Source organism: Hypanus sabinus, chromosome 13 (genome assembly GCF_030144855.1).
Source record: "Hypanus sabinus isolate sHypSab1 chromosome 13, sHypSab1.hap1, whole genome shotgun sequence".
NCBI lineage: Eukaryota > Metazoa > Chordata > Chondrichthyes > Myliobatiformes > Dasyatidae > Hypanus > Hypanus sabinus.
This window is the reverse complement of record NC_082718.1, coordinates 32485773-32761916: the sequence shown is the minus strand read 5'-3', so window position 1 is coordinate 32761916 and position 276144 is coordinate 32485773. Positions and strand designations below refer to the sequence as shown.

Sequence of the window (276144 nt, the reverse complement as noted above, 5' to 3'; positions counted from 1 at the left end):
AAGTCTAATACCTTTTGATAAATTGGTTGATAGGTTCTTGATTGATCAGGGCAGGAAGGGATATGGGAGTGGGGAAGGCAGGAGACTGGGGCTGAGAGGAAAATTGAATCAGCCATAATAAAATGCGGAGCAGACTCATTGGGTCAAACGGTGTGATTCTGCTCCTATATCTTATGGTCTTTTCCAAAGTGCAATGCCACAAACTTGAGACAATGCTCCAATAAAGGCTGTTCAAAGTCAAAGAAACTTACCGAAGCATACAACCCTGAAATTCATCTCCCTGCAGCCAGCCACGAAACAAAAATAAACATGGAACCCATTCAAAGGAAACATCAAACACCTAACATAGAAAATAAGAACAAATTGCACAAATAGAAAAAAACACAGTAAGTTTCAAGTATTTTATAAAAGTTTGTCGTATGGTCCCTGATGCTATACTCTCACTTCCATTCAAAGTTCAAAAGTTCAAAATTCCATTGATAAAGCCAAGTGCTCCTTATGGTTTTTTTAGCCACTGACTTCACTTTTCCCACTAATTTCAATGCCCAGTGTGCATTTACCAACTGTCATTCACTATTCTGTAACTGAAAAATTCAGTTGTTCATTCTGATAGAGTTCAATCCAAAAATAAATACTTCAAATATCACAAAACTAAACTCACCAAACAGATGCAAAATTAACCATCAAACACATTGTTTTTTAATGCAAAAACCAAATAAGGGCAATAGTCTCTGTAGAAGAAATTATACAAACATTAATGGTTTAAGATGGGTTCCCAACCTGGGCCCCATGGACCCCTTGCTTGACAGTATTGATCATGGCATAAAAAAGGCTGGGAACTCCTGGCTTAAGCGAAAGGTGCTGATTTACCTCCTTCAACACAGCCTTTCAAGACTAGATGATGTGACACTGTCCTCATTCGGTTCCAGGTGGCTTCCAGGTGCACCTCCAGACTCAAAGATACACCTGAAGTTAAAATAGATGGATGTAACCAGAAGTCAGCATAAGCAATTCAATCCAAAGTAAACAAGTAACTTAACGCCATCTTTCTTTGTGATAACATCAAAGTTTCAACACGTATAATTATAGCAACAGTCACTGCAATTTTATGAACCAGTGCATTTTCTAATTTGCAATATTTATCCTATGAAAAAACAGAAAATATAAAAATCAGGGCAAAGTGTTTGTGAGGATGAGAAAAAGATAAACACCCCAAAGGAACACACACAAAATGCTGGAGGAGCTCAGCTGGTCGGGCAGCATCTATGGAAATGAATAAACAGTCAACTTTTCGAGCCAAGATCCTTCTTCAGGCCTGGAAAGGAAGGAGGAAGGTGCCAGAATAAAAAGCTGGGGGAAGGAGAAAGAGGACTAGCTAGAAGGTGATAGATGAAGCCAGGTGGCTGGGAAAGATAGAGGGCTGGAAAGGAAGGAACCAGATAGGAGAGGAGAGTGGACCAGAGGAGACAGGGAAGGAGGAGGGGACCCAGCAGTGGCAAAGCTTCAGTTCTTTTGGAAGGTACCAGTCTCCCTGAGTTCTCAGTGCAGATGAGATACATTGGATGGTGATGAGCAACTTAATACTTCTGGAGCAGTGTGGCTTGGACAGGCATGCTAGCCACAGTCTGCACTGACAGGGAGAGATTGGAGTAGTCTGTCTTGGGCACAAGTGGCACATTGTAACAAGCAGCCACCCACATGGAACTTCAAACCGGTAATCCAATGGGTGCCTACAAAGACTTACTCAATCTACACACTCAGGATGATGCACCAGCCATGGCCACTTAACTGTCCTCTGAAGAAATGAGCACAGAAATATGATGCAAGCAGAAAAGATTTTGAGCACCATCAAAAAGATAAAGGTGATAGGACTGAAGCACCAATGAGATTCCCCTCTATGTTCCTTTATCTCTTCTCCTCACTAGCCTACTGTCACCCCTCCTCCTTCCCTGTCTCCTCTGCTCCACCCTCCTCTCCTATCAGATTCCTTCCTCGCCAGCCCTTTATCTTTCCCACCCACCCATCACCTATCACCTTGTAGCTAAGTCCTCTTTCCCCTCCCTCCACTTTTTATTCTGCCATCTTCACCACTTCCTTTCCTTTCCTGAAGAGGGGTCGCAGCCCGAAATGTTGTCTGTTTGTTCATTTGCTGCCTGACCGGCTGAGTTTCTCCAGCAGTTTGTGGGTATAGCTCCAATAAAAGTGCTTCCACCTTTCAGCCTACTTTCTTCAGGAGCTTATGGTGTCTTAATAAACAAGTCTTCCCCTCTGTGATTTTTGTGGAGGCATCAGCACCCCAGCTGGAGAGCAGAGAGATCTGATCATCCAGCCTCCACTTTGCTGGAGCCTTTGGGGTCGAACTGTGCAGAATTTCTATGGAGGCAATTTCAAGATTTGTGATTTGTCCAATGTTCAAGTCTTTCTTCTATGTTCAATAGCAAAGCTTCAGTTCTTTGGACCCCCAAATGCAAATAACTCACTGAGGTCCATTTCTAGCCTGCTAAGTCCCGGTAAGTGGACTTCTCACAGGTGTAATGTGGCAAAACATGAATTGATGCCAAGCAATGGGCAGTAGGCAAAGTCATGGGTGACTGGTTGAACTTCGAAACACCAGATGGGGAATTCCTGAGAATCAGGGAAACTCCAGGGAATCTGAAGTGCATCTTTTTATACATTTGTACCTTCTGCCTGCCAAGGAAACTAAAGAGAATCTTCGTCATATCAATTGTATGCTCAGTGATCACACCACAGGCATTTAGGATGGCAATGGAGGACCTCCATCTCTGTCTGTCTGGTGTCCTTAGCTTCCTTTATCATGCCACTACTGTCAGCCATGCAAGTCCCAGGTGGAGACCCAGGAATACCATCGTACACAGATGCGAAAGGATTCTTCACTGCCGTTTCCGCAATAGTTTTGTTTAACCAGTCAGAGTTGTTAGCCCTGAGCTGAACCCCTTGAACCTGGAGGACCGGTGGACCACTCCTAGTCTGTCCTCTAATCTTTAACCGGTTTGGCATGGGTAACCCTCCCAAGATCCAAAGCATGAAACCCAGACTCCAGCCAGCATCGCTCGCCGGGTCATTGAGGAACGCAAGCCTCCAATCCGCAACAAGGTTGTGATCCTCTTGGAGGAGGGTGCTAGTTGTTATCCAGTGTGTCTGTCTATACCACACTGAGACATCACCGCTGATATTCTGCATGGGAGTCATCAGCCTTGCTTTAAATCTCCAGGCAGCTCATCAAAGATGTCAGGAGGTAGAGGCATCGAGCAATCTGACACATACCAGCTAAAGGGACAGTTTTTCTCCAGGTTCTCCAGAATGGTGATGGGCTATTGTACAAGCAGGACAAGAACTGGAGGAAGAGGAGAACAAAAAAAATGGAGTACTTTCTCCCAGGAACCTCCACCATTATAAAAATTCATCTCCTGAAAAGTACCTATATAACATCAAGATGCCAAAACACTCCTTCTCTGCCCCTTTCTACACAATATATAGATCCCCCAACTGTTTCTGACCATTGCTTGGCATCAGGGTATTTTCCACCATTCTGTAAGTCCACATGCTCTGGAGTGAAATTGTTTCTGTTTAATACAAGCCTCACTGACCTGGGGTTCTTAACCATCACCTGATGGTAGGTGCTGATATCCTGCACCAATGCGAAGGTCAGCCAAAAGCAGAAATCTGAGAGCCCACCCATTCTCATTGGAGTCCTAGGGAATAGTCATGTTAGAACTACTCATACCAATCTCAGTCACCTGCTCCATAAAGCTGTGCAGAGCTGACAGTAAGATTTAGCATTTGACCCAACAGATCCCTGGATAAACTCAAGGTACAGGTATTGAGAATGACAATTATCATAACAGCCCCAGAACAAGACCTTAACAAGTCTTGATTTTAATACTGAGTGCATCCTCATACTAGTTGTCTGACAAAGGAAGGAATATTACAAAGTAAGGAATGAGGGGGGATCTCATAGAAACATTCCGAATGTTAAAAGGCCTGAATAGATTAAATATGGCAAATTTATTTCTCATGTTAGGGGATTCTAGGAGAAGAGGGCAGACTTCAGGATTGAAGGATGTCCATTTAGGATTGAGATGCAGAGAAATTACATTAGTCAGAGGATGGTAAATCTGTGGAATTTGTTTTCATAAATGGCTGTGGAGGCTAAGTCATTGGGTGTATTTAAGATAGAGATAGATAGGTTCTTGATTAGCCAGGGCATCAAAGGGTATGCGGAGAAGGCAGGGGAGTGGGGATGACTGGAAGAACTGGATCAGTCCATGACTGAATGGTGGAGCAGACTCGATGGGCCAAATGGCCTACTTCTGCTCCTATATCTTATGGTCTAATATTATGCCACCGTTTGTGCAATGGCCATGGCTTCATTTGAGTTGTGCCCCTTCCTCTTTAATCCTGTCTCTCCTGCACAGACAGACATCAGAGAGGGCAACCTTCCGCTGTTTCTAACTGATGTTCAGGGCAGTCCTACTTTGAGTCGGACAGTGTCACAGCATGAATAGTACCCATGGTGACGTGTCAGTCGAGATCTGGAAAGTGCCATCAAGATGTGGGGAACGTCAACCTTTACAGTAAAGTTTGCAAACTTAACACAAGTTCAAGCAAACATTCAAACATATTACTTTGAAGTTCTTTGTAATTAGGAACATTTATCCAAGGGAGTTTCAAATAAACATCCATAAACTTATAAGTGTTACTATGCATGCTCAGTTCAGCAAAAGGTAAGATGTAACAGCATGTCGATAAGCACACAAACATTCTGAGCTAATTAAATGGGGAATAAGAATAGTGGAAGAAAAAGATAGTTGACAATGTTCACCTCAAAAAATAATTAAACGGAAGAGCAAAATACATTCCAACAAAAGGCATTTCGTGATTGACCAACAAAGAGTTAAAACTAACAGTAAACAGGTAAATAGGATATAACCTCAGCATTAGCAAAGAGAATATCCTCTCCACATCACAACACAGATGTGTGAGCAGAGTGCAGTATCTTCACGTCAACATTCTGGGAACATAATACATATAAATATTATTTGATTTTAAGCAGAATTTGTTTACTCCATAAGTAAGATAACCTCTTTGTAGAAGACAATAATGACTGTGTCTATAAGACTGAAATGGATGGCAGGGTGGAGATATGTCTCTATCAAAGGAGGTGTAAGGCACTCTTTCCCTCCACTAGCCTGCAGGTCACCCTTAGACAACCTGCTTAGCATTCCCTCCCCCCCACCCCCAATCAGGGTCAGGTGAAGCACTGAAGCCAGGCAGACAATCTCTGAAGAGTATTGATAATGGCCGGTGTCACCCATTTTGTAAAGACACCGCCCAGAAGAAGGCAATGGCAAACCACTTCTGTAGAGAAATTTGCCAAGAACAATCACAGTCATGGAAAGACATGTCACATAATGAACAAACAAATAAATAAGACTGTAAGCATCTGCTTCAAAATTTGTTTCAAAGAATTGAAAAATGTCTCCATCTACTTTTTCAACGCTTAGATCACCCTGTGATATTGGCAAGTTATGGTTTCCATATCTTACTATGGTAATTGAGAAGTTAAAATATCAGGAATTAATGGAAATATTTCCAACAAGCAATAAGTTAGTTTCTCATATTCCACGTTACTCATATTTAACTGTGATTGGAGTGAAATAAAGCATTGGAAACTACTTAAGCATTACTCAGATAAAATTATACATCAATGAGAATGAGGATAAACAGATTAGGTCTCTTTTCCCTTGAGCAAAGATCAAGGAGTGATCTAATAGAAGATTTTAAAATGAAAAAAATGGCTTTAGAGAGATACAAGATGAATGTGAGGAAAAGCATAACCAGAGGCCAATATCAGGAGATTGTCACCAAGAAATCCAAACAAGAATTTTTTAAAACTTATTTATCTAAAGAGTATTGAGAATATGAACTCGCTACCACAGGTGACAGTTGAAGCAAATTCTTGAGGTGTCATGATTGCATAACAGTCAGCCTAAAGCTATTACAGCACCAGCAGCCTGGGTTCATTTCTTGCCGCTGTCTATAAGGAGTTTGTACACTTCCCTGTGCCCATGTGGATTTCCTTCGGGTACTGCAGTTTCCTCCCACATTCAATAGATATAGGGGAGAGAATGTCAATTGGTCACATGGGTGTAATTGGGGGCTGCGGGCTCGTGGACCAAAAGGGTGTGTTACCATGTTGCATATAAATAAAAGAAAATAAGTATTATAATTACAGTACTGTGCAAAAGACTTAGACACATAAAAGGCCTGTAGCTAGGGAGCCAAAGACTTTTGCACAGTACCGTAGGAATTTTATGTATTGCACTGTGTGCTGCCACAAAAAAAAACAAATTTCATGACAGGGTTTACTTCTGAAACCATCCCCATGAGTGGGCATAGCTCCAAGGCAGTGGAGGTTTGAGATCAGAGTTTTCTTTCTCCCAGATGAGCTGCAAACCACGGCTGACAAGGTCTATCTGCCTGAAGCGACTGGTTTTAAGGCACCAGTAACTCACCTTTGCCCCTTCTCCATTCAGTAGAAACTGTTTTGCCGGGCTTAGTAGCTAAGCCACACGTGAATGCCAGGAGTTGGACTTGGTTGTCAGGGGCTATTGAAGTATTTCAGAGTCAGAGGCTAATTGGAAGCATTGAATAGGAAGTGGGAGCTTATCCTCACTACCCCCCTGACTATGACAACCTTAAGGAATCTCGGAATTTCCAGCACCTGCAAAATCTCTTGTGCTTACTATTAAAGCTCTCTGTTCCTTTCCACTTCTGTGTAATCCATGACATCCAATACCTATTCTTTCTTAAGTGCGACGTCCTTCAAAGTGTCAACATAGTCCTCCCTGAACTCACTGTCTTCCATGTCCTTCTCCATAAATGAGAAGTATTTATTAAGCACCTCACCCACTTTCCTTAGCTCCACACATCAATTGCACTTTTGGTACCTCTTTCCCCAATGGTCCTGATATACTTACAGAGGATCGGGATTCTCCTTAACCTTACTTGCTAAGGATGTTTCATGAGTGCTTTTCGCCCTGCTTACAACTTCCTTAAATTCTCTTCTGCACTCTCTGAATCCCTCAAAAGACTCACTCTAATCCAGTTGTTTATCCTTGTCACGTGCTTCCTTTCTTTTACCTGATCAAATCTTCAATATTCTTTGTCTTCGAAATATTCCCTAACCATAAATTCATTGTCTTTCACTCTCAGCAGAGAGAAAAAAAATCTCCGTAAATGATTACTAACTCTGTTTTCAAATATTCCCACTTGACAACTGTTGTTTTATCTGTAGGCATCTGTTCACAATCTACATTCACCATTGTTCCACTGAAATCAGCCTTTCCTCAGTTGAGGATCTTCACTTAAGACAACCTTATTGCTTTCCATAATTACCTTGAAAATTGTACAACTACGTTCATTGTTCCCTAAATATCCACCACCACCCCGCCCCCCAACTTAACCTTATACTACCTACTCATTTTCATTTCCACAGACAAGGCTCCCACTTCAAGTAGGTGTGGAGCCTCTGTCGATAGGATTGACCATGGACGTTGTGTCCTAGCTGTCTAGATACGCAAGCCTGGGCAGTACAATACGAGAGCAAGCTCCCCCTCTCCACACATCAGATTAACCCAAAGGAACAACAGAGACTGATTCAGATTCGCACCAGCAGCATCACAGGAGTTCCCAGTCAGCAGCGAAAACAACGTAGGGCTGCCTTAGGGATTCCAGATCCAGACTTTTCCCTTGGGGTTTATTCCCAAAGCCTTCTCCATGAGTGGGTATAGCCACAGGGCAGCAGAGGTTTGAGGTTAAAGATTTCCTTCTTCTAGATGAGCTGTCAACTATAGCTGACAAGCCCAAGCTGCCCAAAGTGACTGTTTTTAAGGCACCAGTGACCCACCTTTGTCCCTTCTCCTGTCAGTAGAATCAATTCCGCCAGGCTTAGTAGCTGAGCCATACATGAAGGCCAGGAGCTGCACTAGGTTGTCAGAGACTATTTGAGGTGCATTTTATTGAGAGCATTTAACAGGTAGTGGGAGCTTATCCCATTACTTCCCCTGGCTATGACAACCTTAAGGAACCACCTCAAGCAGGATCTTCTACATATTGTCTCAAAGTATTTTCTTGAATGCACTTAACAAACTTACCCATCTAAATTCCTTGCACTAAAGAAATCCTACTCGTTATTGAAAAACTTAAAATCCCCTATTACTATAATCCCCCATTACTTACATGTCCATTCCTTTAATTCCCACTCACTATTTGGAGGCAAATCATATACACCCAGCAAAGTGATCACTCCACTCTAATTCTATACTTCTATCCATGTGGTATCATTCAATGACCCCTCTATAACTTCCTGAATGCCATTGACCAACACCATTAAGCAAGGCATCCATGGACCCCAGGTTGGGAACCCCTGCTTGACAATATCCTATCTATAGTGTTGTGACTTCCTTCCTAATAAATAGTGTAACTCTCCCACCTTCTTTTGATCCCTGGCTGGAACTTCTATGCCCCTGAACGCTAGGCTACCAGTCTTGCCTTCCCTCAATTATCTTTCCATGGTTGCAATAATTTCATGAATGCAAGAGCATTCTATGCTCTAAGCTCATCAGATTCTCTTGTGAATCTCATTGGAATAAAGTTAAATACATCTGTGTGATCATGCTCCCTAATATCTGGTTAACTTATTGGCAAATATTCTGTTCACCTGTCTATACAGAGCTCAATGTTTGTACCATCTTCCCGTGACCGCATGGGTTTCCTCCTGGTGTTCCAGTTTCCTCCCACAGTCCAAACACGAATCAGTTGGTAGGTTAATTCTTCATTCTAAATTGCCCTGTGTTTAGGCTGGGATTAAATTGTGGAGTTGTCTGGTGGTGTTGATCAAATACCTGGAGGAGCCTGTTCTACGGTGTACCTCAATAAATTTTAAAAAAACATTATTTTTCATTTACCTAAGACTCTCGGAATAAATGCATTAGAATGTTTACAAGGTCGCTGCTTTGTAAGATTCAATTTTGGATAATTTACTATGGGCCAATGAATGTTATGGGCAGGAAAATGGAGTTGAGGTGAAAAATAAATTAGCCAAGATCAAAGGCGGAGTGTTTCCCAACCTTTTGTAGCCTAATGCCCCCCAAAGCACTTTCATACTTGCCAACACCCCTCGTAGGCACAAAATACTTTCCAGTGCCTCCATAGTGTAAAAATATGTTTATTATATGCTAACATGAGAAAAATAATTCTGCTTTAAATTTTTATTTCTCTTTAAACCAACCTGTACACTGTACAGCAGCTTCAATATCAATATGATCCTTGAACTTGGTGGCTTATAGCAAGAGTTGAAATATATGATTCCAGTTGCGACAGCAAAAGCTTTAGAACCCCACACTTAGCAATGTCCAAGTGGTTTCTGTTTATTTTTTGAGTACGTGGTTCTTTGCACTGAAGGTAGGAAGATGGAAATGCAATGAAGAGCAGTTTGGCTTTTCTCCGAGACCAGGAAACTTTGTATGACAGTGTAGCTACGTATCACAAAAGCCAACATTTTTTAAAAGTACTTTTGCTTCTTCATCATTCTGAAATTCAATAATATCTTCTTGCAAACTCTCTTCCTAGTCCTCCACCTTGCAAAGAAATGGGTTAATTACCCAGACGAGAATTTCCAGATCAATCCAATCCTTGAATTGATTCTGAAAATCCTTCTTCGGTGACGACAAGTGTAAGAATTACTCTTGCAAATCACCATTTATGAAAGAGAGTGCTATACTTTCCATGCAGGGAAACTGTGAGAACATTCTTCCCCCAATGTCTTGCTTATATATTTCCAATTTTCCAAAAACAGTGGACACTGCACTTTTTGCTTAGATTAAATTGAAATTCTCACCTTGCAGTTTCATATTTAGAATGTCCATTTTGTCATACAGATCGGCTGGGTGTGCCACGTCCCCTGTAGAAATTCAATCTTGTTTCCCAAGCTCTTGTCCACTTTGAGCAAAAATTCAACCACAGTGTCAAAAAGATCAAAGAAACACTTTAAGCAGCAGCCTTTTGACAGCCAACTCACTTCAGTGTGAAGAAGCAAGCTTTCAAATTCTTCATCGCTATCTTGGCATACCTAGCAAAATATTCTGCAATTTGATGAATGAGCTTTAATTTTATTGAATTGAATTGACTTTATTTCTTACATCCTTCACACATGAGGAGTAAAAATCTTTGTTATGTCTCTGTCTAAATATGTAATTATAGTAATTTATAATAAATATTATGTACAACAGGATATCAATATAACATAGAAATACAGTTGCATCAGCATGAATTAATCAGTCTGATGGCCTGGTGGAAGAAGCTGTCCTGGAGCCTGTTGGTCTCGACTTTTATGCTGCAGTAATTTTTCCCAGAATGTAGCAGCGGGAACAGTTTGTGGTTGGGGTGATTCAGGTCCCCAATGTTCCTACAGGCCCTTTTTACACACCTGTCTTTGTAATTGTCCTGAATAGTGGGAAGTTCTCAACTACAGATGTGCTGGGCTGTCCGCACCACTCTCCGTAGACCCCTATGATTGAGGAAGGTACAGTTCCCATACCAGGCAGTGATGCAGCCGGTCAGAATGCTCTCAATTGTGCCCCTATAGAAAGTTCTTAAGATACGGGGACCCATACCAAACCTCTTCAACCGTCTGAGGTGAAAGAGGCGCTGTTGTGCCTTTTTCACCACACAGTCGGTATGTACAGACCATGTGAGATCCTTGGTGACGTTTATGTCAAGGAGCTTAAAGCTGTTCACCCTCTCAACCCCAGATCCATTGGCGTCAATAGGGGTTAGCCTGTCTCCATTTCAAACCAGCTCCTTTGTTTTTGCGACATTGAGGGAGAGGTTGTTGTCTTCACACCACTGTGTCAGGATGATGACTTCCTCTCTGTCGGCTGCCCTATTATTATTTGAGATAAAGCCAATCAGTGTAGTATCATCAGCAAATTTAATCCGCAGTTTAGACACAGTCATGTAAAGGAGGGGGCTTAGGACACTGCCCTGAGGGATACCTGTGTTGAGGGTCAGAGGGGCAGAGGTGAGGGAGCCCACTCTTACCATCTGCCGGTGATCAGACAGGAAGTCCGGGATCCAGCTAAGCAAGGCAGGGTGAAGGCCGAGGTCTCTGAGCTTCTTGTCAAGCCTGGAGGGAATTATGGTGTTGAACACCGAACTGTAGTCCAAGGACAGCATTCTCACTTAAACATCCCTCTTCTCCAGATGTGTAAGGACAGTGTGGAGAACTGTGGCTATTGCATCGTCTGTCGATTGGTTGTGTCAGTAGGCGAATTGTAGGAGGTCCAGTATGGGTGGTAGCATGCTGCAGATGTAGACCTTCACCAGCCTCTCAAAGTATTTGCTTATTATTGAGGTGAGTGTGACAGGACACCAGTCATTCAGACATGCTACCTTGTTTTTTTAGGTACAGGGACAATGGTGGATGTTTTGAAGTAGGAGAGCGATCTTCACTGGGAGAGGGAGAGAGAAAGATATCTGCAAACACATCAGCCAGTTGTGCCGTGCACATCCTGAGCTGATAATAGATTTTACAAGAGTTGTATTTGAAAAAAGTCACTGACTGAGGATTTTGGCTACAAGGTGCTGACAATGAATTACACAATGGATTGCAAACAGATTTGGAATTTCTTTTTTCATATTGCCACTAAACCAGCATGGTAACCTGTTATATATGATGCCCCATCTGTTGCACAAGAAATCATGTTCCTAATCAGAATACTTTCATCCTCAAGATACATTTTGAGCTCATCGTAAATTGATTTTATGTTGATTTTTGTTTTTTAACTTTTTACAAAAGAAAATCTCTTCAAAAACATTTCCATTTTTGATAAAGTGTACATATGCCATCAGCAATGTGTCATTGTCATACACAGTTGACTCATCCAGTTGTGTCCCAAATTCTGTTTTCTGTAGCTCTGTGCATAGTTGATACTCAATGTCTTCACGCATTTCATAAATACAATGAGCTACATAGTTATTTTGAGAACAGCACTGTTCACAAAATGGATTGCAGTATTTTAAAATCAAATCAGAGGAATTGATTTTACAGTACTGGTATCCATTTTGAGTGCGGTGAGCACTTCTGATATAGCAGGCATTATCAATCTTTCACCAATTGGATGAGATTTTCCACACTTTGCTGTCATTTTGGAAATGTTATAAGAAATAATGAGACCACTATCAAGGTCATTTTTTGCTTTCTTCGCAAATGGCATGAGTGTGCAATGCTTTTCATATGCTTCGTTCATCTTCTGGAACTGAGTAATAACATAAGCAGCGAGTTGACCCTGATGGAAGGATGGGGATACCACACAAAGAAATGGCGATGAAGATGAAGATGATCACAACAGCAAAAGTTACATTGTCAAGGATTCAGATTGGAATCTGAATGTTAGTCAGGATAGAGCTGGAGTTTGACAAGCTCCCTTTATACTATTCCAGTTAGCATGATTGACCAATCACGTAAGGTCTCATAATCCCCAAAGATGGTTCTTGACAAGTGAAGCCGAGGTCACTTTGAACACCTCAAGAGGAATCCTCGGGGTCGGCAGGTTCACTGATTGGCTCTACTTCACTGTTTGGTTCCAGCCAGTGCTGTTTCATTGTCCGACCTGTTTTCCGTAGATCTGTAGAGGAAGTTGAGAGGGTGTACTTGACTTACCAGCTGTTAAGTTGCATGAACTCGCTCTGTGCCGTGAGTCGGGGGAACTGTTGGGCGCCTTGGTTACTAATTTATGCATCCCCAATAACATCTGTTAGTTTGGTAAGGCTGGATGAGATTGCTGAGTTTCAGATGGGTGCTCAGCTGTGGCTTTTCCTGTGTTCCGGTGCCTCATCCTTTTTTTGGGGAAATGCCAGCTCTACTAACAGTTGGTCAGGTCACATGCTTCAAGTTCGAGCGCCGCCTACTGCCCCCTCCCCAAAATGTTTTGAACCTCTCACAATGACTTCTAGTTCCCCTAATGCCCCCTTAGGGCACGCAACTGACCCCACTGGAAATCACTGGACTAAATGATCTCTAATTCTGTTCCCGCGTCTTATCATATGGTCTAACTTGCCCATTCCGCCCACTGGATTGGCTTGATTTAGTTTCCACATTTGTGTCGGCATTCCCAGCTCCCTCCCGAGTAGCGTGAACAAAATTCCCTGCAAGAATATCGGATCCTTTACCAGTAAAGGAACAACCTGTCCCTTGACATGGCTCACCTGCTGCACAAGTGATCCCAATGATCGAAGTCTATAAAGCCCTCCCTCCTGCAGCAGCTCTTCAGCCCTATGTTAATCCATTCTATCCTATTTTGACCTTCACCGGCACAGAGCCTAATCCTAAATTTAAGACTACAGAGGTCCTACTTTTTTAGCTTTCTGCATGAACTCACTCTGCAAAAGCTACCCCTCAGCAATTAGTACTAAGTTGAGCTACGACTTCTGGCTGTTCCCTGGCACCCTACAGAATCGTGTCTTTGAGTCATGGAACACAACAGCACAGTAACAGCTCTTTCAGCCCATCTAGTCCGTGCCAATCTTTTAATCTGCCCTGTCCCATCGATATGCACGCCAACCATACCTTTCCCATCCATGTTCCTATCCAAATTTCTCTTAAATGTTGAATTGGAACCCAGATTGACCACTTCCACTGGCAGCTCATTCCACATTCTCACCACCACCTTCTGAGAGAAGAAATTCCCCCTCATGTTTCCTTAAACATTTCACCTTCTACCCTTAACCCCTGACCTCTAATTCTAGTCTCACTCAACCTGTTGTATTTACCCTTTCTATACCCCTCATCATTTTGTGTCAAGTCTCTCAACCTTCTACTTCCTTACCTATTCAATCTTTCCTTATAACACAGGTCCTCCAGACCCGGCAACATCCTTGTGAATTTATTCTGCACTCTTTCAATCTTATTGCTATATTTCCTGTAGGTAGATGACCAAATCTACACCTCACCAAAATCTTATGCAACTTCAACCCAACATCTCATTTCCTGTACTCAATATTTATAAACACCAATGTATAAAAAAGGCTCTCTTTATGATCCTACCTACCTGTGACACCACTTTCAAGGAATTATGGATCTGTATTCCCAGAACCGTCTGTTCTACCACCCTCCTCATTGCCCCGGAAGTCCTACCTTGGTTTGTCCTCCCAAAGTGCAACACCTCACACTTGTCTGTATTAAATCCAATCTACCACTTTCATACCAATCAGCCCATTTTTCAAGCTTTGATAGCTTTCCTCACTGTCCACTATGCCTCCGAGCTTGATGTCATCCGCAAATTTGCTAATCCATGTTACCGCATTATCATCCAAATCATTGATAGAGATGACAAGCAAAAACAGCCCCAGCACCGATCCCTGTAGCACACCACTAGGCCTCCAGTCAGAGAGGCAACTATCTACTAGCACTCTGTGGCTTCTCCCACAAAGCAAAAGTCTGATCCAATCTACTATATCATCTTGAATGCCAAATGACTGAACCTTCTTGAACAGCCTCCCGTGTGGGACCTTGTCAAAGGCCTTGCTAAAGTCCATATAGACAACATCCACTGCCTTGCCTTCGTCAACTTCCCTGAACTTCCTCAAAAAACTCTATAAGATTGGCTAGACATGATCTACAATGCACAAAGCCATGTTGACTATCCCTAATCAGTCCTTCTATCCAAATACTTATACCCCAGTTGCTTCTGAATACGGCCTGCTGACTTCAGGCTCACCGGCCTAGAATTTCCCAACTCACTTTTAGAATCTTTCTTAAACAATGGAACAACACTAGCTATCCCCCAGTCCTCCGGGACCTTGCCTGTTGCCAAATACATTTTAAATATCTCTGCTAGGAACCCTACAGTTTCTGCAGTAGGTCCAAGGGAACACCTTGTCAGGCCCTGGGGATTTATCCACCCTAATTTGCCTCAGGTCAGCAACACCACCTCCTCTGTAACCTGTGTAAGTTTCATGACCTCGCTGCTGCTTTGCCTCACTTATTTAGTCTCTGTGTCCATCTTTGGAGCAAGGAATTCCATTTAAGATTTCCACCATCTTTTTTTGGCTCCGTGCATAGATAACCACTCTGATCTTCAAGCGATCAGAGATAAGATCTTCAATTTTCTCCCTTGCTGTCCTTTCACTCTTAATATATCTGTACAAGCACTTTCACCTTACCTACTAGAGCAACCTTGTGCTTTCTTTTAGCCCTCCTGGTTTCTTTCTTAGGTGTTCTCTTACATTTCTTATATGGAACACCTCACCTGGTCCTCCCTGTCCACGCCTGCTAAGCACCTCTTTCTTGTTCTTAACCAGTGCTTCAATGTTCCGTGCCTCTTCAAGACTTCCCTACTCCCAGCGCCAGGGAGGCAACATACAAGAGTGGAGCTTCACTGTGAGGTACAGAAACTCCTACGTTTTCCCCTCACAAATGAATCCACTACCACTACTGCTTGCCCAGACTTGCTCCTCTCCTGCTTTGCCAACTGCAGCTCCACAAACTTGGAAGCTGCTGCTGTTTCTCTGAGAGGGCATTCTTCCCAGCGGTATCTCGCACAGTATGCCTGCCCACGGGTGAAATGGCCAAAGGGGACTCCTGCATTACAAGCCTGCCCTTGCTATTCTTCCTGGCGATCACCTCCCATATTTATCTCTGTACCTGCGGTGTGACTAACCCACCCCTTGCTCGGTTCCGGCCTCTGCAGAGTTTCATCTCATTGTTCCAGCATTGTTTCTCTCTCTCGCATCTGTTCTCAAGTCGTGTAAGGAGCATTTTCCACAATACTTTCTGCATCCCAGGTGCTCTGTGCTCAGCTCCAACTGTTCTGTGGGGTCTGACAGAAACAGCAGGAGGACTCACCTCCTGCCGGCACAGTCACAGGGACATTGGAAACCCGGTCTCCCATATCCTGCAGGAGGAGTTTACCACTATTAACTCCTGTATGCCAAGACCCTTTCCTAAGAAATCGGAGATAAATCTTTAGCCAACACTGCTTGCCAATTCCCAACACTTACCAAAGCCTTCACTGGTAGTTGCCCATCATGTCTGGCGATGACAGGACACACTGGGGTGCAGGAGAGCTTTAAAATGGAAAAGTTCTGGCACTGTGACAGCCTCACTCTGAAGACCTCATAAGTCCGAGTCCGGTGGTACAAGCCGGCGTCACAAACCTGGTTGCAGTGGGTGACTGTGACGTCGTCTGTGCCTTGCCATGCCCTTTGCTCTCCACACAGCGTGGCAGTACCACCTTCCTGGCCGTTGGATCTCACTGTAGATCTCATCCGCCCAGTCCGCCGGAACTGACTTTGCGTGCTAGGACAGGCGTGTCCCTATCTCACTGGGACATGAGGCAGTCGGCTGCCTATCTGCCATAGGAGTGTGATGGAGTGTGGCCGCTGTCGATTGCAAACAGCTACTTGGAGCCACAGATGAGAGCTGAGTGTCTGGTGGGGACCAAAGGTGAGTGAACTGCCCCAGAATGGGCATGACAAGCCCCCTCACCAGAGATGCTGCCCCTCCCTGGACACCCCATACATTTCAAAGCCTGCACTACGACCTCATCAGCAGTAACTGTTCCTGAACCTGATGCTGCAAGTCCTGAGGCTCTTGTACCTTCTTCAAGGGTCCAGATGGTCTCCTTGTCTCCAAATTCATACATTATGTTCTGAATAGTGAGATTGACAGCACTCTCTGTCATCACTGGGTAAAACTAATAACAGTCTCTGATGCCAACACACAGAACTTGCTGTGATTAACTGTCCTCTCCTCCATCGACTGGATAATAGCAGCCTTTGCTAATGCTACCTGCAGAGAAATCAGATATTTCTATTTTTGTCTTCCACTGCTTGTCAAGGAGCCTTGGTTAGAATTATCCATTCTGAACGGTGAACACTTGCTCTGTCACTTGTGTTGTTCAACCGACACCTGGTGAGGGTATCAAATTTAACGAGCAGAGGTGTTGAGGTTTCTGCTGACAAACACCATGAATGGTCAGAAACTAGGGCCCCATCTCCTGACAATCTGATGATCCAAGATTAGAAAGGTTGCAATTAATACATTCAACATAATTAATCATTACATTTACTTAAAATCAGAATTAACTATTGTTAATTAATTAAATGCGTTAATAATAATGAACATACTTGCCTTTCAAATGAATGGGACTGCCCTGGGCGTACCAGTCGTGATGATGTAAGACTGAGGGGGTGGTAGGAAGATGAGTCCGTGGTCAGATCAGCCATGATCTTATTGAATGGCGGAGCAGGCGCAACAGGCCGGATGACCTACTCCTGCTCCGATTTCTTATGTGTTATGTTCTTATTTGTTCCTCAAAGCAGTACATTACAAAATGTCCTTGAACTGAACGACAAGTCCAGAGGTGATGAAACAGGCTGAATGAGCTGGCATCAGCATGTTCCACACTTGAACTCTGGCACCGTTTGGAAAGTGCTGTCACTGCCAGCTCTCTCGGGAAATGCCAAACGATTGGCAGCACGATCCAGCCCATCGCTTTTAATTCTTCCTCATTCACCAGTGGGGAACTTTATCAATAAGGCCCATTGGTGATGATTCTGATGGAGGTGAACCCCTTGAAATGAAATGCTGACGGCCTGTCCTCCTGGACCAGGATCTTCCAAATAAGCACCGCCAGTAGCATAGTGATTAGCACAACGCTTTACAATACAGGCAACCAGGGTTCAATTCCCAACACTGCCTGTAAGGGGTTTGTACATTCTCCCCATGGAACAGGTGGGCTTTCTTTGGGTCCTCTGGTTTCCTCCCTCAGTCCAGTGATGTACCGGTTATTAGGTTAATTGGTCACTGTAAATTGTTCCATGATTAGGCTAAGGTTAAATCGAGGGTTGCTGGGTGGCAGGGCTCAAAAGGTTGGAAGGGCCTATTCTGCGCTGTATCTCAATAAAACATAAAAATAAAAACTGAAGTGAGTTTAAATCTCTTTTGCCTATTATTATCAATTTTACTGGAAGTAAATAAAAGATTTATAAATACAAATAAGTATCCAGATGCATTAATACATATAAAACTAAAGATATGATAAAGCTCCTCTGGTATTTATAGACTGGCTGGGAAACAGCATGAAGAGGAGACCGTCTAATGTTGATATCGCTTCTCACCGATGTTTTAGACCAGTGCCTGGCACGTGGTTCCTGCTGCGTTACAGAAAGTTAGGACTTGTGAAATCCACTAGTCAGTGAGTGGATTCAGAGTAGATGGAAAGATGCTTGGACTGGGCAAAGTGCACCAAACTGCATGAAAAGGAATCAGAAATGGGGGCAGAAGAGATGTAAAGCTAAGAAACTCTTTCTACACTTACATTGTGCGCATGGTAAGCAGAAAGGACAAGGCTGCGCTCTGCCACACCTGCACGATGAGCCCTCTGCCATGCTGTATCACCTTAGGCCAATAATGCCAAAATCAGCATTACAAGTAGAGTTAAAATTAAGGACGTCAAAAGAACTTTCCAGAATGTTTCAATGTTATAAAAAAGTATATAGTTTATGTCTTCATACTTCATGCTACCTCCGCTGACACGGCCAGACTGGAAATATCCTATCAAGCTTGCGGCTTGAATGAGACTGCATGCCTTCATGTACTGACACTGAACTATACTGAGGAGTATCAATGAATGTTAGAACACAAATGTAATTGTTCGGACTTACAAATAAATATATATGAGCAATGTATTCACACTTCTCACCCTAATGAGGGTCACAATATCACCAAGAAAATAATATATACTGTAGCACAATATTTTATTAAAATAATACCCTGATACTATGCCTTTTGACTGAATAAAATGAAATATTATAAGCAGAAAATTGTTCATTGCTTCTTTTGTTTAGAGTAATGTTTTGTCATTATGATTTGGATCAGTCTCCCAGCCAAGCTTACTTCCAGGAGGAATGTATGCTTTTTCTCCAGCACACCACTCTTTGGATGGTGAGGTAGAGATATTCTACCAAAGGAGGTGTAAGGTGTTCCTTCCCTCCACTAGCCTGCTGGTCACCCTTGGGCCAGGTTTAGCACCTGCTTAGCCCCCCAATCAGGGTCACGAGAAGCCATGGGGGCAAGTGGTGGATGGTCATATGAGCAACTGGTGCACATCGCAAGTGTTGGTTATGCGACCACTGACACTGGACACACAATCTTTGAGAGTATTGATAATGGCTGGGGTCACCCGTCTTGTAAGGACACTCCCCAGAAGAAAGCAATGGCAAACTACTTCAGCACAACAGTTTGCTAAGAACATTCATGATCATGGATAAAGGACTGTGATCGTCCACATGACATGGCTCGATGATAATGATAATAGTGATGATTACACCACCTTTACCTCTATGAGGACCACAACCTTGTCGTGGTTTGGAGGTTTGCATGCCTGACTGACTTGGAGAGCTACGTTGGCTGGGGTGAGGGCTTTATGTTTCGGCTCTTGGTAGGGTCACCCATAGCAGACAGGTCAAAGGGTAGAGGCCGGACTAAGAGTCATCCATCCATCCTTCAGGTTTGGGGGTTCAGCTCAGGGTTAACAACCCTGACTGGTTAAAGAAAATTATTATGGAAACAGCAATGAAGAATCCTTCTACAGTTCTGTGCAAGAGTCTTGGGCACACACACATATTTAATTTTTTATACTTATATTTCTATATAGAGAGAGCTAGGATACTTAAGACTTTTGCACAGTATTGTAATGATTTCATGTATTCCACTGTACTGCTGCCACAAAAAAAATCAAATTTCATGAAATATGTGAGTAATTGTAAACCTGATTCTGATATGGGTCTTTATTGTGGATTGAGAGTGGGAAGGGGCCAGGGAGAGGGGAATCATGGAAAAGGGGAAGGGAGAGGGGAGGGAGTGGGAAGCACCAGAGAGACATTCTGTAATGATCAATAAACCAATTGTTTGGAATCAAATGACCTTGCCTGGTGTCTCAGGGCCGGGTGTGTCTGCACCCACGCCGCTCCCCACCCCTCTCTACCACTTGTTCTGCACCCCTCCCGCAGAACTCCACCCTCACCATTCCCAACGTTCTGTGCTCCCGCCAGATCTACTAACTCGCTCTCTGCTCCACATTGACAGATGAGTCCGATGGTATTCCTGAGTCTTAAACTGGGACTTGTATCGCTGACAGCAGTGTCAGGCCTCTCCTGTCACTTGCCCCACTCCTACAAGCCATAGATCCATGGTAGCCATGGTAGTGTAGCATTCAGTACGACGCTATTACAGCTCTGGGTGTCGGAGTTTGGAGTTCAATCCTGGCATCCTCTGTAAGGAGTCTGTTCGTCCTCCCCGTGGACCGTGTGGGTTTCCTCCGAGTGCTCCAGCTTCTTTCCACAGTCCAAACACATACCAGTTGGTAGGTTAATTGGTCATCATAAATTGTCCATGATTAGGCTGGAGTTAAATCGGGGGTTGCTGGGCTCCAAGAGCTGGAAGGGCCAAATCCACACTGGATCTCTATAAACAACTAAATAAATCTATGGCGTGGACATCAAGTACAGACCAAGCAGGGACGTTGAGATCTCCACTGACAGACACAGTGAGCGGCTGCAGTTGGTTTTCTAGGCTGCTGTGGCAGAGGCAGGTGCTCGCACCAGTGGCGCTTGCTTACAACTGATGATCTGTACTAGGAACTCCTCCTCCTCCTGCAACCCCGTCAAACTCGCGACATTTGTCCAAATGTCCTCCTCCACGCCGCGCACACACCAGTGAATTCATCTGCTAACCTAATACAACCCATTCCTTCCACTGAGCTGATGACCCAGTCTGACCGCCCAGCCGCCAAACTATAGCAAACCAAACCAACCCGGCACCCAAACACGAGACCCTCCTGACCACTGAGCACCCCTAACCCTCAATCCAACTTCCGTTCCGACTCTCGGCCCACACCTTCCACTATTCTCTTGGTTCAGCGCCTTTATCAGTCTGCCCCCAATCATTCTGCTTCATTCTGATCCTGACCCTCCCAGACTCAAGTCTTCTTTCATCATGAACCAGAGCAGCTTTTATGCGTTTGGCAGGACACAGCAAGTCACTACTGGTTCACCATGAGTAATCTAGCTAACATGTCTTAGCAAGCTTCCAGGCATCAAAGCTGGAGGTAACGGCTTTAACTGACTGCCCCCAACCTGCCCTTGCTTCCTCTCATTATATCACTTACAGTACTGTGCAAAAGTTTTAGGCACATATAGGGTGCCTGAGGCTTATTCACAGTACTGTATTTGTCAGTATGGAGCGGGGAACGAGTTTGTAAATCGAGGTGGAGCAAAGGATTTTGGGAATGGTGAGGGTGGAGTTCCACAGGAGGGATGTGGGACAGGTAGCAGAGAAGGAGTGCCGGGGTGGGGGGGGGGGGAAGGGGTCTGGCGTGGATGCATATACACAGCCCCAAGACAACAGGCAGCATCATCTGATTCCAAACAATTAGTTTATTGATCATAACAGAATGTCTCTCTGGTGCTTCCCATTCCCTCCCCTCTCCCTTTCCCTTTTCCCAGCCATAATCCCCCTCTTCCTGTTCCCTTTCCACTCTCAGTCCACGGTAGAATCAGGTTTATCATTACTCACATACATCATGAAATTTGTTCGTTTTTTTGCGGCAGCAGTACAGTGCAATACATAAAATTACTACAGTACTGTGCAAAAGTCTTGGGCACTCTAGCTATATATATATGTGCCTAAGACTCTTGCACAATACTGTGTAATAGAGCAGGCCCTACTAACACAGAGAGTCATTACCAATAGAACCAATTCACGTCAGACAAGTGCAATCAGCACAGTTCTCTATGAGCCCACGTTTATAGAGGGTTGGAAACAGGAGTCAACCAAGAGTGTGTTGGAATTGTTAACTCTCGAGATCTCACAGCTGGGATTTGGATTTCAGAAGGAGAAAGCCGCGTGGGAGATAGAGGGAGGCAATTTCACTGCAGGATAATAGGTCATGGTGATGGTCCAGGAATAAGGTCAGAACGCGGCAGCAAGATTGTAAGCAGTCTGGCTCAGCCTCGGTTTCGAGGAAGAGTGCTGGGGTTCCAATCTACATTCGTGACATCTCGCACGCTCTCCACCACTTTCAGTTCCCCGGACCCAACCACCCCCTCTACACCAGGATGTCCAATCTACATAGACTTCTATTTCTCCCCACGTCCATCAGGATGATGTCAGAGCTCTCTGAATAACAGACCCAACCAGTTCCCCTGTAACACCCCCCCCCCCCACCATCTGACAGAGCTGGTGCTCACTCCTAACAACTTCTTATTCAGCTCCTCCTACTTTCTCCAGGCTAAAGTTGTTGCCTTGGGCGCACACATGGACACCAGCTGGGCCTGGCTTTTAGTCAGCTACGTGGAACAAGCCATTTTCCAGAGTACACTGTTAACACTCCTCAACTCTTTCTTTGCCACATTGCGACTCATATTGTTGTTGTTTCCTGCGTCCATGCTGAGTTCATCAATTACATCAATTTTGCCTCCAAGTTCCACCTTGCTCTCAAATTTACTTGGTCTATCTCGACTTTTCTCCTCTTTCTTGATCTCTCTCTGTCCCCATCTCTGGAGATGTAAGTCCTGAGGCTCTTACCCCTTCTTCCCGATAGCAACAGTGAGAAGAGAGTATGACCTAGGTGTTGGGGGTCTCCGACGATGGATGTTGCTCGGTGGTGGGGAGGGCTTTACCCGTGATGGACTGGGCCGTATCCACTACTTTTTGGAGAGTTTTCTGTTTAAGGGCATTGGTGTTTCCCTACCAGCCTTCAATGCAGCCAATCAATAGTCTGTCCACTACACATCTAAAGAAGTTTAGCAGATTTTTAGATGTCAAAGTTTTAGATGTCTCTGTCTGTTCATCACCCACACATGCCTCTTTCTGGTTCCCAACCTCACCTTCTTGCTTTTATTGCATGGTCTACTGTCCCTTCTTTAGCCCTTTGTCACTTCCACCTATCACCTGCCAGCTTCTTACATCATTGCCACTCCACCCTCCTCCCTCAACTGTCCAGCACCTCCCTCACCTGGATTCACTGTCATCTGCCAGCTCTTATTCCACCACTTCCCCCCTCCTTTTTATACTGGCCATCTCCCTTTCTCGTTTCTGCTCCTGTTTTATTTACTTTTTGAGACGCAGCACGGAATCGGATCTTCGGGCCCTTCGAGCTGTGCCGCCCAGCTATCCCCCGATTTCACCTGAGTCTGATCACGAGACAATTTACAATGACCAGTTAACTACCAACCGATAGGCCTTTGGACTGTGGGAGGAAACTGGAGCACCCAGAGGAAACCCACACGGTCACAGGGAGAACGTACATACAAAGTTCAAAGTATGAAAACATTATACATCCTTGAGATTCATCTCCTTACAGGCAGCCGCCAAACAAAGGGACCTAAAGGAACCCATTAAAAAAAAAATCACACACCCAATGTGCAGAGAGGGGGAAATAAAAGCTAATTGTGAAAACAATAAAAGTAAGCAAATAGCGTTCAGAACAAAAATGAGGGCAGAGCAGCCGGAGCAGGCCACAGCCGTAGCCTCAGTTCAGTGCAGAGCCAAGTAAATGTTGCAGAAGTTGGCGGGAATTGAAACCAAGTCACTGGTACTGCAAAGCGCTGTGCTAACCACTACACTACCACACCACCCTTGATGAAGGGTCTTGACCCAAAATATCAACTGTCCCTTTCCCACCATAGACGTTGCCTCCAGAGTACCTCCAGCATTTTGTGTCTGCTCCAGAACTCCAGCATCTGCAGTCTTTCCTGAATCTCCATAGTAGGAAAATGACTTTATTTCAAACCAGCCAATCTGAACCGACTTAAAATAACCATTTGAGGGCAATGCATACCGCAATTTAAGGTACTCTGTGTCTCTTTTACAATCGAATAAATCATCTCTATGCTATAATTAAGCACACTCCAGATCTCGCTCTTGTGCTGGGATCATCATGAATAGATTGATTTTTTTCCTTGGTGGGAACTTAATGCTCAAAATGATTTACAGTAAGAAAGTAAACAGTCTGTGGTGGATTAAGGTGGAATGTGGAATTAATCCCCTTTTGTTTGCATATTTTGTGTGATTTTCATTCCACATATAACTTGTTGAGACATCTGTCCATTGAAAACATTTCTTTAGAAGTGTAAGTGAAACCATCTGTTCTGGTATAACATTTCTGCTTGCTGCCAATGAATGTTACTCCAGAGTTATGCACGGAGTGGGTTGTCCATGATGAAAAATCTAGCGGATACTTTAAAACAAACCAAAACCACTGAGGCACTAAGCCAGAAGATCGACACTGTATGATGTGCTTTCAAATAACAAAGTTCCATGCCCAAGAAATGTCCAAGGGGACCACAACTTTGTCGTGGTTTGGAGGGTTGCCTGCCTCAATGACCAAGAGAGCTATGCTGGCTGGAGTCAGGGCTTCATGCTTTGGCTCTTGGTAGGGTCACCCATACCAAACAAGTCAAAGGGTAGGGGCCAGACTCAGAGTGGTCCACTGGTCTCCAAGTTCAGGGGTTCAGCTCAGGTCTAACAACCCAGTGGTAAAACAAAATTGTTATGGAAACAGCAACGAAGAACCCTCCTACATCTGAATGTGACAGTATTCCTGCGCCTCCACCCGGGACTTGCATGACTGCCAGTAGTGTAAACTGAAAGGAAGCTACTGACAGGATGAAGGAAGCCCTGAACACCATCAGAGATGGAGGACCTTCATTGCTGCCCTAAACGCTGGTGACGTAATGGGTAGTGACTCTCAAAGTCCATCTGATTCTTTATTACAAAACCAACAAAGTGGAATGATCATACTAACGGAACTAAATTAGCGATACAGCATTCAAGTCACCCTAACTAACTGTTCTCGTTAGCGATATCAGATGTAGACAGACAGACATACTTTATTGATCCCAAGGGAAATTGGGTAAAAAAAACACATAACACTGCTCTCTCGAAAAGTCCTCTGACTCCTGACTAGCGCTGTCAACTCGTCCATTTTATTACCCAGCGATCTCACATTGCCCATAATGAGAGAGGGGAGACACGGCTTATAACTCCTCTTCTCTATAAGTCTCTGTTGTCTCAACCCGTTCTATATGTATTTAACATTCCAATTATCGATCTGGTTAGCGATCCAATAGTGTCCCAATTGGCAGTCAACAAAAAAACTATCATTCTCCACGCCCCAACCCTTCTTCGCTAGACTAAACTAACCAACTAACCAAGCCAAAGCATGAATACGGAACCATATTCATTTGCTTCTACCACACCTTGATCCACGTGACAGATTACCACAATAAACGTGCCACAAAGTACAATACAGACAGAGAATAGGTACGTGGCTCCTACAGAAAGGGATACCGATTTACGAGGTGAATTTGCTCTAAATTGCAAGAGGGGAAGTGTGACATGCTGAAGCATCAAGTCAAGAACAAATCTTCCCCATGAAACAAAGAGGCGTGCAACATTCGAGAGCTAACAAGCTGCATCACTGCTAGGTACGGAGACTGCACTGCGGCTCCACAACGGGTCGTCAAAACTGCCCAGCGCATCACTGGCACCAGCATACCCACCATCAAGCACAGATACACAGAAAGATGCCAGAAGAGGGCCAGTGGCATCATGAAGGATCCCACATGCCCTGCTCAAGGACTGCCTGTCCCACTTCCATCAGGGAGGAGGTGACGTAGCATCCACACCAGGACCACCGGGGTCAAAAACAGGTACTTTCCCAAGCAGTAAGGCTGATCAACACCTCCACCCACTAAGTCCACCACTACTTCATTATTTCCCGTCAGTCACTTTATGCACAACCTAGCATCACCTTATGAACATGAAATCAATCGATGTATATAAGCGATATTATGTATTTATTGTTTATTATTAGTATTATTATTATTTATGTTCTTTATCTTTTGTGTGTGGGGGGGTTTGTGCTGCATTGGATATGGAGTCACAATTATTTTGTTCTCCTTACACTTGTGCACAAGAAATGGCATTAAACAATCTTGAAACTAAAGCCGTCAAATGAATTACGTCACAGCTTTCAAGCAATTTTGTTGGAGGGGTATAAACCCATGGCCAGTGCTGTGTGGAAGGCATGGTAAGGCAAGGAAAGCCTGGGGCAGTTGTATTCAAGCAAGACCATTGGAGACACCTCTGCTTACTACAAACAAGATAGTGTGTACTAAAGCCAAATGAGTGAGGGCTCTATAATGAGACTTCTCCAGAGAGGTCTTCCTAAAACATAGTTTTCCTTTACTCAATAGCAGGTCCAAAAGACAGACAAAATAACAGAGGGATGTGAAACATACCCAACAACCGAGACTCCATTGCCCTTACTAACTTCAAAATATCGTCGGCTGTCTGCTTGAAGTTTCGATTGACTTTTAACATCTCAATTGTGAATGGTATTTGATCTTGCAAGTAAATAATACAATCGTATACAATTTACAGTCATCAATATCCTTAACTGATAAGTCAATTCTATATATAAAAAAATAGTAGTTTTCTGTTCAGTCTTCGGAACAGTGTGAGTGACGGGGGTCACGTGATTCTCCTTGTGCACAAGTAAAATAAAAAGAATGTTTGAGTTGTAAGAATGCCTGTGTTCTGGGCCCAGTTATTAAGTTATCTTATTATCAGCAATGACAATTATTTTGATAGCCGGACATAAATTTGCACTTCAGTATATATGGAAGTTGACAGAGTGGCTCAGCTAGTAACACAGATTCAATCCTGACCTTTGGCTCTCCTGTGTGGTGTTTCCATAATCTTCATGTGGCCCCACGGGTTTCCCCAATTACTCTGGTTTCCGCCCACATCCCTAAACAGTAATGGCTCAAGTTTACTTTCCTGTAAATTAACTTATTGCTGGTGTATGGCAGGATAATTGGGGTCAAATGAGCTTACGGGAATGCAGGAGAGAATAGATGACGGAAATAAGAGGGGATGGGACAGATGGGAATTTTCTGAGAACTGGCATAGATATGATGCACTGAATAGCCTGAGAAATTAAGCACTGTGCAAAAGTCTTGGGCACCTAAAGCATATACAGTAAGGGTGCCTGACTGTACTTGTTAATGTGGAGCGGAGAGTGAGCTTGTCAATCTGGCTGGAGCAAAGGCTGTTGGGAATGGCGAGGGTGGAGCACCACGGGAGGGGTGTGGGACAGATGGCAGAGAGGGACTGCCAGGGGTGTGGTGTGGCACGAGTGCAGACACACTCAGCCCAGAGTCACCAGGCAAGCTCATTTGATTCCAAACAATTGGCTTATTGATCATTACAGAACGTCTCTATGGTGCTTCCTGCTCCCTCCCCTCTCCCTTCCCCTTTTCCCAGCCATGATTCCCCTCTCCCTGCCCCCTTCCCACTCTCAGTCCACAATAGAGGCCCACATCAGAATCAGGTTTATCATCACTCACATATGTCATGAAATTTGTTTTTTTTTGTAGCAGCAGTACAGTGCAATACATAAAATTACTACAGTACCATGCAAATGTCTGAGGGACCCTCGCTACATATACTCGCTTAAGACTTTTGCACAGTACTGTAACGTTCCCCAGTCTCTTTAGAAGTTGAAATATTCAGTTCAAACAATTGTGTTTACTACATTCTCATTCAAGTTGTGACCTAACTAAGCTCTAACAAAATTAGATTAGGTAAGTTTTATTTATTAATCACGTGTCTATTGAAACATAGTGAAATGCATTGCTTGTGTTAACAATACACGATGTTGCCACACAGTCTGATGCAAACACCACATGCTCACAATGTTCACCAGAACAACATGAAGCCAACATACAACAAGCAAAGAACCAGCAAAGCAATCTTTCCATTCTTATATTCTATTACTCAGCCAATAGGAACAATTCTATATGCCTTTTTAATCTCCACGCTCATGGTGTCAGAGTTCAAAGTCCAATTTTGGTGCCGTCTGTAAGGAGTCTGAACATTTTCCCCATGGAACGCGTGGGTTCTCTCCGGGTGCTCTGGTTTCCTCCCACAGTCTAAGGATGTGCTGTTGGTAGTTTAATTGGTCATTGTAAATTTTCCCGTGATTAGGCTAGGGGTAAATCAGGGGTTGGTGGGGGCAACACGGCTCAAAGGACGAGAAGAGCCCATTCCACGAAGTATCTCTAAGTAAAATACTAGCAATAATCAGAAAGCACCAATAGTAAAGCAGATTTTTATTCAGAGCTTGTAACGTGACTGCAACATCACAGGTATATAGTACAGTACAGCTGGAAATGCCTACTCTGCACTCTGCCTCGAAATAAAGTAAATTAATGTTTATTGGTTCAGCTATATCCCCCGCCTTGTTCCATTTCCCACAATGCATCATCGCACTTATTCTGGGTTAAGTTCCATTTACCTTTTTTTGTTGCTCGGCTGACCAGACCTTCTTTATTTTCTGCAGCCCAAAGCTTTCTTCCTCACTGTCAAGCTACTTTTAAAATCACCTGCAAATTTCTTTACCATGCCACTGGTGCTTAAGTTTAACTTCAAGGGTGGAAGAGAAAGGGACTGAGGGGGGAGCTCTGTGGGTCCCCACCAGTCCCCCCATCATTCCCAAAAACAGTATTATCCAACAAACGTTACCTGTGCATCCTACTTGTTGGCTGATCTTAGGTTTAATACCACAGTTCCTCAGATGCTGATGCCTTTATTTTGTTTGATCAGTCTTGGATAACATTAAAAGCCATAATAAAGTCAATGTAAACTGTATCAAATGCAGTGTCTATAGCGATCCTCATAACAACAGAGAACCTCTTCAAAATCATCCACTCTATGCAGAATAATTGTCTGCATCATCAAGATCTACAGGCATATCATGATGTTAGTAGTCCATACAAACTCATTTATCTAAGACACTGGAACCAAAAAGTACAACTAGGTTTAGATTGCAGAGATTTGGCATGGCATCTGAAATTTTTGCAAACTCCTATAGATGTATAGGATTCTCCCCTATAGGTGGAGAGAACATTGACCAGCTGCATCACAGCCTGGCATGGAAACACCAATGCCCTTGAATGGAAAATCCTACAAAAAGTAGTTAATACTGCCTAGTCCATCATGGGTGAAGACTTCCCCACCATTGAGCACATCTATATGAAAGAGTGTCACAGAAAAGCAACATCCATTATTAGGGAACCCCCCCCCCCCCACACACACACACACACACACACACTCAGGACATGCTCTCTTTTAACTGCTGCCATCAAGAAGGTGGTACAGGAACCTCAGGACTCACACCACCAGGTCCAGCAACAGTTATTACCACTCAACCATCAGGCTCTTGAACCAAAGGGGATAATTTCACTCATCTTCACTTGCCCCATCACTGAAATGCTCCCTCGACCTATGGACTCACTTTCAAGGACTCATCTCACGTTCCCAATATTTATTGCTTTTTTTATTATTATTATTCTGTGGTGACCCACTTTCTTGCCAGGCGAACCGGCTCACAAATAGCCAGCGTGCAGGGAGAGACTCTGGTAATGCACCCCTGATGTCATTCCCGCCCGGAGAGGGCGGGCACTAGGGATTTAAATACCAGCGCCGCGAAGTTTGAATCAACTAGTCTCGAAATGACTTACTGACTGCGAGTCGTTGCCTCTAGCTCCGTATGTAGTACATCGCTACATTGGTGACCCTGACGTGATAGTAACGCGTGGAATCAGAAGATATCTGCCGAATCTGGAACTGGGCTTCTGCTTGGCTAAACCGCACGCGTGGTCGCAGCGTCCAGAAAGTCGGCAGTTTTAGTGAAACTGCGTGAACAGATGAAGAGTCGGTCATCTTTGGTCCAAATCCTGTTTGGACCAGACCAGGCCCGGCAGGGGGGTGCACACAACGCAGAGGCAGGAGTGAGGAGGACAGTGAACAGTGGTGTTTCTACCACCAGCGGTGGGGCACAGAAGCCTGCTGTTGTCGCCCGCCCTACAAGGGCCAGGGCCAGCTGCTGCTAATGACTATGGCGGTTGGCCACCAGGACAGCCTCTTGTACGTCTGGGACAAACAGTCGGGACGCCGCTTCTTGGTCAACACCGGAGCAGAAATCAGCGTCTTGCCCCCGACACCCGCAACAGGAAGCCAGGACCCACCCTGAGGGCCACAAACGGCAGCACGATATGGACCTACGGCACCCGCACAGTGCAGCTGCAGTTCAGCGCCAGCCGGTTCACGTGGGACTTCACACTGGCCGTGGTGGCCCAACCACTCCTGGGGGCAGAGTTTTTGTGAGCTCACAGCCTGCTGGTCGACTTGCAAGGGAAAAGACTGGTCCATGCCGAGACTTTCCAGATGTTCTCCCTGGGTGAAGCCAAGTTGCCGGCCCCACACGTGGACTCCATCACGCTGTCGGACAACGAATTCACCAGAATCCTGGCGGACTTTCCATCGATTCTGGCACCGCAGTTCACGGCAGCCATGCCCAGACACGGGGTACAGCACCACATCCCGACCCAGGGACCACCCCTCCACGCCCACGCATGGAGGCTCCCCCCAGAAAAGCTCCACCTGGCGAAGGAGGAGTTCAAGAGGATGGAGGAATTGGGGATCGTATGGAGGTCCGACAGCCCATGGGCCTCCCCCCTGCACATGGTGCCCAAATCAGCCGGGGTTGGAAATCATGTGGCGACTACCGCAGACTGAACGAGGCTACAACTCCAGACCGCTACCCCGTACCGCACGTACAGGACTTTGCAGCAAACCTGCACGGGACAAGAATCTTTCCCAAAGTAGACCTCATCCGGGGATACCATCAAATCCCGGTGCACCCTGAAGACATCCCCAAAACAGCACTCATCACCCCTTTCGGCCTGTTTGAGTTCCTCCGAATGCCGATCGGCCTGAAGCATGCCGCACAGACATTCCAGCGGCTAATGGATGCGGTGAGACGCAACCTGGACTTTGCATTCATCTATTTGAACAACATCCTTATAGCCAGCAGTAGTCGCCAGGAGCATCTGTCCCACCTCCGCCAGCTCTACTCCCGCCTGAGTGATTTCAGCCTCACGATCAACCCAGCCAAATGCCAGTTCAGTCTCGATACCATCGACTTCCTGGGCCACAGGATTACCAAAGACGGGGCAACACCTCTGCCCGCCAAGGAAGACGCGATCCGCCACTTTGCCCGGCCCAACACGGTCAAAGGTCTGCAGGAGTTTGTTGGTATGGTGAACTTCTACCACCGTTTCCTCCCCTCAGCAGCCCGTATCATGCACCCTTTGTACACCCTCATGTCAGGTAAAGGAAAGGATATTACTTGGGATGAGGAGGCCGCGGCCGCTTTCATTAAAGCCAAGGAAGCCTTGCTGGTGCACCCCAGAATGGACATTCTGACCGCCCTCACAGTGGACGCATGGGACACAGCAGTCAGTGGGGTGCTGGAGCAGCTCATGGAGGGGCGCTGGCAACCCCTGGCATTCTTCAGCAAGCACCTATGACCACCCGAACTCAAGTACAGTGCTTTCGACCGGGAACTATTGGCACTGTATCTGGCAATCCGGCATTTCAGGTACTTCTTAGAAGGCAGGCCATTCACCGCGTTCACGGACCATAAACAGTTGACCTTCGCGTTCACGAAGGTGTCCGATCTCTGGTCAGCTCGCCAGCAGCAACATCTGTCCTACATCTCCGAGTACACGATGGACATCCAGCATGTCTCGGGAAAGGACAACGTCGGGGCGGAAGCACTCTCCAGACCAGCTGTCCAGGCCCTGTCCCTGGGGGTGGACTATGCAGCACTGGCGGAGGCACAGCAGGCAGACGACGAGATGCCCAGCTACAGGACCGCAGTCTCGGGTTTGCAGCTGCAGGACATTCTCGTAGGCCCAGGTGAGAGGACCCTCCTGTGCGACGTGGCTACCGGCCAACCTCGCCTCATCGTCCCGGCAGCCTGGAGGCAGCGAGTTTTCGACTCCATACACAGTTTGGCGCACCCATCTATCAGGCCAACCATCCGGCTGGTCTCCAGCAAGTTCGCGTGGCATGGACTTCACAAGCAGGTCAGTGAATGAGCCAGAACGTGCGCGCAGTACCAAACAACCAAGTGCAGCGGCACACTAAAGCCCCACCGCAGCAGTTCGAACCCACCCACCAGAGGTTCGACCACATTCATGTGGATATCGTGGGCCCCCTACCAGTGTCCTGAGGAGCGCGGTACCTCCTAACTATGATAGACCAGTTCACAAGGTGGCCAGAGGCGGTCCCGCTCACTGACACATCTGCCGATTCCTGCGCCCGAGCACTGATCGCAACCTGAGTAGCACGTTTCGGGGTACCAGCCCACATTATCTCCGACAGAGGCGCCCAGTTCACCTCCAGCCTGTGGTCGGCTGTGGCCAGCCTGTTGGGAATGCAGCTACACCACACTACTGCCTACCACCCACAGTCGAACGGACTAGTGGAGCGTTTCCACCGTCACTTGAAGTCGGCTCTCATGGCCCGCCTGAGAGGACCTAACTGGGTGGACGAGCTTCCCTGGGTCCTGCTTGGAATTCGTACAGCGCCCAAAGAGGATCTACACGCCTCGTCGGCCGAGTTGGTGTACAGCGCACCCCTGACCGTCCCGGGAGAGTTCATACCAGCCCCAAAGGGGCAAGAGGAAGAACCCGCAGCAGACTTGGATAAACTACACGAAAGGCTCGGCAACCTGGTCCCCGTACCAACTTCACAGCACAGACGGACCCCGACCCATGTACCCAAAGACCTGCAGAACTGTAAGTTTGTGTTTGTACGAAGGGGCGGACACCGGGCACCGCTACAGCGGCCGTACGAGGGGCCGTTCAAGGTGATCAGCAACAACGGGTCCACATACGTTCTGGACATTGGGGGGGAAGAGGAGGTTTTCACGGTGGACTGACTCAAACCAGCCCATGTGGACTTGGCGCAGCCGGTCAAGGTTCAGGCACCATGGCGCAGAGGCAGACCTCCCAAACAGAGGCTGATCCAGACTGTGGACATTGGGGGGTGTATCGCCAGTTCTGGGGGGGGGGGGGAACCCACTTTCTGCGCAGGCGAACCGGCTCACAAATAGCCAGCGCGCGGGGGGAGACTCTGGTAATGCACCTCTGACATCATTTCCTCCCGGAGAGGGCAGGCGCTAGGGATTAAATGCCAGCGCCGCGAAGTTTGAATAAACTAGTCTCGAAACGACTTACCGACTGCGTGTCATTGTCTCTAGCTCTGCATGTAGTACATTGCTACAATTCCTTCCTTTTGTATTTGCACAGTTTGGTGTCTTCTGCACTCTGGTTGAACACCCTAGTTGGGTGGTCTTTCATTGACTCTGTTATGGTTACTATTCTATAGACCTTGAAGGGCCTGTATTGTGCTGTAGGTTTTCTATGTTTCTAAATTTATTGAGTACGCCCACAAGAAAATGAATCTCAGGGTCGTTGATGGTGACATCTATGTACTTTGAAAATAAATTTATTTTGAACTTTTGAACTTTGAAGATATAATCTCCCCTAATAGTTCAGAATGTATCAAAACAGAGGAAAAACTTCACAAAGATTATCTTCTCCACATGTCCATCCATGGTACTGAAGGATCCCTCCATTGGTGGGCAAATGTATTGGTTTACTGAGTGTATAGCGACAGTAAGTTCTGCAAACAGAACAGCCCCTGGAGCATCGGGTTCCCAACCTATTTTATGCCATGAATCCCTACCATTAACCGAGGGGTCCCTCAACCCCAGGTTAGAAACCCCTGATCTGGAGTCAAACCTTGAGTGTGCCTACAATGAGTGCAGTACCACTGTAAATCACAAACTGATGACCGTTTCTCCTTCCCTCCTGAAGAAATGCTTAGATATCTAACATGCAGCAGCAGGACAGGAAGGTTGAGAACTGTATCCAGCAAGGAGAGAAATATCCATAGGTCACCCGCATCCACAGAAACGGAATGGCTGATGATATTCGGATCATTAACCTGCTCGAAACTTTCTAATTCTTGGCTAAATTCTCCACCAGAGGAAAAAAAGCAGCATGTGCTTATCATGTAATGGCACGAAAATATTTATTTTTAATCCATTTGGAAGCAATAGATTTTACATACAATGAAAAATTAAATCAATGCTAAACCATTAGGCAAAGTAGTAAGAAATGTAATTATACAATCCACAGTCATTCAACAATGGATGTAAACCCACTGTAATTATTATAGCATTAACCATGAAAGAGGGCAATAGTAACCCACCACCAATTTCCCCCTGTCATAATCTGCAAAAGATCAGTGTTAGTTCTGCCACAGCTTTACATTATATTGGTTATAACTGGAAAAGTTGACTCCCTGTTTCTTTATGTGAACAGGAATGAAATTTCATTGCCTGTGTTTGTGTAGTTCTCAGCTAGTATTTCAAGAGCAGATCAGTGGAAAAGTTCATAAACCCCTTAAACCAGAATGATAAATCAATACAACACACACAAAATGCTGGTGGAACACAGCAGGCCAGGCATTATCTGTAGGAAGAAGCACTGTCGACGTTTCAGGCCGAGACCCTTCATCAGGACGTCCTGGCGAAGGGTCTCAGCCTGAAATGTTGACAGCGCTTCTCCCTTTAGATGCTGCCTGGCCTGCTGCGTTCCACCAGCATCTTGTGTGTGTTGCTTGAATTTCCAGCATCTGCAGAACTCCTCGCGTTTGCATGATAAATCAATAATTTGCTTTCATAGAAAGGATACACCATGAAGAGTGCAATAGGTTCATGATCTATAAGTCCGTACATCTGCAATAGACCATGTTGAAACACTTATAAGTTTAAGCAAACAACCAAATCACTATTTGTGCTATTTTGTAGTAGAAGTAAGTCTTCAATCCATATACAGCAACCACAGAGGTAATCTGGAAGATTCTGCTCAGTAAAGAAGGGTCTGGTAGCCTGTAAGTTGAAGAAGAACTCATTAAGTAGGGCTGAAAATGGCACAGCTTTGAATTTAGAATATGTGCTTTTAGCTTTAGGTGAATTAACTTAAGAGTTTTAACACTGAGTACAGTCTAAGAAAAGGGGATCTTGGTCTTGAAGTTGACCTTACGCTCCCGATTCCATTCAGAATTTTGAACCAGGTTTTAAGGAATGGGGTAGCAGCCTGCCTGCCTTAATGTTTCCAACAGAGGGCTGAATGAGTGACTCTCGACATCTGAGTGCCTTCCTCCAGGCAGCACTACACTCAGGGCCAGGTGAACCTCACCCCAAGATTTCTCGTTTGGATTCAACAATGTGCCATTGTCAAACACATTTTAAATGTCTCTGCTTCGGAGACAACAAAATACTACCTGGCAGGTTTCTAAATCGGAAGGGAATTGAAAGGTGTGAATGAGAAAACAATTACCAGACTTCAGCCAACCGTGTCAGAAAGCTGAGGAGTCAGATGCAAAATGCCTACTGTCTCTCCCCCGCATTCGGTGGATGCAGTACGTGACTTCTTGCTCATCGTGGACTTCCATGTACGCCTGGGAGCATACTGAGGTGAGCCGAGCCATGATTGGCTGACTGCCATTCAGCCAATTGACACAATGATGGTCAGGAGATCTTTAATGAATTCTGTTAATTATCACACGGTATACGGCCGGGCCAAGCTTTCTGTGTCCCAAGATACATTGATGTTCAGTGGTGAACAAATGGCAGCCAACAAATTCCAGGATGTTGGTGCCATCCCTTGATGAGTCGGCTGGCTGAGTTTTGATTGGCTGACAGCCCACAACTTCCTGTGGAAGAATCAGCTGTTCACCAGCTGGATTTGGCCTCTTGAAGATCGCAAAATGAGAAGCTTAACCAGGTAGCATAGCAGAAAGTACTTTTGTCACAAAAATGAAACTTTTCAATAGTGTATTTAGAACTGGCAACTCAATTCAGTTCTAAAAATGCAGGTAAAAGTGGAACTGGAAGGTTTCTCTATGGATTTTAATCCACCTCTGTGAATAACCTGACTTTTGAGCACTGAACATGATCTTGAAAGTTTAGGATCAATTACCACTTGTAATAATGTACTGCAGAGGTTTTTTTTAAAGTAAATCACCTACAAATATGTTGAAAAGTATTTGACATATGCTTCTTAGATCCACTGAGCTTTACAATAAGCTTAATAGGTAACAAAGCTCTGCAGATTTGGGTATAAGTTTTTACATGTGATTTCAACTTCTTTTAAAACTAATGGATCAACATTGATGTCTAGAGACTGATGGTCATGAAATAATTAATTAATTTTACTAATCATCACATGGCATATGCCAAGCTTTCTGTGCCCCAGCGTTCATTGATGTTCAGTGGTGAAGAGCAGAGGTCAAATGGCTGGGAATGGCAGCCAGCTCACTCCAGGACGTTGGTGGCATCCACTGCTGAGTCAGCTGGCTGGATGGGCCTGGGAGGAAGTTCTGAGAGGATGCCTTTGAACATGGTCCCAGTTGGATTCTGATTCCTTAGGCCTTTACAGAAACAAAAAAAAAGTCCAAATTCTCGATTTTATCTAGTTTATTTAGAGATACAGTACAGGTACAGGTCCTTCCAGGCCAATGAGCCCACGCCACCCAATTACACCCATGTGACCAAATAACTGAACAACCAATATGTCTTTGGAATGTGGGAGAAAACCGGGGCACACAGAGGAAACCCGCGCAGTGACGGAGGAAATGAAGGGAATAACTACATTCATTTGCACAACCATTGAGATGTTCCCATCTTAAGGATTCGTTACCTTGTTATTTCATGTCCTCATTATTTATCATTATTCATTTATATTCGCATTTGCACACTTTGTTGTCTTCTGCATTCTGGTTGATCTCTCATTGATCCTGTTATAGCTACTGTTCTATAGATCTGTTGAGTATGCCCGCAGGAAGATGAATCTCAGGATTGTATATGGTGGCATATATATACTTTGATAATAATATTTACTTTGAACTTCGAATGTCTAAATTCTTTCCAGACAGTGGCAGGAACTGAAGCCCCTGTCACTGGCACTGTAAAGCGATGCGCTAACTGCTATGCTACCGTGGTGCCCCAAAGGAGCATTTTAATGCTTGCTACGGCTGCTGAGTAACTGTGTAAACAGCGTTGTGTACCCATAGACCTCATGTTGTGAAGAAAAGTAGATCCTGAGGTCAATAGGATACATCTGCTTTTAGAAGCAGGCCTTGAATGTTAATAAGGCTGTTAACAAGGTGTCCCCATCACCAGCACAAAGCTGTCAGTTCCTCAACTAGACATCCTATCATTTTAGAAGACTGTACACATGGAAATGCTGTGCATGGCCAAGTAGAAATTTCTTTATTTTAAACTCTTATTTAGAGATACAGCATCAAATAGGCCCTTCCAGCCCGACAAGCTGTGCTACCCACCTATTTAACCCCAGCCTAATTACTGGACAATTTGCAATAACAAATTAACCTACTAACCAGGATGTCTTCGGACTGTGGAAGGAAACCGGTGCACCCAGAGGAAATTCATGCATTCCACAGGAAGGAGGTACAAACTTCTTACAGAGGACGCCGGAATGGAACTCTGAACTTCGATATCCTGAGTTGTAATATTGTTTCCCTAACCACTACGCTACCACGTTTTGTTGAAATGGAGAATCGGATTTCTCCCAGCAAAGGAAAATCCATATTATGCTATTACAATTCCAGTAAAAAAAATTCAATCTGTATCTCTACATGGCTCTGAAAGCTTTGACCGCCAAATAAACAAAGTCAACCAAGATTGTATGAAATTCACCATGTCTAATATTACGTTGTAATTACAAGTGAATTCAATATGTAGGTTATGATGTGTTTCTTGGCAACAGGTAGCAAGGCATAAGCCTGAGAGAAAGTTCCCCACTCCACTTCCTATTCCATAGACCAGGAAATAGCTATCTATCTACCTATCTATTTATTTAGAGATACAGTGCAGAACAGGCCCTCTGGCCCTTTGGCTCAAAGGCTCGCACTGCTCAGCACCTGTTTAACCCCAGCCTAATCACAGGTCAGTTTACAATGACCAATTAACCTACTAACTGATACGTCTTTGGATTGTGGGAGGAAACCAGAGCACCCAGAGGAAACTCACATCACATGGAAAAATCATAGAAACTTTCTTCGAGGCAATGTCAGAATTGAACTCTGAACTTCAACCTCCCAAGCTGTAATAGCATCAGACTTACCGCTACGCTACCGTGGTGCCCAATGTTTATTGTGTTTTAACTAACTTACTGCGTCCTTTATCTTGTGTTTTTTATACTGCATTGAATCTGGTGTAACAATTAAATATGAGGAAAAGAGGAAGATTATTTATGGTTAAAAAAGAAAAATAAATGTAATACAGAAAAAATTGTTGCAGATAAATTAGAAACATAAACATTCGGTAAACGCTGAATACATTACCTGAACAATTCTTGAGTATTTAATTGCTTGTTCCAGTATTTCTTTATTCCAGGCACATGGGCACATCCAACCACCCCGACCACAACCGATGGTATAACCTGTTGTGGTTCAGCTGTTGAAAGAAATTATAAGTCAGGTCTTCATTGACTGTCCGTTTGATGAGGGGCAAGGATCAAGCAGTCTCAAATATTCTCCTGAGTGTAGGAAAGTGACCTCATGGAAATGTGCGAGTGTCTCAGAGAGCTTGACAGCATAAATATGGCACCGATCTTTCCCATGGTCGGGTTACCTGCAATCAGGATTCAGCTTTCAAACTAAGAGGTTGACCATCAGTCAGGTTAGAAGATTGATAAGATGATTTATTTACCACATGGAGGGTGGGGAATCTTGGTAATTCTCAAACCACGAGGCTTGAGTCATCCCCTCAGTCCCTGAGTACATTGGTCTATATAAACGTCTTGAGTAAGACTATCTGTGGTTTGATAAGCAAATTTGTTAATAATATGAAGATTAGTGGGATTGTAGACAGCAAGGACAACCTGTGAACACAGAGGACCATAGATTAGTTGATCCAACCATTTGAACTTTTCTTTAGCAAAACACACAAAATGCTCCAGGAATTCAGCGGGTCAGGCAGCATCTATGGAGATGAGTGAACAGTCGACGTTTTGGTCCTCGCCCCTTCTTCAGGACTGATTTTTCTTGCTGAGTGCTACGTACAGTTCCGTACAAAGGTCTTAGGCACATATGTATAGCTAAGGTGCCTAAGACTTTTGCACAGTACTGTATTTTTCAATGTGGAGCCAAGAGTCTGTAAATCTGGTGGGAACAAATGATGGTGGGAATAGCGAGTTTAAGCGTCCCGGGAGGACTGTGGGACAGGTGGCAGAGTAGGATTCCTAGGGGCAGGGGGCGGGGTGGTATGGGTACAGATGCACCCAACCCCTCAGTCACCAGGCAAGATCATCTGATTTCATACAATTGGTTCATTGATCATTACAGTACATCTCTCTGGTGCTTCCTGTTCCCTCCCCTCTCCCTTCCCCTTTTCCCAACCATGATTCCTCTCTCCCTGTCCTCTTCCCACTCTCAGTCCATGATAGAGACCCGTATCAGAATCAGGTTTATCATCAATCACATGTTTTATTGTTTGCAGCACCTGTACAGTGCAATACATAAAATTACTACAGTGCTGTTCAAAAGTCTTCAGCACTCTAGCTATATATATATACCTAAGACTTCTGCACAAAATTGTACTATGCAATTATGTTTGTCAATCTGGTCCATTCTTGAACTCCCAGATGGAATTCAACGACAGAAACTTGACTTGCTGGGATTTGACAAACCATCCCACTCTGATAGTCAGACCTGGAATAAGATCAGCACTCCAATACCATTTTATTCTATTCTGTGATGATTCATGAGGTGGAGACCCGGAGGAAAATGGTCACTTATGATATTTTTTACATTTTAGACTGATTTAGCTTTAGAGATACAGCACAGTAAAAGACCCTCCCAGCCCAATGAGCCCAGTGACCAATGAACCTACCAAACCGTACATGACTGGGATGTGGGTGGAAACCGGAGCACCCAGAAGAAACCCACGCAGTCCTGAAGAGAATGTAGAAACTCCTTCCAGACCATGGTGGGAAATGAACCTGGGTTGCTGGCACAGTAATAGTACTACACTAACCGCTACACTGTTTATTCTGCCTCTTAAATATTTCAACTGACTTTGATGTTGATTTAGAACAGACAACATTCCCATTCCCACTCCAACGTGTTGGACCATGGCCTCCTTTTGTGCCAAGATGAGGCCACCCTCAGGGTGGAGGAGCAACACCTTATATTCTGACTGGGTAGCCTCCAACCTGATGGCATAAATATCTACTTCTCCTTTTGGTAAAAAAAATCCTTTCCCTTCCCTTTTCTTCTAGTCCCCACTTTGGCCTCTTGCTTCTTCTCACCTGCCTATCACCTCTCCCTGGGACCCCCCCCCCCTTCTCTTTCTCCTATGGTCCACCCTCCTTCTGATCAGAATCCTTCCTCTCCAGCATTTTACCTTTCCCATCCACCTGGCTTCACCTATCACCTTCCAGCTATCCTCCCCCCCACCCCACCTTTTTATCCTGGCATCTACACCCTTCCTTTCTAGTCCTGAAGAAGGGTCTCAGCCCAAAATGCTGACTGTTTATTCCTCTCCATAGATGCTGCCTGACCTGCTGAGTTCCTCCAGCATTTTGTGTGTATTGCTTTGGATTTCCAACATCTGCAGACTTTCTCATGCTTAATATTTTTATATTAATATTTTTTGAGTTTGTTTTGAACATCAAAGACAGTCAAAACCTGTTAAGGGAATGTCCTATTTCTAGCGGAAGGAAGGCTGTGCTCCAGTTTCATCTTTGTAGGAAGATTCCAAAAGCACAGACAGTATCTAAGACCATTCACAACTGAGGCCACACTACACCAATAGAGTCTATAAGATCATAAGATATAGGAGCAGAATTAGGTCATTTGGACTATCGAGTCTACTCCGCCATTTCATCATGGCTGATCCAATTTTCCTGTCAGCCCCAATCTCCTGCCTTCAGCAATCAAGAATCTACACCAATCAGAGTCTATAAGACCATAAGACTCTAAGATATAGGAGCAGAATTAGGCCATTTGGCCCATCAAGTCTACGCCACCATTTCATGGGAAGTGTGTGTCTTCCCTAGACTTACACAACCAAGGAAAACAGGGGTTTCAATAGGTTTCATTCTTCTGAATTCTAGTGACTACAGGCCCAGAGCCAGCCAACGCTCTTCACATGACAAGCCATTCATTCCCAGAATCATTTTTGTGAACCTTCTTTGAATCCTCTCCTGTTTCAGCACATCTTTTCTAAGATGTTCATAATACTCCAAATGAGGCCTCATCAGCACTTCATAAAGCCTCAACATTACATTCTTTTCCTGGGTCCTCCCAGAAAAAAGTACTGCCTCTCACATCTCCATCCCAACTAGGTGAGAACCTTGGAAAGTAAGTCCTGACAGAGGGCAGAATCCATCTCAGTTTATCTCATTGATTTCAATCCAATCCCACTGAACCAATATTGGGATGGTGAACATCTTTCCGTCTTCCAGTAAGAAAGACAAGGGTCACGGTGAAATGTAAGACCCTAACAGTTCTTGACAGAGGGAATATGGGAAAAACCAGGAGCTACTGTTTAAGATGGAGATGGGACAATCTTTCCCCCTCAGGGAATCTCTTCCTCAAAGGGCAGTGGAAGAAGTCTTTGAATATCTTTAAGGCAAAGATAGATGGATAAGTACCTCATAAACAAAGTTACCATGGATGGACAGAGTTGTGTATTTAATATTTCAGTAATACCTGTGTAATCTTGTGTGTATATATTTGTTTTGAGCGATTTTTGGGTTAGCACATGTAGCAAATAACTTCAATAGAACTTCAGATTTGAAAATGGATTGTGGATTAAATCTGAAATGCAGCTCTGAACAATAGGTTCCTCAGGACCATGGACCAATTTAGTTGGAAGAACAGACAATGTTGATTTAAATTTAGTGTTTGTGTGTATTTGGGTATCCGTAGTATGGATGATGCAAGGATCTCTCCCTCTCTCTCTGACTCCTCCAAAGGCTGTCAGTTTCTTTGAGATATTTTGTCAAAATGAAGACACTACTTCACATCTTCCAGTACTTCATTCACTCTGGTAACTTCATTTATGGAACAACAATATTGTTTAAGTAATTTGTTATGAATTATACGTATGAATACATGAACTGCATACATCATCATGCTATCACATGATACGTGCTTGAAGTAAACTTAAGATTAGACCCACTTTCCCGGACTCCGGAATCTTCCTTTGAATTTGTTTAATGTTTCAAAGTTACAAAACGTAACAAGCAGAAATGTAGAGTTGAGTTTACAAGCCACAATCTTATCAAATGACAAAGGATCATGGAGGTCTGAGAGGCCAACTCCTGCTTGTAATTCATATATTCATAAATATTCATAAAATCTGTGGACAATATCCAGTGAGCATTACAGTAAGAACCAAAATAACTCAGATACTTACACGGTGAGATTTTAGGTAATAAAATGGGTTTAGCTACATCCTTTAGTGACTGAGTTAAGCAGATGTCCCGTTCCACTACAAAAGTACGATACAATGCAGGAGTCTCTGCCTTCATCAGTTTGAGATCTTGACTGAAATCATGATTTTCCTTTATCTGCTGAACAACTTCTTGACTAAAAGACAAATTAATTGATAAGTTTCATTAAACTTTATATTTATTGAGATACAATGCAGATCAGGCCCTTTGAGCTGTGCGGCCCAGCAATCCCCTGATTTAACTCTAGCCTAATCACAGGACAATTGATAATGACCAATTAAGCTACCACTATATTACCATTCCACCCCACTTCATTAATTCATAACCAAACTACTAAACTTAGTGCAAGTTGTTAAAAAAAATGCCAAGGACTTCTTGATGAGTCAATCAGAATGGGGAAGTTCACATTGTTGTATACTGTGGTTTGTACATTTGGTACATACTTCATCAACAATCAAATAACCTAATAACTTTTTTTCAGAACTTGAGCTGAAATTTTACTCCTGATTAGTGGAACCTTTGAAAGATGATGAAACAAAGTAATTGGGTAGGGAAGAAATGGGGCAACTAGGGTTTGGGAGCGAGTAGTGGGGAATTTGCCAGCCGCTTAAATGTATTGATCACGTAAAGAGTGCAGCTATTTAGGAAGAAGAATATTTACACGGGAACTGAGGGTTGTGTGATAACTGCAGACTTACTTACTTACAGCCCTTTACACTGCTGGTGTTTAGGGCAGCAATGAAAGTTTTCCAGCTCTGTCTGTCCATACAGTCACACAGAGAAACAGAGGGATTCTTCATTGCTATTTCCATAACATTTTTTGTTTTGGCAGTCAGGGTTGTTAGCCCTGAGCTGAACCCATGAACCTGGAGGACTGGTGGACCACTCTTAGTCTGGCCTCTACCCTTTGCTTGTGTTTGGCATGGGTGACACCCTGCAAGAGGCAAAGCACAAGGCCCTGACCCCAGCCAACGTAGCTCTCCAGGCCATTGAGCATGGGGGCTTGCAAGACTCCAAACCCTCCAACAAGGTTGGGTCCTCTTGGAAGAAATGCATGCTTGGTGTTACTCAATTCCTAGCAAGTTCAAAAACAGTTCTTTTTTTGTTTCCCTTCAAAACTTTTTACAAAGCATAGCAATTTCACAGCAGTGAAAATCTTTGTGTGAATTCTGTGTTTCTAAAGTGTCTCTGCCCAACAACAATGAACAATAAATAATGTTTTCAAAGACACAGTTAACAGAATCATACTCATACCGAATAGCAGTAGGCTGGGAAATGAAGCTCACTCCAATTAGCGCTTTCACTAGATCCCAGGCAGAAACTGCAGCAGTCAATCTTTTCAAAGTGATCAGGAATGGCCGGTCTCCAAGGTAGATTTGACAAAATGGGATCTTCTGAGCCTAATGGACAATATTTCCAACATATAATAATACTGGATTTGTCAATGTGGTGTCAATGCTGTAGAGAATGAATTTTAGCCAAGCTTTCTTGAAAAAAGAACAGTCAGTTAAGCTTAGCTTACCTTTCCTGAAATTAATCTCTTTATTTCCCTTTCATAAATTTTGAAAACTCATAAGGCAAACATAATACATTTCTGTTAAATAATTGCTTAAGCCAAAATGGGATTAAACTTTTCTAAAGGTAGGCTCGGTAGATTTAATTTAAATAAAGATTTTCTTATATTACAAGAGAAATGAAACTCCTCATGGAGGCAACCATTGATGGGTTACCATCAGTACAGATGCCAGCGCAGTTCCAAGACAGACCTTTTGTTTCCAGATATGAAGACAAAACATTAGATATATCTTAGCCTTTGCTTGTGTCAGGCAGCTGTTTGCAACAGAAAAAAAGTTTTCTTGAATTTCACCATCATTTACGAATCTTACAAATGTTACAACATGACATTTATTGGTGAAATTTGTTGACTCATCAACCTGGATCGAGAAGCTGTTGCTTTTCAGTTTATCACAAAACCTCTTCAGCATCATGTGACATATCATCAATACGTTGACTTATCATACTGTTTGAGAGTGAAGCCTTTTCAAATTCTCGTGCTGCATCTTGTCCTAGTATTTTACCCACTTTAGTTTTACACACTGGCATTATTAGGTTCTCACTAACTGTGTGACTTTCCCTTTTCTGGGTATTAAGTTCTGCTACTAAATAACTTGCTTCCTGAGTTTTTTACTGACTGCAACTTTATTAGCAAAAGCTTTACTCTGTTTGTTTTGAGATTCCAATAGTGGTTTGCAGCACTTGTGCGCGGTCATATGGCCGCGATTTGTAGTTAGGTGTCTTTTCAATTTTGCTGGAGCCATTGCTGCATTAGCCAGACCAGGCACAATGGAAGAGGACAACTTGGACCAATGGGTTTTATATGGACTGGTGATAAGTAGCTTTCACTGTAAAGAAGATCTATTCTTGTGTCCACTGTTGCACCTGTGCAGTGAAATGACTCAAAAGATTGTAATTCTTCACCATTAACCTTATCAGAGATGCCCGTAGGCCTAGAATCATTCTCTTCCATCTCACACCTCCTCTTCAAAACTCGGCACATTGGACCGTCTTCAGAATGAATATTTTCCTCCAACTTCCTACTACACAGGTAGAGTTTCTTTGCTCCCATAAGTCAGTTGGTGGCGCATAAGAGGAAGTTGGGGGAGGTAATTCGGAAGGGAGAGGCCTCAACAAAATAAACACAGTCCTACTGCACACTGCCATACTGAGCTGAGAGACCTCTAACGGTCTGCTCACTCACTGCCCACCACTGCGAGCGCTAGCATTGCACTAAGTTCAAAAAGCGATGTTTATTTTTTTAATCAACATCTCTTGCGGAACCTCTAGTGACCCCGGATGAGAAACCCTGGTTTAGATTGACGCTTTTAAGGAGATGTATATATTTAGTGTTAAGTTACTGCTTCTGAGCTGCAGTGAGAGTTCGAGAGTTTCAGTTAACAGCCTTGATGGCCTAGAATTTGTTTTTTTCTGCATAGTTATTAAGTCAGTGAACTGTTCATCCACTTCAGAGTCACCACACATCCCTTATCCTTTTTAATTGGGATTGGTATACAGTAAGTTCTTCCATTTTATTTGAAATTAGCCTATCTAATATATTTGGGATGTTAGCAAATTGAAGACTAATGCAAACGTATCTGACATTTCTCAGTGTGCTGTTAATTCTTCAATGTCATTCTCTCAATCTACCACACCACCCTCGTCTTATTTATATATCCATATAACTTGTACAGTTTGTACCGGGTACAGTCCCATAGGTATTTCCAAATCGTCACTACAACTGTATTTCTAAAGGTAAAGACAGTGCATAGACTTTAAAAATAAAACCAAATTTAATAACAGTGAGAAGTTTTGTTATCAGACAATAGGGAAGGCAGCTTGCACGTTATAAGTATACTGGAAGTACTTTGGAATATCAGAACTACAGAATAGCAAAAACAGAATCCTTACCTCTCTGTAAGCCTGCCTGAATTCTCCACCCGGTAAAATGTCCAGCTGTTCAGTTAGAATGGCTGAGAACTTCAGTAACAGAATTAACCAGAGAGCAGACCACACGCCAAGCTGCAGGAGGGAAAAGATGGATGACTAACTAGGGGCGTAGTGTGCTTCCTTTCCCCCGTTTCAATCGGACTTCTGTGTGCTTCTGTCACATACTCACAGCATTCTTTCTGCAGTATCAGGTGTCCCTTCTCAATTTTGACTGGCTAAAATGAAGTATTATCAGTGGGAGTGTTGTGCTTTTTCAAAGAGGACTTGAGAATTGGAATCAGGTTTAATATCTCCAGCACATGTTGTGAAATTTGTTGTTATGTGGCAGCGGCAGTACATTGCAATGTATAATAATATAGTAAATATATATATTAAAAAGTTACATTAAATAAGTAGTGCAAAGAAAGTAGTGAGGTAGTGTTCATGGGTTCATTGCCCATTCAGAAATTGGATGACAGAGGGGAAGAAGCTGTTCCTGAATCACTGAGTGTGTGTCTTCAGGGTCCTGTACCTCCTTCTTTATGGTAGCAATGAGAATAAAGCATGAGCTGGGTGACGGGGGTCCTTAATGATGGATGCCGCTTCTTTGAGGCATCGCTCCTTGAAGATGTTCTGGATGCTGGGGAGGCTAGTGCCCATGATGGAGCTGACTGATTTCACAACTTTCTGCAGCTTATTTCGATCCTACGCAATGCCCCCCACCAGAAGGCAATGTAACCAGTTAGAATGCCCTCCGGCGTGCACCTATAGAAGTTTGTGGAAAAACTTCCTTTCAAGCATTTCCCTTGTCCAGCTGGTAATCTCTCGTTGTGAGAAAGTTCTGAATGAAGCGTTTCAGAAGTCTGCTGTAAAGGATGCAAACGACGTGGCCCGTCAATGCAGACGACTGATTGTATTCAGAACATTAGCGATGGGGTGCTGAAGATGGACGACTAACACAGTGGAAATGAAAGACATCGTGGAGGTAGTCTTGGTCCTGTCTTTTGATGTACTGTCACTCAACGTAGAAGGGCGTTTAATTTAAAATAAAACTAGCATCCTCAGACAATGATGACATTGAGACATGGCTTTCATTTTTTAAATTATGTAGCCTACCTTTACTGCATTTCCTGACTACATATTGGGTGCCATGGTAGTATAGCAGTTAATGCGACGGTATTACAGCTCGGGAGTTCCGCAGTTCTGTAAGGAGTCTCTGTACGTCCTCCCAGTTGAATCTGTGGATTTTCACCTGGTATTCTGGTTTCGTCCCATGGTCCAAAGGTTAATTTGTCACTGTCAATTGTCCCATGGGTTAAATCGGGGTTGTCAGGGGTTGCTGGGATGGCTTGAAGTGGCCAGGAAAGTCCACTTTGTGCCGTATCACTACATAAATAACTAAGTCCCAAATGAGCCTGCTGATTAACTTTCGCTTCTAACATTACCACACTTCTGGACAGCAAACAATGTTATATTTATACAACAGACTCAGACTGCGGTTGAATATCACTATGTCATGCAAGTTGTTGTTTTGCAGCAGTACAGTGCAATACAGACAAAACTTACTTATGCTACAGTAAGAAATACAATATATAAAATAGAAATAAATAGTGCCAATAGTCAGGTGGAGTTTGTGGGTTCATGAACCACTCACAAATCTATTGGCAGAAAGGAAGGAGCTGACTGAGTGTGTGCCCAACCAAGATCTGAAGAATAATCAAAAGACTGAAAAAATCCAAAAGTAGGGTGAGATTCACCATCCTTGACATCAAGGAAGCATTTTATCTTGTGATGTTTCAAAATGATCTCGCAAAGATGAAACCAGTGAAAATGAAGGGTGAAAATCCCCACCGTGGTCCTGTACATTGAGCACAAAGGGAGATGGCTGGTGTCTTCAAAGATCTTCTTGATCTCTGATGACAAAGAATGCAAGAATAGAACCCCTTACATAGGAGTTATTGCATATATTTGATGCTCTCTACCCATACAGGAAGCCTGAGATGCAAACAGTGCAAGCAATATAACTACTTGACTATAACTAAGACTTTTGCACAGGACTGTAAATCTGAGGGATAAGACTGGTCCTCAGCTCAACATCTTAGAGTGGGACAATGTTTCTTCAGTACTTCATGTGATCACAAATAATGGTGACCAAAGGAGCAGGGTTTGAACCCACAAACTTTAGACATAGAGCTGATAGCATTGCTAATTTCATTTTCTGTGTCACTGGTAAACAGAGTGCAAAATAATAGAAACAAATTTGAATTTTGTATAAGACAACAACAAATCATTAAAGCATAAAGGAAACAATAGTACCTGTTTCATTAATGCTAGTATTGTGTTGAAGTCCAGCTTGTTTGCTTCTTCTAAGATCCGCTCATCTAATGTTAAAAGCGACTCTCTCAGTTTACAAAGTTCTACCACCACAGCGTCTGGTTGCACCATCTGGATAACCTGGAAGAAGAACATTTGTTGATGTCACTTCCCTCTCTAGTAATCACAGTGTCATGGAGTATTTAAACAGATCCTCAGTGACCAACAAGCACCAATTTACATTAATTGCTTGGTATTCCTGCCACATTGGAGGCACATGCTGTAGTCAGCATGGTTTCCTCAAGGTAAAGTCTTGCCTGGCAAAATTGCAGGAATTCTTTGAAGAAATAGCACGCAGGATAGACAAAGAGAGTTGGTGGATGTTGCGTACTTGGATTTTGAGAAGGCCTTTGACATGGTGCAGCACGTGACGCTGCTTAATAAATAAAGAGCCTAAGGTATTGCAAGAAAGATACTAGCATAGATAGAGCATTAGCAGATTGGCAGGAGGCAAAGTGTGGGAACAAAGGGAGCCTTCTCTGGTTGGCTGCTGGTGACGAGTGGTGTTCCACAGGGTTCAGTGTTGCGACCGATTCTTTTTACGTTACAGTTCAATGATTTGAATGATGGAATTGATGACTTTGTGGCCAAATTTGCAAACAATACAAAGACAGGTGGAGGGGCAGGTAGAGTTGAGGAAGCAGAGAGCCTTCAGAAAGATTCAGACAACATAGGGAAAATGAGCAGTCGTGTCAGATGGAATACAGTGTCGGGAAGTGTACGGTCATGTACTTTGATAGAAGAAATAAAAGCACAGCCTATTTTCTAAATGGAGAGAAGATTCAAAAACCGAGGCGCAAAGGGTCTTGAGAGTCCTTGTGCAGGATTCCCTAAAGGTTAAATTGCAGGTTGAGTTAGTGGTCAGAAAGGCAAATGAAATGTTAGCATTCATTTTGAGAGGATTAGAATATAGAAGAAAAGATGTAATGTTGAGACTTTATAAGGCGCTAATAAGGCCTCACTTAGAGTATTGTGCGCAATTTTGGGCTCCTTATCTCAGAAAGAAAGTGTTGACGTTGTAGAGAAGGTTCACAAAAATGATTCCAGGATTGAAAGGTTATCACTGGATGGCTCTGGGCCTGTACTCACTGGAATTCAAAACAACGAGGGGAATCTCATTGAAACTTATCAAATGTTGAAAGGCCTCAAAACAATGGGTGTGGAGAAGATACTTCCAATGGTGGGAGAGTCTAGGTCCAAAGGGTACAGCCTCAGAATAGAGGAACATCAATTTAGAATGGAGATGAAGAGGAATTTCTTTAGCCAGAGTGTGGTGAATCTGGAATTCGTTGCAATGGGTGGCTGAGGAGGCCAAGTTGTTGGGTATATTTAAGTCAGAGGCTGAAAGACTCTTGATTAGACAGGGCATGAAGGGTTACGGGGAGAAGGCAGGTGATTGGGCTGAGAGGGAAATGGATCAGCCATGATGAAATGGCAGAGCAGACTCAATGGGTCAAAAGGCCTAACTCAGCTCCTACATTGTATGGTCTTATATTTCTATCTACTCACCCACACATTGAGAGCAATTTACAGTGGTCAATTATCCCATGTGAGATGTGTGAACAATCAAAGCATTCAAGGGAAACCTATGTAGTTACAAACTAACATGTAATGTTATATTGTGCTACATAACTAGCTAAACTGAAATCTAATAGTCCTTGCTTAAACATGTGCTGTATAATTCATCAAAACTGGTAACGTAGTGATTAGCCGACACTTTAATAACTTGGGCGTCAGCGTTCGCAGTTCCATCCCAGCTTCATCTGTAAGGAGTTTGTACATCCTCCTGTGGAATGTGTGGATTTCCTCTGGGTGCTCCGCTTTCATCCCACAGACCAAAGACTTGTTAGGTTAATTGGTCACTGTAAGTTGTTCCGTGATTAGACCAGGGTTAAATCGGAAATTGCTGGACGGCGTGTGTCGAAAGGTCAGAAAGGCCTTCTAAACGCTGCATCACAATTAATAAATTAATTACGTTTTCCCGTAAAATTTCATTTCAATGTTATGCTTTTACAGAATGTTTCCAATTATAGCATTTCATACACATTTGTTATTGAGCCTGTCAGAAGGAAAGCTCTTGCTTTAATGGCGTGCCAAGGCAGACTATTAGGATAGTTAGATATTCCAGTATTAGATGACCATAGTACTATATGCAGGCAATAAATTATTGTACAGATATTAAGGAGAGGAAAGTGAAGATTGATTCAAAAGGAAGAGAATCTAGGAAATTAATAATGGAAAATGAGAAAATAGCAGAAAACATAATCAGTCTTGATCATTACCAGGACACAAGTAACTAAACAGAAACTGCTATAACTCAGAAACTGGAAGGGAAGGAGAAGTACAGAAAAATGAGAATTACAAGGGAACTGGTGCTGAGCAAATTGTTGGAGCTGCAAACTGAGATACTCCAGGTGAAAGTTTTAAGATTACCAGAAGTCATTTAATATGTTGTCACATCAAAGGTTATTGTGATAATTCAAAGCAAAATTCAATAATTACTCTGGGACATACATAAGTGTTACAGTTTCATTACTGTTTCTCTGAACTAAGTAGATCATGACTATATAACATAAGAGCAGTATCAGGCCACTCGGCCCAACAAATCTGTTCTGTCAATCCATCAAGGCTGATTTATTATCCCTCTCAACCCCTTTCTCATGCCTTCTCCTCATAACTTTGATGTCCTGACTAACCAAGAACCTGTTAGCCTCTGCTTTAAAGATACTCAATGACTTGGCTTCCACGGCTGTCTATGGCAATGAATTCCAAAGACTCACCACTTTATGGCTAAAGAGATTCCTCCTCATCTCGGCCCTAAAGAACGTCTCTCTGCTCTGAGGCTGTGCATTCTATGGGAAGCGTCCTCTCCACATCCACTCTGTCTAGGCTTTTCAATATTTGATAAGCTTCAGTGAGATTCCCCCCTCATTCTTCTGAACTCAAGTAAATACAGGTCCAGAGCCATCAAGCTCTCACCATATGTTAACCTTTACATTCCCGGAATCACTTTATGGGACATCCGCTGGACCATCTCCAATGCCAGTGCATCTTTTCTTCGGTAAGGGGCCCAAAACTGATCACAATACTTCAAGCACAATCTGACCAATGCCTTAAAAAGCCTCAACATTACATAGTTGTTCCTTAAAATAAGTGTTTTAATCTTAAAATAAGACTAAAACAAGAATTTTTAAAGTAAGAGTTTTATTCTTAAAATAATGAGTTTTAAAATAATTATTTACATAGATTTCTTTGCATATCTTACATATTTTTATTTTACCTGTTTTACATCCATTATGCTATTTCTACTGTAGTGTATTGTGCCAACCAGGTAGACCTTGCACCCATCTTCAGTGACAAGTTCAGTTACAGAGTCTGGTAAGTTTGAACACATGCCTCTCTCCTTAATCTTCACGTTCCTCAGACTCCTGTAAACTTGGTTATAAGCTGAAAGATAAATAAATTGTTAGCCAGAAAGAACTACAGTTTACAAATCAGTGATTTCAAATGAATCAAAGACAATGGAAGCAGACAGACCAACTGTCTTTGTTCTTGCCATGAGGTCAAAGGAATGGAGGCTGCCATTTTGTGAAGCTGCTCCGCATCTTCCATTTTGTGAACTAGATTTGCCTGACAAAAATCAGTGATTTAAAGTAGAAATAATGATGTTCCAGGTAATCTACTGGACTAGAGATCATTTCCGAATAAGGAGTTATTTGTGAGGTCTTCTTTAGTTTCGTATAGCATGCAGGATTGTGTGATAGAGTCTGTGTCTACCCTGAGTGATTCAATAGGTTTCAATATGCTTCAATCGGCATATTTAATGTCAGAGAAATGTACACAATATACATCCCGAAATTGTTTTTCTTCAAGCTGGTTTCTGCTTTTATAACTGATTTAGAATAAAGAACCATAAATTACCAGTTTGTCACTTGCAGAAGAGTGCAATAAATGGATGCTGGCTTGGACCAGAGCCAATAGGTGTTTTTGGTCAGTCAGTTGACCCACAGCCAATGACACCAAAATGTGACATTTGAACTGGTAAGGAATGAATACAAAAGCAGGGGCTTCAAATGCAAAGCAGTGACAACTCTCCAGAGACCAAGTATTGCACATGAGGTGTACCACACAGGCACATTCAGTTTAGTTTGGAACCGCAAGATATTAGCTTTCCTATTCTTTGACTGTTCCTGCAGGGTGAGGGAAACTTAGTAGGTCTGCACACAAGTATTTGGCTCTGTAAATCCATGTGCTTGTGAACTGAGCCAATAAATGTGATGGTCAGTAAATACAGATTCTCCCTGTGTTTCTCTGATCATTATTACCAAGGTGTAAATCCTTGTAACAAAATTGTAAATAACTCAGAGTTTCCAATTTATGGAAAGGTTTTGTGGATTCTGCTCTACAGTTATGAACTCATAGTCATATAACATGCCAACAGGCCCTTTGGCCCAACTCATCCATCCTAACTAAGTTTTCCAGCAAGCTTGCCCCATCTGCCCACTTTTGGCCCATAGTCCTCTAAGCCTCTATCAAAGTACTTATCTACAAAGTTTGTAGTTGACTTTGAAAAGTTGCTAACATGCTTGCTTCAGCCATTATTTCTTGCAGATCACTCCAAATACAAACCAGCCTTTGCCTGCTGAAGATGCCCCTGCTGCCACTTTTAAATCCCTCATCTCTGATCTGGGTGCCAGGGTGGAGGTACATCTCTACCAAAGGAGGCATAAGGCAGTCTTTCCCTCTGCTAACCTACAGGTTGCCCTTGAACATAGTGTAGCTCCTGCTTACCACCCCCTCCCCTCGAAACAGCGTCACGTGAAGCCATGGGAGCAGGCGGTGGATGGTCGTATGAGCAGCCGGTGCACATCACTAGTCCTGGTTATCCGACCACTGACACTAGTCAGAGAGTCTCTGAAGAGTATTGATAATGGCTGGGGCCACATGTTTTGTAAAGACACTGCCCAGAAGACAGCGATGGCAAACCACATCTGCAGAAAAAAATTGCCAAGAATAATCATGGTCATGGAAAGGCCATGATCTCTTATATCATATGATACAACACACAATGATGATGATGATTATCTCTCATCTTAGACTTATACCTTCCAGCACCACCTCCCTGGGACATAAACTATGTGCTATCACCCTATCTATGCCCCTCATGTCATTACAAACCATATTTTGGCAATCTCTCAATCTCCTACATTCCAGGAAATAAAGGCTTTTTTATTCAACTTCATCTTGCAACTCAGGTCTCTGTCAAGCACCTTTTTGCTACATCTTATGAAAAAACAATGATTAACTCAGAGTGGATCAATCATAAGCACATTTATTTTACTTGCTGCAAGAGAAGACCATCGTCGCAAATGAGCCAGTGATAGCTTCAAAACCGCAGACAGGATAGTCACACCTTTATAGACAAGCGTTAGCACCAGTTCAAGGGCACAGTGCATTCTGTTAGTCTACTTAATTAGTGTACTTGGCATTCTTCCAGTAACTGAGTCAGTTTGTCTTTCTGCAGTTTGCCATATACTCAAGGTCCAATGCATAATGTTGGATGAAAACCTATTAGCAAAGCTCTCTAGTAAATACAAGGTCCATTTTGTTAAAGATAAAAATGTAATTTTTACAATTCCATACCCCAAATCCAGCTAACAGCCAGGTAAGTCTTCTCTGCATTCGTGTCAGTTTAATGATGTCTTACCTATAACTGTAGATAATACACCAAGTGCAGCCTCACTGATATCTTATCTAACTGCAACATAACTTCCCGTCTCCTGTACTCAATGTCCCAACCAAAGGTGCATGACAAACACCTTCTTCACCAACTTATCTATCTGTAATGCCACTTTCAGCTAACTATGCACTAGGTTCTTCTGCTCTATAACACTCTCCAGGGACCTACATTCACTGTATAAGGCTTATCTTGGTTTGATCTCCCAAACTGCAATACTTCATATTTATCTAGGTTGAAAGCCATTTGCCATTCCTTAGCCCACATACCTAGCTGATCAAAATCCGCCTGGAATTTTTCTTCATCTACTATCTATTACACCATCTATTTTAGTAGCATCTGCAAACTTACTAACAATGCCTCGTACATTTATCTTGAAATTGTTTATGCCAGGTGTCCCCGCTTTATGAATGTTCGCTTTACGCCACTTCACTTTTACAAAAGACCTACATTAGTAACCTGTTTTCGCATTACAAAAAGGATTTTCGCTTTTACCGAAATTTTTCTCATATAATTTAATGGTTTTTCGCTTTATGCCATTTTGGCTTAAGAAAGGTTCCATAGGAACGCTCTACCTTTGTAAAGCGGCGGACACCTGGTAGACATTTACGAACAAAGGATCCTGTAATAAGCTCTCCAGGCCTGTGGGGTGAGTTGGAGAGCTTTGAGCTCCCAGGTTTTTAGGACACATGAATTAGTTAATTGTTGTTTAATGAGATTTATATTGTGTATATTTCCTTGTTAAGCTTATTTTGATAGGCTCGGGATTCCATATTAATTGTATTATTTATCTACTCTATTAGCACAATCGCAGGTTACTAGTTTTGAGAATGTTCTGTCACGCAACCTAGCCACTGATATTCTGTTGGAATTCCAATGTATAAACCCTGGTTTCAGGCTCTACGTGAGAATCCGTCTTTCTGCTACACTTGGGTTCTGTCATTGCCAGCGAACACTGTGACAATCCCAGCAGTGAACATTGAGGTACACCACAAGACACAGGCCTCCAGTCCAAGAAATAACTCTAAACCATCACTCTCTGCTTCCAAACACTGAGACAATTATGAATCAAATCTGCTAGCTTCTTCTGGATGCCATGTGCTTTAACTTTCCAGGCTAACCTGCCATGTGAGACCTTGTCAAAGCACTCGCTAAAGTCCATGTAGACAGTATTCACTTCTCTACCATCATCTACCTTCCTGTTCGCCTCATCAAAGGACTGATGGAAGTTTAAAAATTATATCCCATGATTAAAAATTTTTATTATGTATTAATTGACACTGGTATTTAATGATTGTTTAGTGTTATAATAAAACAGAAAAGAGCATTAAAATTAAAAATTCCCAGTGATCAATTTATGAGACCCTAAGTATCATGGTTTATTATTTGTACTCTGGAACAATGAACAGACCATAACACATGCATTGTGAAGAATCTGCAATTCCGTCTGACACCATCAAGATTGGGGACTGAGCAAGTTCTGAGCTGGCTAGTATTTCATTCAGGTATCGTAGATCTGAAATTGGACACGAACTTCATCTTCAGAGAGAAAGTAGAGAGTGATGCAAGAGGCAACTGGCAAAGTGCATATTAACACGAACAACAAAAGCAGAGTCATCTTGAAATAGAGGTCCACCAAAGAATATTGCTTGTCTGTAAACCTACGGAGAATAATTTGGATCATCACTTCACAAACACATTAAATTACTTGTGAATTGCATTGTTTTTATGAAGGTACATGTTAATCCTTTCATTGTCTTTGCTTTCTGACACTCTGTCTAATGTCTCTCTCTCTCTCTCTCTCGTGCTGAATGTCTGTCTCTCTATCTCTTTCTGTCTCTATCTCTCACATGTGTTCAACAAAACAAGTGTTTTTTTATTGTATCATCTAAAAATGTACGAACTCCTGGTTCAACCAACAAACGTATATCCAGAATGCTGCAGACGGATTTGATCCCTAGAAGGGAACAATGGGGGGGGGGATGGTCACAGTTCATTCATTTCCCAATATGGCCTTTCAAAATCTATGTGACAAATTTAATTCCATGTTATTGGGGCTGCTGAAACAATGAACCCAGCCCCATGCTTCATCATTCCCCATTAAATAATAGCCCGGATGTGTAGTTATGTTACAAAATGATAAAAGTAATTGTATTTCTTATCTTTCAGCCAGTTGAATTTATAGAGAGTTTATCATGAGATGCAATTATAAGTTAAAGCAAGATTAACTATCTTTCCTTCTGGTATATCTTTTGAATTCAATAAACTCCAGTTTATGTAAGACTTACATATGTTTGTCCAGTTATTGCCAAGATTCTGCATCTGTCCAGAAAATACCTGTAGGGTGCAACGGAATGTAATGTTATACAACTGTATTCACAAAGCCATCATTAGGCCAAAGAAAAGTCCCTCTAATAAATCAAAGAACACTGGTTATCATTGATTAGATCTGGTCATACCCGTTTAACCTCCATTATGTTTTGTGATAGAAGTTGCTGGAGATACAATATTGAGAGAGCAGGAATGTCTGAGAACTGTGCAGGTTTGTCCTGAAGTCCCTGGGAATTTGGATTAAAATCCAGGTCACCTGACCTTGGTCATTTGAGGTCACTGCACTTAAATAGTCTGTTGCTTCACTGTTACTTTGATTTCTGTGAATCTTGTTAACACGAGAAGCTGATTTTCATCAGCTCTGCCAAAAGCAAATGTGATCATCTGTAAATTGTTCTGTTATTTATTTATTTATTGAGATAGCACGTGGAGTAGGCCCTTTCAGCCTTTCGAGCCTTGCTGCCCAGCAACCCCCCAATTAAATCCCAGCCTAAACTCAGGATAATTTTCAATGACCAATTAACCTACCAACTGGTACATGTTTGGACTGTGGGAAGAAACTGCAGCACCCATAGGAAACCCACATGGTTACAGGGAGAATGCACAGACTCCTTGCAGGCAGGGGTGGGAATTGAACCCGGGTCGCCTGTACTGTAGGGTGTCATGGCACAAAGATTGTCACTGCTCCTCTGCCAACCTTCCACTGCAGCCAAGCTTGTTGGCTCTGCTACACAAGAAGTCTCACTTAAGGAAGAAATCAGTATTTTATTTAACTTCTTGGATGTAAAAACATGTTACATTATGGGATGTTATGTTGAAGTTGTATAAGATGTTGGTGAGGCCTGATCTGGAGCATTGTGTGCAGTTTTGGCCACCTACCTACAGGATAGATGTAAATAAGGTTGAAAGAGTATAGAAAAAATTTACGAGGATGTTGCTGGGTCTGGAGGACCTGTGTTACCGTATGTGGAAAGATTGAATAGGTTAGGACTTTATTCTTTGGAATGTAGAAGATTGAGAGGAGATTTGATAGAGGTATACAAAATTATGAGGAGTATAGATAGGGTAAGTACAAGCAGACTTTTTCCACTGAGATTGGGTGGGGCTACAACCAGAGGTCATGGGTTAAGAGTGAAAGGTGAAGAGTTTAAGTGGAATACAAGGAGAAACCTCTTCTCTCAGAGGGTCATGATAGTGTGGAATGGCTGCCAGCACAAGTGGTGAATGCCAGCTCATTGTCAATGTTTCAGAGAAGTTTGGGTAGGTACATGAATAGTGTTATGTCCGTAGCCCCCTCCTTTGTGAGAATCGCAAGATCACTGTTGGGTTGGGTAAAGGGGCCCAGGAAAGGGGAAAAGAGACGTGCAGGCTGGCTCGTTTCCCCAGCGATGTAAAGCTACGGGACATGGCCATTGTCTCCAGAAGACCAAGTTGTGTATTGAGTACTGTACTATTCATTGAAGCCCCTCAGGGGATGACCAGAGTGGGCTGGTTGAGGGATTGCCTCATCCCAACCTGATTGACATCTGAGACCCCGTAAGGAAGTATAAAAGAGGGTCTGGGGAACAACCCCTTCAGACGCACCAGGAGAAACGTTAAGCGACCACGTAACAGCAGGAAGTCAGCTGAAGGAGGCCATGTGCGTTCGATTCCGTGGCTGGAATTGGTGGCTGGAACCAACGGAAAACAGCTTTTAGCTAACAACGGGGAAGCCCGCTCCCCTGACTCAACGGATTGGCATCTTAACAGACCTGGGGCAAGTTAAACCACATCGATTTTAAACCCAACCACGCTGCAGCTTGAGCGAACTGATAGTGACTGTTATCTTTCCATCGGACAATACATTATCCCCTAGACAACGATAGAACGATTTCTTATTGATTATTATTATACCCGCGTGCTAGATTTAGTATTGATGACGTATATTATCCGTATGTTTGCATTAATCTTATTTTTGTGCCCTTTATCAATAAATACTTTTAAAAATAGTACCATCAGACTTCAACGGACCTCTCTACCTTTGCTGGTAAGTGATCCAGTTACGGGAATTTGTAACAATAGTAAGGCAATGGAAGCTATGGTCCCAGTGCAGATCGATGGGAGTAGGCAGTTTAAATGGTTTTGCACAGATTTGATGGGCCAAAGGGCCTACTTCTGTGCTGTACATTTCTATGACTCTATGATTATGACATTATCAGTGTTACTCCCTTTGACCATTTCTGTTGTTTTCGTGTTGGGTGTTACTTATTTATCTCTGCATTTCCAAATGCTTATCAATTTGATCCTGATTTACTACCTCTTAATATTTCTCCTGAGGTGGGCTTAGTCCTCTCACAATTCTACACTTAGTTTTCTTGACAATGCATCCTGCTTCATCATCATCATTATGTGCCATGTCATGTAATATCACACTTTGGGTGGCGGGGTGGAGATACGTCTCTACCAAAGGAGGTGTAAGGTGCTCCTTCCCTCCGCTAGCCTGCAGCTCTCCTTTGAGCAAGGTGTAGAGCCTGCTTAGCCCCCGATCAGGGGGAACAGGTGGTGGATGGTCGTATGAGCAGCTGGTGCACATCACGTCCTGGTTATCGGTACACCTTCACCAGGCAGACAATCTCTGAAGATTGGTAATGACTGGGGTCACCTGTTTGGAAAGACACTGCCCGGAAGAAGGCAATGGCATATGGCTGCTGTGGAAGAATTTGCCAAGAACAATCATGGTCACGGAGACCGTGATTGGCTACCTCCTGCTTAGTTGGTCTGAAAGGCATCAGAAATCCTCAGATTCAGTCCTTCCAACACTTGTTATCCATATTTCTGTTTTCCCTATATTTTTTAATATTCAGTTTAGTTCTTTCTTGAATTGTGGACCCATTTTTTTTTAACAAAAGTCATCATTTTTCCCCAGTGTTGAATTCGGATTATCTCTACTGCAGCTTTGTGTCCTTTTTGAGCAGGTGGGGCTCGTCGGGCATGTTTGGCAGCTCATCGAGGAGAAGGAAAACTCTGATCTCAAACCTCTGTTACCTTGTGACTATACCAACTCATTTGGAAGGCTTCAGAAGTAAACCCCAAGGATAAATCCAGAGTTGGAGTCCCTAAATCAGTCCTACATTGAGTTCAACACAGACTACAATTCCCACAATGTTGCTGGTGCCAAACTGTTTTGGTCTCTGCCATTCCTTTGGGTTCACCATCAGCTATGTGGAAAGGGGGAGCCTGCCACATGGGCAATGGCTTTCTGTCTATATCGTATTGCCCAGGCTTGCATATTACATAGTCAGCAGAGATACAACATTCATAGTCAATTTCAACCCACAGAGGGCTTTCCCCACTGATGGGAATATTTGAGCTTTCTTCTCTTTGGAGGTCTTTGCTTGTTCATTTAGCAGTCAACTTAAAATGTGGAGCCCTCCCTCTTATGCCATTTCTTTTGCCCCTAGTTCAGAATCAGAACCAGGTTTAATATCGCAAGCATATTTGCTTTGTTTTGCGGCAGAAGTACATTGCCATACATAATTTTAAAAAACAATAACAAATAAGAAACAAATTACTTGCCATCAATAAGAAATATTGATGATGAGTATAGTACAGAAACTGCATCCAACTCCCCCAAGTCTCCCAAAAAGTCTATTTATATTCACAGTGTATAATATTATATTTAATATCTACATCTACCACTAACTTAATTCCATCTGGATCATTTTAATTGGATGTTGACTATCAGTCCTGACGAAGGGTCTCAGCCCAAAACATCGACAGCGCTTCTCTCTATAGATGCTGCCTGACCTGCTGTGTTCCACCAGCATTTTGTGTCTGTGACTATTTAATTTTAACGTTGATACTGTAATCAGACTGTTGGTATAGATTTATTAGGTTACTAATGATCCTAAGGTTAAATTACTTATCATCTCCCACCTCCACATTGAATTCTGTTGCTATTTTACTTGACATGTTTACCCAATTTGCAGCATAATCCATGGAAGAAACTCCTTATTTTCATTATAGTCTGGCTTTCCTTTCTTTGCAATTCAGTCAGTGAATAAAGCAGTAACTCACCAGTTGTAGGAATGATTTTGGTTATCATTCACACTAGGTTAAACAAGCGTCTCTCGGTATTCCCCTAACAAACCCATTTGTAACCTTTAACAGTTCTCAGGAACAGTGGAAGAACTTTCAGTTTTAACTTCATGGCCTCCGACCAAAATATCACAGGCACATTCCTTCCCACTATTGATAGTATCTACAGGAAGTGCTAGCTCTAGAAGGCAATATTTACCATCAAAGAACCCCATCTCACCACTACCATCAGGCAGGGGGTACAAAAGCCTGCATTCAAGAATAGTTACTTCCCTTCAAACACTCTGCTCTCAAACCAGCCAACAAAACCCTAATCATTACACCAGTCTAGCAACTCTCTGACCACTTCCACCTCTTTAGACCAAAGTGGATTTTTTGTTCTAACTGTGCTCTTTTTGTTGAAAAATTATGTATAAGTTATACCTACTTTCTGTTTTTCGTGTGAATGTTGCTTATTTCATGTTCTGTGCCTGTGATGCTGATGCAAGTGAGTTTCTCGTTGCACCAGTAATTACATGGACTTGGGTGGTGTGGTGGAGACACGTCTCTACCAAAGGAGGTGTAAAGCACTCCTTCCTTCTGCTAACCTGCAGGCCACCCTTGGGCAAGGTGTAGCACCTGCTTAGAAACCGCCCCCCCCCCCACCAAGATCAGAGTCACGTGAAGCCATGGGAGCAGGTGGTGGACGGTCATATGAGCAGTCGGTGCACATCACAAATCCAGGCAAACAATCTCTGAAGAGCATTGATAATGACTGGGGTCGCTGGTCTTGAAAATACACGGCTCAGAAGAAGGCAATGGCAAATCACTTCTGTAAAGAAATCTGCCAAGAACACGTCAGATGACACAGCACATAATGATGATGATAATGTGCATGCAACAATGAACGACTTTGACTTTGATTCTAATCTGTGTTAATAGCGTGAGAGTTCCTTGCTTGAGAAATCACAGGGCTACCTATCTTTGTTGGAATTTTCTCCTCTTCCCATTCCCTAAAAACACGACTCATAGGCAAAGGCAGTTCTTTGTTACTTTGGTCAAGTGATAGTTCAATTTTGAGCCTACAGCACTGCAAGTGTCCGATTGTGATTAACCTTTGTCTTTATTCACACTCAAAGACTTCAGATGTTCATCAACAAAGGCCACTGGAAACCCACAAGAAGAAGGAACCGTACAATCATAGTTCCATATAGTAGTACAAAAGAGTAGGAAGCCACTCAGCCCATCAAATCTGCGCTCTCACTTTCAAAGATTGCAAAAATGTGCTCTGGGCTTCATGTCTGCGCTAACTGAGTTTGACACTATGGCCGGCTCCAGGCTTCATGTCTGAGGACTCGCTTACGTTCTAAATGCTGATTGCTTACTTTTATTGTTTGCACAATTTGTTTCTTTTCTCTCTACACATTGGGTGTTTGATGGTCTTTTTTTAATGGGTTCTGTTGGGTTTCTTTGTTTTGTGGCTGCCTGTAAGGGGACAGATCTTAAGGTTATATAATGCACACATACTTTAATAATAAATATACTTCGAACTTCTAATTAAGCCCAATACTCATTTCCCTGCCACAAATCTTCAAGATAATTTTCTTCAGTGTGTAACCAATTTCCTTTTGAAGATTATTAATGTCATCCCATCAGTCAATGCCGTTCAATTCCTAATCACTCAAAAAAATTTTCTTCAGTAATGGCACTGTCTTTTGCCAAACACCCAGGAACTTTGAACTCTGACTTTCATCTCTTTGACCACTGTAAACAGAAGCCACAAATCGAAACAATTTGTAATTTTAATGATTTTAACACCCCTGTCGAAAGTTGGTCACAGCCTTCTCTGACCAAAGGAGAAAAACAACACGTTCTCTAGACGGATGAGTATGGAAGAAGTGAATCCAAGATACTACTTGAAATGGAATCTTGGTGTGGGGGCAAGGAGACAGATGGTCAAATTGATAAGTCGTAGCTAGAGGACCTGAATCAAAAAAATCAATGCTTCCAGATGAAGCAAAGGAGATGAAAAATCTAAAATGCTTAAATAAATAGGAATCTTTGGAGAGTTTACAAGGTAGATTTTGTGATTTTGTTCACTGATCCAATAAATTTTTTAAAATGAAAACAAGCTATTTGGCATTCACACTCGTAATACTCCGTAACTACCACAATCTCCAACGGGATCCCACTACTAAGCACATCTTTCCCTCCCTCTACTTTCCACTTTCCACAGGGATCACTCTCTACATGACTCCCTTGTCCATTCTTCCCTCCCTACTGATCTCCCGCCTGGTACTTAACCTTACCAGCGGAACAAGCGCCATACCTGCCCCTCCACGTCCTCCCTGACTACCTTCCAGGTGGGTCTGTTGGGCTCATCTATTGTGTCTGGTGCTTCTGGTGTGGCCTCCTGTATATTAGTGAGACCCGACGTAGATTGGGAGACCACTGCATCAAGCACCTACACTGTCACAGAAAGAGGGATTTCCCAGTGACCACCCACTTCAATTCTACTTCCCATTCCCGTTCTGACATGTCAGTCCATGGCCTGCTCTACTGCTATGATGACGCCACTCTCAGGTTGGAGGAACAACACCTTTTTTTCCATCTTGGTAGCCTCCAGCCTGATGAACTTGCCTCCGGTACTTGTCTCCCCTCCTCCTCTCCTTCATCATACCCCATCCTTGTTTCCCACTCACACCTTATCTTCTTACCTGCCCATCACCTCCCTCTGGTGCTCCTCTCCCCTTTCTTCTGTGGTCTTCTGTCCTTTCCATTCAAACTGCCCCTTTTCCATCCCTTTATCTCGTTCCCCAATCAACTTTCCAGCTCTTTACTTCATACCCTCCCCACACCAGTTTCACCTATCATCTGCCTCCTTGTACTTCTTCCTCCTCTTCCCCACATTCTTCCTCAGACTTATCGCCTTCCTTTCCAGTCCTAATGAAGGGTCTCGACCCAAAAGTCAACTGTTTAGAGATGCTGCTTGGCCTGCTGAGTTCCTCCAGCATTTTGTGAGTGTTGCTTTGACATTCATGACAACTTATTGCTAAATTGTAAATGACAGTCACAAATTTAACTCACTGAAAATGCAAAAATCATCTTTTTCAGCATAGGACATTCCAAGACACAGTTTCGCTACAGACTGAGAGAGTGAATTAAATTCTTTGAAGACCTGTTGAGTCATTGTGAGGGGAAAACTGGGCCCACTACTGTCGGGCAGGGGGTACAGAAGCCTACAGAAGTGGCTTTTAGAGCCGTTGATAAAGAATGCAAGTAAGTACACAAATCCAAGTTTCATGCTTCTCCCCACCACAACAAATCACTTGTCCCCTGCATTACTCAAATTATCTTAAAGGCAAACACCTGAATAATAACAAAGATTACGCAAAGTTACTGTTGCTTGACAAGTATTTCCCATGAGTGCACAAATAGCGACAATGTGGTTTCTTTAACCAGGGAGTGATAAATTCAAAATGAGTTGTTAGCAAGGCAGAGACAGAAGAGAGGAAAGAAAGAGAAATGCAGTACATGGGGGCCTGAAATGTTCCAAAACTTACAAGTAAACCATATTTATAAAATATTGCAGAAGTGGGCTTGCTATAGTGTAAAGGCAAGTCTTCCATGGGCTAAAGAGATTTAAATTTGTGCTCTTACTCTTCTAAAATTACTCTTTTTTAATTTAGAGATACACTGTGGAATATGCCCTTCCTGCTCTTCAAGCCATACTACCCAGCGACCCTCGACAACCCCGATTTAATCCTAACCTAATCACTGCACAATTTACAATTAACCTACCCAGTACATCTTTAGACTGTGGGAAGAAACTGGAGGACCCAGTGGACGTTCACACATTCCAACAAGAGAACATACAAACTCCTTACAGAGGACACCGGGATTGAACTCGACGTCCCCGAGCTGTGCCGACCGCTGCCCTACCACGACACCCCTTATAATTCCATTTACCCTTAGATATGTGTAAACTAGTAGCGTTTACTCACAGTTGCACCACCGCAATTGTTAGTTTTCTGCCCAAACAAATGACTGCTGTACTCTAGTCACCTTGCGTCTTTGAGGCAGGAATAAGTGTGCGCTAAGTGAAACCAAAAGTAACCTGATAAAACTGGCTGTCTTGAAAATCCCCCTTCGCAAAAACTTTCAGTTTCATTGTTTTCTATTTCTTTCACAATGGACATGGCCAGCTCCTTTGACTGGTTTGTAAACTGGCATCATGGCATGCGTATGCATCCTCAGCTCCTTCTGTTGGCGTGGTTTAAAATACGAGCTGCAGGGATGGGTGGAATTTTCCTCAGAACCTTGCAGATGAATGAATGAATGCATTTGTTTCCCTCTGATAAGATTTATGATGCTGATTCGCTATTTGTCAATAATGTTTGTCTTCCAGAGAATTATTTTTTCAAGATATTGCACTCTCAGATGAATTTATACTTTTTCTGCACAAATAAGGGGCAATAAACAAGATATAACCCTGTGTGTTACTCCCCATTACGCAGCTGGTGTTTCAGGCAGCAGGGAAGGTCCTCCATCTGTGGGGGATAGTTCAGAGTTTCCTTCATTGTGTCAGTAGCTTCCTCTAGCTTTCCAATACTCAGTTGTGCAAGCTTTGGGTGGAGAATCAGGAATACCATCACACTCAGATATAGGGTTTTCATAGAGAAGAGAAAATCTGCAGATATTGGAAATCCAAGTGACACACACAAAATGCTGGAGGGACTCAGCAGGCCAGACAGCTTTAATGGAAAAGGGTAAACAGTCGATGTTTTGGGCCGAGACCCTTCAGTAGGACTGGAGAAAAAAAAAGATGAGGAGTTAAAGAGTGGGGGTAGGGGAGGGAGAAACACAAGGTGGTAGGTGATACCAGGAGAGGGAGGGGTGAAGTGAAGAGCTGGAAAGTTGATTGGTGGTAGAGATAGAGCATTGGAGAAGGGGGAATCTAGTATGAGAGGACAGAAGGCCAGGGAAGAAAGAACAAGGGGGAGAAGGCAATGGGCACGCAAGGAGATAAGGTGAAAGAGGGAAATGGTGAAGTGGGGGGCATTACCGGAAGTTGGAGAAATCGATGTTCATGCCGTCAGGTTGGGGGCTACCCAGATGGAATATAAGGTGTTGTTCCTCCAACCTGAGTGTGGCCTTATCACGACAGTGGGGGGGGGGGGCATGAATAGGCATGCCGGATTGGAAAAGAGAAGCGGAATTAGAATAAATCCACTGAGAGATCCCGCTTTTTCTGGTGGATGCTCAACGAAGCAGTCTCCCAATCTACGTTGGGCCTCGCCGGCCACACCGGGAGCACCAGACATGGTATATGATCCCAGCAGACTCACAGGTGAAGTGTCGCCTCACCTGGAAGGACTGTTTATGGCCCTGAATGGTAGTGAGGGAGGAGACGTAGGGACAGGTGTAGCACTTGTTCCGCTTGCACGGTTAAGTACCAGGAGGGAGATCGGTGGGGAGGGATGTACGAACAAGGGAGTTGCATAGGGAATGATCCCTGCAGAAAGCAGAAATTGGGGGAGGGAAAGATGTGTTTGGTGGTGGGATCCCGTTGGAGATGGTGATGTTGCAGAGAATTACGTGCTGGATGCAGAGACTGGTGGTGTGTTAGGTGAGGACAAGAGGAACTCTATCCTTGTTAGGGTGGCAGGAGGATGGGGTGAGAGCAGACGTGCGTGAAACAGAAGAGATGCAGTGGAGGACAGTGTTGATAGTGGAGAAAGGGAAGCCCCTTTCTTTGAAGAAGGAGGACATCTCCTTCATTCTGGAATGAAAAGCTTCATCCAGAGAGTAGATGCAGCGGAGACAGAGGAATTGCGAGAAGCAGATGGCATTTTTACAAGTAACAGGGTGGGAAGAGGTATAGTCCAGGTAGCTGAGTTCCTCAGACATTTTGTGCATGTTGTGGCCATTAAATAGAAGGTAGAGCAGTTTGTACAACCAACAGCAAATAGTAAAGTCAATATCTCAGAAAGCACAATCCATTTAAAAAGCAGAATGAAGAGAAATGACAATGACCTCTCGCAATAAAAGTGGGGTAATTTCCAGAAAAAAGTGGGAGTGTGGAATAAAAACTGTAAAACAAAACAGCAGGTGCTAGGAATCTGAAATAAAAACAGAAAATGTTGGAAATGTACTGTTGTTTACCGTTCAGCTCGGTCTTCTAAGTATACAGTAAACAGTCTACAACAAACTCAGAGTGGATCAAATTATAAGCACTTTTATTATGTGCAAGGGAAAATCTACTTCTATATGTTAAATCATTGGTTGGTAGCTTCAATCTTACAGCTCAAAACAGATCATTTTTATACATTAACAGTGTCCAGTAATTCACCCTTAATTGCACTCTTTTCTTATCTGCATTCCTCTTAACTGAGTCACATTTGTCTTCTGACTTCTTCCCCCAACAGGTATGTCCAGTTTTTCACTGTTGTAAAAAACACTCCCTGCCATAAAACACATCCTGCTATAAATCACCCCCTCTTTTACAAGCCTTCCATCCAAACAAACCAGAAAAGCACTCTGAGATCACTCGGGCTCCATTTTGTCACATTACATTTTCCAAACGTTAGAAATTCATAAAGATGTCAGGGCTACAGATATATTTCCACAGCACAGAGGCACAGACACCATAAACTGAGAGAGAAATTTGGGTCATATTTCATGTTTACAACAGCTAGGAAGAGTTAGAAATCAATTTTTTTAAGATGCAGATTGAGAGGAGAATAGATGAACAAAGGTAATATCTGTGATGGGACGTTGACCCACAGAGACCAAATGATACAAATGATGGTGGGGTCAGATGGTAGAGGGGAATAATAGTACATTAATTGCAGCTGGTCTATCTGGAAGAGATGTATTTTATTTATGTATTTATTTAGAGATACAGCATGGAATAGGCCCTTCACCCAGCATCTCTCGATTTAACCCTAGCCTAATCACAGGACAATTTCCAATGACCATCTAACCTGCCCAGTACGTCTTTGAACTGTGGGAGGAAGCCAGAGCACCCGGAGAAAACCCACGCATTCCACAGGGAGGACGTACAAGCACCTTAAGGAGGATGCCGGGTTTGAACTCCGAACTCCAATGCCTAGAGAAGTAATAGCACCATGCGAAGTGGCGGGAAAGATCAAGCACAATCTTACTGAAGAAGCATGGAGAAATAGCCTGCCTCTGCTTGTTTTCCCTTTGACATGTCATGTTGGTGTGCTTTTCTTGGCGGGAGACGAATGAGAATGGAAATACAAAGTAATTTCTAGGAAGTCTGTACCAAATGAGAATTCTGGATGTGGTTAGCAGATTAGGCTGAACCAAGTGTAAATGAAACAGGGTTAGTGAGCAGGGTTGTTGACCTCTCATCAGACCTGGCCAGTTCTGATATGCAGAGGAAAGACTGCCCTTCTGAAATTCTTGAATTCTTTATGAAGTCCAGAGGGCCATAACATATCTCATTGGAAGGTGAGATGCTGTTCCATGAGCTCATGTTGGGCTTTCGTGTCCAGACAGTGGGAGGTCAGAATGAAGCGGGATGGGGTAAGGAAAGGGCAGACAGTTCAGGATTGCCTTTGCAGATTGAATGGAATTGTTCTGAAAAGTGGTCAGCTAATTGAATCCAGTGTAGAGTAGACCATGTTGTAATACTGTCTGGAAAAGTACAAAAACTGAGAATAAAGGCATGGCAGGCAAGCTGGAATCCATGCTGGGTTGGGGGGCTGATCCCTGCAATCTGGTTCTCCCATTGGTGCTGCTCTCCGGTGTTTACTCCAGTACGGGTTGGGGCGCAGAAGTAAATGAGTATAGTTACATATTCACGCTTTGTCTAATTAGATCCAGAGCAGCAGCCCGAATTATATCTTTTTTGTTGACCACAAAAATAGCGAGATCACTGTTGTGGTATTATTAGACTGCTTCTTTCATTATATTGCTAGTTTTAGTTTAGTTAGTTTTATTTGTCTCTGTTGATCTCTTTAAAAAAAAAGATCGAATATACTTTCTTCAACTTTGGAACTTCAATATTTGGAGTACATCATACAAACAACAACCCACCCCTCCCCCACTAGTCTCAGAGCAATTTTAATTTGTTGTCAAGTAACCACTAGGTGGCTCCAAGGCAACATCCTATGCGCCATCAATCTTCAGGGACTTGTGCTAATACTATTTTGTGACTGTATGTGTTATATTAACTGTGTGACTGTATGTACAGTGTTTTACCTTGGCTGTGAAGAAACAATATGTCATTTAGCTGTATACGCGTGTATGGTTGAAAGGTAATTAAAGCTTAAACTACAAATGAGAAATTTTATTTTCTTAACATTACCATGAACCTAGATGTGCATAACACACAAATGAAACATCTCTAACTGCAGAAGTGCATATTATCTCTGAGAAGGTATAAGCATGATTCCTAGTTTTTTCCATTTGTTTTGCATTTAATATGTTATTAGTTTCCCTGTGCCCAGCAAAATAGGTCCGTGCAAATGCTAGAAATAAGATTCATGATTAACTAAGTGTTACAAATAGCAAAAACATTCAGAGACAGTGCACTCATAAAATGTTGATAGATACATGAAAACTAATTTAAACAGATTTCAAGTCGTTTATTGTTATTTAACTATATACATGTATATAATGTATATAACCATAGAATGTATATAGAAATGAGACAACATTTCTCCAAACCAAGGCATAAAGCACAGTAGTACACATAAACACATAACACACAATAACTTATGAAGGTAAGGATACATTCCACAGATGAATTCCATATGAAAAACAAATAGAAGTGCATTAATATTAAATATTATAAGGTGCAGAACAGGTTAACCAGCGACACTTCCAATAGGATGAAGCAGGGAGTTCAGAAGCCTAGTGGCCTGGGGGAAGAATCTGTTTCTCATCCTGATTGTTTTTTGTTTCTATACATCGTAGTCTCCAGCTTATGGTAGGAAGTCTAAGAGGATGCTGGATGGACAGGTGGGATCCTTAATAATACTAAGGGCCCTGCGTACGCAGCAGTCCTGATTAATGTCCCTGATGGATGGTAGGGAGATCCCTATGATCCTCTCAGCTGTTTTCACTGTCCTCTGTAGGGACTTCAGGTCTGAAGCTCGACTGCTCCCATACCAGATGGAGATGCAAGTGAACATACTATTACAGCTAATTAATACAAATAGACTTATAAATTTGATCATAATAAAATAATGGGTGAAATGACTTCTTTAATCTCACTTTTATTTTAATGACAATTAAATAGAAGAAGAAGAATAAATAGCCCTTAACTCGGCCGTGGAGTTATCGGGGCACCATCATGACGGTGTTTCTGTAGCAAGCTATTCTTGTTTTTATGAGGCCAAGTTGTTAGCTCGATGCTCAACCCAACTTGGATTCGAACTTGGGAACCTTCGCTCCGGAGTCCGGTGCTGATATTATTGCACCACCAAGCGGGAACAATTAAATACATATACATTTAAATACTGATAGGTCAAGATTTTTAACAGGCAAAGTATTTATCATGGTGTGATCTTTAACATGCAAAGTATTTTTATCAGGCTATACTAGATTTAGTTTTAAAATAATTATGCTCAAATAATTTACATGCACATTTTATGGCTTACATCCTGTAATGAGTTCTTCAGGCCTGTATGAGGCGCCAAAGAGCATTGGGTGCCAAAGTTTTCAGAGCACCAAAATTGATTAATTGGTGTTAAACGAGAGTTGTTAAACGAGAGTTGTTAATCATTTAGAGCCCCTTGTGTTTTCTCAAGCAACTTGCTCTTTTTACTATGGTCTCTTGCCACTTGTTAAGTTTATTTTTGACAGGTTTGGCGGTTCCAAGGTTTTTAGAGCATCTGAACTGATTAATTGTTGCTTAATGAAAATTGTTAATCGTTTAGAGTTCCTTGTGCTTTTCAAGTGACTCATTCTTTATAATGTGGTTTCCTTGCACTTTCTGTTTAAGCTTGTTACGTTTATTTTGATAGGCTAGGGTATTCCGTGGTGCTTGTATTATTTAAGCGAGTGCAGGTTCCTAGATTCAAGAATGTTATGCCTTCCAGTGTCACTCAGCTGAGTCACCAATCATGGGATCCTGAATCATGGAAAGTTCACAACTACAGATGCGCTGGGCTGTTGGCACCGCTCTCTGCAGAATCCTGCAATTAAGGGAGGTACAGTTCCCATACCAGGCAGGATGCAGCCAGTCAGGCAGTGACTCGTTAACCGTTGCCACTGGAACACAAGCCAGGGTCTGATCAGTCCTGGTTGGGCTGCCTGGACAAGAGTGTCTGATGTTGAAAGACCTGAATGTGAGGAACTATTTAGAGACAAAAGAGACAAGTTAAGTAAGTTTTAGAAGGTTTTAATCAGAATATATATATATATATATATTGGGTCTAAGATGAAAAAAGCAAAATAAAAATGATTTCTTCTTCAATTTTGTGATCACTTTCACAGTATTTTCTTTGCATAGCATGTTTGCATAATTGATTTCTGAGTCAGCAGCATTAAGTATCTGACAAATTTCAAACATTGTAAGCGGTAGCCTACAATTTGTAATAGAAATAACTGTGATGTCACCAGTTTCCAGCAGTACTATTAGAGAGCAAATCAGATAGAATCTTTCAGCTCTCGTACAGTTACATGCAAGAAGTAGGAAGCTCCTCTTGAATTTCCATTCAAAGTTCAAAATAAATTTTATTATCAAAGTACACATATATCACTATATACAACCATAAGATTCATCTTCTTGTGTGCATAGTCAATTAATCTGTAGAATAATATCAGAATCAATGAAAAACCACCGGGGAATTCAACCAGGCTGCTGAAGACAATCTTCTAAATTGTGCCAATACAAAAAAAATAAATAATAATAATTAATAAATAACCAATAAATATTGAAAACATTTGATGAAGAGCCATTGAAAGTGAATCTATCATTTGTTGGAACATTTCAATGATGGGGCAAGTGAGGTTGAGTTGAAGGTATCCCCTTTGGTTCAAGAACATGATGGTAGAGGAGGAATAACTATTCCTGAACTGGTTGTGTGAGTCCTGAGGCTCTTGTACCTTCTTCCTAATGGCAGTAGTGAGAAGAGGGCCTGGATGCTGGGGTTCCATTCTAGGATCTTACTAAAAGACATGAATTTATAAACAAGTCAAAATCTGCATACCAACCAAAGTTACAGAATGTGCTCTCCAGAATTGATTTTGTTTTACATAGTGTGCTTCCTTCAGCATTTAATGAATGTTGCAGATATTATTATATCTTTCCTTTGATAATTTATATTTCTCTCTTTTAATTACATATTCATTTCCTTTTTTCAATTATAATCATAATTTTATATGTAGTATACACTCAGTACTATACCTCTCATATCTAATAAAGTGGGCACTGATTGTACAATTGTGATCTTCTGCTGCTGTAGCCCATCCACTTCAAGATTCGATGTGTCATGCATTCTTCTGTTGTAACATATGGTTATTTGAGTCACTGTCACCTTCCTGTCAGCTTGAACCAGTCTGATCATTCTCCGCTGACCTCTCTCATTAAGGAGGCATTTTCACCCACAGAACTGCTTCTCACTGGATGTTTTTTGTTCCTTACACCATTCTCTGTAAACTCCAGAGACCGGTGTGTGTGAAAATCCCAGGAGATCAATAGTTTCTGAGATACTCGAACCAGCCTGTCTGGCACCAAGAACTATTACACGGTGGAAGTCACATAGATCACATTTCTTCCCCAATCTGAACAACAAGTGAACCTCTTGACCACGTCTACATGCTGTCACGTGATTAGCTGATTAGATACTTGCATTAACAAGCAGATATACAGATGTACTCAATAATGTGACCAATGAATATATATACCAGCAAAGAAATTAAACCATAAGATATCGGAGCAGAATTAGGCCACTTGGCCCATCAAGTCTGCTCCACCATTTCATCATGGCTGATCCATTTTTCCCTCTCAGCCCCAAACTCTTGCTTTCTGGATGCTGGCTTAGAATCTATGTGCCACAGTTAAGAACATTCAATGTAATTGGTTGAAAGGGCGTACTGTTGCTTGCTCTGATCACAGATCACCTCAAAAAGGTTCTGAAGTCTGGATGCACATAAGCAGTTGTAGCAATTTTTCTTTCTTTCTTTCTAAATCTTTTTATTAATATTAGTAATATGGACAGAATACAGTTGATATATTGATAAAGAAATTACCAACATACACATTCCATTACATATGAAAAAAAACATACATAATAGTTACAATATAAATGAGTTTACCAAGACATAAGCCATAAGATATATGTATGGACATAGTAAATCTAAATATTTCATAATGTATAATATTAAAAAAACAGAAAAAAGAAAGAAAAAAAAACAAAAAAAATTTATATAATGCAGAACTAGCTAATCTAATCTAATAACTATAACTAATAAGTAATATAAAAGAAAAAAAAAGAGAAGGAAAAAAAAGCGAGCTGTTTATAATATCTCACAAAAATAAGTATACATCAATGCCGTCACTTCCGGTCCTCTCAAAATACATAAGCTAAAAGCTGGGAAATCAAATGAACTTGGCACAGGGTCATATTACATCATATGAAAATGTTGAATAAATGGTCTCCATAACTTTTCAAATTTAATAGAAGTCTCAAAAGTACCACTTCTAATTTTTTCTAAATTTAAACATAACATAGTTTGAGAGAACCAATTAAATACAGTGGGAGGATCAATTTCTTTCCAATTCAACAATATAGATCTTCTAGCCATCAGAGTTAGAAATGCAATCATTCGACGGGCAGAATTAGATAAATGCAGTGAGTCTAACATTGGTAAACCAAAAATTGCGGTAATAGGATGAGGTTGTAAATCGATATTCAAAACCGCAGAAATAATATCAAAAATATCTTTCCAATATTTCTCCAAAAATGAACACGACCAAAACATGTGAGTTAAAGACGCAATTTCAGAGTGACATCTATCACAAATAGGACTTATATGAGAGTAAAAATTAGCTAATTTATCCTTGGACATATGGGCCCTATGTACGACCTTAAATTGTATTAGTGAATGTTTGGCACATAACGATGATGTATTAACTAATTGAAGAATTCTATCCCAATTCTCACTAGAAATACTAAAACTAAACTCTCTTTCCCAATCCTGTTTAGTCTTATAAAGAGGCTCTGAATGTATCTTCATAATTATATTATAAAGTTTTGAAATAAGCCCTTTTTGAAAAGGGTCTAATTCAAATAAACTCTCCAAAGTATCTGAAGGCACAAAATTTGGAAACGTAGAGAGTACAGAACTTAAAAAATGTCTAATCTGTAAATATCTAAAAAAATGAAATCTCGGCAAGTTATATTTGTTGGATAATTGTTCAAAGGACATGAAACAATTATCTAAAAATAAATCAGAAAATCTTAGTAATCCCTTAGTTTTCCAAGCCGAATAAGCTTGATCTATAATGGAAGGGTGAAAAAAACAATTAGATACAATAGGACTATTTAAAACGAATTGAGTCAACCCAAAAAATCTCCGAAATTGAAACCATATATGCAATGTATGTTTAACTATCGGGTTGTCAATTCGTTTCGGCAATTTAGAAAGAGCAAAAGGGAGAGAAGTCCCTAAAATAGAACCCAAAGCATAAGCTGATACCGATTTAGTTTCTAAACTCACCCAACAAGGGCCAAAAGATCCACCCCCATCTTTCAACCAACATAACAAATATCTAATATTAACTGCCCAATAGTAAAATCTGAAATTAGGTAATGCTAACCCGCCTTCCTTTTTTGTCTTCTGTAAATATGTTTTACCTAACCTGGGATTTTTATTCTGCCATATATATGAAGAAATTTTAGAGTCAACATTAGTAAAAAAAGATTTCGGGATAAAAATTGGTATTGCTTGAAAAATATATAAAAACTTAGGTAAAATAACCATCTTAATAGCATTAATCCTACCTATTAGGGATAAAGACAAAGGTGACCACTTAGTAAACAAACCTTTAATCTGATCAATTAAGGGTAAAAAATTAAATCTAAATAAATCTTTATGATTGTAGCAATTTTTATAAACAGATGATTGCAGCTGTAAGTGTAATGGCCCACATGTGTTGTATGCTTGCTGCTAACGACAGAGCTAAGGCGTTACATGAATAAATACATCATTTGCAATTCTGTAAGTTAAAAAGTTAGGGACTTTGATGTGTCTCCACCAGAGGAGGTATAAGGCACTCCTTTCCTACTCTAGCCTGCAGGTCACTCTTGGTCAAGGTGTCACACTTGCTTAGCCCTCAAATCAGGGTCACCTGGGAGCAGGTGATGGATGGTCATATGAGCAGCTGGTGCCTATCATAAGTCCTGGTAACGTGACCACTGACACCAGGCAGACAATCTCCAAAGAGTATTGATAATGGCTGGGGTTGTAAAGACACTGCCCAAAAGAAGGCAATGGCAAACCACTACTGTAGAAAAATTTGTCAAGAACAATCATGGTCATGGAAAGACCATAATGGCTAATGTCACTGACACTGCACAGAATGATGATGATGATGACCTGATATACTGTAGAGTAATCATTTATTTTATTATGATATTTTATAATTGGATATGGTTAGAAATTATTTAAATCACATGTAAATATCTTGACTGTTAAAGCTGCTGGTAAATTTAAATATATAAAAATATTTATGATATGTAAAAACATTCAAAATCTGTTTAAAATTTAAGTGTTCTATTAAATAAATCACTTTAAAACAATAAATTAAAATATTTAAAATTAACTAAATTCCGTAAAACATACAGTACTGTGCAAAAGTCGTAGACATGTGTGTGTGTGCGTGTGTGTTTGTGTGTGTGTGTGCGTGTGTGTGCATGTGTGTGTGTGTGTGTGTGTGCATATGTGTTTGTGTGTGTGTGCGTGTGTGTTTGTGTGTGTGTAGCTAGAGTGCCTAAAACTTTTGCACAGTATAGTATTTGTCAACGTTGAGCAGAGAGCGAGATTGTAAATCTGGTGGAAGCAAAGGATACCGGGAATGGTGAAGAGGAGTGTGGGACAGGTGTCAGAGAAGGAGTGCCAGGCGCTGGGAGAGGCGTGGGTACAGACACACCCTGCACTGAGACACCAGGCAAGGCCATTTGACTCCAAACAATTGGTTTATTGACCATTACATAATGTCTCCCTGGTGCTTCCTGCTTCCCTCCCCTCTTCCTTCCCCTTTTCCCAACCATGATTCCCCTCTCCCTGCCCCCTTCCCACTCTCAGTCCACAGTTGAGACCCATATCAGAATGAGGATTATCATCACTCACATACGTCATGCAATACATAAACTAACCACAGTACTCCGAACTTCGGCACCCTGGACATAGTAGGTGGTACTGCAATAAGTTGACCCTCGCTGCTCGACTCTATGAGGAACCTCATGACAGAGTACAATGAGCAAATTTGCTGCTGAGCAACACACCATACACTGCAGCATCTCAGCTGGTCACCTATGCATCTATGGAGGGAAATGGACAGTCAACATTTCAGGTCAAGACTCTTCTTCTGGACTGGGTCATTTCCCTGCATAGATGCTGCCTAACCCCATGAGTTCCTTCAGATGTGCATTGCTCGAAATCCCATTGTCTGCAGACTTTTGTCTCCAAATTGCAAGAACCTTTCAGGAAATGTGGGACATTCCCATTTACACAGTGGCCCTGAACTTTCCAACAGTTAGGTAGACAAATATCAAAAACATGTGGAACTGTTGACATATCTTAAGAAAGTCTGGGCCAAGCTACGAACTTGTTTCCTAGATTTTTTTTTAAATGTTGAATTATTTGTTAGTTATTTCATAAGACAAAAGATCAGAATTATTCCATTTGGCCTTTCGGGTGCTCCACTATTCCCTCATGGCCCTCTCAACCTCATTCTCCTGCCATCTTCCCATAACCTTTGACGCTCTAATCAAGAACCTATCAACCTCGACATAAATACACCCAATGATTAGGCCTCCACAGCCATCCATGGCAATGAAGTCCACAGATTCACCACCCTTTGGCTAAAGATATTCCTCATTATCTGTTCTAAATGGACGTCCCTCTATTGTGAGGCTTTTCCCTCTGGTTCTAGACTGCCCTACTATAGGACACATCCTCTCCACCTTCACTCTGTCAAGGCCTTTCAATATTCAATAGCTTTCAATGAGATCCCCTCTTATTCTTCCCAACTCCAGAGCCATCAAATGCTCCTCATACATTAACTTTTTTTACTCCCAGAATCATTCTCGCGAATCTCTTCTGGAACTTCACCAATGCTAGCACATCTTTTTTTAGATAAGGGACTCAAAATGGCTCACAATATTCCAACATTTTTGCCGCCATTGTCTAAGGACTTGAGCATCGTGACCCGCTCCATCTCGGATCCCCAGACGGCTCGGGTGATTTCCGAGCTGCATGAGTTGGGTATGGGCCGCACTTGCGCCAAGTACAGCAACCCTGAGAGCACCTCACACCTAATGACCATGTTCTTCCCCGTTATCGATAGAGAGCGTCCTCCCCACAGTCCCAGATCCTGCTTTACCTTCCCGGTCCGCTCCAGCCCATCCCAACCAGATCCCCCGTCCCGCACATGATGGTGTCCCGCCGCACCATGACAAAGATATTCCTGCCAGGTGCTAAACTTAGAAAGTTAAAGCCTTTCTTACAACTGTGTGTATTACCGTCGTTAATACGCTACCTACCATTAGCGTCACCCTCTAAACCAGGAGCCCCCGCCCTTTTTATACCATGGACCCCCTACCAGTAACCGAGGGGTATGTGAACCCCAGGTTGGGAACCCCTGTTTTAAACAATAAACTTGAATTTTCGGAAACGTTTTGAGTGCCCGGTAGCAAATACGCGTGATGCAGATCTTTTAACAAATACGTATTTTCCCGCGGGACCACTAAATTGTCCTCTATACTCACGCAATGTAGTGAATCCAACGCATTCTTTTTTTCACAATTTCAGTGCTTCCTTTAATGCTGAATTAGGGATTGTTTTAGACATTCTTATTTAAACTCTATTCTATTTTAAAAACACACAAAATGCTGGCAGAACTCAGCAGGCCAGACAGCATCTATGGGAGGAGGTAATAACCCTTCACTCCTGATGAAGGGTTTCGGCCCGAAACGTCTTCACTACTTCCTCCCATAGATGCTGTCTGGCCTGCTGAGTTCTGCCAGCATTTTGTGTGTTTTTTTATTTCCAGCATCTGCAGATTCTCTCGTGTTGCCTTTCTATTCTATTTAATTCGCATTTAAAACTTGACAAAGTGTTGACCAGACAAAACTTGACCAGAGGGAACATTCCGTTTGTTGATCAGACGTTGCTCATCATTTCGAGTTCTTCCAGCGCTGGGGGTGGGGGGGGGGCGCTCTGGAAATGACCGGAGCCCCAAATGCCCGGAGAGAACGGTCAGTCTTCCTGCATCTCGCTGTCTGGGATTACTGAAGCCAGTAAACACGCCGGAACTATTCCACTTAACTTGTACCGCAACCAGTCCCTAGCAGGGCATGTCTGGGCTTGAACCCGGCGTGACAGTCGGGAACTGTACCGCTGTACCCAAGGGGCTGAGTAAGATCTGAACTCGGCGGCAGAAATCAGACGCTGGACGGAATGATTATTCGGACAGGCACTACGATGAATATTTGGCCTTCCCGGCACTGATCCAAAACAAGGGCAATATCCAACTTGGCCGAGCAGGTAAGCAAAAAAAAACATAGACTGAATCCAAATTTCTAAATAAAAACAGGTCCAAAATACAAAATGGGCAAGAGCAAAATAAAACACTGGAAAGGAATACCGTGCTGGATTACCAGACACGGTTAAAGTGAACAAAGAACTACACAATTCACACAGTTTAAATACAGTACTCTGAATAACTAGGCGCTGGTGCGGTCTATTACCGTTCAACGTTTAGAAACCCACTGAGGAAGAGCATTGCTTTTGGTAATTAGGATGACATTCAATTTTATAGAACGTTATTGATACTGTAACCGCTTATCATGAGCGATTTACGTTAGGAAATAGCGCGGGAGATTTTTCACCATTAAAGGCTCTAGTTGCTCAGGTCCAGCAAAAGTTTCTTGACATTTGTAAACTTAGAAGAAATGGACAGGGATTTTACCAATACCACAACCAAACAAACCCAATTTACCAACTAAACTATTATTTTGGAGTTAATCTGTTTCCTAGACCGCAGGAGGGTCTCGGCCTGAAACGTCAGTATTTTGAGTGTGTGTTGCTTTTAGGAACTGATCTGCCTTTATTTGAAGTTTACACGTACAAACAAGTTGGATGAACTCAGTCCTGACGAAGGGTCTCGGTCCGAAACGTTGACTGCTCATTTCAACGGATGCTGCCCGACCTGCTGAGTTCATCCAGCTTGTTTGTTTACGTGTTGATTTGACCACAGCATCTGCAGTGTACTTTGTGTTTTTTTTGAAGTTTATTTTGTTTACAAAGCAAAGTAAATTATTAACTGAAAGAAACAAACTGCGCCTTGATCTCCTGCTGCCTTTGAAAGTGACTTATTCGGCATTGACCGGGTGCAGACCAACTTGTTCACAATCTCCCCCTTCTGTGTTAAAAATTACTACCCCCGGTAAATATTTTAAAAAAAAAACACTTAAGTTGAAAAATTGACTCTAAATGTTTCTATTTTTTGCGCAGCAACTGGTATTTGCCGGCAGTTAAAATAAAATGAATGGACGGCTGGTGTGCCGAGACTACCCTTGTCCCTTTACTGACAGCGGCCACGGAAAACTGCACCCCACTTTAATTAATACTTTCGAGAATTGTCAAACGATGAAGCGGCAGCAATGATTCCAATAAACATAATAGCAGTGCAAATTGTAAGCAAGTATCTGCAAAGTCCAAACAGAGGACGACAATCTTGTCATAATGTTTGAAGGCTTATGTGTCTCGATGAGCCGGAGAGCTCTGCCGGCTCTATGTTTTGGCTCTTGGTAGGGTCGCCTGTGCCAAACAGGTCAAAGGGGAGCGGCCAGACTAAGCGTGGTCCACCGGTCCTGCAGAGTCAGGGGTTCAGCTCAGAGTTGATAACTGTGACTGATCCGGAAACAGCTATCAAGAATCCTCCATCTGTGAGCGACGGTATGGACGGACAGAGATGGAGGACGCGGCGTAACGGGCAGTAAGTAAGTGTCTTCAAAGTAAATATCTCTCCTCTGCCCACGTCTTAAATCCTGTTTATTAAATATTATATAATACTTAATAGATAATTATCTTAAACACTTGTGCGTCTTTCCGTGTGTTTTGTCCTGATTCGCCCGATATGCACTCAACAAAAATGTAAATTACTTCTTCGCTTTCCATATCAAATATCACCCGTATATTCCATATCAAACTTCTTACTTGAAATGGTGAAAATGAGCCTATTGAGGCTTTACAAGTATTTGACCTGTGACGTTTGGCAGTTTCTTTTCAAAAACAAGAAATGTAAAGAAAGATTAGCTTTATTAGTCACATGGAAACATCGAAAATTAGAGTAAATACGTCGTGTGCGTCGAGGGCCAGCACGGTCCGAGATCTGTGCTTGGGGCAGCCTGGTGTCACCACGTTTCCGTCACCCGCATACTATACCCACAGTTCACCAACTTTAACCCGTCCGTCTTTGGAATGCAGAAGGAAACCCACGCCGTCACGGGAGATCGTAAACACTCATTAACACAGCGGAGGGAATTAAACTCGCGCTATAAAGCGTTAATTACTACACTACCGTACCGCCCACGTTAACACGCTACTAATGTCTGAAGTTGTTGTATTTACTGACTGCCTTTTAAAACTGTGTGCCTACTTTCCCGTTGCAAGACTGATATGTAGATTATATAAGGCTGATATAAATTACAGCTGGGAGTTCAATTCCGACCCCCCCCCCCTCCTCTAAGAAAGTTTGTATGGTCTTCCCGTGTGCGTGTGGGTTTCCTCCGGGTGCTCCAGTTTCCTCCCACTGTCCAAAGACGTTCCGGTTAGTAGGTTAATGGCCCTGTGATTAGGATAGGCTTAAATCATTAAGTTGCTGGGTGGTACAGCTCGGTGGGCCGAATGGCCTGTTCTGCGCAGTATCTCTAAATTAAAAACGTCAGTGCTCATTGTCCCCCCTTCCCTCAGCACTACCCCTCCCCGTAAAGAAGATGGTCCCTCCATATTTATGGTGCAAACTCTTGTTCAAACCTGTGGTGTGCACTGACTCATAGAATGATACATCATAAGACATCATCTTGGTTGGGTTGAGGAATACTCAATATTTCACAATGGACTGTGAATATTTCCTTGATAAATATTAACTCCATCAATTACCATTTGCCATAAACCTCTTTTTAAGTAGCACCACAGAACAATTTCTTCAATGTAAGCCCTGTCTCCACTTTAGAGAGTCCCAACAGTCACACCAGTAATAAAAACCTGAAGTTGAGCTCCCGAGATAAATCCAAATTATACTTATCAAAATGACTTTAGTGTGATCCTTATCGCTCTCTGACATTCGAGGTGCATCTCAGAGGTGACGCAAAGAGAAATAGTAACATTTGGAAGTGTGTAGCTTCTTCACAGGATACTGCAGATGTCCTCACAGTGGCCTAATTGTATGAATGGGGTACCCCAGTCACTTTGGGAAATAGCCCTGTGTGGTCAGTCGCTCCATCGCTTAACACTGCTATATAAACTGTGAGAGGACACCAGGTATGAAGTCAGCCAAAGAATATGCTTTGCATTCATTTCTTTGTAGATTTCTTTCCATCGACAAAGAGTGAAATGTTGCAAATGATGGAGGTGTAGAGTATCACTGTATTTCCACATTTTTCTGTGTATGTCCAAGTACTGGAAGTTAGTGTCAGCTTTTAATCACAAGATCTGGTCAACTTAATTGAGCAATTGCTCCTGTGATTACAGAACAGTGTATTGCTCCTGTGATTACAGAACAGTAACAGAATTGAGTTGTGTTATCAACAAGTTTAGGTTTCGAAAAGACTCACATCATTATACACTTTTAAATAGAGAGTTACTTTACTGCTCATAATGCTGCTGGCGTTTAGGGCAGCAGTGAAGTTCCTCCTGGAGTTCAGGGCTTCCTTCATCGTGTCAGTAGTTTCCTCTCGGTTTTCACTACTGTCAGCCATGCAAGCCCTGGGTGGGGACTGAGGAATACCATCGCACTCAGATGGAGAAGGATTCTTCATCGCCGTTTCCGTAACAATTACCAGTCAGGGTTGTTAGCCTTGAACCCCTGAACCTGGAAGACCAGTGGACCGGTCTTAGTCTGGCCTTTACCCTTTGACCTGTTTGGCATGGGTGACCCTAGCGAGAGCCAAAGCATAAAGTCCTGACTCCAGCCAACATAACTCTCCAGGTCATTAAGGCACGCAAGTCTCCAAACCACCACAAGGTTGTGGTCCACCTGGGGATATATTAGAGAGAATCTACTTTATTTCTTTAATCAGAAAAGTAGAGCAGAATATATTTGGAAGTTAATGAGAAGTTAGTATAAAATGTATATGAAGTACTTGTTATTTTACTCAAAAATATTGTATGCATTCTTGTCACATTTCATACTGCCACCCTCCTTGTGGTAACTCAGAAAACTACAGTAGCATAGTGGTTAGGTGACTCTTTTGCAGCTCGGAATGTTCTTCTGGAGTTCAGAGTTCAATTCTGGCACTTTCTTGTAAGAAAGTTTGTATGTTCTTCCCATGTGCATGTGGGTTTCCTCCGGGTGCTCTGGTTTCCTCCCACAGTCCAACGACGTACCGGTTAGTAGGCTAATTGGTCCTGTTTTTAAGCTAGGGTTAAATCAGGGTGACGAGGCTCAGTGGGCTGGAAGGGCCAGTTCCATGCTGTATCTCTAAATAAAATAAATTAAAAACCACAGTACACATTGTCCCTCCTTCCTTTGGCACTACCCCTCCCCATAAAGAAATAGTTGTGGTCCCTCGATAGTTATGGTGAAAACTTTTGTTCAAACAAGAGTTACTGCCTACGGTGTGCACACAATCATAGAACGACGTTGTTCAGCCAAACATACTTGTGCATGCTTTTAATCTATTAGTTTGTCCCATTCAGAAATCTGACCCATAGCCAAAGAAATCCTTTCCCAAACTATACTGGTTAGATCACCTTTTGAAAGTTGCTATCACATTGTATCAATAAATAAGTTATTATCATCATTGACCCTTCATCCTTGAAGGCACTACAAACTATCCTTAACTTCATCTTTCTATTTAAGACCTTAAGATTTAGTAGAAAAAGGCCATTTGGCCCATCAAGTCTGCTTTGCCACTTCTCCATGACCGTTTCATTTTCCCTCTCAGCCCCATTCTCCTACCTTCTCCACGTATCCCTTCACCACTGACTAATCAATAACCCATCAACCTCTGCCTTAAATATAACCAATGACTTGCCCTGTGGCAGCCAGTTCCACAGATTCGTGACTCTCTTTGTTCCTGTTTTAATGGATGCCCCTCTATTTTGAGGCTGCATCCTCTGGTCTTAAGACTCCCTCACCATATGAAACATCCTCTCCACATCCACTATATCGAGGCCTTTCAACATTTAATAGGTTTTAATGAGCTCTCCCCTCATTCTTCTGAATACCGGTGAGACAAAAAAGTTCCTCCTTAATGACTATTAGAATACAAAGTTATTTCAAACAATCTCTTAACTTTCTTTTCTAAATCTTTCTCACTGGTATGTTGCCTGGATTGGAAAGCATGTGCTGAATTTTATTTGCATTTATAAACAGAAATGCTAGAAATATTCAGCAGGTACGGTAGCAGTCGTTATCATACAACGGGATATTAAGCCAAGGGAGCCACCTGTCTCAAAAAAGTGTAAAAGAAAGTCCCACTGCACCCAGTAAAGAGCATCGGGGGAGTTCCCACCCCTATTTACCCACAATTTAATATTTAGCTATGTTTGGGAGTTAATATTTTGAGGGGGGGGTGGGAAGTACTCCGCAAGGTAACTTGGTCAAGCAGGCAACTGGAGCGTTGGTTTCTCTGCTGGCTGCGGAAGGTTGGGGGTTGCAGCAGCAACTTTCCGCCAAGTTGCCCGGGGCAGCCCTGGAGTGACGTCACAAACGAGGGGGGGTCGCGCGCTGCTGAGACCAGCAGTCGGGTAGCGAGAGCGGCGGCGGGCCGCTGGTGGCATGCGCAGTCTGCGGCAACGCAAAGTTCCACTTTCCTCCCGCTTTCGTGCCTCTGTCCCCTGCGCCTCGCTTCCCGTTAGAGATCTAATACGTCGATATTCCTAGGTGGGTTCCCCTCTCGCTCTCAGCGATGAGTAAGCGCGTGGCCCCAGGACCTGAGGCCTATCTTTGTTCAAAGAAGGTGTGCGCATGACCCGATATCGCGGGCTCTTCTGGGTGTTGTAGTTCTTTTTTATATGTCATTGGCGATTGGTCAGAGATGAAATCATCTAGATGGGACTCCATATTCCAGAGTGCTTCTTGTTCGGGAGTTACGTCTGATGTCTAACTGCTGCCGATATTGCAGTTGTACTTTTCTTTGTGAGTCCCGGTCTCTTGAAAGTCTTTCAGTCGTCTGTAAATGTTAGTAGACGCAGGTAATTTGTTTTTCAGCTAATCTGAGGCATGATTTTGTGGTACAATCAATATAGGACGTAATGAAATATTACTAAGTGTGTGAAAAGCGTTTTATTTTTACCATATGGTGGGAAGCAGTTCTGATTCAAGTATGAACCTCCACGAATTTCTTGTGTAACTTGACAAGTTTATTTCATTAATTTCCGTTGACAGGTAATCGTTCGCTGATCGACATGCAATGTGTTTATAAAACTTTATACGTTTTAAAATGTCAGTAAGATATTTTAAACGGTGTAACTGTGTTACGATGGGTTTTGCAATACGTATTTAAATTGTAACAATAATGCTTAGTAAACTTTTGATGGAGGACCAACATCGTCAATACGAAGCAAACTGAATGAGTCGGTAAGTGACAATGCACCAACTACATTTAGTCACTAATTACCTGAGCACGGCAGTGGCTTAAAATGTTTGTTGAAATTCAGATAGTACTTATTCTGTTTAATCTATGTTGAACTTTAATTTTATTACTGCAGACCTACTGTAAATTTTGACTTTACAAACTGAAAATTTTTAATTATTAATTTTAGAAATTCATTGTATATATTTTGGTTGTCTTTATCCCACCCTCTCCCATGATTGGTTTGCACAACGTTAAGTTTATCTTTTATGAACAGCTGCTTATTAGATTGTATAAATAAGTGTTTAATTTGAAAATGTTCACTTTCAGTTTGTGTAGTGGTACAGTTCAATTAATCAAATAATTTGCACATCAAATGCCTGGATGATAAATAATTCACTCAATGAGTTTGAATTTGAGAACTTGAAACATTCATAGACAGAAACTGGAGCAATCAAATCACCAAAACTGTAGATGCTGGTATCTAAAAACAGAATACTGGAAGAACTTTGGGTCGAGCACTATTTTGAGAGAGAAATGCAGTTGCTGTATCTGGTTTAGAAGGTAGTTTGGAACCATATGCCATTATAGTTATAAAAGGAACTTAATTGCACAGGATATCAGTTTCTGTGGAAAGATTTTTTAATGCATGTTATAATGTCCTTCGTGCTATGAGTGAATCAAAGAGTGATCTCTCAGTCAGAGAGTGTTCATGTTATTTTAAGTAAACCATGTAATTAAAAAAAAATACAATACTGGAAAAATTCAGTGGGGTAGGCGATGTTTGTGAAGGGACATTTAACTGTTCACATTAGTGATCTTTCATCAGCGCTAGAAATGTATTTTAGTTGCACAGAAGAGGAGGAATGGTCCAAATATAAGACATGTAAATAGAAAATGTCAACATGCCTGTTACCCTCAACCATCAGGCTTCTGAACCAGTGGGGATAACTTGGTTCAACTTCATTTGCCTCTTGACTGAACTGTTCCCACAAACTACGGACTCACTTTCAAGGACTCTTCATCTCATGTTCTTAATATTTATTATCATTTCTTGTTTTAATTTGGTATTTGTATAGTTTGTTCTCTCTTGCACATTTGGTTTTTTGTCAGTCCTGTTGGGTGTGGCCTTTCATTGATTCTATTATGGTTCTTGTGTATGCCTGCATGACAATGAATCTCAGGGTTGTTACTTAGATAATAAACTTGGTGTTGGCTGAGAGAGTTGCTGCTTTAAGGTGATGTACGTGGAATGTGAGTGAGGACCGAGGAGGGAGAGGGGACAATGCTGCAGCTGTAAGATGTGTAAAACTGCAGATGTTCTAAATCTGAAATAATTGTACTAAAATGAGATTGCATATGTAACAATTCTCAGCAGGCCTAGTGGAATCTGTAGGGAGAGAGAAATTGGGCAAATTGAGGCAATAATATAGTGAACAGACACAAAATGGGATGTAAACCATGGCCAATCACCACCAAGCTCAAGGACAGCCTCTATCCTGTTGTTGTTACCATCACCATTATTGTGTGCCATGCCATATCATGTAGGCGATCAAGGTGACCACAATTGTCTGTGGCAATTTTTTTGTACAGTCATGGTTAGCCATTGCCTTCTCCTGGGCAGAGGTTTTACAAGATAGCTGACACTGGTCATTATCAATACTCTTCAGAGATTGTCTGCCTGGCGTCAGTGGTCGCATAGCCAGGACTTGTGATATGCACCAGCTGCTCATACGACCGTCCACTAACTGCTCCCATTGCTTCACGGGACCCTGATCGGGGCAGCTAAACAGGTCCTGCGCTTTGCCCAAGGGTGGCCTGCAGGCTAGTGGAGGTGTAAGGAGCACCCTACACCTCTTTTGATAGAATTCCTTTGGTATCTCCACCCCACCCACCCAGCTGCATTATAAGTCTCTTAAATGCAAATCCTAGTGTGTTAAAGATTGGTATTTGTTTCTGATTGTCACATGTACTGAAGTACAGTCAAGGCTTGGTTAGTGGGCATCAGGCAGATCATTTCAAAACTTGAGACAAGGTTATGTTGTAACTTTATAAAATTCCATTTAGGCCACACCTGCAGTATTGCGTAGAATTCTGGTCGCCCCACTATAAAAGATGTTGAGTCTTTGGAGAGGGTGCAGAAAGGATTTACCAGGATGCCACCTGGTTTAGAGGGCATGTGCCATAATGAGAGGCTGGACAAACTTGGGTTGTTTTCTCCGGCGTGCCAGAGGCTGAGGGGAGATAAAATAGAGGTTTACAAGATTATGAGAGGCATAGATAGGGTAGACAGGGTGTGTCTTTTTCCCCAGGGTTGAAATGTTTAACATTAGAGGACATACATTGAAGGTAAGAAGGGATAGGTTCAAAGGGCATGTGAGGGGTAAGTTTTTTTTATTTAGAGAGCTGAATGCTTGGAATGCCCTGCTTGGTATGTTGGTCGAGACAAATACATTAAAGCAGGGGTTCCTAACTTGGGGTCCATGGACCCCTTGCATAATGGTATTGGTCCATGGCGTAAAGAGGTTGAGAACTGCATTTAAGAATGTTTGGATGTAAGGAAGTTGGAGGAATTTGGACATTGTGTAGGTAGGAGGGTTTAGTCTTTGGGTGTTTCTGATTTACTTTTCAGTTCGTTCAGCACAGCTTTGTGGGCTGAAGGGCCTGTTCCTGTGCTGAACTCTTCTACATGTGCTCTGAGATGATGAAGAGGAAATTCCATAGCAGAATGCAGTTAACTCTTGACCTCACATTTTAGCTCGTCATGGTCCTTGCACCTATTGTCACCTACACTGCAGTTTCTCTGTTACTGTATTTGGCATTCTGTTATTGATTTTCCTTTGTGCTATCTCTGCGTACTTGTATACGGAATGATCGGTATGGGTGGCATGCAAAACACTCTCTCGTTCACTCTACATGTGACGGGAATAAACCAATACTAGTGCTCCATGCAGATGATTTTTCATAAGGAAGGTTGGTTATTTAAAATTTGATGTTGAGTTTTGAGAGCTGTGTCATGGTAAATTTGACGTTGAGAGCTGTTCCTCAAGCTTGCATTCATTGCAACTGTGAAAGAAACCAAAGGCAGATTATCAGAGTTAAAGCGTGAAGGAGAAATAAAATGACAGGCAACTTTAAACTCAGGACTCACCATTATAGACTCTATAATAGATTTGGTATGACATCTAAAATTTTGACAAGGTGTGTGTAGTGGTGAGTGTCAAGGCCTGATGTGGAAATATCAATACCCTTGAACAGTGGATTCAGCCCAGACCATTATGGGTAAAGTCTCCTTCCCCCATTGAGCACATCTACACAGTGTTGTCACAAAAAAGCAGCGTCCATCATCAGGGACCCCACCACACAGGACATCCTCACAGCTGCCATTGGAGAGAAGGTACAGCAGCCTCAGGACTCTCACCAAGAGGTTCAGGAAGAGTTATTACCCCTCAACCATCAGGCTCTTGAACTGGAGGGGATAACTTCACTGGCTCCATTGTTGAAATGTTTCCACAACCTATAGACTAGACTCACTTTCAAGAACTCTTTATGTTCTTGGTATTTATTGTTATTAAGTCTTTCTTTTTGTATTTGCGTGGTTTGTTGTCTTTTATGCACTGGTTGAACGCCCAAGTAGGTGTAGTCTTTCATTGAGTCTCTCATGGTTGGTTGGTTGTTTATTTTGTTTGTTACAAAACAGTGCAAAATAGAAGTAAACAAGTAAATGAATCTCAGGGCTGTTTATGATGACATAATAAGTTTACACTGAACTTAGACTAGAGCATTATCTGCAAAGTTGTCACACAATGGATAAACCAAACTCTGAATTGGTGAACATTTTACAGAACACTGTCCAATCCACAAGGATGAACCCGAACTTCCAGTTGCCTATCACTTTAACTTTCCTTTCTCAGTGTATGTGAACATGGAATTTGAAAGAAGCTAGGATGCCAATGCCAAAATGATTTGAGAAAATATTTTGGTGGTTTTCTTGATTGTTCTTCCCCCCCTCTCTTCCCTTCCCCCCCCCCCCTTCCCATAATGGTCATGAGCTTGCTGAGTTCAAATAAAGAAATTTACTTATTAACCACAGAACATAGATCTCCTCTAATTTTCAATCAGTGATGAAAATCCTGGTCTCACCACCTATTATATTTGCATTTGATAGTATGCTTCCTTTGGGTTTTTAACTGTATGCTCACTTAGATCATTGAGTGCTTGAAATGGGATATATATTTTGTTTGCTGCTCTTAAAAAGTGCTGTAGCTCTTTTATGCAAATCGAATGAGATTAGTGGATGGTCACAACTGAGTGATGAATAGTTAGTGTTTCAAGTTAAGTACCTTTTCCAGTTCTGTTCAAAGTAGACTTTCAAAATTGTAAGTTTCTGTTCAAAGTGAAACTAACAGTTTTGTGAATAAGAATCCTTTTAATATTTTAGGTTGGTATTATTAAGATACTACAAGAATCTGTAATCTTGGAAGAATGTCACATTTTGGGCTTGCTCTGATATTGTTCAAAAAGTTTTTCCATTGTCCTAGACACACTATGCCTTGGATCATTAAAATACATCAAACTAAATACCTCAGAATGAGATGTAATATCACCAGCATTATGTTGTGGAATATGTTGGTATATGTCAGCTTGCAGTAATGGAATATAACTGGCTAGGTTTACCTGTAATATTTAGATAGTTATGTTTTGTGACACAGTAGTATAGTGGTTAGCACAACACTTTATAGTACCAAGTTCAGATCCCGCCGCTGCTTGTAAAGAATTTGTATGTGCTCCCTGTGACTGCTTGGGGTTCCACCAGGTGCTCGGGTTTCCTCCTACAGTCAAAGACTTGCTGGCTGGTAGGTGACTGATCATTGTAAATTGTCCAGTGATTAGGGCAGAATTAAATTGGGGGGGATTGCTGGGCGGCTCGGCTCAAAGGGCTGGAAGGGCCCATTCCATGTTGTATCTCAATAAGTAAATAAATTAACTTTGAGACATTAGACTAATTCAAAGGAAGACACAGGAATCCAGGAATGTGGGTCTAAACTCATGTTTACAGGTATGTGTTGCTTAACGTCCACGATTGTGAAATCAGGCGTTATGTGATTTGGACATTGTACAGACACCATATCATATACTTTGCCTCTTGCTGCTGCTATCTCTAGGAGTGGTTTTGCTGTGTTTGGAAGCCATGATGCACTTTACGGCAATGTTTTTGAAAGAAAATTAAACAGATAACGCTACTACACTCGAGACATGCGATACACGAGATTGGTTATGTCTGCTATGTCATGTTCTCCGATTGGGACTACAGACGTATATGTGATCGGACGTTGTCCGAATGGACGTTGAGCGGCGCACACTAGTACTCTGAGGCGAGCATGTATCGTATGGTAGCGTGATGATGTAATTCATGTCTTTATACGTGTAACCTGTAATGAATTGTGTAAATGAACAAGAATGCTTAATCGTATATATACACATATATATACATAAACACTCATTCAAATACTACTTAAATATTAAATGGACGACAGATACTTTAGGGCATTAAAAGTAGTAGTCCATCATTTTGTTCCAAATTAACTTCCCTTTATCATGAAGGTGTTTGTTACCCACATTTTTTTGGATAGAAAATAAGAAAGACGCCGTGTTATTCTTAAGAAGATGTGGTTTAGCATTTATTTAGCAATACAGCACAGAGTCAGCCCTTCCAGCCCTTTGAGCTGCATCACCTCAGCAACCCCTGGCAAACTTGATTTACCCTTACCTAATCACTGGATGATTTATAATGACTTATTAACCTACCCGGTACGGCTAAGAGCACACGGGAAACCCCTTTCACAGGGTGGGTGTACAGAGACTCCTTATAGAGGAAGCCAGAATTGAACTCCGAAATCTGACACCCCGAGCCATAATATTTAGACTCAAGGTAGATTTATTATCAAAGTATGTATATTGTTTACAACCCCGAGATTTGTCTTCTCCGCAGACAGCCACGAAACAAAGAAAACCATGGAACCTTTTCAAAGAAAAACACCAAACCTCATCTGCATGCAAAAAAAAATCACACAAACGACAAACAGAACATCAACCCCCTCGCGCAATAAAAACAAATTATGCAAACAGCAACAAGAAAGAATGAGAGGGGAAAAAAACAGAATATAAAACACAAAATCAGAAAGTTCATAACAGTTCAGCACAGTGTTCATTATCTGCAGGCCGCCCCAATTCAAAGCTGCCCAAAAATAGCCAAAAAAAAGGGTGAGCAAAGGATCGTCACCCTAACAACTACACTACCTTGGCATTGATTTAACGTGCATGTTAAATTGAGAGTATCTCAAGCATTATGTTACAAAGCTCTGGTTGATAATAAAATCCCAGTTGAGATTGCTCCATAACTTGTATTGAACTTTATTATTTTGTAGAGTAATATCGATGGTGATGAGGCTTCAGCACATCTGCCAGTATCAGTACTCGTTAATTTCTGTGGCATCTACTCAGCACGTGGAGAATCCTGTGTGTGATAGGTGCAGTAAGTATTCACCTTCTGTGCAGTATCATTGTGCATGAAATTAATGGCTTAAAATGTACAAAACTATATTCATTCAGAAACCATGTAATATAAATTCATTCATAAAGTATTTGAGCTGAATTTGCATTACTGAAATATAACGGCATCTTTTGCCATCAGCTGGGGTTTAACAAAACGTGTTAAAAGCTCCACGTCATTGAATCCTGCAGGGACTCAAAGTGTGTCCTTCTCTGCATCAGAGCACTTGAGTTCCCGTCAGGCATTCACAGTGAACAGATAAATATTTAAAAACAAACTTGTTTCAGTTAATAGCACATGATTGTGGAAAGTTGATTTGTTCCTCTGTGTTTGTTATTAAGAAATCATGAATAATGTATTTGCTAAATTTTAGGTTTTCATTGTCAGAACTTTTAATCTGTATTTGGAGTCCACCACAGCACCTAGTAATTCATTGCTTTGATAAATCTTTAAAGCAACCAAACCACAAACCTGTTCTAATGCCCTCAGCCACAGTTCTCAACCAGGAGTTTGCCTGTGATTTACTTTTCAGTAAAGTTCCGATAAGCATCATAACAGTATTGGAATTTCTTGGATCTGCCACATGTTAACTGGCATTACTTCAATGAAGTGCAGTGGAAATTCCATTAACTTATTTAACACCCAGGTAATCAGATTGCCAGGTTCACCAATAACACAACAGTGGTGGTGAGCCTCATCACTATTAATGAATTGGACAGCCTACAGAGAGGGAGTGGAAGTGCCAGGCAAATAACCTCTTCCTCATTGTCAACAAGTCAATAGTTATCGACTTCAAGAGAACACGTACCACTCAAACTCCTCTGTACAGCAGTGGAAACTGCAAGCACTTTCAAATTCCTGGGAGTGCACATCTTGCATAGCCCCTCATGGTCCTAAAACACCTTCTGCACAATCAGGAAAGCTCCCCAATTCCTCTGCTTTCTGAGGAGGCTGAAGAGAGCTGGACTATGGACCATTACTTTATCTTTTCCAGTCAGTCACCTTGTGTCCAAATACTCCTGTGCCTAGCATTACTTTATGGACATACATTCAATCTATATGTACAAGCTATTTTGTGTACTTATGCACAAATGGAGAGATTAAAAGAACTGGCTGAGAAAGGGTGAAATGGTGAAAGTTGGCACAAATGCTATTGGCATTTTCTTGGAGAGGAGAGTGACTTTGCTAATAAATTAACTTTGAACTTTAATTCTCTATTTATACACCTTTCAGAGAATTCAGTGTGATTTGATTTCTCTGGAAGGTGTATAAATAGAGAGAATTGAGGTTCAAAGTTAATTTCCAAGTACATGTATGTCACCATGTCCAACCCTGAGATTCATTTTCTAATGGGGATTCACAATAAATCCAAGAAACACAATAGAATCAATGAGAAAACACACCCAGCAGGATGGACACTAACCAGAGTGCAAAAGATGACAAACTGTGCAAGTGCATTAAGAAATGAGGAAACAATAAAGAAATAATTAAATAAGCAATAAATATTAAGAACATGAGATGAAGAGTCCTTGAAAGTGAGTCCATGAGTTGTTGGAACAGTTCAGTGTTGAGGTGAGTAAAGTTACTCTTCTGGTTCAAGAGCCTGATGGTTGAAGGATAATCACCATTCCTGAATATGGTGGTGTGGGTTCTGAGGCTCCTGTACCATCTTCCTGATACCAGCAGTGAGAAGAGAGTATAGCCTGGATGGCCCAGCGACAGCGCTCTGTGAAGATATGCTCAATGGTAGGGAGGGCTTTACCCATGACGGACTAGGCTGTATCCACTTCTTTTTGTAGGATTTTCTGTTTAAGGGCAATTGTGTTTCCATACCAGGCTGTATTGCAACTAGTCAATATACTCTCCACCACAGCCGTATAGAAGTTTCTCATCATTTTAGATGACATGCAGAATCTTCGCAAACTAAGAAGGTAGAGCTGCTGCCTTGCTTTCTCCATAATGGCACTTGCATCAGATCCTCTGAAATGTTAACACCAAGGAATATAAAAATGCTGACCCTCTTCACCTCTGATATCCTGATGAGAACTGACTCATGGACCTCTGGTTTTCTCTTCCTGAAGTCAATAATCAGATTTTCAATCTCCTTCCTATATGCCGTCACTACCTTTGAATCATTTCCACAGATGTCTGAACTTGCATCAGACCTGTCTGTTTGTGTTGTTTGTTCCACTTTCTCTTCTGGCCTCATTCATCTTTCTTCATTCACATCTCCAGGCAGGCTGGCCATGATTAACAGGCATTTCAAAGATTCAGAGTACTTTTAATATGAAAGTATGTGCGGTATGCAACCCTGAGATTCGTCTTCCCGCAGGCAGCCACAAAACAAAGCAACACCACAGAACCCCTTCAAAAACAGAACATGCAAATGAAAACAGATTGCCTAAATGGCATATTAAACATCAAACCCAGAGCCCTTGAAACAGTCTAGGAATGTTCAGTTCAGCTCAGTTTAACACTATTCATTGACTGCAGGCCACAGAACCAGTCTGTGTTGAAGCGACTCAATCAAAATCACGTAAGATAACATTTTTTAAAAAGAGAAACCAGAAGCACATGAGATGTAGAGTCCTCTAAAAACAGGTCCAATCCTCAAGTTACTTTTAGACAGCAGTAATACTGATTGATATTATTTGGACTCCCTTCCCTCCCATCTGTCTTACTCATTGTTCTCTCAAACCCTCAGCATGCTATGCAATTTAAAGCAAAGTTTTCATTCTTTACAAGCTATGAACAGGATATCCATTCTATATCTCAACTCATCAGGGACTGCACCATTCCACAGTATTTTCTATATTTATATCGACCTCTGGACAACGTTTCTATATTCACTCATTATCCTTACCAATATTGAAACAGATTTGTGTTTAATTCTGATTATGTTTATTCTGCATTTCAACCTCCCACAATCTTCTTCATCTTCTTCATGAAATAGCCTACAGAGGAGAGCTTGACAGCCTGACAGTGGTGCCAGGATAACAACCTCTCCTTCAATGTCTAAAAAAACAAAAGAGCTGATTGTGGATTACAGGAGGAATGGAGACAGGTTTGGCCCAATCAACATCAATGGGTCTGCAGTTGAGAGGGTTAGTATTTTTAAGTTCCTCAGTATACACATCACCAATGATCTCACCTGGATTGTACACATTGGCTTGGTGGCAAAAGAAAGCACAACAGTGTCTCTTTCACCTCAGGTGAGTGAAGAAGTTTGGCATGGGCCCCCAAATCCTCAAGACCGTATACCAGTGAGAGCATACTGTGTGGCTGTATCACCGCTTGGTATGGGAATTGCACCAACCTTGATTGCTGGGCACTGCAGAGAGTGGTACGGACAGCCCAGCGCATCCATGGATGTGAACTTCCCACCACTGAGGACGGTTGTAGCAGGAGGTGCAGAAAGAAGGCCTAGAAGATCATTGAGGACACCAGTCACTCCAACCATAAACTGTTTCAGCTGCTTCCATCTGGCAAACGCTACCACAGCACTAAAGCCAAAACCAACAGGCTACGGGACAGCTTCTTTCTACAAACCATTAGACTTTAAAATTCGCATGTCTATGCATTGCAAAAAATTTTACTCTCCACATTGTGGGATGGATGTAAGATATAAATAAATACTAAATTCTAAAAGCCTCTCTCTATTCCTTCCTAACACACCCCCATAAAACAATTCCCAGTGCTCTAAACATTCACAAAGATATTGCAAATGTAGAAGAATACTCTGCGAACAAATTTCTTCCAAATATGCCATAACTTTGTAACTGTCTTGAACTGATGACCTTTTATATTTTTTTCATCCTCAGTGAATGGAACACTCCTCCTGTATCAATCTTAAAGATCTCTTTAGGTCGCTCACCAACCTTCCATTCTCAGGACAACTGAAACTCTTTCTGATTTGATATAACCCTCTGGTTCTGGTATTAACCCTGTTTTATTTTTATTCATTCAAAATGAATAGTTTCCTTTAACATTTTAAATAATCTGTTTTACTACTATTAGTAATTAGTGCCTTTTGCTCCTCCCATCTTATTTAGATACTTTCTATTCAAATAATATCTGACCAAATTTTTTTTTTCAAAGTACAATTCTGTGCAGAAGTCTTAGGTAAGGGGGTGTGTGTGTGTGTGTATGTATATATTATAGAGAGAGAGAGAGAGAGAGAGCACGCTAGGGTGCCTAAGACTTTTGCACAGTGTTGTAGTAATTTTATACATTGCACTGTACTGCCGCAAAAAAAAACAAATTTCATGACGTGAGTGATGATAAACCTGATTCTGATATGGGTCTGTTTTGTGGACTGAGAGTGGGAAGGGGGCAGGGAGAGGGGATTCATGGCTGGGAAAAGGGGAAGGAAGAGGGGAGGGATGAGAAGCACCAGAGGGACATTCTGTAATGATCAATAAGCCAATTGTTTGGGATCAAATGACCTTGCCTGGTGTCTCAGTGGGTGTTTCTGCACCCACTCCATTCCCTGCCCCCTGGCAGTCCCTCTCTGCCACCTGTCCCACACCCCTCCCGTGGCACTCCACCCTCGCCATTCTCAACATCCTTTGCTCCCACCGGATTTACAAACTCGTTCTCTGTTCCACATTGACAAATAGAGTACTGTGTGAAAGGCTGATGCACCCTAGCTTCAGACCTTTGCACAGTTCTGTACAGTAATAGCAGGACAGCTTATCTGACATTCTAAAATACAAACTCTAAATTTGTGGGGAAAAAATCATTCATCGCTTAACTGATCCATGAAAAGCGTATTGTTCTTGTTCCATGCTTTTCTGATCTCTATTCACAGAACGTCATGCATCAGATAATTTCTTTCTTTAGATTTTCAACTCTTTCCATCAGAGCTTAATGCTTTTCTTTAACCTTCAACCAGTTCATGGTGTTGATCATTGTTGCTGAAATAATTCTTGTTAATTGCCAATAATTCATCAGAATTTATCTTTCCGAAGCTCTGGTTATTCCTAAAATTTGTATTGCCTGAAGTATTTTAAATTCTTAGTTATGGAGGCCTGATGATAAGCTACTTAATGGTAATCCCATTTCTTTGAAATAAATTTATGCTTCTGAATCATTTAAAATCTAATATTTATGCTCCTATGTACAGAATTCTTACGTTGAATTATTTGTGTCATTGACTGTAACATATAGTGCAGTGGTTTAAGTTAATAATGATGCACTAACCACTGACCTGAGTTCAGATCCCATGATGACAGCTGTTGGATTTAAACTGGGCAAATAATCAGGGATTAAGATAGTCCTTGGTGGTAATTTTGTGGTTATTATCAGATTGGAGTTAACTGTCAAATAGCCTAGTAACCCAGTCCAATGAAGGATTATTAAGAATAATCATATAGTACTGTGCAAAAGTTTTAAGTACATGTATATAACTAGGATGCCTAAGACTTTTGCACAGTACTGTAGTAATTTTATGTATTGAACTGTACTGCTGCAAAAAAAATCATGACACATGTAAGTAATGATAAATCTGATTCTGATACGGGTCTCTCGTGGACTGAGAGTGGGAAGGGAGCAGAGAAGGGGAAGGAAGAGGGGAGGGAAGCAGGAAGTAACAGGGAGACATTCTGTAACGATCAATAAACCAATTGTTTTGAGTCAAGTGGCCTTGCCTGGTGTCTTAGGGCTGGGAGCATCTGTGCCTGCGCAAACCCCTGCCCCTGGCACTCCTGCAACCTTCCCAATACCCCTCCCATGGCTCTCCACCATCATTTGCTCTCGTCTAATTTACAAACTCACTCTGCACATTGACAAATACAGAAGGATGCCTAAGACTTTTGCACCATACTGTACAATAATATCAGTACTGTTTATCTGCCATGCCTTATGTGCCAAGCATTAGGCATGAGGCTGTGATGGGAGCTGTTTAAAATCTATAGAAAGATGATCAGTGAATACAGAGATCGGAGAAGTGTGGAACAAGAACAATGCACTTCTTGTGGACCAAATAGTAATGAATGATGTTTCCACAACTTTTTATAAAAGTTTTAGAATTTCAGAGAAACCATACTGTTATTATTGTACAGAACTATGCAAGAGTCTTAGACACAATATTTACAGTTGCAAGTAAGAGCTTGTGGCTCCTTTGCAATTACCTGTTTTTTTCGTTAATTACTCGTAAAATGTGGTCTGATCTTCATCTAAGTTACAATAATAGACAAACACAATCTGCCCAAACTAATAACACACAAACAATTTAACTTCTCATTAATACTGAGTACACCATTTAAACAAACACAGTCTAGGTTCAAAAAAGTATGTAAACCTCTGGGGTAATGCCATTTACAAAATGTATTTGGAGTCAGGTGTTCCAGTCAATGAGATGAGATTGGAGGTGTAGGGTGTAGAGGTGCCCTGCCCTATTTTTAAAAAAAGAAACTCAAAAGTCAGGTTACTGGTGCTTCTTGCTCTTCTCAAGAAAGATCTGCTTATGTGCACCATACATTGGTCAGAACAACTTTCAGAGGACATTAGAAGAATGGTAGAGATGTGTCAAGCTGGAAAAGGCTACAAAAGCATTTCTAAAGACCCAAGTGTTCATCAGTCCACAGTAAGAGAAGTTGTCTACAAGTGGATGAAACTCAGTACAGTTGCTTCTCTCCCTCGGAGTGGGCATCCTGCAAAGATCACACCGACAGCACAACGTGCAATACTGAAGGAAGTGAAAAAGAACCCAAGGGTAACAGCAAAAGACCTGTAGAAATCTCTAGAACTTGTTAATCTCTGTTCATGTGTCGACTATAAGAAAAGCACCAAACGAATGGTTTTCATGGAATGACACCGTAGAGGAAACCACTGCTCCCCAAAAAAAAAATTACTGCATGTCTCAAGTTTGCAAGAGACCACCTGGAGATTTCACAACATTTCCGAGACAATGTTCTGTGGTCAGATGAGACAAAAATTGAACCTTTTGGCAGAAGTACGCACCACTATGTTTGGAGGAAAAAGGGGACTGCACATCAACACCAAAACTTCATCCCAACTGTGGAGTATAATGGAAGGAGCATCACAGTTTGAGGCTGCTTTGCTTTACAGTCACCTGACACTTAATAAAATTTGGATGATGCAACTAGGCAATGATACAATAACTGAGTAAATCAACAATGGAATGGTTTAAAAAGAAGAACATTTATGCTTTAGAATGGCCAAGTCAGAGTGCAGACTGGCATGACCTGAAGAGAGCTGTTGATGCAAGGTATTAAATACAAGGGTTCACTGACTTACACACACACACACACACACACACCTTTCCAGATGCATTCTCACATTATTCAATTTGCGTCTAATGCATGAGTCTTAAGTTTGAGAACAGAAAAGCTTATTTTCAGAATCTATTGAATTAGTTAATGCACTTTAATATTTTAAAGACTTATCAATTCATTTAAATTCCTGCAATTTCACAGTTATCAAATTGAGAAGTTATAATTTCACCCTTCTAGAGCATTCAGCTGATATTTCAATTAATTTTATTGCCCTGACCCACCAGATTCCTTTTGACTGACTGAGGAGTGATCTAGGAATGGAGGAAGACCAGCAAGAGGTAAGTGATTTATTTGTTTCAAAAGAACTGTATTTTCTTTTCATCTATTCATATAAATCTTAAATTGGGGAAGGGTGGGGGAGGAAGGGAGAATTGATTTTCAGTTTAATCTGCCTACACCTTCTTCACTAGGGTGTCTAAGACTTTTGCATGGAACTATCGTAATTTTATGTATTGCACTGTACTGCTATGGCTAAAATAAATCATGATGTATCTGACTGATGATAAACCTGATTCTGATACGGATCTCTACTGTGGACTGAGCTTGGGAATGGGGCAGGGAGAGGGGAATCATGGTTGGGGAAGAGAGGAGGGAGCGGGAAGCACCAAAGAGACAAACTGTAATTATCAATAAACCAATTGTTTGGAATCAAATTACCTTGCCTGGTGTCTCAGTGCAGGGCGTGTTTGCACCTGTGCACCCCACTCGCTCAATCCCAGCACTCCTCCTCTGCCCCCTATCCCACACCCCTCCCAAGGTGCTGCACCCTCACCATTCCCAGCATCCTTTGCTCCCATCAGATTTGCAAACTCCCTCCCCACTCCACGTTGACAAATACAGTAGTGTGCAGAAGTCTTGGGTACACTAGCTATATATATGTGCCTAAGACTTTTGCACAGTACTGCATTTTCTGTAGATTTTGATTGTGCTTTCTGTTAAGACTACTTACTTAAAGGTATGCAATTTTGAAAGTATCACAAAATACAAGGAGTCAGAATTGTGGTATGCCATCGCACTTAAGTACAGATTAGAACATAAAACAAACAGTAAAATACAGTGAGCCATTGCAGTGTAAGGCATACTTATTGAGAGGGCTTTTCACTTAACAAGTTCATTAATGACTTACTTCCAGCTAGTTTCTTGCAGTGTGCCTGCACCCAGAAAAGAATGCAAGTGCCCTCTGCTTGTGTGCCTGTATTCACTGTGCTGAGCAGCCAGATGAAGTGAAGATGATTTCCAATCGCTAGGCAATCGTATATGAAAAGGAGAATTTTAATTAAATGTATCCCAAGTTGGAGCAAAGATGCTGTAACTGGATAAAAGCACTGTTTAAAACACCACCATAAATTGTGTCTTATTATGTCACCCTTCACAGAATGTCATTTGAAAGGCGTATTTGGATCAGACAGTGTGATAATCACAGTTCCCCAGGCTTTATTGATTTCCCAAGCCAAAAATAAACTGGAAAATTTGAGGGTGCTGTGAATCAGGTTGATAACTTTAGTGTTTGGTTCTCCAATCCACAACACCCCTTTAACAGGAATAAATCTAATTTTATCCTTCACCAAGAAGCTCAGTAATATTACTGTTCATGTAAAGTAACTGATGGGGTCATTGTGACCTGGAAAGAGTCAACGTTAATGTGTACTTGAGGAAATCTGTCTCCAAACTCCAGTGGTATAAAAGAAAAAAACAAAGTATTTTAAATATTAAGATTTATGTTATTGTGGCAAGATGAGGCCACCTTCAGGGTGGAGGAGCAATACCTTGTTTTCTGTCTGGGTATCCTCCAACCTTATGAATATTGATTTCTCTTTCTGATAAACCTATCTCCTCTTCTCCCCCCGCTGCCCCTCCATTCCTCAATCTGACTTCCTATTTCTTCTCTCCTGCCTATTATTTCCCCTGGGTCACCCTTCTCCTTCCTTTTCTCTAATTGTCCATTCTCTCCTATCGGATTCCTTCTCCAGCCTTTAACCTTTCCCACCCACCTGGCTTCACCTATCGTCTTCCAGCCAGCCTCTTTCCCCTCACCCACCTTTTTTATCCTGGCATCTTCCCTCTTCCTTCTCAGTCCCGAAACATCAGCAGTTTACTCTTTTCCATAGATGCTGCCTGATCTGTTGTTCCTTCAGCAGTTTTTGTGTGTTGCTAAAGTATATGTTGCTTGATTTGCTTATTACATTATCAGAATGTCTGTTGAGCTTAACCTAATGGAAGACTGTGTACTGCTTTCATAAGTTTAAAACAATTTAAAAATCACTTTTGGTACTGCTTTCATCCATAGGCAGAAGCAAGCCCAACACCACCAGCAGTATTCGATGATGATCCGCACAATATGTCGGATATTCCTCAAAACTTGTGTAAGCCTTTTATTAACTTTCAGCAAAATATGACTGAAAATGAATGTAATTGCTTGTGATATGATCTGGGTGTTATTGTGCAATTTGCGCATTGCTCTGCTGGTATTTAGGACAACAATGAAGGTCCTCCATCTCAGTCTCTCCGTACCATTGCAGATAGATACAGAAGGATCCTTGCTGTTTCCATAACAATTTGTTTTTGACCAGTTAAGCTTGATAGTCCTGAGCTGAACCTCTTGATCTAAAGGACCACTCTTAGTCTGAACTACCTGGAGGACCAGTGGACCATGCTCAGTCTGGCCTCTACCCTTTGACCTGTTTGCCATCAAGAGCTAAAGCACAAGGTCCTGACTCCAGCCAACATAGCTGTGGTAAACTATGTATATCTGTCTGGACATGCCTGGACACGTCCCTCTGCTGACTGCTCCTGTGGCTTCTCCCACAGACCCCTGAATAAAGGCGATTGTGTCACTGCTCCTCCCACTGTCCAGGAGAGTTGTGCAGCATGGACGTGGATCCATTTTGTTGTTAATAAAAGCCTTTCAGTATTTACTCTACTTCCAGTCTTTTAGAGTAATTGATCGTGCATCAATAGCTCTCTGGGTCATTGAGATATTAGGGTAATACAGGGCTCCAAACTCTACAATAAGGTTGTGGATCTCTTGGCAGAGGGTATTATGGTCCCCTCTTATGAACAGTACCGTCGCTTTAGGAGGATCTATGATCATAAAGTGATTGTGCTTCCCTACAACTTGTCATTTGTCTTGTTAACTTATTTCATTCCATTACTGTTATTCTGATTCCTTTGGGTTCCATTCTTTTAAACATACAGAGAAGTAGTTTAAATGGAAGAACTAGAATACAACTTTCTCACATTTTCCTTGGGTTCCCAGCAGGAAAGAAATTTGGAAGTCAGTTTGTAATAGGAAAAAACTACATTGAATTGGACAATTTTATTTTATCAAAATGACCATTCACATTGGGGTTTTAACATTTAGCTGAAGAATTATTCAGAAAGCCCAGGTAAATGTTTGTTTCAGGAAGCTTATTGAGAATAAAATTAACTGAGTAGTTTCACCATTAGTAACTTGTACCTTTTTAAAATGGAAGTGTTATGTCTACAATGCAAATTTACACGGGATGTCAAAAGTGCCATAAATATATGACACTTATTTCTTCTAATCAAGATGGCACCAGTGTAGAACGCTCACTTGGTCGACATCTTCCAGATAGCTTTCGAAGATGTCTTTTTTTTTAACTTTTATGTCTGCTTTTCACTTTGAATGTGTTTCTGGGACTGTTGGACCCTGTGATTTACAGTTTTGAGATCATTTGAGTGACTCAGCGCTTTGCTGTTTCCAAGAAGGTTCTGGTAAGCGAGCACGAGCTCGGACAGCCTCAATGCAAAAAAACTTAGAGATGGAGCGAACTGATGTTCAATTCCATTTTGCCGGTTAAAGTGTCCATTAGTCACCAAATAAAGCATCGACACACATGTGGAAGGCAAGCGAGTTTCAGTGCCAATGTCTGTCCTTTTGATTGGTTTGAGGGTTGATGTTCTGTTGTGGTTTTTTTGTGTGGGAAAAGGGTTGATTTTTTTTGGGGGTAGATATTCCTGTTCCATTTTGTGCAAAAGGGGGGGGGGTTGGGGATGACGATCGTGTTGCCATTGTTTTTGTGTGGGGGTGGGTGGGTTTGATGTATCTCTGAACAACTTTCACTTCTTTTGAAATTTGTCTTCAGATAGTCACAAAACAGGTGTATATAGATGCATGCTTTGTTACTAAATGGACCTTTGAACTATACTGATTACTGATACATCAAGTTGTAAATGCAGGTGTCCCCCGTTTTTCGAATGTTCGTTCTACGACACTTCGCTGTAACGAAAGACCTACATTGGTACCTGTTTTCGCTAACCAAAGAGAATTTTCACTTTTACAAAAAAAGACGCCCGCTTTATATGTGTGTTTACCCTGAGAAAGACTACAATGACCGTGAAGCCTACTGCAGGCAGTTGTTTGCGAATGTGTGTACGTGCGGATTTTTTTTCTCCAAATCAATTTTGTTTCGCTGTCTCCCTGAGTTTGATAAGTACTACACTGTACATACAATATTTCTACTTTATATAGGGTGTACATTTATCATATTATTCCTGCTTTTATTATATGTTAGTGTTACTTTAGGTTTTGTGTGTTATTTGGTTTGATTTGATAGGTTTTTGTTTGGGTCTGAGAACGAATTTTTCCCATATAAATTAATGGTAATTGCTTCTTTGATTTACGACATTTCGGTTTACAAACAGTTTTGTAGGAACACAGTGCCTTCGAGTAGCGGGGGAAACCTGTACATGAAACTTACTTTGGGTTTAAGCATGTGGAGTTTATTGTGTAATTGATTTATCTTTATTTATTTAGCAATACAGTGCGGAATAGGTCTTCCGGCCCTTCAAGTCATGCTATCGAACAACTCCCGATTTAACCCTAACATAATCATGGGGCAATTTACAATGACCAATCACCCTACTAACCTTTGGATTGTGGGAGAAAAACACCCATAATATGTCAGTTCTACAAATAAGAGTCTAATCTCACAATGTTATTTTCAATGCCTTCATTAGGGAGGGGCTTTATGTTCTAAAATCCAGTCGTAATTGGAATGGCAGAGAAGATATGATGCCTTATCATATTTTATTCAAGCCAACACACAAAACAGAAGGCGAGTTACCTCAACATCTGTCAAACGGCGATAAGTTAGAAGGCTTCAAAGATCCAGTAGGACATCTGGAAAATACTGAGCTAATCAGCAAAGTCAACATGGCTTCATGAAAGGAAAATTGTTTGATTGATATACCAGTGTTTTTGAGAAGAAATAATCTGTTGTGGATAAAAATTTTCTAAAGGTGTTTCATAAGATGCCACACTGAAGGTTGTTGTACACAAGGGTTCGTGGTGTAGAAGCAACATATTGGCTTAGAAAGATTTGCTACTGCACAGGAAAAAAATAGGTATAAAATATTTCTCCCTCGTGGGCCTCAGGAAACAGTAAATCCTCATTTTTGTTCTAATATTTATTTTATTTAGTGATACAGCTTGGATTAGGCCCTTCTGGCCCTTTGAGCCACGTCATTTAAGCAACCCCAATTAACCCTAATCTAATCATGGGACAATTTACAATGGCCAATTAACCTACCTAGTACATCTTTGGGAAACTGGAGCACCCGACAGGAAATCCCACGCATTCCATGTGGAGGACGTATGGACTCCTTGCAGATGACACCGGAATTGAACTCCGAACTCCTCCGCCCTGAGCTGTAATAGCGTCACAAACGAAGGGCTACAACAGGAAAAAGGGCTAAAATATATTTTGCTTGTTGATCTCTGGAAATAGTGAAGCCTCATTTTCTTTCTGATTTTTAGAAATGTATTGGGAAAAGGAAATTAAAGTATTACTACTAAATTGTTGCTGAATCCACAGATAGGAACATTGGGAAGAAGAGATGTGAGGCTACAAAAGGGTGATGATAACTAATGGAAATGTGGGAAAATGTGAAACTGGGGGGGTGGAACAAGATTCTCTAAATGCTGAGGGATTACAGTGAGGTTTTTCGTGTCCAAGTGCGTGACTTGCAAAAAGTTGGTACACAGGTACAGCAAGTAAATAAGAAAGGTAAGATGCTGTCATTTATTGTGGATTTGAACTCCAAGGTAAAGAACGTTATCCTTCGGTTGCATAGGACACGGAGATCACAGTTAGAGTACTGTACAAAGTATTGGTGTCTTTATGTAAGGGAGGACATCATTCTGGAAGCATTTCGGAGGCTTACGTGGAAAGGAGATATTACTCCGAGGAAAAGTTGGCGAGGCTAGGCTTGTATCCTCTGGAGTTTAGAAGAGTGAGAGTGCTTTGTTGAGTGATCCAGTCAGAATGGATGTGGAAAGCACGTTTCCTGTTCTGGAAAATTTAAAACTTGGAAACCATTGTTTAAAAATTAGATGATGCCCATTTAAGATAAGTCCTGGGTTTTTTTTTCAGGGCTCTGAGACTTTGGAGCACTTTTTCAAGTGGTGGAGGCAGAGTCTATGAATTTTGTTAAGATGAGTGTTGATAGGGACTTGGTAAGCAAAATGGTGAAAGTTTCCTGCAGTTGTCAAGAGTGTAGAATTTGATTTGCCACATTCTTACTGAATAACGGGCTGATTCACATATTCTTGTGTATTTTATAGCTGCAGAAAAGTGACAATGGGAAGACTAGCTTAACATTAATATTCTTAGATGGAATCACAAAACTCAGTTACTGTCCCTCTCTAATAGTCTTATTTTGGTAAACTCAAAAATTTTAATTTCTGTGGCTCTGTGTGGTAAAGTCAACAAAATGGTATGGACGGTGTAGGCCCCATTATAAAAACGTGAAGCTTGCATTTTGGGTTTAAGCAGTTAAGGCTTGTGTTATTTTAAAAATTTATTTATTGAGATGCATCGCAGAATAGGCCTTTAGCCCTTTTGAGCCAAGCTACCCAGCAATCCCCGATTTAACCCTAACCTAATCATCGGACAGGTTTTTTTTAAGCGTGTCTCACCAGACAGTCAGCCATTCTTGTCTGGCGCGTGGTGTCAGGATTGGTCTCCTTTCGGATTAACCGGGTCACAGTATGAAAGTTCCTGACTTGACCCTCTTATTTTTTACGAGGCCGAGTGGCTATCTTGACGCTCAACCCGGCACAGATGGAAAGCGTGCTGGGGGGTGGCCTGACTCGGATTCGAACTTGGGAGCCTTCACTCCGGAGTCCAGCACTGGTGCCATTGTGCCACCAGCCAGCCATCGGACAATTTACAATGACCAATTAACCTACTAACCTGTACAACTTTGGGCTGAGAGAGGAAACCGGAGCACAAGAAAGCCTACAAGTTCCATGGAGAGAACATACAGACTGCTTCCAGAGGACGTTGAAATTGAACTCTGAACCCCAACGCCCTAAGCTGTAATACTGCCGCGCTAACCGTTAGGCGACCATGGTGTAACGAGAGGCACAGCCACCTATTGGCATTGTTAAACAAGTTATACCATTTGTTCAGCTCCAATTTAACAAAAAAACTTTATCAGGTTTAAAAATAAAGTATTACTAATCCAAAAGGAAAGGTTTATTGCCCATAAGATCTCTCTTTAAGCTGTGACCTTTGTTTTTGGGACTGAACTTCCATTTTATACGTCTAATGGTCTTCAGTGGAATTAGTGTTAGACAATAAAAATAACATAAGTAAGTCAGCTCATTAATTTTTCACAACTGTAAATACTGCAAGTTTAGAAATTGTGCGGGTTTCAGCTAGTACCATTGAGTCTGCAATGTGGTACATAGTTTTATGGAGCACCACTGAAACTGTGTTCCTGTTCCTAATGTGACAAGCATACTTGTAACATATTTATTTATTTGCAGCAGATGAAGATGCTTTTAAACTTTTGTGGGAAATGAAGATGCGAAAAAGGCAAGGGAAACCAAATCTGCCAGACACTGTCACTGAACTTAGCACTGAAGATGGTTGTAAGGTGTACCTGGTTGGCACAGCCCACTTTAGCGATAGTAGCAGAAGAGATGTTGTAAAGGTAAAAAGAAAAAACAGCTCCAACTTTAGAAAAACTTGTCCACTGGTAAATTGTGTATAAGAATGCTAAGCATTAAAATGAACTTTAATTCAATGTAAAACAATCTTCAGATCATAAACTTATTGCTTTCAGGCGTGGAGAAACTTCAGGTACAGTCAACCTCTCAACATGGTTTGTCTCCTTAGATTTCAGTCAGTGGTTTAGTAATATAAATAGTATTTATTTGTTTATTGGGATACAGCCTGCTGTAGGCCCTTCCACCCCTTCGAGCAGCCACCCAGCTACTCCCGATTTAACCCTAGCCTATAGTAACCAATTAAACTACTGTCTGTTGGGTCTTTGGACTGTGGGAGGAAACTGGAGCACCCAGAGGTAAATCCAGGGAGAGCATGCAAACTCCATACAGGCAGCGGTGGGAACTGAACCCAAGTCGCCGGCACTGCAAAGCATTGTGCTAACCTCTACACTACTCTTTGTTTAATGAGGGTAGCCACAGTTGGTAAAACAGTGCTGGAAATGTTCAGCAGGCAAAGCATTATTTGTGAAAAGAGAAAAGCTGAATTAAGGTGCAAGTTAGTTAGTTATTGCCTGTTGCATAGAGAAGTGTCATGAAAAGGGATGTGCTTGGTAGCAATGGAAGATCAAATTGGAGAGCCTCAAAGAGAATGGTCCCTACCGGATGCTGGAAGGGAGGGGAAGATGTATTTGGTGGTGGAGGATCCACTGAATGTGGAGGTGAGGTGGAAAGTCAGAACTTGTCTAGAGGGCTGGAGAAAGAGAACAGAAGTGTGGGAAATAAGCAACAACTGCAGAACTATTTTCAGCTAAGGTAGAAGAGAAACCATGGTTAATGAAAAGGAAGATACTTCAAAGGCGTTGATTGTGATAAGTCGTATTAGCAAAGATATAATCAGATGAGAAACTGGAAGAATTAAAATGAAGTATCTACAGGAAGCAAGGTGCAAGGAAGTACATTTGATGTAGTTGTGCAAGTCAGGGACTTGTAATGAATGATGGTTGCTAGCCTATCTGATGGAGGATGAGAAGTGTTGGATATGGATATTTGAAAATTGGTAAATTAAATTAAATGGTAAATTGATTTATTGTCAAGTATACCAAGGTACAGTGGAAAAACTTGCTTTGCATACTGTTCATACAGATCAATTCATTACAACAGTGCATTGTGGTAGAGCAGGGTAAAACGATGACGGGCTTCAATGTAGTCTTACAATTACAGAGAACGTGCAGGTAGACAGTAAGGTGCAAGGTCATAATGAGATAGATGATGAGGTCAGGAGTCCCATTTTATCGTGTTAGAGAACTGTTCAATAGTCTTACAACAGTGGGATAGAAACTGTCTGGATGGAAACTAAGTGGAAGTAAAGAAAAGGCTGGGGCAGTTGTACTCAAGCAAGACACTTGAAGTTAAACCACTAGACACACCTCTGGAGTGAGACTTTTTGTAGGAAGGTCTTCCTAAAACCCAGCTTCCCTTTACATAATAGGGAGTGCCATAGACAGACGAGATTAGAGGGATTATCAGCAATGACAGTTACTTCAACATGAGCATAGTCTTACCTGGACACCTTGGTCTCCACATGAATACATTTTCTTCGTCCACTCCTTCTCTTTCCCTCTCTGCATCTTAAAACATGCAGGATCACTTTTTTGTTTTCTGGTAAAGCTCAATGCCCGTTATTTTTTTTCTCTGTAGTTACTGTTTGGCCTGGTGAATATTTCCAGCACTTTGTTTTTATTTCAGATTTTCACCATGTGCAGTTTTGAATTACAGTCACATTTCAATCAGGCCAAAAGTATGGCTGAATATTCAGATTCTGAGGGCAAAATGAAAGTCATAATAGCGGCTACAAGTATTCATTCAGTTTGCGTTTCAACGTGTATACATAAAGTTGGAAAGCTAATTTATATACCATACCAGTCAAGGATGAATTAAATCATATTTTGAACACCTGTATTCCAGCAGGTACAAACAAGCTGGATGAACTCAGCAGGTCAGGCAGCATCCGTTGAGTCCTGATGAAGGGTCTCAGCCCGAAACATTGACTGCTCATTTCAACAGATGCTGCCCGACCTGCTGAGTTCATCCAGTTTGTTTGTACGTGTTGATTTGACCACAGCATCTGCAGTGTACTTTGTGTTTTGTATTCCAGCAGCATTGTTCTGTAGTCTGTTTGATAAATAATGAAAGGAGCTAGTCGTAAAAAGTTTAAAATCTAATGTGAGTTGGTAGACAAGGCTATGCAAAACTTTGATAAAATGCTGCAATAGCTGATGTATTTTGCACAGTTAACATCATCAGCTGGTATTAAAGTTACAGGCCGAACAAATTCAAAGTTCAAAATAAAATTATTATTAAAGTACTTGTGAGGCCTCTATCAGTCAGGGTCAGCCATAAATGTTATGTCCTAGCTGCCTAGATGCTCAAGCCTGGGCAGTACAATATGGAGAGCAAGCTGTGGCCCATGTAGCGAGCTCCCCCTCTCCACGCATCTAATGAGGAACCTAAAGGAACAGCAGAGATCAATACAATTTGACTCCAGCTCCGGCTTTTTTCCTCTGGTTTAATAACAAAGTCTACCTCGTGAGTGGGTATAGCCATAAGGCAAGGAAAATTTGAGGTCAGCGTTCTCCTTCTAGATGAGCTGCCAACCGCGGCTGGCGAGCCCCATGAGCCCGAAGCTGCTGGTTTTAAGGCAGCAGTAAACGGCCTTTGCCCTTTCCGTTTCTACTGAAAAGGGTTCCGCTCAGTTTAGTAACTAAGCCTCATGTGAAGGCCAGGAGCTGGACTTGGGTGTCAGATGCTATTTGAGGTGCTCGACATTAGGAGCATTTAATAGCGAGTGGGATTTTTTTCCCCATTACCACTCCTAGTTATAACAACCTTAAGGAACCATCAAAGTACATACGTATATGTCACCATATACAACCCTGAGATTCATTTTCTGGCAGGCATACACATAAATCCAAGAACCACAATAGAATCAATGAAAGACTGCATCCAACGGGATAGACAGACAATGAATGTGCAAAAGACAAACTATGCAAATACAAAATAAAAGTAATAATAGTAAATAAATAAGGAATAAATATCAAGAACATGGGCTGAGGAGTCCTTGAAAGTGAATAAATTGGCCATGGGAACATTTCAATGATGGGGCAAGTGAAGTTGAGTGAAGTTTTTAATTATGGTTGAGGGGTAACTGTTCCTGAGCCTGGTGGTGTTGGTCCTGAGGCTTCTGTATCAACTTATATTGAGAACAAAAATATTGATAGGAATTGCACAATGGAAAAAGAATATTGACATTTTTATAATAACTTTTTGAATCAAAGCATCAAAATCTTTTATAGAATATTGTTTTTGAAGATCCTTCAATCCCTCAGTAGAAAAGTTCAGCATTTCTTCCAGAATCTAGTTAGTGTATCTTCAATTTAATAAAATTCCTTCTTGTGATATTTCTGTTACAAATGTGCTTCCCAAAGAATGACATACTTATTGTTTTATTCCAGACTATTCAAGAAGTGCAGCCAGATGTAGTGGTTGTAGAACTGTGTCAGTATAGAGTCTCCATGCTCAAAATGGATGAAAAGACATTGCTTAAGGAAGCCAGTGAAATCAATCTGGACAAATTACAACAGGCTATTAAACAGGTACTGTGTCTAGTCTTGACTTCTATCTTTGGTGCCAATAAAGTATGCATTTTGTAGTAATTTTGGTTTGTGCATACTTAATTTCGGCATTCTGTTCGACAGCGCTTATAAAAAGTATTCACCTCTGGCCCCAAAAGTTTCCATGTTTTATTGTTTTACAACATTGAATCACAGGATTTAATTTGGCATTTTGACACTGATCAACAGAAAAAAACTCTTTCATGTCCAAGTGAAAACAGATCTCTACAAAGTGATCTAAATTAATTGCAAATATAAAACACAAAATAATTGATTGCATAAGTATTCACACCCTTTGATATGCCACACCAAATCATCACTGGAGCAGCCAATTGCTTTTAGAAATCATGTAATTAGTGAAATGGAGATCACCTGTGTGCAGTCAAGGTGTTTGAATTGTTTCTAGTAAAAATACACCTGTATCTGGAAAGTCCAACTTTTGGTGAGTCAGCATCCTGTCAAAAACTACACCAGGAAGACGAAAGAACATTCTAAGAAACTTCGTGAAAAGGTTATTGAAAAGCGCAAGTGAGGAGCTGGATGCACAAAAAAATTCCAAGTCACTGACTATCCCTTGGAGTACAGTTAAGTTGGTCTTCAAGAAATGGAAAGAATAATGCACAGCTGTAAATCTGCCTAGACCAGGCTGTCCTCAAAAATTGAGTGACCTTGCAAGAAGGGGACTAGTGAGGGAGGCCACCCAGAGACCTGTGACATCTCTGAAGGAGGTACAAGCTTCAGGGGCTGAGATAGGAGAGACTGCGCATACAACTGTTACCCAGGTGCTTCACCAGTCACAGCTTTATGGGTGAGTTGCAAAGAGAAAGCCACTGTTGAAATTAACTCTCATGAAGTCTTGGTTAGCATTTGCCAGAAGGTATGTGGGAGACTCTGAAGTCAGCTGGAAGAAGGTTCTAGGGTTTGATTAAGCCAAACCTGAGCTTTTTGGCCATCAGACTAAATGCTATGTTTGGCATAAGCCAAACACTACACATTATCAAAAACACACCACCTCTACCATGAAGTATGGTGGTAGTTGCATTATGCTGTGGGGATGCTTCACTGCAGCAGGCCCTGGAAGGCTTGTGAAGGTAGAGGGTAAAATGAATGTAGCAAACACAGGGAAATCCTGGAGGAAAACCTGATGCAGTGTGCTAGAGAGCTGCGACTTGGGAGAAGATTTGTTTTCCAGCAAGACAGTGACCTCAAGCATAAAGCCAAAGTTATACAGGAATAACAAAAACAACAAAGTTAATTTCCTGGAGGGTCATGTCAGAGTCCAGACCTCAATCCAGTTGAGAATTTGTGGCTGGGCTTGAGAAGGTCTGTTCACTCATGATTCCCCCAAGCAATCTGAAAGGGCTTGAACAGTTTTGTAAAAAAGAATGGGGAAAATTGCAGTGTCCAGATGTGTAAAGCTGATGGACTCAAGGCTGTAACTGCTGCTAAAGGTGCATCTACTAACTACTGACTTGAAGGGGGTGAATACTTATGCAGTCAGTTATTTAGTGTTTTATATTTGTGATTTAGATCACTTTGTAGAGATCTGCTTTCACTTTGATACAAAAGAAATTTTCTGTTGATCATTGTCAAAAAGAGCCAAATTAAATCCACGATGATTCAATGTTGTAAAACATTAAAACTTCCAGGGAGGTTAAATACTTTTTATAGGCACTGTATTTACAGAGATACAGCATGGAATAGGCCCTTCTGATCCTTCAAGCTGGGCCACCCAGTGATCCCCCGATTTAACTCTAGCTTAATTGGGGGGGGGCTGCAATTTACAATGACCAATTAACCTTCCAACCAGGATATTTTTGAACTGTGGGAGGAAACCCAAGTGCTCACAGGAAGAACTTAAAAACTCCTTTCTGGCAGCTGCAGGAAATGAGCGTAGGTTGCTGATACTGTAAATCGTTGTGCTAACCAGAGCAGTACCATGCAGCCCACAGTTTCACGGAAGCAAGATCTTCTAAACTGAGGAATCATGTTGATGCTATGTCCATGTAAATGGAATATGGGACTTCTTCAAAAGAAGGCAGCGGAGCACGTAGTTGAAAATAACTCGTGTTGGTATGAGGCAAAAACCTTGTGGGACTGAATTGAATTGTTCCTTAAGAGCGGCATTGTTTTGATGAGCTAAAAAGCTTTATTGTTTCAGTTTTTAGACATTAAAAACTATTAGCCCTTCTATGTGGTCTACCACCATTCTGTAAAATTTTTTATTTATCTTTTTTCCCAAATTCGTTGTGCAAATCTCCCTTGTAGTGTGATTTTAAAAAGATCATTTTGGTACATGGAATGGACCCCGAGTTTAAAAGTATAATAAATTTCCTACTCTTTCTATTCCTCAAATCATAATTTTCTTACCGTGTGTCCAATCATCCATCTTTTTTGCAATTACTGACAGTTATTTCATTGTTCTGGCCATTTTTACCACTTGGATTAAATTACCTTTCATCCTCGTCATCTCATGTCCCCCACACCCACACCAAACTTAATCATTTATCATTTTCAGAATCATGTTACTAATACTTCAGTCAGTAAGGTCTCTAATAACTTGGTCATTCATGTCTAAGGCATTCATTCAGTTGATTGATACCAAGCACCTCTTATATCAGAAGCAAAATATAAAGTGATAGTTCTAAAGACTGCTTTGGAATTGTGCTGTTTTGTGAACTGTGGCGTTATAATCTAACTTATTTAGCGATACAGTGCAGAGTAGGCTTTTCAAGCCACACAATCACTTCCGCCCCTCCCCCAAACCCTGATTAACCCTAACCATGGGACATTATACAATGACCAATTAACCTACCCAGTACGTCTTTGGACTCTGGGAAGAAACCGGAGCACCTGGAGAAAATATATATTCCATGCAGAGTGCGTACAGAGAATCATTACAGAACCCCGAAACACCCTGAGCTGTAATAGGGCCATGCTAACCACTACGCTACCTGACACTGATGCTGCTCACAAGCAGATTTTGATTCTTAAACTGTCTTGTAGTCAAACACCTCAAACTTCTAGTAAACCGGGAAAAATGTTTTAATATGAATGTAATTACAATATGATGAATAGCTCTTCTCGTGCCTCCAGCCAGGTACATGTATCAATTATAGCCGACAGTTAGATGACAAACTTTGCCATCTTCATCAGGGAGGATGCCTGGGCGTGTCTAGTCCGGTAGTATTTATACCCCTATTGTCAGTCCCTCCTAATTGGTTAGTCCTCATCCAATCAGGTTTTGGCTCTCCCATCTTGTTTACAATCGAATTCCAGTTCTTACTTGGATCAAGCCCTTCATCTTGTTAAAGTTCTTTTCCTTTAGTTTTATTTCGATGGCTTTTGGGGCCGCCTAGCAAAGGAAGCCCGTGAAGAGTTTATTTGTCATATATGCTGGGAAAACACTTGATCCTTTAATTGCAATATGTTTTTTTAAAAAAAATTCCTGTTATTGGTGCGACTGCATTTATCTATTAAAGCTAGGATTGTAAACCTCTTCCAAAGGAATCAGTAAATCTGAACATGTGCCCTTTACCTTCTGAATAATGTTAAGTTTAAGCTACCGAATGTAGTTAATACACTGTGCAAATATCAGTGGAGCCTTTTTTTTATACACTAAAACTTTTAACTGTTGTTTTGATAGAATGGAGTAATGTCTGGACTGATGCAGATGCTGCTATGGAAGGTCTCTGCTCACATCACTGAACAGTTGGGCATGGCTCCAGGAGGGGAGTTCAGGGAAGCCTTCAAGGAGGTAGTTACTCATCTTTTTCAGTTTTATCCCTCTTGAAATTCACTCAGTCTTGCTTGTGTTCAGCAATGCCATCTGTATATAGTTGCCTGGATTTGCAGTTACATTGAAGTTATCTGACCTCGCCTACAGTAAAGGGAATCTTAATAACAATGTGTAATATGTATTTATGCTACTTACTGGGAACTCCAGATATCCTGCTTGTTCACATTTCTATGGTAATCAAGTGGATTGTGGGAATTTAAGACTTTGTGATCTATGTTCCTGGCTGGGAGAGAATATATGGAGTACTCTGTCTTGTTGAATAAAATGTGATGGAGTTTTAAAGGTGCATTAAGCCATAATTATTGTTTAATGACACCCATTAACATTGTATTGTGTGGAATTTTAATTCCAAAAATTTAAAAATTGCCTTTTATATTACTATGAAGTTTCATTATTTCAGCTTCTATGTTAATCGTGTGTGTGTGTGCTTGTTTCAGTGTACAATATACATTGTCTAGGAGACAGGAGTTCCCAATTTTTTTTTATACCGTGGACCCCTATCATTAACCCAGGGGTCTGTGGATCCCAGGTTGGGATCCTGTGGTCTAAAAGGTTTAATTAAAATTGGTGCTTTTTGCTTCCTTTGTGGTCTGAGAGTTGGTCCTTATGACTGGCTTTTTAATCTATCTCAAGAGCATCATTGATACAGGGTACTAGAGGCACTGATGCCACACAGCTCTATCCAGGAAAGAGGAAAGCCAGAGATCAAAAAATCTTTTGTGGACTGTTTGCTCTGTGGTCAGTGACAATCTTACTGCTCCACTACTGAATATTCTAAACAATATTTAAAATAAATATTCTTGTTTTCTGACAGATTTGTCACTCACAACATTTGAGTGCTCCGTGCATTTCATTTGGACAACATGGTCATCCAAACGAGTTTATGTAGAAAGCAATGTTTAGTGATTACAATTATGTACTCTGCAAGTAGCATGTCAATGTTGTGTTACAAATTCTACGGCTCTTTGCATAAATTGAGTTTTTAATTTCTGACGATGTTGTCAATGGTGCAGTTGGCACATGCCTCTTGTTAACTTGTGTATAACCATCTGCTATTTGCCTTTAAGATACCTCAATGTGGGCTCATAGAAAAGTACAATACAGAAACCCAACCACCCTGTCCATGTTGAACCATTTGTACTGCCTCGCCCCATCAACCTGCAATCAGACCATAGCCCTCCACACCCCTACCATCCATGTACCTACCAAACTTCTCGTAAACGTTGAAATCGATCTCGCATACACCACTGCGCTGGCAGCTCCTTCCAAACTCTCACAACCCTCTGAGTGAAAAATTTTCTCCTTGTGCTCCCATGACCTCTAGTTATAGTCCCACAAATCACCCCTCAATCTTCTGTGTTCCAAGAAATAAAGTTCTAACACGAAAAAGTCTGCAGATGCTGGAAATCCTGAGCAACACACGCAAAATGCTGGAGGGGCTCAGCAGGTCAGGCAGCATCTATGGAAACACATAAACAGTCGACATTTCAGGCTGAGAGCATTCTTCAGGACTGACAAGGAAGGGGGAAGATACTTAATCTTCCCTTATATTTAAAAAAAACACAAATTAATCTTATCTTAAAGCTCATGTCTTCCAGACCTGGCGCCATCCTTATAAATTTTTTCTGTACTCTTTCAACCTTATTTACACCTTTTCTGTAGGTAGCCTTTACTGTTTCCCATACTAGGAACAATTATTCACAAAAACATGCTGGGCAAGAATAGCAGGCAGTGTTCTTTCCCCAAATTACCCTTAGGTGAACTATTAGGGTGATTTAAATTCTTTAGGTTCATTTGACTGATAACTTTTCTTTTATTTCAACTTTTCAAATTGAATTTGGATTAAAAGGTTAGAAGCATGATTTTTGAATTTGCATTATCTGGAGAATGTGTACAGTTTTCTGAGCAAGTCCAGTTACATAACTATTAAAGATATTCCCTTCGGGTACTGCAGTAGCCATCCAAATGGTGTGGTTTGGTCTTGACATGAGTGTTTAACATTTGAAGCATTTACTTTTTGAGTGCTCTTCCAAGGATAAGATTATGTTTGGCCTAAACAGACAAATCTCTATAAATCACCCTCCCTGAAGGATCATTTATCTATTTAAATTGTATTAGCTTCAAGATCTTGGAGTGTAAGGGCTTCCGTTATGCAGTGAGCTTTTAATGAACTTGACATTCTTGTGTGTTGCAGGCTGGGAAAGTGCCTTTCTGTAAGTTTCACCTTGGGGATCGGCCCATCCCCATCACCTTTAAAAGGGCCATTGCTGCACTTTCTCTCTGGCAAAAGGTCAAGTTAGCCTGGGGCCTCTGCTTCCTGTCTGATCCTATCAGGTACGAAAAACTGATAATTTCGAAAGAATTACAGGCTTCAATTTATGCCATTTATAACCGAACAAAATTGTTATACTGATTACCTGAAAATGTTATGTTAAACTGATTTTGTACAGAAATAATACTAAATGTGTATTCTCAGGCAGTTTTTACAGATTGTGAAGATCATTGTCACAAGACACTTGCATTAACAACTTGTATTTATGATATTATTTGGGAATGCATGAAAATATCTCAAACCCTTATGCTATTAGATGCTTAGCTCATTTTATTCCTGGCCTCCATAGGAAGCTAGGTGGAGGGGCAGGTAGCTTTGAAGAAGCAGAGAGGCTACAGAAGGACTTTTGCAGATCAGGAGAATGGGCAAAGAAATGACAGATAGAATACAGTGTTGGGAACTGTATGGTCATGCACTTCAGTAGAAGAAATAAAAGCATAGACTATTTTCTAAATGGAGAGAAAATTCAAAAAACTGATCTGCAAAGGGACTTGAGAGCCCTTGTGCGGGATTCCCTAAAGGTTAACTTGCAGGTTGAATAGGTGGTGAGGAAGATTAATGCAATGTTAGCATTCATTTCGAGAGGACTAGAATATTAAAGCAAGGATGTAATCTTGAGGCTTTGCAAAGCACTGGTGAGGCCTCACTTGTAGTATTTTGGGCAGTTTTGGACCCCTTATCTTAGAAAAAATGTGCTGACCCTGGAGAGAGGGTTCAAAGGAGGTTCATGTAAATGATACTGGGATTGAAAGGCTTGTCATATAAGGAGCATTTGATGTTCTGGGCTCCTTCTCACTGGAATTCAGAAGAATCATAGAAACCTATTGAATGTTGAAAGGCCTCAATACAGTAGATATGGAGAGGATGTTTCCTTTGGTGGGGGAGTCTAGGACCAGAGGAAGCAGCCTCAGAAGAGAGGGGCATCCTTTTAGAACAAAAATGAGGAACTTCTTTAGCCAAAGAGTGGTCAATCTGTGGAATTCATTGCCACAGGTGGCTTTGGAGTCAAGTCATTAGGTATATTTAGAGGTCAATAAATTGTTGATTAATCTGGGCATGAAGGGATATTGGGAGAAAGCAAGAGATTAGGGATGAGTGGGAAAATGGATTAGTCATGATGAAATTGCAGAGCAGACTCGATGGGTCAAATGGCCTAATTCTGCTCCTAATAGTCTTATAATTCATGCCCCTTAAAACTCTTGACCAAAATTTTTGGGGAGGGGTTTGAAAATCTCAGTTCATCAATGTCTACACTGCAACATTTCCATTAATACGACCATGTTACTATAGTGTAACCAGCTCTCACTTTATAATCTGTGAAGCAAATTCTGAAATCCTCCTCCATTGGTGGACATGATCACTTTGTATTCCGCTTCAAATTACTTAACCACTTAATCACATTCCATTATTCCCTGACGTTGAATCCAAGTATAAGAGCCAAACTTATGCAAACTTTTCTCGTAATTTAAGTTCTGATATCATTCTGGTGATTCACCAAATATTTCAAATCCTCCTGAAAATGGCTTTCCAAAATAGAATCTTAAAGATTCTAAGTACATTTATATTCAAAGTACATATGCAGATTCATCTTCCCTGCAGACAATAGGTGCAGAAGTAGACCGTTCGGCCCCTCGAGTTTGCACCGCCATTCTGAGATCATGGCTGATCATTCACTATCAATACCCAGTCCCTGCCTTGTCCCCATATCCCTTGATTCCCCTATCCATCAGATATCTATCTAGCTCCTTCTTGAAAGCATCCAGAGAATTGGCCTTCCGAGGCAGTGCATTCCACATCTCCACAACTCTCTGGGAGAAGAAACTCTTCCTCAACTCTGTTTTAAATAACTGACCTCTTATTCTCAATCCATGCCCTCTGGTACTGGACTCTCCCAACATCTGGAACATATTTCCTGCCTCAATCCTATCAAATCCTTTAATTATCTTAAACGTTTCAATTAGATCCCCTCTCAATCTCCTCAATTCCAGCGTGTACAAGCCCAATCTCTCCAATCTCTCTGCGTAAGACAGCCCTGCCATCCCAGGAATCAACCTAGTGAATCTACGCTGCACTTCCTCAATTGCCAGAATGTCCTTCCTTAAACCTGGAGACCAAAACTGTACACAATATTCCAGGTGTGGTCTCACCAGGGCCCTGTACAAATGCAAAAGGACATTCTTGCTCTTGTACTCAATTCCCCTTGTAACAAAGGCCAACATTCCATTTGCCCTCTTCACTGCCTGTTGCACTTGCTCATTCACCTTCATTGACTGGTGAACTAGGACTCCTAGGTCTCTTTGCATTTCTCCCTTACCTAACTCGACACCGTTCAGACAATACTCTGCCCTCTTGTTCCAGCTTCCAAAGTGGATAACTTCACATTTATTCTCATTGAATGACATCTGCCAAGTATCTGCCCACTCACTCAGCCTATCCAAGTCTCCCTGTATTCTCCTAACGTCCTCTTCGCATGTCACACTGCCACCCAGTTTAGTATCGTCAGCAAACTTGCTGATATAGTTTTCAATGCCCTCATCTAAATCGTTGACATAAATCGTAAAGGGGGCAGAAGTTTAAGGGAAACACGAGGGGGTATTTCTTTACTCAGAGAGTGATAGCTGTGTGGAATGAGCTTCCTGTAGAAGTAGTAGAGGCCAGTTCAGTTGTGTCACTTAAGGTAAAATTGGATAGGTATATGAACAGGAAAGGAGTGGAGGGTTATGGGCTGAGTGCGGGTAGGTGGGACTAGGTGATATTACGAGTTTGGCACGGACTAGGAGGGCCGAGATGGCCTGTTTCCGTGCTGTGATTGTTATATGGTTTATATGGTTATATATGGTTATAAATTGAGACCAGATCCTTAAAGTTTGCTTAACAATGATGGTATCTGTTGTTTTATTTGCTGAAAAAGAAGAGTATGATCCAAGAAGAGAGACAATAGAGGAATTTTTTTACAGAATTAACTTCTAAGGAGACCCACAATGGGCAATCTTTACAATAAATATAATAGGACCAGAAAGTAATATTCCTTATATTGGCAGCCCAATAGTAAAACCTAAAATTGGGTAGGGCTAGTCCACCCATCTCTTTATTTCTTTGTAAATAAACTTTACTTAAATGAGCTTGTTTATTATTCCAGATATAGGAGGTTAAAATTGAATCTAAAGAATCAAGGTACGTCTTAGGAATAAAAATAGGTAAGGCCTGAAAAAGATATAAAAATTTAGGAAGAATCTTCATTTTAATCGAATTAATTCGGCCAATTAGGGATAAAGAAAGAGGGGACCATTTAGAAAGCGTCTTTTTCACATAATTCAATAAGGGGTTTGTTTTTTTTTTGAATAAATTCTTGAAGTTTTTAGTAATTGTTACACCTAAATATGTAAATTGACTTGTAACAACTTTGAACGGAAATTTGGCATTTGATGACATTAGGTCTTTTAAAGGAAATAGCTCACTTTTATGTAGGTTCAGCTTATGTCCTGAAAAAGAACTAAACTGGGAGATTAAAGAAAGAACCGAAGGTAAAGAAGTTTCAGTGTTAGAGATAAAAAGTAAAATATCATCAGCATATAATGAAATTTTATGAGACATACCTTCCCTTAGTATACCAGAAATGTCCTTAGCTTCTTGAAATGCTATTGCTAAGAGTTCTATAGCTAAAGCAAAAAGTAAAAGACTAAGAGGACATCCTTGTCTAGTTCCCCGCTGTAATTTAAAGAAAACCATGGAACCCGTTCAAAGAGGAACATCAACCCCCACCCCCCACATGCACAAAAAGAAAACAAACCGCGCAAATAGCAACAAAAAAGCAAAAAACACAATAACAAGTCTAGGAATGTTCTGTTCAGCTCAGTGTTTGTTAGATGCAAGTGGCTCCGATTCAAAATCAACAAAATGAGGAGAGACCAGAAGCTCATAATACTGAGAACTACAGAGTCCAATTCACAAACCACGTCAATTAAACCTTGCCCACGACCCAAGATCAAGAATTTGACGTTCTACTTTGGCTTTAATGAAGGTTCTGCTCAACTTTAAAAATAACTTCATTCAGTTTATAATTGAACATTGAACCTTTAATTGAAAATAAACCTCTTGGCCTTTCGACTGTCTTTACATGCATGGACAACCAAATATCTTTACTCCTTTGCTAGTCCTGGTTATTCATCAGTTTAAAAAGTTTTTAATTTTCTTTCTCTATTCGGCCCAAAATTTTCTGCTTTACACTTTTTTGTCTCTCTCCTTGTGAATCTAACAGTCTCGTTGAACACTATTCTCCCAATATACACACATTCAAGGAAATCTTGAGGAGCCAGTACCACTATCTAGGTCGGGGTGATGAACCTTTTTGAGAGTGTGCCCAAATAGCAACAAGCTTCTGAATAATTCTCTTGGGTGTGATGGTAACTTTGATCAGTGATTATCGTTGTTTAATAAATCAGTAACAATTATAAGACCATAAGACATAGAAGCAGAATTAAGCCATTCAGCCCACTGAGTCTGCTCCAGCATTCATGGCTGATTTATTATTCCTCTCAACCCCATTCTCTTGTCTTCTTGTAACCTTTGAGACCCTGACTAATCAAGAATCTATGGGTCCTAGGTTTCTGCACTGAGTTGTGCGGGCCCTGCCACCACTACAATCGGATGTTTCAATCAACTTCAAACACTGAGTGATGTCTGTCAGTGAGACCACACCACAACAGGCCAATCTCCCTCTCTGTAAATGAGATGCAGGAATTACTATCAATGGAATTCTCCTGTCCAAACTTGGTAGCTCACCGCAGTCTTTTCCATTGGTACATCCCCAATTTTTTTTAATGGATGCACTGGGCTGTCGGGGAAGTTCATGACCTTGATGAGAACATTCAGTAAAAACTGGCTGGCCTTTTCAGTAAAACCTACAGTACCTTTGGTAGTCAGTACCCATTTGTGCTGTATGTCCTGACATTAAGTATTGTATGTCATATATCGAAATCCAGAGTTCTCCCATGAAGTGCATTACCTTCCCCAAGACATCCATGGATATGAACGACTAAGTACTTTTTTTCCATAAAAATATTAATGACTCTTTTTAAAATTATAATTGGTTGATTAGCTAAGAAAATATTTTATGACTAATCGGTTTATTCAAATACAGCAGCAAAAAGTATATATCCTGTAGTAGAATCATTCTGACTCTGCAAACAAAAATGATACTGAACCAGCACCCTGCAGTTGATAAAAATAATTATCACTAAATAAGACTATAAGACTTTTTTTTGGAAAAAGGATGAGTTCAATTGTTTATTTATGCATATTCATAATAGAGACATTGAAATAAATGAAGTATTTTAAGAAAATCTGTTCAGTGTCACATGTCAACATAATTTTTGCATGTACCATAGGTTCACCACCCCGACCAGGTAATATCTCCTGTCACATCTCAAAAAAATGCAGATCACACACCTCACCCACCCCCCCCCCCCCACATTTAATTTGCTGCATCCAGTGCAACACCAGAGATTTACTTCTACTTAACACCCTTGACTTAAGCTTTTTCTGGCAATGCCTCAAAAAGGCAGCATCCATCATTAAGGACCCCCAATCACTTAGGACACGCCCTCTTCTCATTGCAACCAACAGGGAGGCGGTACAAGAGCCGGAAGAGCCTCAGTGTTTCAGGAACAGCTTCTACCACTCTGCCAATGAGCCCATCACACTACCATAGTATTTTTTAAGAGCAAACACGAGGGAATATGCAGATGCTGGAAATTCGAACAACACACACAAAATGCTGGTGGAACACAGCAGGCCAGGCAGCATCTATAGGGAGAAGCACTGTCGACGTTTCGGGCCAAGACCCTTCGTCGGGACTAGACTCGGTTTTGCCCTTTTTTCATGATATTTAATATTAATATTTTATTTATTATAATTTATAGCTATTACTATATTTTGTGATGTACAGTTGCAAGTAAAAGTTTGTGAACCCTTTGCAGTTACTTGGTTTTCTGCATTAATTACTCATAAAATGTAGTTGGATCTTCATCTAAGTCACAATAACAGAGAAATGCAATCTGACGTACAAACAATTGTACATGTCTTTATTGAACACATTGTTTAATCATTCACAATCCAGGCTGGAAAAGGTATATGACCCTTGTATTTAATAACTGGTGGAACCGGCTTTAGCAGCAGTAACCTCCACCAAACGTTGTTCAGGCTTACACAACAGCAGAGAGGAATTTTAGACCAATCCTCCTTACAAAACTGTTCCAGTTCATTAATATTTTTGGGATACCTTGCGTGAACAGCCCTCTTCAGGTCATGCCAATTGGGTTAAGGTCTGTACTCTGACTTGGACATTCCAAAACTCAAATTTTCTTCTTTTTAAACCATTCTGTTATTGATTTACTTTTGTATCATTGTCTGGTTGCATCATCCAACTTCTGTTAAGCTTCAGGTGACAGACTGCTACCCCTTACATTTTCCTGTAAAATGTCTTGATACAATTTTCAATTCAATGTTCCCTCAACGGTTGCAGGCTGTCCAGGCCCTGAGGCAGAAAAGCAGCCTCAAACCATGATGCTCCTGCCACCATGCTTTACTGTTGGGATGAGGTGCCCCCTTTTCCTCCAAACATAGGGGTGTGCATTTCTGCCAAACAGTTCAACGTCTGTCTCATCTGTCCACAAAACATTGTTCCAGCAATGTTGTGGAACCTCCAAGTGGTCTTTCGCAAACTTGAGACGTGCAGCAATTTATTTGGAGAACAGTGGTTTCCTCCATGGTGTCATTCCATGAAAACCATTCTTGTTTGGTGTTTTTCTTATAGCAGACACAAGAACAGCAGCTAACGAATATTAGGGATTTCTGCAGGTCTTTTGCTGTTATCCTTGGATTCTTTTTTTCACCTCTTTCAGCATTGCATATTGTGCTCTTGGTGTGATCTTTGCAGGAGAGTAGGGAGAGTAGCAACAGTACTGAGCTTCTCCACTTGTGGACAATTTCTCCTTCTGTGGACTAATGAACACTTAGGTCTTTAGAAATGCTTTTGTGACTTTTTCAAGCTTCATGCATCTGTACAAAGTTGTTTTGATCGAGGTGTGGTGCACATAAACATCTTTCTTGAGAAGAGCAGACTCTGTCATTGCCCTGACCTTTTTGTGTCTCTTTGACAGGGCAGGGCACCTGTACAACCCACACCTCTAATCTCACCTCATTGGCTAGAACTCCAAATAGCTTTTGTAGAAGACAGTACCACAAATGTTTAAGTACTTTTTTTGAACCTGGACTGTGACTGTTTAAATGGGGTATTCAGTATTGACAAGAAGAAGTACAATTGTTTGTGTGTTATTAGTTTGGGCAGATTGTGTTTGTCTATTATTGTAACTCAGATGAAGATAAATGTAGAAAACCAGGTATTTGCAAAGGGTTCACATTTTTTTTCCTACAACTGTACTTCTTCTGCAAAACAATAAATTTCACAACCTAGGCCAGTGATATTAAACCTGATTCTGGTTCTTTTATAGCTATAATAAAAGAATAAATTAAAAGCGGCATGGTAGCGCAGCAGTTAGCACAACACTTTACAGTATCAGCGACCCAGGTTCAATTCCCACCACTGCATGTCAGGAGTTTATATGTTCTCCCCATGATTGTGTGAGTTTCCTCCAGGTGCTTCAGTTTTCTCCCACAGTCCAAAGACCTACCAGTTCATAGGTTAATTGGTCATTGTAAAGTGTCCCATGATCAGGCTAGCATTAAATCAGGAGATTGCTGAGCATTGTGGCTTAAAGGGCCAGAAGTGCTTATTCCACACTCTATCTCAATAAATAAATTGCAGGTTTAATGTGTATTCTGCATCACCTATTTCATACTGAAATTGTTCAATTTTTCTCAGCGTAGTAATTTGCTCAAAGAAGCAAGTGTAAAATTATAGTCATGGTGTATTTTATCATAAACTTTTAATTGGTTGATCTGTTTCAGTAAAGATGACGTAGAAAAGTGCAAACAAAAAGATCTTCTGGAGCAGATGATGTCTGAAATGATTGGAGAGTTTCCTGATCTTCACCGCACCATTGTTGCCGAACGTGATGTTTACCTAGCCTATATGTTAAAGCAAGCCGCAAAGCCGTTAGAACTACCTCTGGCTTTGGGACGTAAGTCTAACCCAGGGATTGGAATTTTGTATGGTACTCATATGCATGCGCACCTTCTGTGAGCCAACTCTGCATTATAATTGTGCTGCTCGCTGATGTGTACCAAACTGCTTCATGCCTTGATCTCTAACCCCTGTTGAGTTAGGTAATTTTAGCCAAGACAATTCTGAAGAGCTACAGTTTGCATTCTCGGTTCTCTTCACTGATTTCTGCAAGGCAATAAATGGAAGGACAGGGATTTCTGCACATTGCTCAATGTACTGAGAATTAAATTGTATATGAAGAAGAGTCACCTTGTCATGCTGTGCAATTCCAGAAATTGTTCTCAGATAGGGCGGCATGGTAGTGTAGTGGTTAGCACAACACTTTACTGGACGAGCAACACAAGTTCATTTCCTGCCGCTGCCTGTGAGGAGTTTGTTATGTTCTCCACCAGGGGCTCCGGTTTCCTCCCAAAGTCCAGAGACGTTCTGGATAAGTTAACTGGTCATTGTAAATTGCCCCTTGATTAGGTTGGGATTAAATCGGGGGTTGTACCATTAACAGAAGAGAGCAGGAACAAATTCAAGTCACTGGTCTGTAAGTGCCAGAAGGGTGTATTTCGCACTGTACCTCTAAATCAGGGGTTCTCAACCTAGGCTCCTTGGACCCCTTGGTTAATGGTCGAGGTCCATGGCATAAAAGAGGTTGGGAATCCCTGCTCTAAAGTATATTAATTAAATAAATAAATATAATGATTTAGGTAGTAGGTAGAACAGGTGACTCGGCTCCACTGAGTTCGATTTGCTCCTGTATTGGTTTTGCCAGTGCTCAGCATTTCTTCCACATTCCAAGGATGTGGTTAATAGGTTATATAAATGACCTAAAGTGTAGATGGGTGGAAGGAGCATAAAAAATGAGTTTGATGATATGCAGGAGAAGAGGTTATGGTAGGTGTTCCTAACCTGAGGTCTGTGGACCCCTTGCTTAATGGTATTGGCCCTTGGCATAAAAAAGATTGGAAAACCCTGTGTTATGGGGTATGGGAGTGCTGGCAGTTGTTCTGTGGGCAAATATAGGGGACCATTCAGCAAACAGAAACAATGTCATCATAAAATATACCAAGTTCAAAGTAAATTTATTATCAAATTACATGCAAGTCACTATATACAACTCAATTTCTTCCAAGCATAGTTAATAATTCCATAATAGAATAATAACCATCATAGAATCAGTAAAAGACCACAGGAACTTGGGTGTTCAATCAGTGTGCAATGGACAACAAGCTGCAAATATAAAAATAAAGAAATAGTAGTAATAAATAAATATAAAAAAACATGAGGTAAATAACTCTTGGAAGCAAAATGATTGAAAGTTTTGCATTTTCAAGATTGTTTAATGTCATTTCCTGTACACCAGAATATTTAAAAGTTCAATGATTGTACACCACAATTACTATTTGAGGCTCAGTCAGTAATGTTTCTGCTTGTTCTAAAGCTGAGCCCAGCCAGCGAATGCCATCCGTTGTGGTAGGAGTCGTTGGAATGGGTCATGTGCCAGGAATTGAGAAGAACTGGAATAATCTATTAAATATTCAAGAAATAATAAGGTAAAGTTTGCTCTCCCTTTCAGGTGAAACTGCTTTGGGTTAATGTATGTTGATTATTTATGTCAAGAACATAAAGTTGGTTTGCAGGAGTTAATTAGTGTATCCTGTTTATAATGACTTGCTAACATGGGTAGGGTGGGTGGAATGGTTACATGAAAACTTGGGATGGCCGCCATATGTTTTAAAATGCTTGATTTGGCTAATTATCTTCTCTTGAAATTTGGACGCCACAGTAGAGTAGCAGCTACTGTGACACTAAAACAGCTTGGTCTTGGAGTTCAGTTGCACTGACAAATGTAAAGAACTTGTACATTCTCCCCATGACCGCTTGGGTTTCCTCCCTGTGCTCTGGCTTCTTCCCATAGTCCAAAGACATAGTGGCTGCCAGATTAATTAGGTATTATAAATCATCCTGTGATTGGGCTGGGGTTAAATAGGCGGGTTGCTGGGCCATGCAGCTCATTGGGCCAGAAGAACTTGTTCTGTGTTGTAAATCAGGGGTTCCAAACCTTTTTTTATGCTATGGGCCCCTACAAAGGGTATGTGAACCCCTGATCTAAATAAATAAATGGCTAGAGAATAGTCTCCATGAAGTTCAGGAACTGCCTTGAAGTGAGTGAGATCCAAAAAAGTGTGTGCAGTCTAGAAAATAGATTGGGTCTTGAAATGTTACTGAGTAGCTGCCACGTGGGGTGGAATGTGGGAGTGCCATTTTACTCAGCAGGAAGAAGTCAGGGGTTCCCAACCAATGGTCCACAGGTCCCTTGCTTAATGATATTGGAACCCCTGGACTAGAAGCATTATCAGCTTGACACTCAGTATTTCTAGCAGGGTGGAAGGCGATTTAGCAGTCATTGATATTGGGTGTCCAGCAGGCAGAGGAATGATGCCCAAGTACTTTGTTTGAGGGGGCTCTGCAGAAGCAGCAGTGTGGAATGAGTAACATTATTAATGTACTTCAGGAGGACATAAAAGGTCAAAAGTGGAACTTCTGAACAGTGTTCGTCAACAGGAATCGCGTAACCAAAACTGCATGGTTTTCAAAGTTCAAAGTAAATTTACAATCAAAGTACATGTATGTCACCATATACAACCCTGAAGTTCACTTGCTTGCGAACACCAAATAAATCCATAACAGAATAATAACCATAATGGAATCAGTGAAAGACCACACCAGCTTGTGTGTTCAACCCATGTGCAGAAGACAACACACTGTACAAATACATAAAAATAAATAAGTAAGCAATAAATATCAAATACAAATGATGAGTCCTTGAAAGTGAGTCCAAAGGTTTTGGGAACATTGCAATGATGGGGCAAGTGAAGTGATGATCTCTGGTTCGGGAGCCTGATGGTTGAGGGGTAGTAACTGTCCCTGAACCTGGAAGTGTGGGTCCTGAGGCTCCTGTACCTCCCTGATGGCAGCAGCGAGAAGAGAGCATGACCTGAGTGGTGGGGGTTCCTGATGATGGATGCTGCTTTCCTGCAAAAGCACTTTGTGTAGATGTGCTCAGTGGTAGAGATGGCTTTACCGTGATGGACTGGGCTATATCCACTACTTTTGATTCATGGTCACTGGTGTTTCCAAATTGGTTTAAATCACTAACTAGGCATGTTCTGTGTTGTAATGATGTCCTGGTCTTTATCAATAGCAGTGTGTGGTTTTATCATAGCTGGTATTGGAGGTGTCCCGTCCTAATTTTCAGAAAAAAATTCTTTAATTTTTGATTTTATTGCATTGATTCCTGATTTTAAAAATATGAGCTCTGTGTTTCATTAAAGCATACTTGATGATCTTGGAAGTGAAATTCTGAAAATCATCTGAAATGAAGCGAGTTAGTGTCCTCCAGCAGGAAGTATTTCCATTTCAGTGTTTTTAGTTGGAGATAGTTATGAAATTCAGAATTCTGGATTTCACCAAAATTGGAAAAAAAATCAACTCAGGAATTCCATTAATGTTCTGAGAGACAATAATTTTTAATATATTTTTAAAAATTTGCTCACTTCTCAGCATCTGGTCATCAATATAAAGGCCAGCAATCGTCATTGCCCTTGAATTGCCTTGAGTGAATTGCTGGAAACCATTTCAGGGGGCATCTAAAAATGAACAACATTGGGTCTGGAGGCACACATTCGGGAAAGGTTTCCTTGCCTGGCAGAGATCATCAGATCAGATTTTCTGCTAGTCTGATTTCACCAATGTGTCTGCTGCACTGTAGTTCAAGAGTTGATTTGAGGTATGCCAGCGTTGGCATGGTTCAGGAACAGTATGGGGATAAATGCCTAACCAGTTTTATGTCTGCCAAGGGTTTACAGAAAAGCAGCTTAATAAACATTTTAATGTGATTGCATTCTTGATGAAAATAGTAAGCTGTAGATGCAGTAAACCTGAACTAAAACTGAAAAAGCTGGAAAAATTTGAGATTAGGCATCATCTTCAGAGAAAGTGAGTTTGTCTGAAATATCAAAACTGAAGAAAAGAAGTTAGTTTGAAGCAATAGAGTGAAGAGGGGGGAGAGATGGATGGGCAAATGGAATATCTCTGAGAGTGAATGTTGTCGTGGTCATCCAGTTAGCAGGTGACTAGGGCAGTTGTGGTCATCCAGTTGATGGGTGAATGGGGCAGCTGTAGTGATCGTCCAGTTGACGGGTTAATGGGGGCAGTTGTAGTGGTTGATGAGTGAATGGGGGCAGTTGCAATCGTTGACCAGTTGACCGTGAGTGGGGTCGGTTGAAGACAACACAAGCACTGGAGCATAAAAGTTGGGAACTTTCTTTTTTTTTGAATTTTCAAATAGGTTACAGAAAGAAAAAAGATTATCGACCCTTCCCCCCTCCCCTTAACCCCTCCCCCCAACATATCCCTATAGAAAAGAAAAAGAAAGAAAGAGTGCCTGGATATCGGAAGATCCCCACATGCTCCACGGAGTTCACTATAGCTTTAATATGTATATTTATTTATCTCCCCAGATAACCAATAATTTTATCTTCGGAGCACCTATATATTTAATCCTATTTTTTGTAAATAAGGGCGCCAAATTTTCAGAAATATTTCATATTTATCTCCTAAATTATAAGTAATTTTTTCAAGTGGAATGCAGCTAAAAATTTCATTCTTCCAACGATCTATACTTAAGTATGAATCCGATTTCCAAGTAACTGCAACAGCTTTTTTGGCTACTGCCAATGCAATTTTTATGAATTCTTTCTGATATTTATTCAATTTGGATTTCAATTTTATCCCTTCAATATTGCCTAGTAAAAATAATGTTGGATTATGTGGAAGTTGTATTCCAATAATTTGTTCCAGTAAAACTCTTAAATTTCTCCAAAAAGGTTGAATTTTAAAACAAGACCAAGTAGAGTGTGTTTTAAAAAAAAGTACCAATTTCTTGATTACATCAAAAACATTGATCAGATAAATAAATGTGTGAGGAAATTCCTTTGGAAAGGTAAGAGGTCAAGAATATCGTTGGAAAAATTGACATGGAAATTTGACCTAGGAGGGTTACATTTACCAAATTTTAAGAATTATTACAAAGCAAATCAACTTAGATTTATTGCATCTTTTTTTGATGAAGATAAACCAGCATGGATTAGAATAGAATTAGATAAAATAGGAGAAAATATACCAGAAGATTTTATATATAAATGGGAATCTAAATGGATACGGGAAAAGAAAGAATCTCCTATACTAAAACATTTGATTGATTTATGGAATAAGATAAATGTTGACGATGAGATAAAGAAATCTTTATTAGCAAAGAGACCTTTAATTCAAAATAAACAGCACTTTTACAGTGGATAATCAACTTTTATATAACTGGTTTCACAAAGGGATTAGATATGTAGGGGTCTGTTTTGAAGGAGGTATATTAATGTCATTTGACCAATTAAAGAATAAATATAAAATATCAAATAACACTCTTTTCTGTTATTTCCAATTAAAGGCTTATTTAAGAGATAAACTGGGTCAAACAATGTTATTGCCGAAACCTAGTGAAATAGAAACTTTTAATTCATAAAGGAAAAATTTTAAAAATTATTTCTGGTATGTATAATTTGATTCAAAAACAGGCAATTAAACAAGGAATTCATAAGTCAAGACAAAAATGGGAAACTGATTTGAATATTAAAACAAGTGGGTCAAGATTATGTCTTGACAGTATGACAAATACAATAAATATTTGACTAAGATTAGTACAATATAACTTTTTACATCAAATATATATTACACCACAAAAAATAAATAAATTAAACTCAAAGTGGGGAACTTTAAGCCTTGTGGAACACTCTCAGCAGGACAGGTGGCGCCAGTGAAGAGAGAAACAAGCATATCACAAACCAATGACTTTTGCAGCAGGATTTGTGAGTTACGATACAGACCGGGAAAGTGTGTTAATCTGAATTTGTAGGAATTGTACTGAGTTCAGAAGCCTGCAGTATGCCTAATGGAAGATGAAGTGTATTATACCAATTCAGGAAGTTGTAGGCACAAGTCGAAAGTATTATAGGAGGTGGATGGAGAATTAAAATACCAAGCAACAGGGATTTCTGAGTCATTCCAGGAAATAGGTGCATTCGGTTAATCCTGACCCCTCCCCATCAGAGATTATCTATTTTATAAAATTTTTAATATATCTTAATTTCCAGTTTTTATATATACTTGTAGTAATTTCCAGTTTTTATTATGTACTGCTGTTGCATAACAGCAAATTTCACAACATATGCCTGTGATAGATTCTGATCCCTCCCAAGAACTTGTTTTATTCTCTTCCCCACCCACTCCCTGACAAACGTTGGTCTGAAAGGTTGACTCTTTGTACCACTGCTGCCTAACTAGCTAACCTTTGCCAACCTATTCATGTTGATATGCTTAGTACATTGTTTCTTTCCTCTTCCTTCAATAACCAATGGATTACCTTTTTTCTTGGCAGTGTTCCTCCACCTTCGTTAGCTTTGAAAGTATTGAAGTTTTCTCTTAAAACAACAGTTTTTGGACTCGTGGGTTATGGCTGCTACCGTTTGGGAAAAGGGACCATTCAGTTGATACTGTCAAGACCATTTGTACAGAGTTACCTCCATAAATATTCAAATCAACTCTTCTAACTGAAAGGAAGACATTGTTTGAGAAATGCTGAAGGAAGATTTGGATTTTCCAGTGTTTGATTTACATTTTGAATTCAGTAACAGATGTGATTCAGAACATGGATGTCTTCAGTTTGACAGGCCATGCCTGCTGGGAATGACAAGAAATAATTACCAGAAATTAAACTGATTCCATGTTATGCAAAAAAGCATGAGTTGTAACTCGCAAGAAATGGGCTCTATGAACTTAATTCACAAGTTACTGTATTTTAAGCCTGTCAGTTTGAGAGTAGGTGTGGCAGAACTTAAATTCACAAAGTCATATTTTGAAATATTGTAGTAGCATTATTTCCATTGAATGCACATCAAGAAGCCTATGGTTGCTTTAGAATCATGTTCAAATGCCACTGGGGCAATCTTGGGATTATCTCATCTGCTCATTAACAACTGAAACTACACAGAACTGTCCTGGTAACTTTAAGATTTTGATGTATTATCCAAAAGGTAGCAACTGTTTACAATTTTAAGATACAACCGGTAGCTTTTAGTTACATTTATTAACTCTTACTTTGAAGGCTAATGGATTCTAATAAAATAAGTATTTACAATTATTTATGATTCACTCTTTCACAAGCTACATGCATTTCCAGGTTTTTGCCTCCCCTCCTGAAGTTTGCCATTTTACAGCGTGTTTCAAATCTGATGGACAGATCTCCTCCCCACTTTCCACCCACCCCTGCCTCCCTCTTTCCAGAGTAAAATATTTGGAAGACCTTTTACTTGTAGGAGTGCTGAAGGAAGATGTGCATTTTTCCGGTGTTCAGTTTACACCCGGAATTCAGTAATAGATGAGATTCAGAACATGGGTGAATTCTCATTGATAGGCCATACTAGCTGGGAGTGAAAATCTCCATTTCTGGAAATAATGAGGAGTTGCTGTATAATTGCTAGGGCCCCTTCCCTTATTTTGGTTATTTTACATTACAATAATTAGTATTGATTTAAGTACGAGCAGGCTATGTTCCAATGAGGATCTTCACTGTCAAGTTTAATGCTTTTTTTTTCAGTTCCATACACAGGTATCCAGTTGTATAGTAGATTCATCACCTGTTTCTATCCAGCAAGCACTTCATCAATTTTCTGCGTTGTTTAAAAAGTATGAACAACACTTAATGCCATAAAATAACAATCTGCTTTTAATACTCCACCCTTCTTGTCTTAGTCCAGGGGTTCCCAGCCTGGGATCCACCAACCCCTTGCTTAATAATAGTATTGGTGAGTAGCATAAACAAGGTCAGGAACCCCTGCCTGAGTCAAATGATTTTAGCATTCCTAATAGCCCATTAAATGCCAAATCTGGCCAGGCAGTAATCTATTTGAAAGCTACTTCCTCTATCAGAGTTGGGAATATAATAAATTCTTGAGTGTTTTATGAATTGTATTGTGCTACGCTCGTTTTTATTTATGGATGGTTGATAATTAAAAACACAGTTTGCCAGTGTTTTAGTTTGCAAGGTTTGCTCTCGTTGATTACACTATTCTGAATTTGTATTTCCGTTATATGTTTTCAAATCATTCGAGGAATCTAGTACGACTTCCTTAAGCAGTAGTGATCATGTTCACTTACTGTGAATCTGCATATCTTGCTGACTGCTAGACTGCTTCATATTTGTAGGTCTCGTACAGGGGTTCCCAACCTGGTTAATGCCATGGAGCCTTGCCATTAATCCAAGGGGTCTTATGGAACCCATGTTGGGAGCTGTTGGTCTAGTATCACCTTCAATACCAAAACGTTGCTCTGTGAAATTCTGTATTCTGTCTAATGCAAGTTGTGTAGGGAAAAATGAATAAAATGTAATAATTTATAATTTAATTATCAAGATTACACTTTTTCATCTAAACAATGAATTGTGTGTGGGTAAATACATGGGTATAACATTAAAAACGAGACTCTGCAGCACACAAAATGCTGGAGGAACTCAAAGTCAGGCAGTATCTATGGAGGGGAATATAGGATCTTGACCCAAAACATTGACTCTCCGTAGATTACTGAGTTCCTCTGGCATTTTGTGTGTGTGATACATATAACCATGCAGTTTTCTTGACGAGTAAAGGGCTCAATTCATTTTTATTTAGCCTTTTGAATGTTTGCAGAAATGTAAAGTGCACCTTGATGCCTTTTGGGGAGATAGGTACATTGGTTTGTCATACAAATCACACCCATCTTATTTCTGGTACAACTAGTTTAACAATTTTATTTTGACTAAAATTGTCAGGGAAATGGTAAAGTGAAAATAACGTCATGGAAATACATGCCTGCATCAGGAATCTGAATGCATTGCAAGTGTTGTCTCTTAGGTTAATAATAATTGTGCCATATATATCTTGATTTGGATAAGCTGTAATTTTAACCAAATTAGTAAACAGTTTTGTTAGATTTAAAGCAGAATGTATCAGCAGGTCTAACTTATAAAATCATATGGATCACAAAAACATTTGAGATGCTATTCAAGGCTCTGTATGTTTAAATATCTTTTGGGAAATGTTTCATTCTGATGGAATGAATAACATTTCCACTAAGCTTTAATAAACTTCAGAAAATGAAATGTTGCATGTTATACGGTACTATTTAATTTTGAGGAAAGTAGAATTAAACATGAAAAACATGTAACAACACCTGTTCATGCTCACAGTTTTAATTCTAGTTTTCCCAGACTAAATACTCAAAATAACTGGATATGCACAAGTTGTGATTTTTCAGTCAGTATTTTCCCCCACAGCCAACACTGGTCTTTTTGTGATTCATTAAATTATTTCAAAACTGAATTCATTTAAACTGAAATTAAGCGTTCAGCTGTGCCTATGCATAATCACATCTGTCTGCTTTGTGTGTAACTATAAAGAATCTTTATTTCTAATTTGGTAACTCCTGTTATTTTGAAACTTGCTGTTACCCTTGCTGAATATTGTGATGTGCAGCAATTTGAATTAATTTCTGAAAACTTTAATAACTCTGCTTTATTAAATAAAACTGATACTGAACATTCTTTTTCTTTACACACAGCTCACATTGTAAGCAAAATGTAAGACTTCAAAAGTGCATCTGTTAATGTCAAAATAGTCTCCATTAGAAGTAAATATGCATTTTGTTGTCATACAATTCTCAAGGGTAAAGTGGGCCTGTTAGTCTCGACTGACAAGAATCAATGAAAAGAGTGGTTTGATTTGTATATTTGAGTTAATTAAATTCAACATGTATCGAGGGACAATGAGAACCAAAGATAGTAGGTAATAGAGTTGATCTGGCCAGTGGATTTAGCAGTCTTTCGGTCTGTGCTTTTTCAAATCATAAGTATTTAATGCTACCTGTAAATCATGGGAAATGTGAGATGCAGTAAAATTTAAATTCCAGCTTGTCATTCTCATTCCTGGGATTGTTTTGCAGAAACACTTAATTTAAGATAACATTCCCTGAAAAGTGTTACTTCTAATGTTATAACAAGCCTTGATTTTTATTTGGTTATCTATTGTGTGATGCTGCCTTGCTGGGCTTCATTTCTGCTCTCAGGTACTGGACTTTTGTTTAAATGGAATCACTTGGGACACTTGAGTTGTACAGAGTCAGGGTTTCTGGTCATTCTGATATGGGTTATGTGGTTTTTGTACCATTGTAATATGTACTTAAAATATATATATTCAATTTCTGTAGGATTGTGCCTTTTAACTGCTGAGCATTCTGAGGTATTACAGATCATTAATGGTAATGTTCTTGTAAAAATAAAATTTTGCAGAGATTTTACTTGTGTTTCAGTTACTTTTTGGGATAGCAGGGTGGAGATATGTCTCTACCAAAGGCATTCTTTTCCTCCGCTAGCCTGCAGGTCACCCTTGGGCAAGGTGTAGCATCTGCTTAGCCCCCTGATCAGGGTCACATGAAGCCATGGGAGCAGCTGGTGCATATCACAAGTCCTGGTTATGTGATCATTGATACCAGGCAGACAATCTCTGAAGAGTATTGATAATGGCTGGGGTCACCCATCTTGTAAAGATACTGTCCAGAAGCAAGTAATAGCAAGCCACCTCTGTAGAAAAATTTGCCCAGAATGACCATGTCAATTCCGCCCATGTCATAATGATGAATTTTCCATTGAATTTTCCTGCATCTTAGTGAGTTTTTGTTATAAAATTCCAAATCACTGTAACTAAGGGGGTCATGATCTATTGTAGAGATCCTAGATTTGTACAAATAAAAGATAAATAAATTTATTCTAATGCCCTTGTTGGATTGTTCCATTTGGGGAAGAAAATTCTTCTGGGAGATCTAGTTTCTTCCTTTCTGAATGAGGTTTAGCAGAACACTGCCTAGATTAGAGGGCATGAGCTATCACGAGAGACCGGACAGACTTAGCGGCAGAGGCTGAGAGGAGATCTGATAGAGGCTTGTAAGATTGAGAGGCACAGGTAGAGTAGACTGTATCTGTTTCAGCAGGTTGAAATGTCTTAATACAAGAGGGCATACATTGAAGGTGAGAGGGGTTAGGGGCAAGGAGGATGTGAGGGGTAAGTGTTTTTTTATTACTTAGTGGTGGTGGAATGTCCGTGTTGTAGAAGAGTACAGCACAGGAACAGGCCATTCAGCCCACACTGTTGTGGCAAACCAGCTAAAAAGCAAATCAAAAATATCCAAACACTAACCCCTCCTTTCTACACCCTGTCCATATCCCTCCATCCTTAAATCCATGTGCCTATCCAAATGTCTCCTAAAAGTCTATAATGTATTTGTTTCTACCACTATTCCAGACATCAACAACTCTGAGTGAAATATTTACCCCTCACATCCCTTTGGAACCTACCCCTCTCACCCTCAATGCATGTCCTCTGGTATTAGACATTTCCACCCTGGGAAACAGATACTCCCTGTCTACTCAATCTATGCCTCTCCCAATCGTGTAAACCTCTGTCAGATCTCCGCCTCAGTCCCCACCACTCTCATGAAACTAAATATGGTGACAGAGGCAAATACATCAGGGGCTCTTAGACAGGCTTGTGAATGTGAAGCAGGTGGAGGGATATGGACGTTGTGTAGATAGCAAGGCTTAGTTTTCGGGAGGGCGGGCAGACTTGATTTACTTTTTCGCTGGTTTAGCACAACATTGTGGGCCTATTCCTGTGCAGTACTGTTCTATAAGGTGAAAAGTTTATTAAAGGTAACTTTTCAACAGACCAAAGTTCTATACAGTCAGGATCAGTTTGTGAATCGGCTCATCATATTGAGTGTACTATCTTCTATTTTCCCCTCTCCTGGAAAGAGGGAAGATCTGAAGTGTAATTTTTAAAGTTCCCTAATGATCGAAAGCACTCCAGATTGTGATTCCAGTGCCGGAGTTTTCCTCTAAATCATAAATCACTTTGGAGGAGAATCTTAAAAGAGATTTCAGGAACTCTGATCAATCGTTGAAGAGAGATGGGTGGAAAGTTGTGTTGTCCAGCACTTTGTATTGTAGCTCCCTCCCAGCTGAGGAGTCGTCATGTTTGAACTAATATTGACTGAAGCAAGAGATTGCAGAAACACAAACTACCACCAGGGCTGGGGTCCACAAACCCCTCGGGTAATGCTAGAGGCCCAAGGCATAAGTAGAGGTTGGGAATACCTGTGCTGGAGGAACGTAGTGAGTGGCTGTAACAGTGGAAGCAAGAAAATCTGATGGTTTTGGCCTGAGACCCTGCGACAGCACTCACGAAGTGAGACTGATAAGATTGCGACTGCTTGTGTCCCATAACCTAGTTTGACAACTGCACTCATTCTCCACGTGCACTTAATTGTTTAGAAATGTTAATAACATGGTTAAATTAATAAATAGACTCTTCATTAAGCAATAGTTCTCACTGGACATTTGTTTATGTATAACTGATGCTGTACCTTTTACACTCTCAGCAGTTTTTTAAAACAAAAGCTTGTGCTTTCAATAGCTGGATAAACACCAATAGAAATGTCCTGATGAAGGGTCTCGACCCAAAACATTGACTGCTTCTTTCAACGGATGCTGCCCGACCTGCTGAGTTCATCCAGCTTTTTTGTACGTCTTGATTTGACCACAGCATCTGCAGTGAACCTTGTGTTTAATAGAAATGTTTACCAAATATTCTTTCACAGAAACACCTATAATGTCATCTTCCCTTGGGATTGGTCTGTGAGCCAATACCATGTTGAGAGAAGAACCTGTTTTTAAAATGCAGTATATTTTGGTTAAGTGGGACCAATACAGTTTCATGGAAATTGTTAAAAAGTTATTTTTTTAAAAACCAAACTGCCATTTAACTGAGTAACAAGTAACATATTTAAATGAAATGCAGAACACATGAATACACTACCAATACTACTAGAGTACTATAAAACTGTATTAGTTCCTAATAGTTATTGACAGAGCCAGTGTATGCTCTTTTGATTGACTATAAATGAACAGAATCAGTATAGACACCTAGTGAAGACAATGGACTGTCTTCATGCAAATTTTGATAATCACATCCTCCAAATCTTCTTTTTCATTGTAAATTTCAAGATGATTGTTGATGCCTTCAAGTTCTTTGTAGTTCCAAACTTGTTGAAGATGTGAAATTGTTTCATTTTCACCCCCAGTCATTTCTGGCTTCTCCAAGGCTGAATGCTTGAAACCACAACGAGCAAAACAGTTCTAAATTGTTTCGCTGCTTATTTCTTGCCAACTGTGAGTGATAAAAATCACTGCTATTTGAACAGAAGCACGTTCAACTGACGCTATTTTAAGAACTGATCACTCTAAGCAAGTGTAGCGCCTAACAGCCACACAAGTGCCTGCGTCTGACGCTAGTTAGAACCAGCAACAGTCTCTTGTCCCAATTAAGCGGCATAGTGTCCCAAATAAATGAAGGGAATCCTGGCTATTTTCTCAATTAGTTGTTCTTTAAGTTGTCTCAAATAAGCAGCTGCCCCAATTAACCGCTGGCCCAATTATCTGGAATCCACTATACTCATAATTTAGTATCTGGGAAATGAAACTGTAAATGAAAATTAGTTTAAAATTTGTTACGTTCTTTATTTGAACTAGCATGAGCTCAATGCAGAAAGAAAAAAAAATCAAATGTTTACAGTAGCAGCAGTACAAATATCAAAATACTTACCATTCACTGAACAAGCCAATCTCTGCAATGGCAAAGGCAGTCGCAGATCCAACAACATCACGTGTAGCCTGGGTTTTTCTCCCTTCCCCCTCTCTCCGAGTCTAATTCTGACTCTTGAAGTACTATTCCCTATCTTATCACCAGCTATGATCCAACCTAAGACAAAGCTCGCTTCTCTTGCACCAAGAAGGTGCCCCTTTTATACTCATCAAACCCGTACACTGCTATTTTTCCATGTATTTCATACCTGCATCCACACAATGGCCTCGCCCTCCCCAGAAAACCATGTTCTTCATTTTCCACTGTTATGACTGTAGACTTGTACTCCCATAACAACGTTGTGGATTCATTCTTCAAAACAATCCCTCTCCAAGCTAACAGCACTTCATCTTTCAGACTTCCATTTTATTTAAACATATACCAAGGAGGAGCCACATTTAACTTTTTCCTTCCAGCAGAGTTTGAATATTCTCCGAGAGTTTCCTCCACATGCTCTGGTTTCCTCCCACATTCCACAAATTTGCATGTTAGCTAGTTAATTGGTCACTTGACAGTGTGAGTTCATCAGACCATAAGGGCCTGTTGCTGTGACTCATCTCAAAATAAAAATAAAAATAGTTGCCACCAGGAGCCAAATTGGTTCATCTGGGAGGTTGGAACGTCAAAGTTTGCTTTTGCATTTCATCGGTCACAGATTTATTCCTCTGCAGTGTGTCAGTGTAGTTGTCCGCCTGTGTAGCGTAAGAGGCCAACATGTTTACAGAAGTGGTTCCTTCACCATTTTAGCAGAATTCAATATTAATATTGTTTCTTTAAGGTTGTTATAGTCAGGGATGGTGGTGAGGATAAGCTTCCACTACCTATTAAATGCTCCCAATGGCGTGAGTCTCAAATAGCCTCTGACAACAAAGTCCAGCTCCTGGCCTTCACATGTGGCTTAGCTACTAAGCCCAACGGAACAGTTTCTAGTGATGGGAGAAGGGACAAAAATGGGTTACTGTAAGATCATAAGACATAGGAGCAGAATTAGACCATTTGGCCCATCGAGTCTTCTCTGCCATTCAATAAAGGTGATTTTAACCCCCTCCTTCTCCCCATAACCTTTGATGCCATGTCCAATCAAGAACCTATCAATCTCCAGCTTAATTACACCCTACAACTTCGCCTCCACTGCTGCCTTTGGTAACAAATTGCACAAATTTACCACCCTCTAGCTGAAGAAATTTCTCCACGTTTGTTTATAAATGGATGCCCCACTATGCTGAGGCTGTGCCTTCTCGTCCTAGAGCTCCCCCACCATGGGGAAACGTTTTCTCCACATCTGCTCTGCCTAGGCCTTTCAATTTTTGAAAGGTTTCAAAGAGATCCTCCCCCCACCCCCCCCCCCTATACTTCTAAATTCCAGCGAGTACAGGCCCAGAACCATTAAGCATTCCTCATTTGATAACTCTTTTATTACCGGAATTGGCCTTGTGAACCTCCTCTGGACCCTCTCCAATGCCAGCACATCTTTTCTTTGATAAGGAGCCCGAAACTGTTCACTATATTCAAGATGAGGCCTCATTAGTGCCTTATAAAGCCTCAGCATCACATCCCTGCTTTTGTACTCTAGACCTCTTGAAATGAATGCAAACATTACCATTGCATTCCTCACCACCTTTAGGATGTTTGCACAAGGACTCCCAAGTCCCTTTGCATCTCAGATTTTTGGATTTTCTCCCCATTTAGAAAATCGTCTGCACATTTATTTCTACTACCAAAGTGCATGACCATGCATCTTCCAACATCGTATTTCATTTGCCAATTTCTTCCCCATTCTCCTAATCTGTCTAAGTCCTTCTGTATCCTACCTGTTTCCTCAACACTACATGCTCCTCCACCAATCTTCATATCATCTACAAACTTGGCAACAAAGCCATCTATTCCATCATCTAAATCATTGATATACAGCATAAAAAGAAGTGGTCCCCCCACCAACCCCTGCGGACCACCACTCACCACTAATTTCTAACCAGAGTAACACCCATGTACCCCAACTCTCTGCTTTCTATTAGTTAATCAATTCTCTATCCATGCTAATATATCACCCCAACTCCATGCATCCTTATCTTATGGATAAGTCTTTTATGTGGCACCTTATCGAACGCTTTCTGAAAATCCTAGTAAATAACATCCATCCATTCCCCTCTATCCACTGTCCTTGTTATATCCTCAAAGAACTCCATAAATTTGTCAAACAGGACCTGCCTTTGCTGAATCCATACCGTGCCTGTCTGAAGGATCCATTTCTTTCCAGAGGCCTCGCTATCCTTTAATGATGGCTTCAAGTATTTTCCCAACTACAGTTGTTAAACTAACTGGCCCATAATTAACTGCCTTTTGCCGCCATTCTTTTTTTGAACAGTGGTGTAATATTCGCCTTCTTCTGATCTGCCGGGACCTATTCAGAGTCTAGAGGATTTTGGTAAATTATCGACAAGGCCTCTGCCATTTCTTTCAGTACCCTGGGATGCATTCCATCAGGACCAGGGGACTTGTCTATCTTCAGGCCCACAAGTTTGCCCTTTAGTGATGGCTATTATATTGAGGTCTTCGCCTCCCTTCATCAAAGACACTGAAGTGGGCAGGTCAATCACCACCACTAGGAATGGAAAGACATACTGATTTTTACCCGTGATGCCTTGATCCCGAAAAAATTAAATTAGTTTAAAAGTTATTCCTGTCATCAATATGATTTAATGTATCATTAATAATTTAATTCCCCCACTTGCTGTGGGATTTAAGTGGTCAATAAGTGGATGTCTCTATTCCTGTACCTTCTCCACTGTTCACTTTCAGATTGAGGGAGGCCACACCTAAGCTGGTTTTGTGGGTTCCGAACTGGTTAATGAGGCTAATTGGGAATTGCGGCTCCCTTCCCAGAGGGTGCAGGAGATGGCTGACGGGACGATTAGGTTGGTAGATTGAGATAGCCCACTCTTCGCCCACTTTCCTACGTTGCTTCAGTTCCCTGTCCCATCCCAAATGGGTCATGCCTCAGGGGACCGAGTCAGGGTGTTGCACTTCTCCAGCCCAGTCAGCTGCCAGAGGAAGAGGTTGATCAGCTGGGGTGCCCAAGACTTTTGCACAGTACTGTACTTGTCAGTGTGGGGCAGAGAGAAACTTCGTAAATCGGGCGGAAGGAAGGGATGTTGGGACTGGTGAGGATGAACCACCGAAAGGGGTTTGGGACAGGTGGCAGAGGAGGAGTGCCAGGGGCAGGGGTTGGTACAGGGCAGACACACCCAGCCCTGGGACACCAGGCAAGGTCATTTGATTCCAAACAATTGGTTTATTAGTCATTACAGAATGTCTCTCTGGTGCTTCCCGCTCCCACCCCTCTCCCTTCCCCTTTTCCCAACCATGATTCCCCTCTCCCTGCCCCCTTCCCACTCTCAGTCCACAATAGAGACCCAGATCAGAATCTGGTTTATCATCACTCACATGTCATGAATTTTTTTTGCGGCAGCAGTACAGTGCAATACATAAAATTACTACCAAAGGAGGTGTAAGGCACTCCCTCCCTCCCTCCCTCCGCTAACCCGTAGGTCACCTGCTTGTCCCCCCGGTCAGGGTCACGTGAAGCCATGTAAGCAGCTGGTACATATCACAAGTCCCAGTTATGGGACCACTGACACCAGGCAATCTCTGAAGAGTATTGATAATGGCTGGAGTCACCTGTCTTGTAAAGACACCGCCCAGAAGAAGGCAATGGCAAACCACTTCTGTAGAGAAATTTGCCAAAAACGATATGGTAATGGAAAGACCATGATTACCCACATCATATGACAAACAAATAATGATGATGGCCCAAGGAAGGGTTGGAGGTTCAGTCACTGAACATATGCTTGAGTGAGAATGCCGTTCTTGGACTACAGTTCAGCATTCAACACAATAATTCCCTCCAGGCTTGACAAGGAGCTCAGAGACCACGACCTTGACCCTGCCTTGGATCCTGGACTTCCTGTTAGATCACTGGCAGGTGGTAAGAGTGGGCTCCCTCACTGCCCCTCTGACTCTCAATACAGGGCTGTGTACTAAGTCCCCTCCTTTACCCCCTGTATACCCGTGACTGTGTCGCCACCCACAGCTCTAAGCTGCTAATGAATTTTGCTGATGACATTGATTGGCTTGATCTCAAACAATAATGAGGTGGTCTGCAGGTAAAAAGCCATCTCTCTGACACTGTGGTGTCAAGAAAACAATCTCTCCCTCAATGTCACAAAAATAAAGGAGCTGGTTGTAGACTACAGGAGAAATGGAGACGGGCTAACCCCTATTGACGTCAATGGATCTGGGGATGAGAGGGTGAACGGCTTTAAGTTCCTTGGCATACACATCACCGAGGATCTCACGTGGTCTGTACAAACCAGCTGTGTGCTGAAAAAGGCACAACAGTGCCTCTTTCACCTCAGATGGTTGAGGAAGTTTGGTATGGACCCTCAAATCCTAAGAACTTTCTACAGGAGCACAATTGAGAGCATCCTGACTGGCTGCATCACTGCCTGGTATGGGAACTGTACCTTCCTTAATCACAGGGCTCTGTAGAGAGTGGTGCAGACAGTCCAGCACATCTGTAGATGTGAACTTCCCACTATTCTGGACATTTACAAAGACAGGTGTGTAAAAAGGGCCTGAAGGATCATTGGGGACCCAAGTCGCCCCAACCACAATCTATTCCAGCTGCTACCAACCAGGAAGCAGTATCACAGCATAAAAGCCAGGACCAACAGGGTCTGGGACAGCTTCTTCCACCAGGCCATCAGACTGATTAACTCACGCTGATTTGAGTGCATTTCTATGTTACATTGACTGTCATATTTATTATAAATTACTATGCACATTTAGAGGGATATGTAACGTAAAGATTTTTACTCTTCATGTATGTGAAGGATGTAAGAAATAAAGTAAATTCAATTCAAAACATACAGATCTTTGGACAGGAAGAGAATGGAGGCACTGGGCCAGTACAGGAAAGTTGTAACATTTTTATCGGGTGGGACTGGATGGAGGGCCTGCTGATGTTTCACATTTTCTTTCCAGTCCCGATGAAGGCTCTTGGCCTGAATCATCAACTGTTTATTCATGTTCTGTCTGACCTGCTAAGTTCCTCCAGCATTTTGTGTGTTGCTCTGGATTTCCAGCATCTGCAGAATCCCTTGTGTTCACATTTTCTTTGTTCATTTATAATGTTACACAAGTAAAATATCCTGGCCACTAATCACATGTAGAAACTTTAATTTCAATGATTCAATTGATTTTAACATTTGAAATGTTAGTTTAGCTTTGAGAGGCTTGTCAGTCGTGGGGAAGATGCTTGAGTCCATTATTAAGGACGAAATAGTGGCACATCTAGATGGCAGAAATAGGATTAGGCCGAGCCAGCATGGATTTACCAAGGGCAAATCATGCTTGACTAATCTGTTGGAGTTTTTTGAGGGTGTAACAAGGATGTTAGACGAGGGTAAGCCAGTAGATGTTGTGTACCTAGATTTTCAGAAGGCATTCGATAAAGTGCCACATAGGAGATTGGTGAGTAAAATCAGAGCTCATGGCATTGGGGGCAGGGTTTCAACATGGATAGAAAACTGGTTGGCAGATAGAAAGCAAAGGGTAGCAGTGAATGGGTGTTTCTCAGACTGGCTGGAAGTGACTAGTGGGGTACCACAGGGCTCTGTATTGGGACCACAGCTCTTTACGATTTATGTCAATGATTTAGATGAGGGCATTGAAAACTATATCAGCAAGTTTGCTGACGATACTAAACTGGGTGGCAGTGTGACATGCGAAGAGGACGTTAGGAGAATACAGGGAGACTTGGATAGGCTGAGTGAGCGGGCAGATACTTGGCAGATGTCATTCAATGAGAATAAATGTGAAGTTATCCACTTTGGAAGCTGGAACAAGAGGGCAGAGTATTGTCTGAACGGTGTCGAGTTAGGTAAGGGAGAAATGCAAAGAGACCTAGGAGTCCTAGTTCACCAGTCAATGAAGGTGAATGAGCAAGTGCAACAGGCAGTGAAGAGGGCAAATGGAATGTTGGCCTTTGTTACAAGGATGTTCTTTTGCATTTGTACAGGGCCCTGGTGAGACCACACCTGGAATATTGTGTACAGTTTTGGTCTCCAGGTTTAAGGAAGGACATTCTGGCAATTGAGGAAGTGCAGCGTAGATTCACTAGGTTGATTCCTGGGATGGCAGGGCTGTCTTATGCAGAGAGATTGGAGAGATTGGGCTTGTACACGCTGGAATTGAGGAGATTGAGAGGGGATCTGATTGAAACGTTTAAGATAATTAAAGGATTTGATAGGATTGAGGCAGGAAATATGTTCCAGATGTTGGGAGAGTCCAGTACCAGAGGGCATGGATTGAGAATAAGAAGTCAGTTATTTAAAACAGAGTTGAGGAAGAGCTTCTTCTCCCAGAGAGTTGTGGAGGTGTGGAATGCACTGCCTCGGAAGGCAGTGGAGGCCAATTCTCTGGATGCTTTCAAGAAGGAGCTAGATAGATATCTGATGGATAAGGGAATCAAGGGATATGGGGACAAGGCAGGGACTGGGTATTGATAGTGAATGATCAGCCATGATCTCAGAATGGCGGTGCAGACTCGAGGGGCCGAATGGTCTACTTCTGCACCTATTGTCTATTGTCTATTGTCTATTGAAACATGGTATGAAATGGCATGAACATGCTTGCTCCCCTTTACAATACCGCCACCTGCTGGTAAAAAGCTGCAATGTTCTGCTTGTCCATTCACTAGGAGTGAATCTTCTTCCAGAGCAGCATCTGACTGCTTAGCTGACTGTACTGGCCAAGCCATATTTTTCTCATACCAGACATTAGATATATGAATGAGTACAGCTTAGGATGGGATTACCTGGTGTACAGAGAAAGAGATTTAAGGGTGTGCTCAGTTTCCTTAAAGATGTCAAGATCCTCATTGACATCTGGAAATCCTGTTGACATCACTCTCTCTTCCTCTCCCTTGCCGCCTACTCTTAAATCAGATATGATCTTGTTTTGAAGTTCAAACTCTATAAGGAACAAAACCATTATTTTGACTGCTTTGAGTCGGTGGACTGGACAATATTCAGGGATTCATCTTAGAAGCTGAGTGAATACTCACAGTTGTCATTAAGACCTGTGTGGAGGAGAGTGAACCAAAAGCCAAGGAAGAACCACAAGATTCATAGTCTGCTGAGGCCTAGGTCTGTGGCACTCAAGACCAGCGATCCATAACTGAACAAGAAATCCAGGTAAGACCTACAGAAGATTATTTCAAGAGCAAAAATGAACAATTCTGATTGAGGTTAGAGACAGAATCAATGCACATCAGTTTTGGCAGAGTTTGCAAGCCATTACTTCCCACAAAGCGAAACCTAACATCAGGGATGGCTGCGAAGCTTCACTCCCAGATGAGCTCAATGCCTTTTATGCATGGTTTGAAAGAGAGAATGAAACCACACCTGTAGGGATCCCTGCAGCATCTGGTGACTCTGTGATCTCCGTCTCAGAGGCCGGCGTCAGAACACCTTTCAGGAGGGTGAACGCTCGCAAGGCCTCAGGCCCTGATGGTGTACTTGGCAGGGCTCTGAAAACCTGTGCCAACCAACTGGCAGGACATTTTCAATCCCTCGCTGCTACAGCTGGAGGTTCCAACCTGCTTTGAAAGGGTAACAATCATACCAGTGCCCAGGGTGAGCTACCCAGGGGCTGTCACATCAGTCATGGCTAAAATCAACTCCTGCCTAAGATAGGATCTGGAACCACTGTAATTTGCCTATCACCACGATAGGTTTATTGTGGATACACTCTCATTGGCTCTTCACTCGTCAAGTCAACATTTATTGTCATTTTGACCATAACTGCTGGTACAGAGCATAGTAAAAATGAGACAACGTTTTTCAGGACCATGGTTTACATGACACAGTACAAAAAACTAGACTGAACTATGTAATTAAAAAAAAACACAGAGAAAGCTATACTACAGACCTACACTGGACTGCATAAAGTGCACAAAAACAGTACCAGCATTACAATAAATAATAAACAGGTCGATAGGGCAGTAAGGTGTCAGTCCAGGCTTTGGGTATTGAGGAGTCTGACAGCTTGGGGGAAGAAACTATTACATAGTCTGGTCGTGAGAGCCTGAATGCTTCGGAGCCTTTTCCCAGATGGCAGGAGGGAGAAGAGATTGTATGAGGGGTGCGTGGGGTCCTTCATAATGCTGTTTCCTTTGCGGATGCAGCGTGTAGTGTAAATGTATGTGATGGCGGGAAGAGAGACGCCGATGATCTTCTCAGCTGACCTCACTATCCGCTGCAGGGTCTTGTGATCCAAGATGGTACAATTTCCAAACCAGGCAGTGATGCAGCTGCTCAGGACGCTCTCAATGCAACCCCTGTAGAATGTGATGAGGATGGGGGGTGGGAGATGGACTTTCCTCAGCCTTCGCAAAAAGTAGAGACACTGCTGGGCTTTCTTTGCTATGGAGCTGGTGTTGAGGGACCAGGTGAGATTTTCCGTCAGGTGAACACCAAGAAATTTGGTGCTCTTTACGATCTCTACCATCGATGTTCAGCGGAGAGTGGTCGCTCCGCGCCCTCCTGAAGTCAACGACCATCTCTGAACTCAACCTTGGATCACCAGGACAATAACGATACGTATGTCAGGCTGACTCAGTGTTCAACTCTATCATGCACTCAGTTCCAATCAAAAAGCTCCAAACACCTGAGTCTCTGTACCTCTCTCTACAAGCAGATCTTTGACTATCTCACCAAGAGTCTACAGTCTGTGTGATCAGAAACAACATCTCCTCCTCGCTGACAATCAACACCGGCACACCTCAGGGATGTGTGCTTAGCTCTTCACCCATGACTGCGTGGCTAGGAACAGCTCAAACACCATCTACCAATTTGCCAATGACACAACTATTGTCAGCCGAATTTCAGATGGTGACGAGGAGGCGTACAGGAGCGAGACTGATCAGCTGGTGGAGTGGTGTCGCAGAAACTTGCACACAGCTTCAGTAAGACCAAGGAGTTGAGGAAGGGGAACACACACCAGTCTTCATCGAGGGATCAGCAGTGGAAAGGCTGAAAAGTTTCAAGTTCCTGGGTGTCAACATCTCTGAGGATCTGTCCTGCCCCAACATATCGATGCAGTTACAAAGAAAGCACCACAGCAACTATATTTCATGAGGAGTTTGAAGAGACTTGGTATGTCATCAAGGACTATCACAAATTTCTACAGATGTACTGTGGAGAGCCTCCTAACTGGTTTAATCACTCTCAGATATTGAGGTGGGGGGGGGGAGGGCATTGCACAGGATCGAAAAGCTGCAGAAAATCGTAAACTCAGTCAGCTCCACCATGGGCACTAACCCCCCCCCCCCCCAGAATCCTGGACCCCTTCAAAAGGCGATGCCTCAAAAAGGGGACCCCATCACCCTGTCTCATCAGGGAGGAGCCTGAAGACACACACACTCAAAAATATAGCAACAGCTCCCCCTCTGCATTCTGAATGAACCCATGAACTCAGTATTTTCCCTCTTCTTTCTGCATGAATTTAATTTATATGCATTACGTGTATATCTTTTTTTTCAAATTTTACGTTTCCAGACTGTTTTCAAACCAAAGCACCCGGAAGAAGCCCACGCGGTCACGGGGAGAACGTACAAACTCCTCACAAACAGTGGCGGGAATTGAACCCGGGTCTCCTGTACTGTAAAGCAGTTGTGCTAACCGCGCTGCCATATACACTGTATATATCACTACGTTTGTAATTACTATAATTTTTTATTAATTTATTCCAACTTCTACTGCCAATCAACAAACTTCTTGACATATGCCAATGATATTAAACCTGATTATAATTTTTTTCTTTCATTCATTTCCCGTCCCAGCCAGCACCTAGCATGGATTACACAATTTACTACCGATTTCCATCTCTGATACGTACATAGTTCCGCTTTATTCTGAAATCGACCTCTGTTGTGGAACTCCCAGCCACGTATCTGCCTGATCAAGATTCAACCCCTGAATGTTGTTATGTTCCATAAATTTCAGCTCTTCACATTCATTTGCCCCGCTTTCCGCATAAACATAAATTTGGCACCTCCAAATGGCCACAAGGAACTCAACAAAAGTAAGAAGCTTAGAAAATGTTACTGCGGGTGCTCTAAATCTGACATAAAATCAAATATACTAGAAATGAGCTACGGAAAATGCAACATCAGTGGAGAAAAACAGTTACATTTCATGTCCTAAAAAGGTTATCTTATTTTTCTCTCTCCACGGGAGTTTTCTTAACTGCAGATTATTTCCCGCATCGTTTCGTTAAGGCAGCGCTAGTAGTAGAAGAGAAAAACAGAAAATGTCGGGAAATCTCTGCAGGTCAGGCGTTATCTATAAAGAGAGAAGCAAATTAAGTTTTCAGGTCTTCCCTTTTTGTGACAGATTTACAGATGTTTATGGTCAGATCCCGTTCACACTCAGGTGTTGATTACTATGGGTGCAGAAGGGCTCCTGCGGCAATAGTTACGCCTCTCTCAGGTGGCTCCCGCTGACGGCGATGCACAGGGTGTCACTGCGGCTTCCTCAAGGTGACCCTTCCGCTGGGTGTCACTCTGCGGCAGGTGCCCCTCCGCTTGGTGTCGCTGTGTTGGGAGGTGAGCGACGGGCGCCTCTCCGCTTAGTGTCGCTGTGGTGGGAGGTGAGCGACGGGCGCCCCTCCGTTTAGTGTCGCTGTGTTGGGAGGTGAGCGACGGGCGCCCCTCCGCTCAGTGTCGCTGTGGTGGGAGGTGAGCGACGGGCGCCCCTCCGCTCAGTGTCGCTGTGTTGGGAGGTGAGCGACGGGCGCCCCTCCGCTCAGTGTCGCTGTGGTGGGAGGTGAGCGACGGGCGCCCCTCCGCTCAGTGTCGCTGTGGTGGGAGGTGAGCGACGGGCGCCCCTCCGCTTAGTGTCGCTGTGGTGGGAGGTGCGCTGCTTCTGCCGATGGCAGCGGTGTCAGTGCGCGGCGTTGCCCGCTCTGCCTGCTGTTGGAGCCGCTGTGTCGGTAGCAACGCTCCGGCGATGGCTACGGCGGCCATCGGCGCCATGACCCTGCAGAATCTACGTTTCGACAACCTGGCGCTGCGGTCGCTGCCCGTGGACTCTAGCGACGAACCGGGCAGTCGCCAGGTGCCCGGCGCCTGCTTCTCCCTGGTGCGGCCGGCCCCGGTGGAGGAGCCCCGGCTGGTGGCCTACTCGGCGTCCGCCCTCGCTCTCCTCGGGCTGCGGGAACCGGGAGAGCGGGAGCTGGCCGAGTGCTTCAGCGGGAACCGGGTGCTGAAGGGCTCCCAGCCCGCTGCCCACTGCTACTGCGGTCACCAGTTCGGCTTGTTCGCCGGGCAGCTGGGCGACGGCGCCGCTATGTACCTGGGCGAGGTGCTGGGCGCCGAGGGCCGGAGGTGGGAGCTGCAGATTAAAGGCGCCGGGCCCACCCCTTACTCCAGGTCAGAGCTTTCAAAACGGGGTGTGGGTTCTCCGGGTCACCCTCTACTCACCCAGGCGGGGCTCAGACCTGTGTCTCACTTGTTGACATAGAGCAAAGTTTGGCTTCTCAGAATCAGGTTTCATATCGCTGGCAGATGTGAAATGTATTGATTTGCTGCAGCAGTATAACGCAATGTGTTAAAATAAAATTATGATTTACGATCAGAAGTAAATATAAAATAAGTAGTGCCGAAAGAGTGAACAAAGTGCCAAAAGTAGTGTTCATAGGTTCACTGTGTTCTCAGAAATCGGATGACGAGTGGAAGAAGCTGTTCCTGATCGTTGAATGTGTGCTTTCGGGCTTCTCTACGGCGTTGCTCCTTGAAGATGACTTCTGGTGCCCATGATGGAGCTGGCTGAGTTTACAACTTTTCTGAGGCTTTTTCCAATCCTGTGCAGTGGGCCCCTCCCTCGGGGTTCATCAGTGGCAGAAGCCACCCTCCTTTCCCCCCCAGTTCAGTTACTTCACAGAATGGAAGACCCCTGCCATCATTTCCCCTTCATTTTGAGGATGTTTCTATGAATCTAGTTAGTAAATACTGTTGATTTGAAATGTCACTACTTTGGGATCATAACAGCATTAGATAAGCACGGACATAAGTTCACAGTGTAGTCATAGTGTGGGAGTTTTGGAACTATCTATTCTCAATGTCCCACAAAACTACTTATTAAATCCAGTTTGTATATGACGAGTGACTTGCGTTGCTTGCATACTATGAAAGGCCGTTTAGCTAATCAAGTCATTGCTCGCACCCAGTAACACAATCCCACCCTTCCCATACTCCTATCACCTGGTGGTGGCTGTCCATTAAGTCCGATGATGACGTGAAACCTGCGCAAGAAAGTTTTTGAAGTGGAAAAGTCATTGCACTGGGGTACTTCAACTCTCTCAACCTCAAGTCCGAATCCAGTGGTATGAACAGGCATTGGTTTCATCGTCCTCTGTGCCTTGTCATGCCTTTTGCTCTGCACAAAGTGTTGCAGTACCACCTTCCTGGGTGTTGGCTGTCGCTGTTGATCTCATCCACCCACTCCACCAAAACTGACCTCGCATGCTAGGGCAGGCATTTTCCCATCTCACCAGGGTTTGAGGCCGCTGACTGCCCTCATCTGGTTTTCCCTGGTTTCATCTTACAACAGCTGCAACTGCTCAGGCCTCACAGTGTTAGAACAGCTTTCTAGTGGTGCACCAGGCGCAGAAAGGAGAACCTGGCCTCTAGCAGGTCCTAGAACGTGGACACCATTGTGGCGTTGCGGTTAGCACAACGCTATTACAGTTCTGGGTGTCAGAGTTCAAAATTCAATTCCAACATAATCTTAAGAGTCTGTACACTCTCCCAGTGACCGCGTGGGTTTCTTCTGCGTGCAGTTTGCTCCCACAGTCCAAAGATGTACAGGTTAGGTTAATTGACCATTGTGAATTGTTTAGGGTTGAATTGGGAGTTGCAGGGCAGTGTAGCTTGAAGAGCCTATTCCTCACTATATCTTTAAGTAAAATAAAACCTTGCCACTCCAAAGCAAATGAAATATTTCAAAAAGGCCTAGGCAATGCTCCAGCATAGGCTAATTAGTTGACAAGCAAGTTTGTTCTGTTTTTTGCTAGATAATGTTTTTATGGTATTCAATGACGTGACTATCACAGGCTGCCAGTGATCAAAGTTGACTAGAAAAATAAAAATGTTACAAGAGCAAGTTTGGGTGTCCCGCACCAAGTAAATCACTGCCTGACCCTTTCCATCGCCTGTAGAGATTAAATCAGAAGACTGATGGGTGGCTTTCTGTTCGCTTCTGAAATACAGCTCCAACAGCACAAGAATCTTGACACCCAGAACAAAGCAATATGCTTGGTTGATTCCCCATCATTTATGCCATAGATTAATACCATTGAACAAGGGGTCCATAGACCCCAGGTTGGGAACCCCCGATGTAAACACTCATTCCCACCACCCCACAGTGGCACTGAGCCTGCATTCTGTATTCGGAACAACTTCTATGTAGGACCACCATCAGCACATTGAGATTCCGCTGCAAGATGCATACTGTCCCAACTTTGAAATATCGTTCCTTCATCACCGCAACTAAATATCCCAGACAACGGCATTGTGCATTTACTTCATTAGAAGGGCTACGGTAGTTCAGACAAGTGACCCACTACCATTATCTGGAGAGAATTTGCATTGGGCATTAAGTGTCCATGTTAGTGATACCTATGTCCTGAAAAATGATTAAATAACAGAAATGTTGCCAAGTGCATTGCTCCTGGGTGTACTTTAATGCATTTGACACTTGGGGCGTTCTGGAGTTCAGAGTTCCATTCCTGCGCTGTTCTGTAAGGAGTCTCTGAAAGTCCTCCCCAATGAATGTGGGGGTTTTCCCTCAGGTGCTCCGGTTTCCTCCCACAGTCCAAAGACGTACCGGCTTGTAGGTTAATTGGTCATTGTAAATTGTCCCGTGATTAGGTTAGAGTAAAATCTGGGTTGTGGGGCGATGTGGCTCGAAAGATCTATTCCGTGTGGTATTGTTCAATAAATAATTTTACCCCATGATCTCTCCCGATTCCTGATTGAGCAATGACCACAAATGTTTGCCTGCATATTTGAAATGTCTTATGTTTACCTGTTTAGGAAGCAAGAATTTTGCTACTTAACATCTTTTGCCTCTTTTTCTTATCATGTACTGTATAATCAACTGTTAGTAAAATGCTTGTTTTTAACATTACATTTGAATTATACATTCTAACAGTTCCATTATTAGAATGCACGATATTCTTTCTGATAATTTTCCATGTAATGTTAGTGGGGAGAAATATGCTACTGCATCATATTTTATCTGTTTGAATACAAACATATTTAATATTTCTGTGATTTACAGTTCTATATAGCATAGTAAATTTGGACTTAAATATATTTGTGCAGTTCCTAATGTGTGGTTGTGTTCAAATTTATTTTTGACAGGCAATCAGATGGCCGTAAAGTGCTTCGCTCCAGTATAAGAGAATTTCTTTGTAGTGAGGCCATGTACCACCTTGGAATACCTACGACACGAGGTGGAACTTGTGTAACATCCAATTCTAAAGTCATCAGGGACATGTTCTATGACGGGCATCCAAAATATGAAAGATGCACTATTGTCCTCCGTATTGCCCCAACATTTCTACGGTATTTCTATTTTTGGTGTGATCTGTATCCATTTGTAGTATTTTACAAATCTAAATTTTAGCTAATGAGTCATTAATATATTTTGTTTAATTAAATTAGATTTGGATCTTTTGAGATCTTTAAACCTGTGGATGAGCAGTCGGGTCGAAAGGGACCTAGTTCTGGTAGAAATGATATTAGAATTCAGATGCTTGACTACGTCATCGAGACGTTCTATCCTGAAATTCAACATGCATATCGTCAGGACAAGGCACAGCGGAATGCCGCTTTTTTCAGAGAGGTAACAATTTGTCAGTTCTGTGTTCATGCTCTTGTTTGCTATAACTTACAGTTGGAAGAATATAAAGACTTAATTTACATTATATCTTTTCAAGTTGGTACTGGGCAACAAAAAGTTTATACTAGTTCACCTTTCAAATTTGAAATCTAGCAGGGGCCAGGAAGTTTAATTTACGGCTACATTAACTTGATCTCAGCTGAGATAAAGAATACCAAAATGGCCTCTTGCATATACAAAAAGGTTTAAAGATGAGCCGGAAAGAAGAGTAAGGACATATTAGGGTCTAACAGGTAGATAGGGTTGTAAAGAAAGCTTTTGCACATTGGCCTCCATAAATCAAAGTATTGAGTACAGTAGATGATATATTGAAGGTTTGTTAGATGTGCTAATTGTGTGTAGCTTTGATCACCTGCCTATAGCAAAGATGTAAATAAGGTTGAAAAAGTACAGAGAAAATTTACAAGGACATTGCTGGGACTGGAGGACCTGAGTTATAAGGAAAGGTTGGATAGGTTAGGATTTTATTCCTTGGAATGTGGAAGATTAAAGGGAGATTTGATAGAGGTATACAAAATTATGCAGGTTATAGATCGGGCAGATGGAAGCAGGCGTTTCCCATTGAGGGGTGAGACTACAACTAGAGGTCTTGGGTTAAGAGTAAAAGTTGAAAAGTTTAAAGGGAAACTTCTTCACTCAGAGGGTGGTGAGAGTGTGGAATGAGCTACAGCACAAGTGGTACATGAGAGCCCAATTTCAATATTTAAGAGAAGTTTAGATAGGGCATGGACAGTAGGGGTATGGAGGGCTATGGTCCTAGTGCAGGTTAATGGGAGTAGGCAATTTGAATGGTTCAGCATGGCCTCAATGGGCCAAAGGGCCTGTTTCTGTGCTATACTTTTCTATGACTCTATAACAATAGCTTACTGTTGCCTAACGAAGTTAAGGTGCTTAGAGCAAGTGTAAATAATAATACTAGGAGGCCATTTGAACCACTGGATTCATAAGAGTAATTCCCTTTGTTACATCCAGCCATTCCTTAATTCCCTGTATCCCTTTATAATTATTTTTCCACATACAAATTCCCTTCAATATTTTTGCCATTAACCTACAATGTGATCATTTTATAGTAGCCAGTTAAGTAGAGCATGTGTTTGGGGTATGAGTGGAAACACGTGGTCGTCGTGAGGATGGATACATTGAGTCAGTGGTCAGCACTGACCATGGTGAGGCAGCAGCACCAACTTCCATGCCATCATACTGCCAATTTATTAAAATCTTGAGGCCCTCTGTTGGTCGGGTGGATGATGGATGTTGCATCTTAGCTGTCTATGTGCTACACAGGCCAGGGCAGTACGATATGGAGAGCAAGCTGTTGCCCATGCCACAAGCTCCCCCTCTCCACGCAGCTGATGAATCCAAAGGAACGGCAGAGGCCGATACAGTTTGACACCAACAGCTTCTCAGGAGTTGCCAGACAGCATTGAACTCAACGTAGGACTGCCCTAGGGATTACAGCTCCAGATTGTTTCCCCTGGGTTTACTCCCGAAACCTTCCCCGTGAGTGGGTATAGCCACAAGGCAGTGGAGATAAAATCAATTTTCCTTCTCCTAGATGAGCTCCCAACCACAGCTGATGAGCCCCATCTGCCCAAAGTGACTGGTTTTAAGGCACTGGTAACCTACCTTTGCCCCTTCGCCTGTCAGTAGAAATGGTTCTGCTGGGTTTAGTAACTGGAGATTCTGAAGAATCTACCCTGGATTCAAAGCAAAGAGGCAGTCATTATTTATGATGAGTATTGACTACTGTGGGGAAAAAGTCTTAGGAACAGGTATGTAGCTAGGGTGCCAAAGACTTTTGTACAGTACTGTAGGAAGTTTATGTTTTCCACTGTACTGCTGCAAAAAAAAATGTCATGACGTGTGAGTGATGATAAACCTGATATGGGTCTTTTTTGTGGACTGAGAGTGAGAAGGGGGCCGGAAGAGGGGAATCATGGTTTGAAAAAGGGAATTGAGAGAGGAAGGAGTGGGAGACATTGTCTAATGATCAATAAACCAACTTGTTTAGTTTGATTGCCTAGTGTCTCAGGCCTGGGAGTGTCTGCACCCGAGCTGTGCCCCCTGCCTGCCCACCCACCCCCCCATAGCACTCCTCTGTCACAAGGCTTCTGTAGCTTCCTCCTGATGGTCGCAGCAAGAAGAGGTCATGACCTGTGTGGTGGGGAGCCCGGATGATGGATGCTGCTTTCCTGCAACAGTGGTTCATTCAATTGGTATGAAGATAACTGAACACAAACAAGCAACCAATTTCCTTGTTTTCAAAATGTAATTATTAAATCAACTTACTGACTTTAATATATAGCCAAGAATGGTCTCCCCTAGTTAGGTCAGAGCTTTGAACTGTGGAGGAGAGTTGTCTCAGGATATGGTATAAGAGACATAGGAATGATAGGACATAAATTTGTTCATTCAGAGGGAAGTGTATCTATGGAATTCTATACCGCAGAAGTTCAGATTCAGATTCAGTTTATTGTCATTTAGAAAACACAAATGCAATGCAGTTAAAAAATAAGACAACGTTCCTCCAGAATGATATCACAAAAGCATATGACAAAACTGACTACACCAGAAAATCCACGTAATGTTTGGCAATCCCCAATCCAGAGTCCGGAAAGGCTGCTGCGTATTAATATCGCGCTACCGTCTTAGCGTGTTCTCCGGAAAGGAGCTCCAAATCCACCAAAAAACTAAAGCTACAAGACCTGCACAAAACCACATAGTTACAACAGTGCAAACAATAGCATAATTGATTTAAAAAAAACAGACCATGGGCACAGTAAAAATAGTTAATGAATATATATATGGAGGTGCAGTAACATAGTGGTTAGCACAATGCTTTACAGTACAAGCGACCTGGGTTCAATTCCTGCCCCTGCTTGTGAGGAGTTTGTACATTCTACCTGTGACTGTGAGTTGCCTTTGGGTTTTCCAGCATCCTCCCACAGTCCAAAGACATACTGGTTGGTAGGTTAATTGGTCATTGTAAATTGTCCCGTGATTAGGCTAGGGTTAAATCAGGAGGTTGCTGGGCAGTGTGTCTCAAAGGGCCTATTCCGTGGTGTATCTCAGTAAGTAAACATTTCTTGGACAACAAAAAAATCATAGAAAGATAGACTAGGAACGTGGTATCTAAATTGGAAATATAGTATTCCAGTTGAGAATCAGGCATGATGGTGGAACAAACTGGAAGGCCTGAATGGCCTACTGCCATTCCTCCTCTTCTCTATTTCTGAATCTACAGGTAACCAAGCGGACAGCCAGACTGGCTGCTGAATGGCAAAGTGTTGGCTTTTGTCATGGTGTTCTAAACACAGACAACATGAGTATTATTGGACTCACCATCGACTATGGACCTTTTGGCTTTATGGACAGGTATATAGACTTTGAACATATCTAGGAATAATTTTATCCACATACACCATAGCTTTCAGTCTAAGTAAGATCATATTTACTGAAAGTCATGTTAGTATCGTAACAGCCTTTAAAATAAAATCAGTAAATGTTGAAATGTGAAATATTAACCTAATTTCTCTTTCCATAGATGCTGACTTGGCCTGTTGTTTTCAGCATTTTCTGTTTTTTATTTCAGGTTTTCAACAGTTGCCTTTTACAAGTTTATTAAATATTTATGTTGCTATATTTATCATTTTGCCCACACAAAGCCTTTTTAGCTGGGTGAAGGAGCTTCTTCTTCGAAACTCGCCAAGCTGCTTGTATATGCTGCATATCAGACTGAGATAGGTGTAGACTTTTGTACAGTTAATATCATATCTTAGAATTTCAGCATCTTGAAAAGTAATGATATTGCATTGACACGGAAGTTAGAACATTGAACAGAAATAGAAACTCAGCAGTTACTGTTCTTATATCCGAGGCCTGCACTGGATATTGTACAGAATAGTACCTTATGCTTTTCATCTAATAATGATCAGTGCTGGACCAAAAGACTGCCAACTGTAACTATATCTGTTAATTTATACAACATAGTACAGCACTGGACAGGCCATTTGTCCCTCAACGTTGTGGTGATGTTGATGCCAATTTATACAAAATGTTCTCCTGTGTAACCTGTGTCCCTCCATTCCCTTCATATTTATGTGTCTAAGACGGGTTCCCAGTATTTTTAATGTCATGGACCTTTATCATTAACCGAGGAGTCCATGGATCCTCGGTTGGGGACTCCTGATCTTTCTTAAACTCCATTAAACTGCCTGCACTATTCCACTACTACCCTTGTAACCCATTCCAGGCATCTACTTGCCCCTCATGTCGTCTTGAAACTCCCTCATTCTAATCTTAAAATTATATCCTCTACTTTTGATATTTCTACCCTAATAATTCACACTAATTAAAAAATGACAAATTGTGGAAAAGGCTAGATTATAATGTTTTACTTAATTCTAATACAGGTGTGCGCCGCTTAACATCCTTTCGGACAATGTCCGATCGCTTATACGTCCATAGTCCTGATTGGAGAACATGATACAGCGGACGTAATCAATCTCGTGTATCGCGCGTCTCTTGCATGTAGTAGCGTTATCTCTCTGTTTAATTTTGTTTCGAAAATATTACCGTAAAGTGCATTATGGCTTCCAAACGCAGCAAAACCACACCTAGTGATAGCAGCAGCAAGAGGCAAAGGAAAAGTATTGATCTGGAAGTGAAACAATATGAAGGTAGAAAACCAGTGAATGTTATTGCTTGGGATTTAGGCATGTAGCATTCGACAATCACGATGATCCTGAAAAACAAAGAAAAAATTCTCAAAGCTGTTAAAGGATCAGCTTCACTGAAAACTACAAGGCTCACGAAAATGTGAGAGGGACCTTTATCGGATATGGAGAAATTGCTACTGACACGAACGGAAGACCAAACACAAGAGAGAATCCCTCTCAGCACATTGACGATCACTGCTAAGGCGTGAGCTTGTTCGAAATGCTTAAAGAAGAAGCAGGATCAGACCACGATACTGAGTTTAGTGCTAGCTCTGGGTGGTTTGAGCACTTCAAGCAACGTTTCTCGCTGCATAATGTAAAAGCTAGTGGTGAGTCTGCGAGTGCTGATGCATAGGCAGCAGAAGAATTAGATAAGCTAATTGTAGAGGGACGAATATGGACGAAACCTCCTTATTCTGGAAGCGACTGCTGAAAGGACCTTCATCCATAACGAGGCCAAATCAATGCCAGGCTTTAAGGCTTTTAAGGACAGAGTGACAGTGTTGTTAGGAGGCAATGTTGCTGGCTACAAGTTAAAGCCATTTGTTATCTGGCATAGTGAAAACCCCAGGGCTTTCAAGAACATCAATAAACACACACTACCTGTGTACTATAGGAGCAATAAAAAGTCCTGGATGACACAAATGCTGTTTCAGCATGCCCTTCTAAACTGCTATGGCAGTGAAACGGAGAAAAACTGCCAGGAAGAAGGCATATCTTTCAAGATTTTGCTAATTGTCGTTAATGCTCCAGGCCACCCCCCATTCATTGGTGAACTCCACCCCAACATCAAAGTGGTGTTCCTCCCACCAAACCCCACCTCTTTAATACAGCCAATGGACCAAGGGGTTATTTCTGCATTTAAGGCCTGAGGAGGACTTCTGCTCAGGCTATTGCTGCAGCAGATGACTGGCAAGACACTGAAGCAGTTTTGGAAAGAACACAACATCTACCACTGCATAAAGAACCTTGCTTGGGCCTGGGATGAAGTAACCAAAGAATGCATGAATGGCATATGGAAAATATTGAAGCGGTATGTGCATGACTTTAAGGGATTTGAAAAGGATGAGGAGATTGCAAAGTTTAATAAAGCTGTTGTCGACGTGGCAAACAACAACCTGAACTTGGACATAGATGATGAGGACATTGAAGATCTCCTAGAGGTGGTTCCTGAGGAACTAACAAATGAAGAGTAGCTGGAGCTAGAGCAAGAGCGGAAAGCTGAAGAAGAGGCAAGGGAAAAGGAGGCTGCAGAAGGTGAAGAAGAACAGGTGCAGAAGAGGTTCACTGTTAAGGGGTTAGCCAAGTTCTTTGCAGGTCTTAACAGCTTGCTGAAGAGATGGACCCAAACACTGAACACTTTTCACTGATAGGAATGCTCATGCAGTGTTTGCTACATATAGAGAAATTTATGAAGAAAAGAAAAAGCAAACTAGGCACACAACACTGGATGTATTTCTTAAGAAAACTGAAAAGAAATTAAAAAGTTTAAAATGAAATAAATTTTAGTGTATGTATTATAGTGTACAGTACAGTCGGCCCTCCTTATCCTTGAGGGATTGGTTCTGGGACCCCTCACAGATACCAAAAAACGAGAATGCTTAAGTCCCTCATTCAACCAGTCACATTACGGTGGACCTAAGGAGCCAGTGGAACCCCAGACCTTATTTAACCTGTCTCAGTGCAGTGGGCATTAGGACCCGGCAGCCGAGCTCTGAATCCACAGTGTTTCTGTTCATGAAAATCGTCATGATCATAATTGAAAATAAAGTGGAAATAATAAAGCGATCGGAAAGAGGTGAAACGCCATCGGTCATTGGAAAAGCATTAGGCTACAGTCGGTCAATGATCGAAACAATTTTAAAGGATAAAGTGAGAAAGGCCCTATAAGCTACAATTATTAGTAAGCAACACAGTGGTTTAATTATTGGGTTTTGGGTTTTTGATCCTCCACATCAACCAATGGATGGAGACTGCGCTCGCAAGTAGTCTGTCACTGGATCGGACTCAGGAACTTCCTGAGCCCGGCGCTGATGCATACGTTAAGTGTTTTATATGCATAGAAAGGTGAAATATATACTATATACTAAGACAAGCGTTTGACTAACTGACGCTAAATAATACCGGATGTACCTGTTCCAATTTACATAGAGAACTTGCGACTTTTTTTCGATCCCGATCCACGGTAACCCATGCACATCCTCCCGTATACTTTAAAGCAACTCTAGATTACTTGTAATATCTAATACAATGTAAATGCTATATAAACTAGTTGTTATACTGCACTGTTTAGGGAATAATAACAAGAAAAAAAAGTCTGTACATACTCGAACAAGTGCTGGAAGAGCACTTCCGGGTTTTCTCGATTCGCAGTTGGTTGAATTCTCACATGCGAAGCTCACGGATAAAGAGGGCCAACTGTATACAGTTTTAGTGTAAGTTCTTGGCTATTTAGTCAATATACACTACAGTACTCCATGTAGTTTTGCTAAGTATATAATATGGTGTTCGTACAATGTCCAAATCACAAAACGTCCGATTTCATTGAATGTATTGTGAACATTAAGCAGCACATACCTGTACATTTGTTAAGTTAAACAATAGTTGTAGTAAGTGTCAGGGAGTTGTGGTCACTGTGCTGACCTACTGAGATACCTGACCCCTGACCTGGTTTGTTGTCTAGCACCAAATCCAATATGGCTCCTCCTCAAGACTGCTTGTCATCATATTGAGTCAGGAATCCTTCCAGGACACACCTAACAAGTTCTGCCCCATTCAAACTTTTGCACTAAGGAAGTGCCAATCGATATTAGGAAAGTTGAAATCCCCTATGACAACAATCCTGTTATTTTAGTACCTTTCCAAAATCTGCCTCCCAATCTGTTCTTCAGCATCTCTGTTACTATTGGGGAAATTTTATAATCTAGTTAAGGTTATGGATAACCAAATAAAGTAATTTATTTTACTACAAAGATTATATTAACACTGATCAATATAATGATACATTTCTTCCTCCAACCATTTAAGGTTTGATCCGGATTATGTATGTAATGCTTCTGATAACAGAGGCCGCTATGCTTATAACCGACAACCTGAAATCTGTAAGTGGAACCTGGGCAAACTGGCAGAAGCCTTGGTTCCTGAGCTGCCTCTGGAAGTGGGCCAGTCTATCATTGAAGAAGAATATAAGTCAGAGTTTGACCAACACTTCCTGCAAAAGATGAGAAAGAAATTGGGACTACTTAGATGTGAGAAGGCAGAGGATGAAGAATTAGTTTCTGATCTTTTGCATGTTTTCCATATAACAGGTTTGTAGGATAGTTTTATGCTTCTTTCAGAATTCAATATAACTGCTAATGTTAACACAATTTCCTCAAATCCTCCATCCAAGATTACTTACAAACTACTCTTAATCTTGTGTTCCTTTTTCCCACTCTAATCATGATTGCTACTGTCTCCCTAATTCTATCTATGCTTTTCTTCTTTTCCAATCACCTTGAAGATGAAATAAATTTATTAAAATTTAGAAAAGAATGGGAGGCTTGATAGAGAAGGGTTAGTGATTTAATTTTTTTAATATATACTTACTGTAATTTGTAGTTTTTATTATGTACTGCAGTGTACTCCTACTGCATAACAACAAATTTCACAACGTATACCAGTGATATTAAACCTGATTCTGAATAGCATCCATCCATGGGTGCTAGAGAGAGACAAGTCCTTCCTACAAACACCTTTTGAACAGCCTGTTCATATGAATGAGCATTTGTGAGATCAGTGGGATGGATTTTCTGGCTGCTGCAGAACTGCAAGTGACCTTTCTTGGCACTAGCTGGAATTTTTCCACATTGAATACAGGAAGAATAGAACCCAGTAATATGACTGTGCCCTTTCTGTGAATCCTGTCTAAATAACAGTGTAGCATCTGGGCCAGCGGCAGTACCTATTTTAAAACAGTCATTAGTACTTGAACCTCTTCAGTAGTAGTATCTCATGAAAGAATATCATTATTACTCGTTAGACTTAGGCTGAACCTGCTAATTTCAGTGATTCAAAATACATTTATTATTGAAGTATGTATACAGAATACAACTCAGAGAATCATTTGCCCACAGGCAGCCATAAAACGAAGAAACACCATGGAACCCATTAAAGAAAACATAAAACGAAACACGATAAAAGCACAAATTGCAAAAAGCAAGCGGACAACACATGGAATATTGAACATCGAACCAGGAGTCCGGTAGTATTCAGTTCAGTGTCGCACCGCTAGCACACTGCAGACCGCAGGGCAAAGCAATTTTCACTGAAGCACCCCTGACTGCATCCATCACCCCTATCAAACCACTCAAAAGCAGCAAAAAAACAGGAACACATGCAACATGAACCCCAAAGTCCCCCCAAACCAGTCCACACCCTTTAATTAATCCTTGCAAGGTGGTCTCAAGACTCCTGCAATTTCCTCCAACAGCAGCTAGCAAGAAGGAGAGGAAGACCAGTCAATCACAGGCAGACGACTTTATTATTAAGAATGGCAAAGTGAAATTTAAAATGCTTCTCCAGAATATCTATTCCTGTGGGGTAGTCCTTCATAGGCACCTTCTGCCATGTGCGACCTCGGTTTGTGGCCTCATTTCTGACGTGAACTGTTTTGGTTATGAACAGTTCTTAGTAGTAGAGCCATGCTGCAACCTGGGGAGGAACTGAATCTTAAATGCCTTTGCCTAGATATCAATGTAATTGGTATTTTTTACATTGTGGAATTTGAATCAATTACTAGCCATAAAGAAAGGTGTCCCAGAATATCTTGTGGTCTTTGTAGCCATGGACCTCATGTTTTCTAACTCCTGGCAGAGTTGCCAGTCTCACTGAAGAATTCTCAAACAGCATGAGGGATGGAATAAGCACATTTTTAGTAGTTTATAAAATGAAGGGTGTGAATACCAGATCTTTCAATCTATTATATTTTGAAGTATTCACATATGGCAATTATAATCCAATTCTAAGTAATTAGATTTGGGTGCCACAAAAGCATACCGGTTAATGTGACACTATTACAGTTCAGGGTGTCGGAGTTAGAAGTTCAATCCAGCATCCTCTGTAAGAAATCTCCGTACGCACCCCTCATAGAACACGTGGGTTTTCCCTGATTTCTTCCCGCAGTCCAAAGGCGTACTGGAGAGGTTAATTGGCCGTTGGGTTTATCAGGTTGCCAGGGTGGGGCAGCGCAGCTTAAAGGACCAGAAGGGCCTAATCTGCGTTGTATTGTTAAATAAACAGCTCAGTTTTTACAGGGTATTTTTACATACGGTATTTTGTGAATAGATGTAGGAATGCTAAGCCACAGAGAGTAACAGTATTTCCTCATCAAAGCTAGTTGTGGCAATCCCAAGGATGCCCCACCTTTCACAATATAATGACACCTCTACGGCTACAAAATCCAGCCCCATATGCTTACTGTTATATTTGTACAAAAACTGCAAACTAAAAGGATTAGAAATTCAAACACACTTAAGATGACATGTTTTTGTTCCATTCAGGTGCGGATTTTACAAACTGCTTCCGTTTACTTAGTAATTTTCCAATTCCTGGATCAGCCACATCTTTCACATTGGCAGATTTCCTTGAAAAACTAATTGAGCAATGTGCATCACTGGAAGATCTGAAATTAGCTTTCACTCCAGCTATGGATCCACGGTAAGAAAATGCAGTGCCTTTCTATATTCTGATTCATACACTTCTATATTGAGGTAAGATTGCACCTGACTAACTTGATTAAAATTTTGCCAAGAAGATTTATTGTTATTTTTCTCAATATTCTTAAAAAAACAAATACTCAATGATATGTAAAAGTACCTGATTAATTCTGCTCACACAGTACAGCAGCTATTGAAGTGAAAAAACTGCAGACATTGCAAATCTGAAACTAAAGTAGAAAATGTCACACTCAGCAGGTTAAGCAGTATCTGCAGGGAGAGAAAATAAAAGTTAATGCTAGAGTAGTTGACCTTACATAAACCGGCCTGTTTTAACAGACACTAAATGCTGAGTATCTCAACATTTTGTATGTGTTAACTTGGATTTCCAGCAGATTTTCTCTTGTTTCTGTTTTATCAGAAATAGTTTTATGAAATTGTTGAATTCAACATTGAATCCTAAGGTTTGTAACATGCCTAAATACGGGAAATGAGCTACCATTCCTCAAACTTAGTCTAGGCATCATTGAAACCCTGTGAGAAACCAAAAAACAGAGCTGTGAGCAAAATGGAGAATTGAAGTGACCGACTGGTGACTGGAATGGTGTACTGCAGTGTTGTGCATATGTATAATGCAGCCTTCTCTACATTGGAGAAACTGAAGACAGATTGGGAATTCAAATTGCTGAACGCCTCAGTTTACCTCACCTGAGGAATCCTGAACTTATTGTTGTTTTTTCCATATAACCCTCCATTCCATCCTTTGACCTCTCTCTCTGGCTTCCTACATTTCTCTAATGATGCTGAATATAAAATAGAAGACCACCACCACATCTTCCATCGGGAATGTTTCAGGCCCCCAAACCCTATTGAATTCAGCACCTTTGACAAGCTAGTTCTGATGTAAGGACATCCACATCTAAAGCTAACTGGCCTTTTTGTTGTCTCTTCATAGATGCAATGTTGTCTGCTGGGTGTTTCAGATTTGTATCCATCGTATTCCTTTCTCTCTCCACCTGCCAGTACTAGAAATAAAAAAGTAAAAAAGCAGAACTTCCCAGTGGCCTAACATTTTAATTCCCATTTCCCATTGTGACATGTCGGTCCATGGCCTCCTCTTGTGCCAAGATTCCTCAGGATGGAGGAGTAACACAATATATTCAGTCTCAGTTGCCACCAACTGATGGCATGAATGTTGATTTCACCTTGTGGTTTAAAAAAATCCTCCCCCCCCCCCCCCCTTCCACTTCTTATATTCCCCACTCTGCCTAACACCTCCCCTTTCGTTCCCTCCTCCTTCCCTTTCTCCTATAGTCCACTCTCCTCTCCTGCCACATTCCTCCCACTCCAGTCCTTTACCTTTCCCACTCACCGGACTTCACCTATCACCTTCCAGCTATCCTTACCCTCCCCACACCATTTTATTCTGGCACATACCCCATTGCTTTCCAGTCCTGAAGAAGGGTCTCTGCCCAAAACGTCGACTGTTTATTAATTTCCATAGCTGCTGCCTCTGTGTGTGAGTTGCTTTGGAAATATTTACATTGCTAGGACAACTTTCATCTTCACCTTCCCATCCCTTCGTCTGCAAGTTAAAACACATTTGTCTTCTCACATTTCCAGTTTTAGTAAAGAATTTTTGGTCTGAAAGGTTGACTTTCTTTGGTTCTCATAGGTGCCACCTAACTTCTGAATGTTATGCCATCATTTCAGCATAACATCAATTCTGATACGTTTTATACACAATAATTTGTGTTTTAAAAACATACATTTTTAAAAGTTTAAATTTTTTTTTAACTGCTTTGAGTTGGATTGAATTTTTCAGATTATGACTCAGTGTTCTGATTGTCCACACAGGCAGCTGTCCATTTTGCTGGCCCTATCTCAATCGAATCCACAGCTCTTTGAACTGATTGGTGACAAAAGGGGAGTTGCTAAGGAGCTGGATCGAATAGAGCGCTTCTCAGAGCTCCAACAGATGACAACAGAAGAGCTACAAAACAAACTCAAGAAAGCCTGGACAGACTGGCTCCAAAAATACAGGTTAGAAATTGCAACAAAAATCAATCTACAGTGAAATAAGTATTGTAAAAATCTTTTATTGAGATACCTGTGGAATAGGCCCTTCCGACCTTCAAACTGCCGCCCCCAGCAACTCCCAATTTAATCCTAGCCTAATTGTGGGACAATTTACAATGACCAATTGGCTGGTAAATCTTTGGACTGTGGGAGGAAATCCACAGAGTCCTGGGAAGAACGTACAAACTCCTTACAGGCAGGAATTTAAACAGGTAGAGTTACTTGGTCCATTATATCTGCACTGGCTAAAAGAGAACTTCCTATTCTATTCCCACATTCCAGCACCAAGAAAGAGCCCTGAAAGTCATGGCTGTTCAAGTATCCTAGGACATTTTCATGTCATTGAAGTTTGTGTCTGTCTTCAGGCAGTAGATTCTGGACACTCAACACACACATGATATTTCCTCAACTTCTGTTCCCTCTAGCTATGTTAGGGAAAACAGATATTTCCATTTACTCAAGCTAGTTCCCCGTAATTTTATACACCTTAGTTCGATCTCCACTTGGTAAGTTTTGATTTTTATGAGTCATAGTTTGTTTTTCTTGCATTTATGGCTTCAGTAAGGAATGAACCTGTACAACTAATACTTCATGTTTAACCGACTCACAAATTGTATTGTATTTTTCAAAGTTTGCTAGATTGCAGTTTACCTTTCCATATTTAAGTACAAAAACCTATTAGGAAAAACTCTCATTTATTAATTTTATAATCTATTTAATTGTTTCTACAAAGCTCAAGCTCTAAATTGAACTTTGATTTCTGTATTAAGTGTTGGGTATGAAGATGTCAATGCTAATGACTGGATTCCCCATTTTGAAGTGTATTTGAAAGGGTTATTGTGCACTGGTATTTATGAGTATTCATCTTTGAGCTTTCATGCTGCTTTATCTGATTAGATGTGGATATTCCTTTTTACTGTTGCCTTTCAGGTCTCGTTTGGAGAATGAAGCGGAGGGTGTTGATGATGTTGATGAACTGAACACTGAACGAGTGAAAGTGATGAATGCAAACAACCCAAAATTTATCCTGAGGAATTACATTGCACAAAATGCAATATCAGCAGCGGAAGATGGGGACTTCTCAGAGGTGGGTAAATTTCAATAAACTAATTTCAAAATAATTATGTGCAAAATAAAAATCCTTCTGCAGATCAGTGTTTGAGGACAAAACATTAAATTTTGCATGGCAATAGATGTAAGTCAGGTAAGGATAGCATTCTAGTTCACCCAGATATTATGGTTCAAAATCTTTAATAAATGCAGCCCCCCACCTTCTGCAGCATTCATTGATTAATGACAATTACTCCTGCCAAAAGAAGAATTTCCTTTGCAAAATCTCAAAATACAATGTTCTAAAATAACTGTAAAGAACCGTTTTAGTCAATATTTAGATTTTTAATGAAGTATTATTTTCTTTGTTCTTCCAGATTTGCTGGAAGATGTTAAATGTCACTAAGATTTGTATGAATTGCCTGCAGATATATGTGTTTATAAAATGGTGGTAGAGAATGCAGATTATCTACCGTAGAAAATACTAAATACCCTTTCCCTGAAACTGGTTCAAATTTTCAGTTTAAACATGTTTATACTGTAGATTATAGATTACAATCAGTATAAGTAATTAATTTTATTTAAATTGTGAAAAAAGACTGCATAAATTCTCAATCAAATCATCTTGAATCATTTATTACAATGCCAGGAAATAATTATTCTATTCTAGTAGAAATGGGTAAGTTGAGGCAATTAATTAGACTATAAGACATTGGCCCAATTCTACTCCATTCAGCTCATCAAGTCTCCTCTGCCATTCCATCATGACTGATTCATTTCCCTCCATAATCTTTCACTTTAAATACACTCAATGATCTGACCTCATCAGCCACCTTTAACCTCACTCTGGTTAAATAAATTCCTCATCTCTGCCGTAAATGGATGTCCATCTATTCTGAGGTTTTGCCCTCTGGTCCCCCATTATAGGAAACATCCTCTCTACATCCACTCTATGTAGGTCTTTAAGGGTTTGATAGGTTTCAGTGATTTCTTCCCCTCCCTCCTTTCTTCTAAATTCCAGTAGGTACAAGCCCAGAGCATCATTGCTGGAATCATTTTCCTGAACCTCTTTTGAACCCTCTCCAATGTCAGTGCATCCCTTCCTAGATAAGGGATCCAGACCTGCTCACAATACTCCAAGTGAGGCCTCACCAGTGCTTTATAAAGCCTCAGTATTACATCCTTGTTTTTATATTCTAGTGTCCTCAAAATAAATGCTAAATTGCATTTGCCTTCCTCACCACCGATTCAGTGTGTGGTTAACCTTGAGCGAATCCTGTACAAGGACTCCCAAGTCCCTTTGCAGCTCAGATTTTTGAATTTTCTCCCCATTTAGAATATAGTCTACGCTTTTATTCCTTCTACCAAAGTGCATGACCACACACTTCCTGACATTGTATTCCATCTGCCACTTCCTTGCCAATTATTTATTAAATGAAAGTAGCAAAAAAAATGTCATTAAAAACTTGCTGATCAAAGCTAAGGATTTAAAATTGTTTGGAATTTCTGATTTAGATGTAGTTAGCAAATTTCATAGTGAGCTGTTTTGGCAATGCTTAAAAGTCTATCATGTTCCTTTAGGTTAGACGGGTTCTAAAGCTTCTTGAGCAACCATACAGTGAGGAACCCTGTGTGGAGGAAGACCTGGTCCAAGAAACAACAGAGGAGGCTACAGCATCATGTGATCAATTAAGTAGCAAGAGAGTACCATACCACAGCAGGCCACCTGACTGGGCTGGGAAACTTCTAGTCACCTGATCTTCATAACCACCTTGTTTTTTGGCTTCTTGTTAACTCACAACTGTTAGGAATTGACTGTTAAACTGAAGTTTCCTTTACACAGTGGAGAAGCCACAACAAGGTAAATAGAGTACCACTTTTTCCTCGCGACAGATGTAAAATGGAGATTTCACTATACAAAAAGCAGTACCAGATGGTTCTTAAGTCTTTCTGCCTCATTGAAATATAAAGAATGAGTTACCTTGACCACAATGTGGTCAGCAGAAACACAGCATGAAAACCTTTAGGGTAGAAAATGTTGAAATGTCTATTTAAAGATTACATGCCCCTTAAATACATGAATTGTTTGAGATTGTTGGAGTGAAATGCTAATAGTTTTGCAAGCAGCTGTAGTGTAGAAACAGGCCCTGCCATCTGAACCAGCCACTTAGTACCTACATTTCTGCAGTAATCTTGTTTTCCATCCACTACTCAGGTCATTGCCTTCTATGCTTTGGCATTTGGCATTTCACATGCTCACCTGTGCAGTTGTATCCGAAGTCAGGATGTCATGTTTTTTGAACATGAGAATTAAATTTTTATATGTTTAGTAGAAAACAGACTGCTGACAACATGAATGAGTAAGTAATGGACAGTGTTCAAAGGAATAGTTGGTTTAGGAGTCAGAAGTTTGTGTAATTGTAAACTGAACATTACCATTTGGAACCACTGATTACTGTATGTTCAGTGATTTTACCGTAAGTTTTGAAGACAAGAATTTTATTCAGCTGAAGGTCACATTAATTTTTACTATATTCGGTTCCTTTAAGCAATTCAGTCATGAAATTACATTGTCTTAATGAGAATATAGAACTTTTGATTGAGACACAGATTTAGGATGGTGATGAATATTTGTAACTCAGATTGAGGCATTTATGTTGCAATGTTTGCCGAACTTGGCAATCGGCTAGCGGATTGAGGTGCTGCTTAAGTTGGAAATGGAAACTCCAGATAAAATCTGTAATCATGAATACAAAAATATCAACTCTGATACACTGAGCTATTTTTGTAAGATGTGGAAACTGCTGTACTCTTAAAATTCTCAGCATTAAGAAACGTTAACGCACAAACAGGCTATAGTTCCTTACATGGTAATTTGCACAGTACTTCCTCAATGATTATTTTTATATAAGTTCATACTATTCAAAGTAGCATTTTAGTTATAAAGGATTCAATGGAATTGATGCTTTTTAAAATTTATGCAAATTGTTCAGCTGCTTTGCTTTATCAGTATGATGGTAAACAAGCCATTAACGGGTACAATAAATGAATAAAAGAAAAGTACATCTTTTTTTACATTGTTTTTACATTATTAGAACATTGCTAAAATGCTTCACATCCAGTGAAGGAGGTATTTCAGGAAGTGCATTACCATTTCAAAATTGCACTGTAGGGCAACTCTATCTCTGTTCATCTACTCTTACCCCATCTTCCTGCCAATATAACGGATAGAATTCCGCTTGCCTTTACCACACCATGGGTCTCCAGCACATCATCCTCTGTAACTTCCAACATCTGCAATGGGATTCAACCACTAAATGCTTCTTTCCCTCTCCCCCACTCTGCGTTTTCCACAGGGATCACTTTCTCCGTGACTCCCTTGCCCATTCGTTCCTTCCCATTGATCTCCGTCAGAGCATTCATCCCTGTAAATGCTGCACTTGGGAAGCTTTTAAATACCAATGGAAGGTATCTCAAAAAGCCATTAAGAAGGTAAAGATGGAATACAAAAGAAAGCTAGCCAATAATGCTAAAGAGGATACCAAGCAAGAGAAAAGACCAAGATGTAAAAGCAAGACACAGGTTCCAATGGACTTTGATAAATACACAAAAGCTAAGGTGTGCTGTAAATCTTCATCTCATTCTAGTAAAGCAAAGTTATCATAACCAGATCGTACAAGGCTACACATCATGTATCACCATGGCCAAATTCAAGTGATCAAACACTTATCAAAATGTATTACAAGGAAAAGATAACATGTGGGTAACCATTATAAAACAATTAAAATTGCCTGAGGTCATGTACATTTTTATGTGGCTGAAATTCTTCTGGATTGCATAGCCAGATCATAGTAAATGTTAATTTTGCTAAATTATCACTATCTACAGGCAAAAATCTGAAAATTAAAATTCAACATTTTGGGTTTTGCAATGTTTGTAAATTCTAGCATAAAGATTTTTTTTTAAATGTAGCATCTGGTCACACCCTCATCACACTCTTCCCCAATAATCCTGCAAGTAAGGAATATCACATAAAAACAAGCAGAACCTGGAGATTTTGAATTAGATTCTTGGTCTAAGGCATAATTTCTTTCAGTAAAGAATTGCCAAGATTCTGGTCATCTCCAAAATACAACAGCTCCAAACACCCAGGAAGGTATAAACATTAAGTTTTAAAAGGTTTTCCAACATTTGTAATAGACAAATATTGGAGACCAGTGAAAGTCCCTTTAGGACCTTGATTCTTTATGAGTTGTTGGCTGGAATGCATATTTTGACAGCTTCTAGATTTGTTAATAAACACTTCTGTATGTGAGCACTAGCTAGTGAGACAATATTTATTGCCCTCTGGTCAAGTTTCTTCAGATACATAAAGTGTAAAAGAGGCAAGAGCAGATATTGGACCACTGGAAAATGACACTAGAGAGGTAGTAACGGTGAACAAGGAAATGGCAGACATACTTAAGTATTTTGCATCAATCTTCACTGTGGAAGACACTAGCAGTGTGGTGGTGGTTCCAAGTGTCGGGGTCATGAAGTGTCTGAAGTTACCATTACTGGAGGGAAGGTCTACACATGAGGCTGCTTAACAAGCTGAGTCCATGGTATTACAAGAAAGCTTCCAGCATGGATAAAGCAGTGGCTGGATTGGCAGGAGGTAAAGAGTGGGAATAAAGGGAGCTTTTTCTGGCTGGTTGCCAGTGACTCGTGGTGTTCTACAGGGGTCTGTGTTGGGACTAATGCTTTTTACGTTATATGTCAGTGATTTGGATGATGGAATTGATGGCTTTGTTGCTAAGTTTGCAGACGATACAAAGATAGGTGGAGGGGTAGGTTTGAGGAAATAGGGGGTCTACAGAAGGACTTAGATTAGGAGAATGGGCAAATAAGTGGCAGATATAGTGTTGCACTTGGTAGAAGAAATGAAAGGGTTGACTATTTTCTAAGTGGAGAGAAAATACAAAAATTTGAGGTGGAAAGGGACTTGAGTCCTTGTGCAGGATTCTGTAATAGTTAATTTGCAGATTGAGTCTGTAAGGAAGGCAAGTGCGATGTTAGCATTCATTTCAAGAGGACTAGAATACAAAAGCAAGAATGTAATGTTGAGACTTATAAAGCACTGGTAAGGCCTCACTTTAAGTATTGTGTGCAGTTTTAAGCCCCTTATCTTAGAAAGTATGTGCTGAAACTGGAGAGGATTCAAAGGAGGTTCACAACAATGATTCCAGGATTAAACTGCCCATCATGTGAAGAGTGTTTGATGGCTCTGGGTCTTTATTCACTAGAATGAGGGGTGACCTAGAATTAGAAGAATGAGGGGGTGACCTAATTAAAACCTATAGAATGGTGAAAGGCCTTGATATTAGAGTAGATGTGGAGAGGATCTTTCCTATGGTGGGAGTGTCTTAAGACCAAAAGACACAGCCTCAAAATAGAGGAGCATCCTTTTGGAATGGAGGTGAGGAGGAATCCTTTAGCCAGAGAGTGCCAAATCTGTGGAATTTGTTGCCACAGGCAACTGTGGAGGCAAAGTCTTTATAAGCAGTAAATATTGAGAACATGAGATGAAAAGTTCTTGAAAGTGAGTCCATAGATTGTGGAACAGTTCAATGATGAAGTTATCCCCTCTGGTTCAAGAGCTTGATGGTTGGCGGACAGTAACTTCCTGAACCTGGTGGTGTGAGGCCTGAGGCTCCTGTACCTTCTTTCTGATGGAAGCAATGAGGAGAGCGCATGATCTGGGTGGTGAGGGTCCCTGATGGTGGACACTGCTTTACTGCAACAACTCTTCAGCCAACAGCCACTTTTTCTATGGATCACCTCAGCTTCTCATTTTATCCCCCCTTCTCCCATCCAACCAACCTTCTTCCTTACCTATCACCCTGCCAGCTGGTACTCTTTCCCCTCTCCCCATAACCTTATTCTGGTTTTGTACCCCTTCCACTTCCTTTCCAGTCCTGATAAAGGGTCTTGAACCGAAACGTCAACTGTTAATTCCTCTCCATAGATTCTGCCTGACCTGCTGAATTTCTCCAACATTTTATGTGTGTTGCTCAGGATTTCCAGCATCTACAGAATCTCTTGTTTTTATAAAAACAGCTGATTTAATCAATGTAGAATTCAGACTATAATTGACTTGCAATATTTTACAAAGACAATAACTAGCCTTTGATCTGTCCATATACAAGTTACTCACAAACTTGTAGGATGAAAAATAAAGATTACCAAAGCCAGCTCTGTCTTTGTAAGCATTTGCATGACCCAATTAACTTAAAACTGGTACGAAACTAATCCTAATTAATAAAATTATGAAACATTTTAATTGAAATAACGCCAGTAAAAGTTTAAAAGAAATGTGTATTAAATATACAGCTTTAAAAACATTGTTTTATCTATAAATATGGCAGATTGGTAAAGCAGGTGACATGCTAATTCCTATAAATAACAAATGCAGGTTGATGTCCTCACAAACCTTTTATTTGTATGGATATAGCATGTTTATATATCACAGATATATACAAGTCAGATACTTAGATGCATAATTTTTAAAGACTGAAATCCTGATGATTTATTCTATCGTTTTAAGTAACATACCAGTTGTAATTCTTGCAAGCAATGTAAACATTAAACATCTAGATAATAATTATTGAAGTTAATTCTCAGCAGGAAGTCTTCAAGGTGTGGCTGATATCCCCGATTGACAAGTTTTGTGACCACTAGAGATGGGGGGGTAAAAAAAACATATCAGAAAACATTGGAAGAGTCATTAAAATCCCTTATAAAATGTCACACTTGTAAGCGGGAAAAGATATAACATTTAAGATCTTATAAGCACAACTGCAACTTCAAAATTGGGTGGCTGGCATAAACACAGCTACCATACAAGTTGAGGCATTGAGTTCAAAAGTCAGGAGGTTATGATGCAACTCTATAAAGCTCTAGTGAGGCCGTATCTGGAGTATTGCATACAGTTCAAGTCGCCCCACTATAGGAAGCATATTGAACCTTTGGAGAGGGTGCAGAAGAGCTTTACCAGGATGCTGCCTGGTTTAGAGGGCATGTACTATCACAAGAGGCTGGACAAACTTGGGTGGGGAGATCTGATAGAGGTTTACAAGATTATGAGAGGCATAGATAGAGTGGACAGTGAGTATCTGGTGTTAGACATTGGGCATGCATTGAAGGTGAGAGGGGATAAGTTCAAGGGGGATGTGAGGGATAGGTTTTTTTTAAAACACAAGAGTTGTGGATGCCTGGATTGCACTGCCTCATGGTTACAGAGGCAAATACATTAGAGGCTTTTAAGGGGCATTTGGATGGGCACATGGCTGTAAGGAAGATGGAGGGATATCGACACGTAGGTAGGAGGGATTAGTGTTTGGGTTTTTTTGATTTGCTTTTTAGCTGATAGTTGAAACATTTTCGACCAAATGGCCTGTTCCCGTGCTATACTGTTCTATATAAAGACTTGTATACCTGATCCACCCATTTTTCATAAACAGTAACATATATCCGATATTGAGACACAATTATCACTTGGATCAAACAGTCCACATCATTGTTGGTGAGGAAGGGGAGAAGGAAGTTGCATGGATGGTAGTTTATTTAATCCTAAACTGAGATTCTACTGACAGTCCAACTTGGCAAATAGAAAAAGATATGGAGTTGTGTCTCAAAGAATTTTAAAACTGAGTGGAACATTTTGAACTTCCATTTATAGAATACCAATCTACAGATTTACCTCCAAGTCACAAAATATCACTGTCCCTTCAAAGACACTGGGTCTAAATCTTTTGGAGTAGTTTGTGGGAGTTCAAGAAAAATTAGAAATGGGTAATAATGTTGGGGCTGCCAGCAGTATCCACACCCCAAAAACAAATAAATAACAACACTAACTCAATGAGATGGACATACGTTAAAAACAATGCTGTATTAATTGTCAAAAGAATGATTCCCAGACTATTTAATGTTCACTCATTAATACAACAAACCATTGTCTGTACTTAACAATAAAACAATGTCAAAACTAATAAGTGTGTGTGCTCAATATCTATTAATATTTTGTAGAAGGTAATGTTATTGTTTCTGGGTCTGTGTGGATTTGTTCACTTCTGTAGTTAATGATCCAATACAAAATGTGAATTATCCACATCTTTGGCTGTGATATCTGGTTATGCGACCACTGACGCCAGACAGACAATCTCTGAAGAGTATCGATAATGGCTGGGGTCACCCATTTTGTAAAGGCACTGCCCAGAAGGCAATGGCAAACCACTTCTGTGGAAAAAATTTGCCAAGAACAATCATGGTCATGAATATCATGATTGCCTTTACATCACACAATATGGCACATAACAAACAAACAATCTGTTCCTCATTATTTTGAAATGTTTACATTCAGTTACAGAATTATGAAAATGTTGATTTTTTTTTAATTTTAACAGAACTCTAGTAATTAAAAAATACATACTCTACCTTTAAAGAGAAAGTGTGAATAATGTTTGAATGTCTTGTAAGATTGCTGCATCATGGTAAAATTAGGATGTATTGCTATTTGCTTATCAGCATCATATTGCCAGGCCTGTGAGATCAGTTGACTGCGGAATTTCAGAATCAGGCTGAAAATATTGTGAATGATATTCATCACTGGAGCAGCTTTCTCAGTCAATAACCCTCTGTAATTCAAAGCAGACAAGGATTTTGGTTTACATAAAATATATTACCAATTCCAAAATCAGTGCAAACTGCACCTTTATCATTCTCAGTGCCAGGGTCAGATGCTACTAATGCAACAACCCAATTTTGGTCACTTAAAGTCGAAATCTGATGTATTTGGTTGAAAGGAATTAAGAACAAATAAAGAGCTGGTTTTATCCAAACAATTTTATGCATACAATTCACACTTTTATTCCTCTTCCAATTTGAAGATTTCCCCAACACTCACCTTTTACTCACAGAAATGAGAAGTAGAACTAAAAGCAACAAACATTTCAAATTATATTTGAGCTTATTTGATTTTCTGGTATGTATTTTTGTTGCACTCTTACCTCAGAATCATACTTTCAAAATGGACTCACTTTTTGGAACAAATGCAAATAATTTTAGATAGATTCATCTCCAGAATAATATTGTATTTCTTATTTCACTGGATTCAACACTCAACATTCTAATTAAACAAAAGATTAATAATGTCTGACATATTGATTAGCTGACGGTCATTAAAACACAACTATCTCTAGTTAAGCTTTTCACCAACTTTTCTTGGTTTATCAATACAAGCACATAGACTAATTATTCTCATGACACGTTATGTTAAGCAACATTCTCAATATACTGCTAACAAACATTTTAACAATACTTGCCTGAAAATGCCCTTGTTGAGATACTCTGCATGTGTTCTGTGGAGTTCATCCAGATTTCCAACTGAAGAGAGTTTGTGTCCGAATTCACACCACGTAACATGCAAAATTTGATTGGCAATATAACCTTGAATGACTTTGACAAAATGCTGCATTTCATGTCGATAGAGTTGAAGCTGATGCAACTGGACTGAACTTGAAGAACGGTTAACTAAAGCTAAAATAAAACATTTAAAATTATTCAATTTACAAAATTGAGAGGATAATGACACAAAAACAGATGTGTGACCTGCATTTGTGGCATGCAATACCACAAATGAAAATAGATTAACTTAATTAATATTGGCAATAACTTTTAACAATAAACATTACAAAATAATCAGTCATCTATTCCAATTTTTAGATATAGTTACAGGATTTGTTACATAATCTGAACAGATCTTGAAGGGCATATATACAAATTTGTATTCCCACTTTAAATTTAAATTTAAATTTAAAAAGGAGCACTTTGTTGAAACTATATTCTCTAAAATTAAAGTCATGCTTTGTACATAAGACTAGAGATAACACAGCAAACCAAAACAATGTCTAAATTTATTTCTTAAACCTCTGAAATTTAAACCATTTTTGCCAAATCAATGGACATCGTAGCCAGCCAACAGTGCTATATACATACTCACTATATGTGTAAATATAGTGGATTCCGGTTAATTGGGACGTGTATATTTTAGCCCAGTTAAGCGGCTGCCCCAATTAGCTAAGTGTCATGGAAATAGTTGTTAAGGTATGAAAAAAGCAAACTGAGTAACGACTTTATGCATTTAAATGAAACACAGAACAAATTAGAACACTATCAATAATGCAGTTCTATAAAACTGTATTAGTTTCCTATAGTTATCAACAAAGGAATTATTCTGCCATGTTCTTTTCATTGACTATAAATGAACAAAATCAGTGCAGACACTTGGTGTAAATAATGAACTGCCTTTATACAATTTTTGACGATTGCATCTTCCAAATCTTCATTTTCATTGTAACATTCAAGGTGACGGATGATACCTTCAATTTGTTCATAGTTCCTAACTTGTTGAAGTGGTGAAATTGTTTCATCTTCACGCACAGCTGTTTCTGGCATCTCCAAGTCTGAATGCTTGAAACCACAGTAAGCAAAACAGTTCTGAATTGTCTTACTGCTTATTTCTTTCCAAAACCACTGCTTTTTGAACACAAACACAAACAACTGACGCTATTTTAAAACCTGTTCATTCTAAGGACAAGTGTAGTGTCTAACAGCCATGCAAAACTACACATCTGACGCTAATTAGAAAAGGTTTGGCAACCTCCTGCCCCAATTAAGCAGCAGTGTTCCAAATAAACAAAAGGAATCTTGGCTATTTTCTCGATTAGTTTTTGTTCTTTAAAAGTTGTCCCAAATAAGTGGCTGCCCTGATAAACCAAAATCCACTGTATTTATAATCAAGTTTCCCTTTTCCTTTCTGAGAATGAAGTCCGAGTGGATAATATCTCTTCTCAACAATAAGAACTATGGAAGTATTAAGTCTTCTGGCATCAATCAGAAAGGGAACAGCCATCCTATTACAGAAAGAAACCTGTCTGAGGCTATGTCCACACTAGACTGGATAAATCAGTAACTGAAGCTTTTTCTCTTCGTTTTGACCCTCCGTCCACACTAAAATGGTGTTTTCGCTTTTCTAAAATGCCCTCCAGAGTACGTAAATTTGGCTAGAGTAGTGTGGATGTGGTAACCGGAGAAATCTAAAAATGCTATCATGACGTGCCAGAACAGATGGTGACAGCAGTGCACCATTTCATTGTTTTCTTGAACGCAACCTAACAACTTCAAAACAGACAGCAACAAAACTGAAACCAGAAGAGTTAGAAATGTACTCACCAAATACTTTGACCCATAACTTACTGAATAAATAAGTATACTCACTTTGCCCTGTTTTCTGTCCTTGCTCATATGAAGGTGGTTTACCTATTTATGCAAGTACTTCTCTGACAATAGATGTGTAACAGCCTAATGTAACATCGTATGGAAATGCAAAATAACACTGACGCAAACATGTTTTATACATTTAACAACGTGCTTTATTAATGCAACAGTTAGTCAGTTTTTCAATGTTCATCATCAGGCGGGTCATACTATCTGTGAACTCCCTGTCAGTTGCCTCCATACACTCCAGTATTTGTTTTTTTTAGTTTTATGTCCTCCTGCGCGAGAGCCAACAGCTGTCCGTCATTTAAGTTTTTCTAGCCTGTAACTGAACAAATGCACACCAAGTCTTTCACGAGGAGACTTGAAACCAAACATGTCGCTTGTTTTCAGTAGATGTGTCCTGTGCATGCGCAGAAGGAGGGGATTCGCCAAAATATCCGTTTTAATGTGGATAGAAGTATTTTCAAAAATGCTTATCATTTTTATGCGAAACTGGCATTTTCAAAATTATCCGGCCTAGTTTGGATGTAGCCTGAATGCATAGGTTTCCTTAGGGTGCTCCACTTACCATGCTAAGGTCATTGTGGTAGCAAGTTAATTGGCCCCTAGCTTAAATTAGTGGCAGAAGATTCAGAGAAGAGATGCTAGTTGTTAGTAATAAGATTAATATAAAGAGTAAAAGATCTTTGGGTACGTGGATGCTTGCTGGTCTGCATGGACACAATGAACCAAAGGACTTGTTCTGTGCTGTAAGCCCCTCAATCTGAAACTCTTAGCCCTCTTTGGCTTCTTTCAGTAATCTTAAATTTTTCTTTTCCTGCTACTTTCTTTTGCAAACTCCAGATTCTGCCTGAAAAAAACAGCTCCTTAAATGCAGATATTCAGGATACAAAATAATCATTTCAACAACTTCTACCGTGTACAAACCATGGAAATGAGTCAAATATTATCCACCAAAACCCAGATAATCACATGAATCTGCAAACAGACACAATCCTACACATGTATTCAGTCTTCTGCATAAAATCTAACCTTGTGTTTTCCATTATGGCTAAATAAATGTTACCTGTAATTTGTTCAAGATACAGTTTTACACACTGAGGCATTTCAATACTCCTTCACCCACGTTCACAAAGGCAGGATCAATATATCTCTCACCTGTACGTTTTAAATGAAACCAAACATCTTTTAATGTCCAGACCATATGCTTCAACTGCAGTAAAAAGGAAAAGATCTTGTTGTACTTGTTCATGCAGCTTTCTGTGATCACAATGTTGAGAGGCCAATTCACCTACAGAAAAATCACAGTAACAGGTTGGAAGTTGCATGTAAATTTGTGTAAATGTGCAATCATTTTGGTTTAAATTTCGTAAGTTGGATGCAGTTTGAATTTTTTTTAACTTTAGAAATTTATTGTTACAGTGTGATCTTTTGATTACATTCAGGAACCATTTAAGCTCCACTGAGATAACAAATCAGTTAACATACATCTAGAGAGAATCATGGGATAATTATATCTGGTCATCAATAGAACTTAAGAAATAAGAGCAGGGTAGGCCATCCAGCCCATCTAGCCTGCCCCGCCATTCAATAAGATAATGGCTGATCTGTCCGTACACTCAGCTCCATCTACCTGATATCACTCAGCATCATTATTGTTATGCGCCGTGTCATATGACATAGGCGATCATGGTCTCTATCCATGACCATGATTGCTCTTGGCAAATTTTTCTACAAAAGTGGTTGCCATTGCCCTCTTCTGGGCAGTGTTTTTACAAGACAGGTGACCTCAGCCGTTATCAATACTTCTCAGAGATTGTCTGCCTGGCGTCACTGGTCTCATAAGTCCTATTTATGCACCAGCTGCTCATATGACCATCCTGCACCTGCTTCCATGGCTTCACGAGACCCTGATCAGGGGGAGGTGGGGGAGAACTAACGCTACACCTTGCCCAACAGTGACCTACAGGCTGAAGGAGAGAAAGAGCACCTTATACCTCCTTTGGTAGAGATGCATCTTCACCCTGCCACCCATAAGTGTTAGGAACAAAAATATCATCACTTAACTTATATAAAATCTCTCTCTCAGTTCCCCATCTTCTCTTCAAGATAACCAAAACATTCTTTCTTCTTCTAGTTAAATCATCTATATGGTTTGATTTAATAGTTTTATTTAGAAATGCTCCATATAAATTTGCAATATGTTTGGATTGATATACTCCTGTTCAATTTCCTAATAAGGCTCCAAACTTACAAAATGATTTCCAATCTGTGTACCAGAAACATTTGTCATTGTTAAAAAGTGAAGAACTAATCTTGTTAGAGGTGATGACCTGTGTCTGAGTCAACCTCTTTGGAAATCCAGGTACAGTAGTTGCAAGAGCAAACTAAATTCTTCAACTTTTTTTTAGTGTAATAAACTCATATTTCTAAACCAAGAACCTTGCAGTCCTATTTTCCATATTGTTTTAAAAATAATAATACTTAGAGCAACACAGTACTGTGAACTCTTAAAAGGTATCCTAAAATTTAACAATATTTCATATTAAAATTCTATTCCACTGCAAGTAAGTTCATTATATACCCTTACTCCCAATACAGCAATGATCTAGGGCATTTCCAAGCAATACTGTCATAGTACCTTTCCTGGTGAGCATCCCCTATGACTACCTCATTTAACATTTACCCTCAGTTTTGATCACCAGTTACATTGATATTGAGCTACAATTTGCAAACTACTAACAAGAAGCCTAATTCCATTTTGATGAACGTTGCACTGTTCCAAGTTATTTGTTTTTTCTCCAACAGTTTACCCCAAAGTGAGTTTCTTTGCTATCAGTTCACTTTGTATCTATCAGCATCCTACCCAGTTTATTGATACAGTTAAATTCTAAATGTAAATGCATTAAATTATTTAAATGACTTTCAGAAAAGAATACAATGAAAATTACAAAGCATATTTCTTTGCAAGGAAGGGTTCCAACCTTGTATCTTAGTTCCAAGCAATTCAAGGCATCTGGTGCATTGGGCTTGAATATTTCTGGTAGATATTTGAGAGCAAAAGTCAAATTAGAAGCCATCGCAGAGTCTCCATGAAGACTATATTGCAAAGCTTTATTCAAGATTGAATTGAGGACTAAAGGATTCAAAAGTTCCCCTGGTGTCTGTCCAGATCCAAGCTGTTAAAAAAGTAAGAACCATTTCAATACACTTTACAATTTGGTTTTTTTGGTTCACAAGAATGAAATTACATGCATTTATAACATAAAATGTGTTTTTAGTCCAACAATCAGTACATCATGCTAAAATAAAATATTTGCCACTTGAAATCTGGTAGAGCTTTAATTCCCTGACAATTCCATAATCATTTCATAGATCAAAAATAATTGAGTTTCAAATAAACAAAGATCAACATTTGCAATAACATCTTAAAATTGATATGTTTTGTATTAAGCTTTTTTGCAGGTGCAGGTGCATTTCTGATGGAAGTGTAAAGATTTTCATCTTTTTCCTATCTAGCCTGGCAAATCAAATTTACCTTTTCAAAGAGCAAATCACTGAGTGACTGTGCAAACTCTCCGTCTTCCATCAAAAGGAAATGTCTTAACGCCTCAAAGTTCTGTTCAATGTTCAGCTCCACAAATAAATAATCAATTATGGCTTTATTTACCAGGGAAGCACTGAAAGGGGAGAGAGGGGGGTTATTTGAATGTAAAATCCCATATTTAAAAGTAAACTAAATATGGATTTCTCAACATATTAACCCTTTAGTATTCAGTTATCATTTTGATATAGAATTTTTTCTTAAAACCAGAATGCAACATGAATGACTAGTAAATCTGCTTTGCTTTAAAAATTTCATATTTTATCAAACAAATTCAGAGTTCAAAGTAAATTTATTGTCAAAGTATTTATGTCACCATTTACAATTCCAAAATTCAATTTCTTGTGGGCATACTCAGTAAATCCAAGAATCATAATAGAATCAATGAAATACCATACCCACAAGGACGGACAAACAATTAGTGTGGAAAAAAAAACAAACTGTGCAACTACAAAGAAAAAAAATAATTAAGCAATAAATATCGAGAACATGAGATGAAGAGTCCTTGGAAGAGAATCCATAGGTTGTGGAAACCTTTCAGTGACGGAAGTGGAAAGCTGAGTAATTCTGGTTCAGGTGCATTATAGAATTATCTTTTTATCTGAAATTTAATTGCTCTGTTTCTCCCCTAATCTGTGTAAAGAAATTGGCCAGATTGAAATAGAAGAGTTTAGACCGACAAGAAAAAATAGCTTCTTGAGCTAAGTCTTTATCTGCACAAAACAGCAATTAAGACAGCAATATTAAAGAATTCTTACTGAGCTATAAGAGGTGCTGTTATAGAATGCTTCATCAGTACGGGAAGTGAGACGAGACTGCTTGCTTGCACTGCTGTTGCATCTGTTGCTCTTCGAACAGAAGGATCCAAGGGCACTAAACAGGGCTCAGTTACTATATTCTGAAGCAGATGTGAGATGGGTGGTTCAGCTGGAACAATAAGTAAAATGCTGAATGTTAACAGTATCCAAAATGAAGGACTAATTCACCAACTAATGATGCAAGGATTTTAATGTGTCTCATGTCTTACTAGAGTGATGTAAACGTTTTAAATATAAATTTATTGAGTTCCTTCTACAAGTTTGAAGCTGTTCTCAAAGGCAAAATGAGATGGAAGTAAATTATTTCCAAAACCTGAGACACCATAAAAACTTCAGAAAAAAGGAATACGTTTAGAAACATAATTCAAGTTAATAACATAAGACATGCCTGTGTCATAGAGTCATAGAAAAGTACTACACAGACACAGACCCTTCAGCTTATCTAGTCCATGCTGAGCCATTTAAGCTGCCTGGTCCCATCGACCTGCACGGGGACCATAACCCTCCAAATCCCTACTATCCATATACCTATCCATACTTCTCTTAGACGTTGAAAACAAACACACTTGTATTGGCAACCCATTCCATACTTTTGCAACCCTCTGAGTGAAGAAGTTTTCCCTCATGTTTCCCTTATACTTTTCACCTTTCACCCTTAACCCATGACCTTGTAGTCCCACCCAACCTCAGTGGAAAAAAAGCCTGCTTGCATTTGCCCTATCTACAAACCCCATTTCCAGAAAAGTTGGGATATTTTCCAAAATGCAAAACAAAAATCTGTGATATGTTAATTCACGTGAACCCTTATTTAACTGACAAAAGTAAAAGAAAAGATTTTCAATAGTTTTACTGACCAACTTAATTGTATTTTGTAAACGTACACAAATTTAGAATTTGATGACTGCAACACACTCAACAGAAGTTGGGACAGAGTTAAAATAAGATTGAAAAGTGCACAGAATATTTAACACCGGTTTAGAAGACTCCACATTAAGTAGGCTAATTGGTAGCAGGGTACCAGGGTACATGACTGGGTATAAAAGTAGCACCAATCAAAGGGTCAGTCCTTGCAAGCAAGAATGGGTCGTGGCTCACCATTTTGTGCCAAAATTCGTGAGAGAATTGTTAGTCAGTTCAAAAGGAACATTTCCCAATGCAAGATTGCAGAGAATTTAGGTCTTTCAACATCTACAGTACATAATATTGTGAAAAGATTCAGAGACATCTCAGTGCGTAAAGGGCAAGGTCGGAAACCACTGCTGAATGCGCGTGATCTTCGAGCCCTCAGGCAGCACTGCCTAAGAAACCGTCATGCTACTGTGACAATGATAGCCACCTGGGCTCAGGAGTACTTCAGACAACCATTGTCACTTAACACAGTCCGTCGCTGTATCCAGAAATGCAACTGGAAACTCTATTATGCAAGGAGGAAGCCACACATCAACTCTATGCAGAAACGCCAGCGAGTTCTCTGGGCCCGAGCTCATCTCAGATGGACCGAAAGACTGTGGAACCGTGTACTATGGTCAGATGAGTCCACATTTCAGCTGGTTTTCGGGAAAAACGGGCATCGAGTTCTCCATGCTAAAGATGAAAACGACCATCCTGATTGTTATCAGCGAAAAGTGCAAAAGCCAGCATCTGTGATGGTATGGAGATGCATCAGTGCCCACGGCATGGGTGAGTTGCATGTATGTGAAGGTACCATTGACTCTGAGACATATATTAGGATTTTAGAGAGACATATGTTGCCATCAAGGTGATGTCTCTTCCCCAGATGTCCATGCTTATTTCAGCAGGACAATGCCAGACCACATTCTGCACGGGCTACAACAGCGTGGCTTTGTAGACACAGAGTGTGCGTGCTTGACTGGCCTGCTGCCAGTCCAGATCTATCTCCTATTGAAAATGTATGGCGCATCATGAAGAGGAGAATAAGACAACGGAGACCACTGACTGTTGAGCAGCTGAAGTCTTATATCAAGCAAGAATGGACAAAATTTCCAATTGCAAATCTACTACAATTAGTATCCTCAGTTCTAAAACGATTAAAGTGTTATTAGAACAAAAGGTGATGTAACACAATGGTAAACATGCCTCTGTCCCAACTTTTGTTCAGTGTGTTGCAGCCATCAAATTCTAAATTTGTGTATATTTACAAAATACAATTAAGTTCGTCAGTAAAACTATTGAAAATCTTTTCTTTGTACTTTTGTCAGTTAAATAAAGGTTAACGTGAATTAACATATGACAGATTTTTGTTTTTATTTCATTTTGGAAAATATCCCAACTTTTCTGGAAATGGGGTTTGTATATCCCTCATAATTTTTTATACCTCTATCAAATCTCCCCTCAACCTTCTACATTGCAAGGAATAAAGTCCTAACCTATTCAATCTTTCCATATAATGCAGTTGCCCCAGTCCTGGCCTCATTTTTGTAAGTTTTCTCTGTACTCTTTAAACCTTATTTACATATTTCCTGTAGGGCGGTGACCAAAACTGCACAGAGTACACCAAATTAGACCTCACCAATGTCTTATACAACTTCAACATAACATCCTATGTCCTGTAGTCAATACTTTAATTTATGAAGGCCAATGCGCCAAAAGCTTTCTTTACGGCCCTTTCGATGCCACCATTTTCAATGAATTATGGACCTGAATTCCTAGATACCTTTGGTCTATCACACCCCTCAGTGCCCTACCTTTCCTTGTGAAACACTTACCCTGGTTGGTCCTACAGAAGTGCAACACCTTACACTTGTCTGCATTAAATTCCATCTGCTATTTTTCAATCTTGCCTATCTATGCATTAATTTTATTTCTTACAGAAGAATCTCTTTAAGCATTGTCACTGGTAACTGAGTTACTAACCTATCTTCTGATTTCCTGCTGGACTGCTCCAGCTGCATCAAGTTCTTAAGTGCATTCAACTCCATAAATGTCACTTGAAGTCTTGAATAGACACTATTTGTGTATGTAATTAATAATTAGTACATTCAGCTTAACATGAGAGAAATAATTTCACATAAAAGATTTGAAGAATGCAGTAACATTATTAACAATATTACTGTTAAATCAAAATGAAAGAAAAATGATGGTATTTTGTTGATCCTCTACAATTTAACATTCACATCACTTGATCACATGAATGCATACATAATAGCAAAACTTTCAACATTGCTTATTGGTTAGAATTACAATACTGTAAAATAATGTAACCAGATAAAAGATAATGCTTCCAATGGCAAATATTAAATTACCATCCCAAAAAATTCCATAGATGCCATATGCTTACACATCAATTCATAGTTATCCTGGTAGTGTTCTACACAGTACTGATCTGCCAGACTTTTGAGGTAGGCCTGTTCCTTTTCCCACGTAGATACTTCAACACTTTCTTCCCGCACAGGCCCCACAGCCTCATTCAAAAGGTCAGCTGATGTATACATTAGATCTTTGGGAGTAGAATCTGAATGACCACCGTGTGCGTTTCTTTCTTGAAAACAATCCTTTTGTAACTCAAGAGGATTGACCTTCTATGGGATAGATAAACTCACATTATTTATCAGAGTCACTATTTTGTAAGATGCTCAAAAACATGAATATTTTTGTAATAATATTTAATAATAAGGACCCTCAACACCAGGACATGCCTTGTTCTCTTTGCTACCATCAGGAAGTAGGTACAGAAGCCTGAAAACACACACTCACTGATTCAGGAACAGCTTCTTTCCCTCTGCCATCTGATTCCTGAATACCGAATGGACACTGAACCCATGAACACTATCTCACTATTTTTGTGTGTGTGTTCTAGTTGGTCAGCAATCTTTACATTTTGATATTTTTAATTAATTTTTTATGCATTTCTACAAACCAACTACAAACAAAAAAACCCAACAACAAAGTGAAGATTAATACAGTGCAAAATAAACATATCAATTATATAATTCATAACAATAAGGAAACAGCACCCAGAATAAAATCATATAAGGTTAGTATCCTCCCCTCCTTCCCACTATGAAACTCCAGGCCAACCATTACAATATGTAAAAATAAATTAATCTGAGCATTCGACCCCACAAAATTGTAAATATAAATTTTAAAAATGTCTACTACCAAAACTATAATGTAATTTCCATCAAAAAGAAACCATAGAACTCACAAAGAAAAAGCTGAAAGTAAGGGATTAAAAAGAATAAACTTAATCTAAAGAGGAGTTATGAAAGTATTCAAGGAAAGGTCCCCACACCTTTTGAAATTTTATGTCTGAATTGAGAAGTGAGTAATGAATTTTTCAAGGTCTAAACAGGACATAATATCATTAAGCCATCAAGCACGAGTTGGTGGGGCAACATCTCTCCAGCTAAGGAGAACTAAGCGTCTAGCCAAAAGAGAGGCAAAAGATAACGTTCGACGTTTAGTCGGACTCAAATGCATGTCTGCCTCACTCAAGGTACTGAAAAGGGAAATCAGAGGGTTAGGTTCTAAGTGGCAATTAAGAATATGGGATAAAGATTAAAAAAAATTCTCTCCAAAATTTCTCCAGACTAGGACAAGCCCAGTACATATGGATAAGAGAAGCCTCACCACCTTCACACTTGTCACAAACAGGACTAATATCAGGATAAAACCGTGACAATTTAGTTTGAGACATGTGAGCCTTATGTACAACCTTAAACTGTAAAAGACAGTGGCGAGCACATAAAGAGGTTGAATTAACTGACTTAAGAATTGAATCCCAAACTGCATCAGTTAAAGAAATATTTAAATCATGATCCCAAAAGCAGTTCTAATTTTATCAAAGGGGGCACACCTCAAGGTCACTAATTTATCACGAATAAAAGATATTAAGACTTTACCCAATGGATTAATATAAAGAAACAGACCCACAACGTTTTTCTCGGGCATCTCAGGAAAATTAGATAATAAAGGGTTAATTAAGTGTCTAATTTGAAGGTATCTAAAGAATTTGGTTTTTTACAAATGTGTAATGATTTGAGCAGACAAATTATAATCACACCATGGTACCAACAGTATTAATACTACCTAAAGAACAATTTGTGGATGCAGCACATTTTTGGTTTAAGAAGGTATTGTTAGTCTTCATCATCCACTGCTGTACTGGGGATAATGGATTGTCTTACAATACAGTTAGTGAGCAAATTCATGGTGTTGTCCTAACAATGATCTATGAATGAAATATCTGTCTTGCAGGGCTCTATTTATATGTTTTTAACAAGGTATTTGTTGAATTAACGAGTCTTTAGCAAGACTCAATTTGTAGTTACAATAACGTACAACTTGTATTTTTTCACATTGTGTCAAAGCAATGTACCAGTTACATAATCGGTTTTTGCAAAATCACCATCTTAGTTCTTAGCTCTTTGTTTCTTTAGTTCATGCTCATCTCCTATCAGTAAAGCTGTTGCCACTTGTTCTGTGCCTATTTCTTTGTGTTAAATTTTCGATAAACAATCATAAAGCAAAAAGTTTTCAACTCATTCCTGGACTCCTAAGACTCAGAATTGGAAATCACCAGATCTGACAGAGCTTGGCCAACGATCCATCAGGCCTCACCACCGTGATCAAGCTCTGTAAATCCTATTTTTTCCTGCCCTATCAATGCAAATCCCACAAATTTAAGACCATGTCTTATGGACAATCCAAATCTTAAAAATTTTGCTTATGCCTTGAATTCATTCCCATAGCAAAACCTGTGAAAATTCCTTACTTCTACGTCTGCTGTCCAATCTCATCATGTTCACTCCCCACTTCAGCTGGTTTATTAGGATCATCATTACATCACATAGGGACTTCAAAAAAGTACATTTGGGTTACAAATGCCAGGCTGCATAGATTACAAAACAATGAATGAAATCTGAATCTAAAATTAAATACCTCAACTTGAAAGCATGTAGTTTGAAGAGGGAGTGTGGACCTTGCTTCTTCTGTACATTTGCTGGTAATTTCTTTTTCACAGGTACCTATTAAAGATAATTAACTGGTAACTATGCAATATGATCTCATTAATTTATCAGAAGAAAATTTAAACATCTAAATATTTGCAAGTTTTAAAATAAACAAGTTGAATCCACTGCAATCCACCTTAATCAAATCACAAACAAGAGAAAATCTGCAGATGCTGGAAATCCAAGCAACAAACACAAAATGCTGGAGGAACTCAGCAGGCCAGGCAGCATCTATGGAAAACAGTACACTTGCCATTTCAGGCCGAGGCCCTTTGGCAGGACGAAGGGTCTCAGCCCAAAACATCAACTATACTCTTTTCCATAGATGCTGCCTAGCCTGCTGACTCCGGCAGCATTGTGTGTGTGTTCCACATTAATCAAAAATGGTGTGTATTATGTCAATACATTTTGTCTATTGGTTAAGGGAAGAAACTATAGCTCATAAAAAAAAAAGCACAATCCCGAACAAGCATTCTATTTCTTACCTTGTAATTCATCCTGTTTTTTGTTTTCATTCTCTTTTAGCTCAGGTTCAGGCTGTGGAAGATCTGTAATCAACTTGGATTCTTCAATGTTGTTTATTTCTTCTTTGGAAATAGTAGGACATACAATTTCAACATTCAGTTTTTCATCAGCTTTATCTGGCACCACCATTTCTGACAGTGATCGTTTGTTGTACAGTGTGGCTTGAATGGTGGAATCAGATGCGTGACCGGCAACTGATTTCTGCTTTGGGATTAAGTTTGCTTCTATGTAAGGTGACCACTCACCGATTCTAAAATTTGATTGTGAAGGATGCCCAAAAGCTGTCCAATCACATACAGGGGACTCAGCAATTTTAGGTAAAGTGTGTGACGATTTACTGGGTTTCTTCCATTGTGGCTCAGATGGTTCTGCACGGGATACATTTTTACCAAGTTGTTGCACATGTCCATGGATGTTCCATCTAGATCTACATGGTTCCATACTGGAAACATAATCACCAATTTGTATATTGGCTTGTGATGCATGTCCATGAATGTTTGCTTTTGGCCAAGATTGTTCTACATCTGAAACATATTCACCAATCTGCATGCTTCCTTGTGATGCATGTCCATGAATGTTTGCTTTTGGCCAAGATTGTTCTACATCTGAAACATATTCACCAATCTGCATGCTTCCTTGTGATGCATGTCCATGAATGTTTGCTTTTGGCCAAGATTGTTCTACATCTGAAACATATTCACCAATCTGCATGCTTCCTTGTGATGCATGTCCATGAATGTTTGCTTTTGGCCAAGATTGTAATACATCTGAAACATATTCACCAATCTGCATGCTTCCTTGTGATGCATGTCCATGAATGTTCCATCGTGGTCTAGGTGGTTCAATGTTAGACACATAATCACCAACTTTTATGTTAGATTCTGAAGCATGACCATGGATATTCCATCGTGGCCTAGCAAGTTCAACATTGGATGTATATTCACCTATATTTAGATTTGAATCAGATACATGACCATAAATATTTGCATGAGGCCCTGATGTCTTACTATCTGACGTGACATCTTTGATGTGTGTATCAGAGCGACTATCCCACTGAGAATCTATTTGTGAAGTGTATTTGCCTACTGATCTTTTATACTGAGCCCCTACAGATGCTGCTGAAGGAATACTGAAATCATATTCATCTTTGTCAAAATCTCTGCCTTTTTTTTCATTTGACAGTTCTGAACCTATTTCCTTTAGGGCCTCATCAAGTACTGTAGTCTGTTTAAGTGTGTCAAAGGTAGCAACAGGTTCTAATTGCTCCTTCGGGAGAAAATCCTCAAAACTCATATCAAGCAAACATACTTTCTTCTGGTTCGGATTACAGGTCTGAGGTTGATCCTGTGATTCATCATCCAGAGAAGTTTCAAGTCCAGGTTCTACCATATCATTTTGAGTAGATGGTTCAATTCCATCTTGAAATGGAAGCAACTCAACTGGTGCTACATCAGTTGTAGCCTCTTCATTCACTGGTGCAAGTAAGTGCTCTTTCAGATCAAATATTCTGTTTTCATTTGATGTTATCTGAAACATAGAAAATTATACAATGACATTTAAATAGATTTGATATTTCCTTTAATCACTAACTTTAGAAAAGATCAAGCATAAAAAGTTGTGAATGCCACTCTTTACATTATAGTCCTATCTCTCTGCTAAAATTTTTAATACCATAATTTTTCAGCTTTCAACAAATATCAAAGTGTTTCTGGAGTGGAAGAGAAGAGAAAGAAATATTTGGAGATGAAATGCAGCTGTAGTACTGCACCTCAACGCTCAACTCTTGAGAATCAAAACCTTTATTCAAAGGCTCATGAAGCTGCAGATCCAATCCAGGAATAACATCTGATTTTTCTCTTTGCTCTCCCAGTGGCAACTTCTCTAGCAATGCCTGAGACATTAAAAAAGTTCATCTAAGATCAAGCAAGCAACAAAAGTTAAAAAGAAGCATTTCACAAGTCATCTATTTGAAATTCAAATGAAGTACTACCTGAAGTTTTTTTTGATCATTAAGGAGAAAGTCAATGCGTGCAGATTCTAACTTGTGCCTTTGGATTTTCCACAGGGCTTTCTGTTCTCGCCTTGCGGCCTCCTCTGATAAGTTGCTATAATGCTCAATTAGTTGCTGTCTGAAAATTGAGTCATACAAATATAAAATTTCTGTTTAGTACTCTATGACATAATAAAACTAAAACTAAATAATTAAGTAACTTGCCTTGTCTTTTGACCCAGTGTCAAAAGTAGTAACATTGCAAATTAAATCAATGGGCTTCATATCCTATACTAGGGGTGACCTGGCTCAGAGCTTCAGAAGTCATTGATTTTGGCATATTGAATCTACCAGAAAGTCACACACTCTCTGTTTTAGTTTGGAATTTATTGCTGCTTAATTAGCTAAATATTAGCATTTATGTAAATATTATTAATTGGTATTTGGTCCAAAATCCATATAATCTAATCCTTATCAAAAGAATTCAAGAAAATATTGGATTTTATGTTTCTTAACACTAAGAAAAAGAATCCAGTCACCAGAATTATGCACACCCTTCTACTGTATAGTTAGCAGTGCTTTCCACAGTATACAATAAATTTCTCTGAAGGACTCAGATTAGTCCTATACTGCCAGTAGAGAATTGTTTCTACACAAAAAATACCTCCCCATCTTGGATTATTCCACACACATTTAACTACCTTGCTCTTTTCTCCAATTCTTCCTCATATGCTCTGCGTCTTTCTTCAAGCTCTTTCAGTGCTTGAACCTCCAATAAATCTTTTTCAGTTTCCTGTTGTTTGATTGCATTTCGACGCTAAGCAAAATAAAAATTAAACCATTTAATTAAATTCAGTACATGAGCAAATTCTTTGAGTTATAAGGGTTATAATAGCATGTTCCTTCATTCTATAAAACTTAGTAAAAACTAAACATTCAACCATATGTTACAACTGTTCAACAACACAAGATAAAGGTCCTTCATAACTTCACAAATGGCCAAACTACTGTACTTATATATGAACGAGCATTTGCAAGACAGGCGTAGATTCACTGGCTGCTGTGTGGAAACTCAGCTAATGTCCATATTTCCAAATTGCGAGCTACTTGCATTGCGGGAATGAAACCCTGCCATAACATAGAGGAACTGTACTTCATTGACAACAGTAATCTCACTGAAACCTATCAAATGTTGAAAGGCCTTAACAGACAGACAGACAGACATACTTTATTGATCCCGAGGGAAATTGGGTTTCGTTACAGTTGCACCAACCAAGAATAGAGTAGAAATATAACAAAATAAAACCAGAAATAATTAAATGCTAATAAGTAAATTATGCCAAGTAGAAATAAGTCCAGGACCAGCCTATTGGCTCAGAGTGTCTGACACTCCGAGGGAGGAGTTGTAAAGTTTGATGGCCACAGGCAGGAACAACTTCCTATGATGCTCAGTGTTACATCTTGGTGGAATGAGTCTCTGGCTGAATGTACTCCTGTGCCTAACCAGTACATTATGGAGTGGATGGGAGACATTGTCCAAGATGGCATGCAACTTGGACAGCATCCTCTTTTCAGACACCACCGTCAGAGAGTCCAGTTCCACCCCCACATCATCACTGGCCTTGCGAATAAGTTTGTTGATTCTGCTGGTGTCTGCTACCCTTAGCCTGCTGCCTCAGCACACAACAGCAAACATGATAGCACTGGCCACCACAGACTCGGAGAACATCCTCAGCATCGTCCAGGAAATGTTAAAGGACTTCAGTCTCCTCAGGAAGTAGAGACGGCTCTGACCCTTCTTGTAGACAGCCTCAGTGTTCTTTGACCAGTCCAGTTTATTGTCAATTCATATCCCCAGGTACTTGTAATCCTCCACCATGTCCACACTGACCCTTTGGATGGAAACAGGGGTCACCGGTGCCTTGACCCTCCTCAGGTCCACCACCAGCTCCTTAGTCTTTTTCACATTAAGCTGCAGATGATTCTGTTCACACTATGTGACAAAGTTTCCCACCGTAGCCCTGTACTCAGCCTCATCTCCCTTGCTGATGCATCCAACTATGGCAGAGTCATCAGAAAACTTCTGAAGATGGCAAGACTCTGTGCAATAGTTGAAGTCCGAGGTATAGATGGTGAAGAGAGAGGGAGACAGGACAGTCCTCTGTGGAGCCCCAGTGTTGCTGACCACTCTGTCTGACACACAGTGTTGCAAGCACACATACTGTGGTCTGCCAGTCAAATAACCAATAATCCATGACACCAGGGAAGCATCCACTTGCATCACTGTCAGCTTCTCACCAAGCAGAGCAGGGCAGATAGAGTGGGTGTGGACAGGACGTTTCCTATGGTGATAGAGTCTAAGACCAGAGGACACTACCTTAGAATAGAGGGACATCCATTTAGAATGGAGATGAGGAGGAAATTTCTTTAGCCAGAGAGTGATGAATCTGTGGATTTCATTGCCACAGTCAGCTGTGGAGGCCAAGTCATTCAGTATATTTAAGGCAAAGGTTGATAGATTCTTAATCAGTCAGGGCATGAAGGGATATAGGGAGAAGGCAAGAGATTGAGGCTGAGAGGAAAATGGATCAGCCATGATGAAATGGCAGAGCAGACTTGATGGGCCAAATAGCCTAATCCTGCTTCTATATCTTATGGTATTATGGATTTTTGCTTAAGTTTTCTTTCTGCAATTGGACCAATATTAATTGCTGCAATTTTCTTTTCATTGTACTTAATCACATCAATCTCTTTAAAAGGTAGATCTCAATAAGATGTGCTCTTCAAGATGAAAAAAATTACTGGCATCATAGATGGTACAGAAAATCATACATAACCATTCAGTTTTCATCAAGATCCCCCAACACTCTGGACATGCCCTCTTCTCATTAGTACCATCAGGAAGAACAGAGGTCTGAAGGCACAAATTCAACATTTTAGGAACAGCTTCTTCCCCTTCACTAACAGACTTTTGAATGGTCTAAGAACCCATGAACACTACCTCACTAATTTGCTCTCTGTTTGCAATATTTATTTTTATATATTTCTCATTGTAAATTAAGGTATTTTATGCACTACACTGTACAATTATAGCAAAGCAAAACATTTCATGACATATGTCAATGACAATAAACCTGATTCTGAGTCCTGTTTAGAAAAAGCATTTGAACACATTATTAAGAGACTGACCTCCATGTCCTTTTCAAATTGTTCTTTCAGCTCCACAAATCGCTCCCGTTTCTTTACATCATAAGCCTTCCTTTCAGCTAACTGATTATCTGCAAATTAAAGTATAAAATGGTAGAAGATAATGTGTCATTTAAATGACTTGATCATTGATCAAAAATCCACAAAGTTGTAACAATACTAGTGGCTCAACAGATCAATCAAGGACTTTACTTAATACACATCAATTGCACTTCAGAATGGAATCTATAATCTATGCTTAGTATCATTTGAGAAAAAAAAACTGATTCAGGAAATCTGAAATAAAAAAGAAGTTGGCAACATTCAACGAGTCAGGCAGCATTTGTGGAGAGGAAAAATATTCTAATCAAAGTTTAAACATGAACTTTGCTTCTCTCTCTAGAGATGCTGCTTGACTTGCTGAGTATCCCAAGCATTCTGCATGTTATTATCGATCAACATAGTTAATAGCTGTGAATCAGTCATACTTACGCAGCACAGGAAAAGATTTTTCAGCTTTTGTGCCAACCATTTAGTACCTATCTATAAACATCCCACCCATGACCTTCATGCCACTACATTTCAGGCACTCATCTAAATATTTTTTACTGTAAGTGTTGTGAGAGTACCTGTCTATACCAGTCCCTCCAGTAGTATGCTCCAATCTTCAAATCCCCTTGAACTATCCACTCCTATGTTGTGATTATAACTCCACTAAGAGTAAAATTTTCTCATTATCTGTTCTAACTATTCCTCTCATACTTCTCTTTACTTCAAATACAGCAGGTTATCCCTTAGCCTTTCCTTCTCCAAAGAAAATTAATCCAGCCTCTCCTCACAGATGAAACACTCCATCACAGGCAACACTCTGGTGATTCAGAGTGCAACATTCCAGCTGTAACCAATGTTTTATGTACTTGAATATGACCTCTCTTCCTATATTCTATGCCTTCATTAATGAAGGCAAGTATCCTGTAGACCCTCTTTACAACCTTACCCACCAGTGCAACTGCCTTCAGGGATCATTGGTCATGAACACCAATATCTTTATGTTCCAAAGAGCCAGTGCCAGTGGATGTAGTGTACCTGGACTTCCAGAAAGCTTTTGATAAAGTCCCACATAGGAGATTAGTGGGCAAAATTAGGGCATATGGTACTGGGGGCAGAGTACTGACATGGATCGAAAATTGGCTGGCTGACAGGAAACAAAGAGTAGCGATTAACAGGTCCCTTTTGGAATGGCAGGCTGTGACCAGTGGGGTACCACAAGGTTCGGTGCTGGGACTGCAGCTGTTTACAATATACATTAATGATTTAGCTGAAGGGATTAAAAGTAACATCAGCAAATTTGCTGATGACACAAAGCTGGGTGGCAGTGTGAAATGTCAGGAGGATGTTATGAGAATGCAGGGTGACTTGGACAGGTTGGGTGAGTGGGCAAATGTATGGCAGATGCAGTTTAATGTGGATAAATGTGAGGTTATCCACTTTGGTGCCAAGAACAGGAAGGCAGATTACTATCTAAATGGAGTCAAGTTAGGAAAAGGGGAAGTACAACGAGATCTAGGTGTTCTTGTACATCAGTCAATGAAAGCAAGCATGCAGGTACAGCAGGCAATGAAGAAAGCTAATGGCATGCTGGCCTTTATAACAAGAGGAATTGAGTATAGGGGTAAAGAGGTCCTTCTGCAGCTGTACAGGGTCCTGGTGAGATCCCACCTGGATTGTGTGCTGTTTTGGTCTCCAAATTTGAGGAAGGACATTCTTGCTATTGAGGGAGTGCAGCGTAGGTTCACAAGGTTAATTCCCAGAATGGCGGGACTGTCATATGTTGAAAGATTGGAGCGACTGGGCTTGTATATACTGGAACTTAGAAGGATGAGAGGGGATTTGATTGAAACATATAAGATTATTAAGGGATTGGACACGCTGGAGGCAGGAAGCATGTTCCCGCTGATAGGTGAGTACAGAACTAGAGGCCACAGTTTAAGAATAAGGTAGGCCATTTAGAACAGAGATGCAGAAAAACTTTTCCACCCAGAGAGTGGTGGATATGTGGAATGTTCTGCCCCAGAAGGCAGTGGAGGCCAAGTCTCTGGATGCATTCAAGAGAGAGTTAGATAGAGCTCTTATAGATAGTGGGGTCAAGGGATATAGGGAGAGGGCAGGAACAGGGTACTGACTGTGTATGATCAACCATGATCACAGTGAACGGCGGTGCTGGCTAGAAGGGCTGAATGGCCTACTCCTGCACCTACTGTCTATTGTCTAATATTACAGTAAGCAGCAAAAAATATGTGATCTTCAATTACTGGCTCAATAAACAGCTTAGCCTAACATTGATATTATAGTGCTGGGAATGAAGTGACTTTTCCTGCAAATGAAATAATATTTCAGTTCTTCAGTATAATACATTTAATTAATAACTGTATACTCCTCTGTAAATTACATAAGTCAATTAAAGTTGTCAATTTTGTATAAGTAACACAATTTGCTGTTTTAGCAATCAATTTAAGGATCTTATCTTTGATTCTGATCTGTGACTTTAAACTTAGAATTTAATGTCTGCATTTAGACCATAAAATATAGGAGCAGAACTTGTCATTAAGCCCATCAGCTCTGCACTGGCATTTCATCATGCCCTGACCAGTCAAAAATCTATCAACCTCTCCACATCTACTCTTCGATATCTTTCACCATTCAATAGGTTTCAACGAGGTCACCCCTCATTCTTCTGAATTTTAGTGAATACAGACCCAGAGCCATCAAATGGTCTTCATATGACAAGACATTCAATCCTGGAATCATTTTTTGAACCTCCTTTGAACCCTCTCCAGTTTCAGCACATCCTTTCCAAGGGGCCCAAACCTGTTCACAATATTCCAAGTGAGGCCTCACCAGTCTCAACATTACATCCTTGCTTTTAAATTCTAGTCCTCTTGAAATGAATGCTAACGTCACATTTGCCTTCCTCACCACAGACCCTTATCTGTAAATTAACCTTTAGAGAACCTGCACAAGGACTCTCAAGTCCCAATGTATCTCAGTTTTTTGTATTTTCTCTCCATTTAGAAAATAGTCAACCCTTTCATTTCTTCTACTAAAGTGCATGACCATACACTTCCTTACATTGTATTCCACCTGCCATTTTTTTTCCCCATTCTCCTAATCTACGTCCTTCTGCAGCCTCTCTACTTCCTTAAAACTACCTGCCCCTCCAGCTATCTTCATATCATCTGCAAACTCTGCAACAAAGCCATCAATTCCATCATCCAAATCATTGACATATAACACTGATTTGATAAAATTTGATTGAATTTTGTTCAATTTTGCAAGCTGAAAGCACATATTGCAAGCAACAGGTTGAAATTTTATTTTAGGGAGAAGCTAAAGAAAGTGGAGCTTCTTCTATTGCAGCAGAAGAAGCCAAAGGTATTTTCTGTGGTTAAGGATTTTAACAGAGTTAATAATGAAATATTGTTTTTTTTTCTGGTTAGGAAGTCAGGGATAAGAAGCCAGTAATATAAAAGCTGTGACAAAAATGGAGGCAAAATCAGGATGAGGTTTTTTTTGATGCCTAGCATGGAATGTTTTGCTGGTAGTGGCTAATGAAAATCTCAAGGAACAGTTAGTTGTTCAAATCCAAGCAATAGGCAGGTACAGTACTGTACAAAGGTCTTAGGTACATATATATAGCTAGGTTTAACTAAGGTGCCTAAGATTTTTGCACAGTACTGTAGTAATTAATGTATTGCTGCCACAAAAAAAATCATGATATACGTGAGTGATGATAAACCTGATTCTGATATGGGTCTCAACTGTGGACTGAGAGTGGGAAGGGGGAAGGGAGAGGAATCATGGTTGGGAAAAGGGGAAGGTAGAGGGGAGGGAGCAGGAAGCACCAGAGAGACATTCTGTAATGATCAATAAACCAATTGTTTGGAATCAGATGACCTTAACTGGTGTCTCAAGGCTGGGTGTGTCTGCACCTGCACCACACCCCACCCCTGGCACTCCTTTTCTGCCACCATCACCATTCCCAACATCCTTTGCTCCCACCAGATTTACAAACTCGGTCTCCAGTCCATATTGACAAATACAGTACTGTGCAAAAGTCTTAGGTCCCCTAGCAATATATATGTGGTTGACTTTTTCACAGTACAGAAAGCAGGACAATGGATTTAGTTCTGGGACTGTCCCACCAATTGTTTATCTCAATCACAGTACGGTACCTGAATATCTGTAAACTTCTGTGGTCTCAACATTCTAATATGTGGACATTATTTTTAACTTCACTTCAACTTGATGACAAACTTGGCCACCTGCTGCAGGAGCCAAATAACCTTCAGCCCATTCAATCAAAGGAAAACAGTCTAGGATTTGCGATATCTACTCAATTTCTGTCCAGATAAAGCAGATGAATCAGAATCAGATCAGGTTTACTGCCACAGATATTAGTCATGAAATTTGTTGTTTTGTGGCAGCTATACAATGCAGGCATAACAAATTATTAAAAGCTACAATAAAAAAGATAAATAATGCAGAAGAGGAATGGTGAGGTAGTGTTCAGAAATCTGTTAGCGAAGGAGAAGAAGCTGTTCCTAAAACATTGAAAACTGGAAGATAGCACCAATGTACAACACGACCAAGGGCAACACCCTCCACACAGCTCATGAAACTACTTCTTTCATGTCTTCTTTTTCTTTCAAATGTGGATGTGCTAATGTTGGAGCCTATGATCTATATTTTGGTGGTGTGTTTTCAGGTTAATTGAGTGATCTGGTGCTTTGCTGTCTCCAAGGGGATTCCATGAGGTGTGCGGTCATGAGGCCAAGAAGCCTGAAAACAGGGCACAAGCCCACAATCGACTTCATTTCTCCCTGAATCTCGCCAATTAAAGTGCTGTATACCAGCTTCGCGACTGCTGCTGCCGGAGGAAGGTGTCTTGTGTGATGGTCTCATTCACTGTTCCCAATGGAAGGACCCTGCATTCGAATGGTCTCCCTTTCCCTCGATGCTTTCAGAGGACAGTATTGGAGACCTGGGTCTTGGGGAAGGTTTAATTGATGTGGTTTGTGGATTGGACCCTGTAGTTCATGTTATAATGTGTTTCTGGTTATTCCTTTTTCTGTTATTTTGGGTGATTCTGAATTAGCGCGGCCTGCAAATAATGAACACTGAGCCGAACTGAATATGCCAGGTTTTCTTTGTTTCATGGGTGTCTATGGGGAAAACTCACCTCAGAGTTGTATACTGCTTATACACTTATATATAAACTGTACTTTGAACTTTGAGTGTGTTTCTTCAAGCTGCTCTACCTCCTCTCTGATGGTACTAATCAGAAAAGGGCATGTCACAGGTGGTGAGGGTCCTTAATAATGTAATGTATCTTTGCTGGTTCTAATAACAATCAAGAAGATAATTCACTAACCAGGCATCAGACCACAATCAAAGCATGTTGATGATACAAGTCCAAGTCTGTGCAGGAGACAGCTGGGTTCTCTATTTACCTTGAATCATTAACTTCCAATTTGTAGCATTTGGTTCCTACAACTGCTCATGATTAAGAATTTGTCAGATATTACAATATATCATTATTTATTTCTAAAAAAATAAACTCAATTTTAAATTATAGGCATAAGGAAATAGTAATGTTTATTTATAATGAATTCTTCTTGGGCTTCCAGCCAGGTACAGGTATTGATTATTACCGGCATTTTGATAACAAACTCTCCCATCTTCTTCAGGGATGATGCCTGGATAGGTCTAGTCCAGTGGTATTTATACCTCAAAGTCCATCCCTCCTGATTGATTAGTCCTCACCCAATCAGGTTACTGCTTTCCCACCTTATAATTGTTTATAATTGAATTCCAGTTCTTACTTAGAATGAAACCTTCATCTTTGTTAAAATTCTTTTCCTCTAGTTTTATTTCTGTGGCTTCCTTTACCAGGTCCAAAAGCCATTGGCGTGGCACAGTAGTTTTGTTTCCTAAAAAATCAGGAGGAACATACTACAGGTGTATAAATACCACTGTACCTGACATATCCAGGCATCACCCCTGAAGAAAACAGAGGGATCTCATCAACATATACAGCCACTTATGAAGATTTTACAATCAGATCAACAATCACCTTTACAACTTGGTCCCTTGCTCCTCCCTACCACTTAAAACAATGCCAATTATTCAATCTCATCTTTCCTTGTTTCCCCCACACACCCCCAACAAAATACGTCCATGAACAGTTTGCAATATTAGATTTCCTCTGCCAATTATCTGCACATTCTCCCAGTTCATGGCCTCTGACACACTGTTACTAACATCACATTATGAGTCATTAGCAAACTTCAAAATTCTACCCTGCATGTACATTGTCAAGTTGTTATTATAAACCTAAAAACAAAGTTCTTGACTGGGAACCAGTACTGTACTATCCACCAACAGTCAGTCTGAAAAAAACAATTAGCATGACTTTCTACTTTCTGTCTTTAGGTTCTTACTCATGTTACCTCCAGCAGTTTCATTCTATTAACTTCAGTTTTGAAGCCATTAATATAGTTGGTATGGGAACTGTATGAAACATTGTTAGAAAATCAACTTGGGCAAAAGCTATTGCATTCCCTACAGCAATCTTCTGTTTCTCTCTCTCAAAGGATTTGATCAGGTTAATCAAGTACATTTGCTTTTAATTTATCTTTTGTTAATTCAAACTTCAAGTTTCTAACAGTTTCCCTCACACTGATTAGTCTATAACTACTGGACACTTCCTTACTTCTTAAGCAAGAATATTATGTGCCATTTTCCAGTCCTCCGGGAAATACAGTAGATCACAAGGTTATGGAAAATTGTTCCATAATTCATTTAATCCAAACCAGGACTCTGCACCAATTATGAAAAACATTTCTGTATTTAAAACTACAACTAGTACCATAATCATGTTCTACAAAATATTGCTTCAAAACTACAATTAGCTTTGTGATTTAGGCATACCTCTGAATGTAGCCATGGCTCTCGTAGCTGTTCGTTGAGCTTGTACAATCAACTCCCGTTGTGCAATCTCCTTTCTTAGATTCTGAAAGATAAGTCATTGATATATCAACAACATGGAGCAATCATGTACTCATTAAGACTTGAATCACTTACAAAATGAAAATACAAATACAGTTTTTTAATCTTAAAAACCAAAAGAAGGATGTCCCTTTAGAGCAGAGATGAGAAGGAACTTCTTTAGCCAGCTGTGGTATTCATCACCATAGACCAGAGGTCGGCAACCCACAGCTCCAGAGCCGCATGCAGCTCTTTCATCTCTGTGCTGCGGCTCCCTGTGGCTTTGGAAAATAAATGATGAGTATTTAATTAAAATGTATTTTATGTTAGTTTGTTAGTTTTTGAAATGTAATTCTAAATTTGAAGATTATGGTGATCTTGTACAATCTAAATAAAACGTTGTGGTGACCCATTTCCTGGCACATCCGAACCGGCTCACAATTAGCCAGCATTCCGGCTAAGGGAGATAGCCTATGGGGGTTTGTGAGTACGTGTCTTTTGGAGCATCCGAGCCCACGGAGGGGAGGGTTGAGGGAGGCTTAAAAGCAAGGCTGTTTAGTTCGAATAAAGTTATCTTTGACTGCAGTTTACCGACTCCGTGTCGTTATTTTAGCGCTGCGTGTAGCACACCGTTACGTGTTTTTTATCGCTATTACTATACGTCACCACTGCCAATGCCTGACACCCGCCACTCCCCTAAGCATAGATCCATCCCTACTGAATACGACTGCATTGGCAGGTGTGAGTCAACCTGGTCTTGAGATGGAACTGGCCGACACAGCCGACAAAGTCATATGGGTGTCCAAGTTTAGACGCTTGACAGCAGACCTTGAAAATGTTGCCCGTCAGAAGGCCGTTCTTGCTCAGATGGAGTGATATTGAAAATCTCCTCAAACAGATAAACTTGTGTTCGAAACATGGAATGCTATCCCCGACATTTAATGTAAACATTAAAAAGTATGCGCTTGGAGTCCTGTCGATCTTTGGATCCACATATGTATGTGAGCAGGTGTTCTCCAACATGAACTTTATTAAAAACAAACATCGCGCACGCCTCACAGATGACAGGAGTTCATCGATTTCATAAATGCAACACATTATAGTTTGTTTATACATAACATAAAGGCAAAAAAAAACGTTGTATGCAGTGTTATTTCATTTTAAATGTCAAACAGGTTTTGTGGCTCCCAGTGTTTTCTTTTCTGTGGGAAACGGGTCCATATGGCTCTTTCAGTGGTAAAGGTTGCCGACCCCTGATTTAGTTAAACCATTTTCCCCAGTATGAATCAAATTGTTCCAAATTGGATAAGATTCTCTTACATTTGATTGGATTTAATAGCCCATTGACATTAAAAGAAATGAATTTTACCTTGTCCTTAGCCATCTGTATTTATCTGTCAATGTACCATTGAAATTAGAATAATGATTAATCGATCTACTCCCTGAACAAATAAGAACCAAGAAACGCAGATAATAACAAAAATGGCAACAAACGTGTGATTCCAAGGCTGAGGTCACTAGTAGATGATCCTGCGTTGAGCTAGAGGAAATGTCTAGCTATGGGGGATAACCCCTTCCTACTTGTGAGTTGAGGGCCCCCATTGCAGTATTCACAAAAGTCAGTGAACAAATCCATTACACAGAAAAGATTTCCCTGTGTACTCCTTTTATATATATATATATATATATATATATATATATAGACACACACACACACACACGTATATATCTATATATATATTCTCATTTTGGTGGGGAAAAAGGAGTAAGTGAGCGAATAAAGAATAACAACTAAGTAATATAAAATCGACATTATAATAAGTATTTCTCGAGATAGGTATATCACCGTGTACTTTTGCTTTCATTTAGCTTCTCAACATTTTTAAAGTTAGCTAAACCTTATGGCTCTTCTGAAGTGGGTGAGGACTGTCTTTGGGAAACTCCTGGTCTCTTCCTGATATATTTCTCTCAGCCTCCTCCCATCTCCTGCCTTCTCGATTCTCGCACTATTTCCCAAGAGGAGCGGGACAGTTCCTCAGTCAGACTTTCCCTCATTTTGGTGACACTGACAGGCAAACCTCTGGCCTTCATGTCTGTAGTCGCCTCTTCCACCGTCTGGTACAACCGCATCCCGTTGTCATAAAACACTCAAAAGTTTAGCAGGGTACGGAGTTTGAAATCTAATCTTATTTTGTTTTCGTACTCACTTTACTTCAGAGTATTCTTTGCGTTTCTGCAGGACCACGGGGGGGTTAATCTTGGTCGAAATACATCAATTTATCATCGAAAAACACTCTCTTCTTACCCCAGGCCCTTTGTAGAATTTGTGTCTTGGTGCTGTACCAAAGGAATTTAATTATTATAGAGCGTGGTTTTCTGTCCTGGGTAGGCTTGAGAACCAGCGCGCAGTGCGTCCTCTCGATTTCTAGCTTCATAACCGAATGAATATCCAGCACGTCCCGCAGTAGCTTTTCAACAAACTCTGTCATGGACGAGCCCTCCGCTCCTTTGGAACACTGTAGATTCTGATATTTTTCTGCTGTGATCTTCACTCCAGGTCAAGCAGTTTACCTTCTTGGTGATGTAATATTTTTATTGTCTTACTCAGTATCCATTCCACGTTTTGTACGTGATCTTCCACCTTCTCGATTTGAGTCTCTGCCACCGCTATTTTTTGATTAACGCTGGCGAGCTCTGCCTTAATATCCCAGAGCTGCTGCTTTATTTCTTTCTGGCCCTCCATTACTTCTTTCAGGATTTTGAAGATATTTGCCGCTTCGCCTGAATGAGGCCCAGTAGCCGCCTCGCTTGCACGCAGCTGGGTCGGAGAGCCGCTCGCTGCACTCCTTTCGGACGCAGGCTCCGCAGTGTCACTTTTTTTTTTATTTCCGTTCCTTTTCCCATTCTTGCCCCTCTTTTCAGTTCAAATATTTTTCAAAAAAATATTATATTTGATGGAATAAAGGGGCTTAATATGTGTTTTTCCAGAAGAGATTGTGACTTAAGCTGCCATTCTCGATGATGACGTCACCGGAATCAGCAATAATCTTCTAAAAAAATTTCTCACAGGCCATGGTAATTTTGAGCAGAGGTAATTATTGACTAATGAATTCACAACAATAACTGTGAATTATTTTAAGGAAAAGCTATGAATAAAAAAAATTCACTGCTTCATTTTGCAATAAAGATAATCATTATGTATCTTTCTATTATAAGAGAGTTTTAAAGAATCGAGGGGTGGCACTACATACTGCATGCCAACAAAATTTTGCATGTGCCATTTTGGGCATGCATACCATAGATTACCACCCCCCTCCCCTAGACTGCAGATTGATAACAGGTAGACCATCAGTTTTATCCTTTTTGTGTTTTTATTTGAACATATTAGTTAACCTGTAACTAAGTGATATTTAAAACTGTAGTCAATAGTCAACCATATTGTTCTAGGACTAACAACGTACCCAGAGGAGAGCACTGGGCAAGGACAAAAGATTACATCTCCTGAAGGGAAGACAGTTCAGACAATTTTACAGCAATCTGGCAGTTTTCTGGTGACAATTACTTTTTTTTAATTCAGATCAAATAATTTGAAATTTAAATTCTACAGTTACACAGTGGGATTGAAATTAATGCTAATAAAGAAATGAGTTTCTAGCCCAAAATCATAACCACTGTGTACCCCATGAGAATTTCAAATCAAAATGGAAATGGAAACCTAGCACCATTACACAGAAAAGCAAATATTCATTTTCAAATTAAGCTGATAAATTCTATTTTTCTAGAGGTCTAAAACTTACAATCTATTCAATAGATTCTATTGGATACACTAATTACTACTCACCTTTGCCTCTCTGCTGATAGAACTGTAACGAGCTATTTTCTCCATTCGACTGACATAAACAGCAGAGTCCCTTTCTATTTCCTCCAATTCCTCCAGGGAAAAAGTGACAGCAATGCGAGGGACAGGAATGTCAGACCAGCAGATATAATGCTTTGAAAAGACAAGGATAGAAATACAGATAATTCTCATTATAGTCAATAAATTCTGAAGAGATCAACAAAGGTATTTGTTACACATAATTAAATCATTATTTCCCCAAAACTGGTAATATACTAATAATGGATTCACACATGGCATCTTCCATTGTTTTACAAGTCAAAATACCATAAAGTCTAACATTTAATTTCTAGTCTATACTAACCTACATGATCTGTCCAACTGAGATAATGTAATAGCTTTCCATGAACTTGGCTTAAAATTATGAACGGTTTGTGCTGAAACAAACTAATATGCCTTTTAATTGTTTCTTTGGTGCGCACATAAGCATCACTAACCAACGCAAAGAGATTTAAAACAGCAGTGTTGTATATCCTTACTGCCAACACACAATTTAATACAATTACCAACTCATCTATTCTTTAAGATGTAGTTTCAAAATCAATCCCATACCATTGGGCAACACAATTTCAGCAAATTAATTGTCTTTCCACATAAGTAGATGTCATAAGCCACATGAGCAAGGAAAAGAGGGACACACTCTTCTACTTCTTTGGAAGCGAGAACATATCCATGCGTCCAGTAGTGCTTATCTGTAAAATGTTAAAATAATGAATTAATAAATGTTCCATCTAAAACTCCAGCAGTTCTGAAGAATTTCATCAATATGAATTTCAAATACTTAAACAGTAGAACACTGTGCCATCTATGCAGAAGCTATTTCAAAACTAAATATATTTCACTAATCATCTATAATAGGAAATAAAAATGTTGTATTTCCAGAATCATTTTAAAATAAAGAAAATTATAACAAAAATGAAATTAATAAATTTAGACCAACAATTCTATGATTTGTATTAAGTACAGTATTGTGCAAATGTGATTGGCACATATATACTGTATAGCTAGAGGGCCTCAGACTCTTACACAGTACTGTACTTGTCAACATGGAGTGGAGAGAGTTTGTAAATCTGGCAGAAGCAAAGGATGTTGGAAATGATGCGGGAGAAACACAGCGGGAGGGGCATGGGACAGGTGGCAGAGGAGTTCCAGGGGTGGCATCGGCACAAGTGCAGACACACCTTGCCCTGAGACACCAGGAAAGGTCATTTGATTCCAAACAATTGGTTTATCAATCATTACAGAATGTCTCTCTGGTGCTTCTAGTTCCCTCCCCTCTCCCTTCCCCTTTTCCCAACCATGATTCCCCTTTCCCTCCCCCCCCTCCCACACTCAGTCCACAATAGTGACACAGATCAGAATCAGGTTTATCATCACTCACATACGTCATGACATTTTGGTTTTTTTGCGCCAGTAGCAGTACAGTGCAATACATAAAATTAATGCAGTACTGTACAGAAGTACAAGGTATTCTTCCTATAATAGATATACAGATAGAGCTAAGGTACCTTAGACTTTTGTACAGTATTGTATTTTAGAAGAAAGATTAAAAGGCAATTCCCAGAAAGAGGGTACCTTGTAACTATATTCCACTGTTGCCCATATATCTTCTTCATTCATAGAAACACAGGTAGAATATGCTTCTCTTTCATGATCAAGAACTACAAGTGTGGAAAGTCACTGCTTTTAATTCTATATTATGTTGCGATAACTTACAAATCTGGGAATACTCTCTGCTCTCTAAAATTAAATAAGAGTATAAGCATAGAAAATCAAAAGATTTATACAGTGAGCTACTTTGACCAGTATGAAAGGGCAGAGGAAGCAATTTAGTTGTAATTTTCAAAAGAATAGGAAGCATGAACATTTGCTGGGGAACAGTGGAGTTAATTCTTTAAAATTCATGCAACCTCAGTGAGCTTTGCTTTACCAGGGAGGCACAATTAGCCAAAGTTTCTTTCTTTGTGCTCTATCATTCTCACCAAAAAGAAACTGTAAAAGAGGCAACAAAGGGACTGGCAAAGGGTCTTGACCCTAAACCGACTGTTTATTCCCCTCTATAGACGCTGTCCAACCTGCTGAGCTCCTCCAGCAATTTGTGTATTGTAGGAGCTGTGTACCTGTTCTATATTTGCTTTGTTTTCTGTGTTGTGCGTGTATCATGGTAGCTAGCCACATGAGACGAGGCGTGGTAAAAGTGAAGGGAATTAGTTATGTATTCTTGTTTATTTCATTGCTGTCTATGGCTTCGGACCAGTGGAGATCATATCTTTGCTGACCACTTGCTACCTCTTCCAGATTGAATACTTGCTAATAAAGGATCAAAATAAAGAATTCGACTCTTTGGAACAATCATTTCACTGGAGCTGAGGGCTGCATCATGCAAGTATAACAACCCTGTGGCTGTCGCAGGCTAGCAGCAATTATTTTGATTTTGGATTAGTTTTGCTGCTACATGTATATTTTAGTGTCTTCAGTATCTCGTGTTCATATTTAGTGAAGTAGTAAAAATGTCACTGAAAACAATTAATAATTTAATTTTGCCATGTAATTAGCATTTTAATTTTTTTTGCCATACCTCTGAAATTGAGGTAGTCTTCATTCACCTGTATCATGAACTCTCCATAAGCATCTCTACAAATACCACTGTAAACCCAATCATAGACAAACCTAAAAACAAAACATAAATTTATTACTGGAACAAAAGCACAAAACTGCAGTACAGATTACCTTGAATCAAGTAAAAGAAAGAAATTACAGTTAAATTATTATTTACCGTGTATATGGTTCACAACTGCTTTTCAACAGAGAGAGCAATACTGGATAGTGCTCATTGCTGCAGTTATTTAGAGCTTCCTTGTACAAATAGGATAACAGTTTTACTCCCTGATTAAAAAAAAAGTGCACAAATTAAAAACTTTAAAGAAACCTTTTTAGTAACAAAGAAATTTGAGCTACAGTTGAATATTCATCTGATTTCCATTTATTTCAGGTTCAGCAGTTTTCCTAATTCAACACATCAATAAAATATTACAGTATGTATGATCGTATAGTACATTTTAATTCTGATTACCACTCCTGTTCCAATGTGTCGATTCTTGGCTTCCTCTTTTGCCAAGATGAGGCCACTCTCAGGGTGGAGGAGCAACACCCTATATTCCGTCTGGATAGCCTTCAACTTGATGGCATAAATATCAATTTCTGCTTCTGGTAAACAAATCCCACCAACCCACCCTTCTATTCCCCACTATCCTTTCACTTCTTCTCACCTGCCTATTACTTCCCCCTGGGACCCCTTCTCCTTCCCTTTCTCCCATTGTCCACTCCTATCTCCTATCAGATTTTTTCTTCTCCAGTCTTTGACCTTTCCCACCCACCTGATTTAACCTATCACCTTCCAGCTAGCCTCTTGCCCCCTCCCCCTGCCTTTTTATTCTGGCATCTTACTCCTTCCTTCTCAGCCCTGAAGAAGCTTCTCAGCTTGAAGCATTGACTATTTACTCTTTTCCATAGATGCTGCCTGACCTGCTGTGTTCCTCCAGTGTTTTGTGTGTGTTAATAAATTTATAGTTGCACTGATGAAGAGATGAATGTCTTATCAGAATACAAGTAGAAAAAGAGTTTTCATATCACGGGCCAATACCATTAAGCAAGGGGTCCATAGATTGCAGTTTGGGAACCCCTGATGGAATGCATGGCTCAAGTACCATCTTCTACACTAAACAAGTACAACTCCATCGCTAGCTTTCTCAGTACACATACTTATTATAAAGAAAACCTGAGTTTCCAAAATACAGATATTACAATGTTCCTGCATCTGACTGTAAGAAATTTGTATGTCCTCCTCGTGACAGTGTGGGTTTCCTCTGGCTACTCCGGTTTCCTCCCACAGTCCAAAGATGCACCAATTGTTAGGGTAATTGGTCACTGTAAATGCCCCATGATTAAGTTAGGGTTAAATTGGGAGCTGCTAAGAGGCGGGGCTCAAAGGGATGGAAGGGTCTACTCATCACATCTCAATATCTTAATTCTTAAAAACTCAGATGCAGGTAATTGTAGCCTGATCCCAAAACTCAACTTGTAAATGACAACCTTTTTGCCAATTTCTTACACAATTAATTTTTTCTGGTCTGTCAATAGTGATCAGGAGTCTTCCTTCTTGCCATGCACATTTTTTCCTTGAAACTGAATATCCAGGACTTTAATCATTAGGACGGAGGGTGTGGCATGAGCAAAATTTTGCTCTTTTAAGTTTGATGGAACATTTCACCCCATGTACTGTGAATAATACTGCAAATTCACTCTCCCGAGAAACCCACAACATTTGCAGCCTTTAGCATAGACCAACATCCTCGTAAGCTTTCCCTTAAGGACCCATGAAAACCTCTTTCACTTTCCATCTCAACTGAAGAGGAATTATTCAACACAATGCCATTTTCTACTTGTTTTCACAACAGCCTACCAATTAGCAATTAAACTTCACCTAATTCCCCAAATAATATTTTGCTAATTATTTTCAATGTCTTTGTTATTTTTAATTTCTCCAAAGTTCCTTACTCTATTGTTCCCCCTTGATTATCTTACATATTTCAATTAAATCTTCAGAGCTCTGCTGCAATGTAAGTAACAACAGTCCTTGCAATCTTTCTTCCATTCCTCATATTCTCTAGTCCTGACAAGAAGCTTGTACATAGATCTTTTCTGTACCTTCTCTCCCAGTAAAATGTAACTAGGTCTGGCCCATTATGGAGTTCTTTCACAATCTCCCAGCTCTTGTACTCTATTCCTCAACTATTAAGTATCCTACATGCAGTTTAACCTTTATTACCTGTCCCATTATGTTTGGGGAAGTGTTGATATGAATAAGTTCTCTCTGTTCCTCCACATTTCAATGTTCAATTATTTATTGTTATTCTACTGCTCAGTTTCTCCTTCCTAACTGTATTAATCCGGTACTCTAGACTGAATTCTATTCATGATTTTTCTTTCAATATGAACTTCACAGTATTTTCCTACAGTCTACATCTTCTTTAACATCTGCCATACCAACATTTAAGTCTAATTTGTGTTATATCTTACCAAATACAAAGAAGTAAGCCTCTGGAAGCTATCTAGAAACAGTGGGGAGAATACTCAAGTGGCATGCCACCACAAAGGACAAAATAGCCCGCTTAACTGACATCTTGTTTACTAAGCTAAACAAACTCCCTACCAGTTGCACACCATGGCTGCAGTGTGTAGAATCAACAGAATACATGGCTAATCACCAGCTTAACAACACTTCCCAAACCCACGACCTCCACTAAAGACAAAGTCAACAAATCCACACTATTACCTGCAGGCTTCCCTCTGAATCGCATGCAAGCCAAACCCTGAAGTTCAAGGAGGTAATTCACAGGAAACAGAATCCACATCCTACAGTCTAACAAAAAAATTAAATCCCTCTCCATTATGACAAGTAGATCTACTCATAATGAAAGAGAGATCCCCTCATCAGCTCTATCCTTCATCTCTTTACACAAAGAGTATGTTCAGTTAGCTGTATTTGTCATACATTTGCAAACTCAATCCAATATAGATAAAATACTGGAGGGAAATGACTTCAAGCATGGAGGAAACATACTCAGAATATCAACAAGCAGGAGTCGAAAGACAGTGCTAATACTCACTGTAGGAAAAGATGATGAACTTCCTCGGTTTAATCCCAGCACACCTGATCCAATCCTGCACAACTCGGATAAATATCTGCAAAGGATAGACTAATTAGTCCTATTATCCCTGTAACTATTATTCCTACAGATATTTTGTAAGTGCTGCTGAATGTGAAAATCAACTGAAAAATTACCTTATGAATTGCTTTAAAACTTAAAGTTGACAATATTTGAAATATTCTGCACAATGCCCAGAAGTTATATAGAAACAGTTAATATGCTCTTATTATTTTATTATGTTGATCTCACTTCAGTTACTTTTGTCCCCGATGTTAGGGTATGATACTTAGAGCATTACTAATAAAAATAATAATGAAAACGCAAGGTCTCTATTCTCAAGTCTGCTTCACTTTCCAATTAGATTCTTGATCAATATCTATCTTAATTCCTCTCTACTACCTACAATTCAAAGGGTGGCAGGATCTATATTTGTAGCATATTGGTTAATTTAAAGCATAAGAAGAGTAGGTTAACTGATCCCCAAGTCTGTCACATAGTTGATTGGTTTCTTTTGACTCTTTTGTGTCTGTTCCCAATAACCTCAAATCCTGGATCTTTCAAAAGCTATCTAATTCCTCTTCGAATGCCCCAAATGATCTATCCTCCCAAAACTTTTCCGGGCAGAGAACCCCAAAGATTCCACACCACCTATGACAAGTTCTCACAGTTTTAAATAATGCCCTATAACCTTGTGAAAATACACTCTTGGTTGGGTTTCTCTCATCAGCTCAAAATCTCAACTCAACTTCAGGATCTTATGTGCTTCAATAAAATCACCCCTTATTCTTCTGTATCTTGATCTAATTACCTAAGCTGTTTATGACTCAGCACCCATTTCACCACTGGAATGTGAATCTCTTTTGGTCTACCTCCAATGCTAATAGCAAATAGCAGTGCCACATAGCATAGCAGTTAGCATAATCCTGTAACACCTTTGTAGCTTTCTTTCGCTGTAAGAAAGTCTGTATGTTCTTCCCATGTGCACATGGGTTTCCTCCAAGTGCTCCCACAGTCCAAAGACATACCAGTTAATAGGCTAATTGGTCATTGTAAACTGTCCTGTGATTAGGCTAAGGGTTAACTAGGTGGGTTGCTAGGCAGCATGGCTTGGAAAAACAGAAGGGTTGCTGTATTACCTCAATAAATAAAAATAAACTAAATCCTTTCTCAGGGAAGGGGACCAGAAGTGTGCACAATTCCCAAATATGTTCTTGCCAGTTTGTCTGTTATGTGCCACATCGTATGACGTGGGCAAGCATGGTCTTTCCATGATCAAGATTGATCTAGGCAAATTTTTCTGCAGAAGTGGCTTGCCATTGCCTTCTTCTGGGCAGTGTCTTTACAAGACAGGTGATCCCGGCCATTATCGATACTCTTCAGAGGTTGTCTGTCTGGCGTCAGTGGTCGCATAACCAGGACATGACATGTTTCAGCTGCTCATATGGCCATCCACCACCTGATCCCATGACTTCACATGACCCTGATCCAGGGTAGGGGGGTAAGCAAGTGCTGCATCTTGCCCAAAGGTGACCTGCAGTCTAGCTGAGGAAAGGAGTGCCTTACATCTCCTGTGGTAGTGCTGTATTTCCACCAACCACCCTGTACAATTTCAACAATACTTCCCCATTTCTAAATTCTAACCCTTTTGCAATAAAAGCCAATATGCCACTTGCATTCCCAACCACTTGCTGCACCTGGCTGCTAACATTTTGTGATTTATGCACAAGGACATCTGGATCCCTTTATATTTGATTAATCTGCAATTGTTCTTTATCATTTTGCTATTTTCTTATATGGAAATCAAAACAGCCTACATAAAAAAGTCAAATTATCTGATTATTACATAGACCCTTGCACTAAAGAAACAACGACAAGTTCAAATGATAGACAAAATAAAATCATGTCATTGTGTAAACTCAGAATTAAAAGCTAGTATAAATAATAAAATAAATTACAAGATTCTTACAAAACCTCAGCAAGATCAGTCTACTGTCCTCACCTGGTCTGGTTTACATGTGACTTCATACAGTAAACAACATGATTGTCTTTTTTACTACCTTTTGAAGTGGCTTAAAAAAAGTGCAAAATCATGGTGTTCAAGACAAGAAATTAGAATATCAATTGAATTTTTGAATCAGATTAGTAATTCAATTCAGGCAGATATCTATTTGGAAATGTTTGGATAAAGTGAGTACATACTATTACTTTATTCAATGAACATCGTCTTGCATAAGATTTCATCAAAATATTTTTAAAAGGAAAGTTGTGTCTTTGCTCTTATTTTAGCAAAATTTTTGGGCTTTGGAAAATAGAAGATGGTCCTGAGATATAAATAGCAAACACGAAATCTGCAGATGCTGGTAATTCAAACAACACACACAAAATGCTGGTGGAACACAGGAGGTCAGGACAAAGGGTCTCGGCCCAAAACGTCGACAGTGCTTCTCCTTATAGATGCTGCCTGGCCTGCTGTGTTCCACCAGCATCTTGTGTGTGTTGTCTGGGATATAAATGATTGATTATATTTAAATTCCAAGTTTCATGAAATTTGTATTATCATGAAAATGGAAATCATCAAATATGAATTCCGGCTTTTATCCTAACCAGAAGTTACAAATAAATCAAATTCAACACTAAGCAAACAAAAAGATATACTGACCTTAGTTGTCGCCCCAGTTTCCTGAACAGAAAGACGATCGTTAAAAGGCTCAGTGAAGGAGGTGTTGACAACACACAAGCTCTATAATATTGCAGGTATTTTCCCAAACCACTTGTGAAAGCCTGGTTAAAAAGGATAGGAGTTTGTCTTTCTTTGCATTTTTAATTTATATACTGGAATTTTACTGTTATTGAAATTATTGTTCAACTCTTTCTATCTTGTAAACATTAAAATTGGATTAATATAATGTGCTGAGAAGTAAACAAGATCTGACTTTCTTTTTAAAACTTGTTTCCTATACTAAGCTGCAAACCTTATAACCATATCTGATGTTGGAAAACTACGCATTAAAAACTCTTTCTTTTAAATCCAAGGTACTTTAAAATTTCAAATTGAGAGAGGCTTCCACCAAAAGAGGTTATTTGTTAACTGGAATTCAAAATACCACATATCAATTTTTTTTAATATTTAAACACAAGAGATACTGCAGATCCAACTTCCATCCTGCCCTTAAATTCACTTGGTCCACTTCTGACACTTCTCTCCACTTTCTCAATCTCTGTATCTCCATTGCTGGAAACAACTGTCCACTGACATCTTTTATAAAGCTACCAATTCCCACAGCTATCTTGACTGTACATCTTCCCACCCTGCCTCCTGTAAGAAATACTATTTCCTTTTCTCAGTTTCTTTGGCTTTGTGCATCTGTTCCCAGAATAAGGCTTTCCTTTCCAACAGACAGACAGACATACTTTACTGATCCCAAGGGAAATTGGGCTTCGTTACAGCTGCACCAACCAAGAATAGTGTAGAAATAATAGCAATATAAAACCATAAATAATTAAATAATAATAAGTTAATCATGCCAAGTGGAAATAAGTCCAGGACCAGCCTAGGCTCAGGGTGTCTGACACTCCGAGGGAGGAGTTGTAAAGTTTGATGGCCACAGGCAGGAATGACTTCCTATGATGCTCAGTGTTACATCTCAGTGGAATGAAGGTACTCTCATCTCTGGCTGAAGGTACTCCTGTGCCTAACCAGTACATCATGGAGTGGATGGGAGTCATTGTCCAAGATGGCATGCAACTTGGACAGCATCCTCTTTTCAGACACCACCGTCAGAGAGTCCAGTTCCACCCCAACAACATCACTGGTCTTACAAATGAGTTTGTTGATTCTGTTGGTGCCTGCTACCCTCAGCCTGCTGCCCCAGCACACAACAGCAAACATGATAGCACTGGCCACCACAGACTCGTAGAACATCCTCAGCATCATCCGGCAGATGTTAAAGGACCTCAGTCTCCTCAGGAAATAGAGACGGCTTTGACCTTTCTTGTAGACAGCCTCAGTGTTCTTTGACCAATCCAGTTTATTATCAATTCATATTCCCAGGTATTTGTAATCCTCCACCATGTCCACACTGACCCCTTGGATGGAAACAGGGGTCACGAAGACATAAGTTGTCCTCTTTCTTCAAAGAACAGGGTTCACCTTCTTCCACCATTGATGATGCCCTCACCAGCATCTCCTCATTTCCTGGACATCCACACTCATCCCATCTTCTAGCTATCTTAATGGAGATAAGAGTTCCTCTTGTCCTCACCTACCACCCCATGAGCCTCTGGATTCAACACATCATTCTCCACAACTTCCTCCACCTCCAACAGGATACTACCTCCAAACACATTTTTACCCCCCCCCCCACTTTCCAAAGGGATCACTCCCTTTGTGATTCCCTTCTCCATTCATCCCTACCCATTAATCACCCTCCTAGCACATATCCTTTCAAGCATGAGAAATGCTACACCTGCCCACTCACCTCCTCCCATTCAGGGCCCCAAACAGTCCTTCCAGGTGAGGCAACACTTCACCTGTAAATCTGCTGGGGTCATCTACTGCACCTGGTGCTTCCAATGCGGCCTACTCTACATTGGTGAAATCTAACATAAATCGGTGGACTGCTTTGTCGAGCGTCTCTGCTCCATCTCCCAAAAGCAACAATTTCCCAGTGGCCAACCGTCGTAATTCCTATCTTCCTTCCCGATCACAATGATCAATGACCTCCTCTCCTGCCACGATGAGGCCACTCTCAGGAAAGAGGAGAAATCCCTCATATTCCATGAGCATAGAATTCTCCTTCTGGTAATTTAATTTTTTTAAAAAGCTTTTCCCCTACCTCTTCTTCTATTCCCCATTCTGGCCTCTTATCTCTATGCCTCACCTACCCATCACCTCTCCCTGGTGTCCCTTCTCTCAAGGTCTACTCTCCTATCAGATTCCTTCTCCAGCCCTTTACCTTTTCCACACACCTGGCTTCACCTATCACTTTCTAGCCTTACCTCCTCCTCCTCCTCCCCCCCCCCCCCACCACCTTCATAATCTGGCACCTTCCCCTTCCCTTCCAGTCCTGAAGAAGGGTCTCAGCCTGAAACAACAACTATTTATTCAATTTGATGCTGCCTGACCTACTGAGTTCCTCCAGCATTTTGAATCATTTATTTTTAGTTGAGTAATTAAAGCTGTTGCCAAAAATCACACTATAGGCTTAGTCAATGTGAACTTCGTCATTACGTGGTCACTTAGGAGACAAGAAATAAACATAAAATTTTATCCAACAAGGTAAACTGTGCTCTGTAGGGAACAATCAGTATCTTAAAAATTAACTTTAATCAAATATATTTCAATGGGCATGTGACAAATAGTTACTCTTTAAATATCTCTACCAAGAATCAAAATTGTTCATAGGATTCATAGAGACATACAGCAGGGAAACGTGCCAGTAACTAATTTTCCTTAACCCTACACCATTATTCCCACATTCCCATCAACCTCTCCCCAGATCACTCAGCTACACAGCAGTGATAATTTACAGAGGCTGTTACATCTTTGGAATGAAGGAAGAAACCAGTGCACACCAAGGAAACCCACATGGTTACTCGCAAACTTAACATAAGCAGCACACGAGATCAGGATTGAACCTGTGTCTCTAGTGTTGTGAGGCACCCAGCTGCACTTATTTCACCTAAGCAATGATTTTGAAATGATTTTGCTGAACTTGACAAAAGAGAATAAATTGAAAACTGATTGCAACCTGGAAAACGAGTCCTTTGTTATATGTTGAGTCAAGGATGGGCTGAAGAGAAAAGTGACTAAGGCGAGTGTAATATGTTCCATTTTCAGCCAGTTCAGACAAGAGGTTGTACATACTTTCGGGGGATGTTCCTGAAATATACACACCTTGCCTGACGACAAATGCCTGGAGAGACTGAAAAAAGAAAGGCCAGTAAAACAAAACAGAGAAATCGTTCACATATAGGTTTAGCCTTCAGACAATGTGCTACCTAAGTTGAGGGGTGAATTCAAAATATAACACCCAAGTTGTAGATGACGCAGACAAAATTGTGGAGAATTAGTATTTAAATATTAATTGCAGTAATCAATGGGCATGTTTGTTATCGCTCTAGATAAAAACAAATTTAAAAACAAAATAAGCATTTCCAAACTTTTAGAAACATTCAAAATATACCACTGAATCAAGTATATGGAATATTTCACTTATAACTCTTGGTGACTGCAGTTCACTTCTCCAAATTAGGGGTTTAATTGGTTTGGTTTATGATGTCTATTGCCACATTAAAGGGAATATACAGTCTAAGATTAGATAGGGAGACAACAAGACCTGGAAGTGGCCAAAATTGATCGGCTTGTCATATGAAGAGTGTTTGATGGCTATGGGTTGTATTCACTAGAATTCAGAAGAATGAGGGATGACCTCATTGAAACCTATCGAATTATGAAAGGACTCGATAGAGTGGATGTGGAGAGAATGTTTCCTATGACGGGAGAGTCTAAGACCAGAGGAAACAACCTCAGAAGAGAGGGGCGTTCTTTTAGAACGGAGATAAGGAGAAATTTACTTAGCCTGAGAGTAATGGATCTGGGGAATTTTCTGCCACCAACAGCTGTGGAAGCCAAGTCTTTATGTATATTTAAGGCAGAGCTTGATAGATTCTTCATTGATCAGGGCATGAAGGGATACGGGGAGAAGGCAGGAGATTGGGGCTGAGAGGACAATTGGATCAGCCACGATGAAATGGCAAAGCAGACTCAATGGGCCAAATGACCTAATTCTGCTCCCATATCTTATGGTCTAAAAGCAAGATCAGAGACTTCGGTAACAGATGAGTTAAATGCCAGAGTGTAAGCAGTTTGGATGACTCAACCTGCCACAATACTTCACAACACCAAAATTGAAATACATTGTTAGTCATCACCCAGTCATTTGGGAAATTAATTATTTTGAGCCCAGCAATGTTTTTTGCAATAAATGTCTACCTGATTCAACAAGAAGGTCATGGATGCTACACCAATGAGGACATTCAGGACATCTTTGACTAGTTCAGATTCCTTCTGAAGTATAACTGGAGTCGGGTGCAACAGTGTACCACTGATGAGCTGCAGCTGACCTACACGTAATTGGTAGAATTTATCAAAAGCTTCTCGACCTGCTTCAGTGAGGTACAGTCTTTCTTTTTTACCTGGAGGACTATAAGAGAGAGAGAAAAGTGTTTTTGTAGTGAATCATCTTCGTAATTACATCATTAGAAAAGTAAATTGAAGCTTTCTTATATCATCATTTCCTTAAAAAAGATCACTCTGTGGACAAGTATTAATGTTTTGCTTTTGTTATTTTGCATAGTAGTATTTAATTTGCATAGGAGAGCAAAGCAGTATGTTAAAAAGATATTATCTCACAATCTGCATAATGTTACTTGCGTTATTAAGTGCCACATGGTTTCATGGAATGAGAATGAATCAAGAATACAGGTACTCAATGTTATTTGACATGACTGTTGCATCATATGAATATTGCAGAAGTGTAGGAAAAAGAAACGCTCACTGTGCACTTTAGCAAGAACAACATGTAATTATAGTACCTTTGATGTAAAGAAGTATAATACTTCATGAATGGCATCAAATGCTAACAGACAGATTAAAATGCAAACAAAACATTAAATGTACCTAAAGTTCAGACAATAGACATAGGAACAGAATAAGGGGGGAGAAAACAGGACCTCAAAAACCTTGCACAATAACAGAGGCCTGAGATATAGAAGGCTGTGAATAAGGTGGAAATTGTGGAGGTAAAAAAATCAACTGAGTTGCACAAATTTGGAAAAGATGTGTGTATCATATTTACATATTACCTGAATCAAAAGCCATAACTTCTAGCTGAATTCTGATTAAATCTAATAAGGAAATCAAAAGGTTGTCCTTACCATTGACTAACTATAATGTGGAACATCAGAATCAGATTTAATATCACTGGCATATGTAGTGAAATTTGTTGTTAAGTGGCAGCAGTACATTGCAATACATAATAAAAGCAATAAGCATATATATATTTTAAAAGTTAAATAAGTAGTACAAAAAGATTTTTAAAAATTAGGTAGCGTTCAATGTTCACTCAGAAATCCGATAACAGAGAGGCAGAAGCTACTTCTGAATTGTTGAGTGTGAGCCTTCAAACTCCTGTACCTCCTCCCTGATGTTAGCAATGAGAAGAGGGCATGTCCTGGGTGATGGGGGTCCTTAATTATGGATGCCATTTTTCTTGAGGGATCGCTCCCTGAAGATATCCTGGATGCTGGGGAAGTTAGTGCCAATGATTGAGCTGACTGACTTCACAACATTCTGCAGCTAATTTTGATCCTGTGCAGTGCCCCCTGCCATCATACCAGATGCTGATGCAGTCATTTAGAATGTTCTCTATGGTACACCTGTAGAAATATGCGAATGTCTTTAGCGACATACCAGATTTCCTCAAACTCCTAGTGACATGCTAGCATAATGAGCATCTCAGGAGAACAGGAGAAAAGCACAAAAGGAAAGCTCAATAAACACAAACCGGGGTGCAAGTGGGATTGGCAGGATCTATTGAGAAGATCTTAAGAGTGGAACTAGGCTTTGGACCTCTTGGCTCTGATGGCCTGTTTCTATAAGCCTTCCTAAACATTCACATATTAACAAAGATCATAAGCAAATGCTTTTAAGATATTAAAACAATTACTTTTGTGCTTATCAAACAAGTTTTCTAGAATATTAATTAGTATCTAGAAGGTTACAGAACACGCTCTCTTACCCCAATTGAGAAATTTCAGCTCAGTATTATAGATGTTTATATGTATGCTGAACCCATGATTGTGTGGCTAGGCATAGCTCAAGTACCATCTATAAATTTGCTGATGATACAACCATTGTCAGCAGCATCTCAGTTGGAGACAGGAGGGTGTACTGGAGCGAGATATGCCAACTAGTGGAGTGGTGTTGCAGCAACAACCTTGCACTCAAAGTCAGTAAAACAAAAGAGCTGATTGTGGACTTCATGAAGGGTAAGACGAAGGAACACATACTAATCCTCACAGAGGGATCAGAAGTGGAGAGAGTGACCAGTTTTAAGTTCCTGGGTGTCAAGATCTTTGAGGACCAACCTGGTCCCAACAGATCGATGCAGCTATAAAGAAAGCAAGACAGCGACTATGCTTCATTAGGAGTTTGAAGGGATTTAGCATGTCAACAAAAACACTCAAAAACTTCTATAGATGTACCATGGACAGCTTTCTGATGGGCTGCATCACTGTCTGGTATGGGGGGGGCAACTGCACAGGACTGAAAGAAGCTGCAGAGGGTTGTAAATTTAGTCAGCTCCATCTTGGATACTTGCCTACAAAGTACCCAGGGAGCAATGTCTCAGAAAGGCAGTGTCCATTATTAAGGACCCCCAGCACCCAGGACATACCCCTTTCTCACTGTTACCATCAGGTAGAAAGGACAGAAGCCTGAAGGCACACACTCAGCAATTCAGGAACAGCTTCTTCCCTTCCACCATCTGATTCCGAAATGGAAATTGAACCTGTGAATGCTACCTTACTTTTTTAAGATATATTATTTGTTTTTGCATGATTTTTAATCTATTCAATATATGCATATTGTAATTGATTTACTTATTTATTATTTTTCTTCTATATTATGTATTGCATTGAACTGCTGCTGCTAAGTTAACAAATTTCACGACACATGCCGGTGATAATAAACCTGATTCTGAAACTATTGCTTAATTAAATTCCAGTATTTTAAACAATGTGGCTGGTGTCAGCGCTGCCCTCCAGTGATCGCTCGGCAGAAGACAAGCTGTATTATGTTCGACTGCACAGTGCTGAAACATGGACTCAGGGACTTGGACTGTATGTTTTGTGTGATTATGTTTACCACTATTATATGTGCGCTATATGTGCCTTGTGCTGTGTTTGACTGTTGGAACCTTGGCCCCTGAGTAACACTATTTGATTTGACTGTATTCATGTATGGTTGAATGACAATTAAATGAATATAGAAACAACTTTTAATAAAATCCATATACCTTTCACTTACCAGCCTATTAATTCCCAACACCTATACTTGCTCGGTTCATAAGAAAGCACTGCACTCCAGAGATCAATATCAGGAGATGAACTGGGCTCTGACTGTGAATCTGGGGTAAGATTGGATGCTGACTGAAATCCTTCATCTTCTGACTGGTCAATACTTTGAGGAACCTGTGTAGATTTATAGTGTTAATCTTGGAAAAATAAATTATAGCTCCTTCCTCATGACAAACTCAAATACCATATAGTTATATGGAAATGTCTGCTTCTAACATTTCAATTACACATACCATTTTTATTTTCATTTTTTCTATTCCCCTTCCTCTCTCTCTATAAAGATAAATGTCAGTAAATTGACAAATGTACATTACAACAAAAAAGACCTAGAGTGTTTTTTTTCATATTATCATCACATTCCAAGTCATTTTGATGTGTAGTCATTGCTCCAAATGTAGAAGCCATGGGTACCAAACAGAATGAGGATGACTGAGGAACAAATATTGGTCATTCACTTACTTTCACCTACTGTGCTTTGAAATTCTTAAACATCTACATGAGAAAGAATACATTTTATTTTAACACAACATTGAAAAAAATTGTACCACTGCATCTGCAGCACTCACTCAGTTGTATACCTGCCATAAGTTTCTGAGATGGGCTTGAATCTTTAACTTTTTAATTCAGTAAAAGTACCAGAGACCGAGCCAAACAGGACACTCTTGATGGTGCTCCTGTAGAAAGTTGATAGAATAGGGATAGGGAGCCTTGCACACCTCAGTCTCCTCAGAAGTGTAGATGCTGCTGTGCCTTCTTGACTGATGAAAAGGTGGTCTGGGTCCAAGTTAGATGGTCTGTTATGTGCACACAGGAACTTTGTGCTCTTCACTTTCTCCAAGGTAAAGCCTTCAATGTGCAGAGAGTAGTCAACCTGTGCTTCTTGAAGTCCACAATCATCTCTTTTGTCTTGTCCATGTTGTTGTTCTCATGCAATTTGACAAGCTTCTCTACTTCCTCATCATTGTTGCTGATGAGACCAACCACTGTAGTATCATCAGTGAACTCGATGATGCGGATTGAGCTGGATCTGGCAGTGTGAATAGCAGCGGGCTGAGCACATAAATTGTATACATTTCTCTGACATTAAATGTACCTTTGAAACCTTTGAAATGAACACAAATGAAATGCAAAAACTGGACAGAGTATTTCAACTAAAATTTATAATCTGAAATAGTAATATTAATAGAAACATAATTTTCATGAAAGGATATTTTCCAATTATTGGTAATTAGTGAAACTCACTGAGTTTACAATTCCTGCAATATTTGTAAGTAATAAAGTCAATTCAATTCAATATTATTTCATATTTCCAGCATCTGAAGTATTTTGGTAGATTTCAGATGGTAGATTTCCAATGTAGCTAGATTACTCTTAACAGACAATATAATGCATTTCTCTTATCTTTCTTAATGCTTTTATACAACTTCAGTATGAGCTAGATTAAAAACGGAACAGCTTCAATGACTTCTGAAACATGCAATGCAATGAAATTTATGTCACAAAGTCTGAGAATTTTACAGCACACCGGTCCATGCCAACCTCTTTGACAATCCACAATAATCCCATCTGCAACATTAGGTCTGTATTCTTCTATGCCAAGGGTTCTGTGCTCCACGGACCCCTTTTGCTTAATGGCATTGGTCCATGGCATAAAAAAGCTTGGAAACCCCTGTTCTATGCCTTGTTTATTTAAATGCCTGTTTAAATGTCTCTTAAATGTAGTTACTGCACTTGACTCAACTACTTCCTCCGACAATGTTCCAGCTGCTCTCTACATAAAAAACCTTCCCCTCAAATCCATTTTGAATCCCACTCCTCTCACTTTAAATATATGCTCTCTTGTTTTTGATACCCCTACCATAGGAAAAAATAATTTGACCATTTACCCTTCCTATTCCTCTTATAAATTTATATTATGTCTGTCAGGTTACCCCTCAGACTCCTTTGCCCGTGAGTACACAAACACAGCCTATCAAATCTCTCCTCATAACACTAGTGATGGCTAATTGCCTTAACACTTTAAAGCAGGGGTTCACATCCATTTTTATGCCATAAACTCCTACCATTAACCAATATGTTTGTGAACCTCAGGTTGGGAACCTCTGCTTTAAAGGATAGCTTATGCAGTCAGAATTTCACACCTTTGCTCAAGATTTACTTTCTGCTAATTTTCATTTTTCTCCACCACAATTTATGACTTTGCCTATTTGCAGATAATTTGAGTAAATAGATATTCACAAAATAAGTGCCTGCAATAGCATAATTTTGACCCACAAGAAACTTCACCCTGTATTTCAACTGTAATGTTGCATGTTGTGCGTTACTTACCCTAATTTTAAGTCCAGTCATATCCACATTATCTGGCACTGCAGGCAAATCCAGTTTGACTTCCATTTCACATGTACAACTATGTACCAATGCACCAAAAAGCGATAATCGTGTTTCTTTCTCATATTTATCACCAGCTAAGTAATTATGGGAGGATTGTCCAAAACTGGGTAATCCAGTTCCAGGTTGTGCATCCATTAACTGAAGTGTACGCTGTACATTATCATGAAATTGTAAGTCCTCAGTGGAAAGTAGAGACAACAGCCCTGATTCAAACAGGCTGACATCATAGTGGTCATAGCCCTGAAATTTTACATTTCTCCCGACATATTTATTGTTCAAGAAATAATCCTTTTTTCGTTGTAGAAGCTGATAAGTTCCAGTCCCTGCAAGTTCAATTAGAAGTTCCAGTACGGAGTTCAGATCAGTCTGCGGCATGCACGTTGATTTTTCTACTTTCTCTGTAAGTTCCTCCAGGAGATCAGCTTCTATACCCATCCCAGCCAACCTCAAATTGAAGGACAACATCAGAATTTTGTTTTTCACAGGCAACTTACTGATTTCTGACTGAGACCTTGATGTTGCTACATCACGAAAAAGATTCATAAATAGTGTATTGTAGACAACCCTTTTTAATTTTTCCTTGAATTGTGTTCTGTTCAGTTGCCTTTTCCCCCTATAACACTTCCATGAAAGGCCTGCCATGTGGGCCTCACAAAGATCTCCAAATAATTGCGTAATGCTCGCCATGTTTCAGTTGTGTATGTCAAAAGTGAATATGCCGGCTGCTTTGACCCTGCATAGTTAACATTGCAGATTTTCCTTGGAGTCTGTGAAGAGAACATATTGCATCATTTTAATTTTAAGCTATCACTGCAGTCACACTTTAAGCTTTTATTTTAAACTTCATCTTTTTCCGAACTAGTCAGAAAATTTGCAAAAACTCAAAAGTAAATTTTCCAAAAAACTTACTGAAAATTCTACATTCACTATCAAAATCTAAGTAAACTCATGAGTAGCCTTTTGTCAGCTGCTTTATTACAGTCGGTAGTTATATATGACGACTCAGGTGAGTTAATTTGTATCTCATTTATAGTCACAAGTATGACATTTTTTTTGAGAAACTCAATAGTAGTCCCGACTCAGTCCAGAAACGTCGACTGTTTATTCCCTCCATAGATGCCGCCTGACCTGCTGAGTTCCTCCAGCATTGTATGTGTTACTCTAGATTCCCAGCATCTGCAGAATCTCGTGTATATAAAGATTTTTGTTCCTTTTTGCCTGCTTTACGTAACTCAGCATTAAACTCTACAGCACAAAAGATCATTATCCATCATCTATGGCAATAATGGCTACAATTGAGTTTTTCATTGCACCTATGTATACATGCAATTGTGCAAGTTACGATAATCTCGATTTTGGCTTTGAGTAATTTCTAAAAACCTTGTTCTGAACCATGAAACAGCTAATAAAACAAAGCGAGTAATAAGGGAATTATTTTGCAGAAAGTTCAACCCAAAAGATGTATTGGCAAATCATCTTACTTTATCTTACCCAGTTTACTGATTCGCAAATCACTAAAAAATGAAATAATAAAATCACTAAGATAGAAATAAAAACACAGACTGTTTTCTAAATGGAGAGAAAATTCAAAAATCTGAGGAAGAAACAGACTTGGGAGTCCTCGTGCAGGAATCTCTGAAGGTTAATTTGCATGTTGAGTCAGCGGTGAGGAAGGCAAATGCAACTTAAGCATTCATTTTGAGAGGATTGGAGTGTAAAAGCAAGGACATAATATTGAGGATTCATAATGCACTGGTGAGGCCTCACTTGCTAGAGTAGTATGAGCAGTTCTGGACACCTCATCAGAGAAAGGATGTGCTGACATTAGAAAAGAATCAAAGGAGGTTTATGGAAATGATTCTGGGATCGAAAGGCTTGTTATATGAGGAAAGTCTAATGACTCTGGGCCTCTATGTACTGGAATTCACAAGGATGAGGAGTGACCTTATTGAAACCTATCAAATTTTAAAAGGCTTCAATAGAGTGGATGTGGTGAGTATGTTTCCTATGGTGGGGGAGTCTCAGAGGACACAACCTCAGAATAGAGGGACATCCATTTAGAATGGAGATGAAGAGGAATTTATTTACCCAGAGACTGGTGAATTTATGGAATTCATTGCCACAGGCGGCTGTGGAGGCCATGTCATTTGATATATTTAAGGTGGAAGTTGATAGATTCTTGATTAGTCAGGGCAGGAAGGGATACAGGGAGAAAGCAGGAGATTGGGGCCGAGATGGAAATGGATCAGCTATGATGAAATGGCAGAGCAGCATGATGGGTCAAATGGCCTAATTCTGCTGCTATAACTTATGGTCTAAAAAAGCTTTGCATCCCTCAAATAAAATGTCCTGTCAATACACCAAAAAAGCAGTTAAAAATTCTCAAAACATTGAACGACATAGTGAAAATAATAGAATACAAGTAGAGGAAGTACTACTTAAACTATATAGAGTTCAAGTCAACACTGAGCCCGAGGAGAGCTACCGAAGAGACCTACGACTTGGTCATCTCTGAGGCTGAAGTATGCAGGTGTTTCCACATAGCGGACAGTCACAAGGCTGTGGGACCGGACGACATCCCAGGGCAGGTACTCAGAGAGTGCGCAGCACAACTGGCAGGTGTGTTTTAAAGACATTTTTAAACTCTCCGTCTCCCACTGTATAGTGCTCTCCTGCTTCAAAACATCCACCATTGTCCCTGTACCTAAAAAGACCAAGGCAACACATCTGATCGTCCTGTCGCACTCCCCTCAATAATAAGTAAATGCCTTGAGAGGCTGGTCAAAAACTACATCTGCAGCATGATGGACCCCCTACAATTTGTCTACTGACACAACCGATCATCAGACGATGCAACAGCCACAGCTCTACACGTCGTCCTTACACATCTGGAGAAGAGGGATGTTTTTGTGAGAATGCTGTTCTAGGACTACAGTTCAGCATTCAACACCATAATTCCCACCAGGCTCAACAAGATGCTCATAGACCTTGGCCTTCACCCTGCCTTGTGCAACTGGATCCTGGGCTTCCTGTCAGATCCCCAGCACGTGGTAAGAGTGAGCTCCTTCACCTCTGCCCGTCAACACAGGTGCCCTTCAGAGCTGTGTACTAAGCCCCCTCCTTTACTCTCTGTATACCCATGACTGTGTTATCACCCACAGCTCATTATTATTAGCTCATCTGCTAATTAAATCTGCTGTTGATACTACATTGATTGGCCTAATCTCAAATAATGAGGCAGCCTAAGGAGAAGTCATCACCCTGACACAGTGGTGTCAAGAAAACGATCTCTCCCTCAATTTCGCAAAAGCAAAGGAGCTGGTTGTGGACTACAGGAGGAACGGAGACAGGCTAACCCCTACTGATATCAATGGATATGGGGTTGAATAGCTTTAAGTTCCTCGGCGTACACATCATTGAGGATCTCATATTGTCTGTACATACCAGCTGTGTGGTGAAAAAGACACAACGGTGCCTCTTTCACCTCAGGTTGTTGAAGAGGTTTGGTATGGATTCCCAAATCCTGAGAACTTTCTACAGGGGCACAACTGAGAGCATCCTGACTGGCTATTCAGGACACTTACAAAGACAGGTGCGTAAAAAGTGTCCGAAGGATCACTGGGGACCCAAGTCACCCCAACCACAAACTGTTTCAGCTGTTACCATCCAGGAAATGGTACCACAGCATAAAAGCCAGGGCCAACAGGCTCTGGGACAGCTTCTTCCACCAAGCCATCAGACTGATTAATTCATACTGATACAATTGTATTTCTATGCTATATTGACTGTCCTGTTGTACATACTACTTATTATAAATTACCATAAATTGCACATTTAGATGGAGGCATAACATAAAGATTTTTACCCCTCATGTATATGAAGGATATAAGTAATAAAATCAATTCAATACAATATGTTTACTAGTTTTGTCTAGTTCAGGGATTCCCAACATGGGAATGCTAGGGATCCATGGCTTAAAAAAGGTTGGGAACCCCTAACCTAGTTCTTATCACAAAAATGCTAGCAACAAACTCAAGCATTTCAGGCAACACACACAAAATGCTGGTGGAACGCAGCAGGCCAGGCAGCATCTATAGGGAGAAGCACCGTCGACGTTTTGGGCCGAGACCCTTCATCAGGACTAACTGAAAGGAATGATAGTAAGAGATTTTAAAATAGGAGGGGGAGGGGGAAATGCGAAATGATAGGAGAAGATAACAGGGGGTGGGGTGAAGCTGAGAGCCGGAAAGGTGATTGGCAAGAGGGATACAGAGCTGCAGAAGGTAAAGGATCTTGGAACAGGAGGCCTAGGGAGAAAGAAAGGGGGAGGGTAGCACCAGAGGGAGATGGAGAACAGGCAAAGAGAGAGAGAAAGAAAAAAAAGAAAGCAATTCAGACAAGATTCAGCAGCTTTATCTCCAGAAGTAAGCTTGAAAGTTATGGTGAAATTTAAGATTATTCAGCTTTCAAAGTAAACCAAGAGGCAATTGTAAAAAAGGTAGAACGTTAAAGTGTCTTGGAAATATAAATTTTAAAATGACAAAACTTAAAGAATAAATCAAAGTTTAAACTACTGATAGACAATGCAGTACTAAAATCAAGAAACCCTCTGTATTAGAATTTAACAATTCATATATCAAACTGAATAGAGTAGTTGTAAAGAAAAGCCTATAATGAAAATTTCCTAAGATGGGTGAATGCAAATTCTTTTCATAAATTTCCACATTTAAACTTCAAAATTTATTCTTGTGAAAATCTCTTATTTAGTTATCCCCAGGCAGTATCCCATTCAAGTACAAAGCAGATCTGGTCCTAAGTAACCAAGCACAAACATTGGATGAGATCTGAAATTCTTGTGCTAATAAAGCTGTAATTCAGGTTTTTTAAATATAGGTCATGAATGGGTGACATAGTGGAGATATATCTCTGCCAAAGGTGGTGTAAGGTGCTCCATCTATCCACTAGCCTGCAAGCTACCCTTGGGCAAGATGTAGTACCTGTTAATCACCCTCTCCCCCCCCCCCCCCCCATCGGATTAAGGTGACATGAAGCCATGGGAGCAGGTGGTAGATGGTCATATCAGCAGCCAGTGCATATCACAAGTCCTGGTATATGACCACTGATGCCAGGGAGACAATCCCTGAAGAGTATTTATAATGGCAGGGAGTCACCCATCTTGTAAAGACACTGCCCAGAGGAAGGCAAAGGCAAACTGCTTCTATAGAAAAAAATTGCCAAAAACAATCACAGTCACCATGATCAACCACGTCATACAACTCAGCACAAAATGGTGATGATAAGTGAATTTAACTGTTGCTAATTTTCTACAGCTATACACCAATACCATTAAAATCAAAAAACTACAGTCAGCCCTCCTTATCCGCGGATTCCATATGCGTGGATTCAAACAGCCATGCATCAGGAAAACCTGGAAGATCTCTCTTCAGCACTCGTTGCTTGAGCATGTACAGACTATTTTTTCTTGTCACTATTCCCTAAACAATACAGTATAACAACTATCTACATAGCATTTACATTGTATTAGGTATTATAAGTAATCTAGAAATGACTTAAAAGTACAGGCAGTCCCCGGGTTATGAATGAATTCCGTTCCTGAGTCTGTCTTTAAGTCAGATTTGAAGTCGGAACAGGTACATCTGGTATTATTTAGCGTCAGTTAGTCAAATGTTTTTCTTAGTATATAGTACATATTTTACTTTTCTATGCATATAAAACACTTAAGAAACATACTTATTTCAAAAATTTAATCACTGTGTTGCTTCGTAATAATTGTAGCTTTCATCGGGGCAGGGCCTTTCACGTTCTGCATTAAAATTGTTCCAATCGTTGACCGACTGTAGCCTAACGCTTTTCCGATGACTGATGGTGTTTCACCTTTTTCCGATCACTTTATTACTTCCACCTTATTTTCAATAGCAATCGTGATTATTTTTGTGAACAGAAACGCTGCAGATTCAGAGCTGCACCGCCAGGTCCTAATGTCCACCACACGGAGAAATGTTAAATAAAGTCCAGGGTTCCACTGGGTCCTAAAGACCACCGCACTGATACGAGTTAAATAAGGGCCTTGAGCATCCACGAATTTTGGTATCGGGGGGGGGGGGGGGTCCTGGAACCAATCCCCCACAGATAAGGAGGGCCGACTATATATGGTTCGGTATCAATTAGTATTTGGAAATACAGGCTCGAGGTGGATCATCTGACGGAGTGGTGTAAGGACAATGACCTGGTCCTTAACACTTCTAAAACAAAAGAGATGATCATTGACTTCAGGAGTTCAAAGGATAGAGTACACACCCCCTCCATATACATGGAGAGGTAGTGGAAAGTGTGGAAAACCTAAAGTTCCATGGAGTTATGTTGTCAAAGCAGCTGACATGGACCACCAACACCTCGCTGACATGGATCACCAACACCTCGCTGACATGGACCACCAACACCTCGCTGACATGGACCACCAACACCTCGCTGACATGGACCACCAACACCTCGCTGACATGGACCACCAACACCTCGCTGTCATGGACCACCAACACCTCGCTGACATGGACCACCAACACCTCGCTGCTTGTCAAAAAGGCACAACGAAGACTCTTCTTCCTCAGAAAGCTGAAACAGGCCAAACTCGAACAAAAGCTGTTGCTTAACTTCTACAGAAGCACAATTGAAACCATCCTGAACAACAGCACCACAGTGTGGTATGCCAGCTGCACAGCCGCTGAGCGACAAGACCTGCATCGCGTGGTGAAGGCAGCCCAGCAAACTGTCAGGATGGAGCTCCCAGGACTGGACATCATCTATTCCTGCAGACTCAGGAGGAAATCAATCAGCATAACCAGAGGCACCAAACACCCCGGCCACTCCCTGTTTGACCAGCTGCCGTCCACAAAAGTTTCAGGACACTAAAAGCCAGAACAAATAGACTGAGGAACAGCTTGTACCCCAGAGGTGTAGCCTCCATCACAGTACTCCCTCAGAGCAATGATTGAAACTGTGAGCACACACATGCACACACAAGGACTCAATTACTTGCACTAACAGCACTTTGTGCATTACAATGATATTCCGATGCTGCTGCAACTTATTTTCTGCTACTTATCTATTTAATACTTTTTTTATATTACTGTCTTGTTTTTATCTACCACTATTTACTTGCCTGAGAGGAAACTAAGCAGAGTTTCATTGTACCTATGTATAATGACAATAAAGATCATTCAATTTTTTTTTTCATTCAATCTATTTTTCAAGTGTTGTTCCAATAGATTGTGTACAAATTCCTGTACTGAAAGTTAAGTAATACACAAAGATGATCGATTTATTATATCCTGAACATGAATGACAAGGCCAGTATTTGCATTCATCTCAAACTATTTTTTTAATTCCATGGTTCAAATGTATATTTCTGGATCATTATTTCAAACCTCTAGCTCAGTAACTTACAACAACTGCAACTTGTTATCCTCTTTCAGACTAAGGCAATAATTGAGAGCAAGAGGAAAGGAAAGGTGTTAGTGCGGGAGGGAAATGATGGATTATGAATCATGATCAGAATATGTTTGCATAGGTACAGAAAGCAGACAGCCCTTCTCTTTGCAACACACACAAAATCTGCAGATCTTCTTGTTTGTGATCAGCCCTTCTCTTTACTCAGGCTTCTCATTTCTGAACACAGAAGCTGAGCCTACATGACATTAGAAATTCCACCATTCTGGGGTAAGCAATAAAATGCTGAGGGAACTCAGTGGGTCACGGCATCTGTGGTGGGAAACGGGACAATGATTAGGGTTGAGAGCCTTCTTTGGAACTGTGGCCACTGAATTCCTCCAGCATTTTGGATTCTTTTTCTGCTCCAGATTCCAACATCTGCCGTCTCTTACATCTCCACCGTTGGGAGGAAAGTAACCATCTTCATGGGTAACAACAGTAGGGAATAGAGGACCAACAATTATAATTATTGATGACAGTTCCTTCCTCTAGAAAGGTGAGTTAATCAAACTTCTCTAAACAAGATTTACTATGAAAATCACATAAATCTCTTTCACGAATTCCATGTCAAGCCCACTACAATGTTCATTATGAACCAATTCCCAAGGCCGTTCTGTTTGCATTTACAGCCGCATTCGTGTGACACCACAATCCAAACGAGCAAGTGACAGACTGAGATCGGCTACACGGAATGTGGCTCACCCACAAAATGACAAAGCGAATAAGGAAACCATTCAGCCCATCGTGCACGGATGCAACCCGTTGTTTTGGACATAAGGGGTACGTACTGCAGGTGCTGGAAATCTAGAGCAATACACACAATGTACTGGAGGAGCTCAGCAAGGCAGGCAACATCTATGGGTGGGAATAAACAGTCGACGTTTCGGGCCGAGACCCTTCATCAGGACATCCGTTGTCTTATGCGTGATTGAATAGAAACCCCGGCACTGCAAGAGCTGCCAAACCCACCACTCAACATGCAGACGTACCTAAATTGGACCCACTCACCTTCCTCAACACCGCAGCTTCATAACGGCTCTTAGCAACTGCTCGGCCTACCTAACTTGGCGGCTCCGGGGAGAACCCGTTGCGCGCGGCAAACCCAATTGGTCCGGATTGAAAGGCTGTCCCGCGCTTGGTCCGTTTTACTGTCAATCAAAGACTGCTTCCCGTCGTCAGGTTGGGTTGAGCCGGAAGCTCCTGGTGTTCGGGGTCATTCGCTGTGGAGGTAGTAGTCTGCTGCTCGCTGGTGGATAAGTTGTGGAGTTTTTCCTTTATTTTTAAGGAGTTGTTTCCACTCTGGTTCCGAGGTGACTTCGAACCTGTTTTTTTTCCCATTCTGTTAGTAACGACTTCTGGACACTGGGAGGGAGGATCCAAAGCTATCTCGCACCTCCCTTGTCCATTTTAAGTGAAATTGCATCCAGAAACAAAATATAAAAGAAAAAAACAAAATGTATTACTTACTCTAATAGTACTAATAACTAAAATAATGTCAAGTCAATACTTCGAGATAAGCAGCTTCTGCTTGAAGGGCTCGCCCTCTTTCCGTAGTGCTGATTGCAATTTAACTTTGGATTGTATTTTTCTTCCTGTCAATATTCTATGAGGCCAGCTATCAGCAATTTATTGTTGAAGGTTGCACAACCAGGTTACATATCTTATGAGTCTTCTAAGCAGATATCATTGATGAAGTTTCCCTCCACTCTCAATGCATGTTGAACCCTGCAGTACTCAATTTAAATCCATCAATTTGTTTTTGGTACCAAAACTTGGCACTTCTGCCTACCAACCTTTAGGCTCATTTTTCTTTTGTACAGTTTGATCTGCTCGGTATGTGCCCCGACTTTACCATTATACAGACAAAAAGAAGATTAATCCAAAAGAAAAACAGAAAATATCTGGGAAAATCTCAGCAGGCCAGACAACATCTGTGGAAAGAGAACCAAGTACCTTTCATCAGCTTCTCATTTTCTCAATTCTGCATGAGGATCTAAAGCCCAAAACGTTAACTGATTCTCTTTCTACAGATGCTGCCTGATCTGCATTTTCTGCTATTAATTTCAAAATAATAGCATCTGCACTGCTTAGATTTTCACTTTATGTAATTAGAAACAATGCCAGAAATGATGGCATTGGAGAAGATGTTGGTGTGGATTTGGTGGATTTTGCAGAGACAGTCTGATGGTATCTCTCCAATTCTTTGAGGTGCCTGCCATAGGAAATAAAAAAAATAGACATCTTGGTATTGCTTCTTGTATTTGTTTTGGAATTGACAAATATATCCATAATACAGTAAAACCAGTGGAATTCATCTATTATACTTAGGCAATAATACCAATATTGCTTTCTTCTAGTATCATTATCAATGGTAACAGCTAAGGTTAATCCAAATTGCAAATGGCTTTCTCTAAGATTGCAGATTTGTAATACAATTTGATTTCAACTTCAAAATTTAAGTTTGGTGGTTTACTTGTATTTTAAAATATTTTGCTCACTATTATTTTGTGTGTGTTTCCATCTAATCATATTGAAATGTTTGCAAACTTCTTTTAAAGCAACTTTAATTCAGTGTCCCATAGCTAAAACTAAGAGAATGTCCACTAATGGCCAACTATATTTACACAATGAGAAAATTTTATAGATTAATTAGATTTTTAATGCTCATATTGGGATGTCGGATATCTCTACCAAGGTGTAAGGCACACCGTCCCTCTGCTAGCCTGCAGGTCACCCTTGGGCAAGGTGTATCATCTGCTTAGCCCCCCAGTCAGGGTCATGTGAAGCCAGGGAAGAATTTAGTGGATGATTGTACAAGTAGCTGGTGAATATCACAAGTCCTGGTTAAGCGTCCACTTATCCCAGGTAGACAATCTTCGAAGAGAATTGATAATGGCTATGGTCACCCGTCTTGTAAAAGCACTGCCCAGAAGAAAGCAATGGCAAACCACTCTGTAGAAAAATTTCCCAAGAGCATTCATAGTCTTGGAATGATCATGATCGCCTACCTCATACAACATGGCACATAAGGACAAATATTCATGTGCTTAGTTCCTTCCTACAAGTAGATCAGGAAGTTAATTAAAAATTCAAAAGATTTTGGATATCATAAGTTAAACATAAAGTATTAGAAATATGAGTTGGACAAACAATATTTGAATAGAAAACATCAGTACCTAGAATGTTGCAATTTAGCCAGGATTTTCATATACCACATCATCTCTTGACTATTATTGCCAAGTGGTTCTGGTATAAATCAATCATGACTGAATGGTAGAGCAGACCTAATGGGCCGAATGGCAAATCCTGCTTCTATGTCTTGTGTTCATATTTTGTACTTTAAGATTTAGAGTTAAATGTGGTTTCCTTTGGTTATGAATTATGCATAGGGTGGTTGTTTATATATTGTATTTTTAATTTTTTTCCAGAAATGGCTTCAGGAACTGGATTGATCTACGATGAACGAATGATGAGCTATAATCTGCTGTGGGATTTGTGAGTAGCTTAATAACTTATATCTCAATTCATCTGCAGTTAAAAGTTTTATCAAATCCTTTATATCCTTAACACCTAATTATTTCAACAGAGTCCAGACAGGTATTCCACATTCTTTACTGACTTTGTAAGAAGTTAATACCAGATTAAACAATGGCTCAAGTTTTAAAACCTTCATCCTTCCCAAGCTCTATAATATCTTCTAGCTTTTACAACACTTCCAAATATCTGCACTTAGTTTGAAAATGGGCCCTTTGGTCAACTCGTCCATCCACTATTTTGCCTAGCAAACTAGTCCCATCTGCCTGCATTTGGCCTTCCAGTTCTGGGATTGTAAGTATTGTCAGACTTAGTTACTAAAAAAAATTGGCAGATACTTTTAGTTGCAAGGGTCTAAGCCACTTAACTCCACTGATTTAAGATATTTATAACAATCTATCTCTTAGAGCAGAATATTGGACATCAGTTCAGATTGTTCACAATTTAGGTGATTTGGTTAGCTCCAATTTTCTGCTAAACTATTTTGATCACTGTTATAGTTCATTGTAGTTATTGACTCAATACTATCATTATAATTCTTTGGTTTTTCTCTCTTGAACTGCTGAATATTTCAAGCATCCTCCATTATTTTAGACTTTCCAGCAATTGCTACATCCAACTCAGTTCCAGCATTCTGTTTTTCTGCCCCCCCCCCCTCACCATTTCACTTCTATTTTCTGTATTTCCACTATCTCTAGACTTCCCTGGTGCTCTATAAACATATACATTGAAATCCTTGTTTCCCATGAAGTAATTTAAAGCTTAAAACCAGATAAGAGCATACGTTAATTTTTATGATAATGTTAGTAGTTTATGAACGAATAGTGATTCTTTTACTCTTGTAGGATACTTGGGAAAATTGGGTCAAAGTGCCTAACGAAGACTGTATGGCTGGTAAATAAACCAGCCATGAAGTTATGGTCCATTTCATTAATTAAAGTAATATTTCTATTTGTTTCCATTTTAGCCCAGATTGCAGCATTGAAATACCAGAACGTTTGTCCGCTTCCTTTGACAAACTGAAACAGTATGGTCTTGTGGAAAGATGTGTCCAACTATCAGTTCGAGAGGCCACTGAAGAGGAAATTAGTTTGGTTCACAGGTTGGACATACATTTAAAATGTTTTAACCAGTTACATACTTTCCCCATCTCCTACCTTGAGTGAAAGTTTGGGCAGCAACCTGTTTCTCCTTTCCCCTCCATTTCTGCTCTTACACAAAAGGATATCTGAACTCACTTAACTTGGGCCCTTAGCTCCTAAGTGGAGCATAGGCCATCAATGACCTCCTTCTCCGTCATCCTTTGAAGCCAATGGTATGGTTGGAGTTCACTAATGCTTCTGCAATCCATTACATCCACTGTACAGGTGAGTGACCTATACAACCTCACCAGAGCCCTATTGGCCAGTCTTACCTGCTTCCACTTCTCATAACATAGTGTAAAGATGAGCTCTGAAACTTTTAAATAGCAATTTGCTTTGCATATTTCGTAAGGCAGATTGGGATACAGTATCAGATACTATGCTTTCATTTGCATCTGTAGTGTAAACCATAATTTATATTAAAGAGCACACAGTTATTTTAATAATTTTATTCATGATGGTGGAGCAATATTTCCACAAGCCTTAATTTTTACTTGTAAATTGGTTCTCTACAGTGACACCAGTGTTATAGTGGAGAGTAAACTACATTACATTAAGTTTTGGCAATGAGTTAGCTGTTCAGCAAATATCTTGTTAAATTAGTATTAGCACCAAATTCTATTTTTAATCATATGGTGCTGTTTGGATCTTTGAGGGGTTTTCAAAAATACTAATTTGCATCCTTATTATGTGACATTTCTGGAGTATCCAGGTATATCGAGCCAAGGCAAATAGCCTAGCACAATTTTGCCAGTGCTGCTTTATAACTTCTTCCTAGGTTGTGTCTTTATGGATAATTTAAACTCTGTACTCTTTTTACTGATTTGGTCACTGATAAGCCAATGTATTTAGCAGAGAATGTCTGTGGTGTTTTGATGAAATTTTATTAAAGTGTTTCCTATTTGCAGCATGGATTATTTGGAAGCCGTAAAATCTACTGCCTTTATGAATGTTGAACAATTGAAGAGCTTCTCATACAAATATGATGCAGTTTATTTTCACCCTGTAAGTAAAACTATACTTTCAAGAAAACCTAATCAATTACCAGCAAAGTCACATTTCATTCCTCTTTCTCTGTGTTAGTTTAACTAAATTGAACGCACTTTCGTTTGTATTCAACTTTGGATCCAAGACCTGTTCCAGAATTAGTCACATAATTCAAGTCAATTGACACTGTCTGTGGTTCATAGTTTTAGGAATGAACTGTGTGAATGCTAATACCAATCCACAGACAGTCTCTTCCTTTTCTGAAAAGGTTTGAAAACTAGTCCCAGAAATTTGAGTACAGCGACCATGAATTGAAAGCATTGCTTTCTGATAGTTGAAGTATTTGCTGTATTTGCATGAGTGGAAACTTAAATGACAAATTATTATAAAGAAATAATAAATACATGGAAGTCTGCAGATGCTGGAATTCCAAGCAACACGCACAAAATGCTGGAGGAGCTCAGCAGGTCAGGTAGTATCTATGGAAAAGAATAAATTTAAGGACTGAAGAAAGGTCTCAGCCCAAAATGTTAACTGTTTATTCCACTCCATAGATGCTGCCTGACCTGCTGAGTTCCTCCAGTGTTTTGTGTGTGTTACTATAAAGATATGTTTTTCAGATGATAAACAGCAAATGAATCTGTTTAGAGTAGGTGGATTTTGTCAACCCAGTTAATATTCTAATCTTCATTGAAAGACAATGTAAAGATCTAGGGTGGTAATCTAGATTAACAAATAGGCAAGTGAAATAGAAAGTATTGTAGGCTGTTGCAAGAATTACGTAAGGATCTGTTAGCTAGATAAATTGTTAAAAAGCAACAGCCAAATTAATTAAAAGCACAATTCCTTTAAGGATTAGTTACTAAAGATTTCATCACATATTTGTTGTGTCTTTTAAGAAAGCCTGTTTTGTTTTAGAACTCCAATCACTGTGCTAAATTATCTCTGGGAGCAACTCTACAACTTGTTGATGCAGTCATGTCAAACAGAGTAAGAAATGGGATGGCACTAGTAAGGTATGGGATAATTTTATATTTACTTTGTTGATACATTTAAAGCAGCACCCAAAATATTATCTATTTCTTCTTCCTTCCTAGACCGCCAGGTCACCACAGCCAGAAGAGTGATGCCTGTGGATTTTGCATCTTTAATAATGTAGCAATAGCAGCTGAGTATGCAAAACAAAGATATGGAGCAAAAAGGTGGAGTTTCTAACTTTTAAAAAATGAAAAGCTAGATTTTTGTTGATAATGATGTAAACAATTTTTTGTTGTTTTCCTCTTCCAGGATTGTGATAGTTGATTGGGATGTGCATCATGGCCAAGGAACTCAGAACACATTTGAGGAGGATCCGAGGTTGGCACCATTTGTGTTTTTGTGTTTTCACAGATCCCCAAGAATCATTAATATTTATGTTGGAGAGCAATGTATTGTGTAGCACTGCTTTTGTTATTGTTAAAAAGAGAACTATGTGTCCAGAACAATCACTCAATTAGTGTTCAAAAATAAACTGAACATTTCTGTGATATTTGACCTCTCTGAGATGCTGGAAATGCTGTCCGGCGGTCTACCAACTCTTTCCATTTGCGTCTTTGCTCCTCATCTCTCCCCGGCAAAAGACCGCGAAAATCTCTCTTCCAGCTCACAAGAAAGAACAACAGCATTCCAAATCCTGTTATCTTTAGTCATAACCCAAGCATTGCTGCTACAGAGAAACCATTACATTATCAGTGAAACTTTACAGCATGTTACACAGCAGTGAAACCCTACAGCATCCAACGGAATCAATCCCGAACATAACCCCCACAATTGATCCACCGTGCCCAATTCAACACCAGAAATTCCAACTTGTACGTAGGATAGTTTTTCTCAGGGCGACAGACTCCGGCTTACAAATGCAGCAGGCCTCAACCCAGAGCCCTGATCCTGTTACAGGACACCCCCTAAACCCTCTCGACTGGCATCCTTGTGCAGTACATACAGTATTCAGTGTTCTGCAAAAGCCAGCACTGACGCCTGGGTCACCAGCTCCTTTAGCGACTGAAAGGCCTCCTCAGATTTTGCATCCCACCTCGGTCCAAAGGGCTCCGACGGGCTAAGATACTCTCCACCCTCCTGTCCTTCCTTCCCCAAAGGAGGGTAACCACACAGAAGCTATTCCATGGATTTTTTTTGGCATATCAAACCTTATATTTTAATGGCTTTTTTTATTTCAGTGTTCTTTATTTCTCATGGCATCGCTATGAGCACCAGCAGTTTTGGCCTAATTTGAAGGATTCTGATTACAGTGCTATTGGAAAAGGCAGTGGGACAGGATTCACCATAAGTATGCCATGGAACAAGGTATTTCTCAAAATAAAAATTCAAAATTTTTATATGATCATCTTTGTACTTAATGGTTCAGACAATTATTTGTGCTTGAAGGAGTTTGGTCTATCAAATTGTGCTGTGAGAACTTTTCTTTCTCATCTGTTTCCTTGTATGTTTTTAAATCAGGAGTTCCCAACCTGTGGTCCACAGATTCCTTGGTTCATGGTGGGGGTCCACGGCATAAAAAAAAGTGTTGGGAATCCCCTGTTTTAAATGAATTCTAGTCTTCAGTATTAGCTATTGTTCCTACCACACTGTTCGTTTGGTAGATAGCCAGGTATCTAAACTTGATACCACCTTTGTATCTACATGCTGGCCTTTGTTAGCATCATCTGAAGACATGGTACTCCTTTTCATAATTATACTGATAACACCTGTCTGTTGGTCCTACGTTTTCAGCCTTCTGCATAGTCTTCAGTTAAGAATTGAAGAGTTTCTTTCTGAGTACTGTATCAGGTTGAAGTGTGTCTTCACAATTTCGACTTTCCATCAGTAAGATTACCACCTTCTATGTCTATTGTCAGCCATGGCTTAACCAAAAAAAAACCCTTGCCTGTGCCTTTGCCAACTTCAGACCTGAAATTATTAATGCTCTCTTGGATCATCATCATCATTATGTCCCGTGTTGTATGACATAAGTAATCATGGTTGTTCATGGCAATTTTTTGTACTAAAGTGGTTTGCCGTTGCCTTCTTCTGAACAGCCATAAAATCAATACTCTTCAGAGATTGTCTGTCTGGCATCAGTGGTTGCATAACCAGGGCTTATGATATGCACCAGCTGCTCATATGACAATCCACCACCTGCTCCCAAGGCTTCAAGTAACCCTGATCAGGGGCTAAGCAGGTGGCCAAGGGCGACCTGCAGGCCAGCAAATACAAATACTTTATTGTCACCAAACAATTGATACTAGAGCGTACAATCATCACAGTGATAATTGTTTCTGTGCTTCGCGCTCCGTGAAGTACAAAGCAGAGGGAAGGGATGCCCTACTCCTTCTTTGATAAAAACGTATCTCTATCCCTCACATAAAATTTATCCCATCCAAAATCCTGCAACCCACATTCGAATCCACCCTGGAACCATTTCTGTGCCTGCTGAACTAAGTTAGTTCTGGTTCTCAAATATTAGTGTTTTAAAGTGCTCATCCTGTGTACATATCAGTTTATAACTTATTGCCTCTCTAAAGCCCTCCAACACCTTTTACTGATGTGTACACCAGGTCTGTGAGGCTTTCAAAACGTATTATCTTTCTTTTCTTTCTTTTTAAATCTTTTTATTAGTTTTAAACAAACATAAATGAAACATGAATACAAAATGTTTGAGAGTACATAATTAATAGTTTAAATAGACATTCAGATATGTAATAATAAAAATATATAACCTCTCAAACTCAGAACATTAATAAACAAAGAAGTAAAAAGAGAAAAAAAAGAAAAGCCCCCCCCAAAAAAAGAGAAAAAAAACAAAAAAAAACACTAACCAACATGGGCCATTGAATAATATTAAGTACATATACAGTAGTGCCAATAACTCCGAACCTCCATCCAATTAATTAAGGATAATATAAGTAAGGTTTAGGAAAAGACAATTCAACTCATGTGAAAATGTTGAATAAAAGGTCTCCAAGTTTCTTCAAATTTAACTGAAGGATCAAAAACCACACTTCTAATTTTTTCTAAACTCAAACAAGAAGTAGTTTGAGAAAACCACTGAAATACAGTTGGAGGATTAATTTCTTTCCAATTCAATAAAATAGATCTTCTAGCCATTAATGTAACAAATGCAATCATTCGTTGAGATGAAGCAGATAAACAATTATTATCCGTCATTGGTAAGCCGAAAAAAACGTATCATCCAATGCCACGTGTTCTTGCAACCATCTAGCTGGCACCAAGCTGTAGTCAGATTGTAAAAAAATATTCCTTGCTACATTTGGCAGTAGAAATAATTATTATGTATCTTTTTGTTTTGGTTAGGGTGTAAATAATCAAGGAACAGCATTGCATGCCGTGTGTCAAAAATTTTGCGTGTACAGTAGATTCTAGCCTAGATACTGTATTGACTTTGAAGAAATTTAGGTGTAGGCAGTAAGTTATTTAAACTATCACCCACATTAGTGAGATAATTATTCAGTTATTCTCCACTGTGATGCTGCCCAGTCTGTTCTATTAAATTCTCATTTTAAATCTTACCATGTTTTTCATTTACAACAGGTTGGAATGGGAAATGCTGACTATTTGGCAGCTTTCTTCTCCATTTTACTTCCAATGGCTTATGAGGTAATTTATATAGAGTAACACACAAAAAATGCTGGAGGAACTCAGCAGGTCAGGCAGCATCTACGGAGAGGAATAAAGAGTTGATGTTTCAGGATAAGACCCTTCATCAGGACTGGAAATGAAGGGGAAAGAGGCCAGAATAAGAAGGTGGAGGGAAGGGAAAGAGAACAAGCTAGAAGGTGATGTGGGAAGCCAGGTAAGGGGGAAGATAGGGTAGAAAAAGAACAGATAAGGTAAGAAGCTGGAAGGTGTTAGGTGGAAAAGATGAAGGGCTGAAGAAGAAGGAATCTAATAGGAGAGGAGAGTGAACCAGGGAGAAAGGGAAAGAGGAGGGGTTACTGGGGGAGGGTGATAGGCATATGAAAAGAGAGGGAGTAAAAGGGGAGCTAGAATGGGGAGGGGGAGAAATTAAAGTCTGAAAAATTGATGTTCATGGCATCAGGTTGGAGGCTACCCAAATGGAATATGAGATGTTGCTCCTCCAACCTGAGGGTGGCCTTATTTATATAATTAAGACTCGTATCTGTTTCATAGAACCTCTTTGCTTTTGCTTGTTGTCAATAAATCATTTCACTCATTCTTATTGTAGTTTAATCCAGAATTAATTCTGGTTTCGGCTGGATTTGATTCCGCTATTGGAGATCCTGAGGTATATTATTTTAATTGACACATCATCTACTCCATTATTAAATAGTGTGATAGTTTTGCTTAGCTAAATATGATAAAAGCTTTTCGTATGAGCCAAAAACACTGAACTTTGATTGGTTTGAGAGCATAAGCAGTGTGTTTGCATGAAATTCCAACTGCCTAATTAATTTTGAAGCAATGTTGTAATACTTTTCCTGAATTGTGCTTAAATTAGATGCAATCAAATATTAGCATTAATTATATATGAAAAATTTATGAAAATTGAAACAATATTCAAAAATAATGCCATCTTAAAAATAATTTTAATGAAGTTTCTTCAAAATGTCTTGGTGTTCTAGTTGTAATCATATATCATTGGTACAATTAACTCTTGATCTTAACGTCTTCCAGGGTGAAATGTGTGCTACACCTGAGTGTTTTGCTCATCTAACTCAGTTACTGATGCCATTAGCTAATGGGAAACTGTGCTTTGTTTTAGAGGTATGTATCTATGTTTTTTCCGAACCCCAGACTATGCATATTGTTAAATGTTTAAATGTTAAAATTCCTTATGAGTGCACATGGCACAATGAAACTCCTATAATCTGCTGTCCCCTTTTGGTTGAAAATATTAATCATTATTCATTTGCCATGTGGCTCCTACAGAGGGCTGTAGGACCGGTAGCAGAGAAGGAGTGCTGAGGCAGGATAGGTGGTGAGGGTGCAAACATGCCCATCCCTGAGACACCAGGCAAGGTCATTTGATTCCAAACAATTGGTACATTGAATGTTACAGAGCATCTCTCTGGTGCTTCACACTCCCACTTCACCCTTCCCCTTTTCCAACCATGATTCCCCTCTCCCTGCCCCCTTCCCACTCTCAGTCCACAGTAGAGACACACATCAGAATCAGGTTTATCATCACTCATATATGTCAGGAAATTTGTCTTATTTTGTGGCAGCGGTACAGTACAATACATAAAATTACTAAATTACACAAATTAGTGAATTTAAAATTGAGTTGAGTCTAACAGTTTTGACTTGTTATTTAAAATAATCTATATATTCATATTAAACAGAATTCTATACAATTTAAATAAAATGTGTTTTTAGATCATATCAGAATATCTTATATTGAAGAGTGCTTCCATCAAGGTTCTTAAAGATATTGCACATTTCATACACTGCCAGTCGTGACCATATCTATTTATCACTAGTCTTAAAATTAAGTATTTTATTTCTAGGGAGGATACAACTTGCGTTCCCTTTCAGAATCCATCTCTATGACTGTCCGTGCATTATTAGGGGACCCAGCACCTCCTTTGATTGGCCAAATGCAACCGTGCTTAAGGTATTTAGTTAATCAATATTTGCTTTCTATTGAACTATTGGTTATTCAGAACTTTGTAATTTTGTTTTAATCCTCTTTTGAGAGAACGTATTGACATAATAATGTGCAACTATCATTTTACTGCATTTTACAAGAAAATAAATTGGTTATAAGGTAATCATACAATTCAAATATAGGTTTTAATTCTTTGTCTTATATATTTTTTCCCAGTCCATGTAAAAACTAGGTTCTATTTGAAACAACATTTATTGAGAAAAGAAGACTTCTGTTTGGTTTGAAGTGTAGTTTATTTCAAATTTAGTGTTTAAGTATCATTTAACCATACATGAATACAGGCAAATGAAGCAGTGTTCCTCCAGGCCCAAAGTGCAAAATGGATTACCAACAGTAATTCACAGCACAAGGCGCAATAAGGTAGCAAGTAAACATACAGTCACACAAAGAAATACATATAGCCCAGGTCCCTGAGTGTTATGACCTGTAAGTTGATGGTACATGGGTGTTATCAGCAAAAGCAATCTGTTCTCAGCAGCCCGCAGATGAGCATATGTATGCACGCAATCCAGCTTGTCATTCCACCAATCAAACACTGAAGGGCTAGCCCTCAAGCCAGCACAGATGCAGTGCCACACCACCTCCGGCGACACTTCTGGATTGACACAACAGGCAAGCCTGCGGCTTAAGGCCTAGTCCTTGCTACAAAGGCCGTTCAGCCTCTGCCCCCCCCCACTGTCTGTCTCCCAATTTTTAAGGGAAACAGACTTGCATCATTTTACATCACCAATGTCCTACAGGGTCTTGTGACCACAAAAGAAACATCCAAGACAGTAACCCTATTTAATAATAGGGCTACTGTCTTTAGGAGTAAAGATCTTACTTTTCCCACACATAATATTTCATCAAATTAGTGAACTAAGATTAAATAATAGGATGTCATTCAAGATTTAATTGGCTTTCCCCATTCTGCCTCATAGGATGCAAAATTTTAAAGTTCCAATAATAAAGCCCTAAACTCCTTCATGAAGCTTTATTCGCTTAATTGGTACAACACTAGTAACAGTGCTGCACTGAAATTTATGAGAAAAGAAATATCCTTGTGCCAGTGTCAGACATGAAAATGGGCTACAGTAGTACAGCTAAGCAGACATACCAACTTCTAGGGTTGTGTAAAGCGCTGTGCATCAGAATGCTGTATACAGTAAATATGCACATTTTCATGCATTATATAAGAAGCAGAGTCATTCTAACTCTCTGCTAAAATGAGACAAGCTCTTGCCAGTGACAGCTGACAAGAGAAACCCTGTGGAATAGTGGGGTTGATTCGGGTAATGGAACTCTGGGAGATCTAGGTGAACATGAGAGTGGCATTCATTTCTTCAACCCACAACTGGATATTGATTCATCTCAGGAAGATTCAGATAGATCATTTTTCTTCATGCCAGTTTTCATCATTGCTCTGCACCTCTTAACCTTGGTGTGTTGGCCCATACACATGGAAGCTCAGGATTCAGTTTAAGAGTATGCACTCAAATGGAAGTGCTGACCCCAGCTCTCCAAATGATTTTTGCACTTTCATTCAGTTTGTAGTACGGTAAACTGTTCACTAGTTGCTTAAGTATCTAGGCTGCTGTATCTGCCAGAATGGCTAGAATTCTTTATGCAATTTGTCTGGAAGGAGTGCCACCTTTTTTTCCATTTTGCCTTTTTACTGAAGCTGTTGCCTGTATTACCTCATAGGTACAGACTTCCAGCATGTTTGATGTATTGTATTTACTAATGATGGTTAATAACAAATTGGCTGTCATCTTATCTGCTTTTTTCAGTAGTATAATTCTTGGCAAATTCTGATCAAGTGATACTGAGTTAAAAGATCAGTCATAATGTTGAGAACAGCAGAGTAGGTATCCATTCCTACTTCTATTTATTATGTACTTAGTTTAGCCGCAATGTGGTATTGAAATGTTCAAAGTATATTTTTTTATCGATGTATGCTAAATACAGCCTTGAGATTTGTTTCTTTACAGGCAACCACAAAACCCAGTAGAATCCATTTAAAATGAACAAATCATGCAAACAATAAAAAGTAAGCAAATGACATTCAGAATTAAAGTTCACAAAGTGAATTCACAGCCATAACAATATATACAAAATGCTGGAGGAATTCAGCAGGCTGGGCAGTATCTATGGAAAAGAGTAACATTTCAGGCCGAGACCGATGAAGCCAGTACATTGCTGCAAAAGGTTCAGGAATCCATTAGTTGCTGGCCTCAGCCACAGTTCAGCAAAGCGATAGTAAACCTCACCAAGCAGTGAGCTGAACACCAGACTGTCCCTCCCTCAGCCCTGACACCCTGACCTTTTCAATCTGGTCCAGCACTTAAATCAGCCAAACCTCAGCTCATTCCTTGCCCTCGGACCTGGGCCCTGCAGCTTCGATATGCTCTAGGGTCTGTCAATTCAGCCCATACCCAACCTTTCCAATCTTGCCCAGTGCTTAAATCAGTCAAACATCAACTCGTTCTTCATCCTCAGGCCTGGGCCCCATTGCCTCAGCTCACCTTGAAGCTGCCTCAAGGTAATATGATATTAAGGCAGCTAAATTTTGTACATCAGTCCTTAAAGTGAATTATTTACTTTTTTAAAAATTTCCTTCATGCAGTGCTATGGAAACAATACAAAATGTAAGAGCTATGCATCAGCCATATTGGAAATTTCTGAAGTACCACGGTAATTGTTTTCTCAGTTGTTTTAAACTATTTGCATGCGGTATTTATGTAGAAAAGACTACTTTTATCATTGTACTTGTGAGGAATATTTTAAGATTCACTTCATTGAGATGCCAATATATTTAGGAAAGAAATTCCTTTACAAATCAAACATTTAAATAATCTAGCTTCTCTTCAGTGTCTGGTTAGGCAGACTTTTTTTTAGTAATTATAGTACAGGTACCTGAAAGTTGCAATAATATCTTTTTGTTAAAGCAAACTTATTAGTTATGTCCAATTCAGCTCCTAATCCACTGTGAAGGCAGAAACGTGCTTTGACTCAAATATATACTTCATTAACAATTTAGCTTTATTAATTCTGAAGATGGTAGTATGGCTAAATACATATTAACTGAAATGTTACACTACCTGGTGTTTCACCTTGCATTTTTTTTTCAGAGGCTGAGATTATTAAAGATCCAAGCACCAAGAAATTGAACTTTGCTATTGAAGAGCATAATTTTGAACCAGAGAAAAACATGACAATGCCCTCCATGGAGAATGAAGACTTTGATGTATTCATGGATTCCCACATGAAGAACATTCTTGTATTAGCCCCCTCTGAAAGAACTGCATGGGCTGGTGATGAAATAAAGTCGGCAAAGTTGAATCAATGCCTTAAAGTAGAAGCAAAGGAAATTTCCATGGAAGAAGTTGGCAATCTCATCAGGTTTGGCTAAATTGTATTTATATTTGAATTGGAGAAGTAATAGTAAATGTGTAATCTGTAGGGACTAGGAAAAACAAAGTGAGTAATAGGTAGATATAGAGAGAGAGAGAGAGAGCGTGCGCTAGGGTAATTAAGACTTTTGCACAGTACTGTAGTAATTTTATGTACTGTGATGTACTGTTCACAAAATAACGAATTTCATGATATATATGAGTGATAATTAACTTCATTCTGATATAGGTCTCTTGTGACTGGGAGTGTAAAGGGGGCAGGGAAAGGGGAATCATGGTTGGGAAAAGGGGAAGGGAAAGCAGAGGGAGCAGGAAGCACCAGAGGGACATTCTGTAATGATCAATAAACCAATTGTTTGGAATCAAGTGACCTTGCCTGTGTGTCAGGGCTGGGTGTGTCTGCACCCGCAACCCCCCCCAAACCTGGCACTCCTTCACTGTCACCTGTCCCACACCCCTACCACGGTGCTCCACCCTTGCCATTCCCAATGTCAATGCTCCCACCAAATTTATAAATTCACTTCCTGCTCCACGTTGACAAATACAGCACTGTGCAAAAGGCTCAGGCACCGTAGCTGTTTATATGTTCCTAAGACTTTTGCACAGTACTGTATGTCGGAGAGGTAATGAGGCCATATTGGTGGTTCTTGAGATCATCCTCTTTTAGTTATGTTGTTAAAGGTGGCGCCTGGTTTTAAGTCAGATTTGTGTACCTTTTGCTCATTTATGTGTAAAGAGAGTGATACATTTGATTTGCACTACTGTGGGAGAAAAAAAGCATAAGACAGAGGAACCCAATTAGGCCAATTGGCTGATCCATTTTCTCTTGCAGCCCCATTCTCCTGCCTTCTCCCAATAAGACCATAAGAGGTAGAAATGAGAAATTACCAAGGTTTGAAACTCTTCTCATTTTATCCTGGTTGGAAGTGTGCACGTGGAAAGAGGATGAAATCCCTTTTTAAATAGGGGAAAAAATTCTTGGTCATTACGTCCCTATGTATGCAGGAGTGTCTTCTGATCTTTGTAGAGCAAGATATTCTCGGATAATTTGGAGTTATCATCTGTCACTTCTGCATCAGTTTAATGCCAACAATTATAGACAATGCTTTCTGTGTGGTTCAGGTACTCTCATGCCTTAGCAAGAAATTAATATTTTCAGAAGAGGCAGGGGAAATAATAATAAGAAAATAAATTTAAGGAAAGTCAATGAGTGTAATTTTAATGAAATTGCAAACTTAGGTTTACTAAGTTATGCCCTAGTTGGGCAATCTCTCTTGGATTCTGTTATGGTTATTATTCTATAATTTTATTGATTATGCCCACAAGAAAATAAATCTCAGCGATGTATATAGTGACATAAATGTACTTTGAAAATAAAATTAACTTTGAACTATTTCTACATTTAAACTAAAATTAATTGTTTATCTCCAAAGAATATATAGTCAGGAAACTTCCTAAAGTGAGAAATTTGCAAACAATTTGATGACCAAATCAATATTTCAGAAAATCAGACACACAATCAATTTTGCCTGACATCGGCAGAAGTTTTATTGTAGTAGCATAAAAAAAATAACTTTTTAACTGTTTCACAGTGGTGGTGATACTGCACAACTGGAGATCAAAAGCCTTTTACCGTCGTTAGGATGTATATTTCCAATAATTGATAAAATATCTAAAAGAGAGGTAGGTGTAATCTGTGCTTGCAGTAACATCCATCCACATTGTAATATTAGAACCGACTGTCAATAATCTGAGAGAGAACAAATAATTAATCCTTCCATGCTTTATGTTCTGACTATTCATGAACCTTCACACTGATGATGTAAAATTAAGGAACATAGTTTATTTTTTGTATATGTGTTTCATTGCTTGTGTTCACTTACTGATTACACTTTCTTGCTTTGGACTGAATGGGTAATAATGCTGGAGCTCAAGCAAGAATAGATGTCATGAGAAAACTTGGAATTTGGAATATCTAGGAATTACCCTTAAATCATTTCATAATTGTAGCAACTCTTGAAATATGAAAAAGGGGAGAGTAGAAACTGAATGTTTAAAGCAGCCTTTACAAATGAACAAAATGGAAGAACTTAGAACTGACAGAACAGAAAAGACCAGTTTGCTTGTTACAAGAAATGGGAAAACAATCATCTTTCATAACTCTGTGATAATTATATTTGCTCTATGCATTAGATTTTAACTTTGAAGTCAAGCATTCTATTTGTCAGAGTACATCAGGAGAAGTTTTCCCATTTTGAATAGTGCAGTGACAAAAGCAATGAAATTCGTTAGAATTATGCAGCAGTAAATTAGTAAAAATGCAGTGGGAAAACTTTAGCTAGTCTGCCTTCCATTTCAATTAGATACTTATAAGCTGTGGTATACAGGAAAAAGCAGGAAAGAGGAAATAGAATAGGGCAGCACAGTAGTGTAGTGGTTAACACAATGCTTTACAGTACAGGCATCCAGGGTTCAGTTACCACCGCTGCCTGTAAGGAGTTTATACACTCTTCCTGTAACCATGTGGGTTTCCTCTGGGTACTCCCACAGTCTAAAGACCTACCAGTTGGTAGGTTAATTGGTCATTGTAAATTGTCCAGTGATTAGGCTAGGGTTAAATCAGGGCATTGCTGGGCGGTGTGGCTCAAAGGGCCTTTTCTGCACTGTATCTCAATCAATAAATACTTACAGGAGGCACTGCCGCAAGAAGGCAACATCTATTGTCAAAGATCCCCATAATGCAGACCATACCATCAGGCAGGAGGTACAGAAACTTGATGTCTCACACCTCCAGGCTCAAAAACAGCTACTTCTCTTCAACCATTCGCTTCTTGAATCAACTTGCAAAACCTTAATAAGAGATAGGAGCAGAATTAGGCCACTTGTTCCGAGAAGTAATTCATTTTTTGTTTCTGCATGGGAACCTAATTGAAGCCGTATTTTACAAAAGCAATATTCCTGTTCTGACAATTGAAATAATGGATTGCAATTTAGAACTTGAGATATAGGAACAGAATTAGGCCATTGGCCCATCAAGTTTGCTCTGCTATTCTATCCTAGATGATTATCCTTCTGAACCACATTCTCCTGCCATCTCCCCATAACCTTTGACACCCTGACTAACCAAGAACCTATCAATCTCTGCTTTAAATATATTCAATGACTTGGCCTCCAATGAATTCCATATATTTACCACCCTCTGGCTAAAGAAACTCCTTCTCATTTCTGTTCTAAATGGACATCCCTTTATTCTGAAGCTGTGCACTTTGGTCCTAGATTCATTCACTTTTGGAAACATTCTCTCCACATCCACTCTTGTCTAGACCTTTCAATATTCGATAGGTTTCAATGAGATCTCCCATTGTTCTTCTAGGCTCCAGTGAGTACAGGTCCAGAGCCATCAAACACTCCTCATACATTAACCCTTTCTTTCATAGGATTATTCTTGTGAACCTTTTCTGGATCCTATCCAATGCCAGCACACCTTTGCTCAGATGTGCATCATTGCAGTTTAGCAAAACTATGAGCACTTTGACCAACTTGCACCAAAATAGACCTATGTTTGTTCTAATTGTAAATATATATATATATATATATATATATATATATATGTAATTTCTGTTTTTCTTGTGAATGCTGCTTATCTGATGGTATGTGCCTGAGATGCTACTGCAAGTAGGTTTCCTGTGCATCTGAATACAGTCAGCCCTCCTTATCCGCAAGTTCCGCATCCGCGAATTCAACCAACCACAAATCGAGAAAATCCAGAAGTGCTCTTCCAGCACATGTTGTTCGAGCATGTACAGATTTTTTATTCTTGTCATTATTCCCTAAACAATGCAGTATAACAACTATTTTACATAGCATTTACATTGTATTGGGTATTATAAGTAACCTAGAGATGATTTAAAGTATACAGGAGGATGTACGTGAGTTATCGTGGATTGGGATCGAAAAAAATCGGAAGTTCTCTTACTAAGTAAGTCAGAACAGGTACATCCGGTATTATTTAGCATCAGTTAGTCAAACATTTGTCTTAGTATATAGTATTTATTTTACCTTTCTATGCATATAAAACACTTAAGAACATATGTTTCAGCACCAGGCTCAGGAACAGAAGTTCCTGAGTTCGATCCAGTGACAGACCACTATCGAGTGCACTCTCCACCCGTGCCGGGTTGATGTGGAGGATCAAAAACTCAAAACCCCAAAACCCAATAATTAAACTACTGCGTTGCTTAGTAATAATTGTAGCTTTCATCGGGACAGGGCCTTTCTCACTTTATCCTTTAAAATTGTTCTGATCGTTGACCGATGTAGCCTAATGCTTTTACAATAACCGATGGTGTTTCACCTCTTTCCGATCGCTTTATTATTTCCACTTTATTTCAACCGTGATCATGATAATTTTCGTGAACAGAAACACTGCAGATTCAGAGCTCCGTGGCCGGGTTCCAATGTCCACCGCCCTGAGACAGGTTAAATAAGGTCTGCGGTTCCGCTGGGTCCTAAGGTCCACCGCATTGAGACAGGTTGAATAAGGGACTTGAGCATCCACGTTTTTAGGTATCCGCGAGATGTCCCAGAACCAATCCCTCGCGGATAAGGAGGGCCAACTGTGTACATGTATTCGTTTATCTGGCAATAAACTTGACTTTGCCTTTAGACATTCCTGTGTTCACATCACCTTTGATTTCACTCATTCCTTTCATTGTAACTTCCTCCTGCTTACAATCATGGAATCTCTTCATCCTTTCATTGTGCATCTGGATTTTTCTATCTGTGGAATTCAGTGAAAGCAACTGTGGTTTAAATTGTACCACAAGTTCTTAATACCTTCATAAAAAATGTAGCTCCTCCCTTTCTTTTTTTTCATCTAAGGGGTTCTCCTTTAGCAATATTTCTTCATCTAAAATTTAAGTTATCCATCATGATATTTCATCATTGTCAAATTTTGGTTGGTAGTACTTCTGCAAAATACTTAAGGGTATTGTGGAAATGAAAACTTTAACAAAAAAGAACTGGAATGTCCTTCAGTTATAATACCCATTTAGTGCAATGGTTTGAGCTCAGCTTCTTTGCTGAAGATCTTTATTAAAACTAGTTTAGTACAGAACTGCATCAGCCAGTATAATACTTTTACATCTTTGCTTCTTGTTACTTAGGTCCGAAATGGTATTGCGGTAGTTCCTACATTATCATCTAGTGCCATTACAGCACGGTATGGCGTTACCATTGGAGCAAGCAGGTACGTAAATAATGAGATTTACTTGGTTTCATCATATTGCAACACCTGATGCCAGTTGTTCTGAAGGTGTAAATTCATGTACCAACTACCTTCTAGCATCTCACCTTAATATTGAATGTTTGCTGCCAGATCCCTAGAAGATTCTCCATTGCATCTATACAAGCTCCTAGCAGGGAATGTAGATTAGCAATCAGGACCAAAGCTGTGGCCATTTTGCCTCTCTCTAATTTAGAGTTCCTATTAACAGCTGTGTCTCTCGTATCATCTGAGCTAAATTAAACTAGGTTGGTACAGACTAAATATTGAGCCTACCAGCATTCATAACCGATTTTTTCAGATTTTTCAAGAGGAGACCTGAGTTATTTACTGACTAGAGTATCTACTCTGCTATTATATTACTGCTGAAACTCAGAGTGAGGGACAAACTTTAAAATGTCAAGGCTGAGAAAAGTCTGTCACTTTAGGTTCCCTTATTAAGTGTGATGGGTGGCAGGGTTGTCTCTACCAAAGGAGCTGTAAGTTGCTCCTTCCTTCCTCTAGATTGCAGGTCACCTGTGAGCACCTGCTTAGCTCCCCAGTCAAGGTAACATGAAATCATGGGAGCAGGTGGGGAATTATTGTGTGAGCAGCTGATGCACATCACAAATCCTGGTTTATTAAACTTGGATAATCAGTATTTTCCATCTAATGTACTTCTCTACTCATGAAAGTAATCCCAAATATCTTTTGAAAAGTTCTGTTCCTCTATTACAATGCAACTATAATAATTGAATTTTATTTATGGTATGGTGGAATAACTAACTTATTCAATTATAGATGTGACTATTTTGTTGTTGCCTTAAAATAATATTACTTTCACTGATATTTCAGTTGACTTGTCTTTCAGTTATTGTCTGAAGCTTGAAGAAAACTTGTTTGTTAATTCTGTGTGAACATTGACTTCTCTAACTTCTGTTAATGCCCCTCCTCCCCTTCTCACCCCATCCCTGACATATTTAGTTGTTTGCCTGTTCTCCATCTCCCTCTGGTGCTCCCCCCGCCTTTCTTTCTCCTGAGGCCTCCCATCCCATGATCCTTTCCCTTCTCCAGCTCTGTATCACTTTCGCCAATCACCTTTTCCAGCTCTTAGCTTCATCCCACCCCCTCCGGTTTTCTCCTATCATTTCGCATTTCCCCCTTCCCCCCACTACTTTCAAATCTCTTAATATCTTTCCTTTTGGTTAGTCCTGATGAAGGGATTCGGCCCAAAACGTCGACAGTGCTTCTCCCTATAGATGCTGCCTGGCCTGCTGTGTTCCACGAGCATCTTGTGTGTGTTGTTTGAATTTCCAGCATCTGCAGATCTCCTCGTTTGCCTGTTAATTCTGTGTACTTTTTTCCTCAAGGGTTTTACTTCTAGTGGTTGGAGAAGCTGACATTCCAGCTGATATTAAAGCTGATGAGTAAGTTTCTTTTGTTTATCTTCAAATGGTATTTAAAATCTTGAATTTTTTTTTGGAAATTATGTCATGGCTGTTAAAAACCTTGGTGATATCATACCTGAAATGAGCAATTGAAAGACTGTACCTTAAAGAAGATATGGAGATTTTGGTGGCAGGTAGCATAGATCTCTGAAAATAGTATTTGGAATTCAAGAATTAAATTACACACACAAAGATTTTACTCCTATATTTGTAAGATTAAGAAGTAATTGCTCTGTACAGTAGCATAGTGGTTAGTGCCGTGCTTTACTGTAAGACTCAGGTTCAATTCCCACCACTGTCTGTAAGGAGTTTGTATGTTTTCCCCATGAACCCGGGGCTTACTCCCACAATCCAAAAGAAAGATGTATGGTTAGATTTAGTGAGATGTAGCAATACTGTGTTGGCCAGAAGTGTGGCAGTACTTGGAGGCTGCCCAGCACAATCTTTGCTGATTTGATTTGACACAAATGATACATTTCACTGTATGTTGTGATGTACAGGTGACAAATAAAGTTAATTTCAAAGTAGTCACCATATGCTATCCTAGAAATCTTTACTTGATCAACAATTCAGGAATTAAGATGGATAGATTTATCTTTAACTTACTGCCCTATGTCCTGCTCCTAGAGGATACCGTCTCAACATCAGGGCCAACTCTTTCAAGAGTAAAGTTAGGAAATCCTTTTGCATGCAGGGACTGTCAGGAATGTGGAATTGTCTACCACATGTGAGGTGTACTGATTGTTAATTTGAAACTTAGGTTGTAAACTAAAAATAATAAGGAATATGAGCTAAAGACATTATCTCCCTGAATACTGGTGCCAATGTAAATATGCTTCTAAATTGCTCCCACAGTTTAAGAATGGGTGTTTTCAACAGCTATAAATCTTCAGTGGTTAGGAAATCTTAGAAAATCTTCTGTAATTATTTGTTGTAGAATAAATAATTACAGAACACTTTGAAAGCATTAACAGGATTGATCAAACAACATGGACATACTTAACAAATCCACTGGCATTTCTTGAGTGTAACTCGTAGGGAGAATCAGCAAATGTAACATAGTTGGACGTTCAGAAGGCTTGTGATGAGGGCCATGTGAGTAGTCAGTGTGCAAAATTAAAACACTTGGGATTGGAGTAAATATACTGGCAAGGATAGAAAATTATTTGACAGACAGTAAGCAGGATAGGAATAAATGGGAATGAAGAGTTTCGGCCTGAAATGTCGTCACTACCTCCTCCCATAGATGCTGTCTTGCCTGCTGAGTTCTGCCAGCATTTTGTGTTTTTAGGAATAAATGGGTCTTTTAAAGCAGCAGACAATGATGGGTGGGATGCAATAGGGATCAATACTTGGGCTCCAACAGTTCACAACATGTGCCAGTGATTTTGATGAAAGGACTAAATCCTGGATCTACATTTGCAGATAACACGGAGCTGGAAAGGGCCAGGAACTGTGGCTTATTTTCCTCCTGCTTAGTTATTTGCGAAATATATTCTCATTTTGTCCCTAATAAATATATCTGACAATCAAATATTAGCCCTTTTTTTTTGTAATTAACTTTTTATCCTCAGAAAGGACTAATGGAGGATAAACTTAAATTAAAAATTGTGTTTGCATTCTCAACCATTGAGAAGATGTAATAGAAACAACAATTGAAGATTCAGAGTCCATTTATTGATCATTAGAGGTTACTTTATAAATATGGCATATCAGCACATGTACTCAAACTATATTGGAGATGCTGGAATTCCTCTCCTTATGTATTCTAAATGGTAAATGATAACGAGATGATCACTAGGGTCTCCTCCACCCATTAGAGATATCTATCAAGAGTGCTGCAGCCAACAATCTCTTTGACCCCCCCCCCCCACCCCCAGCATCAGGCAGGAGATACCGTAGCATGAGGGCAAGAACTGTTAGGATGGGAAATAGCTTCTTCCCCAGGCAGTAAGGTGACTGAACTCCCTGCCACCACCCTGGTCTCATCACATCACATATGAAGCGCCACTTGTGTTATCCTGTTTACTTTTAACTTGGATATTCAGCTTATTATTTGTTAATTTATTTGTGGTAATATTACTTTATGTGTTATGTGTGTGAGTTATATGTACTGTGTTGTGCACCTTGGACTAGAGGAACATTGTCTTGTTTGATGGTGTACATATATACGGCTGAATAACAATAAACTTGAATTTGAACTTAAGAAAAACAAATATTGAAAACTATATGAAATTTTTTGAAATGTTATTTTCAGGAAAATCCTGGTGGTGTACATATGTAGGAAGCATGACACAATGGAAGTAAACAATTACTTTATCCCGATTTGCTGGAAAGAGGTAAGTATAGAAAATGGCTATGGCATATTTATCATGGAAATGCATGCCAAATTCAGTTTGGGAATTCTTTATATTCCATTAATTAGATCATTTGGAATTTCCTGGTGGTTGATAACTAGTTCATTGGTTCAAGGATTTAGTGAAGGATCCTTGCTTCAACATTGACAAATGATTTGCAGTCTCTTGCAAATTTCTACAGATGTATGGTGTACGGCATTCTGTTACATCACCCACCTGGTATGAAGGTTCCAATGCTCAGGATCGAAAGAGACTGTAGAGCAGGGGTTCTCAACCTTATTTACGCCATGGACCAATACCATTAAGCAAGGGGTCTGTGACCCTGGGTTGGGAACCCCTGCTACAGAGGGCTGTAGACTCAGCCACTCCATGGAGTGACATGTGATGAGGATGTTAGGAGAATTCAGGGTGACTTGGATAGGCTGGGTGAGTGGGCAGATACTTGGCAGATGGTGTTTAATGTGAATAAGTGTGAGGTTATCCACTTTGGGAGTAAGAACAGGAAGGCAGATTATTATCTGAACGGTGTAGAGTTAGGTAAGGGAGAAATACAAAGAGATCTAGGAGTCCTTGTTCATCAGTCACTGAAGGTGAATGAGCAAGTGCAGCAGGCAGTGAAGAAGGCTAATGGAATGTTGGCCTTTATTACAAAGGGAATTGAGTACAAGAGCAAGGAAATCCTCTTGCATTTGTACAGAGCCCTGGTGAGACCACACCTGGAGTATTGTGTACAGTTTTGGTCTCCAGGGTTAAGGAAGGACATCCTGGCTGTAGAGGAAGTGCAGCGTAGATTCACGAGGTTAATTCCTGGGATGTCTGGACTGTCTTACGCAGAGAGGTTAGAGAGACTGGGCTTGTACACGCTGGAATTAAGGAGATTGAGAGGGGATCTGATTGAAACATATAAGATTATTAAGGGATTGGACAAGATAGAGGCAGGAAATATGTTCCAAATGCTGGGAGAGTCCAGTACCAGAGGGCATGGTTTGAGAATAAGGGGTAGGTCATTTAGGACAGAGTTAAGGAAAAACTTCTTCTCCCAGAGAATTGTGGGGGTCTGGAATGCACTGCCTCGGAGGGTAGTGGAGGCCAATTCTCTGGATGCTTTCAAGAAGGAGCTAGATAGGTATCTTATGGATAGGGGAATCAAGGGATATGGGGACAAGGCAGGAACTAGGTATTGATAGTAGTTGATCAGCCATGATCTCAAACTGGTGGTGCAGGCTCGAAGGGCCGAATGGTCTACTTCTGCACCTATTGTCTATCACAGGTGTAATCCTCCCCGCCATTGAGGATGTCTCCAAGAGGTAGTGTCTCAAGAAAGTGGTATCCATCATTAAGGATCCTCACCATTCACATCATGCTCTCTTCTGATTATTACCATCAGGGAGGAGGTGCAGGAGATGTTGAAAACCCACACTCAACATTTTAGGAACAGCTTATTTCCCTCTGTGATCAGTTTTCTGAACAATCTACGATCGCTACCTCATTATTCTTCTTTAGTGTTTTTTTGTGTAACTAATTTGTATGTCTTGCGCTGCACTGATGCTTCAAAATAACAAATTTCATGACATATATCAGTGATAATAAACAAGATTCTGATTCTGAATGATGAGGAAGGCTTGGAGGTGTGGAAAAACAATGGTTTCCTTTTGTAGACTGATAGAATAATATAGCCCAGAGTCCAGTCACTCAGATCCACTCTTTCCATGCTTATCAATTAATGAGGTTCTATATTGATTCTGCATATCAGACTTGGACCATAGCCTTCTTGTGTCTTGGTGAATCAAGTGTTCATCCAGGTACTACTTGAGCGTTGTGAGGGTACCAACTCCATCGTTTACGTTCCAGATGGCACCCACCCTCTGGGTGTAAAAAAACATTCTCTGTTCCACTGTAACCCTCTTGCACCTCACCTTAAACCTATATCTTCTAATTTTAGACATCCCCATATTAGGGAAAATTTGCTTAATAATCTGTCCAAGCCCCTGATAACTTTGACGTACACATATCTGGTTCAAAGTTCAAAATAAATTTATTATCAAAGTACATATGTATATGTCACGTACACAACCCTGAGATTCATTTTCTTGTGGGTATTCACAGTAAATATAGGAAACACTATAGAAACAATGAAAGACCATCTCCTCAGATTCCTCTGCTGCTAGGAGAACAAACCCTGCCAATCTAGTATCTCCTCATAACTGAAACACAGAACATAGAACAGTGCAGGCCCTTCAGTCCATGGTGTTGTGCCAACCTGTAACGTATTCCAAGATCAATCTAACCCTTCCCTCCAAAATGAACCTCTTGTTTTCTTTCACCCATGTGCCTAAGAGCCTCTAAGTATCCCTAACAACCGCCACCCATGCACTTACCACCCTCTGTGAAAACAAAACCCATATTTTCCTCGAATCACATTAAACGTTCAAGTTTAAGTTTAGTTATCATTCAACCATACATGAATACAGCCAAACAAAACGGTGTTACTCTGGGGCCAAGGTGCAAATCATAGTACCAACTATCATAAACAGCTCAAGACACATATAGCACACATAAGGTAGCAAGCATTTATAAGATATCAGCAAAATACAGGCACACAAAAATTATAGTCCAAGACCCTGAATGCATGAACGGTTCAGCAGTCTGCACTTGAACACAATGTGGCTCATCTTCTGCTAAGCGAACACTGGGGATTGCACTGACTCCAGCTTGGATGCCACACCACCCTGCCCCCAGCACTCCACTGGAGCGCTCCAACTCCAACAGCTCTCCCCAGGTGGCTGTAAACAGGCAACACCACAGGCCTAGTCCTCACTACGACTGAGGCCACGCAGCTCCCTTGCCATCTATTATTGCCGTCCACCAATAAATCAGTGAATCGGACTTGCAGCATTCTATATTAATAATGCGCTCTCATATTAGCCAATTCTACCCTGGGGAAAAGTTACTGGCCATTAACCCTATCTATACTTCCTGTCACTTTGTATACCACTATCAAATCACCTCTAATCCTTCTTTGCTCCAAAGAAAAAAGACCTAGCTCACTCAGTCTTTCCTTATAAGGCATCCTCTCTAATCCAGGCAGCATTTGGTAAATCTCCCCTGCATTCTTTCTAAAGCTTTCACATCCTTCATATAATGGGGTGATCAGAATTGAACACAATACTCCAAGTGTAATCTAATCAGGATTTTATAGATTACCTTGTGGGTCTTGAACTTAATCCTCCAACTAATGAATGCCAACATATGATGTGCCTATTTAATCATCCTATTAACTTGTACAGCAACTTTGAGGAAAATATTTAACATGATTTACCCCAAGATACCTCTGTTCTAACACACTGCTAAGAATCCTGCCATTAGCCATCTGCCCTCAAGTTAGACCTTTCAAACTGTATCACTTCACAGTTCACTGGATTGAATGCCATATGCCACTTCTCAGCTCAGCTCTGCACCCTATCAGTGTCCTGTTTTTACCTTCAATGACCTTCTACAATATCCACAACACCACAAATCTTGGTATCATCTGCAAACTTATTAACTCACCCTTCCACTTCCTCATCTAAGTCATTTATAAAAATCACTAAGTGCAGGGAGTCCCAAAACAGATCCCTATGGAACACCATTGGTCACTGACCTCTAGGCAGAATATGCTCTATCTAATACCACCCTCTGCCTTCTGTGGCAAGACAATTCTGAATTTATGCATCTAAGTTTTCCAGAACCTATATCTCCTGACTTTCTGAATGATCCTATCATGGGGAACCTTGTTGAACACCTTACTAAAATCCATATACACATCTACCACTCTGTCTCAAGGGACCTGGAAAAAACCTAGTGCCTTCTCCTCTGCATGTTCACATCCTTTGCTGACAAGTGAATAGATACAGAAGATTCAGCTCCCTAAACTAAACATAGCAACAAAATCAATAAAACCATAAACCTGGCTATAGTTGGACAGACCAAATGCCCAGATGTGATTGAGATGCTAGCTCACCAGATGGAAGAAGATAAGGAACAAAAAGAATTGGGCATTGTCAAAGCATAACAAACCTCCCTAAAATCATAGCTTGCTTCTCATCATATTTAAATCAAAACATTCAAATCAGAATAGAAGGACATCCATTTGGATGAGGAGGAATTTCCTTAGCCAGAGAATGGTGAATCTGTGGAATTCATTGCTACAGGCGGCTGTGGAGGCCAGGTCATTAGGTATATTTAAGGCAGAGGTTGATAGGTTCTTGATTAGTCAGGGCATGAAGGGATACAGGAAGAAGGCAGGAGATTGGGGCTGAGAGGGAAAATGGATCATCCGTGATGAAATGGTAGAGCAGACCCAATGGGACAAATGGCCTAATTCTGATCCTATATCTTATGGTCTAAATTGCAATCCATTATTTTAATAGTCAGAACAAGACTACTGTTTTTGTAATATGCTGCTTCTGTAACATGTATAAAATCAATTACATACCCCTGCAGAAACAAAAAAATCAATTACTTCATGGGGATATAATGAAATACAAGGCAAGTAGGCACGGTTATTTATTACTGTACATGAAACTGCCAAATGGAGAAATCTTCATTAATTGTTAAGATCTAGATTTAATTCTAACAATTTAGCGGAGTTGTTTTGCTATTTGGTCCATATCCGTGTATATGGGATGTACAAAACACACTTGTTATTTCTCTGTATAAGTAAACCTAACCTTTTTGACCTAGAAGTGATTAGTTAGGGTAAAAGCGATGGACTCATATCTGACTGGAATTGAAATTGATATACAGCAAGATGCCAGAAATTACTGGTTTATTTGTAATGTTTCATCAGGAATTCACAATGCGAGTTTCTGAATGGTGTATATTATTCAAACAATGAAGGTTTTTAGGCAGGTGTTCTTAACTGTTTTTATGCCATGGACCCCTTTGAAATTCCAGTGAAGCCTATGGACCTCCACTCATAATAATGCATTATAACATGAAATGTGAAATGAAAGTTATCTGTGATTGCTATTGGTGACAAAGTTACAGGTAGTGCTAATAGTACTGTGGTTTGTTGCCTACATTCATAATTGAAGGAAATGCTAAATTTCAGTTAGAGGTTCATGAAAATAAAGATGTACATTTTTCTCCAAGTTCATGAAAACCCCTCCACCCCCCAGAATCTATCCACAGACCTCAGGTTAAGAACCCCTGTTATAAGGATTAGAAAGAAAAAATACATGAACATCTCATCATCAGTGTGAAAACTGAACCTTTACTAAATACAGCACTAATTGTCTTTTAATATGTTCACAATTCAACACTCAGAATAATTGAAGTTGTGAAAAGACCGGTGTAAATGATGTGAGCATACTTCTGGGAATTATATATCGCAGGTTATCTAAGGTTAAAGTTCAGTGATATTTCACTGCCTACATCACTCAGTTCTATACTTTGGATCTTTGTGAAGTTGTGTAAAATATATACTGTACGTTTCCTTTCCTGTGTTTAGTATGAACTAGTGGGTTTAAAATATATTTTTAATTGTTATCACTGCAACAAGAGAACATTCTTGATTTTTTTATTGTGCCTTAAATTCTAGTATTTCCACTTGATCAAAGCCTCCTAATTTGGGCTAATGCTTATATTTTAAAGAGAATTCCCAAAATTTGGAGATATTGTATCTTTCCTGGAAGGAGAGACTTTTTTTAATTAAAAACAGAAAAAGCCCTTTCACCGATTGCCAGCCTAACTGCAGCAAGCAGCAGTCCAATGTCCAAAGCCACTTGCCTGTGCTTCTTTCTTTTTAAGATGTAACCATTTACATATTCAATTTGTGAAATTTGTTTCTCACAGGATAATGAATGCGATGGGGATCTTCTATATGCAACATTTGAGTTAATTTTACCTTTGGCATATGGCCACAGACCTGAACTCGTGATTTTGGCTGTGGGAGGTAACACTGGAATTGAAGCACTTACACTAGCTCACTTGACACAGTTGCTGCAGTTGTTTGCTGAAGGTCAGATCCTTGTAATAAGCCAGGTATGCTAAAGTTAACTGAATTATTTTAGGCTACTGATTAATTTTTTGTTTGCAGTGGTTTAACATATTTAATTTGCATCAATGTACTGTGTTTAAAATGACCAGTCCTGTTGTATTTACAGATTTCTAGCATGGTACATTTGAAAACAAGTACTACAAAAGCTTTATTGCTACAAGGTTTTGCTGACTAAATTATCACTAAGGAACACCTGTATACGTATATTCTGACCCACTTCCTGTAGGTCAGATTGGTTAGTCAGATCCCAGAGTGAGCTGAAAGGTTTGTTTCCATGCTGAATTGCCAATAAATTGACTAGCTGATCTATGCCAAGGATGTTGGGGGGGGAGGAAGCAATCCCATTTGCTGAGCCCAATGGTGATCTCCATTAAATAGTAAATTCGTGCAATTCAGCAGTAATATCCCTACTTTTACTAAATTCACATAGCAAAACTAACAGTATTCCGAAACCATCCCTCAAGTCACATAAGACTGGGACCATTAGCAGTGATATATGTGTCCACCACGTGGCTCTAAGAATTTTTGTGACTGCAAATCCTGCTTTCATCATTCATTGTGTAAACCCCTGCTCTTATGCCCATCATTGATGATCTCGTGACTTTGAAAAGACACATGAAGAAAAAGTGCTAAAAAGACATTGGAAGGTGGAGATTGAAAATCTGGCTGAGTGGTATTATAACAACAATCTCTCACACAATGTCAGCAAGACCAAGGAACTGATTATAGACTTCAGGAGAGGGAAACCAGATGTCCATGAGCCAGTCCTCATCAGAGATGGAGAAGACTAGCAGCTTTAAATTCCTAGATGTTGCTATTTCAAAGGACCCGTTCTGGGCCTGGCACACAAGTGCAATTGTAAAGATAGCATGTCAATGTGCCTACTCCCTTAGAATTTTCAGAGATTCAGCATAACATCTAAAATTTTGACTAACCTCTACTGATGTGTAGTGGGGAGTGTATTGACTGGCTGCATCACAGCCTGGTATGGAAACATTAATGCCCTTGAAAGGAAAATCCTCCAAAAAGTAGTGGATTCGGCCCAGTACATCATGGGTAAAGCCCTCCCCACCACTGAACACATCTGCTTGAAACACTGTCATAGGAAAGAAGCATCCATCAGCAGGGATCCTCACCATCCAGGCCTATTTATATTTGTATTTGTACAGTTTGTTGCCTTCTGCACTCCGAAGTTGGGCGGTCTTTCATTGATCCTGTTGTAGTTACTATTCTATGGATTTGTTGGGTATGCCCACAGAAAAATGAATCTCAGGGCTGTATATGGTGAGATATATGTACTTCAATAATAAAATTTGCTTTGAACCTTGAATAGACACCATAGGGAATGTTGAAATAAACTGGGAAATTCTGATTTTTTTAAAGCTAACATTACAGCACTAACCTAGTTTGCATTAAAAGAGAATTTTTGTATTAAAATCCAGTATCATCTTAAATAGATTTTTTTCCTTAGGCTTCTGACCTTGTGGAGACTTTGACAAGTTCCTTGCTAGGTGACACTTTACCTGCAGTAGGGTCTCTTGTTTTAAATCAAGAAAATGTACTCATGTTGATGAAACTTAAGCAAGAACTGAAGGAGCACTGGAAATTACTGGACAGTGGTAAGCAAAAAAAATCTTTACATATGCCAGTAATGCAGTTCATGGTTATTTCTGTCCCTCAGTCCTTTCTTTAACACAGGTAACTGCTATTACTCTATCCAAGGTCAGAACTTTTTATAGTGACAAGAAGGGTTGTACCACAAATTGATCAATATCTTTTTCAAAACAAGGAATTAATGTTCTTTTTCTTCCCTCAAAGTGTTTTAAAAAATAATGTTACATACAATTGTTTCACCATTCTGAAATGAAAATTGAATTGGTAAAAGATGACATTAAATTCCATTTGTTGTGTTAATGCCCTTAAAGTAATTAAACCTTCCATTCACTGATCTGATTATCGTTCCTCTAAAGAACCATGATACCCATTAAGTTTGCAGTATAGTTGTTTTTTATCTCTGCATTGACTTGTTAATTCTGGCTATCTTTGTGAAATAAAATCAAACAATTCATTTCAGGATAAAGGAGCAGTCATCCATATTTCCTTTCTTGGGTCTATACTAGCATCAAATTTTTCCACATAAGTGGTTTGCCATTGCTTTCTTCTGGGCAGTGTGTTTACAAGATGGGTGACCTTAGCCATTATCAATACTCTTCAGAGATTGTCTGCCTGGCATCAATGGCCACATAAACGGGACTCATGATATGCACCGGCTGCTCATACAACCATTCACCACCTGCTCCTATGGCTTCGATTGGGGGTAGGGGAGACTAAGCAGGTGCTACGCTTTGCCCAAAGGTGACTGCAAGCTAGTGGAAGGAAAGAACACCTTACACCTCCTTTGGTAGAGATTCAGTGCCAGCTGCACTACTCTAGCACCAGAACAAATTTTTGCATAATCTTCACTGTTGTTTCAAATGAGTATACAGACAGAGTAAGCCATATGTAATCATTACAGATATTATCATTACCTTAATTTTCTCAATAGTATGTCAGGATTTGCCTCATTGGAAATCAGGCAGTAGCTCTAGTTATCCAAATGGGGCACGAAGGAAACTGCAGTCTACTTAATTATAGAATCATTGTGAGATACAGCATGAGAACAGGTCCTTTGGCCAATTGAATCCTCACTGAACATCAACCACCCACTCATACAGATACTACATCAATCCTATTTTTACTTTTTAGATCATTAAAACAATAGAAAGCTTTTGACAAGAACATGCCATTCAGCCCAACAAATCTTGCCAAATTCCTATTCATGTAGTAAGTTGAAATAATTATCGAGTTTAGACTTGAAAGGTACTACTCTCAACTACACAACTAGGTAGTTTGTTCCATGTGTCCATGATCTTAGTCTGAAATATTCCCTTAACCAGTCTCGTCCTATGGCCCTGTGTCCTTGTTGATGGCTTACTTTTGAAGTAGCAGCTAGCATCCACTTTACTTATACCCTTAATGATTTTGAACACTTCTATTATGTCTCCTCTCATTCTACTACTTGAACTAAAAAGACTTAATTCTTTTCAATCTTTCATACCCTGCAGGCCTGGAATGAGTCTAGTCACCTTCCTCTGGACTCTCTCCAATGCCTTCACATTGCTCACACAATATGGAGACCGAAATTGTACACAGTATTCAAGGTGTGGCCTCACAAGCACATTATGCAGCTTAAGGAGAATGTCTTTTGAATTGAACTCCATTGAGCGCATTATATAGACCAAAGTTCTATTATCCTTCCTAATCATTTCTGTGCATTGTCTAGATGTTGATAGTGATGGGTCTACCAGGATGCCTAAATCCTTCTCGTACTCAAGACCCCTCCATTGTATGTTTATATCTAATATTTCTACTTCCTATATGTAATATTTTACATTTACTCACGTTAAATTTCATTGCCATTTATCTACCCAAATCTGGATTTTGTTTAGATCTAACTGTCTTGATTCTGCTGCTTGACTGTTATCAGCCCATCTCCCTAGTTTTGTGGCAGCAGCCCCAAAACCGATCCCTGCAGAACCTCTAGGAGTGAAAATGATCCTTTCACCATAACTCGTTTTCTTTTTTTGAGCCAATTCTGCACCCATTTGCTCACCCTACCCTGAATCCTGTAATTAGATCCTTAACGTCTCGTGGGATACCTTGTTAAAAGCCTTCTGAAAGTCCAAGTAAATGATGTCAACCACTCTAATATTATCATAAATTTTAGTTAATTTTGTCACGTTATCGTCTGCTCTCCCAGGATTTTTACTCACCTAGAAGCTAGGGAAATTTTACAGTGACCAATTAACCTTGTGATCCACAAGTCTGGAATATGGTAGGAAGTTGGGGTATTCAGAGAAAACCCATTCAGTCACAAAGAAAACATGCACTTGCCATGCAGACAGCACCTGAGGTCAAGACTGAACCTGCTTCTCTGATATTGTGAGGCAGTAGCTGTGCAACTGTGCATCAGTGTAACTGGTAGATCTGGCTTACTGAATAACCCATTATTTAGTGCAACACACACAAAACGCAGGAGGAACTCAGCAGGTCAGGCAGCAGTTTACATTTCAGGCTGAGACCCTTCTAAAGGATCTCAAGGAAGGAGGAAGATGCCAGAATAAAAAGTTGAGGGGAGAGCAAGGAGACTAGCTAGAAGGTGATAGGTGAAGCCAAATGGAAAGGTAAAGGGCTAGGAAAGAAGAAATCCGATCATTTGGAGAAAGCACAACAGTTGCAATATCCTATTTTTATATCAAAACTAATACTGGTGTGCAACTTCAATTGCTCATTAAGTTTAAATTGCATAGTGGCATTGTATTTTTGTCATTTGTATTAAATGCAGTATATTAAATAGTTGAGCAAGATTTAAAATTTCACCTGGATTGAAAGAACAACACAGAATGTGGAGATTCAAGATTTTTTGAAACCTCATCAACGTCATCATTTTGACAGCCCTGTTTTCATTGGAAGGTTTTGTTTTGGCAGTCATTCTTGTCCTTAAATTGTAAAGATTAATTGATGTACAAAAGTAAAGATGATTTTCTTCAGCAACACACACAAAATGCTGGAGGAACTCAGCAGGTCAGACAGCACATATGGAAATGAATAAATGGTCGATGTTTTGGGCCGTGACCCTTCATCAGGACTGAAAAGGAAAGGGAAAGATGCTAGAATATAAATTATCTTCATATGCATTATTCATAATATCAAAGCATCATCTACAGTCATGGCCTATGGAACTATTCTAATGATTGTGTGTCCTTATACAGAATTAATCAATATATATTGAAGATTAAATGACACGCTATATTTGTATAATGACTAACCTAAAGACTTTTAGTCCTAAGTTTTTATGCATTTCTCCATTTATTATTAAAATTGGTATTTTATCATACAAACTAAAGATCTGGTATCTCGCTTGTACAATTGCATGTGTAGGCTGCAAATTGAGGGAAGACTCACAAGCTGTAGAAATGTGGGTTTTTAAGAATGATGAAACTATCATGGAAGGGCAGAGAACAAATGAAGTGTTGCAAAAAGCTGGAATAAAAAGAACTGGAATCATCAATCAGGAAATGGCAACTGGAATTTCTGGGACATACTGAGGAAAGAGAAACTCAATCATCTTGCAGTGATGGGAAAAAATAATGGAAGAAAAAGTTGTCAAAAGTGCATGACATTCATGAGTTACATCAAAGCAAAAGTTTTGAAGAGCTTATTAGAACTTTTCAGATTAAAAGCACATGGAAGACCATGACACAGCATATTGCTGATGTGTAAGCTTTTCTGCATTATTGCCTTGGGGAAATGGACAAAAGCACTACCAAGATTTCATAATGGTCAAAGCTACTGAAATACCTACTGTCACAAACTGGATGAACAAAACCATCAAGACTTGAGCAAGAATGATCATTTTTTAAAAAGCGATACAAAGGCCTGCAGATGTTGGAATCTGGAGCAACACAAAAATCTCCAGAAACTCAGTTCAGGCAGCATCTGTTGGAGGGAATGGACAGATGTTTCAGGTTAAGACCCTTCACCCGAACAAGTACTTCTGTGCCAGTTTTCCAATGAACACCTTGCCTGCCTCCCTCTACAAACTTGATAGTCCATAGCAGCCCGCAGAGTTTCAGATCATTTTTAAGTCTTTGACTAAACTATAGGTCGTTGGTCCTAAATACCTGCTTGCATAGGTCTGTGGCAGAATTTGTGTTTGATACCTCTCCTTCAAATTGTCTTAAAATGTTTTAACTTAATAACTGTGCCTTATGAAATGCAGATTGTTGAGTTTAGCTCCATTCACCATGTAAGTAAAGTGGGTAGTCCCAAAATTCATTTCAACAATCAGCCTGAAAGGTAAATATTAATTTTGGAAATCTGATCCAGGAGTAGAGTAGCATCTGGATGGCAAGTGTTGAATTTTTATATTCACTTGGTATTTGTCCTATTTTACTGATTTCAAATTAATTCAGTCAGAATTGGCAATGTCATTAAAATTTAAAAAAAAATCAAAACTGTTGTGCATTAGTTTGTGTTTATGTACAACAATAGATCTCCATACTATTAATCACGACATACTGTCCAGCTACTGTTAATCCGCGCGTTTACAACGGTATATTATTTTACATGAATTTATATTTACAATAGTTAAAGTATATTAAAGGAGTGCAATAATGTATCCACAAGTACTGTTACAATATCAGTTTAACATTTATGTTGTTTCCATTTCCGAGTAGCAAGGGTCAATTGAGTGTTTTTCTTGTGCCACAAGTAGATTTTATTTACTATTATATTGGAGTCCTGAACGTTCCCAATGAGGACGTACTGCACGGCTCGGTCGTTGCGGGTCATTTTCTGCACACAGTTTGCATTGACAAGAAGCCATTGCTGAATAACGGTCCGAGTTCCGAAGGGAAACAATGAACCGGGGCTGATTATTTCCACTCGTCCCACCAAGTTATACTCGGAATCATCCGAAGCATTTCTCTGTTTGGTCAGCATAACCTTCACAGCTGCGGACGAAGGAATAAAGCACCATCATCTATTGTTCAGATAGACATATATGACATACAAGTCAAAGGACTAAGCCAAAAGCACATTTTATACAAGTGGTTGCATTTCTATTGCCCAGTTTTATGTGATATTTATTTATCATTAAGAAAAGAAACAAAAATCTTACCGAAATTGTTTTGACACAACGTTCGCAAAACTGTTCTGTGTGCCCCTGGTTCCTCTGTGTTCGGGCAACCCTGGCAGATAGGCTTCGGGAAAACTAAACGGCAAAGACATACAATTACTTTATTTTGAAGTTATGCTTCTTATAATAAGCTATCGTTTTAGCTAGTATTTAAGAACGAGGTGTAACAACGTCACCGCGAAAGCTCTCATTATGGCGCCGTGACTCTCACGTTTTCGGTAGTCTGTGGACTCAGCGTAGGTCGATGTTAAACAGGTGTCTTCATCGGCTGGGAATCGGTCGCAGGAAAGAGCGTCGGGCCAAGACAGACCTAGGCAAGCGAGGACCTGACTACAACTGTCCCGAACAGCCACACACATACTCCTGCACGGCTGGATGAAGCTGCAACAGTGTAATGAGACTTCTTAATGCTCCCAAATATTACGCATTCATAAATCGCAAACATATTATCCTAAGTAACTTTCAAGGCTTCGTGTTATCGATATTTATTGCTGATGTACTTATTATTACTAATATTTGCACGGCTTGTTGTCTTGTACATTGAGTTCTGCTGGGTGCCCTCTTTCAGTGATTCTATTGTAACACACAAAATGTTGGAGGAACTCAGTAGTTCCACCAGCACTTTGTGTTGCTTGGATTTCCAGCATCTGCAGATTTTCTCGTCATTGTATCTATTATGTTTCTAGTATTTGCTGTGAATGCCTACAAGAAAAACAGATCTGGCGACATATGTACTTTTCTCTCTTTCAATATTTTATTAATGTATACAAGAATATATAACAAATATAGAGTATGTATATATAAATTACTAACAGAATACAGACAATAGAAAAATTGAACTGTATAGGACTGAGTAACATATGTATGTATAGTACTCCGGTAATGATGACTAATTCTGCAAATTTATAAAGAGTATACATTAGGAATTTTATGTATATAAAAAAATAGCCCCTACCAAGAAAGCCAATGGGTAAGAACAAGGAAAAGTGTTTTAAAAACGTTTTAATACTAATTTTGAACCCAATTCTCTGACTGCTCTCTTTGGTATTCTCGGAACTCAAGATATAACTTTAACTCCCTAAGATTTGTATGTTCTGGCTTTTATCTCACTTATGGCGAAAAGACGGATTTTGCTTAAATGGAAAGAAGCAGTTTCTCCTACTCACATGCAGTGGTTAGAAGACATTATGATTCATCTTAGATTGGAGAAGATTCGGTGTTCTATTTCTAATTCAGTACAGTACTTTTATACGACATGGGGTCCTTTTATGAACTACTATTATTGTGAGGTTTTTTTCTACGTAGATGTTATTAATCGTGTTATTCTTTGTTAACAACTTGGCTACACTTTTTTTAATATGTACTTTTAAAATAAGTTTACTTTGAATTTTTGACTAGCTGGACAAGGTGATCAACACTAGCGACAAGATACTCACGTATCCAAGCAAACCGGAGCAAACAAGGAACAGAGAAACGTTCCCGCCTGCGAGTGGCATCCTGTCCGAATCAGAGACTCCCATTTCACGGACTTCGAAATAACCTCATCGAGGGTTTTGTGGCCCAAGAAATTTGGAAGCCTCATTTCTGAGTATCCGACATCCTGGCACAGTCCCATTTCTTTAGGCACGGCCACACACTTGGTCGATATTCCGATATCGAAACAATTGATTAGCACCGCCTGCAGGGTACAGAGCAGCGAGAAGAGATATCCCCGTTTACGAGACATTCCTACAGGGTGCAATGACAGCTATAAATTATTCTGTTCTTGTGGCTGTATTTATATATTTTGCGAACTATTCCATCTGTTATCAGTGGCCCAACAAAAGTATTTGAGATAAGCCTTAATTTCTATTGACCAGTCAAGGATTGTAAACACTTTCTTCAGTCTGCGCGGAGTCATCGGCAAATGGGTCATTAGACTGTATCTAGTTAACGTTCTTTGTTGCGAGGTGCCTCTGTTTATTAACATTAAATATCAATTAAGAAACATCTTTAACAACCCTAATAAAGATAGAATCAATTTAAGAAACTATACTGGCGTTAATTTTCAATAGACAGACAGACTCCTGAAACCCCTTTGTTTCTGTGGTATTTCGACAAACGGCGGAGTGAGAAATGAAACAAAGGAGTTTTCCGACTAGGCTGATTGTCTCCCGTCTCGTGTCTTGAATGCAAGCATTCCAGTGGAGACGAGTTTCTGATTCTTTAACGTCTGCAGTTCGAGCAGCAAGTTTGCAGAGTCAGAAAATCAAACTCGTTAAATATGAATTGATGTTTTCTGTGATAAGTGAGCTATACGCAGACTTCAATTTTCCAGCATACTTGACCGGCCTTCCTGCGGTCATCCGCGCCCTGGTATCGGAATCAGGTTTACAATCACAGACAAGTGTTGTGGCATTTGTAATTTTGTATAATTTGAGGAAATGGGTTAATCCAAAATAAATTAACTTTTAAAAAATATATATTTTTTCAGAAAGTTGCCATGAAACTAACACTGACGAATCTGAATGAGGTTTAATATCACGGGCATATGTCGTGAAATTTATTGTTTTATGGCAGCAGTGCAATGTAATACATAATAATGTGGGGGGACTGTGAATTACAATAAGTATATGTGTATATTGTAAGTTAAATAAGCAGTGCAAATTAGAAGTTAAGAAAGTAGTATGGTTCAATGTCCATTCAGAAATCGGATGGCAGAGGGGAAGAACCTATTCCTGAATCGTTGAGTGTGAGCCTTCAGGCTTCTGTACCTCCTCCCTGATTGTACCAATGAGAAGAAGGCAAGTCCTGGGTGATGGGGGTAGTTAGTGATGGAGCATAGAATGTAGGAAATCTACAGCACATTACAGGCCCTTCGGCCCACAATGACCATGTAACCTACTCTAGAAGATGCCTAGAATTAACCCACTGCATAGCCCTCTATTTTTCTGAGCTCCATGTACCTATGTAAAAGACCCTATTGTATCCACCTCTACCACCTTCACTGCCAGTGCATTCCATGCATCCATCACTCTCTGTGTGGTAAAACTTGCCTCTAACATCCCCCTTGTACCTACTTCCAAGCACCTTAAAACTGTGCCTCCGCATGCTAGCCATTTCAGCCCTGGAAAAAAGCTTCTGACTGTCCACACGATCAATGCCTCTCATCATCTTGTACACCTCTGTCAGGTCACCTCTTATCCTCCTTTGCTCCAAGGAGAAAAGGCCGAGTTCACTCAACCTATTCTCATAAGGCATTCTCCCCAATCCAGGCAACGTCCTTGTAAATCTCCTCTGCACTCTCTCTATAGTTTCCACATGCTTCCTGTAATGAGATGACCGGAACTGAACACAGTACTCCAAGTGGGATCTAAAGGTTGTAATGAAAATTTTGCTTGTAGTAGGTCACAGGCACATAACATTGCATAAGTAGCATTCACAAGAAGAACATTAAACATAACTTATCCAGTTGAACATAAATAGAATTAGAACAAAAAATCCATTGTAGCTCAAAGTGATCATCAGAATGTTCATAGAGTTGTTATACTGATGTAGTCCTTCGGGTTAAGCAGGTTGGTTCAAGAACTGAATGGTGAAAAGAAAGCTACTTCCCTCTGGACTGCACTGGTGCATGACTGCCCAGGAGCTGAAATGCTGCCATGCATGCAGCCTTTGTTGCTGCACAGCTAGAATTTGATTTTTTATGATGTTAATATAATTTTTAAATTATGCTAATATTATTTTCAAATCTATGATAGTATAATAGTGAAATGCCTTGAAATTCATGATGTATTAATGTGTATAATCCTTAAATTTTTAAATTAATATATATTCTGTAATCTTTACAGTACTGTGCAAAAGTCTTAGGCACATATACACAGCTGGGGAGCCTAAGATGTTTGCACAGTACTGTTGTAATTTTGTGTATTGCACTTTACTGCTTCCACAAAAAAAATCAAATTTCTTGACATGTGAATGGTGATACACCTGATTCTGATATAGATCTCTATTGTTGACTGAGTGGGAAGGGGGTAGGGGGAGGGGAATCATGGTTGGGAAAAGGGGAAGGAGAGGTAGGCACTAGAGAGACATTCTGTAATGATCAACAAGCCAATTGTTCGGGATCAAATGAACTTGCCTGGTGTCTCAGGGCAGGGTGTGACTAAACCTACTTCATCCATCCCACAACCTGGCACTCCTCTGCCATTTGTCCCACACCCCTCCCGTGGTGCTCCACCCTCACCATTCCCAGTATCCTTTGCTCCACCCCGATTTACAAACTCACTCTCCGCTCCTTGTTGACAAATACAGTACTATACATTGAAAAATTTTAGAGTTTCAACGTATTTACATTATCAGTGTTTCAAGTTACAACACTGTTGCAAATTGTAACAATAAACACAGCAGCTCATTGTTGACAAACCACCAGCACCATCTATTCAAAACATTTTAATTTTACCATTGTGCCTGTCAGTGGTTTTGACATCATTTACTCGTGTTGTGAGTAGTGCTTTGTGTTTGTTGTGCATACTTTATTACAAAATAAACATTTAAAGTGCCATGCAGTTTTCAGACAGTGTAAAAATTTACTGCTTAGATCAATGATTGGTCCACACAGCTGTAAAAAGTACAGCATTGAAGGAAGCAGTTGTCTTGAACATGCAGGTGTGGGAGCTCGGGTTCTGTACCTCCTGCCAATGGTAATGGCCTGGATGATGGGGATTATTAATAATAGATGTAGACTTTCTGAGGCTGTGCCTCATGTGGATACTATTGATGGTAGTGAGGCATGTACTGAGTTGAGTCCACCACTCTCTGCAACTTCTTACATTCCTGGCCATTTTACGCTCTTGCAAGAGGAGTAGGAATGCACCTCAAAACATCAAAATTACTGAAACCGAATAATCTGGTATCATTTATAACTTGCTTTAAATGCGACAATTTCCTTTGATCAGTTTAAACATTGAACTGGAGTGGGGGCATATCATCCTCAAATGCAACAAGCTGAGAAAGGAGAAGATTTCAGAATTGTGTATTTGTAATTTTAGAGGTAACTAGCATGTTATTTTTAATTACTTTATTCTGTACCAACATGAAGAGAAATTAGGAAATCTTGCACCCAGTATTTGTTCTTGAATTTCCAGTTTGGAACATTCTGTTTTCCTGGTGTTCAGTACATACAGTAAAGGGTGTGATCTGAAAAGTAACCTTGGCATTTGTGCTCATAAACCTAGAATAGTGAAATTGCACAACTTCTCCCAAGTACTCAACTGTGATATCATGCACATTACCAGGAATATGCACACCAAGGTTTAGAAAACCCATACACAAACAGGAGAAAATCTGCAGATGCTGGAAATCCAAGTAAAACACACAAAATGTTTTAGAAACCGCTGAGTTTCTCAAGCGGATTGTTGCTCAACCTCAGTGATGTGAATTACCATGTTGGAAATATTTTTGGTGGATGAATGAGGAGATCTCATCTATTCTACTGCAAAGCTGTTATCTTCAGTGTCGATGGAATCATCGAATTTTCATAAGGACTGTGATGGCTTAAAAAGGTGGCATCCTTCGTTAAGGGCTCCATCAGCTCCAAACCATGCCCTCTTCACATTGCTAACATCAGGGAGGAAGTAACAGGAGCCTGAAAGCACACCCTCAGTGTTTCAGGAATAGCTTTTTCCCTGCCATTAGATTTCTGAAAATACATTGAACCCATGAACACTACCTCGCTACTCTTCTTTCTCTTTTTGCGCAGCTTACTTAATTTAACTTTTAAAAATATATATACTACCATAATTTGCAGTATTATTATGTATTGCAATGTACTGCTGCCTCAAAACAACAAATTTCATGACTTAAGCCAGTGAAAGTAAACCTGATACTGATTTGCCATATCAGCTGCCTGCTCCAACATTTGTGGGAAAACCTGTGGTCCCAACAGTGGCCTGACCAGTCACTTCACAGAACTGAAAAGGAAGCAAGAAGATTTCTTTTTGCTCTAACAATATAATTCTACTAGAGACTCTGGGTCTTGGCCCAAAACATCAACTTTTTATTCCTCTCCATAAATGCGGCCTGACCTGCTATGTTCCTCCAGCATTTTGTGTATGTTACTCTGGATTTCTAGCAACCGCAGAATCTCTTGTGAATATAATTCAATTCTTTTTCAGAGGCAAAGATCAGAATCCTCTGATCCAAAGGTAAAACAGTAAATAGTTACCTAAAACCTAAAAGTGTAACACTTAAAATATTCCTTTGGATCTCTAAACTGCCACTGTTCATGTGTTTAAAATAGTTGCAGAGAAAGTTATGCTTTAAAAAAGTGTCTGTAGTTACAAAGTTATAACCATATTTTGTAAAGTTAGTTATAAACTGTATCTAGTAATATTGTTTATATGTATTACTGTGCAAAAGTCTTGGGCACATATATATAGCTAGGGTGTCTAAGACTTTTGCACAATTGCGGAGTACTGTGTAATTTTAAGTACTGCGCTGTACTGCTGCCACAAAAAAATTTCATGACGTATGTGAGTGATGATAAACCTGATACTGATATGGGTCTCAATTGTGGACTGAGAGTGGGAAGGGGACAGGGAGAGGGGAATCATGGTTGGGAAACGGGGAAGGGAAAGGGGAGGGAGTGGGAGCACCAGAGAGACATTCTGTAATGATCAATAAACCAATTGTTTAGAATCAAATGACCTTGCCTGGTGTCACAAGGCTAAATGTGTCTTTCCCCCACTGCCTGCCCTTGGCACTCCTTCGCTGCCACCTTTCCCTCACCCCTCCCTCAGGGTTCATTCCCAACATCCTTCGCTTTCGCCAGATTTACAAACTTGCTCCCTGCTCCACGTTGACAAATACAGTACTGTGCAAAAGTCTTAGGCACCCTAGCTATATATATGTGCCTAAGACTTTTGCCTAATACTGAATTAACTACAGTTACAAACTATATTTTTATATTTTATAATAAAATATTATACTTCCTGTCTCAATATATTTATCGATATATAACTTCTATAGATGTACTGTGGAGAGGATTCTGACAGGCTGCATCTCTGTCTAGTTTGGGGGTGGCTACTGCACACGACTGAAAGAAGCTGCAGAGGGTTGTAAATTTAGTCAGCTCCATTTTGGGTACAAAAGTGGTGTCTCAGAAAGGCAGTGTCCATTATTAAGGACCCCAGCACCCAGGGGCATGCCCTTTTCTCACTGTTACCATCAGGTAGGAGGTACAGAAGCCTGAAGGCACACACTCAGCGATTCAGGAACAGCTTCTTCCCCTCTGCCATCCAATTCCGAAATGGACAATGAACACTTCCTCACTTTTTTAATATATATTATTTCTGTTTTGCACTATTGTTAATCTATTTGATATACATATACTGTAATTGATTTTACTTTTTTTTCTATATTATGTATTGCATTGAACTGCTGCTGCTGAGTCAACAAATTTCACGTCACATGCTGGTGATAATAAACCTGATTCTGATTCTGGTATTTTAAAAATTGGGATCATTAACCTCCTCAGTGCCAGCTCTGACTCCCTTTCCAATTAAAAGAAATGGAAAAAAGAGGTCAGTCTGATTGACCTTTATGAATATTTAAAGTTCACACTTCATTCTTAAGTAAGCACCAGCCCATTTCACCCTTATCTGTCTTGCTGAATCTTAATGTTAAATGCCTCACAGCACCAAGG

At 40.4% G+C, this 276144-nt stretch overlaps 5 protein-coding genes and 1 long non-coding RNA gene across 15 annotated transcripts; 3 read left to right on the top strand and 3 right to left on the bottom strand.

Moving 5' to 3' along the window:
* Window positions 1–34656: 34656 nt before the first annotated feature.
* LOC132403471 (traB domain-containing protein-like) lies at window positions 34657–64573 on the bottom strand. Its single transcript, XM_059986873.1, has 10 exons — window positions 64546–64573; window positions 58070–58155; window positions 56443–56491; window positions 51698–51864; window positions 48361–48498; window positions 46027–46137; window positions 43816–43961; window positions 42525–42697; window positions 38444–38555; window positions 34657–34964 (listed from the first exon to the last, which is right to left on the bottom strand). Exons 3-10 carry the CDS (start codon window positions 56474–56476, stop codon window positions 34844–34846), a joined length of 1002 nt encoding a protein of 333 aa, XP_059842856.1. The 5' UTR covers window positions 56477–56491; window positions 58070–58155; window positions 64546–64573; the 3' UTR covers window positions 34657–34843.
* A 13574-nt stretch (window positions 64574–78147) lies between these two features.
* trabd (TraB domain containing) lies at window positions 78148–134791 on the top strand. Of its 7 annotated transcripts, none has more exons than XM_059987444.1 (11): window positions 78148–78292; window positions 90978–91084; window positions 98625–98678; window positions 100688–100763; window positions 106196–106362; window positions 109891–110031; window positions 113696–113806; window positions 116043–116182; window positions 124149–124321; window positions 125798–125909; window positions 130847–134791. In XM_059987444.1, exons 3-11 carry the CDS (start codon window positions 98658–98660, stop codon window positions 131016–131018), a joined length of 1113 nt encoding a protein of 370 aa, XP_059843427.1. In that variant the 5' UTR covers window positions 78148–78292; window positions 90978–91084; window positions 98625–98657; the 3' UTR covers window positions 131019–134791. The 7 variants fall into 7 exon arrangements, with proteins under 7 accessions (XP_059843427.1, XP_059843428.1, XP_059843426.1 ...); XM_059987445.1 differs by lacking the exon at window positions 78148–78292 and adding an exon at window positions 79598–79749; XM_059987443.1 differs by lacking the exon at window positions 78148–78292 and adding an exon at window positions 82262–83858.
* Window positions 134792–138703: 3912 nt separating this feature from the next.
* LOC132403470 (uncharacterized) lies at window positions 138704–147500 on the bottom strand. The gene is made up of 3 exons (XR_009515265.1): window positions 145321–147500; window positions 145072–145228; window positions 138704–139120 (listed from the first exon to the last, which is right to left on the bottom strand). It is a non-coding gene; the product is annotated as an uncharacterized LOC132403470 (long non-coding RNA).
* Window positions 147501–149149: 1649 nt separating this feature from the next.
* selenoo1 (selenoprotein O1) lies at window positions 149150–169836 on the top strand. The gene is made up of 9 exons (XM_059987441.1): window positions 149150–149688; window positions 152683–152886; window positions 152986–153166; window positions 156468–156598; window positions 160969–161249; window positions 163482–163638; window positions 165495–165680; window positions 166647–166803; window positions 168348–169836. The coding sequence occupies exons 1-9, from the start codon at window positions 149189–149191 to the stop codon at window positions 168531–168533; spliced, it is 1983 nt and encodes a 660-aa protein (XP_059843424.1). The 5' UTR covers window positions 149150–149188; the 3' UTR covers window positions 168534–169836.
* Window positions 169837–169977: 141 nt separating this feature from the next.
* Window positions 169978–232007, bottom strand: tubgcp6 (tubulin gamma complex component 6). Of its 3 annotated transcripts, none has more exons than XM_059987437.1 (26): window positions 231882–232007; window positions 223305–224134; window positions 220927–221090; window positions 217831–218041; window positions 216587–216760; window positions 213496–213617; window positions 210795–210870; window positions 207902–208011; window positions 207704–207795; window positions 205678–205817; window positions 205069–205218; window positions 201171–201252; window positions 194184–194272; window positions 191696–191811; window positions 190995–191133; window positions 190773–190895; window positions 188965–190531; window positions 188409–188494; window positions 185806–186046; window positions 182448–182616; window positions 181624–181765; window positions 181070–181264; window positions 179244–179376; window positions 176129–176342; window positions 175242–175441; window positions 169978–173482 (listed from the first exon to the last, which is right to left on the bottom strand). In XM_059987437.1, exons 2-26 carry the CDS (start codon window positions 224052–224054, stop codon window positions 173391–173393), a joined length of 5577 nt encoding a protein of 1858 aa, XP_059843420.1. In that variant the 5' UTR covers window positions 224055–224134; window positions 231882–232007; the 3' UTR covers window positions 169978–173390. The 3 variants fall into 3 exon arrangements, with proteins under 3 accessions (XP_059843420.1, XP_059843421.1, XP_059843423.1); XM_059987438.1 differs by having other exon boundaries at window positions 185806–186043; XM_059987440.1 differs by lacking the exon at window positions 190773–190895.
* Window positions 232008–232061: 54 nt separating this feature from the next.
* On the top strand, window positions 232062–272439 carry hdac10 (histone deacetylase 10). Of its 2 annotated transcripts, none has more exons than XM_059987436.1 (21): window positions 232062–232101; window positions 234302–234368; window positions 235375–235509; window positions 236458–236554; window positions 237455–237552; window positions 237634–237738; window positions 237824–237892; window positions 238753–238879; window positions 241124–241189; window positions 241779–241838; window positions 242228–242317; window positions 243061–243167; window positions 245827–245894; window positions 246332–246602; window positions 248206–248296; window positions 251779–251861; window positions 253247–253303; window positions 255582–255663; window positions 261517–261705; window positions 263193–263340; window positions 269859–272439. In XM_059987436.1, the coding sequence occupies exons 2-21, from the start codon at window positions 234304–234306 to the stop codon at window positions 269879–269881; spliced, it is 2031 nt and encodes a 676-aa protein (XP_059843419.1). In that variant the 5' UTR covers window positions 232062–232101; window positions 234302–234303; the 3' UTR covers window positions 269882–272439. The 2 variants fall into 2 exon arrangements, with proteins under 2 accessions (XP_059843419.1, XP_059843418.1); XM_059987435.1 differs by having other exon boundaries at window positions 232090–232183.
* The last annotated feature ends 3705 nt before the right edge of the window (window positions 272440–276144 follow it).

What these genes read in the sequence shown, in the direction of transcription:
- LOC132403471 (XM_059986873.1), bottom strand. Translation starts at nt 56,476, where the DNA reads ATGCAGAATCTTGGCAATAACTGGACAAACATAT. An exon ending in GCATAATGGATGTAAAACAG is followed by an intron (nt 48,499 to 51,697) that starts GTAAAATAAAAA and finishes TTCTTCTTCCAG; the next exon opens with GTTATCCAGATGGTGCAACC. An exon ending in TCCCAGCCTACTGCTATTCG is followed by an intron (nt 42,698 to 43,815) that starts GTATGAGTATGA and finishes TTTGTCTTTTAG; the next exon opens with TCAAGAAGTTGTTCAGCAGA.
- trabd (XM_059987444.1), top strand. Translation starts at nt 98,658, where the DNA reads ATGGAGGAAGACCAGCAAGAG. An exon ending in TTCCTGTCTGATCCTATCAG is followed by an intron (nt 116,183 to 124,148) that starts GTACGAAAAACT and finishes GATCTGTTTCAG; the next exon opens with TAAAGATGACGTAGAAAAGT. An exon ending in AATATTCAAGAAATAATAAG is followed by an intron (nt 125,910 to 130,846) that starts GTAAAGTTTGCT and finishes TTTTCTTGGCAG; the next exon opens with TGTTCCTCCACCTTCGTTAG.
- tubgcp6 (XM_059987437.1), bottom strand. Translation starts at nt 224,054, where the DNA reads ATGGCGAGCATTACGCAATTATTTGGAGATCTTTGTGAGGCCCACATG. An exon ending in TGACCTTCTTGTTGAATCAG is followed by an intron (nt 216,761 to 217,830) that starts GTAGACATTTAT and finishes TTCTTTTTTCAG; the next exon opens with TCTCTCCAGGCATTTGTCGT. An exon ending in CTCAAGAGTTGAGCGTTGAG is followed by an intron (nt 190,532 to 190,772) that starts GTGCAGTACTAC and finishes TCTATGTTTCAG; the next exon opens with ATAACATCAAATGAAAACAG.
- hdac10 (XM_059987436.1), top strand. Translation starts at nt 234,304, where the DNA reads ATGGCTTCAGGAACTGGATTGATCTACGATGAACGAATGATGAGCTAT. An exon ending in TAAGTATGCCATGGAACAAG is followed by an intron (nt 238,880 to 241,123) that starts GTATTTCTCAAA and finishes CATTTACAACAG; the next exon opens with GTTGGAATGGGAAATGCTGA. An exon ending in CAAATGCAACCGTGCTTAAG is followed by an intron (nt 243,168 to 245,826) that starts GTATTTAGTTAA and finishes TCCTTCATGCAG; the next exon opens with TGCTATGGAAACAATACAAA.